The sequence below is a fragment of the Pongo pygmaeus genome, chromosome 2 (assembly GCF_028885625.2).
Source record: "Pongo pygmaeus isolate AG05252 chromosome 2, NHGRI_mPonPyg2-v2.0_pri, whole genome shotgun sequence".
In the NCBI taxonomy this organism is placed as follows: Eukaryota; Metazoa; Chordata; class Mammalia; order Primates; family Hominidae; genus Pongo; species Pongo pygmaeus.
The window spans coordinates 146,795,537-147,076,922 of NC_085930.1; the positions used below are offsets into that span (position 1 = coordinate 146,795,537).

General features: G+C 42.6%; 4 protein-coding genes across 15 annotated transcripts; 2 read left to right on the forward strand and 2 right to left on the reverse strand.

Annotated features, from left to right (window-relative positions):
* Positions 1-29,931: 29,931 nt before the first annotated feature.
* On the reverse strand, positions 29,932-43,793 carry DBR1 (debranching RNA lariats 1). Its single transcript, XM_054483094.2, has 8 exons — positions 43,441-43,793; positions 42,339-42,463; positions 40,472-40,552; positions 38,968-39,053; positions 35,948-36,172; positions 32,640-32,720; positions 32,221-32,366; positions 29,932-31,455 (listed from the first exon to the last, which is right to left on the reverse strand). The coding sequence occupies exons 1-8, from the start codon at positions 43,635-43,637 to the stop codon at positions 30,753-30,755; spliced, it is 1,644 nt and encodes a 547-aa protein (XP_054339069.1). The 5' UTR covers positions 43,638-43,793; the 3' UTR covers positions 29,932-30,752.
* Positions 43,794-55,988: 12,195 nt separating this feature from the next.
* On the forward strand, positions 55,989-166,620 carry ARMC8 (armadillo repeat containing 8). 8 transcript variants are annotated; one of them, XM_054480746.2, is made up of 23 exons: positions 56,283-56,340; positions 57,186-57,261; positions 78,497-78,573; positions 90,650-90,721; positions 92,113-92,255; positions 92,360-92,457; positions 97,648-97,740; positions 103,647-103,727; positions 105,927-106,002; positions 106,100-106,190; positions 108,086-108,146; positions 110,407-110,607; positions 113,706-113,801; positions 132,345-132,427; positions 132,737-132,818; positions 137,528-137,614; positions 140,424-140,516; positions 143,104-143,253; positions 144,583-144,678; positions 154,543-154,638; positions 159,143-159,215; positions 160,640-160,733; positions 165,964-166,620. In XM_054480746.2, the coding sequence occupies exons 2-23, from the start codon at positions 57,259-57,261 to the stop codon at positions 165,995-165,997; spliced, it is 1,980 nt and encodes a 659-aa protein (XP_054336721.1). In that variant the 5' UTR covers positions 56,283-56,340; positions 57,186-57,258; the 3' UTR covers positions 165,998-166,620. The 8 variants fall into 8 exon arrangements, with proteins under 8 accessions (XP_063518275.1, XP_054336720.1, XP_063518277.1 ...); XM_054480745.2 differs by lacking the exon at positions 57,186-57,261 and having other exon boundaries at positions 56,017-56,340; XM_054480747.2 differs by lacking the exon at positions 78,497-78,573 and having other exon boundaries at positions 56,273-56,340.
* A 5,113-nt stretch (positions 166,621-171,733) lies between these two features.
* NME9 (NME/NM23 family member 9) lies at positions 171,734-200,004 on the reverse strand. Its single transcript, XM_063662208.1, has 12 exons — positions 199,891-200,004; positions 199,376-199,412; positions 194,956-195,013; positions 189,511-189,614; positions 188,183-188,254; positions 185,583-185,699; positions 184,389-184,464; positions 176,493-176,575; positions 176,099-176,191; positions 174,968-175,122; positions 173,599-173,735; positions 171,734-171,798 (listed from the first exon to the last, which is right to left on the reverse strand). The coding sequence occupies exons 1-12, from the start codon at positions 199,920-199,922 to the stop codon at positions 171,734-171,736; spliced, it is 1,029 nt and encodes a 342-aa protein (XP_063518278.1). The 5' UTR covers positions 199,923-200,004.
* A 17,631-nt stretch (positions 200,005-217,635) lies between these two features.
* On the forward strand, positions 217,636-276,013 carry MRAS (muscle RAS oncogene homolog). Of its 5 annotated transcripts, XM_054482331.2 has the most exons (7): positions 218,601-219,086; positions 219,252-219,419; positions 242,939-243,149; positions 267,775-267,928; positions 268,934-269,033; positions 271,006-271,085; positions 272,642-276,013. In XM_054482331.2, the coding sequence occupies exons 3-7, from the start codon at positions 242,957-242,959 to the stop codon at positions 272,739-272,741; spliced, it is 627 nt and encodes a 208-aa protein (XP_054338306.1). In that variant the 5' UTR covers positions 218,601-219,086; positions 219,252-219,419; positions 242,939-242,956; the 3' UTR covers positions 272,742-276,013. The 5 variants fall into 5 exon arrangements, with proteins under 5 accessions (XP_054338308.1, XP_054338309.1, XP_054338306.1 ...); XM_054482333.2 differs by lacking the exons at positions 218,601-219,086; positions 219,252-219,419 and adding an exon at positions 217,636-218,378; XM_054482334.2 differs by lacking the exon at positions 219,252-219,419 and having other exon boundaries at positions 218,550-218,821; positions 268,934-269,037.
* The last annotated feature ends 5,373 nt before the right edge of the window (positions 276,014-281,386 follow it).

Here is a 281,386-nt window from a genome sequence, read left to right on the forward strand (position 1 = left end):
TGTAAGAATGAAAGCTCTCTTTAAACCAAAGAAGTTATTGTCACTTTCTACCAAGGAAAATAGAAGAGAAAAATAGAATTATATCAATATGGATGGTATTTGTACTCCCTGATAACAAACATTAAGTTGTTTTGTTTTGTTCAGATGAGTGAAATCTATTCCCTATTCTAATCTTGGTTTTTTTTTTGTTTTTTTTTTTGAGACAGAGTCTCCCTCTGTTGCCCAGGCTGGAGTGCAGTGGCATGATCTTGGCTCACTGCAACCTCTGCCTCCCTGGTTCCAGTGATTCTCCTGCCTCGGCCTCCCAAGTAGCTGGGACTACAGGCATGTGCCACCATTCCTGGATAATCTTTGTATTTTTAGTAGAGACAGGGTTTCACTATATTGGCCAGGCTGGTCTCGAACTCCTGACCTCCAGTGATCCGCCCACTTTGGCCTCCCAAAGTGCTGGGATTACAGGCATGAGCCACCGTGCCTGGTCCCCAGTGAACTTTTAAGAGGGAAATCTTCAACCCTGTATGAGAGTTGATGAGATGTATTCAGAAGCCGGGTCACTGGTACTTGGAGCCTCTGTAGGTTCATAGCCCAAAGTCCTTCCTGTGTCTTTTTGAGAAGGCCTCCTGTCATCTGAGTCACTCTACCTGGAACTTCTCAGGGCCCCCCACATCCATCCTTCAGCATTCCCTTTGGTTTGAGAAACAGAACTACTTTCCCTTCCTTCTGTGCCCCTTTTTGCCTTTCCTGGCCTATACCACACTAACTTCTGTCTGTTAAGGCAGGTGTCACAGCAGCAGCTCTTAACCTGGACTTTACAGATCCCTAGAAGCTCCAAGGATGGGCTTCAGGAGACCCTGAACCCTGGCGCCATATTTTACATCAGTACCTTAACCCAGGATGTCACTTGTCCATACCTTCTCCTACATATCACCTTCCCTAAGAAATGCCCCTGCTCCCTGACCCTCCTTGACACTAACTCTGCTCAAAATTCTTCTGGATTTCTTCACTACACAATCTCAGGCCTTCTCCAACTAGCCAAGCAACCCCTAGGAACCCCAATGTAGATATCTGAGTAGAGATGTACAAAGACCTACTTGTCTTTGAGCAATGGATGTGTCTGAATACACCGATGGCAGTCACATATGCATTCAGGTGTTGTCTACTTTCCTAGGAATTTCTGAGTCGTGTGAGAGAGTTCTTGCTTCTTCTATTATAATGTAAGCCAGACTTGGTCAATCCAACAGACTATGGAGCCTGGGCAATTGTTGCTGACTGATGAGAACTTAGGAAATGTGAATTGATGTGGCCCCAAATAAATTAACAGGATAAGACAAAACCTCTGAATTCAGCGTTTTTCTATTATACTTGGATGTTTGGAACTAGTGTTAAAAAAAAAAAAAAAGGGCAGACCAGGGAGAAAAACCATAGAACTGGAGGAAAAGAGGAGACATTTCCCCAACTCTTCAGCCCTATGGATGACCTCTGATAACCTCAATTGAAAATAGTTCAGTGTTTGGCACTAAACTTCCTCCTTCTACAGGACCCACTGTATTAAGATGGGGAAGTTAAAATAATTTTTTTTAACAATAAATGTTTGTCGAATTGAATTTCACATGAAAAGCACAATGCTTAATTCTATAGCTTCTTTGAACTCAGATTTATTGCAAGAAGGAAATTTTCAACCCAGCAATATTTGTCCTCTTTACTTTGGAGCCTTTGGAACCACAGTTCCGGTTTTAACATATTTGTTAAGCAAGCGGGGCTGATAAACTTGTTAAAGCATTCAGTTATTAACAGGGAAAAACCAATACACAAAGTGATATCTTATCAACGATACCAATTCCCTTCACCACTGTTCTGAAGTTGGAACAAAGACTGGAATGCTGGGTTTATATGAATGGAGAGGAGATGGCTGGACAGAGGCATTTCACTGCAGACTAAGAACAATCCATAGTATAACACTAGGAAACCCATAGAGGAATAATCAAATAATTGACATGCATTAAGGACTGACATTATCAACATTAAATCCTGAAAAAAGTAATTGTTAAAAAGTATTTTTCACTAAAAATCAATGAGTTAGCACCAGAGTAAAATCTCTTTGTCCCTTAGCAATATTTTAAACTGTTCTGCATTTCCAAGGAAATGAATCTAGCCTTGTGTATCTGGTGATAATGCTCTTTGTTCTCCACTCAGCCACAGCAAACATGCCCCTGTTTGCAACACTTTACATAGCTATCAATAATTGATTTCCGGGTTTGTTCTGGAAATTATTGTGTTCACACATGTAGTTTCCCCCCTTTTTAAAATTTACTTGCAGATAAAAGAGTAGGTGGGGGATAAGGTCAGGGAGATAAGGGGAAAAAAGGTAATAAATGTTCCCTATAAACCAGTTGTGCCCCAGACACCACTTTCAAAGACTGAAGAACAGGGTCTGCAAGAAGCCTATAGAAAAGAGTGGCACCTTTCTGAGGCGAGGGGCTATTTGAAGAGACCTTGCTAAGTTCTGTAAGCCAGAGTTTAGTTCCTTTTTCCCGTAAGGAACTGAAATCAGCTTAGGGTCACCTATGCTAAGTGTCCACATGGCACAGGACTTTATAAAGCCTGAGTGTCTGAGAATGAGCGCTTTCCAATATGGCTGAAAGAAACTGTTATGGATTGAATGTTTGTGCCCTTCTATATGTAGAAGCCCTAACCCACAATGTGATGGTGTTTCGAGGCAGGGCCTTTGGAGGTAAGTAGGTTTAGAATAGGTCCCTGAGAAGAAGGGGAAGATAGATCTCTCTCTCTCTCTCTTCATGTATACCATGGAAAGGCTATGTGAGCAACATAGAGAGAAGGTGGCTACAATAAATGTCTGTTGTTTAAGCCACCCAAACTGTAGTATTTTGTTATAGCAGCCCAAGCTAAGACAGAAACCCCAGGGTAGGTTTCTTCTGTCCAATCCCCTTACACATGTTTTTATGAGAATCTGTTTTTGAGCCATGAGTGAAGTTAGAGCTGCTCTTGAGATTTACAGAATTGGGACCAGGCTTCAGTGGGGAAGGAGTAACTTCATCTGCAACAGAAACCTGTAGCAAGTGGAACTGTCCTCCTAACCTGAGGCCTCTCTGCCTTTCCTTCCTTTTGTCCTTCCACACACCCCTACTCTGTCCTCTTGCTATGTCTTTTCTCTTTAAATGGAGATCCCTGGTCTTCCTTATCTAGTGACTGACAATCACCATGCACTCAGTTGCCCAAGCCAGAAACCAGAGGCTAATTCTTAACTCTTCTTTCTTCTTACCCCTCACATCTAAGCTATAAAGTTCAGGTCCTCTGAGAAGCAGACACTATGATGAAATTAACTGTGCAAGGTTTTATTGGGGAAATGCATATTTGAGAAAAAGAGGAAGAAAGCCTTGTATGGCTGGGACAGTTGTCAAGCCACAATGAAGATCTGAGAAAAGTTGAGGGGAAGCATTCTAGGCTGGCTTGTCTAAGGCTGTCCTTGTCTAAAGAAGGTTCAGCACAATCACTGGGGAGTCCTCAAGCCAGTCAGTCATATAGGCTGGGCGCGGTGGCTTACGCCTGTAATCCCAGCACTTTGGGAGGCCGAGACAGGTGGATCACCTGAGATCAGGAGTTCAAGACCAGCCTGGCTAACATGGTGAAACCCCGTCTCTACTAAAAAATACAAAAATTAGCCAGGAGTGGTGGTGGGCACCTGTAATCCCAGCTACTTGGGAGGCTGAGGCAGGAGAATGGCTTGAACCCAGGAGGTGGAGGTTGTAGTGGGCCGAGACTATGCCACTGCACTCCAGCCTGGGAGGCAGAGTGAGACTTCGTCTAAAAAATAAAAAATAAAAAGTCAGTCATAGAGTAGTTCTGCGTCACCCAAGAGTGGGTCTACCTTAATACTCTTGCCACATCCAGTCACTGGATGCCTGTTGAAGGAGTAGCCTCAGCATAAAATCAGTGATGTATTTTATAGTGCAGCAGCAGCAGCTAGGACCCCTGGTCTGTTGTGCTCTTTCTAGCTGGAGGTCTGTGAGGCACATTCTCACAACTGCCACAGTGCACCCCTTGAGCTTCACAGATTTACTTCTGCACATAGGTTCCAGAAGCCTTTCTTCCTGGGAGGAACTAACAAGAAGGAGGTTACTGAGATGAACTACAGCCCCTGTCACTGTAGTTGATCTTGAGCAGCGACTCATCTTGTCCCTTCTCAATATTCATTCTAAATACTCTTCATCCTCAGAAGGTTCCTCATCAGAGGTTGGTCACTCAGCTGTTGTGCAACTCACCTCCCTGAGGTGCTAAATGCTTGATTGTCACAACTTTCTCAGTTCAGGGTTGCTGCACATGTCTGTTCACAGTTACAATGGGGCAAGGGAGTACTAGGAGGCCCAAAGTGGATCTCATAGGTACCATATCTATTCCTCCCTGCTGCTATTGTGTGAGAGCAGCCTTACCTCCTCTTGCCAATCAGGGTTAATTACTTCTACCAGTGTAACTATTTTTTGCTTGCTGGTGCCAAAGCACAAGGAGTCCAAGATGCCCTGCAGTAGTTTGTAATACAGGGGGACCCTTGCAGTATCACCTGGCAAGAATCTTCTCTATTTGGGACAAGAACTTCCAACACTGAAGAGCTCAGAGTTTCAGGAACAAGAAACACAAAATCTCCTAGTAGATCATTAGGAGTGAGGATTAGTGGGGCCACTCCTATTTACACCTCCTTAATGCCTGTATCCTTCCTACTTGGAACAGAGCACCCAATACACATCTCTGGATAGATATAAATATGTTGTGTCCTGAAGGACGGAACCCCACTCTTTCAGAGTGTTTCCTCCAAGCAAGCACTTTAGTTGCACTTTTAGAAGGCCATTCCAGAAAGCTGCCTCTGGGTGGTGTGATATGTGATACAACCAGTGGATCCCCCGATCATGGACCCACTCCTCGCTGTAAAATGGTGGTCAAATTCTATGTTATATGAGATTCCATGCCTGTGTACCAGGCATTTCATAACCCTCAGATAGTGCTGTAGATGAGGTGTTACAGGAAGGAAAGGAAAATTCATACCAGGAATTTTCATTCCTGTGGGGATGAACCATTGCCTCTTTCAAGGTGTGATGGTTAATTTTATGTGCCAACTTGACTGGGCTAAAGGATGCCCAGATAGCTGGTAAAACATTATTTCCAGGTGTGTCTGTGAGAGTGATTCCAGAAGAAATTAGCATTTGAATCAGCAGACCGAGTAAAGAAGATCCACCCTCACCAATATGGGTGGGCATCATCCAATCTGTTAAGAGCTTAAATAGAACAAAAAGGCTAAGGAAGAGTGACTTCCCTTTCTCTCTCTCTCTCTTTCTCTCTCTGTTTGTGAACTGGGACATCCATCTTCTCCTGCTGTCAGACATTGGAGCTCCTGGTTTTGGGCCTTCAGACTCTAGGACTTACTCCAGGCTCTCCGCTAACCATTCCCCAATGCTGCCCCACCAGCCCCATAAACACACAGTTCTCAGGCCTTCAGACTTGGACTGAATTACACCACAAGCTTTCCTGGTCTTCAGCATGCAGATGGCAGATCATGGCACTTTTTGGTCTCCATAACTGGGTAAGCCAATTCCCATAATAAACCTCCTCTCATATATCTACATCTATCCCATTGGTTCTGTTTCTCTGGAGAATCTTGACTAACACAATAGAAAGGGTGTGATGTGGTCAACCAACTTGGCACCAAGTAGCCACTTGGTCCCTTCAGTAAATAATGCTATATCAGAGACTTAATGTTGATCTCTGTTGCTGACAAGTTGGGCATTCAGAGACAGCAGTAGTTAGTTTGGTCCTGGTAAGTGGGAGTCTATGCTGTTAGGCCAGTACATAGCCTCTATCTTTGCCATGATAGCCCTTCCATTTATGTTCCCATCATGCAAATTTTGGGGTGGTGACCAATTGCTAGATTGTCAGCAGTACCCCGTTCCTGTGAGACGTCTCACTGTTGCTCTATTGGCATTTCTCTGATAATTCATGAGTTGAAGTATCACTTCACAAAAAGTCAGCTTTTTGGTTTCCCCTTGTGTAAATTGCCTTTTCATGCACTTTGCTCATCTTTCTGTTGGATTCTCTTCCTTTTTATTGTAAATCTACAACTTCCTTATAAAATATAGATATTAGTCTAGTGTTGGTTTTAAATATTGCAACTATTTTCTCCCAACATGTCGTCTGGTTTGTCTTTCTATTTAACAGATATTCTTATTTTGATGTAATAAATACAGGAGTTATTTTGTTGAATAACTTGTGTCTTGGAAATCTTTCTGAAAAAGACCTTCCTCACTCCTAAATTACAAAAATATCCTCCTACATTTTTTCTTTTTCCTGTATAATTTTTTTTTTAAAACGGTGTCTTTATCTGTCACCAAGGCTGGAGTGCAGTGGCACAATCTCAGCTCACTGCAATGTCTACATCCTGGGTTCAAGCAATTCTCCTGCCTCAGCCTCCCAAGTAGCTGGGATTACAGGCACACGTCACCATACCCAGCTAATTTTTGTTTTACTAATAGAGACGGGGTTTCACCATGTTGGCCAGGCTGGTCTCAAACTCCTGATTTCAACTGATCTTCCTGGCTCAGCCTCCCAAAGTGCTGGAATTACAGGCATGAGCCACTGCGCCCAGCCATTCTGCATAATTTTATAGATTAAAATAAGTTTATTCATTCATCTGGAGTCCATGTTTGTACATGATAAGATACGGAGATTGGCTTTTCCTTTTCTCCCTATAGAGAAACTGTTTCCACAACATTGTCTACAAAACATTTCATGTTTTCTCTGTTGGGTTGTGATGCCAATGCTATCATACAGCAAGTCTCCATATGCATGTCATATATATGTACGTATTTGAATCTGTCTCTGAGTTTTCTCTTTTGTTCCACTGGTCTAATTGTTCTGTACCTGTAGGTCTTTGCCTGTACTTTTAAAATTCCACTGGCTTTGTCTGGTAGTCTTAATCCATGGTAGGTATTGAAGGACTGCATCCTTTTCTGATTTCCCCACATGTACTTGGAGCAGCTGCCTCAGCAGAACAAAATGGCTGCAAAAGGCAGAAGCAATAGTGAGACACTTGTCCTTAGAATAAATTGATAGAAATGAATGAAGATTAAGGAACAGGTAAAAAAAAAAAAAACTGTGACTGGATAGAACATATTCTTGGAAGAAATGAAGAAAAAAGAAGTAGGAGAGGAAGAGGAGAAGGACTAGAAAAAGAAACAGGTATCAGCAACAACAGCTTTTGAGAGGAAAGAATTTGAAGAATTTGAAACTGTTTAGAAGCAAAAAAACCACAAACTATTAGTGAAAATGATAGCCCAAAATAAGTGCAGGATGTGGTACAAACATAAATTTTATCTCAAGAGATCTCAGCAGAATTTTAGGAAAATAATAACAGCAGCCATATAATTTTTTAATCTCTCCAAATCCCCATATAAAAATGAGTAGAGCAACTATATTTTAAAACCAGAACACCACAGGCAAAATTTACTACAAAACTAGGTGACAAGGTATCCCCATAAATCCCAAAATACATGTGTATGAGGACAGACCACCAATAGCCCCAAGAATTCCAGGGTATCAGCTCCGTGCTGAAAAAAGCAGAGAGAGATGATCAGACCTGAAAGCAGAAGAAACTCAAAGCATCCAACAGATACTCACCAGAAAGCATGGCAAGGCAATGTGGGAACAGCACTGAAACTGGGGGAGGTTTTGTCCAGTATAATAGCGCATGAAGGCAAGGAGGCCAAAGAAAATATGAAGGGGCTAGAATAGCCTGGACCTCTGTGAACTTGGAAAATTGAGCAACCAGGCCTCCTCTCCAATACGGAGCCCCACACTGAAGAGAAACTGATAGGAATAGAATGAAAATTGTAAAAGACAGGGAATTTCACTTCCAAAAAGATGAAACAAAGGGACCAGGTTGACCCTCTCACGTGAAACAAACAAAAAAATAGACAACATATACAAAATAATGGTTTTTAAGACCCTGAACATCAGGCAATGGACAGTAATCCCTGAAAGATGGGAAACAAAGGTGAACCCTGTGATTGTCCTAGCTTACTGCCTCAGGACAATTTCCAGGCCACAGTACAGGGAGGGGAAACCCAGGCAGAGCTCATAGATTCTTTGCATTCAAAAGACAAAGGTATCCTCATCTCTCACCTTATACAAAAACCAACTCAAGATGGATCGAAGACTTAAATCTAAAACCTGAAGCCATAAAAATTCTTTGCCCAAGCCAATGTCTAGAAGAGTTTTTCCGAAGATAACGTCAGAAAAACTCTTCTAGACCTTCTGGACATAGGCTTAGGCAAAGAATTCATGACTAAGACCCCAAAAGCAAATGCAACAAAAACAGAAATAAATAAATGGGACCTAATTAAACTAAAAAGCTTCTGCAGAGCAAAAGGAATAATCAGCAGAGTAAACAGACAACCCACAGAGTGGGAGAAAAAATTTGCAAACTATGTATCCAACAAAGGAGTAGTATATAGAATCTACAAGGAATGCAAACAAATCAACAAGAAAAAAATAATCCCATCTAAAAGTGGGCAAAGAACATGAATACACATTTCGCAAAAGAAGATACACAAACAGCCAAGAAACATATGAAGAAATGCTTGGCCGGGCACGGTGGCTCATTCCTGTAATCCCAGCACTTCGAGAGGCTGGGGCAGGTGGATCACTTGAGGCCAGGAGTTCAAGACAAACCTGGCCAACGTGGTGAAACTCTGTCTCTACTAAAAATACAAAAATTAGCCAGGGGTGGTGGCGCGTGCCTGTACTCCCAGCTACTTGGGAGGCTGAGGCAGGAGAATCACTTGAATCCAGCAGGCGGAGGTTGCAGTGAGCCAAGATCATGCCACTGCACTCCAGCCTGGGCTACAGAGTGAGACTCTGTCTCAAAAAAAAAAAAAAAGAAAAAGAAAAGAAAAAAGAAATGTTCAACACCACTAATCATCAGAAAAATGCAAATTAAAACCACAATGAAATACCACCTTACTCCTGCAAGAATGGCCATAATTAAAAAGTCAAAAAACAATAGATGGATGGCCAGGCGCAGTGGTTCATGCCTGTAATCCCAGCACTTTGGGAGGCCAAGGCAGGTAGATCACCTGAGGTCAGGAGTTTGACACCAGCCTGGCCAACATGATGAAACCCCATCTCTACTGAAAATACAAAAAATTAGCTGGGTGTGGTGGTGGGTGCCTGTAATCCCAGCCACTTGGGAGACTGAGACAGGAGAATCACTTGAACCCAGGAGGCGGAGGTTGCAGTGAGCCAAGATCGCGCCATTACACTCCAGCCTGGGCGACAAAGCAAGACTCCATCTCAAAAAAAAAAAAAAAAAAAAAATACACCAGTTACACCAGTTAGGATTAAAGACAGATTTGACACTGCAGAAGAAAATAGTGGTGAACTGGAAGTTATGACAATAGAAACTATCCACAGTGAAACAGAGAGAAAAAAAGAATTTCAAAAATGAACAAAAGATCACTGTGCTATGAGACTTCGAGTCACCTAGTGTATGTGTAACTGGTATCCCCAAAGAAGAGGAAAGAGAGTGAAGACAGAAAAAATAACTTCTAAAAATAATGCCCAGCTGGGCACAGTGGCTGCTGCCTATAATCCCAGCACTTTGGGAGGCTGAGGTGGGCAGATCACCTGAGGTTGGGAGTTCGAAACCAGCCTGACCAACATGGAGAAACCCCGTCTCTACTAAAAAATACAAAATTAGCTGGGCGTGGTGGCAATGCCTGTAATCCCAGCTACTCGCGAGGCTGAGGCAGGAGAATCGCTTGAACCTGGGAGGCGGAGGTTGCAATGAGCTGAGATTACGCCATTGCACTCCAGCCTGGGCAACAAGAGCGAAATTCCATCTCAGAAAATAAATAAATAAATAAATAAAATAATACCCAAAATGTTTTCAAATTTGATGGAAATTATAAAAGCACAGACCCAAGAAGCTCAATGAACCCAAGTGTAAAAAATATGAATTAAACTATATCAAGACACATCATAATCAACTTGCTCAAACCCAGAGTAGAGAGAAGATATTAAAAGCAAAGATACCAGCAATTAACAAGTAGAATTTGAATTAAAAATACAATGCCATTTACATTAGCAATCTCCAAAAATTACTTAGGTGTAAATCTAACAATTATGTATAAGATCTATATAAGGAAAACTACAAATCTCTGATGAAAACATAAAATAACTAAATAATTGGAAAGATATTCCATGTTCATGGATAGGAAGACTCAACATTGTCAAGATGTCAGTTTTTCCCAATTTGGTCTATAGATTCAATGCAATACCAATCAAAATCCCAGTAAGTTGTTTTCTAAATATTGTTTAAATGATTCCAAAGTTTATATAGAGAGGCAAAAGACCCACAATAACCAACATAATATTGAAGGGCAAAAACAAAGTTGAAAGACTAACACCACCTGACTTCAAGACTTATTATAAAGCTAAAATAATCAAGACAGTGTGTTATTGGCAAGATAATAGACAAATAGATTAATGAAACAGAATACAGAGCCCAGAAATAGATCCTTATAAATATTGTCAACTGATCTTTGACAAACAAGCAAAGGCAATATAATGGAGAAAAGATAGTTTTTCAACAAATGGTGCTGAAACAACTGAACATCCACATGCAAAAAAAATGAATCTAGACACAGACCTTACAACCTTCATAAAAATTAACCTAAAATGGATCACAGGCCTAAATGTAAAACACAAAACTATAAAACTCCTAAAAGATAGCATAAAAGAAAGTCTAGATGACCTCGGGTTTGGCAATGACTTTTTGGATACAACACTAAAGGCATGATCTACAAAAAAAAAGAATTGATAAGTTTGACTTCATTAAAATTATTATTTCTCCTTCATGAAAGACACTGTCAAGAATTTTTTAAAGCAACAAGCTTATAGAAAATATTTGTAAAAGACATATCTGATAAATGACCGTTATCCAAAATATACAAAAACTCTTAAAAATCAACAATAGGAACATAAATAATCTGATTTAAAAATGGACCAGGCCAGGCATGGTGGCTCATGCCTGTAATCCCAGCACTTTGGGAAGCCGAGGCGGGTGGATCATTTGAGGTCAGGAGCTTGAGACCAGCCTGGCCAACATAGCAAAACTCTGTCCCTCCTAAAAATACAAAAATTAGCCAGGCATAGTGGCACATGCCTGTAATCCCAGCTATTAGGCAGGCTGAGGAAGGAGGATCACTTGAACCTGGGAGGCGGAGGTTGCAGTGAGCCAAGATCGTGCCACTGCACTCCAGCCTGGGCAACAGAGCAAGACCCCATCTCAAAAAATCAATAAATAAAATAAAATAAATAAATAAAAATAAAAATGGACCAAAGCCCTTAATAGATACCTCACCAAAGAAAATATTCAGATAGTGAATAAGCATATGAAAAGACGCTCCACATCATATGTAATTAGGGAATTGCAAATTAAAACTGTAGTGAGATCCACTACACACCAATTAGAATGACTAAAATCCGAAACACTGACAACAAATGTTTAGCAAGGATGTGGGGCAACAGGAACTGTTATTCCTTGCTATGGGAATGCAGAATGATGTAGCCACTTTGGAAGACTGGTAGTTTCTTACAAAACTAAACATACTCTTAACATGCGATTCAGTGGTCATAGTCCTGCGTATTTACCCAAGGGTGCTAAAAGCTTGTGTCCACACAAAAACCTGCATATGCATATTTATAGCAGTTTTATTCACAACTGCCAAAACTTGAAAGCGACCAAATGTCCTTCAGGAAGTGAATGGATAAACTGTGGTACTTCCAAGCAATGAAATATTGTTCAATGCTAAGAAGAAATGAGTTACCAAGCCATGCAAAGACATGTAGACACAAATGCATATTGCAAAGTAAAATGGCTGGTCTGAAAATGCTACATGCTTTATGTTTCCAACTCTATGACATTCTGGAAAATGCAAAACTATGGAGATAGTAAAAAGATCAGTGGTTACCAGGGTTTCAAGGAAGAAGAGATGAATAGACAGAGCATACAGGATATTTAGGGCAATGAAACTACTCTGTATGATACCATAATGGTGGGTACATGTCACTATACATTTATCCAAACCCCTAGAATATACAACACCAAGACTGAACCCCAGTGTAAACTAGGGACTTTGAGTGATAATGATGTAGCAATGTAGGTTTGTCAATCATAACAAATGTACTACTCTGGTGGAGGATGTTGATAATAGGAAAGATTATGCATGCGTGAAGGTAGGAGGTATATGGGAAATCTCTATACCTTCCTTTCAATTTTGTTGTAAATCTAAAACTGCTTTAAAAATACTGTCTTTTTTAAAAAGCAGTTAGAGGTGGAGAAATGCATGTTACATACAAGGAGCAAAGACATGGATGACAGCAGATTTCCTATCAGAAATTATACAAAAAAGAAGTCAGTGAGGCAACATTTGAAAGTGAAAAACAACAAGAAGAACTATCAACATAGAATTCTATCCCCTGTGAAAATATCTTACAAGCCGGGCGCGGTGGCTCACGCCTGTAATCCCAGCACTTTGGGAGGCCAAGGTGGGCGAATCATGAGGTCAGGAGATCGAGACCATCCTGGCTAACATGGTGAAACCCCGTCTCTACCGAAAATACAAAAAATTAGCTGGGCGCAGTGGTGGACGCCTGTAGTCCCAGCTGCTCAGGAGTCTGAGGCAGGAGAATGGCGTGAACCCGGGAGGCGGAGCTTGCAGTGAGCTGAGATCGCGCCACTGCACTCCGGCCTGGACGACAGAGTGAGACTCCGTCTCAAAAAAAAAAAAAAAAAAGAAAATATATTTCAAATTTGAAGGCAAAATAAAGACTTCTTTAGGATATACAAAAGGTGAAAGAATTTATCACGAATAGATTTGCAGTACAAGAAATATTAAAATAAGTTCTTCAGGCAATAGAAAAATTATATGAGGAAATATGGATTTACACAAGGGAATGAAGAACACCAGAAATGAGTATATATGAGTAAATATGCAAAGGTTTAAAAAAAACTTTAAAATTTTTCAAATATAAGTCATTGTTTAAATAAAAATCAAAACAATGTATTGTGGAGGTTATAACACATATAAAAGTAAAATATATGACTAAATAGCATAAACGCTGTGGGGGAAGCAATGGAAGTATATGATTATAAGGTCCTTACACTGTATGTAAAGTAGGATATCACTTGAAGGCAAAAAGTCATAACTTAAAGATATGTATTATAACACTAAAGTATCCACCAAAATGACACAACTGAGCTTCTAGCTAATAAGACAACAAAGGAGGTAAAAATTGAATCATAAAAACATCAAATTATTCTACAAGAAGTCAGAAAAGGAAGAAATGGGGAACAAAGAACTGATGAGAAAAACAGAAAAAAGAAAGCAATATTAATGACTTAAAATTGACCATATCAACAAGCAAAAACCAAAATGGGGAGAAAATGGAGAGCAGATAGGCAAAACACAGACAAAAAAAAAAAAAAAAAACCCCAAAAAAAGCAAAAAAGCTCTCAGTAATTGTATTATCCTGAGACTTTTGTGTGAATAATGTAGTCAAAATAAATGAGTGATTATAGAGTATTCTAATTCTATCATAACCTAGGTCCTTGAAAATCAGGACTTCCAATGTGATGGATAGAAATATATCCAATATAGAAAAGGTTAAGCAAAACCTATAGTCCAGAGTTTGAATTAGAAGTATCAGTATGAACTTGGGATATTTTGCCCTGTGTGTGTGTGTGTGTGTGTGTGTGTGTGTGTGTGTGTGTGTGTGTGTGTGTACGTACATTTCCTAGCTATCACTGAAGACCGTTGAAGACCATTGTAAACAATGGTCAATACAGTAGCAATTAGCTATCCTTTAACCCAAACAGATTGTGGTTTTGAAATATGTCTAAGAAAAATTAAGGCTTTTAGGGCAGGGCGCGGTGGCTCACACCTGTAATCCCAGCACTTTGGGAAACCGAGGCGGGCGGATCACGAGGTCAGGAGACCGAGACCATCCTGGCTAACACGGTGAAACCCCGTCTCTACTGAAAATACAAAAAATTAGCTGGGCTTGGTGGTGGGGGCCTGTAGTCCCAGCTGCTCAGGAGGCTGAGGCAGGAGAATGGCTTGAACCCGGAAGGCAGAGCTTCCAGTGAGCCGAGTTCGCGCCACTGCACTCCAGCCTGGGCGACAGAGACTCATCTCAAAAAAAAAAAAGAAAGACTCCCTCTCCCTCTCCCCCTCCCCCTCCCCTCCCCCTCCCTCTCCCCTCCCCCTCCCTCTCCCCCTCCCTCTCCCCCTCCCTCTCCCCCTCGCCCTCCCTCTCCCCCTCCCCCTCCCTCTCCCCTTTCTTCGGTCTCCCTCTCCCTCCCCTTTCTTTGGTCTCCCTCTCCTTTTTTCGGTCTCCCTCTGTTGCCGAAGCTGGACTGTACTGCCGTGATCTCGGCTCGCTGCAACCTCCCTGCCTCGGGCTCCTGTGACTCTCCTGCCTCGGCCTGCCGAGTGCCTGGGATTGCAGGCGCGTGCCGCCATGCCTGAATGGTTTTTGTGTTTTTGGTGGAGACGGGGTTTCACCGTGTTGACCGGGCTGGTCTCCAGCTCCTGGCCTCGAGTGAGCTGCCTGCCTCGGCCTCCCGAGGTTCTGGGATTGCAGACGGAGTCTCGATAACTCAATGCTCAATGGTGCTCAGGCTGGAGTGCAGTGGCGTGATCTCGGCTCGCTACAACCTCCACCTACCAGCCTCCTGCCTTGGCCTCTTAAAGTGCTAAGATTACAGCCTCTGCCCCGCCGCCACCCCATCTAGGAAGTGAAGAGCGTCTCTGCCTGGCCGCCCATCGTCTGGGATGTGAGGAGCCCCTCTGCCCGGCCGCCCCGTCTGGGAAGTGAGGAGCGCCTCTGCTCGGCCGCCATCCCATATAGGCAGTGAGGAACGTCTCTGCCCGGCCACCCATCGTCTGGGATGTGAGGAGCGCCTCTGCCCGGCTGCCCGGTCTGGGAAGTGAGGAGCGCCTCTGCCCAGTCAGTCGCCCAACCTCTGGGAAGTGGGGAGCGCCTCTGCCCGGCCGCCCCGTCTGGGAGGTGAGGAGCGCCTCTGCCCGGCTGCCACCCCGTCTGGGAGGAAGTGAGGAGCACCTCTGCCCGGCTGCCCCGTCTGGGAGGTGAGGAGCGCCTCTGCCTGGCCGCCACCCCGTCTGGGAGGAAGTGAGGAGCGCCTCTGCCCGGCCGCCCCGTCTGGGAAGTGAGGAGCGCCTCTGCCTGGCCGCTCCATCTGGGAGGTGAGGAGTGCCTCTGCCCGGCCGCCCAACGTCTGGGAGGTGAGGAGTGCCTCTGCCCGGCTGCCACCCCGTCTGGGAGGAAGTGAGGAGCGCCTCTGCCCGGCTGCCCCATCTGGGAAGTGAGGAGCGCCTCTGCCCGGCGGCCACCCTGTATGGGAAGTGAGGAGCGCCTCTGCCCGGCCGCCCCGTCTGGGAAGTGAGGAGTGCCTCTGCCTGGCCGCCACCCCATCTGGGAGGAAGTGAGGAGCGCCTCTGCCTGGCCGCCCCATCTGGGAAGTGAGGAGCGCCTCTGCCCGGCCACCCCGTCTGGGAGGTGAGCAGCGCCTCTGCCCGGCCGCCCCGTCTGGGAGGTGAGGAGTGCCTCTGCCTGGCCGCCATCCCGTCTGGGAGGAAGTGAGGAGCACCTCTGCCCGGCTGCCCCGTCTGGGAGATGAGGAGTACCTCTGCCCGGCCGCCCCATCTGGGAGGTGAGGAGTGCCTCTGCCCTGCCGCCACCCCGTCTGGGAGGAAGTGAGGAGCGCCTCTGCCCGGCCACCCCGTCTGGGAAGTGAGGAGTGCCTCTGCCTGGCCGCCACCCCGTCTGGGAGGAAGTGAGGAGCGCCTCTGCCTGGCTGCCCCATCTGGGAAGTGAGGAGCGCCTCTGCCCAGCCGCCACACCGTCTGGGAAGTGAGGAGCGCCTCTGCCTGGCCACCCCGTCTGGGAGGTGAGGAGCGCCTCTGCCCGACCGCCCCGTCTGGGAAGTGAGGAGCGCCTCTGCCCAGCCGCCCTGTCTGGGAGGTGAGTAGCGCCTCTGCCTGGCCGCCACCCCGTCTGGGAGGAAGTGAGGAGCGTCTCTGCCCGGCGGCCCCGTCTGGGAAGTGAGGAGCGCCTCTGCCCAGCCGCCCTGTCTGGGAGATGAGGAGCGCCTCTGCCTGGCTGCCACCCCGTCTGGGAGGAAGTGAGGAGCGCCTCTGCCCGGCTGCCCCGTCTGGGAGGTGGGGAGCGTCTCTGCCCGGCCGCCCGTCTGGGAAGTGAGGAGCGCCTCTGCCCCGCGGCCGCGTCTGGGAAGTGAGGAGCGCCTCTGCCCGGCCGCCCTGTCTGGGAGGTGTACCCAACAGCTCCGAAGAGACAGCGACCATCGGGAGTGGGCCATGAGGACGATGGCGGTTTTGTTGAAAAGAAGGGGGGGGAGTGTGGGGAAAGGAAGGAGAGATCAGATTGTTGCTGTGTCTGTGTAGAAAGAGGTGAGCATAGGAGACTCCATTTTGTTCTGACTAGGAGAAATTCTTCTGCCTTGGGATGCTGTTGATCTATGGCCTTTCCCCCAGCCCCGGGCTCTCTGAAACATGTGCTGTGTCAACTCAGGGTTAAATGGATTAAGGGCGGTGCAAGATGTGCTTTGTTAAACAGATGCTTGAAGGCAGCATGCTCTTTAAGAGTCATCACCACTCCCTAATCTCAAGTACCCAGGGGCACAAACACTGCAGAAGGCAGCAAGGACCTCTGCCTAGGAAAACCAGAGACCTTTGTTCATGTGTTTATCTCCTGACCTTCTCTCCACTATTATCCTATGACCCTGCCATATCCCCCTCTCCGAGAAACACCCAAGAATGATCAATAAATACTTCATAAATAAAAAAAGAAAGAAAGAAAGAAAAAAGAAAAATTAAGGCTTTTAGAGGGAAATACTTCATTCAAGGCCTGAGGCAGGAAAAGTACATGTTTAATCTAGAATATATTCTCACACCAGATAGCAAGAAAGCTACTAGGGTCATGTCAAATGATTCAGGAACCAACTTGAAGAGGCTTCTACTGAACAAAAATAGGATACTTTTAGCTTTACAAGGCATAATCATTGCAATTGATCAAAACTCTTCAAATATATTTAAAATCATAGACTCGTGATATTTTTTAAAAACCTAATTGACCAGTTTTGGATCATGATAGATACCCAAATTACTATCTTGAAAATTGGTAAGAGAGAGAACCAAAGATTCATTTTATATTTCCTATATAAAATTGTACTTGTGGTTACTGACAGTAAAAACAGTAGTTATAAAAATATTTCAACTTACAGATGTATGTAAAAGCATTCCAACTAATACATGGCAAATAAATTACTGAGTTAGAATATTACAATTTTGCAACTCCCAGTAAATTAATGGATCTAGGCATTGGGCATCAACAGCTGCTAATATCAAAAAATGAGTGAAAACCAGGCATTATTTGCCTCCTGATGAATGAACACAGCACCACCTATGGACTTTTCAAAGAGATTATACCTAAATCCAATAAAGCCTCTGGCTCCAGCTGCCAATTTGCAGGTAATACAGCCAATAGAGAAATGTGTTAAACTGTATCAAGAGCAAAATCCAGACTGTGAGAAACCACACATCAGAAGTTCCGGTGTCTTAATCTGAAAAAATTGTAAAGAAAAGAAAGAATGGAGGGGATTCCTGAAGATTAAAAGATACTTTAAGGCTGGGCACAGTGGCTCATGCCTGTAATCCCAGCACTTTGGGAGGCCGAGGTAGGCAGATCACTTGAGATCAAGAGTTCAAGATCAGCATGGCCAACATGGTGAAACCCCATTTCTACTAAAAATACAAAAAATTCACCAATCGTAATGTGCCTGTAGTATCAGCTATTCGGGAAGCTGAGGCAGGAGAATCCAGGAGGCAGAGGTTGCAGTGAGTGAAGATTGCACCAGTGCACTCCAGCCTAGGCCACAGAGTGAAACTCCATCTAAAAAAAAAAATGCTTTAAAGACATAGCAATTTTTGAATATACAATACTAAACTGTAGTGATTAGGATTGTACATGGATGGAAAACTGAAGAAACACGAAGAAGTGATTACTGTAAAAGACAGGATAATGGATAATGAAGGAAGGGAGGGAGTTGAGATCAGAATGGGGCATATGGAGGGTCTTCTGGGATGATTGGCAAAGTTCTAGCCACCCAGCTAACCTGGGTGGTAATTACAGGAGTATTCACCTAATAATAATTCAGTAAGCCATATACTTGTGTTGTAGAATATTCTGATTCTGTATTTTATTATATTTTATTATTTTATTATATAAAAAGGCCTGCCAGGCATGATGGCTCACACCTGTAATCCCAACAGTTTGGGAGGCCGAGGCGGGTGGATCACTTGAGATCAGGAGTTCAAAATCAGCCTGGCCAACATGGTGAAACCGTATCCCTCTAAAAATACAAAAATTAGCCGGGCACAGTGGCACATGCCTGTAATCCCAGCTACTCGGGAGGCTGAGGCAGGAGAACTGCTTGAACCCGGGAGGCAGAGGTTGCAGTGAGCTGAGATCGTGCCACTGCACTACAGCCTGGGCGACAGAGCCAGACTCCATTTCAAAAAAGAAAAAAAAAAGGCCTAATGATTACAGAATCTTTAAGGGTAAGCCAGAGACAATGAAAAGCAAAGTTATAAATTCCCTATTATAGAAAAACTTCTATAAATCAATAAGAAATTAAGATTTAATTCAATTAAAAAACAGGCAAAAATTGGCCAGGTACAGTGGTTCACACCTGTAATCCCAGCACCTTGGAAGGTTGAGGAGGGAGGATCCCTTGAGGCCAGGAATTTGAGACCAGCATGGGCTACATATCGAGATTCCATCTCTACAAAAATTTTTTAAAAATTAGCCAGGTGTGGTGGTGTGCACATGTAGTCTCAGCTACTTGGGAAGCTGAAGCAGGAGCATCACTTGAGCCCAGGAGTTCAAGGCCAGAGTGATTTATGATGACACCACCGTACTCCAGCAGTCTAGGTGGCAAAGCAAGACCCCATCTCTAAAAAGAAAAAAAAATTATGACTAGGCAGTTAGCAGTAAAAGATAAGCAAAGGCTTATAAAATTTAATAATATAAGGTGTTGGGGAAGATGTGGAGAAACATACATTCCTGGAAGCGTAAATCTGCATCAACTTCCGTAGAGGGGAGTTGAGCTATACATATCAAAATTATAAACCAACATATCCTTTTTTTTTTTTGAGACAGGATCTCACTCTGTCACCCAGGCTAGAGCGCAGTGGCATGATCTCAGCTCACTGCAACCTCCACCTCCTGAATTCAAGCAATTCTCGTGCCTCAGCCTCCCCAGTAGCTGGGATTACAAGCGCACGTCACCACGCCCAGCTAATTTTTGTATTGTTAGTAGAGATGGGGTTTTGCCATGTTGGCCATGCTGGTCTCGAACTCCTGGGCTCAAGTGATCTGCCCATCTCACCCTCCCAAAGTACTAGGATTACAGGTGTAAGCCAGGCCTGACTAGCAATTCTATTAGCAGGAATTTATCCTGGAGATCCAGTTACACATGGGTAAAATGATATACATATTCATTTTCACTGTTTTTATTACCAAAGGGTTAGAAACAACCTAATGTATATCAGTAGGAACTGGTTTAATAAGATACATTTATATAATGCACCCATAAAAAAACAAAAAAGACTTGTGTATGGACATGGAATCGTCTCCAAGATATATTGATTGTTAAAGTGGAAAAAAGTAAAGTAACAAATAGAATATAGATTGCCACCATATTCCTCAAAAGAGAGGAGAAAAAGATAAATTCAACTTATAATGTTAATTGACTCTAGAGAGAGGAACTGGGTGACTGGAAGACAGAGATAAAACAGATATGTTTTATTGTGTGAATATATGAGTAATTCAAAAAAAGAAAATTTAAAGAAAACCAAATGAGTATCCCAACAACGACTGATGAACACAAGCTTATGATGAGAGTTCATGATTTTGATACAGGTATTACTGAAAAATTCAGGAAATCACCAGCAATTTCCCACTTTGGACTCAGTAAGTCAGTAAGTGGAGAAGCTCAAAATGGACAAAGAAAAGCAACTGAAAGGCCAGGCATGGTGGCTCAGTTCTGTAATCCCAGCACTTTGGGAGGCTGAAGTGGGCGGATCTCGAGGTCAGGAGTTCCAGACCAGCCTGGCCAACATGGTGAAACTCCATCCCTACTAAAAACACAAAAATTAGCTCAGCTTGGTGGCGGGCACCTGTAATCTCCAGAGGCTGAGACAGGAGAATCACTTGAACCCAGAAGGCTGAGGTTGCCATGAGCCGAGATTGCGCCACTGTACTTCAGCCTGGACAACAGAGCAAGGCTCCGTCTTGAAAAAAAAAAAAAAAGAAAAGAAAAGCAACTGAAATGCTTTGGAATCCTTTGATAATCTCACCTAGCCTTCCTTCTCCACATTTTATTTGTTAATAATAAATATAGTGGTCATATCAACATTTTACAGTGTTCTTTCTTGTATCAATACTTTTATATACTTGATGTTGAGGCCGGGTGTGGTGGCTCATGCCTGTAATCCCAGCACTTTGGGAGGCCAAGGCGGGCAGATCATGAGGTCAGGAGTTTGAGACCTGCCTGGCCAACATGGTGAAACCCCTGTCTCTACTAAAAATACAAAAATTAGCTGGGCATGGTGGTGGGCGCCTGTAATCCCGACTACTTGGAAGGCTGAGGCAGGAGAATCGTGAACCCCAGAGGCGGAGGTTGCAGTGAGCTGAGATCGCACCATTGCGCTCCAGCCTGGGCGACAGGGCGAGACTCCGTCTCAAAAGAAAAAAAAAAGAATTGATGTTGAATGTCCTATGTAATTTCACTTCTATAATTCATGTTAAAATTTTACTTTTCCAATTTGTTAAATTACCAGAATGGCATCAACACTTTCAGGTGGTTTGGGATCACTGGCAGTTGTTAATTGACAACTTTACGTTATTCTATCACATCCAGAACCATGGACAATTTCTTCATTTATTTAAATATTAATATATTATTTTTAATATAGCTTAAAATTTTTCTTTATTGATGTCTACTCATTTTTTGAACCATTAATTTCCAGAAATGTTATCATACTTGTTCTTGCTATTTCATTTGTTATCATTTTTTCTTACTGGTTATTGCTGACGTAGAAAAATGTTACCTTTTTTTTTTTCTTTTTTTTTTTGAGACAGAGTCTTGCTCTGTTGCCAGGCTAGAGTGCTGTGGCGCGATCTTGGCTCACTGCAACCTCCGCCTCCCAGCCAACGCTTATATTTCTTATTTTCTTTTATTATTTTATACTTTTGACCAAGACCTCCAATAAGAATATTAAACAATACCTGTAAACCAAATGTCCACCTATATTCCTCTCATTTGTCACACTACTATAATTAGAATTTCACTATTATTGGTGTGATTATTTTATTAACATTAATTTATCTCATTGTACTATAAGCTCCATGAAGGCAGGAGTTATATCTGGTTTTTCTCATCCATTATGTCCCTGGTATAGTGCCTGGGACATATTTATCTCAGTAAATATTTCCCAAATGAATAAATGAGTGGTCTAGGGTGATAACGAAAAATTGAAGAAAATAACAGGTGAAGGCCTTCTATTTCTTCCCTTGCACTTTCCCCCCACTCCAATACAAGCTCATTAACACTTAGAAGTATATGTATAAGTCAGGATATTTTGGTTGCAAACACCAAAACTTACTGACTAAATTAAACAACTGGGAAATTTACTGGAAGGAGGTAAGGAAATAGGGGATTGGTGATTAGAAGATGAAAGGAAGGCTGGAAAACTAGGCTAAGAAAAGAGAAATTCTGAGAATGTAGAATAGATAGTAAAAATTACTCAATAGTTTTGTCAAGCTACTGCCACTGGAACTAATGAGCACCAACAATTTTCATCTCTTTATCTCTCTGATCAAGATTTGTATTCCAAGGAAGGAGCATCCAACTGGTACAACTTGAGTCATGTGACTTCCCATGAACGGTCAAGAGCTGGACACCAGTGCAGTAAAGGTGACTCTCAAAAAAATAAGATGTGGTACTAGTACCAGAAAGAGGAATGCAGGCCAAAAATCAATGACTTCCACAACTTCTGCCACTTTAAAAGTTCACCTGAGATATTACCAATTCCAATACTTGGATAAACTAGAAACTAAAAAAAAAAAAAAAAAGAGTCAGGGAGGGATAAGAGGATAAAGGGGTTCAGAACAAAAGCAAGACATCTCTGAGTATACCTTTCCATATAGTTTTGACTTTTGAAACTTGCAAATGCTTTATAAATTCAAAATTAAAAGAAAAAAGGCAGAATAAGAAGGTGAACTTTCTTAGGCAGAAAATATATTGTATTAGTCCATTTTCACACTGCTATAAAGAATACCCGAGACTGGGTAATTTATGTAGGAAAGAGATTTAATTGACTCACAGTTCCCCAAGACTGGGGAGGCCTCAGGAAACTTACAATCATGGCAGAAGGAGAAGCAAGCCCATCTTACATGGTGGCAGGCCAGAGAGAGAGAGAGAGAGAAATAGAAGGAGGAACTGTCAAACATTTATAAAAACATCAGATCTCGTGAGAACTCACTATCACGAGAACAGCTTGGGGGAACCACCCCCATGATTCAATCGCCTCCCACCAGGTCCCTCCTTCTATGCATGGGGATTATGGGGATTACAATTTAAAATGAGATTTGGGTAGGGATGCAGAGCCATACTATATTATATATACTGTTCTGCATCTGGCTTTTTTCACTTATAACCTAGAACTCATTCCATATCAGTTTATGAGAATCTCTCACGTTCTTCTTTCTTTAAGTGTACAATTCGATGTTTTCTTTTTTTTTTTTTTTTTTTGAGTTGGAGTCTTGCTCTGTCACCGGGCTGGAGTGCAGTGGCTTGATCTCGGCTCACTGCAACCTCCACCTCCTAGGTTCAAGCAATTCTTCTGCCTCAGCCTCCTGAGTAGCTGGGACTACAGGCACGTGCCACCACACCCAGTTAATTTTTGTATTTTTTTTTTTAGTAGAGACGGGGTTTCACCATGTTGGCCGGGATGGTCTCAATCTCTTCACCTAGTGATCCGCCCACCTCGGCCTCCCAAAGTGCTGGGGTAACAGGTGTGAGCCACTGTGCCCGGCCACAATTCAATGTTTTCAATATTTTCAGAGCTGTGTAACCATCACCATAATCTAATTTGAGATCATATTCATCACCCCAAAAAGAAACCCTGTATTCATTAGCAGTTACTCCTCATTATCTCCTACTCCCTTCCTTCAGCCCTAGGCAACCAATAATCTACTTTCTGTCTCTAATTTGAACATTTCATATAAATGGAGTCTTACATGTGGATTTTTGTGTCTGGCTTTTTTCACTTAGCATAATGTTTTCAAGGTTCATCCACATAGCATGTATCAGTACTTCATTCCTTTTTACTGCTGTGTAATATTTCATTGTATAGATATACCACATTTTATCCAATCATAGGTTGATAGACATTTGGGTTATTTCTACTTTTTGGCTAACATGAATAATGCAGCTATAAATATTCATGTATAAAATTTCATGTCCCACATTCTTCTTTTTTTTAAGGCTTCATCTTACTTCTTTGGGTGTTTGTTCAACTAGTCCTCTCCTGGTGAACATTTAGGTTATTTCCAATCTTATGCTACTACAAATAATGCTATGATGAATAACCTTGTGCTTATGCTTTTTTTAATTTGTGGACATATATCATTAGGTCATATTCCTAGAACTGGGATTACTGGGTCTATATAGTTTATATTTTGGGAAGATAAGCACTTTGTTGGTGATGAGTTGCAAGTATATATCACCAGTTTGTCATTTACCTTTTAACTTCGTTTATGGTATGTTTTCTTTGCCATGCAAAAGTTATCTATTTTTATATATAGTCAAAATGTACCAGTCTTTTCCTGTGTTTGCATTTTAAGATACAGTTACAAAGGCTTTCCTCTGTTCCATGTTGTAAGGAAATTTACCTGTGTTTTCATCTGGTATTATAGGGTTTCATTTTTCACATTTAGATCTCTGAACTTTTTGGAGTTTATTATGGTATATAAAGTATAAACCCAAGTTTCTTTCCAAATAAATATCCATATATCCAACTCTATTTATTAAAAACATCATCTTAGCAGGTGCAGTGGCTCATGCCTATAATCCCAGTACTTTGCGAGGCCAAGATGGGAGGATTGCTTGAGGCCAGGAATTCAAGATCAACGTGGGCAAGATAGTGAAACCCATCTCTACAGAAAAAGTTTAAAAAATTAGGCAAGAGCGGTGGTACATGCCTGTAGTCTTAGCTACTCAGGAGGCTGAGGTGGGAGGACTGCTTGAGCTTAGGGATTTGAGGCTGCAGTGAGCTATGATCACCTGCACTCCTGGGTAACAGAGCAATATCCTGTCTCTGAAACAAACAAACAAACAAAAACATTCTTTTTCCTCAGTAATTTGAGATGCCACTTAATACTAAAACTTTATATATGTTTGGGCCTATTTCCAGTCTTTCTGGTCCATTGATCTGTCCAATGCACCAATACTACACAGTACTACATTGTTTTAATTACACAGGATTTTTTTTTTCTTTAGTCAGTTTTGCTCTGTCACCCAGGCTGGAGTTTAGTAGTGTGATCTCAGCTTACTGCAACCTCCACCTCCTGGGCTTAAGCGATCCTGCCACCTCAGCCTCCCAAGTAGCTGGGACTACAGGCGTGCACCACCACATGCTAATTTTTGTACTTTTTGTAGAGACGGGGTTTTGCCATATTGGCCATGCTGGTCTCGAACTCCTGGCCTCAAGTGATCCTCCCACTTCAGCCTCCCAAACTGCTGGGATTACAGGTGTGAGCCACCGCACCCGCCCTATACAGGTTTTATAGTATGTTTTAATATATAATATGCCCAGTATCCTTCCATTGCCCTTTTTTGGAAATTTTCCTGTCCTTATTTCTCCAAGTAAACTTTAAAATCAACTTGTCTAGCTTTAGAAAAACAAACAAAACAAAAAAAAAAACTACTGGTATCATGACTAGGATCATTTTAAATTTGTATAGCTTGAGAAGAATTGATATGTTTAAAATTGTCAGTCTATCCAAGAATAAAAGATATTTTACCATGAAGTCTACTTTTGTATTTTTCAGTTATATTTTATGGTTTTCCTCGTTATACGTTTTGCCTACTTCTTAAGTATTCTTGTTGGTGTTATGTCACTGGTAACTGTGTGTATGAAAACTGATTTCTATGTTAATTTTATCTTATTACTTTACTGAGGTATAGGAGTGTTTGAATTACTTTTAATTGTAATTTTTTTTTTTTTTTTGAGACAGAGTCTCGCTCTGTCACCCAGGCTGGAGTACAGTGGTGCAATCTCGGCTCAATGCAACCTCTGCCTCCTGGGTTCACACCATTCTCCTTCGTCAGCCTCCCAAGTAGCTGGGATTATAGATGCCCCCCCACCACACCCAGCTAATTTTTTGTATTTTTAGTAGAGATGGGGTTTCACCATGTTAGCCAGGATGGTCTCCATCTCCTGACCTCGTGATCCGCTCACCTCGGCCTCGCAAAGTTCTGGGATTACAGGCATGAGCCACCGTGCCTGGCCTAATTGTAATTTTCTTGTTTTCTACCTAAACTATGAGATCACCTGTATATGGATGCCTCTTCTTTTGCAATTCTGATTCCCCTCATTGTGTTCTTTTTTGTGATTGTTTTGTTCTTTCCAATACAATGTTAAAATGTAATGGAGGTAGTGGGTATCCTTGTTTTGTTCCTTTGCTTTGATGAGAATACTTAGTGCTTCCCCATTAAGTAAGATGCTACTTTTTATTTTTTTTACAAAATCAGAAATGGGTGTTGAATTTTGTCAAAGACCTTTTCATCATCCATGACAATAATCATGATGTTTGGCCTTAGGTATATTAATGCATGGATTATATAAACAGACTTCCTAATATTGAACCATCTTTTTATCAGTCATGCCATATCATTTTAAAGTGTGCTATAGATTGCTTTCTAATATTTTATTTAGGATTTTTGCATCAATATTTATATGTGAGATTTACAGGGTTTTTTGTGTAATTTTTTTCAGATTTAGACATCAATGTGATACTTTCATAAAAATAAACTAAATTTTATTTAATTTTATATATTTTAAAACAATTTATCTAACATAAATTATCTGGGCTTTTTTTTTTTTTTTTTTTTTTTTTTTTTTTAAGATGGAGTTTTGCTCTTGTTGCCAAGGCTGGAGTGCAATGGCGTGATCCTGGCTCACCACAAGCTCCACCTCCCAGGTTGAAGCGATTCTCCTGCCTCAGCCTCCCGAGCAGCTGGAATTACAGTCATGCGCCACCATGCCTGGCTAATACTGTATTTTTAGTAGAGACGGGGGTTTCTCCACGTTGGTCAGGCTGGTCTCAAACTCCTGGCCTCAGGTGATACACCCACCTCGGCCTCCCAAAGTGTTGGGGTTACAGGCGTGAGCCACCTCACCTGGCCAGAAATTATCTGGGCTTTGGGTAGTTTCCTCCTGAAACCATCTGGGTCAGGAGGTTCTTTAGTATGGCAATCCTTCTTGCCTGCCTTTCTTTCTTTTTTTTCTTTCTTTCTTTCCTTCTTTCTCTCTTTTTCTCTTTTTTCTTTTCTTTCTTTCTCTTTCTTTCTTTCCTTTCTTTCTCTCTCTCTCCCCCCTCCCCTCCCTTCCTTTCCTTCTTCTTTCCTTTTCCTTCCTTCATTTCTTTTCTTTTTCTTTTCTTCCTTCCTTCCTTTCTATATTTGTGCCCCCTTTCTCTTTCTTTTCTTTTCTTTCTTTTTCTTTCTTTCTTCCTTTCTATATGTGGGCTTTATTTCTTGATTAGGTAAGCTAGAGGATTATCTAGGTTTTTTTGAGAAACACCATCTATTAACTAATATTTGTTTCTGCTTTTTTCTTTAATAAAAATTTCTGGGATAAAAACAATAAATGGCAGAATTTTTACAATTCAATTAAATCAGCAATCAGGGGCAATTCATAGCTTTTTCTTTCTTTCTTTTGAGACAGTCTCACTCTGTCGCCCAGGCTGAGTGCAGTTTCATGATCACAGCTCCCTACAGCCTCAACCTCCTAGTCTCAAGCAATCCTCCCTTCTCAGCTGCTTAAGTATCTGGGACCACAGGCACGTGAAACCACACCCAGCTAATATTTTTTTGTTAATTTGTAGAGATGAGGTCTCACTTCAGCCCAGGCTGGTCTCAAACTCCTGAGCTCAAGCAATCCTCTTGTCTCAGCCTCTCAAAGTGTTGGGATTACAGGCATGAGCCATTGTGCCTGGTCATAGCTTTAAATACTTTATGTAAATAATGAGAATAAAAATAAGTGGGCCGGGCTGGGCGTGATGGCTCAGGCCTGTAATCCCAGCACTTTGAGAGGCCAAAGCGGGTGGATTGTTTGAAGCCAGGAGTTTGAGACCAGCCTGGCCAACATGGTGAAACCCTATTTCTACTAAAAATTCAAAAATTAGCTGGACGTGGTGGCGGACACCTGTAGTTCCAGCTATTCAGGAGGCTGAGGCAGGAGAATCGCTTGAAGCCAGGCGGCGGAGGTTGCAGTGAACTGAGATCGCACCACTGCACTCCAGCCTGGGGGACAGAGTGAGACTCTGTCTCAAAAATAAATAAATAAAGGCCAGGCGCGGTGGCTCACGCCTGTAATCCCAACACTTTGGAAGGCCAAGGCGGGTGGATCACGAGGTCAGGAGATCGAGACCATCCTGGCTAACACGATGAAACCCTGTCTCTACTAAAAATACAAAAAAATTAGCCAGGCGTGGTGGTGGGTGCCTGTAGTCCCAGCTACTCGGGAGGCTGAGGAAGGAGAATGGCGTGAACCCGGGAGGCGGAGCTTGCAGTGAGCCAAGATCACGCCACTGCACTCCAGCCTGGGCAACAGAGCGAAACTCCATCTCAAAAAAAATAAAAATAAATAAAATAAATAAATAAAGCAAGCTGGGACGGTGGCTCACGCTTGTAATCCCAGCACTTTGAGAGGCCGAGGTGGGCGGATCACGAGGTCAAGAGATTGAGACCATCCTGGCCAACATGGTGAAACCTTGTCTCTACTAAAAATACAAAAATTAGCCGGGTGTGGTGGCATGGGCCTGTAGTCCCAGCTACTTGGGAGGCTGAGGCAGGAGAATCGCTTGAACCCAGGAGGCGGAGGTTCCAGTGAGCCGAGATCATGCCACTGCACTCCAGCCTGAGTGACAGAGTGAGACTGTCTCAAAAAATAAATAAATAAATAAATAAATAAAATGAAATAAGTGGGCCAGGCGTGGTGGTTCATGGCTGTGGTCCCAGCACTTTGGGAGGCCAAGGCAGGTGGATCACTTGAAGCCAGGAGTTCGAGACCAGCCTGGCCAACATGGCAAAACGCTATTTCTACTAAAAATACAATAATTAGGTGTGGTGGCTCAAGCCTTTAATCCCAGCACTTTGGGAGGCTGAGGTGGGCGGATCACCTGAGGTCAGGAGTTCGAGACCAGCCTGACCAACATGGAGAAACCCCATCTCTACTAAAAATACAAAAAATTAGCCAGATGTGGTGGCACATGCCTGTAATCCCAGCTACTCGGGAGGGTGAGGCAGGAGAATTGCTTGAACCTGGGAGGCAGAGGTTGTGGTGAGCTGAGATGACGCCATTGCACTTCAGCCTGGGCAACAAGAGCAAAACTCTGCCTGAAAAAAAAAAAAAATTAGCTGGGCGTGGTGGCAGGCGCCTGTAGTCCCAGCTACTTTGGAGACTGAGGCATGAGGTTCACCTTGAGACACCAGAATTGCCTTGAACCTGGGAGTTGGAGGTTGCAGTAATGAGCCAAGATTGTGCCATTGCACTCCCACCTGGGCGACAGACTGAGATTTTGTCTCAAAAAAAATAAAAAAGTAAAATAAGTGAATTATTCAACTCAAAAAAGAAAGTACACCAAAAAATGGAAGGAAATAAAGATAAAATCACCCAAATCCTAGATCTTTATGAAGTCAAATGTTGACAAGGTAGAAGACAAGTGCTACATTATTATTCTCCTAGATTAACTCCTGGATTTAGACTGCCATGGGATGATGAGATCCTGGAACAATCTTGGATTCCACGACTTCTGATATAAGTACAGAGTGACAATCTCTTCAGGTGGCCCAGGTATTTTAACCAGAGGTAGCACAGAGGTGTAGTTTTTCTATATGGATCTTCAAAAATACTTTAATTTAGCAATCCATACAGCATGAGGGGCAGTATTTGTGCAGCTTGATCCTTGCGAGTAATTAAAACTATGGGGTGAACTATGCCAAAAATGACCTACATAGTTACTATAGTTACAGGAAAATTAAAGCTAAAGTTAAAACACAATATGCTGGCCAGGCGCAGTGGCTCACACCTGTAATCCCAGCACTTTGGGAGGCCGAGGCGGGCGGATCATGAGGTCAGGAGATTGAGACCATCCTGGCTAACACGGTGAAACCCCGTCTCTACTAAACAAAATACAAAAAATTAGCCGGGCGTGGTTGCGGGAGCCTGTAGTCCCAGCTATTCAGGAGGCTGAGGCAGGAGAATGGTGTGAACCCAGGAGGCGGAGCTTGTAGTGAGCCGAGATCGCCCCACTGCACTCCTGCACAACAGAGTGAGATTGCATCTCAAAAAAAATAATAATAAAAAAAAACACAATATGTAAAAGTCAGCAGGGTTATACTAATCTCAGCAAATGTAAGATTGTATGTTTACCAATGTTTAGTATTCAAAGTAGTTTATTTCCTGAAATCTTATATACCATCTTCAATTTCAATTTTTATTTGACAGATATTAAAAGCTGATCAGGAAAAATATTTATAATAAATGAAAAGAAAGCATACATTATAATATATACAATGACTTGATTTTATAAAACAAAATATAATATAGCCATATTGTATACATCAAAATGTTTACAGTGATAACAAGTCCTTGGAGGCAGAAATCCTTGTCTTACTCATCTTTATGGTCCCATATTACAGCAGAGTGCTTGGCACAAAGTAGATGTTAAATAAGTGTTTATTGTAAAAATGGAAGTGAATAATGTATGTCTTCAAAAGTAAATATATGAAACTTTAATATGTTTGCATTTGAAACATACAAAAGCCTAAAGATAAAGTCAATATCTAACTAAAATTCTCTAGTGTATCTTCATTATTATAAAGTTAAGTCTTTAGTCAAAAATTCAGCTCTAAAAATACAGTCTCAAAAAATCACATATCTACATATAATACTAAGACAAGTAAATTGTCGGCCAGGCACAGTGGCTCACACCTGTAATCCCAGCACTTTGGAAGGCCAAGACAGGTGGATCGCCTGAGGTCAGGAGTTCGAGATCAGCCTGGCCAACATGGTGAAACCCTGTTACTACTAAAAATGCAAAAATTAGCCAGGTGTGGTGGCGGGCACCTGTAGTCCCACCTACTTGGGAGGCTGAGGCAGGAGAATTGCTTGAACCCGGGAGGTGGAGGTTGCAGTGAGCCGAGATCACGCCATTGCACTCCAGTCTAGGTGACAAGAGTGAAACTCCCTCTCAAAAAAACAAAACAAACACAAAAACAAAACAAGTAAATCATCTTAAGGTGCATCATCATCATCATCATCATCATCCACTGCAGCATAAATGGCTTGATTCCTCCTCTTAATTTTCTTTCTTTGTTCAGGTTCGTGTTCATCACTCAGCCTCTTCAATGGCACCTTGGTTAAGTCCTCTCCATTCCCTGACTCCACAGTCCCACCAGGTTTCCCCTCTCTGTCAATTGTGGAATCCACCGTATCATCAGAAGATACAATCATAGAGCCTGGCAAGATCCTGACATCAGAGAAACTTGCAGAAAACTCAGAAGCTTGATCAGAAGGTTCTACCGATGGTGTATTCATGCCACTATGTGCACTCACAATACTATCTTCATCTTCTTCTTCTTCATCTAACATTATTTCATCTGGATTAATAGAAGACAGAGCAGATGTGTCTGTATTATATTCACTCCGGTCTTCTCCAGAGTCATTACTCTCCACGTCACCCTGTTCTTCATATTCACCACACACATGATGTTCTTCCTTGGACTTCTGAAGCCTAACATTGATGTCTGTGATGCCAAGTTGGGCACAGAATTCAGTAGTCTGAGGATTGATCCTATGAACCAGCTGCATTTGTGTCTGTGGCTTGCTAGGATCATAACAAGCAGCTGTTACACTAAAGTTACATGGAACCTTGAGATCATGATTCAATTTTTCCAATACTTCTTTCATACCTTCTTCTGTTGCACTATAATCCCACCTACAAAAGTACAAAACAATAGCTTTTTACATTTTATCAGCTCTAAATAATAAATGATGAAATCTAATTGTAGACTTCAGGTGCAAGGATAAAAAATAAGCCATCTATCAAAATTCCATTTTTAAAGTTAGAGTTAATTTAGCAAAGGACCATTTAGAAATAAAAATAATTCTTAGAAAAAGCCATCTTTAACTCATACTCCAAAACAATTTTAATGTGTGGACTATATCTTCACCATATCATGGTTTTATGTACACTTATTCACTTATAAATTTATTTGAGGTAATGCTCAATAGTCCATTTTCCTGTCTCTTTTAGATGGAAAACCTGCAAACTTTGAATTGTTCTGACACTCATTCAACAATAATTCCCTTGATTAAAAACAAAGGTGGAGGCCAGATACAGCAGCTCACGCCTGTAATCCCAGTACTTGGGAGGCCGAGGGAGGTGGATAGCTTGAGCTCAGGAGTTCAAGACCAACCTGGGCAACATGGGAAAGCCCCATCTCTACCAAAAATACCAAAAAATTAGCTGGGCGTGGTGGTGCATGCCTGTGGTCCCAGCTACTCTGGGGGCAGGGGTGGAAGGATCCCTTTAGCCCAGGAGGCGGAGGATGCAGTGAGCCAAGATCCAAGATCACACCACTGCAGTCCAGTTTGGATAACAGAGCTAGACCCCGTTTCAAAACAAAACAAAACAAAGGTGGGAGACACAAAAATTATGCATGCAATGGAAAAAGCAGGTCCTAAATAAAGTCTGACTTACCTTGCATGCAGGCCATTATTTTCTGGCATATTCCACAGGCGCCCAGTCACATTAATAAGATCATCCGTAGCCCTGAGAATAGTGAGCCATTCAATATCATATTCCAAGTAATCAGGAGCACTGGGGTCATGTTCTATCTCTAATATCTACAGGATGAAATCAACGTTAAGAAATACATATATATTTTTAACAGTCTAAGAACTTTAATTTAATAAAATAAAAAGGAATTTAAATTTAATTTCAATTATTTAATTTTAAATCAATCCATTTAATTTTAAATTAATAAGGAAGATTCTCCCAAAGAATTCTCAGAATACATAAATTACAAAGAGCACAAAAAAATTCCGAAAGGAAAATTATATTTTTTTAAGTCTCTGGAAGAGTACAACTATATTATAAAGCCACTTCACTCTTCTTACCTGAAGAAAATCTCTATGTGGTAAGCATTTGTCCAAGGCTAAAAATTTGGTTGCTCTGGCTGTCTGTCCTTTATCCTTTGCCTGGACAATATGAATCATGATTTAAGAAAGAATGTTAAAACCATCACAGGTAATTCTTCATACACAGAATAGGAAAATAATCTTTACTACACATACCCCTAAGTTGTGTGTCAAAGGAATGACTGCTACTTTTCCAAAATTAAGTTAATTCTATACCCACTTGTGCGATAATAGAGAAGGCATTTAACTTCTCAGAGCTTCAATCTCCATACAGAATTCAAGGCAAAAAGTAATGATGATGATGATGTTAACTCAAAGCATTGAACACACATAAATCAAAGCATATAACCCAAGGATTAAAGATAAACAAAAGAGCTTAAAAGTAAACTGACAGAACTAAAACTGTACAATTTTTAGGAGAACCCACAGGAGAAAATCTTTGTAACTCTGGGTTAGGCAAAGATTTCTTAGCTACAACACCAAAAATAGATGTGATATATCCATAGAATTAACTATTACTCAGCAGTAAAAACGAATGCAATATTTATACATGGTACAACATGAGTGAATCTCAAAATCAAGCAAATGAAAGAAATCAGTTGCCAAAGACTATATATTTTATGATTCCATTTAAATGAATGTTCAGGAAAGGCAAATCTATAGAAACACAAAGCAAGTCAGTGCTCCCCTGGGGCTGAGGGCAGGAACAAGGACTGCCTTCAAGCAAGTACAAAGGATCTTTGGGGGTGATGGACAAGTTCTAAAACTAGATGATGTGATATTAGCACAACTCTGGAAATTTACTAAAAGTCACTGAATTGTTCACTTAAAATGTGTTTTTTTTCTTTTCTTTGTTCTGAGACAGAGTCTTACTCTTGTCGCCCAGGTTGGAGTGCAGTGGCACGATCTTGACTCACTGCAACCTCTGCCTCCCGGGCTCAAGTGATTCTCATGTCTCAGCCTCCCGAATAGCTGGGATTACAAGCATGTGCCAACATGCCCAGCTAATTTTTGTATTTTTAGTAGAGATGGAGTTTCGCCATGTTGGCCAGACTGGCCTCGAACTCCTGGCCTCAAGTGATCCACCCGGCTTGGCCTCCCAAAGTGCTGGGATTACAGGCATGAGCCACCATGCCAAAACATATTAATTTTATGGTATGTAAATTATACTCCAATAAAGTTTTTTTTTTCAAAAGTGAATTGACAGAAACATGGGGGGAATCACAAACATGTAGGTCATTTTGGAAATGTTAAAAAACCTTTCCCCAGCATCTCTAGTTAAAACCTGAACTCCAGAGCATGGCCTCTAGAAGGCAGTTGTGATCTTGTTCCAGCTTCATCATGGAGGAAAAAACACAAGGAAGCAAACTATGGTATCTCCTGCTGAGGACCAAGCATCAGTTCAGTTCTGGTGAGGTACAAGCTGAGTATGCCTTATCTAAAATGCTTGGGACCACAAGTGTTTTAAATTTCAGATTTTTTCAGATTTTGGAATATTTGCAGAATACATATGGTTTAATATCCTTAATCCAAAAATCTGAAAATTGTGTGTCATGTCAAAAATTTCAGATTCTAGAGCATTTCAGATTTCAGGTTAGAGATGCTCAATCTGTACTAAGAAAAATGGACGGCACGGCCAGGTGCCGTGGCTCATGCCTGTAATCCCAGCACTTTGGGAGGCCGAGGCGGGTGGATCATGAGGTCAGGAGATCGAGACCATCTTGGCTAACACAGTGAAACCCTGTCTCTACTAAAAATAGAAAAAATTAGCCGGGTGTGGTGGCAGGCGCCTGTAGTCCCAGCCACTCTGGACACTGAGGCAGGAGAATGGTGTGAACCTGGGAGGTGGAGCTTGCAGTGAGTGGAGATCGCGCCACTGCACTACAGCCTGGGCAACAGAGCAAGAGTCTGTCTCAAAAAAAAAGAAAAACAAAAAGAAAAAAAAGAAAAATGGAAGGCATGGAGATTATAGGCAGATATTGGCAGCAAATCAGTCCAAGGAAGAGTGATCTCTGGTGTTGGTAAAGGGGATAAACTAGAAAGTGACAGTCAGAGGAAGTTGAGGAGCCAATTACAAAGAGGTCAAACATATTATTAATGCAGAGATACAATGAAAAGAGTAACCTCTCCTTCTCCCAGTGAAACTGGGAAGTGAGAAGAATAAATCCACAACAGAAAGGGCCTATAGGTATATTTTCAGACAAAACCTTCCAAACTGTGTTTGAGGAACATTTTTAAAGTATACCTCTAACACAGAAAAGTGTTTGGTTAAGTAAGTTTGGGAAGCGTTACATTCTACTCTTGAGAAAGGCAATGCCCATTAGTGCAATAAAGACTCTCAGAAATTCTCTACATGTCTCCAAGAAGAAATCTGTAACTCTGTTAACCCAGTATTTTCTAAACAGTTTTCCTATGGAATACTTTATGGGAAAGTCAGAGTTCAGCCAGAATCGGAGGTGAAAGGAAGAAATGTATACTTCCATAGAAGTTTCATTTTAAGTATATATTTATTTTCTACCTTCCATCAAGTACATCATCCATGCAGTTAAGCAAAGAAAACTGAGGGTCATCCTGGACTTCTTTCCTCCCCCAGTCACCAAATCGCAATGATTCTCCTTCTAAAATCTCTAGAATCTGCTTCATTCTCTGTATTCTCTCTTTGCCTTAGGTTAAAACCTTTTTTTTTGCTTAAATAGCCTGCTCTGCCTCCCATTTTACATTACTCCAATCCATATACAACAATGCTGTCAAACTAATCGTTCTAAAATGAAAATCTGATTTCATCACTCCCCAAATTTCCCCATCATCTCTGGTTAAAATCTTAACTCCAGAGCATGGCCCCTAGAAGGCAGTTATGATCTTGTTCCAGCTTCATCAGTCCCTATGCTTTAGTCCCACAGGAACTACCTACAAGTCCCCAAACACCCCATGCTCTCAGACCTCGAGCCTCTGCACATGCCAGTCCCTCTAAATAAAATACCCTTACAGTGTGTTTCTTCCTGGCACTTCAAGACTCAGTTCAGCTATTGCCTTTTGAAAACCTTCTCTATCTTCATCTCCCACGTTCCCATCCCACCACAGTCTGGCTTAGGGGCTCCCACTGCCTACGTTTTCTCTCAAACTTATTATACTGTTTTGTAATTGCTTGTCTTTCCCAGAATCATATATTGAGCTACTCACAAGAGGTAAGTTATCTTTTACTTCTTTCTCTAACTTTACAACTGTGTCTGGTCCATAGATGTTCAATAGTGTGTGTTAAATGAAAGAATAAACATTTTGTTTTCTACCTGATGCTGCATCAAGGCGGCAAACTTCACATGAAGGTGGGCAGAAAACCAATAAGTAGGTTTGAGATGCTCTAAAAGCTCGGAGGCAGCTGGACTTCCTAATGTGTTATTTTCCACTTCTTGTCGGAAAAAAGATTTAGTCTTAAGAAGTTGCTTCTTATTTCCATAATGATATATACTTCTTGGCCAATCATGAGACAAGAATATATCTATAGGCTGCTTCAGCTTTCAAAAGAGAAAAAGAGAAAGAAAAAACTCTTAAAACAGATTAACAAAAACAATCCCCTCCCTTCTCTCTACCACCATACAACCATTCACCCACTGAGATCTCTAGAATTTGGTATAATTCATTCTAAGGACACTTTAAGAGAGTGATAAAAATACTAGGCTACTCATTCATCTAGGCAAAGAGAAGCTGCATTTTCTCTGCTCATAAATCATTCTTATTTTCAGTGGCAAGGCAAGGCAATGGAGACAGACTCTGATTGGACTGCCAATCATCTAAGATCTTTAGCACTTAGCTTCTAAAATACACGATAACCATAGTTCTTTTCCTCTTTGGTAAAGAAATTACTATTTTGGGCCGGGCGCGGTGGCTCACGCCTGTAATCCCAGCACTTTGGGAGGCCGAGGCAGGTGGATCACCTGAGGTCAGGAGTTCAAAACAAGCCTGACCAACATGGTAAAACCCCATCTCTACTAAAAATACAAAAATTTAGCTGGACGTAGTGGCATCTGTCTGTAATCCCAGCTACTAGGGAGACTGAGGCAGGAGAATCGCTTGAACCCGGGAGGTGGAGGTGGCAATAAGCCGATATCATGCCATTGCACTCCAGCCTGGGCCACAAGAGTGAAACTCCATCCCAAAAAGAAAAAAAAGAAAAAAGAAATTACTATTTTGAAGATCCAGAGACACTAGATTTCATGAGACCTCTAACATGACTGATTCAGTAAACCCAAAGATTTACCAGGAAAAAAAAAATTCTAATAGACTCACATAGTATACACTAAAAAACTCTGTTTACTACATAAATTAGTATTTCATTAAACAACTAAAGGAAACAAAATATACACCAGACTTTACTTATCCCCAGAACCTTCAAGTAATCTGAAACGAATACTCGGAAAACGAAATTAAAACAACTTAAATACCGGCTGGGCACAGTGGCTCATGCCTGTAATCCCAGCACTTTAGGAGGCTGAGGGGGGTGGATCACCTGAAGGTCAGGAGTTCGAGACCAGCCTGGCCAACATGGTGAAACCCTATATTTACTTAAAATACAAAAAATTAGCCAGGCGTGGTGGTGGGCGCCTGTCATCTCAGCTACTCAGGAGGCTGAGGCAGAAGAATAGCTTGAACCCAGTAGGCAGAGGTTGCAGTGAGCCAAGATTGCACTGTTGCACTCCAGCATGGGCAACAAGAATGAAACTTTGTCTCAAAAAAAAAAAAAAAAAACTTAAATAACTGCTCAAGACAATACAAAATATTAGATATTAGATAGATATGACTAACCACTGAATAACTGGTATGGCCAACAGCTGCAACAAAAATTCGAACTAGGGTAATGACTCTAAACTAGAAAAGTCATGGTTGGCTGGGCATGGTGGCTCATGCCTGTAATCCCAGCACTTTCAGAGGCCAAGGCAGAAGGATTGCTTGAGTTCAGGAGTTTGAGACCAGCCTGGGCAACATGGCGAAACTGTCTCTAAAAAAATATGAAAAAAATTAGCTGGGCGAGGTGATGCGTGCCTATAGTCCAAGCTACTCGGGAGGCTGAAGTGAGAGGATCACCCAAGCCTGGCAGATTAAGGCTGCAGTGAGCCAAGCCATGATCATACTACTGCACTCCAGCCTAGGTGACAGAGTGAGACCTTGTCTCAAAAAAAAAAAGAAGAAAAGTCAGGGTTGGGAAATGGCATCTAAGTTGGGTCTTAAAGGACTGGTAGGATTTAGATAGGTGAAAGAGAAAATCTATTCAAAGGAACTGTATGCACAGGGCATAAAAGAAACACTTGCAAGCATCGTTAGACTCCTGCAGAGGCTCTAGAGACAGTGTGATGGGCATGAGTGCAGTCAGGTAGGCTCTACCACTAAACTTTGGGAAGTCCTGGGCAGGTTACTTACCTGTCTGAGCCTTGGCTTCTCATCCTTAAAGGGATGAAGTTAAGAGTAAGATCTATCTCACAGGGTTTGAGTGGAGATTATATGAAATACCAAGTGTGAAGTCTGCTTAGCCCAGTGTCAGCCATGTAATGGGTTCTCAAACGAAAACCTAGTTTCACCTACTCTGCAATTAAGCAGTGTTTCTGTACCACCTTCACAATTTTCCCATTTCCTCTATCATCTTTACTATTACTTATTTTCTATTTAATACCATTACTTAATTACTATTACATAAAATGTTTATTTCAATATTTTCTTTAAAATATCACTTTAATATTTTATTTTAAATATCATTTTAATAGGTATTCTTTAGCCTTACCCTAAGTTATATTTGAAATCATGAATTAAATCTTTCATTCTTACTAAAATAAATTCATAATTATTGACTAAAAAAAATTTTGCCGGGCACGGTGGCTCACACCTATAATCCCAGCACTTTGGGAGGCCAAGGTAGGCGGATCACCTGAGGTCAGGAATTTGAGACCAGCCTGGCGAACATGGTGAAACCCCATCCCTACTACAAACACAAAAAATTAGGCAGGTGTGGTGGCAGGCGCCCACAGTTCCAGCTACTCAGAAGGTCAAGGCACAAGACTTGTTTGAACCCAGGAGGCGGAGGTTGCAGTGAGCCGAGATCGTGCCACTGCACTTCAGCCTGGGTGACAGAGTGAGACTCTGTCTCAAAAAAAGAAAAAAAAAATGTTCATCTGTGAACCTCCTAAAAACTCAAGATCCACGTTTTAAAAATACAGAATTGCTCTTCTGGAAAGTAGTATACCAATATGACCAAAATACATTTTGGCACAGAATTACTTTAAAATTTTTTCAAGTCTGCTGTAATGCGCTTTTTACGTACCTGTTTCAATTTATAGACTTCAATATTTCTCACATGATATATACTCCTGATTGTAGATGAATTATAAGGGGGGCACTCAAAATGACCTTAGATTGAAGAAGAAAAATAAGCTATATTTAATTTCCTTAAATACTGCAAATACAAAGACATATACACAGGTCTTCAAAATACCTGTACGTGTACACCTTCAATATATATGATTTAGGGAAATTTTTTAAAAAGATGGTGGACTGCAGTCTCCTTCCTGTGCAGGCTCAACTAAGGGTATATCTGCTTTCTAAGATCCCACACATGGTTGCTGGCACACTTCAGTTACTTTCTAACTGTTGACTAGAGACTAGTTCCTTATGCTCCCAATATTAATAAAATAACAAATTATTGTTTTAAGCCGAAAAAGAAATATGTGTATTATATGCATAAATGATATCCCTGAGATAAAATAGAAAAACCTGATAAACATCTTCCCAAGAGTGGTTCCAATTTGTACTCACACCTGCCACAGAGAAGACAGCCTATTTTGTACCTCCATTCCAACAGTTTAGAATAAGAAAGAGCCAAGTGGCAGGGAACAGACTTGTAACAGTTACATTCAGGATGTAAGTTTTAGCTGTCAACTTAATTCATGAAATTTGTGAAATCGATGTGAATCCAAGCTATTCCTTTAACTTTGAAATCAAGATATAATTCATTCAGACACAATGAAACGAATATGCAGTTGTGATATACTTATATAATAGAATATTATTCACAAATGAACAGATTAGATTACATGTATCAACACAGACTTCAAAACATGTTAAACGAAGAAGCAGTTTGAGAAAGATAAAAGCAATACAATATATTTATATGAAGCTTAAAACAAGTACATTGTTTAAAGTTCTTACACATGTGGTAATGATGTAAAATAATCAAGTAAATTATAATCACCAAATTCAACACAGTGACTGCCTGGCAAAGAGAGGGACGGAAGAAAAGAAGGGAATGGGATTGAGGACAGATAAACAATGAACTTTAATTGTATCTATACTGTTTTATTTCTTAAAAATAAAAATAAAAAATAGCAAAATACAGGCCGGGCATGGTGGTTCATGCCTGTAATCCCAGCACTTTGGGAGGCCGAGGTGGGTGGATCACTTGAGGTCAGGAATTCGAGACTAGCCTGACCAACATGGTGAAACCCCATCTCTACTAAAAATACAAAAAAATTAGCCAGGCATGGTGGCAGGCGCCTGTAATCCCAGCTACTCAGGAGGCTGAGGCAGGAGAATGGCTTGAACCCGGGAGGTGGAGGTTGTAGTGAGCTGAGATCGCGCCACTGCACTCCATCATGGACACCAAGAACGAAACTCTGTCTCAAAAAAAAAAAAAAAAAGCAAAATACTAAGACTTGATAAAACTAGATCGAGGATACAAAGATATATGAAAGAGTCAAAGTATATATTATGCTTAAGTTACTCTGGGGCATGGAAGTTCTAAAGTTTAAAAATAATTCTCAAAACAATACCTTTTCGATAGTCATGAGATTTAAAGATACCAGAGATTCCACCGATCCTTACACCTCGGTATTTTACCACACCAGCCAAACCTAAACAGTACAGTTAAATAAAATTACTGTAGGCAAAAGGAATCTCTTTACACCGACTGAATAAACCATTCCATTTAGATGGAATTCCACACAGTTCTAAAATTATTTGAAAATTAAGCACCATGATGAGGTTACGCTTTTTACATAATAATATGCCAACAGTGTATTAGGGATATATTATAACAGTATATAAAGGCAAGGTCTGGAATTAGATGAACCAAAACACTAAGTAGATTCTGGAAGGGACAAATGAGGTAGGGTGCTGAAAGTGAAACAGACATAATTTGGTACCTAACTGAATACACGGGTGAGGTAGTGGGAGGTGGAAAATGTCCTATGATGGATTTACATGTATAAACCTGAAAATCAACAGGTATAAGGTATAAAGAACCTACAGCTTCTAGTTTCATTTCTGATTGATCATCTTCTGATGATTTCATTTTTTCACAATATTGTAATATAGGATGAATACATCAAAAGATGATCAATAAGTAGCAAAGTAGGGAAACTAAATTTCTGAAATATGATCTCATCATTGGTAAAATCTATAAACCGTTCTAGAAAGAATATACATTTAAATAAAGGGATGAAGCTGGGTGCGGTGGCTCATCCCTGTAATCCCACCACTTTGGAGGCCCAGGTGGGCGGATCACTTTGAGCTCATGAGTTTGAGACCAGCCTGGACAACAGGGCCAAACTCAGTCTCCACAAAAAAATACAAAAAAACAAAAAAATTAGCCGGGCGTGGTGGTACACGCTTGTAGTCACAGCTACTTAGGAGGCTGTGGTGGGAGGATGGCTTGAGCCTGGAAGGCGAAGGTTGCAATGAGCTGAGATCGGGCCACTGCACTCCAGCCTGGGCAACAGAACCAGACCTGGTCTCGAAAAATAAAGGGATGAAAAAGCTATATAGTTTATAGGGGCTGATATTGAGACAATCTAATCAAATCTGAAAATCTAAAAGCAGATTATAGGAAATGCAAAGGATAAAAGGAATCCAATCAGCTAAATCCTGAATGCAGGAAATGCTGCAGGACAAATTTCCTGTTTTCTTCAGCAAGTAAATGGCATGAAAAAGCGAGACAGGGAGACTATTACAGTCTAATAGACTTCAGGGTCATGACAACCAAATGAAATGGGCTGGCCTTGTCTGGGTCCTATTTAAACCAATTGTAAAGCAGACATCTTTACCTTAAGCAAGGAAATCTGACCACGAACATGGCAATAGATAATGATTACTTCAGTTAAGTATAATAAGAGTACTGTAGTATTTTTAAAGATCCTTATCACTTAAAAACATGTACTGAAATATGTATAAGTGAAATAATCTAACGGTTGGACTTGCTTTAAATACTCTAGTCATCTCTTCCCACAAAAAAAAAAAAACCCACGAGGTTGCAATATAATAGTCGTTGAAGCTGGTTAACAGGTACTGAGATTCATCATACTAGTCTACTTTTGTGTATGCTTAAGAATTTCTATTAATAAAAGTTTAAGGTCTTTTTTTAATTCAATAAAAATTGTAAGAAAAAATGAAGGGACTACAAATAGTGTGTGAGGTCTTTGCAATTATATTAGCTAGTGCTTAAAACACTAGATGAAGTGCATATTTTCATGATCAACCATTTAATAATTAACTATCTTAATTAAATTTTCATGATTAAGTATTTAAATTAATGACATTCTCCAAACACCATACATGTCAAGACACAGCCCAACTAACGCAAATCCTGATAAGCTCTTCCATCCCAGGAAAAAAAAATTATCCACAAACACAATCACATACCTAAATAATAAATGTTTGGTGCCACCCAGCCACCATAGGGTAACTCTTGCAAATGATTTGAGGCTTCATGGTTTCCCCCAATGAAGAGCGTGAGAACTGGGGCCTTTTTCTCTCCAGAGTAATACCTAGAACATAAGAGCAAAGTCAGTTACCACAATTAGGCATAGCAGAAAAGCAAATAAGTTCCGAAAAAAAAAAAAAAAAGAAACTGAGTTCATCATAAAAAGTTAAAAAGCACTTTCAAAAGGAATTGCCTGGGGCTGGGCGCGGTGGCTCACTTCTGTAATCCCAGCACTTTGGATGGCCGACACAGGTGGATACCCTGAGGTCAGGAGTTCGAGACCAACCTGGCCAACGTGGTGAAACCCCGTCTCTACTAAAAATGCAAAAATTAGCTGGGTGTAATCCCAGCTACTCGGGAGGCTGAGGTGGGAGAATCGCTTGAACCCAGGAGATGGAGGTTGCAGTGAGTCAATATCGCGGTACTGCACTCCAGCCTGGGCAACAAAGCGAAACTGTGTCTCAATAATAAAAAAAAAAAAATGGAATTGCCCAGTATCCATCCTTGCCCTTAGGAATGAAGAGATTCCACCTTGAGCCTCAAGTCAGTGCCCGTTGAATTAAGTCAAGAACTGTTTCGAGTTCATTGCCATAACCTCATCTTCTAGAACCGCAACAAGCACATAGCAGGCGCCCAGTAAAAACTCCAAGATCATTAAATGAACTAATTCCAGAGTCCTATCAAGTACAAGGTAGCTATCTAAACCTGTCAGCTTCTTCCTCCAGGTTATCCCCTCCCAGGCTTCGATCCCCTGTGAAATGGATAAGATGTGTATGGAAAGAAGGAAAGTGACATTTCCTAAGCGCCTAATGAGATAGGGTGCTAGTGAAACAGACATAATTTGGTACCTAACTGAATACAGTACCTAACTGAATACATTTCCCGCCTCCCACTACCTCACCCCTGTATTCAGTTAGGCACCAATTAGAGACACAGAGCGAACAAAGACAGGATCTAAGGGAAACAGGCAGCCAGTGGCAGAGGGAAATCGAACCCAGTGCCACCCCACACCGCCAAGTCCGGGCCCGGCCGCGTCCTCACCTGTAGAAGGTTTGCATGTGACGATACTTGGGCGGCACGGCCATGCAGCGTAGATCCACCTCGTTGCGCACCGCCTGGAAGTCGCCGCAGCACAGCAAGAGGTCGACAGGCCCCGGGCCGCGCCGCTCCGCCAGCGCCAGCGTCTCATAGATCTTATCCAGCTCGCCGTGGCAGCAGCCAGCCACAGCCACTCGCATTCTGCCGGCCTGAGGAGGTAAGCGCTGCCTGCAACGCCCTACACCACAACCAGCCCAGGACCGACTGATCGCTCAGCTCCCGCCAACTTTAATAAGTAGAGCCACCGCCTGGGTGTAGACTCCTGCAAAATAATTCACTTCCGGTTTCCAGATCTCGCGAGAGAGGGACCGGGAAGGTCAAACCTAACTCTGGGATCCCAGGGAACTTATTTTCTTTTTTCTTTTTTTAAATTATTGTTTTATGCAGTCAATATTTTTTTGTATATACATCCACAAATGTACTCTTTCCATCCTTACTCTTTTCTTCCTGAATTTCCATTTTTCTCTTTGGGATCATTTTTCTTGTCTGAAGAGCTCAGTTTAGTTTTCCTGTTTGTTTAGTGTAAGCCGACGACAGATCAATTTTTTTCTAGATATTTGTTTGTTTAAAAATTTCTTTCCACTCTGGGGAAAATGGTGAAACCCTATGTCTACTAAAAATACAAAAATTAGCTGGGCGCAGTAGCGCACGTCTGTAATCACAGCTACTCCAGAGGCTGAGGCAGGAGAATCCGTCAAACCCAGGAGACGGAGGTTGCAGTGACCTGAGATCGCGCCGCTGCACTCCAGCTTGGGCGACAAAGCGAGACTCCGTCTAAAAATAATAATAATAATAAATTTAAAAAAAAAGAGACGAGAGAGAGAATAAAAGAAAAGAAGCCAGTGTGCTGGCTCACACCTGTAATCCCAGCACTTTGGGAGGCAGAGGCGGGCGGATCACGAGGTCAGGAGTTCGAGACCAGCATAGCCAACATGGTGAAACCCCGTCTCTACTAAAGATACAAAAAATTAGCTGGGCGTGGTGGCGCACACCTGTAATCCCAGCTACTTGGGAGGCTGGGGCAGGAGAATCGCTTGAACCCAGGACGCAGAGGTTGCAGTGATCTGAGATCGTGCCATTGCACTCCAGCCTGGGTGACAGGGTGAGACTCCGTCTAAAAAAAAAAGAGAAAACGAAAGAAAGAGATGTCTTTGTTTCACCTTAATTCATAAAGGATGTGTTTACTGAGTACTGAATACCAGTTAAGCAGTGTGTGTGTGTGTGTGTGTGTGTTTTACAAAGCATTTCAAAAATAGCACTCTATTATCTTCTGGCTTGCATTATCTTCTACTGAGAAGTCACCTATAAACTTAAGGTTTCTTTTCATTGAAAGTAATGTGGGTTTCTTTTGTTTTTTGTTTTTTGTTTTTTTGAGACAGTCTCTCACTCTGTTTCCCAGGCTGGAGTGCGGTGGCACGATCTCGGCTCACTGCAACCTCCGCCTCCCGAGTTCAAGCGATTCTCCTGCCTCAGCCTCCTAAGTAGCTGGGATTACAGGTGCACACCACCATGCCCAGCTAATTTTTTGTATTTTTAGTAGAGACAGGGTTTCACCATGATGGCCAAGCTGGTTTCGAACTCCTGACCTCAAGTGATCCGCCCACCTCGGCTTCCCAAAGTGCTAGGATTACAGGCGTTAGCCACCGCACCCAGCCAGTAATGTGTCTTTTTCTTTGCTGTTTACTGTTTTCTCTTTCTCTTCTTTCTCTCCCTACTCCTTAAAGCTATTTTAATAAAATATCTAAGTGGTTTTTTTTTTTTTGAACTTTCTCATTTATGCTTTCTGAATCTAAAGCTTGGTATCTTTTTTCAGTTTTGGAAAATTCTTGGTCAGTATCTACTTAAATGTTGCTTTTTTTTCTGTCTTTTCCTACTCCTTTGGAATTTTTCCATGGTATTTTACCTATCTTTTATTTCTATTCCATAGTTCTCATTTTTATCAGTGTTTTTAGTTTCTAATAACCTCTCTTCTAGTTTACTAATCCTATTTTGTTCTATATCCAATGTACAAACTCATTTATTAATGTTTTAACATTATAGTCCTTTTCAATTTTAGGATTTATATTGGATTCTTTTCCAGTGAAGCCAATAGTTTAAAGAGATTCTTCATCTTTTAATTTATTTCCTTCATCTTTTCCTCTCTTTCTCTCATATATTAATCATAGTTATTTTAGGTTGCCTATCTTCTAAGCCCAATATCTTACTTATCTGCAGAGCTGATTCTATTGTCTGTTTTTGTTTCATTGGATTCTTAGTTTAAAAATCTCGTTTTTTGGCCACAGTGACTCCCACCTGTTGTCCCAGCACTTTGGGAGGCCAAGGTGGATGGATCTCTTGAAGCCAGGAGTTCAAGAGCAGCCTGGCCAACATGGTGAAACCCTGTCTCTACTAAAAATAAAAAACTTAGCTGGGCGTGGTGGTGCACGCCTGTAATCCCAGCTACTTGGGAGGCTGAGGCGGGAGAATCATTTGAACTCGGGAGGCGGAGGTTGCAGTGAGCCGAGATTGCGCCACTGCACTCCAGCCTGGGCTACAGAGTGAGACCCTGTCTCAAAATAAATAAATAAATAAATAAATATCTCGTTTGTCTATATATATTCCAGGGTACACGTGCAGGTTATGCAGATTTGTTACACAGGTAAACGTGTGCCATGATGATTTACTGTGCCTATCAACCTATCACCTAGGTATTAAACCCAGCATACATTAGCTATTTTTCCTGATGCTCTCCGTACCTTGCAGATTACTTGAGGCCAGGAGTTTGAGACCAGCCTGGCCAACATGTATCTCTCCAAAAATACTAAAATTAGCAGGGCATTGTGGCACATGCCTGTAGTACCAGCTACTGGGGAGGCTGAGGCAGGAGAATTACTTGAACCGGAAGACGGAGGCTGCAGTGAGCAGAGATTGCACCACTGCACTCCAGCCTCGGGGACAGAGCAAGACCCTGTCTCAAATAAAAAAAAGAAGAAGAAAAGAGGATTCTTGGGCTTGGTCTGTCTTCACCTATCTTTACAGGTCCTTGAGTCCTAGCAGTCTCGCGGATGATAAAATTCAAAACTAGGATAGTAAATAAAATCCCCAATAGTAGGAATTTAGTTTGATAAAATTAAACCAAGATAAACGAGCAAGCAGACGCAAATGGCGAATTCCTTAGGACGAACCTCTCAAGGCAAAGACAATTGCCTGAAAGTGAATTAGAATTTAAAAAAAAATTTAACACCCCAAAATAATTATTTTTAAATAAAACTTTAAAACCCACCGAGGATTTAAAAACTATCTCCCTCCGCCGGGTGCGGTGGCTCACGCCTGTAATCTCAGCACTTTGGAAGGCCAAGGCGGGCGGATCATGAGGTCAGGAGTTTGAGACCAGCCTGGCCAATAGGGTGAAACCCCGTCTCTACTAAAAATACAAAAATTAGCCGGGCGTGGTGGCGCATGTCTACTACTACTACTCCTCCCAGCTATTGGGGAGGCTGAGGCAGGAGAATTGCTTGAACCCAGGAGGGAGAGGTTGCAGTGAGCCGAGATCGCGCCACTGCACTCCAGCCTGGGAAAGACAGAGCGAGACTCCATCTCAAAACAAACAAACAAAAACAAAACAAAACAAACAAAAAAAGACCTCCCTCTAAGAGTTTCTAAAATTATCAGTTTTTTTTTCTTTAAGTGGCCAAGGACTTTTCATTTTCCTGACAAATAGTTTTCCTAACTAGAATGCAAGCTAAATGAAAGTAGGTGAATATTTCTAAAACTTTCAGAAAGGAAGATGACCAAACTGGTAAATAAAGAATGAGTGGGCCAGGCCGAGTGGCTCACACCTGAAAGCTCAGCACTTTGGGAGGCCGAGACAGGCAGATCACTTGAGGTCAGGAGTTCCAGACCAGCCTGGCCAACATGGTGAAACCCTGTCTCTACTAAAAATACAAAAAATTAGCTGCACGTGGTGGTGAGTGCCTGTAATCCTAGCTACTCAGGAGGCTGAGGCAGGAGAATCACTTGAACTTGGGAGGCAGAGGTTGCAGCCACTGTACTCCAGCCTGGGCAACAGAGCTAGACTCTGTCTCAAAAAAAAAAAAAAAAGAAGAAAGAAAGAAAGAAAAAGTGACCAAGACAAAAACAAGCAAAGAAAACACCTCTGGAAAACTTAATCAGGAAAAGATAATCTAATCAAGGTAGTACAGAGAATAATAAATCCATCTCTTCCCATTTAAAAAAACTAGTTAAAATGAATATTATAGGAAAAAACACCAAAATTAATTAAAAATGAAGCAGTACATGTAAACAGAACAATGATAATAGGAGACACTGTAAAGATTATCAAAGATACGAAGGCATTGTGTCCAGAGTGATGTTGGAGCAATTTATTTCAAATTTACAAGGAAGATATAATTTTCATGATACTTAAATTGATCAGGAAGGTAGAAAAATATGGAAATCTAATATTTCTGATTAGTTTTAAATATTTTATTTTCCTTCTGTATAGATTTTGTTGAAATATAATAGAACAATGGATGCTTTTTACATTGTTAAATTTAACTTTTACATTTTATTTTTAATCTATAAGAATTGTTTTCCTCTAGATCTTTTTTCTCCATGTAAAAAATTTTAATTAAGGTATAGCTTACTTCAAGTAACATAAATAACATTTTAAGTGCACAGTGTGATGATGCACATATGACAACCACCCATACCGAGATATAAAATATTTCCAGGCCAGCCATGGTGGCTCATGCCTGTAAACTCAGCATTTTAGGAGGCCAAGGCAGGAGAATCACTTGAGGCCAGGAGTTTGAGAACACCCTGGCAACATAATGAGACCCTTTTACAAAAAAATTAAAAAGAAAACATTAGTTAGGTGTGATGGTGGGTGCCTGTGTCCCTAGCTATTCAGGAGGCTGAGGTAGGAGAATCACTTGAGCCGGGGAGGTCGAGACTGCAGTGAGCCATGATCATGCCACTGCACTCCAGCCTGGGTGACAGAATGAGACCCTGTCTTAAAAAAAAAAAAGATTTACCAGAAAAAAAAAAAACATTATTAGGGCAATTGACAAAATCTGAATAAGATCTGCAAATTAGATAGAAGGATATTAGCATTAATTTCCCAATTTTGATCATTTCACTGGTGTTATATAAGGAAATTCCTTGTTTTCAGGAAACACACACTGAAATATTTAGGTGTAAATGTACATCATTTCTGAAACTTATTCTCAAATTACATATATATATACATATATATACACATATGTATATATGTATCTTTACTTCTCTGCTCATACCTGTATTGCAGGGGCTAGAAGCTAAGGAACCACATTTTTTAGATTCCCTTGCCACCTTAGTTCTGGATTAGGTTTTACAAGTGGGAGGCATTTGTGTGAGATTAGGAGGTAGAGAAAAGGTAAAAGCTGTTTCTTTTCTGTCTCTGGCAACTGTGGTAGCAGCAGACAAGCCTGACCTTCTCAGTGGCAGCCAGCACCCTAGGCTCCTTCAGTGGTGATGAACGTTCTGCAGCTCCTGATCTCAAGTAAAATAAACCCTGCCTGTTTGCAACTTTAGGTCTTCCAATAACGTGTCATCTTTTTGTTTAAAAAACTTAGAAGGGGTTCTGTTTTCCTGTATGATATGCCAGTCAAGATGTTATTCGTGTAAAAGGCAGCAAGCAGATGTTTTTGACCACTGAAAAGAACTCCAGGGAGACAACACTCATGGACCCTTCCTGAAAAAAAAGACTATAATGAAATCCAGCCAAATAAGAGGTGAATAAAAATAAGAATTCAGGAAGGAAGACTCGTGTTTAAAAGATGGATGATTAAAAATGGAGCAGTGTAAAGGGATAAGAAATGTTGCAGTGTAATTAATACAAGGTAGTTCAGGAAGGCCTTGCTGTTAGGGTGACATATTGAGCAGAAACCTTCGTGAAATAAGGGAGTGCACTATGGTGTATTTGGGCAATGGGTTTTCAAGTTCGCTTATAAGTAAAGTGTTAACAAACATCAGCAAAAACATTCATCATTGCTACCCATATCTTATAATTGAACTAAGTGATTATGGCACCTCTTACCACCTGATGGCAGCACTCTACAAGAAAGCTAAGGAGAGACAGAGACCTATGCCTGATGCAGTAAAACTGTAGTCAGTAATTGTACAGAAAAGCAAACATCACAGACAGATAAAAGAGTTGCGTGGTGTCTCTAATCTCTGAACTTATCAGAAATTTTGTGGACTTTCTGATTTTAGCAGGAAAAAAACAAGGAATATCTCCTGTGTATAGATTTTATGGCTTCCAAATTATGTTCCTGTATTGTAAGTGGTAAAAAGATGAGATCTACTTTGTGTAATTTGTTATTATTGCTTCCCCATTTGAAATGCGTCTGCCTAATGTGGTCACCCTTGCTTGAGGGAAGTAGGGGAGCCTTTCTATTACCTGGGCAATCCAGAAGGTCATATAACCATCAAAGATGGGCTGATAGTATATATAGTGTTTCTTCTTCGCCTATAAATAATTGGGGCTCTTGTCCTAATATGATTTTGGACAATCTGCCAGTGTTTCCACATCTATATCTAGGGAAGTAGTATCTTAATTGTTTGATTAGACAAATGTTCATGGATGAGCCAGGATCTGTGTGGAATAGCATACAGGGCTTTGCCTGCTTCATTCCTATTTACACTTCAGGTCAAAGCTTGGGTGCCAGCTCTCCCATAAGGCCCTCCTATGACCTCAGTTCTGGTGAGGTTTCTCTCCTATGTACTCCCTTGGCCCCACACCCTCTCACTTACCACCCTACAGTGTAATGACTTGTTCACTTGACTCTCTTTACTTCTTGCCTGAAAGCTCTGTGAAAACAGGGAATATATCCATCTTGTTCATAATTGTATTCCACTCCTGGGCATTGTGCCTGGCACATAGTAGGTACCTAGTATATCCCTATCTATCTATGTTTTGTCAAATGAATAAATTTCCAGGATCCTTAGCTAGGTTCTCTTTTTTGAAATTCTTTTCATTATTAAAATAAATTAAAAGAGTTTCTTTTTCATTATGAAAGAAAAACAGTTGCTCAATCCACAGTGACTCAATTTTCTACTTATATTTTTCATTGTGTATTTCCTAAAAACAAGGGCATTCTCTCCATGACAGCAGTACAATTATCAAAATCAATACATTAGCAATGATACCTTATCTACAGACTTTATTCAAATTTTGCCAATTTTCCCATTGATGTCCTTTATAGCAGAAGAAAAAAAAGTTTTCCCTTGTCTGAGATCCAATTATAGATCACAGTTTGCATTTAGTTGTCATATCACTTTGGTGTCCTTTAATCTGAAACAATTCCTCAGTTTTTCTTTCATGATATTTTTGAAGGGTATAGGTATGTTATTTTGTAGAATATTTCTTAACTAGGGTTTATCTGATGTTTCCTCATGATTATATTCATGTAGTTTTGGCAAGAATACCACAGAAGTAATTTTGTGTTCTTCTCAGCACATGATATCATGGTGTTTATTGCATTTACTGGTGATACTAATTATAATCACTTAAATAAAATGTTACCTACCATTAGTAGGTATCTAATGGCAGGTACTCTACTATCCTTAGTATCTTGTAGAGTAATACTTTAAGACTGTGTAAATATCCTGTTTCTCTTAATATTTTCACCGCTTAGTTGTGGCATGCATTGATGATTCTTGCTTGAAACAATTATAACTCACACAGTTGTCAAGCAGTGATTTTCTTTTCTTTTTTTTTTTGAGAGAGAGTCTTGCTCTGTCACCCAGGCTGAAGTGCAATGGCACGATCTCAGCTCACTGCAAACTCCACCTCCCGGGTTCAAGTGATTCTGGTGCCTCAGCCCCCACGTAGCTGGGATTACAGCCATGTGCCACCATGCCCAGCTAATTTTTGTATTTTTAGTAGAGGCAGGTTTTTGCCATGTTGACCAGGCTGGTCTCGAACTCCTGGTCTCAAGTGCACCCGCCTTGGTGTCCCAAAGTGCTGGGATTACAGGTGTGAGCTACTGCACCCAGCCTGATTTTCTAATTCTATCATTTCTTCTACATTTGTAAGTTGGAATTCTACCATAGCAGTAATTCAATTTTTAAATGAGCATTTTCTTTTTTACTGTGGTTTCTAATTTTAAAACTTTGTAAACATCTCACTACTTCTATTTTAGGCATACAAATATTTCTTTTATTTTCTTTTTATTTTTTATTCTGAGACATGGTTTCACTGTGTCACCTAGGCTGGAGTGCAGTGCCACCATTTCAGCTCACTGCAACCCCTGCCTTCTGGGCTCAAGCCATCCTCCCACCTTGGCCTCCCAGGTAGCTGGGACCACAAGCTCAAGGCACCATGACTGGCTAATTTTTGCTTTGGTTTTTTTTGTTTTTGTTTTTGTTTTTTGGTAGCAATGGGATTTTGCCACGTTGCCCAGGCTGGTCTCGAACTCCTGAGCTCAGCTCAAGTGAGCCCATCTCCGCCTCCCAAAGTGCTGGGACTACAGACATGAGCCACTGCGCCTGGCCAGGCGTATACATTTCACACCTTCTGTGGACCTGATGAATTATTGATGCATTATTTCCCACCACAAAAGCCCTTGCAGACTTTCCTTTATAGGCTGGTTGCTTAGATGAACATTCAGTAGTCTCATCTGGGAAAGTCCTATTAAGTCCCAGAGGACTGTAGGAACTCTGGAAAGAACTTTGGAACCAGAGAAACCTGTACCCAAATTGATTCAGCCTCTTACTCCCCAAGCAACCTTAAGCAAATTATTGAACCTCTCACAGTCTCACTGCTTTTTTTTTTTTTTTGAGACAGAGTCTTGCTCTGTCACCCAGGCTGGAGTGCAGTGGCGCCATCTCAGCTCACTGCAACTTCCGCTGCCAGGTTCAAGCAATTCTCCTGTTTCAGCCTCCCAAGTAGCTGGGATTGCAGGAACGCGCCACCACGCTTAGTTAATTTTTGTATTTTTAGTATCGACGGGGTTTCACCATATTGGTCAGGCTTGTCTCAAATGCCTGACCTCAGGTGATCCACCCACCTCGGCCTCCCAAAGTGCTGGGATTACAGGCGTGAGCCACTGCGCCCAGCCTCACAGTCTCACTTTTATTCCTGTCTGCTGAGGGCAAGTACCATGTCTTTGTTCCACTTCAAAAGTCTAGTTCAGTGCATTCACAAGAAAACCTGTAGTTAGTGTCTGTTGAACTGCATTGTATCTCCTCTATACTATTGTCAGTCCATTTTCTTTTTTATTTAAAGTATTTCATCTGTTTTTTCTTTTTTTTTTTTTTTTTTTTTTTTTTTTGAGACCGTGTTTCGCTCTTGTTGCCCAGGCTGGAGTGCAATGGCGCGATCTTGGCTCACCACAACCTCCACCTCCCGGGTTCAAGCGATTCTCCTGCCTCAGCCTCTGGAGTAGCTGGGATTACAGGCATCCGCCACCACGCCCAGCTAATTTTTTTGTATTTTTAGTAGAGATGGGGTTTCTCCATGTTGGTCAGGCTGGTCTCGAACTCCCGGCCTCAGGTGATCCACCCGCCTTGGCCTCCCAAAGTGCTGGGATTACAGGTGTGAGCCACCGTGCCCGACCCGTTTTCAAGTCTTTTTAAAGATTCTTCTGAATTCCTTTTGGGACCATTCAGGTTTTGGATTATACCTATCTCCCTACACTTTAAACTTTCCTATTTTTGTATAGATACATTTCTCTCTGGCTTTGTTTCTCATCTTAGGCAGTTCCACATAGATATTTATAAAGATTTTTCAGATTTTTTTCTGGCTACTTCTTGTTTTGCATTTCATTTTTTTTCTTCATTAAACTCACACTTTGTTGTCTTTTTTTTTTTTTTTCCAGAAATTAATACTGCTCTAAGAGCCATGGAACGACAGGGAGAGGTTTCATTTCTGTTTGCAGAGTAGTCAGCATGGATATTTCCCTCTCCTCACCACAGTGCCAAATCTAACTGTTTTTGTTTTTTTCTGCAACCTCCTCTTCCCGGGTTCAAGCAATTCTCCCGTCTCAGCCTCCTGAGTAGCTGGAACTACAAGTGCATGCCACTATGGAAGGCTAATTTTTGTATCTTTAGTAGAGATGGGGTTTCACCATATTGGGCAGGCTGGTCTTGAACTCCTGACCTCAGGTGATCCATCCGCCTCAGCCTCCCAAAGTGTTGTGATTACAGGTGTGAGCCACGACGCCCCGCCTTAACTGTTTTGTTATCATCACATGCGGGCTGAATCAAAAATTCCTTTTATCTTCCAATTTCTACTTATTACTTAAGAGTGTACCTAAAGTTATTTATCAGCAAAATTTGAACTGGGAGCAAGATTCCTGATCTCCAAGCTTAAGAGTTGACTATTCAATGCTTTCTTCCTGTAAAATGTCTATGTCAGTCTTCTGGATATAAAACAGGAAAGCCTGGGTAACAGACGTAGGTGTGAGATGTCTTGAGTCACATTTCTAGCTCCTCCCTGCTCTGATTTCAGCCACAGCAGCAGTGACAGTTCTGTGCAAGCTCAGATTTATGCTGCCTATATCCCACCCTAAGATGAAACCTGCAGACTCTGCTTTTTTGTATCAGGTTAAAGAAGCCCGTTCTGTTCGGGGCACAAATATAATCCAGGAGGGCAGGGAGTTAATAGCCCTAGGGAAATCCTCAACCAATACAGATGGTATTGGTGGATGAATGCTGTAGCTTCAAGGTGGACAATCCAGAGAGGTATTCTGTATGTTTTTCAGAGGTGATTGAGGAATAAACAGTGGCATCAATAATGGACAATTATCTTGAATATTTATTCTTTCTTTTTTCACTCTCCCTGACCTATCAATTTTGTTCCCTGAAAGCACTTCCTAAATAAACTACGTGCACCCAAATCTTTGTCCCAGGCTCAAACTAAGCCAAAAATTCGTTCAACAAACATTTACTAAGTGACTGTCCTAGGCACTGAGATAGACAACCTAGAAGATAAAACTCCCAGTGCCTGTCTTGAAGTGTATAGTGAGACAAACACGGAAACAATTAACAACAACAAAACCACCCTACAATTAAAGTGAAGTATGAAGGCATGGGGGAAAGGGTATCTAACTCATGCCTGGGGGAGGCGATTCCTGGAGGATGTATTGCTTGAGCTAATGGATGGAGTGTGGATCAAATACAGTTATAATGACTCTATATGCTATGTATTAGGGTTATGCTCTGCCCCATTGCAGTATGCAGTACATGATGTGATTTTAGGTGGTTCATGGATGGACATTTAAACTTTTTGTAGTTAATGTGTACTAGAATAAAAATAAGGAGCACAACAAACTTGATTTCACAGAGTATTATGGTTTAGGATAAAGCCAAAAATTTTTAATGAGTTGAAATTGGCTTTAAATAAAAATATTGAATGAATAATAATACCTAGGTGCAGATTGGCAAAGATTGTGTAGGTGGTGTACAGATTACCCAAGTTTCGGAAATAGTATTATAGCAGAAGGACTAACTAAAATAAAATTCTTGCCTTCCAGGAATTCAACAGTTTGTTAAGGAACACAGACCCATAAGCAGGGGTGGTAAATGCTACACTAAATTTGGAAACCAAGTACAGGAGGAAGACAGGAAAACAGTGAGGAGCAGAGTGCGGGAGAGGCTACCAGCTACAAGACCAGTTGGAAGGCTATTGCTGTGGTCCAGGGTAGAGGTTACAAGAGCCTGAATTAGGGTGTGGCTATAGAAATGGAAGGAATACAAGTAATGTTAACAGGCCAATTGCAACCATACTGTGAAAACCTTACTGGTTGCAAGCAGTACGAAGGTGAAACTTATCCAACCAAGTCAAGGGCAGTGTTGCACACACACATACACACACAAAGTAGTAGGACAGCTGAATTAATCAAGTATAATCAAAAGCATACTTTTATTTGGCTTCGGTTATGAGAGTGTTTTAGTGTGAAATATTTAGATATTTGCCCCCATTTTCCCCACTTGACTCAGAAGCTGGAGAAATGTTAATACATATTGTATAACGCTTTTTACGTTCTAGGTTTTTTCTGAGCGCTTCACGTTTGTTGACTCCTCTATCCTCATTAACCTTTATTTTACAGATGAGGAAACTCAAACAGAAGGTTAGATAACTCGCCAGGGTAAAGCAGCTGGTAAGTCAAGTAGCTAGGAAGAAACCCAAGCATTCTGGCTATTCTTAACACTACACCAGAATAAATAGGGCCGACACACAACGCTAAGGCAAGTCACGTATCTGTATTGGATCGTGAAACAATCACTCATTACGGTTGGCAAAGGTTCTGGGATCGCAATTTCCCCACCTATAAAATGGAGATAACGACGCCGGGAGTTTGGTGCAGAGAGAGAGAATGAACATGAAAGTGAACTTCAAACTATGTATGTGGCTCCACGTACTACTTTTTCCAAGTATGAATACGGGAACCAAAAACTGCAATTTATCAGTCAGTAAAGCTTGTAGCGTCACGGCGAGACTCCGCCTCTGGGGCCCCGCCCACCGCGAGCGGCAGGTGGGGCCGGCAGATCTTCTTTGCGCATGCGGAAACCGCTGCCCGCGCCCACCTCTAACCCAGGCTCAGAGTAGCTGCTGTTTCTGAGGGAACGATTCGTAGGACAGCCCCTGACGCGATTCCCTTTTGCCCTTCTTTCTGCGTGCCTTTCCGGTACTTGAGCGGTGTCCAGAGCATGGCCAGTTCTCGTCTATCTGGCTGCCTTTAGGGAGAGGTGCCTAGCGTTAGCCAATAGTTGGCTGTCGAAAGTGCCGGCCCCCGCGCCGGCGCGTGCAGCAGCCGGGTGGGAAGGCTCAAGATGGCGTGCCTGTTGGAGACCCCAATCCGCATGAGCGTCCTTTCGGTGAGTGACCTGCCGCGGCCGCCCGCCCGCCCTCCAGGAAGCCCCATCCCGGTCTCCACCATTCCCCCAAGCGTGGTGTGCCTCCTGGGCACCACCCCCTGGGGTGGCCCCCGGCTCAGTCTTGGGCCAGGGAGTGAGCGAGGGTGGACAGGCGGGATAGACGGGCAGAGGGGACCCCGGCCGAGCCAAAGACGTTTCCAACTCCGGGAGCTCCCGCCGGTGCGGGTTCCCAGGATGGCGTCTGGCAGGCGGGGTGGCTGGGCTTACAGACAACTGGCTGGGCGGCGCGGCTTGGACTTTGCCAAGCGTTTCACTGAGCCTTCCTTTTAGCGATGCCGCTTCCCGGGGGCCGAGCTTTCTGCCTTGTGAGGCGCCGGGCTTGCAGCCGGCCTGGGAACGAGCGCCCACTCAGCTCTCCCCGGCTTTGGCAAGAAGAGGTGCAGGCTCCTTGGCCCCCATTTCCTCAGAGCTGCCAGGCCAAGTCTGTGCGGCTTCTATCGCGTCCCAGCACCTGGGCACCGGCTGAAGCTGTTTGCTTTTTGGCAATGGTGATTGGTATCAGCTGCAACTCTTCCTAGTGTGTGTGGTTATTTAAGCCCCTTTCCTCCGCTCTGCTCAGAGGTCGCGGCTCTGAGTCAGAGGAACTCTATGTTCCCTGTGCCTGGTATTCCGTTTTTCTTTAAGGGGAGTCAAACATTGAAGGGGGGAAAAGGGGGTGAGATTTCCCCATTGTTGAAAGAAGGGAACGTATTGACATGCCAGGAAGTAAAACCTGTTTTTTTTAAAAAAAGTTTTTTTAAAGAAAAAGACGACTTTCACCTTTCACTATGTTGCTCTTGAACCAGGACCAGGAATGAAAGTTACTGGGAGATAACTTCGAAGGATTTTGCAACAAATTCGAGCTGTCCGACTCTGAGAATGGTCAGTTTACCAATGGTTCATTTGCTATTGTTGGAAACAAGCAGGCAAATACTGATTGACCATCTTTTAGACTTGTGGAAGCCAGTCTGATACTGAGAGGGTAGTTGGATTATAAATGACTTGTCGGGTTCTTAGAGTCTTGTAACTACAACCGGTTTCTTTTCTCTTATCTGACTTGTCCCACAAACAGACTCACCTATCTGAAAGCACCTAGGACATTTGCTTATGATTCAGGGTTAGAGCAGTGTGGCAGGCCTCAACCTTGAAAAGGCTTAAGTTGTCATTACAATAATAATTTTGTGAGGCTGTCAACAGATTTTTCTCCTGATCCATTTTAGCAGTCATTTTTTCTTATTTTTAAACTGCAACTAAGGAAATACTGTTTACCTAAGTATTAGATCAGATTAGCCTGTTACTCCATCACTGACTGTAATACCCAGGAATATTCTGTGGGAGTGCAAGCCAATGACTTTTACCTCATTATGTTAAAAAAAAAAAATAGTATGTGTCTTGGCTGTTCTCAGTTCCCCTTTAATTATTCATTTAGATTTCATTTATCCTTCAGTTCACCTGAAGCTTACTTTTTGGATTTTGTCAACTTGTATAATGCATGTGATTGAAAGTTTTCATTTGTTTCACTTCCTTGGTAAATAATATTTTCTGCTTATTTTATTCAAAAACTTCTTGAAGAGTATTTTCTATTAATACTTCTATTTAGGATTTGCCTTTAGCCCTAGTCTCATTAGGGGCTTTTTTTTTTTCTTTAATTAAAAAAAAAAGATTTCCATAGTCCCAAAGTCTGGTCTATCAGATCTTCACTCCTAGAGCCTTGGGAAGTAGGAGCTTTTGGATAAATGATTTAAAATGTTTCAATTCACTGATTTTATTAATTTAAAGTGAACCCTGTACCTTCAAAGTACTACCCAGAGCACCATATTTTGAAATGCAAACTAGAACAGGAAACATTCATCAGAAATTATCTTGAATGGTTGATTCCTTTAATAAGCTACAGTGTACCAGTTATGTACAAGCTCTGTATTGTATACGTTAGAGAATGCAAGAATGCAAGGATGAGATCAGAAATGCGTTTCAGGAGCTCATAGTCTGGGTGACGCTATAATTTGATAAACATAATTTCAGCAAGGAGGCATTCAAGTTGTTTTAAAGGATTTCCATTTGAGTCTCTTTATACCTTCTCCTTGGGAGATCTCGTTGATTTTCCTATAACCTTAACTGATGAGTTCACACATCTGCATTGCCAACCTTGACTTTCTTCTACATCTAGTCTTATATCTTAAATTGTGTGGATGACACCCATCGCTTCCAGTAAAGCAGCACATTCCTTCTCCTAAGGGGAATTAGTTATGAGTTCCCAATTTCTGTTAATGGTATTATCTTTCACTGATAACTCACTGTTAAACCTCCTGAATAATCTCTGATTCTTTCTCCTTTCATCCCCCTGTATCTACCAGTTGTTAAGCTCTGTTGCTTCTTTATTCTTAGTGTTTCTCATGTCTTTCTCTTCCCATAACCACCCTCATTCAGGACTTTGTTGTTTTGTGCCTGCACTACCACAGCGTCCTTTTAATTATTTTTACTGTCTCTAATGTCTTACACTCTCAGTGCAAGTCCATGTCTACTTTAATTTTCCTAAAGAACTCTTCGTACAGCTGCTGCTTGGTTTCTTTTCTTGATTGAGTTTGTTTTGCCCAAAGGCCCAAGTTTATATTCAGCTTCAGAGTTGAGATTCTTTATTTTCTTCTTTATCTTTTTTTTTTTTTTTTTGAGATAGAGTTTTGCTCTTGTTGCCCAGACTGGAGTGCAGTGGCGCGATCTCGGTTCACTGCAACCACCGCCTCCTGGGTTCAAGCGATTCTCCTGCCTCAGTCTCCTGAGTAGCTGGGATTACAGGCATCCGCCACCATGCCCGGCTAATTTTTTTGTATTTTTATTAGAGACGGAGTCTCACCATGTTGGCCAGGCTGGTCTCGAACTCCTGACCTCAAGTGATCCACCCACCTTGGCCTCCCAAAGTGCTGGGATTACAGGCGTGAGCCATCGCACCTGGCCGAGATTATTTTCTACATGAGCCTTCTATCCTGTATAAACTGGCTTTCTCAAGTTAGAGTGATACAGGATTCTTCCAAACTCCAGTAAATCTTACTCTTCTTACTCATTTGTACATAGGAATTTTAGCTTTGTATATATATATTCTGTACATCTACTTTGAGCTTCTGCCATTTGCTAGGCAAGCATGGTGTTGAGTTTGGGAATACAGCCGTAAGCTACACAGACCTCTGTCCTTTTGGAAATGTTAGCCTAGTGGGAAAAATAGATATCAAATAATCACACAGTTTGTGAATGGTGATTAGTATTATGAATGAAGTATATAGGGTGCTGTTCAAAACATGTCATAGAGGAGACTGATCTAATATGGAGGGCAATAGGAAGAACTAGGGAAGGTTTCCCTGAAGAAGTGATGCTGAGCTGAAAGTTCAAGGATAAGTGACAACTAACTAGAAAAAGTGACAGAAGAGCATACAATGCAAAGGGAACTGCTTTTGCAGAGGTCTTTAATAATACTCTGTCTTGTCGTATTATAGAGTAAATTAATTCAGAAGTAACACTTTGTCTTGCAAATCCTAGGTACTCAGTAAATGTTTGATTGAACTATCTATTTTGGAGGATTGGACAAACTCTTCAGCCCTCTTTCTAGACTGCACTATGACCACCCCATCCCTCTTTGGTTTGCATTTAACATTACAACATCACCCTTTTCAACAAATTCATAAATTTCTCCCATGTTTTCTATACTTTTGAATTATGTTGATTGCATTTTTAAAAACATTTATTTTGAAATAATTATAGATTCACAGGAAGTTGCCAAGATAGTACAGACAGGTCCCTGTGTACACTTCACCCAGTTTCCCTCATAGGTTACATCTCATGTAGTTACATTACAGTATCAAAACAAGGAAATTGATCTTAGTATAAGTATGTATCTATTTCTGTATCATTTTATCACATGCATATTTGTGTAACCATTACCACCACTGTCAAGATACAGAACTATTCCATCACCACAAAGATCTCCTTCATATTCCCTCTTTATAGTCCCACCTACCCAGCCTCTCCCCCCAACAGGTATCCCTAACCCCTGGCAACCACTAATCTGTTCTCCATCTCTATAATGTTGTAATTTTCTATAATGTCGTATGAGTGGAATCATACAGTATGTGACTTTTTGAGGTTGTTTTTTGTCACTCAGCATAATATGTTTGAGATCTATCCGTGTTGTTGCATGTAGCAGCAGTTCCTTTTTATTGCTAAGTAGTATTTCATGGTGTGGATGTACCACAGCTTGTTTAACCATTCACCTGTTGGGCGTTTTGGTTGCTTCTAGTTTTTGGCTATTATAACGTAGTATGAACAATCATGTACAGGTTTGTAAGGACATAACTTTTCATATCTCTGAGCTAAATGCCCAGGAGTGCAATTGCAGGATCATATGGTAAATGCATGTTTAATTTTAAAATAAACTGACAAACTTTTCCAGAGTGGCTGTACTATTTTACATTTCTACTGGTAATATATGAGACATTGTTTCTCTGTATGCTCACTGCCGTTTGATACTGTTATTTTTTTATTTTAGCTGTTTTAGTAGATGTGTAGTAATATCTCATCATGGTCTTAATTTGCATTTCCCTAATGATTAATAATAATGAGAATATTTTTATTATTCTTTTTTTTTTTTTTTTTTTTCCCAAGACGGAGTCTCGCTCTGTTGCCCAGGCAGGAGTGCAATGGTGTGATCTCAGCTCACTGCAAGCTCCGCCTCCCGGGTTCACGCCATTCTCCTGTCTCAGCTTCCTGAGTAGCTGGGACTACAGGCGCCCGCCACCACACCCGGCTAATTTTTTGGATTTTTAGTAGAGACGGGGTTTCACTGTGTTAGCCAGGATAGTCTCGATCTCCTGACCTCGTGATTCACCCATCTTGGCCTCCCAGAGTGCTGGGATTACAGGTTTATTTATCCTTTTGAGACAGTCTTGCACTGTCACCTAGGCCGGAGTGCTGTGGTGTGATCTCAGTTCACTGCAACCTCTGTCTCCTGGGCTCAAGCAATCCTTCTGCCTCAGCCTTCCAAGTAGCTGGGACTACAGGTGTGTGCCACCATGCCTGGCCATGTAGAGACGGGGTTTCACCATGTTTCTCGGGCTGGTCTCGAACTCCTAAGTGTAAGCCATACTCCCACCTCAGCCTTTCAAAGTATTGGGATTACAGGTGTGAGCCACTGCACCTGGCCTGAAAATCTTTGCTTATTTGCCATCCATGTTTTCTCTTTAGTGAAATATTTCTTCATGTCCTTTTGCCCACTTTCTAATTGGAGTGTTTGCTTCTTTACTGTGGTGTTTTAAAAGCTCTTTATAGGTTTTATTTTTATTTTATTTTATTTTTGAGATGTGTTTCGCTCTTGTTGGCAAGGCTGGAGTGCAATGGCCTGGTCTCAACTTACTGCAGCCTCTGCCTCCCAGGTTCAAGCGATTCTCCTGTCTCAGCCTCCCAGGTAGCTGGGATTACAGATGCCCGCCGTCACACCTGGCTAATTTTTGTATTTTTAGTACAGATGGGGTTTCACCATGTTAGTCAGGCTGGTCTCAAACTCCTGACCTCAGGCAGTCTGCCCATCTCCGCCTCCCAAAGTGCTGGGATTACAGGTGTGAGCCACTGCGCTGGCTTATTTTATTTTTTGAGACAGAGTTTTGCTCTGTCATCCGGGCTGGAGTGCAGTGGTGTGATCTCAGCTCACTGCAACTTCTGCCTCCCAGGCTCAAGAGATTCTCAGGCCTCTGCCTCCCAAGTAGCTGAGATTACAGGTGTGCGCCACCATGCCCAACTAATTTTTTGTGTGTATTTTTAGTAAAGATGGGGTTTCGCCATGTTGGCCAGGCTGGTCTCAATCTCCTGGCCTCAGGTGATCTGCCCACCTTGGCCTCCCAAAGTGTTGAGATTATAGGCGTGAGCCACCGTGCCCAGCCAAAAGCTCTTTATATGTTTTAAATCTGAACCCTTTGTAAGATAGGTATTTGCAAATATTTTCTCCTAATCTGTAACTTGCCTTTTCATCCTCTTAACCGCAGTTTAAGATGAACCTTGATCTCATACCTTATACAAAAAGTAACTCAAAACGGATCATAGATTTTATCATAAAATAAAACTTTTAGAATAAAACGAGAAAATCTGCAGAACCTTAGGCTTGGTGAAGAACTTTTAGACATAACACCAAATGCATTACTTATTAAAAAATTGATAAATTGGACTTTACCAAAATGAAAACTTATGCTCTGTGAAAGACCCTGTTAAAAGGATGGTTGCATTTAATTTTGGTCACTTGGTAATGGTAGAGAGGTAAGGTAACAAAATGTCTTTGAATCACTTTGTAGGCTATTATAAACAGCTGAGGCACTTGTTGATTTTTAATTGTCTTCTTTACAGTCCTTTCCCAGTGCCATTATGTCTTTTTTTTTTTTTTTTGAGATGGAGTCTCGCTCTGTCTCCCAGACTGGAGTGCAGTGGTGCGATCTCAGCTCACTGCAACCTCCGCCTCCTGGGTTCACACCATTCTCCTGCCTCAGCCTCCTGAGTAGCTGGGACTACAGGCGCCCACCGCCATGCCCGGCTAATTTTTTGTATTTTTTAGTAGAGACGGGGTTTCACCGTGTTAGCCAGGATGGTCTCGATCTCCTGACCTCGTGATCCACCTGCCTCGGCCTCCCAAAATACTGGATTACAGGCGTGAGCCACCGCGCCTGGCTTTTTTTTTTTTTTTGAGACAGAGTCTCGCTCTGTCGCCCAGGCTAAGGTGGAGTGGCGCGATCTCGGGTCACTGCAACCTCCGCCTCCCAGGTTCACGCCATTCTCCTGCCTCAGCCTCCTGAGTAGCTGGGACTACAGGCACCCGCCACCACACCCAGCTAATTTTTTTGTATTTTTGGTAGAGAAGGGGTTTCACTGTGTTAGCCAGGATGGTCTCGATCTCCTGACCTCATGATCTGCCCACCTTGGCCTCCCAAAGTGCTGGGATTACAGCCGTGAGCCACTGCGCCCGGCTGCCATTATTTTTTTTTGTTTGTTTTTTGTTTTTTTGACAAGCAGCTGTTAGAACTGTATAGGGTATTCCAAATCTGGATATTCCTTCATTTTGTTCTGTTCTCTACAGTTATAAGCATATTGTTGGCCTTGCCTATAGCTACTTAATGATTTATTCTCTTACATCCATAACTGGCAATAATTAGGAAAAAAATTGCTGTGAAGTTGAACCCACTATCCTGTAAACATAAATTTGGCCTCCCTAGGTTTTTAGTAATAAATGCAAAGTAAAATCTGTACAGCACATTTTAAAGTTTGCCATTAGTTTACAAAGCACTAAGCACTGACATAAAGGGTATGTCAGTAGGTGGTCCTAAAAGAAATTCATCAGTAAATTGCCAGGTGCAGTGGCTCACACCTGTAATCCCAGCACTTTGAGAGGCTTGGGCAGGCGGATCACCCGAGATCAGGAGTTCGAGATCAGCCTGACCAACATGGTGAAACCCCGTCTCTACTAAAAAATACAAAAAAATTAGCCAGGCATGGTTGCAGGCACCTGTAATCCAGCTACTCGGGAGGCTGAGGCAGGATAATCACTTGAAACCAACTGGGAGGTGGAGGTTGCAGTGAGTCGAGATTGTGCCATTGCACTCCAGTCTGGGTGACAAGAGCGAAACGATCTCAAAAAAATAAAAATAAATTCATCAATGAATCAATGTAAACTTTCTAATCTTTAGTGGCAGTGTGTGAAAAATGAGAGGTGCTCATTGTATGTTTCTGGACATCTTGCTGTGTATTTAAGGAAAGACTAAGATAGCGCATGTTCAGGAAGTCTTTTAAACTCTGTAAAGAATCAGAAACACATTTATGTAGGGTCTTCAGATTTTACTTTTGAGACCTAGCCTTCTTATCACCTCCTATTTTCGCTAAATTTTAAAATACTTACTGTCAGCAGACAGGAATGTCAGTGATTCTGACTTGTATGTTTTTCAATTCTGATTTGGCATTTGTTTTTGCAGTACCATCTGTCCTGTTGACTTCTGGGTAAAGAGACGGTATTACATGAAAAAAAACAAAGCTCCTATTATCCTCTAGAAATTGGAGAGCAGCTGCCTTCACTGAACAGTAGTGCTATGATCCCTGGGACTGCTGAGATAGAAATTAAAGGTATTCCAAATAAGAGCAGTTTTACAGAAATAGCCCCCTGCCCCACCACTTGTCGTTTTGTTGAAAAAAAAGAAAAAAAACTGTTTTGACCACATTCCCTAATTTCAGAGGAATGAAGAGTTAGATTTTCTAGCATATTCATAATGTAGGTATTAGAGGAAGGAGGAATGATGAAACAGTGTAAGGCTTTATATTAAAAATAAAAAGTTGTGGTCCAATGGGAAGTTTTCAGCCTATAAGATCTATTAATATTGGGAGGTCTTTACCACCTGGAAAGTGATTATTGAACACATGCTTCTTTGCCTTAGGGGTGTTTTTAAGAATTTCTGAGGCTTTCAGAAAGCTAATGGTGATTGATGGGATAAGGGAGACTAAGGAAAAGGAAAGAGTCATGATGATCATTATGATAAAGCATGATTCACAGGATTTATGCCTTTTTGGCCAGGTGGTATCATCTTCTGAGATGGTGAGAATTAGGAATATGTTAGGGGAGTAAGTAGGAAAATGAGTTTCATTTTGGACATGCCAAATTTGTAGTCAGTTGGATATAAAGGTTGAGTGCCTAAATCTGGGGTAATGATCATTATTTTGGCATCATCAGTGTATTGATTTCTGGTTCTTAGCTGTTTAAGGATGAGAATCTCAATACCTGCTTTCCCAGGAAAACATGCATATGCCCAAATAGTTGCATAATTTCTAGAGGTTGCTGGATTCCCTGAAACCCAGAAGTCACTCCAGAATTAACTTCTTTACTTGTCCCAGTGTGAGTCAAGAAAATGTAGCAAAAGCCAGGCACGGTGATTCACGCCTGTAATCCCAGCACTTTGGGAGACTGAGGCAGGTGGATCACCTGAGGTCAGGAGTTCGAGACCAGCCTAACATGGTGAAACCCCTTTTCTACTAAAAATACAAAAAATTAGCCAGGTTTGGTGGCGCACACCTGTAATCCCAGCTACTTGGGAGGTTGAGGCAGGAGAATTGCTTGAACCCGGGAGGCGGAGGTTGCAGTGAGCTGAGATCGCACCATTGCACTCCAGCTTGGGCAACAAGAGTGAAACTCCGTCTCAAAAAAAAAAAAAAAAAAAAATTAAGTCATTTAAAATCATTTTGGAATGGTAAAGATTGTAGCAATAAGGTATTAAAAATCATGTGAGCTATTATGTGTGAGAATTGTTTCTGAAGAGCTACAATTTTTTACCTAGAGTATGCCAGTAATCTCCCAGAAGGTGTACTTTGTCCACAGAAAGGGCTTTGTGTAGCAGGCCTGGGATGCAAAGCTAGGTTATCTGGAGATCCAAACAAACTACAAAGTAAGGTGATTGTAGGTCTGGACACAGGCAAAGTGGAATAGACAGATTCGAAGTGGCCTGTGATATTGCCGTGATTGTCACACAGGCCACAATGTGGGTGACAGGTCAGGTCTGACAGATCTTGAGTGGTACTGTAATAGGAAAGTGAATGCACCAGCTGCTGCAAGTGATGGGCTGAGTCTGAGGCAAGCACCATGGATAGCTCCAAGGCAAGGGTATTACTGCCTCTAAGAATCTGAAGCAAATAAAGCCCTTTTTATCAGGAAGGCACCTGGCCTGTCTGAACAATACTGCTTCGAAGGTGTGCCATGAAAGATGGTACCCAGGATCTCTAAGTAATTACATGACAGCAATTTTGAATAATAATTTCAACTATTCTTATGGGCCAGGACAACACCTCACCCATATCTGAATAGCCTCACTTTGTTGTTATGTCAGGATTGAGAAGTTGGCATTTAAATACATCCTAGTGGACTTCTTGGGTCATCTTATCACCTTGGGAGGCATATAAATGAACCTCAGCCAATCCAGAGGATATCTCAGTCTTTGTAAAACTCCTGATCATTTTTGTAACTTTGCATGTGCTTTCCAGAGATAGTTCTTGCTCCCTTGGACTTTCAGATTATGCTGTCTCACACCGTGGGTTCTTATCTCATTTACTCTATCCAGAAGTATCTTTTATTGACCCTCAGTTTAAGCATTCTCATGTACAGTGAAGAGTAAAGGAATTGAATTTAATAGTGAGAAGAAACCTTAAAGATCTTCTAGAGCCAGATAGCTCTTTATGATTTGTACCATATTTTAAAAGGGAAAACATCATAGTACTTGATTAGAAGCATGAATGCAAAATTACTTTCAGTCTTGTGACCACCAAGCACTTTATGGCAATATTTAATAGTTTACAAGGGCAGTAAGAATGCATTATCACATTAAAAACTCACTACAGAGCCAGATGTGGTGCCGTACACTTGTAGTCCCAGCTCCTCAGGAGGCTGAGGCTGGAGGATCACTTGAGTCTGTGAGTTTGAGATTTGAGACCAGCCTACGCAGCATTGCAAAACCCTGTCTCGGGGGCAAAAGCCAAACAAACAAAAAAAACTCCAGAAAAAGTAAAGGCTGCCCTTCATATCCCTTTTAATCTAACTGTGCCCTGGCTTTTCTTTTATGAAAAAAGAAGATCCCTCTTTGTTCGAGTATAAAATCATGGAATCTTTTCTTGGAAGAAACCTGCAGATAATCTTTAGTTCATTCTTGTCATTTTTTATTGAGGAAAACTGAAAACTGGAGAGGCTGGCTTGCCCACTGTAATATAAAGTTCAGAGTCAGATCTCCAGACTCCCACTTTTTAAAAACAAAATTGTGTGTATAGCCTTATATTGTATATTCTTTATTATTATTATTATTTTTTTTTTTTTGAGACAGATTCTCACTCTTGTCACCCAGGCTAGAGTGCAGTGGCACCATCTTGGCTCACTGCAACCTCCGCCTCCCGGGTTCAAGTGATTCTCCTGCCTCAGCCTCCTGAGTAGCTGGGACTACAGGCGCGTGCCACCACACACAGCTAATTTTTTGTATTTTTAGTAGAGACGGGGTTTCACTGTGTTAGCCAGGATGGTCTGTGTCTCCTGACCTTGTGATACAGGCCTCCCAAAGTGCTGGGATTACAGGCATGAGCCACTGCGCCCGGCCATATAGCCTTATATTTTAGAGTTTTATTTTCAAATTTGATAAGCACTGATTAATTTACTTTTTATTTTTAATAACGTGAAGTCTGGTTTTTGGTCTTTACTGAGAAGTCAGGCTTACCTCTTATGCTATACAAGTATATTAAATTTAAAAATTATATATTTTAGTGTTTTTGTGATTGTGTTTGTGAAATTAAAGTAGATTCCATTCTAGGAATCTCAGTTGCCATAGTATGTTACATTCTGCACTGATGAGGCCCAGATGCATTGTGAAGTAACATTTTAGAAACTTTCCGAAGTTACTAGAGGCTACAGAAGTACAGAGCTTTGATTAATCTTGGGAGGGAGGATGCAGTGAAACTTGACATACCAAAAAGTGAATAAGGATAAAATTGGTTGCAAAAATAGTACACAAGGGGTATGAAAGGAATCAAATGTTTTAAATCTCATCAAGTCCTAATGGGGCTAGAAGTTTACCAGAATACAAAGAGCAAAACAAAATAAAACCAAAAAAGCCTACATCAAAATCTTGGGTTTTGGATAGTATTTGGGAATTTTCTTCTAATTTTTTTCTCCTTTTGGAGAAAATTGGAATGTAGGAATTTTGGAATACCTAAGAAGGACATGATAGCTGCCTGCAAGTAAAAGGTCTGTCTTTGTGGATAGTGTTATCCTTTTTTGTTCCAAGTAGAGGCAGATTTTTTTCCCTCAAAATTAGGAAAGAATTGCCTAACAATTAGTTTTGTCTAATAGTGAAATTAACTCTGGCAGTGAAATAGTACACATCACCAGAACTCTTCAGGCAGCAGTTAGGCAGTTGTATTTAATGTTTTTTGTCTTTCATGATTTCATGAGAATGCAACCAGAACGAAGGGGAAGAAGTGATTTGAAATTAAAGCACAATTTAGCAAAATGCTGCTTTTAAAGTATTGGTGTCTGATATTCTGGATTGTGGTAGTCCTAATCTCTCTAGGGACAAGTACAAATACATTGTCACTGGGCTTTAAAATGAATAATTGAGAATTTGTGATTGATCTGAGCAGTGTACTTGTTTGGCATTTTAGTAAATTGTCACAGTGACAAAAGGAAGTATTTTTTGAACTGAGGGTTTTGGAGGTATCAGAAAATCAAATTTTGGTTTCACATTGTTTTAGGGATAGAAAGAGGTTCTGGGGCTCCCAGTTGACTGGAAGGTTGAGTTGTTTCAGTTTGTGGTTTCCCAACCCTATCAGACTCACACACTCTGCTTATAATAGATATTTTGTGGCACTTTTTTGGCTATCTTGAAGTGGCATTCATAGATAAGTTAACTGTCCTCACATGTAACTTTTAAAAAGTTGATATAATGCCCCAGCTGTAATAAAGGAGAAAGAGGTGAAGCTAATTTATAACATTTAAACCTGTAAATACTCAGATCCTGCTATACCAGAAGTAATTAAGTAACGGTATATTTGTAAATATACATAGTTTTGCTGTGAATGTGACAGTTACACTGCAGACTGATATAGATATGTTGTAATGTTTACTTAAATACAATAAATGATATTTTTATGTGACTTTCTGAAATGAATGACTTTTGGTAAAGTTCCTACCAGGACAAAATACCACCTTTTCTTTATTCACATGAGTTACATTCTTGGAAAATCGATGGTACATTAAAATGGTACAAAACATATTTTGTGTTTCTATGTAAAATGGAATTAGACTCTAGGTTTTTTGCCTACATGACTGGATAGTGGAAAGTTGGTGGATGTGTGCCTATTGTCCCAGGACATCTAGCATCTTTAGTCCTTGCCCACTAGATATCAGTAGCATTTGCTGTCATTGTGACAGCCAAAATCATGTTTCAGACTTACAAAATGGATCCTGATTAGAACTGCTGAGAGCATGGGGCTTTCTGAGTGATGTGTGTGTCTTAGCATACACCCTTCCCTCTTCTCACCTCCATTTCCATCTCCCCTCCAGTGTGTGACAGTGTATAGTATAAGCACTTGGAAACAAAATGTGCTATTAAACATTTTTTCCTTAATATATGATATCACTTATTTATTATGTTTATTGCTTTTTCTGTTTCTCCCTTTGTTGAAATGTACACCCTTCAGTGGGCTTTTTTTTTTTTTTTTTTTTTGAGATGGAGTCTCCCTCTGTTACCCAGGCTGAAATGCAGTGGCGTGATCTTGGCTCATTGTAGCCTCTGCCTCCTGGGTTCAAACGATTCTCCTCCCTCAGCCTCCCCAGTAGCTGGGATTATAGGTGCATGCCACCATGCCCGACTAATTTTGTATTTTTAGTAGAGACTGGGTTTCACCATCTTGGCCAGGCTGGTCTTGAACTCCTGACCTCGGGTAATCCACCCACCTTGGCCTCCCAAAGTTCTGGGATTACAGGCGTGAGCCATGCCTGGCCTTTTTTTTTTTTTTTTTTTTTTTAATGTTAGTTGCCTAGAATAGTGTCTGCATAGCTGTTTAAATATCTTTTGACCAACTCAGTTAAAAAGTACACCAGCATTGTTTTGTGTTCTCAACTGTATACTATATCATCATAATACTAAATTACATTTTCTTTCTCAAACACCTTTTTGCTTTAGAGCTCTTGCATATGTTGTGCTCTCTACCTAGAGTCCTTGTCTTCTCCCCCTCCCTTTTTTTTTTTCTGAGACAGAGTCTTGCTCCGTCGCCAGGCTGGAGTGCAGTGGTGCACTCTTGGCTCACAGCAACCTCCGCCTCCCGGGTTCAAGCGATTCTCCTGCCTCAGCCGCCCAAGTAGCTAGCATTACAGGCACACGCCACCACACCCAGCTAATTTTTGTATTTTTAGTAGAGACGGTGTTTCGCCACATTGGTCAGGTTGGTCTTAAACTCCTGACCTCACTATCTGCCCGCTTCGGTCTCCCAAAGTGCTGGGATTACAGGCATGAGCCACTGCGCCCAACCTTACCCCTCCCTTTTTCACCTGGCAGATTAATATTAGTCTTTCAGATTACTCATCCTTACTTCTCAGATATTATTTTCCATCTTGTCCCTAACTTCAATGATATCTTCAATTTTCTTTTTACATTGTGTTCACTTTTATGATTACACTAAATCACTTTAGTATGGTTACACTTGTAACTTGCTTGTTTACATGGTGTTTCCTTTCTGTGCTATGAAACCCTGAGGGTAAGGAACTCTGTTTACATCCAGAACCTGGCATAATTCCTGGTAAATTAATGATACAATTTGAATTTCATTTAAAATCGAATTTTTGTAGAGTTCAAACTTCCTATTTTTGTGTTTGTTTCTTTTATCTCTCCCCAAACCAGGATTTTCTCTCACAATGCTGAATTATGAACAGGATTATCTTGAAGTTCCTAGTAGTTTGTGGACTAATTGACATGTTAAATTTTGATTAGCAACCACTGGTTTAAACATTCATTTCGTCTCAGGTCAGAATACCTCATTGGGAATTGTAATGCTATTTTAATTTCCAAAGAGCAAATGAATTAAATGAATAAGTAGATATGAAAATGAACTAGAACATACTAAACAAGTATATTTGGTTTTTGCTGAGTATTTAGCTTAGTTTGAGAGTAAGCTGCTATTAGTCGAGGATGGGTATTTTTGAATAATTTAGCTTTAACCATGAATGTGAATAACTAAGAGGACTATTAGTACACTTGTCAAAGCAAATTACCCTCTTTGCACAGAAATAGAATTACTCTGAAAATCGGTATTTCAGGATACTTTTACAGTTTACAAGGGATTTTCTGTGTGATTTGAGGCACACTCTGAGACATGTGGTAACATCACCATTTTATAATTGAAGAAACAGTCTCAAATTTTACCTTTTTCCGAAGTTGCATAGCTAGTAAGTGGTAAAACTAAAATTCATACCTACGTCTTCAAATGCCAAATTATTCGTTCTTTCTACTACATGATGTCTGAGTATGTTAGAAATAAAGAACACTATATTTTAATAAAATATACACAGAGCAAGACTTTATTGAAATAAGTTTGGTATTTTCCTATTAGCCTTCAAATTTTTATTCTTGTCTAATAAACTAATGGTTTTACCCTAAAACTTGAGTTGAACACTTATTTTTCCTACTTTTTGAGTTAAATCCTATTCATGACAAGCCTGGGGTTTAAACCCTACCTGAATAAATTTTTTTCAAAAGGCAGTGGTTTAAATTCACCATAGTCATGGGTAGTTTATTCAATCAGAGGGACAATCAGAGCCTGTTCTAGTTTGCCTTTTTAGGACATCTGACTAGTTTCCTGAGCTATCTATAAGTTTTTCCGCTTTTCTTTTGCACTATTAAAGACAAACAAAAGGTGGGATTGATTATACAGCTTATTTCCAACAATCTTATTTTATGCATATTATTCTGTGACAGTTATTAATGATACCCTCTTTCACTCTTAAAATTATCCTGATTTGGATGATAAATTCAAAGGCCTGTAAGTTATCTATTGCTGTGTAACAAATTGCCCCAAAACTTAGCTGCTTAAATCATTTATTATCTCAGTTTCCGTAGGTTAGTAATACAAGTGTGGCCTAGTTGGTGCCTCTGGCCCAAGATCTCTTATGTGGTTGCAGTCAGGGTGTCAGCAGGAGTCACAGTGTCATCTGAAAGCTCAGTTCAGGGAGAATTCAGTTCTAAGCTCACTCATGTGGTTGTTGGCAGGTTTTAGTTCCATGCCATGTGGGCCTCTCCATGGGGCAACTCCACAGCCTGACAACTAGTTTCTGTTAGAGAAAAAGGGAGGGGGCGGGGAGAACTTGGAAGTTTCTGAAATGGCATCTTATTACCTCTGCTGCATTCCATTTGCTAGAACCTACTTACTAGATCCAGTCCTCACTCAAGGTGAGGGATTGCGTGAGGGATTGCTCGAGGGCATGAATATCAGGAGGTGGGGATCATTGGGGCCTATCACAGATAGTCACCTTAATAAAAGGAAAACTGCTTCCACGTAATACTTTTCCACAGTGGAATACAACTCACTACCTGTTGCTGTTTTTGTTTTCCTGAATAAATTTACTTCAAACTTCTCCCCAGCTCTCTTATTCATGGCTGCTTCTGTGCATTTAATTGTAGCTGGAGAAAAACACAGCCATGCTGATGGATTTCATGTCAAATTTATAATCACAAGCCTCAGTAAGCCCCTTATTGCTCTCTGGCAGTCCTGGTACATTTTCCTGGCCCATTCAGTGTCTTATTCCTTCTCCTCTTTCTTCAAACCACTCACATTTCTTCCTCTATTTTTACTTTCCAAAAATAGAAGTAATCTGAAGAGAACTTTCGCAGGGTCTCACCACCATATCCACCCAGGCTGGAGTGCAGTGGCTTGGATCTTGTGGAGTGATCTTGGCTCATTGCAACCTCCGCCTCTGTGGTTCAAGCGATTCTTGTGCCTCAGCCTCCTGAGTAGCTGGGATTACAGTCACCTGCCACTACACCTGGCTATAATTCCCTCTTGTTATTGTACTTACACATGCTCTACTTGACTAGTAAATCCCAATCTCCCTCAGTTATTCACGAACATTGTTACAGTTCTCCCCCTTCTCATGCAGCATCAAATTTTCTTCTCTATTAAAACATTTCCATCAATGAATAAGCATGCTCCAATTTATTCTGTCTTAAAAAATAGAATCTCTCCTGAGTCTACTTCTCCCTCTAGCTACTATATTTCTTTAGTCCCCTTTACAGTGAAAAGCCTTCTTTCAAGGTTCTTCTTCTGGTTCTTCTTTTCCCATTCTCTCTTAAACCCTCTCCAAGCAGGCTTTGGCCCCACTTTACTGCTGTTGTCAAGATCAGGGAACATCTCCATGTTCCTAAATCCAAAGGTTAGATCTTAATTATCATCTTAGCTACACAGCACTAGGATTTGACATAGTTGATTAGTCCCCTTTTGAAATATCCTCTTGATTTGACATCCTAGATTTCTTCACTCTACACTGGCGCTTGTTTGACTACTCCAGAGCAGAGTCTTCCGGTCTTGCAGTATCCAGGATCACTCCCTTAGTTAATTAATTTCATTATATGCCAACAACATCTGATTTACACATCTAGCCCACAACTTTTTCCTAAACTCTAGGCTTACATATCCACTACCAACTTGACATCCTCACTTGGATGTCTAATATGATTCTCAATCCTAACATGTCCACAACTGAACTTTTGATCTTCCCAGTCAAATTCAGACCTCCTACAGTCTTCCTCATCTCATTAACTAGCAACTCAGTCTTTTTTCTTTTTTCTTTTTTTTTTTTTTGAGGTGAAGTCTCACTCTGTCACCCAGGCTGGAGTGCAGTGAGGTGATCTTGGCCCACTGCAACCTCCACCTCCCTGGTTCAAGTGATTCTCCTTCCTCAGCCTTCTGAGTAGCCAGGACTAAAGGCGCGCGCCACCATTCCCGGATAGAGACAGGGTTTCACCATCTTGGCCAGGCTGGTCTCGATCTCCTGATCTCGTGATCTGCCCGCCTCAGCCTCCTAAAGTGCTGGGATTACAGGCGTGAGCCACCACGCCCGGCGGCAATTCAGTCTTTTTATGTGCTTGGGGAAATAAGTGTTACTCTTGCCTCCTTTCTTCTCTCACACCCTACATCGAGTCTAACAGCTTATTCATTTTATAACTTCAGCACTTACCTGGAATCTGAATACGTCTTCCACAGTGTTTGGTCTAGTCCGTGCTACCATCATCTATGAAATAATAGCATTTCTGGTGATGGAAATAACCTCCTTCCTAGTCTCCCTACTTTTGTCTTGTATCCGTTTCCTTTCTCCACATGTGTCTGTTCCTAAATTGCAAGCAGAGTGATGCTTTAAAAACCTAAGTCAGGGCCAGGCATTGTGGCTCACGCCTGTAATCCCAGCACTCTGGGAGGCTGAGGTGGGAGGATCGCTTGAGGTCAGGAATTTGATATCAGCCTGGGCAATGAGGTTGAGACCTTGTCTCTACTAAAAATAAAACAAACAAAAATATGATAAGTACACACATAAGTCAGATCATGTGTCTATTTCCCTAAACCCTCTAATGGCTTCCCAACTTGGACCATAAAAATAAAAATCCTAACAATGACCAACAAAGTTCTATACCAGTGCTATCCAATGGAAAAAGACAAGCCACATGTGTGATTTAAAATTTTCTAGCAGCCATGCTATCTAAAGTAAAAAGGAAACAAGTGAAGTTGATTTTAATGTTATTTAAACAAGTAAAGCAAAATATTAATATATCTGTGTAATAAGTTATTACTGAAATTTGTTTCAAAAATAGCAAGTCTTCAATATCTGATGTATAGTTTATACAATTTGGATGCTAAATTTTTATTGGAAATAACTTGATTCATATTTAGGTGTCATAAAGTTTATAGTTGAAAATGTAAACTCATATACCCAAGTAGTTCCAAATCATTCTTAAAAGTTTTAAGATAACTGAATCCAGTATTGGTTTCTTAATTTTAATTAAAGTTTAAAATATAAACAAAATTCACTTCCTAGCCACATTTCAAATTTCAAATGCCATATGAGGCTAGAGGCTGGCTTACTGGACAGTGCAGCTCTTTACCATCTGGCCCCTGTTCTCTGCCTCATCTCCTGCTGCTTTCTCCTTTGCTCATTCTGCTCCAGCTATAATGGCCTCCTATTCTTTGATTATGGCAGATACTTCTCATTTTAGGGCGTTTGAATTTGCTGTTCTTTTTGCCTAAAAAAAGCTCTACCCCTAGATAGGTGCACAATCTGCTCCTTCACCTTCTTCAGGACTTCACTCAAATGTCACCTTTTTAGAGGTTCTTTCTCTTATCAACCCATTTAATATCTGTACAAATTGCCTTCTCTCCCTACCTCTTACATTTCTAGGCTGCCTTCTGAAAGAAGAGAGAAGAGGACTGGGAGGGGAGAGGTAACCTGATCTACAAGGAGCAGTGAAATATCAGAATTGTCCTGTACAGATAAATGAATACATTAGACATAAGCGTAGAGTAAGATAAGGTTGAATAAGTGATCATACCCCTTCAGCTTGCTTGCTCTCTGAGCAACTTATATGATTATTTTTGTGTATACATGACAACACTTTCAGATATTAAGCTTCTTAAATGCAAGGCTCTGCCTTAATGTCCTCTTATACCTTCTTTGGCATCTAGCATGTAACTTTGACCAAAAGGCAATGTGAAATCTCCAACTGTGGGCTACCTATTGGTTAGCCTTTTGTGTTTTACATCCTGCGGTGCCTCTCTATCCTCTGTTCTTTTCAGTGCCAGCAACTAGTACACTTGCTGATTGTTTACTTGTATTGGCTTTGCATGCCCTATGACAATGATTGTGACATTGATTCTTTCTTTCCTTGTCCATCCTGGTACACTCTTACTCATTTTCCAAAGCCAATTCCTGAAAGAAGCCTTCCCTGATTCCCCTGGTTTACAAATGTCCTCCTCAGTGCCTCCTTTATGTTGTGTATACTATAATTCTTATATTCTAATAGGGAAATAATCATGTAAACATAGTAACAAGAGAATATGAATTCTTGAGAACAGGGACTGTGCCTTACTTATCTTCTTTATTAAAGATAAATTTATTTTTAATGCTTTCCTCAGTGCATGTTATATTGAATGAACCAGGCACAGAGCAGCAAAAGAATTGCTATTAACGGGGGAAACTTGTGTTAAGATACACATCATTGAGAGGTAAGAGATGTGGAGCTATAGAGAGTAAAGGTAGAGAGAACAGTAACATCAAAATCAATCTCTGGATAGGAGGGTCTGAGGTACTTAGAACTTACTATGCCAGAAAACCAGGAAAACATGTACTCAAATGGAGTGGCAAAACTTACCTGTTTGTATTATAGTAGTGCTTTTTTCAGTTCTTCTGTAGCTTTTGGTTGTCATATATTGTTTCTTGATATGTTCGTACAGTTATTTGTGTCCTAACTGTACATTTGATGATCTGACAAATGGGTAAAGATCATGAGAAGCCCCATTTGTAAACCAAAGGATTGGGCAGATTATTGTTGAGAGTCCTTCTAACTCTGTGATTCTGTTATTTTGAGGAAAACATCTGTTAGCAGGTGCTTTAATGGTACGCTGGTGGGCGCAAGAATTTTCACCACTTTTGCCTCTTTGCTTGCACTGTTTGTTCTTTATAAATGAAGTACATGCTAAAAGCAAGCATTTGAGCTGGATATAGTGGCACATACCTGTAGTTAAGTTACTGGGGAGGCTGAGTGAGATGAGAGTATTCCTTGAGCCCAGGAGTTTGAGATCAGCCTGGGCAAGACCGCATCTCTGAATTTTTTTTTTTTTTTTTTTAAAGCAGGTATTTGAGTTGCCTTTGAGGATATTTTGGTAGCAAAATCAGAAGGTGAAAATATGTGTTGGCTGGGCACAGTGGCTCATGCCTGTAATCCCAGCATTTGCGAGGCCAAGGCGGGCAGATCACGAGGTCAGGGCTTCGAGACCAGCCTGGCCAACATGGTGAAACCCCATCTCTAAAAATACAAAAATTAGCCATGTGTGGTGGTGCACTCCTGTAATCCCAGCTACTCAGGAGGCTGAGGCAGGAGAATTGCTTGAACCTGAGAAGCGGAAGTTGCAAGTGAGCCAAGATCATGCTGCTAGACTCTAGCCTGGGCAACAGAGCAAGACTTCGTCTCAGTGGAGGGGGGAAGAAAATATGTGCTGACTTAGTTAACTATATTATCAGAAAACTAGAGTTTGTGTAGTTCTCCAGAGTTATTTTTGGTGGCTCAAAAGTTTTAAGCTGGCACTGTATCTTGGTAATTAACTCTTTTACTGATTTGGAGTTCTGAGTAAATTGGAAAAGTTATTTCTTCCTCCCTATAAGAACTTATTGCTAACAGCGGGGGAGTATATAAAGATATTTCAGCAGGCATCAGAAAAAAACAAGCAGGGGACAAAACTTTTTCTCTGGTTCTTAAATATGGATTCTTTGTTTTAAATAATATTAAGCATCGAAAATTAAATATTAAAAAAGAGTTACCCTCCAAAATAAGTATTACAAGAAGTAACACAATAGAAAAACTCCACAATACAAATGAAAAGGAGGTAAGTGTCTTCCCTTTGTACTCTTTCTAATTCTACCCACCCTTATCCAGTTCAGTTGAGACAGCTTGGGTGGCCTACAGATCACTCTAATTCTTAATTGTTTTCCTTCACAGAAGGTGTGACAACTCCTTTATTTATTTTTACTTCTGCCTCCAGCAGTGAAGCTTCTCTACATTAGTCTAAGGATTTCCTCTTGTACCTAGACTACCCCTTACAGACTATTTCATGAAGTCCTCACTCTTCCCTGGCTGAGAGCCAGATTTTGTCCTTTCGTGTATACTAAATTACAGAAGTAATATTCCTGTCTATTAATTATATGTACGTGACACCCAGCAGTTAGTGAAGAAACTTAGCTTGCTGCTAAGTATATATGCTAACATATATGCCTAGGTCTTCTGTTGACAAACTTCTAGGGCTCGCCACAAAGGTCCCACTATCTAGCTATGTGTTTAGTGAGAACTAGGAGTCTTCTTTCTTTTCTGTCTTACTGTTTATCTTTGTCGTGAGCTTTTTTTCAGACTAATGTAATAAAGTATTTACAAACATATACTTAATATCTTCCTGATGATTCTTCTGAATGAACAAAGTTGTGTGCTTTGTAATTATGTTGATTTTCCAAACTCTCCTGCTAGTTTTAAGACATAGTAAAATGTATACCATGGACATTCTTACCTTTGAAATTGGGCATTCTTAGAAGAAAAATATTGATCTTTGACATCTTGAACTGAACACTACAGTTTCCCATTATTTTGATACCTGAGAGAGAAAAGTCACCTGCTTAAGTATCCCATATCATGAGGAGGCAAAACTAAGTATTTAATATAAATTTTAATGCATCTACCTTAAATTAAATTATCTAGTCACTTGATATTGTGGGTGATGCTGTGAATTTGTGATTTGCATGGCTTCAGATGTCATAATTTTTCCCCCCACTTTCTAGGAAGTAACAGCTAGCAGTCGCCACTATGTTGACAGGCTATTTGACCCTGATCCCCAGAAAGTTCTACAAGGTGTCATGTAAGTAGTATGTATTTAAGAGTCTATCAAAAAGTTGTTTGTTTTCATGTTTTAATCTGCCAATATTTTAATTTTGAATATACAGGGTTATACCTTTTTTCTTTCATTTGGCTTCTTTCTAGAAGGACTGCTTGACATTCATGACGTTTAATATTTTACTACAAAGAATTGTCTTTTGAATAGTTGTTAACTGACATGGTTAGCTTCATTTTTTGTAGAATACTTGTTTCACATTAAAAAAATGTTTTCTTTGGAGAATGCTTTTGCTTCTTTAATATCCACAAAAGCAGGAGAATAAGATTGATGGTCTTTCATAATTGGAATGCAGTGAAAGAATAGACCAGTAGGGTTTTTTGTTTTGTTTTGTTTTGTTTTTGGTTAACTCATTAACTGTCACCAAGATTGAGTCTCCTGTTGATGTTTTAAATTTAGAATTTAGAAAGCTGTCAGAAAATTTAAACTCTTAATAACCATAATGCCTTTTTTTCTCCAAAATTTCATGTTTAATGAGAGGAAACATTTTTAAGCAACATACCAGAGGTAATTATGCTCTTAAAAAATTAAGAGAAGCAAGTAGGATAAGATTTCAGATTTATTCCCTTTCCTTTGAGTTTCAGATTATCATACTCTTAGTGCATTTAGTTCTAAGCAGGAAGGTCTAGACTAAGGCTCATCATGGGGTTGGGAAATGTGAAGGATCCACAGGCCTGAACTGTGTCTATGGGAAGAAAGACACAAAAAAGGGTCAAGATATATTTGGGTAATGATGAGGGCACCAATGAGGGAGGCCTCTTTCTTTTTCTCTAATCCCATAAGCGTTGTCAGCCAAATAGTCCTTTAACTTGTGCTTAGCCATGGCAAGGCTAGGATGCTTTGTTTATACAAGTTTCTTCAGACCGCAGTTCTTAAAGCCTCTCTCCCCAAAGGCATTGTAGGCTTTGGAGTTGTGAATTTATAAAGGGAGGTAAAATAAAAGTGCTGTAAAACTGCTTGGCTATTCAAATTGAGCTGGAAGGGAAGGTGGGAAGCTGGTTAGGATCCACCCAGATACTTGACACTTACTTTCACAGCTTCTCAATTTATAAAAAACGGTGGTATTTCTGGTGTTCTCATTATGTTAACTTTGCCTTTGTCCCCTTAAGTAGGAGAATTTATAATTATTTAATCACTCCTTTTTAGACTAGTTTAATTATTACCAGGAAAAATGGTTTATTAAATCCATCTGTTAAATAAATCAGTTTGGGTTGTACCTACACACACAAGTTTGTCAAGGGGGCAGGTTTTACTTAACACTCTTCCTTAGACGGATACTCTCCACATACAACCAGATAACTCTGTATATAGATAATTCTAAATATTACTTAAAATTGCTCAATAAATGGTTGAGAATGTTAGACTTATTAAGTGTTCAATAAATGGTATTAAAAGATAATATCACTGCTACCATGTTTAGGAGAAAGCTGTTTAGTAATCAGAATTCTGTGTGATAGGCTTGTAGAGTTCTATCTGATACGAGTAGCTGATTCGAATGTTGTCACTTTGAGACATTTTTTACTTACCAAAGAACACTGTAGTTTCTCAAAAATTGATAAAATACCAAACGATAAAAGTGGGAAAGATGGAATTATGACAAAGCAGCTAAAATGTAGTTTGATAGCCTTAGTGTCTTTTGAAAAACTACCAGTTTGAGACCTAATTAGCTGTCAGCTGGACATAAAGAAATGTTTGTGTGAAGGAATGGTAGAGTAGAAAGAGCATGGGCTTTGGAGTTGGACAATAGTGGGTTGAATTCCTGATTCTGACATTTTCTGTTATGGTCCCTTTCTAGCGGTGTGCTTGGACAAGTTTTGTAATTTCATTGAGCCTCAATTTCATCATCTGTAAAGATAACACTGCCCATATTGCCAGGTTGATGTGAGAATTAAATCAGAATTATAAAATTCAATGTCTGATACATTGTGGATCAATTGGCACTTAAGTGGTTAGTTGTTATTAGCCCCAGTTTAAAACAACTTAAAAAAAAAGATAATTCTCCTCAAAGAAGAGAAAGGGGGAAAAAAACAGAGGAGACAGTTCAAACTAAAGTAGAAGAGAGAGAGGGACTAAAATTCCTGACTCAGACAAGAGAATGTGAGTGATAACCTTCTAGTAAACGTGATTGCTACTTAAAATACTAAAATCTGTTTATAGTTTAAAGGGGACAGATCACCCAACATTTTTTTTTTCTTTATCTCAGGGTAGTACTGATCTTATGGAGATAGTGTAGTGTGATTTGATAAAGCTTCCTTTTCTCCAGATAGAAATATTTATTCTTTCTGACTTCTTTCTTGAACTTTGTCACTGTCTGAAAATTAATTGTACATGGTCAAGAGAATGAAAAGTGGATTATTTTCAACATTATCTGTTTTTAAGTAATCTTTTTTTTTTTTTTTTTTTTTTTGAGACAGAGTTTCACTCTTGTTGCCCAGGCTGCAGTGCAATGGCGCGATCTCGGCTCACTGCAACCTCCACCTCCCGAGTTCAAGTGATTCTCCTGCCTCAGCCTCCCGAGTAGCAGGGATTACAGGAGCCCACCACCACGCTCGGCTAATTTTGTATTTTTAGTAGAGACGAGCTTTCTCCATGTTGGTCAGGCTGATCTCAAACTCCCGACCTCAGGAGATCCACCTGCCTCGGCCTCCCAAAGTGCTGGGATTACAGGCGTGAGCCACCGCGCCTGGCCTAAGTAATCTTGTTTAATACAATATGTATAGAAAAAGGGAATGAAAATAGTATTTAGGAAAAGAGAGTTGACCAATTTTTTGATTTTTATACACCTCACAGTCATCATTAAGTCACCATTAAGTCATCATTAAGAGACCATTACTAGATCAAAATAGGTAGGTAGAAAGATGGCCACAGAGTATAAACAACCAAAGGTAGCCTATTAATTTTAGGGAAGGAAAAGGTAGAGGCTGAAATAGCATTAAATGCAAAATATTTAATTGAAAGGACATAAAATAATTGACAAAAATTGTAGCTTTGACTACAAGCCACCCAGAGTTTTATCATTTTTCTGGCTCTATTAAGTTTGATTTTTCTCAGTAGATGTTGTGAACATATACGAGGCATGGTGGGAAGGCACGTGTAGTTAACAGTTGCTTGGGAGGCTGAGGCAGGAAGATTGCTGGAGCCTAGGAGTTCAAATCCTGCCTGGGCAACACAGTGAGACCCTATCTTGAAGACAAATAAGATTGTGAACATGTATAACATACTAGCAGGAAAAGCAAAATCAAATTAAAGATGAATAATGATTCTTCATCATAGTCTACAACTAATCTACTAGCTGAGTTAGAGCTATAGATCTACCCATAAATATGGGGAACTTTGTAGATAGCTCACATCACAGTGAACCATTTTACCTAGTCAGTGAGTATGCCTTGTTAACATTAAGCATCAGAACTGCTTAATTTTCAATTGTTGAAGAATGCGGAGTTATCTAGAGATAAATTTGTTAGTAGCACAATAGTTAGCATAAACTTGAATGGTCCTGTTGTGTAAAAAGTTTGAATACAAAATCAGGTCCTTTTCTCTAAAAGAGCAAAATTTCGTGTGCATAACTGAATAGATGATCATTAAGTAGGGAGTAAGATATGAGCCGAAAGAAGAGGGAAGTCACTGTGTAGGTCATAAAGTGTAGCCTTCGCAACTGCAACAGAAAGTAGGTATGTCAGTTAAACTACCCTGCATTGCAAATTCTGAGCTTCCTGTAATATGGAGATCTGCATGTGACTTAAAACATTGCAGGACCTTTTTTGGTGAAGTTCTTGTAGTATTGGTTTAACCATGTTAAATCTCATACTTGAAGAAGAACTCTTCATATGATTTTGTAAATCATGAGTGAAAGCTGCTTAAACACTGTTTTTTTTTGTTTTCTTAACATAACAAAATTAGAGCACTTGATCTGGTTTTCATGTTAGTGAATTTCAATGAAAAGATTAACAGAGGCCAGGCGTGGTGACTCATGCCTGTAATCCCAGTACTGTGGAGAGACCAAGGTGGGCGGACCCCTTGAACCCAGGAGTTCCAGCTTGGACAACATGGTGAAACCCATCTCTACAAAAATAAAAATTAAGAAATTAGCCAGGCGTGGTGGTACATGCCTGTAGTCCCCACTACTTGGGAGGCTGAGGTAGAAGGATCGCTTGAGCCCAGGAGGTGGAGGTTGCAGTGAGCCGAGATTATGCCACTGCACTCCAGCCTGCGTGATAGAGTTGTTTTTGTTTTGTTTTGTTTAAAAAAAAAAAAAAAAAAAAAAAAAGGTTAGCAGATATCCCTACATGGCCCTTTGTTGATATTGCTATGTTGAAAAGCAAAAGATGATATAAGCCAACGTAGCTAGCTTTGTAGTTTCAGAGTTTAATAGAATTAGAAAGCTTGACTAGACCTCTGGTGAATTCAGTCAGGCACTTGTGGATGCTGCAGAATCATGTGATTTTTTTTTTTCCCCCCACCAAGAATCCACTTCTAAAGTGTCTTCTGAAGCATTTTAATGTACTGATGATATGGGTTTATTTTGGTAATGATTATTTAATTCTCTTAGCTCCAGGAAATTTTGTATCTCTGGTTTCAGTAGAATGTAGACAGGTTCCATTTTCTTGCATGAGCTAAAGATAAGAGTTCCCATAAAATGAAGCCTTTGGGTTTTGAGAACTTTTAAGTCAAAGCGTTAAGTTTTAGAATAATTGAAAATAAGTATTCCAAAAAGATCATTAAAATAATTTCTGCTCCTAATACATTTAATCAGTTTTTTTGTTTTGTTTTGAGATGGAGTCTGGCTCTGTCACCCAGGCTGGAGTGCAGCAGCGTGATTTTAACTCACTGCAACCTCTGCCTCCTGGGTTCAAGCAATTCTGCCTCAGCTTCCTGAGTACCTGGGATTATAGGTGCCTGCCACCATGCATAGCTAATTTTTGTATTTTTAGTAGAGACAGGGTTTTGTCCTGTTAGCCAGGCTGGGCTATTCTCAAACTCCTGATCTCAAGTGATCCTCCCACCTTGGCCTCTCAAAGTGTTGGGATTACTGTGCCGCGTCTTAATCAGTTATTTTTGAGGGTTGTGGGTAAACATACACAAAGGTGACCTTAATACCAAATGTGATAGAGTGATGTGCATCTTACTTGTTTAAAACTATATATTCTGAGAGAATTTGGTCAGAGAATTCGATAGGCAGGATTATCCAGGAATGATTAAATCAAATTGACATGGTCTTTACTTGCAGACAGATAAGCTGTTTGTATACGTGTGTATGTGATACTAACTTTGAACATGAAGACTATATATTTGCATGCATATGTGTATATATCTTTTCTTTTCTTTTTTTCTTTTTTTGAGGCGGAGTCTCACTCTGTCGCCCAGGCTGGAGTGCAATGGCGTGGTCTGGGCTCACTGCAACCTCTGCCTCCCGGGTTCAAGTGATTCTCCTGCCTCAGCCTCCCAAGTAGCTGGGACTGAAGGCACATGCCATGATGCCCGGCTAATTTTTTGTATTTTTAGTAGAGACGGGGTTTCACCATGTTAACCAGGATGGTCTCGATCTCCTGATCTTGTGATCCACCTGCCTCGGCCTCCCAAAGTGCTGGGATTACAAGCATAAGCCACCGTGCCCGGTATAAATATCTTTTCAAATGTATAAAGCACTTAACTGTATGCTGCCATATTGTTCCATACTGTTCTAACACATATTTTATGTTCCTTGGAATGATTAAATATATTTAAAGTGTTAATATCTACCAAAATATTTTGGTAGATTCTACTCTTCGTTTTTAGAGAATGTAAGGTGATTTGTAATCATACATTGATAAAACAGAGTTAAATACATTAAATATCCTAATTTCGGAGCCAGTATTTAATTTTCAAAATTATGTATTCACTTGTCATTAAGGAACCATAAAATGCTATGGAAAGAAGATTAAATATTTACAGTAAACTTTTCATGGTGTTACTTATTTATTTATTTATTTATTTATTTATTTATTTATTTATTTATTTATTTTTTGAGAGAGTCTTGCTCTGTCATCCAGGCTGGAGTGCAGTGACGCAATCTTGGCTCATAGCAACCTCCGCCTCCCAGGTTCAAGCAATTCTCCTGCCTCAGCCTCCCGAGTAGCTGGGATTACAGCTACTATAATTCCAGCTACTGCATGCCAGCATGCCCGGCTAATTTTTTTTTTTTTTTTTTAAGTAGAGGTGGGCTTTCATTATGTTGGCCAGGCTGGTCTTGAACTCCTGACCTTGTGATCTGCCCGCCTTGGCCCTCCAAAGTGCTGCTTTTCATGGTTTTAAATCAGAACTGTATCTGAAACTACATATATTCCAAAAATCTACATCACAGAGTAATTTGTTTATAAGAATGAACTAAATTAAAGTCAATTGTTTTTTCAGTTTATACATGTAGTTGATATTCAGTAAATGCCCAAGTTGATTTGAGCTGAATTTTGCTGTAAGTTTTCCAAGTGCCTCTTGAATGAAAGCCTTATGTTAAAAATAACTTTAGTTTGAATAATAGATCATCATTAGCTAATTCTTAAAATTGGCAATTCAATAATGACAATGGAATTCATTGTCATATAACTTTAGTTGGAATATGAATATACCTCATTCCTTAACCATGCATGATAACAGAAAGGTTATCATACTTGGATATCTGGATATTACATTCTCCAAAAAATGATAATTACAATTACAGGGACAGAGCATTGTGTATGTTTGTGATTCTCACAGTCCAAATAATGTAAGTTGTTTACCATGTTGCCCTTATTCTAGTTACCCACAGATATGTGTTTTTTTCTTATTTTACAAATGAATGTTTTATAAACAGTGAGTTTTCATAAGTAGATCAAACTTTATACTCAGATTGTAGTTTTCAGTATCCAGTGTAGTTTTTGGCTACTTCATACTAATTAGACCAGAAATACATATACAGTATTCCAAATATGAAGCAGAAAAGAGCTGCTTCAGGTACGTGAAATCCTGGTTCAAAATAAATAGATGTATAGTCATGCTCTGCGCAATGATGTTTTAGTTAAAGACAGTTAAAGTCAGTGACCCTGTAAGAATATAATACTGTGTTTTTGTATTTAAATATGTTTAGATACACATTACCTACCATTGTGTTACAGTTGCCTACATTATTCAGTACAGTAACATGCTGTACATGTTTGCAGCCAACAAGCAATAAACTATACCATATAGTCTAAGTGTGTAGTAGGCTATATCGTCTAGTTGGTGTAAGTACACTCTATGATGTTCACACAAGGACAAAGTTGCCTAATGATGCATTTCTCAGAACATATCCCCGTCGTCAAATAACGTGCCCTCATCGTTAAGCAAAGCATGACTGTAATTGATTTTTTAGCTTGGGTCTCCAGTCTTCAATACTTTTAAAGATAATTTTGTTTTTAGGTGATATTAGGCTTTCAGTTAAAATGCATGCTATTTTTGACCGTTTAGAAATAAATATATTCATACTTGATTGACTGAAATGGTTTCTCCAGCAGGTCTAGATCCTTTTTTTCTTTTTCTTTTTCTGTTATTTTAATAGCAACATATAGTGCTTTTTCTCTTGGTTTTCATCACCCTTATAATGCTCTAATTTAGACATATGCTGTGATAGGCACTGTACATTTTAATATTCAAGCCCTTTTTCTCTGCCACACTAAAAATCTCTTTCAGAGCTAAGAAAGTAAAGTAGAAAGTTTAATCTCTGTATAAATGTGGGAGCTTATAAAGTCCATTTATTAGCATGCAAATTTAAGATTCTAGCCAGATTTTAGCTGAAAATCTTTCTCAACAAATGCATGTTTGTAACATCTTAATATTGACTACTTTTCTCCCACTCCCCAAAAGTGGGATATCCCCAAGGCTTACTTATTCTTATCTCACCCCAAAGATAATTCAGTGTGTACAAAGTCAAAAATCAATCCTTGTCTTCTCTCTAAGCTTTCTGTTGTTTCCTGCACCCATGTGCCCAGACATGAAGTAGTCACTCGACATGTCACATATCATATTTTTGTACCTATTAAATCATCATGTTAACTGCTTCCTCAAAATGACTTTTGTATTAATGATTCCTTTGGCTGCTCTACTAATCAGTTTTGGATAACCAGATACCTAGATGGATTGATTAATTCCTTCAACAAATATTTATTGAGTGCCTGCCTAGTACCAAGCATTGTGCTAGTATGGGGGTATGTAAGGGTGAATAATGTAGTCAGTGCTCTGGAGGGTCCAAAAGTCTAATAGTCAAATAACTAAAGAGACCATCCATGATAGTTTACCTAATGAATGTTATGTTAAAGATAAGCCTAGGGGTCTGGAGATCACAAGGGGGGCATCAGCCACTTAGTTGTCCCGCTTAACTAATATTATAAGCATTCTATTTCACATTCAGTTTATTTTCCTTAGTCACTGCTTCCTTCATGCCCCTTCTGTGATCAAAAATGTGATTGCTCCTTAATCCATCTCCCTTTAGTTTGTCTCATCTCCCTATCACTTTTCTAACTTTATGTTCCATGCCACCCTAAAGTGAACTTGTTTTTCAGTTCAGGCTCCTTGTAGTGCCCCAGGAACATGCCATTTTCATTTCCAATATGGTCTTATATGAACGATTTCTCCTTTTGTCCTCCCATCTGCTTATCCAAGTCCTATTTTCTAAGGTTTATCTTAGTTCTTAACCATTGCCTCAAAACCTTTTAAGCTTATTGAGCATCTACTTTTCTTTACCTTATAAACATTCAGTTTTTATTTTAGTACTGCGTTACATTGATAGTGTTATTTTTGCCACTCCAAGGATATTGTGAACTCCTCAGACCAGGCATCCCATTGTGTGATACTTTCGTATACTTTGTAGAGGCTAGCACAATGCTGAGCTCAAAAACTAGTTGTTGAATTTCGGTAAAAGTAAGTAGAGCATTTTTCCCAACATTAAAAGTTAGTGGGCATGAGATGACATTCTTTTGGTCTACTGGGAAAAGGGTGTCTGACTAAAAGTTAGAAACACTTTTATTTTGCATAAAAATGTAACATTAAAACACAGAAGGAAAAATAAAATGAATTTACTGAATTCATCTGTCTTTTCCATTGGTTCATTGTCAATGCCTGATGTCCTGGCGGTAATGGAAAAAACAGTTGGCATAAAAGACGTGGGTTGAGACTGGCTCTGTCATTTAATATTCGGTTCTGAAAAAAGCCCAATCCTGAGTTGTAGCTTTCTCCTCTGTAAAATGGAGTTAATATTACTCAAGGTTATGATGAAGATGAAATTAAGTAGTGGATATGGAATGCTTTGTAAATTTGAAGGTAATATAGAAATCTTGGATAGTGTTGTTGTGTTCCTATCTTGGATGATAGCTGTGAGTTTGCATTTTACAAAAATAATATCTAGAATCACTATAAATAATGACCTACTGACAGTAACTGCTTTGATATTTCCAGGTCAGATTGGCTTTCTTGCCTCTCAAGAGGAGATAGACTTTTACTCTAACAAAGTGATGACCTGGGGGTTTCAGGGCATGCTTCCTGGAGGAAGTAACATTCAGACCTGAAGGATGAGTAAAGCTAGTCAGGGGAAAGTGTGAGGGAGGGGATAAGGAGATGACAAAGAAAGAATAACTACACTCTGGGAACTGAAAGAAGCTTCATCTAGATGGCTGAATGTTGTCATCTGAAATTGATTCCTTAATCCTGTTAATTAATCCTTTTGATTTTAATTCTTCATAGAAGTGATCTATTAACATTCCTTTATAGCAACAATTGAATAGAATTTATTAACATCTTTTTTTCCTTATCTAGCACAGGTATATTTACTTACTAAAGCCAGAGCGAGAATCTTTTTCTTTAGACATTGTTCCATTGTATTGTGTTCTCTTTAGTTGGCATTTCCTCTGTTGCCATCAGTTACCTCCTTCATGTCCTTTTTGTAAACTATTGAGAGAATTAGAAAATTGGTGTTGGACGGGTTTTTGTTTGCTCTTGTCTGTAAAAACATGGCATGGTTTCAGATGTTTGGAATGGGTTCATTTGGTAATGTTAGGGACTGCTCATTTCTGCTTAAGAAGAATGGAGAGGAAAAACTGGGGAAATATTAGGGTTGGGAGTTCTGGAATAGAAAGCATTCAGAATGGCACTTAGCCTACACAGACTCTAAGTAGGTAGGGGCTGGACAAATGAATGTACTACATTAGTATAGGCAGAACACATTAAGAGAAAGGAAGACAATGAGAGTAAACGACAAGCTGGTAGGTTAAGGTCCATATGCTGATGATTAGGAACTAAAGCCTCTAAAGAAAACAGGCATCCATGAGGATGCGGGAGCTTAGAAATCTCTTACTAACTTTAACTTTGCTAATTGATCCTTTGATATCATATAGTTTTATATTCATGTATCAGAACTTGCTAACAACCTCAGTAAACTTCATTCAGTTCAGTCCCATAAACAACAACAAAAAAATTGCTACTTATTTCTTGTAAACCATATAGAAGATCTGAGGGATACTTTACAGAGGGATAGGTCAGGCCTGGAAAAAAAAACCCTACCCTTAGGCACTGAGCTAATGGAAGAAAGACCAGGCATTCTCAGTATTTGGCTTGACTTGTAAAAATGCCATTCAGAAACTTGTGGGGAAAATCTGCTTTTAGCACATCACTAGTTGTTGCAGTATTTTTCTGCAATAATCAAAAAAGGCAATTGAAGACAAGGGTTAATTGTTACCAGGTTCTTTAATGCCAGTAAATATGATTGGTGTTAGAAATGTATGCTGACTATAACATTTATTTGTTGATTTTTTTTTTTTTTTTTTTTGAGATGGAGTCTCGCTCTGTCGCCCTGACTGGGGTGCAGTGGCGCGATCTCTGCTCACTGCAACCTCCACCTCCCCGGCTGAAGTGATCCTCCCACCTTAGCCCCCCCAGGTAGCTGGGACTACAAGTGCGTGCCACCACACCTGGCTAATTTTTGTATTATTTGTAGAGATGGAGTTTTGCCATGTTGTTCAGTCTGGTCTCGAACTCCTGAGTTCAAGCAATCTGCCTGCCTAGACCTCCCAAAGAGCTGGGATTACAGGTGTGAGTCACCACGCCCGGCTGGGGAAGTATTTTTTAAACATTTTATTAGTAGTACTGGGTTTATTTTGAGCTATTTATTTTTTCTCTACATTTCCTTTTGAACCAGCCACAAATTTGTGAGCCAAGTGATCAGTGGTAGAGGTTCTCTTATTGTGGAATAGAGTTTTGCTCCTGGTGAAGTATAGAGCTCTGTGTAGGCAGAATAAAAAATACTGTGAATATCTGAGAAATGTAAAAGATTCTTTTTTATTTTTTAAATCTCCTTAAGAGATAACTGGCTGCTTAAGCAAAAATAGTAACAATGTATTATGTTGTTTCTAAGCAATTTAAAAATATTGTATAACAGCAGCCCAAAAAATGGATGGGAAAATGGAAATACATATGCAAGGCTCTTAAAATACATGTGCAGTGGGCTAATATCACTTGAAGACTGACTGTGATAAATTAAAAGATGCATTGGAAAATAACAAAGGAGTACAGTTAGTAAGACAATAAAGCAGATAAAATGGAATTGTAAGAAGTAATATGTAAAGAAGTAAAAAAAAAAAAGTGAACAAAGTGTGATCATTGAAACAAGGAGATAATGTTCTGTGGGCTGTTATTTTTGTTGTTGTTGTTGTTGTTGTTGTTGTTTGTTTAACTCACTCCCTACTCCCAGAGCTGAGCGTGAGGGTGGCCCGTATTCCTTTATATCCAAAGGATTGGTAGGTACCCTTTCTAGAAGAACTCAATTCTGTACTGGAAGTCTTTCACCAGTACTCAGGATATCTCTCACTTTCTACAATGCTTGCCCGTTTTACAGCCCCCACGTTCACTCTGCACCTATCTCTATCCCTTCATTAGTACTTTAGGTGAAAAAATGTAGTGCTTTTACTTTGTCAAATCTAAGATATTGCATAATGAAGTAGAATGATCTTTGATTTTTCTTCAGTGCTGTCTCAACATACTTTATTTTTTCTTCCCCTTAATTCAGAGACATGAAAAATGCTGTAATTGGAAACAACAAGCAGAAAGCCAATCTCATTGTTTTAGGAGCTGTTCCAAGGTATGTTTGCTGTCTCACCCCTTTTTTGCCATTCATACTAGTTTCTAATGTATTTCTTACTCTCAATTATGGAACCCATTTTTTCTTGTATTGTCTATCTAATGCTTAAAATAAATCCTATTTTTAAAAATAAGTGTAAGTATTTAAACCATCTTCAAGGAAAAAAAATTATAAAGTAACAGAGAATGTGATAAGAAGTGAATGTGTTAATACATTTTGGAAATTCAGGAAGACCTTTGACCTGATGACAAAAGGGTTCGTTAGGTACATAAGCAATGTACAACAGCCTGATACTTTCTTCTCCATTTCCTTAGAGCCTTGGCAGTTTTTTATGTGAGTGGGTAATTTATTAGGAGCCTTAAGACCTTTTTGAATTTAAAGGAAAAAAACCCTGCTTGATTTTTAATCCAGTTTCATTTTAACTTCTGATTTTTACAATTTGCTGTTTTTTAAGTTAATGTAGGAAGTTTAGGAAATTTAATTTCTTCTTTTGATGACCTAATAAGCTTCCTGTAGGCAGGCAATGACAGTTATATAACTTCCTTTTTACTTTTGCTCCTCAAAGCTAAGTTTTCTGTGCAATTGCTATTAGCTTTTCATTCAGAATTATTTATTATTTTGTTTTTTTCTCCTTATTTTCTGGTTTTGATACAGAATTAATGGTTTAAGTATTTTAACTCACCAACCTCAAATGTATACTTTAGTAACTATAAAGCTGTCAGCAGCCTTTCTTAGGGGATTTATGTTTGGTATATATAAATAGTGCTTTATGGAGCATGAGGGTCCTGTCTTAGAACATAAGGTAAATGGTTATAAGTGGAGGAAAGTTAGGGTTTGGGGAGTATTTGTTTGGCAAGCTGGACTGGAGTGGAAATGAGAGGATCTCTTCATTTTCCAAATGAGAGAGCTGGAGAAAGAAGAAACTACCCTTGCTTGAGGAGCTGCACAAGGGCTCTGAATATTCCCTCTAGGCTCGGTATCTACAAACTGCACCACTGCTCTGGATTCAGAGCAGTAGCATTTCTAGTTTGAATTTAAGATCTGGCAGCACATGGCATTTGAGAGTCTTCATATTTTGGAGACCCAGGAGGAAGTGGTAGATGACGTGGACTCTGATGATGCTGTTTCTGCAGAGACCACCTGTGGACAACTCTCTGATTTACACTTTTTATAAACCCTGAGAATACGATAGTTCTTTTTTTCAAAACCTCTTCTAGATTTTTTTTCCAGATGTTTCTTTAATTAGCAGATGAGATAAACAAATGACCATTGGATTCATATAAACTCAACCAACCATATTTTTAGTATGCGTACTGCACAGCCTTTTTTGGTCACATTGAGTCTTGTTTAAATTTTTTAGTCTCTTTGTTTATTAAGTTCCTTCTTTTTAGATTGTTGTACTTGCTTCAGCAAGAAACCTCAAGCACAGAGCTGAAAACTGAATGTGCAGTGGTGTTGGGAAGTCTTGCTATGGGTACTGAAAACAATGTCAAGTCTCTACTGGACTGCCATATTATCCCTGCCTTATTGCAAGGTAGGTAGGGAAGCCATTTTTGCTCAAGTAAGGTTAAGAATCAGTTTGCAGTGCTTTAAATACTGGTTGAAAGGATTAGTCCTAAATCTCGTTTCTGTTAATAGGACTACTGTCCCCAGACCTGAAGTTTATTGAAGCTTGCCTCCGATGCCTGCGTACCATCTTCACCAGTCCTGTCACTCCAGAGGAGCTACTGTATACAGTGAGTTTTAGATGTATTTGAGACATTAGTTACATTTCACTAACAGCCTACTCCTAATTTGCTTAGCATCTTCAGACTCATCATAACTGTGTTAGGTAAAAAAGTCTCAGTTGGTCATGGTGGCTAACACCTGTAATCCCAGTGCTTTGGGAGGCTGAGGTAGGAGGATTGCTTGAGGCCAGGAGTTCAAGATCAACCAGAGTGACATAACAAGACTCCATCTCTTTTTTTTTTTTTTTTTTTTTGAGTTGGAGTCTTGCTCTGTCACCCAGGCTAGAGTGCAGTGGCATGATCTCGGCTCACTGCAACCTTCACCCCGCCAGGTTTAAGCATTTCTCTGCCTCAGCCTCTGGAGTAGCTTGGATTACAGGTGCGTGCCACCACACCCGGCTAATTTTTTGTATTTTTAGTAGAGGCAGAGTTTCACCATCTTGGCCAGGCTGGTCTTGAACTCCTGACCTCGTAATCCACCCGCCTCGGCCTCCCAAAGTGCTGGGATTACAGGCGTGAGCCACTGCACCCGGCAACAAGACTCCATCTCTACAAGAAAAAAATAAAAATAAATTAGCCTGGTGCAATGGCGCGTGCCTATAGTCCTAGCTACTCATGAGACTGCGGTGGAAGGATTGCTTGAGCCTAGGAGTTTGAGGTTATAGTAAGCTATGATGGTGCCCCTGCACTTCAGCCTAGGTGACAGAGTGAGATCCTCTCACTAAAAATAAAAAATGATAAAAGTCTCAGCTGGGTATAGTGGCTCACGCCTGTAATCCTAGCAGTTTGGGAGTTCAAGGTGGATATATCGCCTGGGGCCAGGAGTTCAAGACCAGCCTGGCCAACATGGTAAAACTCCCATTTCTATTAAAACTACAAAAATTAACTGGGCATGGTGGCACATGCCTGCAACGCCAGCTACTGGGGAGGCTGAGCCATGAAAATCACTTGAACCCAGGAGGAGACGTTGCAGTGATCGGAGATCACACCACCCTACTCCAGCCTGGGCGACAGGGCAGACTCTGTCTCTAAGTAAGTACATAAATAAAGTCTCAAAAAGTATTTGAGTTCTTGCTTATTTCCAAATATCAGTTGCTCTCAGCTTTGTAAGAAAGTGAAAGATAGTCTCAGACTTTGAGGAATTTACAAGCTATTTTTAAAAAGACCCATTTTTATCTCTCTATATGTAGAACTTAAGAGAAGTTTATTTTACGCTAGATGAATGATAGGGAGTTCAGCTGACTTTCGGTTGAAATCCAGCAGAGTAGGCTTTGCAGAGAAGCTAGAATTTAATCTGGGTTTTGAATAATGGATAAGACTTAGAGAAGTGGAGAGGGAGGCATGAGGTGCCATGCTCAGCCCAAATTCATTTCTTCTGGCTTTTTTTTTTTTTTTTTGGAGACAGCGTCTCTCTCACCCAGGCTGGAGTGCAGTGGAGGAATCTCAGCCCTGCAACCTCCGCCTCCTGAGTTCAAGCAATTCTCCTGCCTCAGCCTCCCGAGCTACTCAGCTGGGCCTACAGGCATGTGCCACCATGCCCGGCTAATTTTTGTGGTTTTAGTAGAGACGGGGTTTCACCATGTTGTCCAGGCTGGTCTTGAACTCCTGACCTCAGGTGATCCACCCACCTCGGCCTCCCAAAGTGCTAGGATTACAGGCGTGTGAGCCACCGCGCCCGGCCTCTTCTAGCTATTTTTCAATATACAATAGATTATTGTAAATTATAGTCACTTTACATGGGGCTTTCTTACTGACAATTGGGCCAATATTTTTAAACACTCTTATTCACAGTTCACAGCAAGAAGCATATTTTCCATTGCCTCACTATACATGTCAATTTGTGTATGTGTGTGTATATATGTGTATATGTGTATGTATGTATGTGTATGTGAAAGAATCCTGAGACAAGTTTCATGACATAGTTCCACAGATGTAATGCCCTCTGGTTTCTATGCTATCATTTTTCATTCTTTAAAAAAATGGTGGTTGTGATTATCTGAGCTAACACAACGAATCATATTGTCAGATTGTACACATAGGAGTCAGAGATCTTATCCAGAATCAGGCTTTATAAATATTTCAAGACTATAAGTAATCAAGAGGAATACACAAAGCAAGCATGGAGAGGAGACATGTCACATGGCTCCCTAGTCTGTCCTTCCTACATCAGACACATACTCCTCTGGCACTTAATGATACATAAGGTGGTCAGTAGGTGAGATTTATGGGTCACCTCACACAGTAGGAAGCACCTAAATTATGAAACATTTTATTTTCTTTTATTTATTTTTGAGATGGAGCCTTGCTCTGTTGCCCAGGCTGGAGTGCAGTGGCTTGATCTTGACTCACTGCAACCTCCACCTCCCAGGTTTAAGCAATTCTCCTGCCTTAGCCTCCCAAGTAGCTGGGATTACAGGTGTGCACCACCATGACCGGCTAATTGTTTTTGTATTTTTAGTAGAGACGAGGTTTCACCATATTGGCCAGGCTGGTCTCGAACTCCTGACCTCGTGATCCGCCCGCCTCGGCCTCCCAAAGTGTTGGGATTACAGGCGTGAGCCACTGCGCCCAGCCTAACATCTTTATTTTATACCTCATGGTTTTCTGTGACATTCTTCAGGGAGTCATGCCTCATAAATCTATAGAGTGTTTACTACAGTCGTTCTCAGACTTGAGGTTGCACTAGAATTACGTGGAGGGCTTGTTAAACAGGGTTTGCTAGACCCCACCTCCAGTTTATGATCCAGTGAGTCTTGGGTTTTGCATTTCTAACAAATTTGCAAGCAACTCAGATGCTGCTGGTCTCAAAGTACTTTCTTTGAGAACTGCTGGTTTACTATAAACATCCTGCTCAAAGGATCCCATAGAGGACTTAGTTAATATCAGTTTATTTTCCTGTAGTTCATATTGTAATGTTTGCAAAGAGAGTAAGCCAGTCACCTGTCTTTTTTACCTTGGAAGTTTCTCACCTACCCTCAATCCCATAATAAGGGGAGAAGTTGATCCTGGCCAACTATTTAAACTCCTTCCACCTTACTCTCTCAACTGATTCATGACCTACTAATGGATCCTGGTGCACCATTTGGAAAATTCTAATCTATGCCAGCTGTTTTACATGAGAAAATTGAGACCCCTGGAGGTTAAATTTAGAGTATCTAAATTATGAAACATTTCAATTTTGTGCCTCAGATATTTTATGCCTCAGATATTTTATGTCTCAGAGACAGTGGAGAATTTGTGAAGAGTTGAATTGGGGAAGAACTAGCACAGTGTTTCGGTGTAATTAACTGATTTCCATGAGTTGGAGTGTGTAGAGGCCAGCTGTTTAAAAAGCTGTTTGAGCAACTCAGGCAGTAGAATAGAGATGGGGTAGGTAGTCCAGTAAAAAGCAGGATTTCTAGTTTGAAATCGTGTTTATCAGATGGGTGATTTCGGGCAAATTTTGTATTTAATAATTGTTATTTGCCTTAATCATCTGTAAACTGCAGATATATAGACACAATTGACAGAAAGGGGCAGATGTGAAGAAATGGGATGGGGGCTGTTGTAACTGAGGGAAAGTGAAGAATGTGAGAACATTAGAGAAAAGGAAGGAGGTGGAAATAGCTTTAGGAGCCCAATAGAGGCTTTTTAATCTACCTATTTGCCTTTTCTATCTTGGCTGCTACCTGCTTCACTATCCTTTGTCAGTGAAACCCCAATTCCCCTTCCCCCTCCCCCACTTGACATTGTCCTTTTCTTTCTGTGCACTTAGTATCTGACTTTCTTTGAAGTTTTCTAAGTTTTCCATTTTGTTTTTAAACTACTTGTGTAAACACAGAGGGTTATACTAACAAACAGGGGGAAGAGATTCTACTTGTAGGGAATCAGCAGCCTTCTGTTTTCCTACTTGGCTTTTACATATCTTGGGCATTCTTTTTATTCCCAAGGAAAATCCCAAATCTTGTTCCTCCCAACAAGGGTATTCTTGTTTTTTTCTTTGTCCTCTGTTGTCTCTGGTGAGGATCCTCAAAGTATGGTCTGTGGACCAGTGGCATCAGCCTCATTTGGAAGCTGACTCAGGATCCTACCCCAAACCTACAGTATCAGAGTCTGTACATTAAGGACATCTCCTGGGAATTTGCATGCACATTCCTTCTTGAGAAGCATAGCTCTTGTGATGTCATTGACTGAGAAGCTTGAGCTAAGTCTCCTTTTTTATCTGTGGTTCCAGCCAAATACCTTTCAACTTTTAATTCCTTCTGCTTTCTTTTGTTGTTTGTTTTTGTTTTTGTTTTTTGAGACAGAGTCTTGCTCTGTCTGTTATCCAGGCTGGAGTGCAGTGGCGTAATCTCACTGCAACCTCCGCCTCTCCGGTTCAAGTGATTCTTGTGTCTCAGTCTCCCAAGTAGCTGGGATTACAGGCATGCGCCATGATGGCCGGCTAATTTTTGTATTTTTAGTAGAGACGGGGTTTCGCCGTGTTGGCCAGGCTGGTCCCAAACTCCTGACCTCAGGAGATCTGCCCGCTTCGGCCTCCCAAAGTGCTGGGATTACAAGCATGAGCCACCGCTCCTGGCCTGCGTTCTAAATAAAAGGAAATTCTTGGAGAGACTTGCAGCAGAGTTGGTTGATTATTTTCTCTTTTTCTGTGCTACTACATAGGTTGTTCAGTGTCAGCAGTAGGCAGAGAGTGGGGCTGTACCTGAGAAGCTGCCAGTCATATAAATTGTCTCGTCTTATACAGATTGAAAATAGCTAACTACAGTCTTTATAAGACGTTGTTAGTATTTACTGGTGCTTAACATCTCAGAGATCAAAATTTTCAAATTTTATTTTTATACAATAATTCTTCCTTATAAACTATTTACTAGTGCATAACGTACTAGTTACCTCACATTTTGGTTTCAGAACTGATTTCTGTCACTTCTTATTGAAATGATTTTATCATGAGGATGTAGGCAATTTTTGAGAGAGTTATTGAGAATTTCCTGTTCTCATATTTTGCTACCAGGGGTGAATGTTGAAGCCTCTTTCTTTGTCGTTGGCCTAGACAGTTTTCATGGCCACATTGCTTTTGTTTTGCACTGTGCCTTAAGGAGACTTGATTTGCTGTCATTAAGATAAGAGATTTGACTACCTTCTTGTGGAAATATTTTATATTTTATCAAATGTACTCATGGTGCCTGAGTTTCTTGTTGCTGTGTTCTCCTTCCCTAGGATGCCACAGTGATACCGCATCTCATGGCACTGCTTAGCAGGTCCCGCTATACCCAGGAGTACATCTGTCAGATCTTCTCCCACTGCTGTAAAGTAAGAACCAGAATAAATGTTATCTATAATGTAAAATCTTACTATGCCTTTAAGAGATGTACCTTCTTTGTGTACCGTCCCAGAGGTAATCTGTACATATATAAGTAGACGTGTGTGTGTGTATATATATATTTATTTATAAAATACATATATATTTAAACACAAATGACAGCATACCATACATACTGTTCTGCACCTTAACATTTTTCACTTGACATATCTCTAAGGCTATTCCATATCAGTACATAAGGACCTCTCCCTCATTCTTTTTTTTTTTTTTTTTTTAACAGTGCATAGTATTTTAGTGTATAGATTTATTTATCCAGTCCTCTATTGTTGAGCATTTAGTTTGTTTCCAGTCTTATGCTATTACAAAACAATGCTGCAAAAAAATACCTTGTGTATAAGGCATTTTATAAGAAATAAAATTTTGGGGTCAAAGAATATATGTATTTATAATTTTACCACTTTTTTTTTATAAAGATTATACCACTTTATACTACCAGCAATGTGTGATCATGACTGTTTCCCCTCACCCTTGTTCCCTATTACTGGAAACTGGTTTAAGTGATCTCGTATAAGGAGAAATGAGAGAGATTCTTCTCATTGTTGAGTGAAGTTTCTCTTTCTTCTCTATGAAGTGCCATTTAGTTTGCCTTATAGATTATATGTTGAATGTATCATTTTTGATAACCATGGGTGATTACTTGAGATCTTTCTTAATTTCTACACATTTTCTACCTTCTAACCAAATAATTATCTTCTGATGATATTGTATCATTTATAATAGATCCTATCATTTATAATACAAGTCGCAAGTAAGGAGCTTTGGGAACTATAGGAAAGAAGGGATAAGAGAACACCTGGAAGACACAGGTCTCTGCTGTTTTAGAACAGCCTTCCAAATAAATGAAACCTAAATCACCCGGTTCTAGGAAAAGTTTCTACATTGTAATTTAGACATCTAAACCCCCTTCCAAACAAACCCTAGCTGATTATCACAATCTATTCAGTACTATTTAAGATTTTTGTGAAAAAGTTTTGAAGTTTCTGTTCTTGGATTACTTTGACAAAGTGTGGGCCAACTCATAGGAGCAGAGATATCAAACAATGCCTTATAATCTCTTGAGGTGGGGAAAGAAAGGCTTTAAGAAAGTGACAGTTTTGTTGCAACTCACTTGCTTAAAATGAGCTCAATCCATCAAGGCCTAGAATTTTCCAACAACAAAATGACGCTTTATAGCCAACCTGGCAAGTTGAGGAAGATGCTCCAGAACTGTATGCCTCATTAAAAATTTTTCAGGGGCTGGGTGCAGTGGCTCACACCTGTAATCTCAGCACTTTGAGAGGCCAAGGCAGGTGGTTCTCTTGAGCCCAGAAGTTTGAGACCAGTCTGGGCAACATGGCGAAACCTCATCTCTACAAAAAATACAAAAGAATTAGCCAGGCATGGTGGCATGTGCCTGTAGTCCCAGCTACCCCAGAGACTGAGGTGGGAGGATCGATTGAGCCCAGGTGGTTGAGGCTGCAGTGAACCAGTCATTGCACCACTGCACTTCAGCCTGAGTCACAGAACGAGACCCTGTCTCAAAAAATAAAATAAAATAAAATTCTATCACTGAGTGTTCAACAGAGCACAGCATCTACTAATCATAACCACAGTAATCCCAAAAGGCTACTGAAAATTGGACCTGGAGGAATAACTACATGTTAAATTATTTTAAGCTATGAGAAGTTTGAATAATTCCATTCCTGAAGTTACCTAAATAGCTTTCGGGATTACTCATCAGAAACTCTTCAACATAGGGATTGCTCATCTGAAACTTCTCAATGCTGTTTTAGCTGAAATTATAGAGTACCATTAAATCACTATTTTTTTGCTGGAGAGAAACTTAAACTGAGGATAATGATTTAACAGCCAGCCTCATACCACTGACAGAATGGAAGATGTTATCAGAGAAAGTCACCTTTACTCACCTTTTAATTGGAGAAATTAGCATTTGCCACTATAATTAAATAACCACATTTAAATATTCTGAGACATAGCTAGGCTTCAAGAAGCAGTATAGCATTTATAAATCCAGTGACGATAGTAAAAGCCTAAAATACAATATTAACAACTTTACCAATATACTGACAACATGTATCTTTGAGAACAACTGATCCAATGGTCCATGTATTGTCATTAAATATAAAACCCTTTTATTTTCATGTTGATCTTTTTTTGCATATAAGCTAAAAATAAGATTTATAATAGAATTTTAAGACTCATTTGTAGGGACTCACGTTAAGCTAAGATTAAATGACAAAACTTAAAATTACTAATTTGCTTTGACTGGTGTCAATATTAAATAAATTTACATACTTTGGGGGAGGGAAAAAGGGAGAGATCACTAAAGCATTAGTGTTGTAATATAATCATAATTATATTTTTGAAATTTTCTGATTTATTGAGCAGAAAACACCCACTAGAAATAGTATTTGTTGAAATTCTAACTTCCAAATTGTTGCTATTTCTAAAGTATTTACTCAGATTTCTGAGCCTATTTTTTGGAGTTTAAGACCATGAGAGCTAGGCCAGGTGTGGTGGCTCATGCCCATAATCTCAGCACTTCGGGAGGCCTAAGCGAGAGGATCCCTTGAGCTCAGAAGTTCAAGACCAGCCTGGGCAACGTAGTGAGACCCCCATCTCTGGGGAGGAAAAAAAAAAAAAAAGACCATGGGGACTTAGATGCTTCCCACCCAATGGATGCTGCCTCACTAACCACCAGGTTCCTGCAGGTTGATTTGGAGAAAGCTGAACGAGAGACCGATAAGTCTCAAATGACAGATCCTCCTCGCTAGTTGGTTCAGCCACTAATTCCTTCCTTGCAATTGCTTTTTTTTTTTTTTTTGAGATGGAGTCTTGCTCTGTCTTCCAGGCTAGAGTGCAGTGGCGCGATCTCGGCTCACTGCAACCTCCATCTCCTGGGTCCAAACGATTCTCCTGCCACAGCCTCCCGAGTAGCTGGGATTACAGGTGTGCACCACAATACCTGGCTACTTTTCATATTTTTTTTTTTAAGTAGATATGGGGTTTCACCATGTTGGCCAGGCTGGTCTCGAACTCCTGACCTCAAGCCATCTGCCTGCCCCGGCTTCTCAAAGTGCTGGGATTACAGACATGAGCCACTGCGTCTGGCCCCTTACAACTGCTTTTACACAATTGTGTTTACAACCTCAGAGAGGAGGAAGAACTTCTTTTGTAACAAGTATTTGCTGCCATCTTTGAGGCAAAGAATTTGACGGAAAAAAGTAAGGTGTCTTGTCAGCACCAGGAAACAATTATATATAGAGAGAATTGCAGTGTGCTTGATCTTTTCCCCATCCATTGTAAATATAACTTAGAAAGGATATGCCATAAATTATTCAGATCTTAGAAAAAAGTTACAAGTACATGGGTATATGCTGAAATGATGTTAGTAAAAGATGGAAGACAATCTAAGTGTCTAACTATAGGGTACTAGTTAAAGTTTAGAACATTCATATAATAGAGTAAGGCCAACAGATAAATGAGAAAACTCTTTTTGTACTGATATGAATGATCTCTGTGATAAATTGTAAAGGAAGAAAAGGTTTAGAGCAGTGTATATAGTATTCGGGGGAGGAATATATTTACGTATTTGCTGTATAAAATGTCTTGAAAAATATAATGTATTAGGTCACCTTAAGGCAGGAGAACAGATTGGCTGCAGATAGAGGTGGAAAAACAATGAGGTGCAAGAGGCTGAGGCAGCACCCTGCCTACTTAGCTTTTGCTAAGCTCTGCCAGTGTCTAAACTGGCTTGTCAAAATTGATAAGGAACTTAAAAAGCCTTAGTGTGATGACATAAGCTGAGGCTAATTTTGGCTTATCTTCATGATTTAGTAACTAGGTAAGAAAAAAAGGGTCGAATCCTTACGAGACCCGTTTTCTTTGGCTCCCCTACTTCAGTCTTCACCACTGTGTTTATAAGCCAAGGACTCCTTTGTTGCAAATGAGACAAATGCATGCGAAGTGTTTAAAGCAGTGCCTGGCACTGGTGTCCAGTATCCAGTAAGTAGTACCTATACTTATAACTGCAGACGATGCATGGATGAGGTGGGAGGAAAGGGCGCACACTTAAAACCAATGCCCTGAGAATGTCAGTATTTTCAGTTATTACAAAAATAGATTTGCACCATTCTGGATGGATATGTAACAATAACTATATCACACCATTTTACTCTGGGTATTTATCCTCATAACCTCTGGATCTGTACTGAGATGCAGCTTCAAATAATGTTCAACAAAACACTGCTTATAGCAGTAAAACATTAGAAACTACCTAAAATATACAGTGGGGGTTTGCATGAGCAAACTGCGGAATACTGTATTGTGATTAAAAATAAGAAACTCAAAGTTAGAAAACATATGGAAAAAGAGAGAAATTGCTGAGTTTTTTACAGATTCTTTTAATAATACATAAAATATTTGGGGATTGTTACCTATAAAGTAGAATATGATGATTGTGCTGTTCAGAAGTATGAATGCTAATTTCCCCACTTCAAATGATGGGTGTTTTGGCTCAAGAAAGAACGAGCATCTTCACGACAGTTGTTACTTGCTTAAATAATGGGTTGGAAAAATTGGTTTGAGAGCACTTGCTGGACCAATGACTGGTTTCTTTTGGTGAGCCCAGACCGATAGCCTACCTTTGTGATATTTTTCTCTTCTGAATGATGACAAGCATGAAATATCATTCCTGTGTTGGCTTTAGCTGATTTTTCATTAATTGATTGGGTAAGGTTGGACATAAAATGAATGAATAAGAATTATGGCAAATTTGAAACTTTGCATTAATTTTAGCTTCTGTCACTTTGAAGCTCTTTAGTACATTGATTAGTAGAAAACAGAATTGATGGAAAAAAACCTTCATTTTCCTATCTCTTTACCTTCCTACTCTTTTAAGAACCAATACTTTTTTGTCTTTGTTTTTGTTTTTTTTTTGAGACGGAGTCTCGCTCTGTTGCCCAGGCTAGAGTGCGGTGGCACGATCTTGGCTTACTGCAGCCTCTGCCTCCCAGGTTCAAGCAATTCTCCTGCCTCAGCCTCTGGAGTAGCTGGGGCTACAGGCGTGTGCCACCACACCTAGCTAATTTTTGTATTTTCACTAGAGACGGGATTTCACCATGTTGACCAGGATGGTCTTGATCTCCCAACCTCCTGATTCACCCCCAGCAGCCTCCCAGAGTGCTGGGATTACAGGTGTGAGCCACTGGCTGAACTGATACTTTTAAAAAGAAAAATGAGATAGAAATATGGAAACCAAAACACATTGTTGTTCATTTCCCAGTTATGGAGTGTTGTGTTTCCCACTATAGCATTATTCAGACCTCCCTGATGTGTTAAGGTAGGTTAGTCTGTGGTCCGATTCCTTTTACAATTCATTTTTAGAGTTCCCCTGACTAGCTCATCAGTTCTAAGTTGTAAGAATGACTCTGCCACTGTTTTCTGTGGGCATACGGCAATAATGTGCACATGAAATGCAGAATTCATCGTGGCTCTATTGCTGTGGTGGCGTTCTATTTAATAATTGCAGAGGACTTGGGCGTTCTATTTAGTAATTGCAGAGGACTTGTGGCAATATAGCTTCTGGACCCACTTCTATATTTCTAGGAGGTAAAGAGGCAGCATTTCTAGAACTGGAATGAGTTAAGATATGGTAGCCCTTTGCAGGACTAAACACAGTGTTTGTGCTGCTTTTTGAGGTTTGAGTTTATTTAAGCAAAGAGTAACAGGATTCTATACTGTAGTGAATGTGGTTTTCTACATTTAAGTAAATGTGCTTTTATTGGAATGAGTCATTATTCTTCTAAATATATTGTTGTATTCTCTTTTCTTACAGGGGCCAGATCATCAAACAATTTTATTTAACCACGGTGCAGTTCAGAATATTGCTCACCTACTAACCTCACTGTCCTACAAAGTAAGAAGTTAAAAATCGTGGCCAGATTTGTATACCTTGTTTGTAATTTCTAGAAAGAGACCCACATATTTTTATTGTTTCTTTGTGATCAAAATTTTTAATTGTGATCAAAAGTAGTATTTTATCAGTAAAATGTTATAGGGCATCATTTTAGCTATAGAATGCTCTTTAAAAAAAAAGCTGCCCTTGTATCTCTGTTTTTTTTAGGATGCAGTTGTACCATGAGTTCTTATTGATTTGCACCCATTAAATTTAAAATCTCTTTTGGATAGCTACCAGTGCCATGATGCCTTGAAGTATAGAAGCAGTGGCTTTCTATATCAAGAAAGAATTGAATTTCATATTTGAGACCTTTATTTAACCACAGTGTCTCAGACTTAGCATATTCCTGCATACACATCAACATTTAAAATGTGTTATGTTTTGTATTTTGAGTTGAAAAGTAAAGAGTTTTCAGACTTAACTAATTAAATTTTCTTTTATATATGAAAGCAAGCAGTGTCATATTACCAGGTGTTGAGTTAAAACCTTGGCCGTTCATCGTTGTCCATCTACAAGTTGTAGCAAATATTGACATGTAGTCTTTAATTGTGTAACATTAGAGTTGGGTATTGCAGGAGTTACTTGCAGAACAGGGAAGCAGTCATTTTTGTCTTCTGTCCTCTTGCAGTGACTCCATTCTCTCCTTTTAGTCTTTTTTTTTTTTTTTGCGACAGAGTCTCACTCTGTTGCCCAAGCTGGAGTGCAGTTGCACGATCTTGGCTCACTGCAAGCTCCGCCTCCCATGTTCACGCCATTCTCATGCCTCAGCCTCCCGAGTAGCTGGGACTACAGGCACCTGCCACCACACCTGGCTGATTTTTTCTATATTTTAGTAGAGACAGGGTTTCACCGTGTTAGCCAGAATGGTCTCGATCTCCTGACCTTGTGATCCACCTGCCTTGGCCTCCCAAAGTGCTGGGATTACAGGCATGAGCCACCACGTCCGGCCTGTCCTTTTAGTCTTTAAATTTATTTCAGGTAGGGCCTACTAATGTGTATGTTTTCCCTACCTCAGCTATCTAGTTTAGTCTTGGTAAAGAGCTCATAAGGATAGGAATGGAGAGTGGAACTAACTTCAAACTAGCCAGAGGCAGGGGAAATAAATATATACTGAGAGGTACCTCCTCTTTCCTGTGCCATACAGAGGCTAAACCAGTCAGCACTTGCACATCAAGAAACAGTTGTTTGGGTGGCTGTTTATTGTTCCTTTACTTCATCTCCTCTAGCTTCATTAATTCCCCCAGCTCTTCCTCCATTTCTCGTATCTTTTCTGCACTAGACTTCCTTATTTACTATAATGATTTGAAAAACCTACAGGTTGTGGAAAGGGGACTAGTCTGATAACATTACTCTTCTGCCAGGGCTTGCTGTATTACCAAAGTGCCATTAATATATTCTAGGTTCCTCCTGTGGGCACATGCTAGTGCTGCAGAGCATTGCCCAAGTGAGGGGCAGGGCTTCTTCATACCCCAGCTACCTATCCTATGAGTGCTTGTCAACCTCAGGTTCCACATTAAAACATCATATGTAGACTCAGACTTAGAAGTGAGGATTAGATTGGATTAGAATGGAAAGAATTAAAAAAATATATATATCTCTTAGGAGCTTCTGGAAATTGTAAAGCATATTATACATGGTTAAGAGATTGGGCCCTTGGTATTATCTCAAACCAGTAACCTAGTTTTCAGGAATAGTAGCACAATTCATGGGTGTTTTAAAAGTTAGTGCTTCTTAAATTTTATTGTAACATTTTTTCCTCTCCTTCTGTTCCCTGTCTCCAATCCATACATAAAAGTATTCTATTTTTTTATTTGCCTTGAAAGCCACTTGGTAATTAATTGTTACTAAGTTCTCTTTGTCTTACCAACTGTATTTTGTATAGTGTTCTTTTAACTTTGATTAGGGATTTATCTAGTTAAATTTAAATTGCTACTTCCTCATTTTTTTTCTATTCAAAATTAGTTTTAACTTTTATAGTTAATTTTAACTTACTGTACTCTTCAGCTGTACAGGTGTTATTGTTATTTCTTTGAGGCCTGTTAGTATTTTAAGCAGATTTACATAATTTTTTAGAAGCGTTTAGATTCTGAGACATTAAAATTTGCATTTGCAAAATTAAAATAAATGCATTTTTTGTTTGTTCATTTATTTTTACAGGTTCGAATGCAAGCACTGAAATGTTTCTCAGTTTTAGCTTTTGAAAACCCCCAGGTATCGATGACCCTGGTAAATGGTAGGCTGGAGCTTTCAGTGGCACCTACATGATTTAATTGATGAACTTGGTAGATTTAAAGAATTTCCTTAATCATTGTTGTTTGTTTTATTTCTAGTTTTGGTTGATGGAGAATTGTTACCACAGATTTTTGTGAAGATGTTACAGAGGGATAAGCCTATTGAGATGCAGCTCACATCAGCAAAATGGTAAAAGTCAGGACAATGTGGGAAGAAATACAGTGCTTTATCAATATCTTAGAGTATTTTTGGACAACCAAATTTACTTGCTTCCAATCCCCATTTTATTTTGAGATTTTGAAATTTGAAAGTCAGGGGTCCATCCCACATTTTCTTAAATGGATGTGAGTTTTTTATACTCAGCTTATTACTAGTAATATGCAGAACAGGAACTCTCGTATAACATCTGAGACTGTCTTCAGAAAATTACTTTATTACATCGTCAAACTACTGTCCTTGTACCTCAGTTGAAATAATACTGAATTAGATTAGATTTAACCAACATATACTATGCTAAGTATTAGCCAGGGAAATATAAAGATATGGAATGAGAATTAGTTGAAGTTGATAACCAAGGGATGATTTCAGAGAACGTGGTTTCCTCATCTTTCAAAGAAAAAAAAAAAAACACAAAATCTTCAAAAATTGTGATGGTTTAGAAGATATTTATGCAAAGGGTTTTTTTTTTTGAGACGTAGTCTCACTCTGTCACCCAGGCTGGAGTGCAGTGGCACTATCTCGGCTCACTACGACCTCCGCCTCCCAGGTTCAAGCAATTCTCCTGACTCAGCCTCCTGAGTAACTGGCATTACAGGCACATGCCACCACGCCTGGCTAATTTTTGTATTTTTAGTAGAGACGGGTTTCACCATGTTGGTCAGGCTGGTCTCAAACTCCTGACCTCGTGATCCACCTGCCTCAGCCTCCCAAAGTGCTGGGATTACAGGCGTGAGCTACCGCGCCCAGCTGCAGAGTTTTTATTAGCACAATTTCTGGCTCATGTAAGCATTCAGTGCATGTTCTGTAATTATCAATACATGAATGGATGTGTTGAGCACTTGTTGTGTAGCGTTCTGTGCTAAGTTTAATCTTAGTATTTAAGCTGTGGTTCTAACATTTTGGTGAGAATTTGGCATTTTCAATGAATTACTCATGTATCATGAATTGTTTGGTTTTCGTTTGTTTGTATTGTTTTTTGCTTTTTGTCTTTAAAACTGAGCATTTGCCTGTCAGTAAGGTAATGTTCTCAAGTAAATGGTTTCAGAAAAACAATATGGTAACAAGCCTCAAGATAATAACAACTACAAATATTTCGGCCATCTACAATATAAGTAAAATAATTTTACCTATTTGTTTATAAGTTTCGGTAGAAGCCAACATGAGATGTTTTAATTTTTTCCCTCATCTTGCTAAAGGAATGTAATCAAAAAGGAAATTCATTAATTTAAATTTCTGAAGCGCTTAATGTTCAGCGCCTGCCTAGGGAATACAAATTAATTATATTCTTATTCAAAGGCAGCTTATAATTGTTTTTTAGTAGAACCAAATTATTGACTCGTTCCCAAAGCCACTGCTGTTAACCTCTGAATAGTTCATTTCTGATGGATAGCTGTGTTACAAGTTAAATGCCTCTTCTGTGATACTTCTACGGCATTTGGAGTTAGAATATTCCAACTTAACTTCATTTAAACTGAGATAATGTGTTAATCTTATGTTTCATTTTGAACATTTTTCCCTTTTTATTATGGAAAATTCTGAAGTATAAAGAATACAACATGTGCCCAGCACCTAGCCTTAAAATGTGTCCATCATTAGGTTATTTATTTTTAAAACTATTTGGTAGGTTTTTGTTTCGTTTTGTTTTTTTTAAATATCTGGCTTACCATCTGTATTTGTCAGTTAGTTTTCTTTGACTGTTAAATTGACTGAACCTCCGAAAAGCGAATTGTCAAAATATCTTCACCCTCAAGATAAGTGATATTATTTGGTTTTCGATTTTTTAATAAAAATCTTAAAGGCAAATAATTTTTCATTTAAAACTTTAAACTCCAAGCAAAAACTTACTTTCTGCTGTCTTATTCCAGTTTAACTTACATGTGTAGAGCTGGAGCAATTCGGACAGATGATAACTGTATTGTATTAAAGGTAAGCTAATTAATTATCTTTAAAATGTGAAAATTATCCAGTTATGTGTTAAATATCAGTATTGATATTCATATTTCATTTTACACATTTATCATTATGATGTATGTGCATAGCGTAGAATAATATTGAAAGACCATGCTTTCTTTTCAGTGGATGTCATATAGTTTTTAAAAATTGATTTTAGATGTGTTTCGAAAGTTAGCGTGAAATAATTATTTCATTGTCACAGCCTGTGATTTTATGGTAATTAGGAGGATGTGGAAATTGTAAAAGTGTACAGTTCAGGTGAAATAGAAAATATATTTCGTTCTTGATTGTCATTAAATTTGTATTACAGTTTTAGAGGCAGACGATTTGCCACTTTTGCAGAAAAAGACTTTATATCATTCTCATAGCTGATAATCAAAAGGTATAATGAAAGAGAATAAGTAGATAACACATGAAAACAAGCACTGTCATTGTGATATGTCATATACAACTTGAATTTAAAAAAACCTGGAGAAAAGACCAGCCCTAAAAGTCCTAAAACCTGGATTCTGGTTTTAGCACTCCCACCTGTGACTGTACATCCTTTATTCTTTTGATGCCTCGGACTCCAGATTATGAAAATTGAAGCAATAATTCCTGCTCATCTATGCACAGGGTTATTGTGAGGATAACAATATATTAAATACATTAAAATGTCTTATTAGCTATAAAAAATTAAGTATAAATAAATTGATGATGTATCATTTTATAAATATGAGATCTCACATTATCATTGTTCAAAAGGTGATCCCAAGGATAAAAGAGCACAAAGAAGACTAATATTTGCTTTAGTCTTTGGGGAAGAGAATTAATTTAATGAGATCTGAACACTCCCTAAGTAAACAACTCTGCATAGAGTGCCACGGACTTCCATAGCAATTATCTGATTTATTTACTTCTCTAACCTTCCTCTTTTTCTGCATTGGTAAAATGTTAGTAGTATATTCTTCATGTAGTAGTCATGAGCATTAGATTAAATAATTCATGAATTTATGGTATCAATAAATATTAGTAACTAGTAATGTTAGGGAAGAAAGAATAGGGCCTTCCCCTTGGAAACCTAGGATTGAATTTTAAAGCTTCTACTGGCCTAATAGGAAATTAGTAGTGAACGATGAAGTGCCAAGCTCTGTGGTAAAAGATATAATGGGAACTTATTATATATAAAAGAGCAAAGCACAATTGCCTGCAGTATTTGAGGAAGACTTTCTATAATGATAACATTTCAATTTGTACTTCCACATTGTCCTTTCAAGTGGATCCGTCAGGCTTAGAAATAGTAAATGTCATTCAAGACCAGCCTGGCCAACCTGGTGAATCCCTGTCTCTACTAAAAATACAAAAATTAGCCAGGAGTGGTGGTGGGCGTCTGTAATCCGCTACTCAGCTACTCAGAAGGCTGAGGCAGGAGAATTGCTTGAATCCAGGAGGCAGAGGTTGCAGTGAGCCGAGATTGCGCCATTGCACTCCAGCCTGGGCAACAAAAAAAAAAAAAAAAAAAAAGAAAAAGAAAAAGAAATAGTAAATGTCTGTAATATTTTTATTGAGAACCTAATGTAGATAAGTTACCAAACCAGTGCCAAGATTTTTGAGGGACCTCAGAAGTAAAATTGGACTCATGGATACCACTGCTAATTCCAGCAAGTTATTGGGAAAACCTAGCAACTGTGATATATTTCACTTGCATTATAGTAGAACTGGTGGAATCTGAGTAATGGTAAGATCACTGCAGTTTTAAAGCTGTGTTTTGTTTTGGCAACTGTAGGTATGACTCCCCAAACCAAAAAATAAATGATATTACTCACTAATGAAGAGATAGCATACTTTTCCTAAGGCACAATCATTCCTGATTAAACTGCTGGATCTCTTTTAGGTAAATAAATAGATAGATGGGGCAGAACCATCAGACATGATTTGTTAGGGATTCTTAAGTGTCATTTACAAAGTTGTACAATAAAACTTGTCTTATCGGTCCCAAAAGCCTAATTAGAATTTGTATTAATATACTTTGACGTATGAATAGAGTTTAGTGTGCCAGTACAAATTATTAATCTGTACTGAATTTTGCTTGTTTTTGCATTTTAAAAAAATCTTTTATTCTCTGGAAGTCAGTAAAGGAAATATTTGATCATAAACATTACTCCTGATAAAAGCTATTGAGTTGATTCAGTCACTATATGCTTAAGCTTTTACCTTTACCAAAAAGCAAATAATTAATCTCACTACCTTTCAGACATTACCTTGTTTGGTTCGAATGTGCAGTAAGGAGAGATTACTAGAGGAGAGAGTTGAAGGAGCTGAGACACTTGCCTATCTGATTGAACCAGATGTTGAGCTACAGAGAATCGCTAGTATAACTGATCACCTCATTGCCATGCTTGCTGATTATTTCAAGTATCCCAGCTCAGTGAGTGCCATCACTGATATTAAAAGGGTATGTTATTTTCCTTTTTTAGCAGCTCAAGGGAGATTTTTATAAAGTTTTTCTTATTGTTCAGAGTTTTGAATGAATTGATAACTACAGCTTAAAGCCCTTTTAAATAAAGGATCTTTTATCTTTGGTAACATAGATAATATTGCTTTGTGAGTTTTTGAATCCAAGTTATTTAATGTTTATTGTCAGAAAGTTTTTACTGAGGAAATAAGCAATAAAGAAAATTGCATCCTAACTCCCCAACTAAACCTCAAAAGTAGTGGATTCTCCAAGCTGGGTATTGATGTAACTGTATAATCTTATTCTTGGTCATGGAATCATCTCTGTTGTTATATTCTCATTCTTTAGGTCAGGAGTAATCTTTTTGTTACAGGAGACTAAGTTGTCCCGTGTTACTTTCCACCACAGTCTTTCTATTTTGTTACCTTTCCCTATCTTCTCTTTTTTCCAGTTTCATACTGTGCTTTGGGCCTGCTAGTGACGGCTAAAGCATCATTTAATCTCGAATTTGGGACCAAAAAGGCCAAATTGTGCTTTTTCTGAAAACCTAAGTTCCTTAGAATAGATCGGTATTTATTTTGACTTGTTGCATCAGCCTGTTTGCCCTATCCGTTTTTTTAAGCATAGGAGATGAATGTTCTGTAAGAGAAAGTTTATTCAAGGAGGTCATGGTAGAGAGAACATTGCCTCTTAATTAGTAGCCAGTACTGTTTCATGAATGTAACTGTATTTTTCATGCCAGTGGTTCCAATGGTAACTATTCTCCTTTTGACCTCTCCCTCATGCTTTTGAGTTTCAAAAAACCTCATTTGGCTGGCAGTTGTTCATTTGGCATTAACTTTGAAAATAAAGCAAACTATTAAGGGTATATCTTTACTCTGTCTTAAGAAGAGGCCTAAAATAACCTTCACTGGTATTTGTATTAGTAATGTACTCTACCCTCTGGATATTAAACTTATGTGTCTGCTCTTCTTTCAGTAGTCGTGTTTTTCCAGTAGAGGTGATGGGTTACATACATTTAACCAGTTGCCTTGTCTGTTTTCCTTCTGGTCATTTTTTCACACTGACACTGTATCTTACCAATACAAAGATACATGAGCAACCCTTAGCTACTGCCTCATGAACGCCCTGAGTTGACCACCCCAGGAAGGCAGATAAAATGTTTTGATGGCCATGAGAGTAAGGAAACAATTTTAAGAACATGTAGCCTGTGCATATGCAAATCATTTAACTAGTATGTAGATTATCCCTTCTGTTAAAACTAACATTTCCATCAGAGTAAAACTGTAGCAACAATAATCCTTAAAAATGACATCCTAATACCAAACTTGAGTAATAGTTTGTTTTGTCATCTTTATTTTTGATGATGGATTATCCAAAGGTTTCTGACCCGAAAAGTATAGACACTAGACCCATAAAGAGAAATCTTCACATGTTAATAAATTTGTGATTTTCATGATATATTAGTTCAAGTCAGTATTATATCTTAATTTATGACTAGAACGTAGTTAAGACTTTAAGAGTAGATACTTTCAGAACTTATCAAAGTGAGTATTCTCTGTTGGGAAGTTCTTCCTATAATCCATCAGTGTCTGCTTTGAACAGAAGTTTTGGAACTATTAAGAATTGCCTTCAGAGCCACCCCAAATTATATATATATATATGTAAAATATATATATTGTCTTTTGCTTTCTGTGGAATTTTTTGTTACCTACGTTATATTACCCAACTGAATTTCTCCATCTTCACACACAGTCAGTGACAACTAAAATTCTCATCATTGATCAAGCTATACCACTGTCAGTGTTTTCTAGCTAATAATACCACTTAGCTCTTTAGGAAGTTTCAAAAGAGGGTCTCAGAATGTTATGAACAACACCTACATCATTGGATGAGTGAACCTTTCCAAAGTAACTTCTTTGGGAAAAGTGATATTCATTTGGATGATTACATTAAGGCTTTTAGTTACGAGGTTATTTATATTGTTGGTAGACTTAGTGTAGTTACTTGGTCATAGTCAGTCATTGAAAGTATCCTAAAAATATGCTTCTGTTTTATTTTTACAGTAGTTTGGTGATCAAGTTTATAGAAGAGTTGATAATTAGTTATGCATGTTTAAAGATACCATTAATTGCTTCATGCTGATAATTTTGATAATGTTCTTGAAAAAACCCATACCCAACATAAATCTCAGATAACTGTAATAGATAATAATGGTTACCATAGTATACAGTTTGTTAAGCATTTTCACAGTGGTTTCTCTGTTTCTAAACGCTTATTTTTATTTATTTATTTATTTATTTTTGAGACAGAGTCTCGCTCTGTTGCCCAGGCTGGAGTGCAGTGGCGCGATCTTGACTCACTACAACCTCTGCCTCCCGGGTTCACACCATTCTTCCGCCTCAGCCTCCCAAGTTAGCTGGGACTACAGGCGCCTGCCACCACGCCCAGCTCATTTTTTTGTATTTTTAGTAGAGACAGTGTTTTACCGTGTTAGCCAGGATGGTCTCGATCTCCTGACCTCGTGATCCGTCCGCTCAGCCTCCCAAAGTGCTGGGATTACAGGCGTGAGCCACCGCGCCCGGCCTCTAAAAGCTTTTTAAATGCCAAAATTAGGCCAGCACTACTCTTAATGTTTCAGAAAATTAAGGGAACCCTTCTAAAGACATTGTTGTGATATCATTCAGGTTATCAGCTGTAGTCTGGGGCTAGAGAAGTCTTAGGTGTGCCTTCTTTTGAAGGAGAACATTTCAAAGAGCTGCTGCAAGCAAGCATTAGTGCCACTAAAGCTACCATTTAGGAACACTGAATTTTTCGGAGTCAGAGATTCACAATGGTTTTTCATATATCAGTGTCAAATGTAGTGTTCACTTTTAGATAGAAGCATACTGTGTGCATTTTAGGTCACATTGATACGAACACTGCAAGGGCTCAGTGCTATGTGAACAGAATCCAAAAATAACTGGGAAATGTAGTTAATGACTGGGAAATTCACTAAAATCTAAAAGTTGTTAACTTTTTTTTTCTTCAACTCAGTTAATGTTATTGAAAGTTTAATTTATGGACTAAGTTGGAACATATCCTTTTTTCCCCCATAGCTTGATCATGATTTAAAACATGCTCACGAACTCCGCCAGGCTGCATTCAAGCTCTATGCCTCTCTTGGAGCAAATGATGAAGACATCCGGAAGAAGGTGAGTCTGGGAGAGGGGCGTCCCCCAGTCCTGACAGCCAGCAGGCAGGGAGTGACGTCAACCTGAAAGTCGTGGTGAAGAGCACTAACAGTGACTGTTTGAATATAATAAAGCAGAGTGACTAAAGGCATAATTGAAGAATGAATGGGACCCGGATTTGGGGGGTTGTTTGTTTGTTTTTAGAACATAGAGTGGCATGGCCGTGCTGGAATGACAAATAACTGGCGTGCTTTTTTTGTGTGTCATTAATATGAATTATTATGTTGCACATTTTTGCATGTGTTCTGATAAAAATCAATTCTAGCACTGTGAAGCTTCAGGCACCTTGAAAGTCCTAACATTAGAATTGTAAATGTTATTTATGGAAATACCTTCCAATGCTATTGAGAAATTCAAATCTCTATTGTATATTGTTCTTTGATATGTGGCTTAGTTTTATGTTTTGATTTTTTTTTTGCTACTGTGCAAGTTTAATGTGAATAAAATCTTTGTGGAATGATGATTTTATGTTTAGTGAGTGGTCATCTGAATTTTCCAGCTCCCCAGAAAATGTATGCACTGGTATAGCACCCTTATGTTACTAAAGCCTAGTCTAACACTGAACTCATGTTCTTGATGAGAATACTTCTAGGTGAGGAGTATGGTGGTAAGCAAGCTCTGACTTGGCTCCTTCCACAAACCAAAAAGCTGGAACTTACCACTCAAAAACATGTATAACCTAATAAATTCTACACAAGGCTTTCAAGACCATCAGAGAGCAAAACCACATGTTCTGTCTTGAGGAGCCATAGCAGAAAGAGCAAATTAGTCATTATTTACTGAACATGATGATTTACTAAATCTCCCCATCTGCATTAGTATTTTAAGGAGCACTGTGAGAGAAATCACAAAGTATTAGAGTTTACCATGATTCAGAGAAGTTCTTCAGACCTGTAGAAAGAGGAGTATGGAACAACCTTACATTTGTTGAAATAACTTGAAAAGGAACCATTTCTTGAAGAAACTGAAGTAATAGCAATAAGATTCGATGTGTGAGTAGCTTTGATTTAAAATCAATGCAAAAAGCACAACTAATAAATTGAATGTTTCCATGTACCTCACTTTATTTCAGTTAACAAGATATTTTGACTTGAAGTATTTTTAGTGTATCCCTATGAAAATCATTTTCGGTACATCTAAGTTTTCATTTATAAACTGTTATTTCAAAGCAAACATACTAGTGATATGATATATATATGATTTATGGATGTTGACGCCGATGTTCAGTTTGGGTACGTTGGTGTATTGCAAGGGGAGAGGCTTTTATAACAATAGATTTGAACATTTTTTAAAAATTCGACTGTATAACTTAAATACACAATTATTTGGTTTGGGATGGTTATTAGGGCCCATTAGAAACAGGAGAAGTATTTTACCCATTCTTAAAGCTCTAAAAACCCATCTCATGGACTGAAAGGTAGATAGACAGATGGACCACAATGGGAAATAGGATGTCCATTTGTACTACTTTGTACTTTTTTGTTAATAAACTATTGTTTTGGAATTAATGGCTTAATTTGTGATATCATGTTTTAGAAATACTTGCAACATGACAGTCTAATCAGTAGTCTATTAAAACTTGTATTCATAATGTGTATAATTTCCTGGTAAGGCTAACTCCTGATCGTTTCTGTAGAAAGATGACAAATAAAAAGTTATAATTATTAATTATAGTTTTTTGTGTGGTAAAGCAAAGATACTGTGATATTATGTAATGGGGCTTATATAGCATTTTAAGGAAGATATTTAATTTCTGGGAAATTAAGTGTTTGAATAATTTACAGTTCATAGTAACTACTAAAGAGATAAATTGTAAAATGGAAACTATAAAGTAATTTTGTGATAAAATCTACTTGAAGACTGGCCATAGGCGTGGAAAAATTTTATTTTCAGTGTATAAAAAATGATAAATAGTAGCACTTTTCTTTTGAGTGCATTATTTCCTTTTTTGTTGTTGAAATAATTATTTGGGTAGAGTTTTATTTACTTTCTCCATGAAATATCTATTTCTTGTTTACACTTATGTCTTACGAACTTGACTGTATTTTTTGTGTAGATCCTTAAAGTACAATGTTTATTGTTTGATTTTTTTTAAATGCAATGTTTATGCTTGCCAAGATGGAATTTCAGTTAACTGAGTCAATAAGTAGAGAAACTGAGTTAATGAGTGGAGAATCTCTGAAAGAAATTTAAAGGACTGTAGATCTACTTCCCCCAATCCCTACTTCTCCCCCTCAAAAACCAACAAAAAGTTTGTTTGTTTCAGGAGAAAAACATGAAATGTTCAGTTGGTCTGCCATTTAAATTAAAAATGGGAACATAATTCAATACATTCGGTAAATAATATGTATCCTAGTGCCCTATTATGGCCAGTTAAGGAAGGAGGCAGAGTGAAGAAGAAAAAATAAGAGCAAAGTAGAGACAATGAGAGGTATATACAGTAGTAAAGGAGAAGGACACTGGCCTCTCTTCATATAAATGTGTCTCTTTTACTGCTTCTAAAGACTTCTAAAGGTCTGCTGTGTTTTCATTTCTTGATACCTTCTCTTTGGGCCAGAGAATATTAAGCTGAAGATGGAATGTGACCTGTAGATCAGAGATTTACCACCCCTGCTTTGAAGCAGTGTTGGTGTATTCCCACTAAAATAAACCAACTGTATAACATTCCCTGGAACTTAATAAGCACTCAATAAATATTTGTTGAATAAATATAGAAATGAAAATGCAGAAATCATACACAGAGTGACTTTTTCTTTAATTTGTTTGGACCTTTATCCTGCATGGAGCAAAATTGGTATTCTAATTCCGAGTGTTGCATCCTTTATTACTCTATGGCATACTTGAAAATTTCTTAATTTATTGTGGTGTCCTGTCAGCTAGAGTGAAGGAGGGTGGTGCTGGTGGAAAGAGTTGTGCAGGTGAGAGTGAAAAATACTACCATTGACTGTGACATGAAGAGGGAGAAGAAGCCCCAGAAAAGATGGAGGATCACTGAGCCTGGCAACAGTTGTGGCCTGGCCATGTTAAACTTAGAAGAATTCACGTTACCTGTAATAATTGATCCTGACTCTGAATGGATTTTGGTTAGAGAGAGTAAGAGCATAGGCAGGAATTGAGAGCTCAGTGGAAGAAGGGTCCAGAACACATTAGCAGTAACTGCAATGACAGCAATGCCAAGTAAAAATTAGCTCTCGTCTGTGCCAAAGGGAAAATCTAGTTTCTAATGATAGCCTTTACCATATATTAATGCTGATTAGGAAGCAGAAGTCCAGTTAATGGGATATTAAAAATGGAAGAAGTTAAGATACAAAGCAAAATAGATCAACAAACTATTTCAGGTACTGGCATCCCCAGTCAATGGTTAAGTCACAAGAGGCAGCAGTGGCAAACAATCCTGTAATTTTGAGATAGATTCTTCTATGACAAATAATTGCTGTTATGAAGACCATCACTTGATTAGGACCTATCGATCACCAATTGAGTTGGAAGTTGAAAAAGGATTATCTCTCTCTTACTCTTCAAGTAACTAGTAGAACTTGTTAGAAATGTTAGTGAAAATTAAGGGAAGTTAGAAGTAAAGTGTAAATTAAATTGAAGGAAATTGGTATACTAACCAGGATGTTGGTTTTATTTTTGATGAAAGTAAACACATTGCAAATGTTAAGTACGTATTGTAACCTTCATTCCCCTGGGGCACCTGATTAATGGAGCCTTGGGGAAAGTTTTCTGCTTAAATTTGAATACTTATATTTTAGCTGGAGATTTCTTTTGAGGAACTAGAATGTAAGCTCCATGAGGGCAGGGATTTATTTGTGTTTTGTTCATTAATGTATTCCCAGCATCTACAACACTGTCTGTGCATAGTTGACACTTAATAAATAATTGATGGATCAGTGAATGAAAAAAATGAACACACAGACAAATGGATGAATGAGCAATATTGCATTATTAAGCACCCATTATCTTATATGCTCCTGTCTGCATTAGGAACTTTCCTAACCTCACTAGCAATTCTGTCTTGTGTGTAAAGACAGGAAATTTGAAATGGAGAAAATATACATCTGGTCATATAGTCAGGGGTTTCACTATTATACTTAGCATAGAGAAAAATGCAGGAAATTCCCATTTTTTGAAGAGACAGGCAATCCTGAGGGCTTGTCTTCTGCTTCCTTGGCTATAGATCAAAGAAAACATGTTTTATGGTATTGTACTTGCTTCATTTCAAAATAATTTTGACCATTATTTCTTAATTAGAACATATAGAGTTTTTATCTTTCTAAATGTATGACTTTTTAAAAGTTTATGTCATTCACACGTGTGAATCTGGACCAAGTTTTCTAAGGATAAAAGTATGATTTGGTTTATAGAAATTAACCTTTCAGGAAATCAACCTATTTGCAAGGTTATATATACTGATATAAAGTATTTTTCCAATTAGTGTCTGATTTTTAAGATCAGTTACTCAATTCTGCATAGACTGATTGAACTACCTGCATTGTATAATATTGCCCACTGGGTGGAGGGAAGGAGAGGCAGGGAGGGGAGATAAAGATCAACAAGGCATAGCCTTAAACCTCAGCATTTATAATAAAACCTCAATAAGTCAGAGAAAAGTAAGGAATGACCAGTAAGAATTTGCTGAGGTCTCAGAGGAGTATTTAGAACCCATTAAAATGGACATGTTTATCTATGGAGCTATCCTTGACTCAATTTGGAATTTAATAGCTTAATTTTTGGTTACTTTAAATACTTTCTAAATGCTTTTCATGTTACATTTTCAAGAATTGAAAACATGAACTCTTAAGTTTTTGTTCCTTGAAGGAAAAAAAGTTGTCCGATCACAGTGGCTTTATATGACATGTGAAGAAAGCCAAGAATGAGATTAAAAAAAAAATTTTTTTGAGAAGTGTAGGCAGAAGAAAAAAGGAAAGCAAAGAACAAGAATTTGTCTTCTATCCTCTTTTTCCTAGCAAAGGAAGTTACAACTGCAGATCATTGTAAATACGTGATATAATGTACTTAAAATATTTAGCACAGTGTCTGCCATATAATAGGTGCTCAATAAATGGAAGCATTTATTAGAATATCTAAGTAATTCATTGGGAGATTAAAAATATATATTTTTAAGTATATTAAAAGATGACCAACATTGAAGGTGTAAATAAGAGGTTTGCAATGAAGAAAGTTATTTTATGCTATAAGTTTCTAAAACTTATTCCAGTAAAAGAAGTTATGTTTTAGAAACATAGGCTCTTTCTGTAGAGTATTTCTTGATAACAAATTGTCTTGTTTATAATTTTATTCTAAAATTTAAAATACTAATTTTTAAAACTATTGTCATAGCATGCCCTCCAAAGTGTATTAATTATTGGTTAAAATCTTAGATAATAGATGTCTTAAGAAAGGTAAGGAGGCCAAAATCTACCTAACTTTCATCACCTAAGTATCACTGCTTATGGTTGTCATGGATGTCATTTCTTCAGAGTCATTCATACAAAACCATATCCCCAAAATATATGTTCACATTTTGAACCAATGTAATTTTTTCTGTATTTTCAATGCTGTAAGATTTTAAAGCATATTTGTAAATTTAGGTCAATCTTAATATCTTTCTGCTATCTCTAAAGATTGCTGGCTGGGCATGGTGGCTCACGCCTGTAATTCTAGCACTTTGGGAGGCTTAGGTGGGAGGATTGCTTTAGCTCAGGAGTTCGATACCAGCTTGGGCAACATAGCGAAACTCCGTCTCTACAAAAAAAAATACAAAAATTATCCAGGCCTGGTGGCATGCACCTGTGGTCCCAGCTATTTGGGAGGCTGAAGTGGGAGGTTCACTTGAGCCCAGAAGGTCGAGGCTGCAGTGAGCCGTGATCACACTGTCACACCACTGTACTACTGCACTACAGCCTAGGTGACAGAGCGAAACCCTGTCACAAAAAAAAAGATTGCTGAGCATGCATTCACTTTGAACATTTTTATTTATTACTAGTTGATCTTCTGGGTAACAGTATAAATGTACCGTGAATTTATATTGTTAAATGTTTTGCAAAGTTTAATGATTCTAAATGGGCATTTAAAAGGCACAGCATCAAAATTTTGTATTTTTCTCTACCATGAAATCAGGCAGATGCAAGGGATTATTTCTAAGCCTTAGCCTGCATGTTGAAACAAATACCTTGTACATTTTGAAGGTTTTCCATGGTACCACAGAAGTAGCACCCTTCAGGACTTGGCTCTGCTACTGAATAGCAACAAATTCATTCGGAATTCATAATTCCTTGCCTCAAACTGTGGTTAAGTTGTTAGTTACCTTCTTAAATCCACCAAAGAATTTTGCAACATTCATTCACAATGGTAAGTATTTTTAAAGAAATAACCATGACAAGACCAGGTTTTGCCACTTGCCCACAGTATTGAGACCTTTGGCCTTCAACATACTGAAAGAAGCAAACCTGGGAGTGATAATGCTGTGTATATATAGAGGTATTTATAAAATGACGAATTTTTATTTCATAGTTTCATTAAATGGAGATATAAAATTGAGTGTTATACTATTTGTGGTATGTCCTTTGCTTAAGCCATTGAAAGTATGATGGAGAAGTTGGTTTATTGTTTATTATCTAGTTAAAAGACAGAGGTTATATACACCAAGAAATGGGCTAAAATATCTTTATTCGATCTGTAAATCTAAATGTTGTGACTTAGTTGGATTTTCAAGAACATTCTTTCTGGAAATGAATGAAATGTTTGGAATAATTAAATATGTATGGAATAGTAGAACTTGAAAAGATTAGGATTGTAATAAGAATCAGGGATTGTTGTTGTGCTCTTTCCTATGATTAAAGTGCTAGCATAGGGGTTGGTAAACTACAACCTGTGGGTACTGTTACCTACATTATAATTTTGTAGCTTGCAAGATAAAATTTTTTTTGCATTTTTTGATGGTTGGGGGAATTAAAAGAAGAATATTTTCTGACATATGAAAAGGAAATTAAATTCAAGTTTATGTCCGTAAAGTTATATTGCCGTACGACCTTGTTGGTTTATGTGTTGACTTTTGACTGTTTTGCACTACCAAGGCAAGTTGAGTAGTTGTGACAGAATTGTATGTCCCACAAAGTCTAAAATATTTACTGCTTGGCCCTTACAGAAAAAGTTTGCCCACCCTGTGCTAATACTGCATAGCTAACTATAAACACTTTTTTTTTTTTTTTTTTGAGACAGGGTCTCGCACTGTCGCCCAGGCTGGAGTGCTGTGGCACGATCTTGGCTCACTGCAGCCTCCGTCTCCTGGGTTCAAGCGAATCTCCTGCCTCAGCCTCCCAAGTAGCTGAGATTACAGGTGCCCGCCACCATGCCCGGCTAATTTTTTGTATTTTAAGTAGAGACGGGGTTTTCACTATGTTGGCCAGGAAGGTCTTGAACTCCTGACTTTGTGATCCACCCGCCTCGGCCTCCCAAAGTGCTGGGATTACAGGTGTGAGCCACCCCCCACCGGCCTAAATAGAAACTCTCATAAACCAGTTTGGTGAAATACCAAACTTCGCATATGCCTGTGTGTACTGGCATATAGAAAGAAACAGGGCCCTGACCAGAAGAGGGAGAAGCTAGTTGTCTGACTTTCTGAAGAAAGGCATTATCAATTATCAATCAATTCTGAAGAAAGCCAGTAGACATTGTCACTGGATACTTTCCTACATACTGAGTCCCTTGTTTGAATGATTTTGGCATGTGACAGACCCTAGAAAAATTAGATTAAAACTATGGCTTTGGGTTATGATTGGAAATCTTAACTGGGTTCTGTGTATTGGTTAGCAAAGTTGTCTGAATAAGATTTTTCACTATGCTTGAGAGAAAAAAAAATCTAGTTCACTTTATTAAGCAAATATCTATTAAGCCTTTGCTAAATATAAAGTGTTAGGTGGTATGGGGCAAGCAGAAATCATATAACTCATATACTTAAGTCAACAGAATCTGTTTGGGAAACCATATACAACAGAAATATAACTACTACCATTTGTTGAGCACTCACTATGTGCTGGACCCTGTGCTAAGCATTAGCACATTCTCTCCCTTAATCGTCATACCACCCTATGAGATAGTTTTTGCAGATCAGGAAATCAGCAATTTGACTAAGGCCCCCCAGCTAGTAAGTAGTAGAGTCTCTGTCTTATCCCAGTCTCTCTGACTCCAAAGCCTATGTTTATAACTATTAACATCACTTTACACATGCTAAGTTAAATACCATTATAGATCCAAATTATGGCATAGAATGGCAAGAAATTTTACAGAAGAGTATACGATTAGCCTAAAAAAGAAAATACTACAAACTGAGAGAACTTGGTATATAGCTTAATAGTTTGTCCTAGCTGTTTACAAAGCATTAGATTCAGAAAACGCCGTTTCTCTCACATAGCTTTTGGTACTAAGTGGGTAATAAGATGCTTTAATCCATCTGTCCACTCATCATGTAACATTGATGATGTACTTCCTGTATGCTCAGAATGAAGCAGAAGACTGGCATGTACTTTGTGAATGCTTACAGTTTAATGTAGTTAGGGAGATGAGACACTAAATTGCTATGTAGTAATTCCAGAGCCTCATGTGTATAAAAAGTCTGTCCACACTGAAAACCATTTTTGCCATGAACAGTGCACCCAGATATGATTAAGATATGACTGTAATTGAAATAACCTATTATGAATGAGTCTGGAAAAGTCCCTCTCTTATAAAGAAGTTTATTTGGAAGATTTCTCACCTTCTAAAATACTAAAATCATTTCTTCAGAAGTTTTGACCCATAGAAAATGAGGGACCTCCATATCTGGGTTCCTTCTGCATTAATTTTAAATGTTTTTCTAAGGACACTATCTAAATATGATTTTGTTTTATTGTAGAGAGGAAGTATCCAGAATTATGTATCAAGGTGCTATTTTAGCATTTTATTCTGTAGACAAGCTTCTTTATGGGAATAGAATTAAACTTCAGGCAACATTTTGAAATCCTTGAATCTGTTAATGGGTTACTTCTTTGTCAGTGGTTGTCACTGGAATGTAAGCTATGTAAAAGCAGTACCCAGCATATTGTAGGTGTTATACTTTAACTATTGAGTAATTTTTGTATGTCTGGACCTGAAAATTTAGCCAGCTAACCTGTGGGGTAATAAAAACTGTGAGGGTGCATGACTGTGTATATAGAGGAATAGGGGCTGAACAGGCATTGTGCTGTGCAATTCCTGGGCAGTGAATTGTTCATGTGCCCAGGATGGCAAACAGGAGGAGACAGATGGAAGTCTCAGTTATTTATATCATAATTTATAATGGTTTTATTTATGTGTTAAAAGAGTGTAATTCAGTGGCTGTTAAGGCTGTATTCTGCCATTAAGCTAATGATTAAACTTTATGAAATTGAACTCATAGAGAAATATTTTTTGATAGAAGTATTGATCTGTTTTTCTGCAGTATAAGTATTTCTGATGCAATATGTTTATACCTTTGGTTTTGGGGAAAGGAAAAGTCGACTCAAGAGAAAACTCCCACTTTTCCACAAAGTGTAGAGAAGTTTAGAACTTTCTTCTAATGTTTCTTCTAAACATTTAACATAAACGACTTTCCCAGCTAGTAAGAAAATAAAAAGATATAAATGACCTCAGGTGTAAATGACAAAATATCATGAGGCTTAAAAGCAAAAATGAAATACAGAAACTTAAGAATGGGCCCACAATATGTACCCCTCTTCTTTATCTTCTACCCCTAAAGTGAAGTGATACAGCTCCAGCTCCCAGGCAGGCAGGCAGGCAGGCAGACAGACCTACAGGAGAGGCTAGATGCTGATTTAATTCAGTACCTTCAAGAGAAAGGATCAAAAAGAGGCCCTACAGACCATCTCTTAGATGGTGGGTTTTTTAGGTCTCCAGCTGAGAGAAGATAGACTATTTCCTCCCACCCCATGCCTCCCAAACATTGTTCTGTTTTTTTTGTTTTTTTGGTTTTTTTTTTAGATGGAGTCTCGTTCTGTTGCCCAGGCTGGAGTGCAGTGGCGCGATCTCGGCTCACTGCAAGCTCCACCTCCCGGGTTCAGGCCATTCTCCTGCCTCAGCCTCCCAAGTAGCTGGGACTACAGGCGCCTGCAACCACACCCAGCTAATTTTTTGTATTTTTAGTAGAGATGGGGTTTCACTGTGTTAGCCAGGACAGTCTCAATGTCCTGACCTCGTGATCCGCCCGCCTTGGCCTCCCAAAGTGCTGGGATTACAAGCATGAGCCACCGCGCCGGGCCAACGTTTTTCTGTTGACTCAAGATCATGGAGTTAGAAGAATTTGGTATGAATGTGGGAGTGGATAGCAGTGAAAGAGTGAGAGGAGGGAAGAAATATTTTGTCAAGTGTTTACTGAGACCCCAGAATATAATATATTCATCAGTGATCTGTTCTAAGAGAAGCTGAACAGCTTTTTCTCATTTAGAAAAAAACAAAGGCCGGGAGCGGTGACTCACACCTATAATCCCAGCACTTTGGGAGGCCGAGGTGGATAGATCCCTTGAGGTCAGGAGCTCAAGACCAGCCTGGCCAACATGGTGAAACCCCATCTCTACTAAAAATACAAAAATGAGCTGGGCTTGGTGGCATGCGCTTATAATCTCGGCTACTCAGGAGGCTGAGGTGGGAGAATCGCCCGAACCTGGGAGGCGGAGGTTGCAGTGAGCCTAGATTTCGCCTGGGAGACAGAGTGAGACTCCATCTCAAAAAAAAAAGAAGAAGAAGAAAGAAACAACAAAACTGCCTTTTACTGTAAAATTCTTTGCTAGAGGAAAATGTCCGAACATCTTACATTGGAGCAGTGGCACAGGTATTACATAACAGCGTATGCATGGGAAACCCTACAGTTTTTATTCGCAACAGATGAATTGAACTTGTGGCTAAGGACAGTAGAATGTTAGTTCCATTTGGTTACTATCTGCTAAAGCTACGTCCTGATTCTAAAATGGAGGTCAGATGAGTTGAAATGTCAGTGGAACTCTGTGGTTTCTTCCCGGTTTTTCTTGGCTTATCTTTTCACTGGCTGGCATCCTCTCTGACCTTTGCCATTTGTACCCCCAACCAAAGCTGAATCATTGATTTGTCATTTTCTCTCTGGGAGGTCCTGTAAAGTATATCTTTTTTTCCTTTTTTTTTTTTTTTTTTTTTTTGAGACAGAGTCTCGCTCTTTCGCCCAGGTCGGAGTGCAGTGGTGCTATCTCAGCTCACTGCAAGCTCCGCCTCCTGGGTTCACGCCATTCTCCCGCCTCAGCCTCCCGAGTAGCTGAGACTATAGGCGCCCGCCACGGCGCCTGGCTCATTCTTTGTATTGTTAGTAGAGACGGGGTTTCACCGTGTTAGCCAGGATGGTCTCGATCTCCCGACCTCGTGATCCGCCCGCCTCGGCCTCCCAAAGTGCTGGGATTACAGGCGTGAGCCACCGCGCCCGGCCTTTTTTTTCTTCTTGTTCAGTTTATTAATGATGCCCCTTCTTCCCAAGTATAGTATACTAATCTTTATTGGCCCAAGATATCAATATATAGTCTGTGGTTTCTACAGCAATGATAATTTTTTATAGTTCTTTTCCTCTTTCCTTGTTTTCGAAGTCAGATCTCAATTTAGTTAAGGCTAAGTGAAAAATCTCATCCTTAAAACAGAGTGAGTAGAAAGGACCTCATACTGGAAGTAACAAAACCTGGGGAATGGGGAAGGGTGCTCTGGCTGCTTTGCTGCAGTTTGCCTGAAGAACCTGGACCAGTGACTTAATCTTTCTGAACTTCAGAGACCTCAGATAAGACTATTTCTAAGACCTCTTCAGATATTAACACTATTCAGCCTAAAAATGAACAGGCACAAATGTGTTTAGTTCTGTCAGATAGTTAAGTCCACTCCATTAAGAGAATGCAGTAAGAGAATTGGTTTTCCAGTTGAACTGATTTAGGAGCAAGCACTGCAACTGCCCTTACTTGATTCGTGGAAGACCATGTACTGTTGGAGATTTTGGATTTGGGTTTTTGGTCTTTGGTTTGTTTTTGTTTTGCTTTACTTTGTTTTAATAAAGGAGAAATGGTATGAGGATATACTCAGGAATAATACACATTAGGTGCTCAAGCATTTCCATGATGTATATGGCATCATGTCTTTAAGTATTCTGTGGTCATCTTATAAAATCACATGGTCACTTCCTAAAACCTAGTGAAAGATCGGTTTTCCATTTGGGAGAATGGATCTCTCCCCTGACTCTTGCTGGTTCTACCCAGTCTATCCAGATAAGCTGGTTGTATATGCCTATTTCATTCTAGTATCTGCCTTCTTACCTCATGGCCCTTCTCTTTCCTCCCTAGTCTCTACCCCATTTCCAAAACTAGTGTCTTGATGGCGCTGACATGAGATCTTGGGTTTATAGTGCTCGTTTCCTAAAAAAAAAAAAAAAAAAAAAAGTAAGTGAGGAACTCTAGACCTTAAATAAATGGTCCTGCTAGGAAAGACTCAAGTGCGTGTCCTGGGACTTGTCTTTATTGACACTTAAGAGACTAAATTGCCATCCACACCCAGCAGGTCCAGTCTCTGTTATACATCCTTTTTCCTTGCCAGACCTACTCTCTCTCCCTGACCTCCCTGTGCTGTACCCTGCTTGGCTGCTTAATCCGTCCTGCTTTAACTAGAGTCTGGATTTGATACCTTATCCACTTAGATCTTAAATGGCTGCGGCTTGTGATTTTCAGAGTTTAATTCCAGGTCCTTATTCTTTCTGGCCAGTTCTGTCTTGTTATTACTCATAATCCATTAAAACTTTATCTGGAAACTTTCACAAAAGGCTATTTGGAATTAAGTTATATTTGCCTGGCTATTATGCACATTCACATAAGTGACTGATGTTAAGAGAGAGCCCACTTTGCCACCCACTGCCTTGACACCCCCCAACCCACCCACTTTGAATTGTCTGAGAAGTTTGCTGACACCACTAAGAATCTACCTGGTTGCAGTTTCCACATATTTTGCTTGACCTGGTTTCAACACAGTTGAAGCTAAAGTCCAAGCTAAAGTTTTTCTAGTATCTGAAGAATGTTTCATCCTGGATAAAGCTGGAAGAATAGTTTGTCTTGTTTTTTCAAAGACCATATCTCTGACTGTTAGTTCTTCATGTGCCCAGAGGAGAAGATGGCTTATGTCCTGGCCACAACTAAATTTTGGATCTACTAAAGCTCATGGAGAGCTGGGAAGTTCCCTTGTAGCCAAAGGCCCATTTTCAAGTTGTTGGAGTTCCTGTGTATACCATAAACCACCACCTTAGTATTATCTGGATTCTGCATTTTCCCCATGATCCTCTGGACTGAGTGCCCCTCTTTCCCACTGGTCATAAAAGTCTTGTCCCGATTACAGGGGGCTCAGATCCTGTTCTAATAGATCCTTATCTACTCCTGCAAGAGCAGCAATGCAAGAGACAGTTTTGCAAAAGCATGTCGTAAAAGCTAAAGACACCAGCAGAGAGGTATACAGTACCTGGTCCATTGACCTAAAACGGTCAGTTGAGGATACAACATTTTTTGTGTTACTTAATTCTGTGGGTTACAGCCCAGGCCCCTAGAAAAGCCTAGGAAGAAAGATGGCCTCCTCCACTCTGAGGATTCAATCTACTACAAATACCCCTTCTGGCTGGGCACAGTGTCTGTGTAACAGAGGGCACTGTCTCTTTTTCTTTTTTAGCAGATCCAACCAGCTATGCCACAGGGCATATTTGCTGAGCTATGGCCGAGGAGTCTCCAACAAGAACCATGAGGGAGAACAACTTTCAGCTTTACTTGGCATTGCTCTTACATCCTGGAAGGACCTAAGATGCCTTTGCAGGTTGCTAGGACTTGGCACCCTCCATCATATCAAGGCTGTGGAGCACGGTACTGGGGTTGTTAAAAGGCACCATGGAGGACATGTTTTATTGCTCTTGGCTTTCCAATCCCATGTTTGAAAAGCTGTCTGGTGCACTATTAAACCTTCATATGGGTCAGAGGGCTGTGGCAGCAGCCACTACCAGCTCCTTCCCTGCTGACCTGAAAATTTTTTCTCTGGACTGGATTCCAAACCTTTTCCTGTCTTGTGATCACATTTTTGTCCTCATTTTTGTCAGTGTATTCACTATAATGCCCTTTGTATCCATACACAGATGGTCTCCATGCCCTCAAGCTTGCAAAACCCTAGTTAGATCATATTGTCCATACCCTTTTGGAATTCAAAGTTTACATTCTAATTTGTATTGTTTTTCATTCTCACTCCCAGACTGATGTGTTGTTGGAGAAGGTGGACCAGAGATTCAAGCATGCTTTCTAGAACCCTAGCAGGGTTACTGAATTCTCTTCATTACAAGTTCAGTTACAGATTCAGGCCTTCTGCTATAGACATTCTGATAGACTATGATCTAAGAAGGGTCAACTTGTGCCTGAGGGGAAGACACCTCCAGATAGTTTTATGACCTGACTTGGAAAGCATTTACCAGCCACCTTATAGCTATACTCTGTCTCCAAAGTATCAGGGACCATACACCCCTAGAAACTTTAAAAGAAAGCAACAAAGCTACACTCTTAATGTTACAGTGATTGAGCCCTAATGTTTTTCCACTGTCCAAGATCGTAAAATTCCTGTTCTTGAGAAAAGATGTCTTCCTACCTTCCCTTTGTAGATACTTGTTTCAGTGTGTGGCCCCGTGGTCCCTGTCATTCCCAAGGTGTTCTTTCTACCATGAAATCAAGCACCATAGCACTGAAACACTTAATTGCGCTTGCTTATTCAATACTGTGAGTTTGGTAGGAGCAAGGGCTTTCTCTTCCTCACTATTTTGTTTTTGAGTTTCAAAACCATGCCTGTCACTCTCTGGGCACTCAGATATTTGCTGAATACATAATTATAGAAATGCAAGTAGGAGTTGTGCCGTTTGCCTTTCCTTGCCTTCTCCTTTAGCACTCTAAGTAGACCTGAACCGTTCTCCAGGCTCTCCTCACCCGCCTTCTTCCCATGTTCCTTCTAAACAACATGGTAGTTTTGTCCAGACTGACTAACATGATCCTTATTCATCTGCTGATTACAAAAGATTGGAGATAAAATAATCATTACTGTATCTCTTCATTTTACTGAAGGCCCAGAGAGGTAAATTGCCCAAGATTATACAGCAAATCCACTCCATAACATTCCATTTCCCCTGCTTCACCCACTAGGCTGGCTACCTACTCATTTTATTTCTGATCATCACTCTATTCCCTTTCTACACATCAGCCTTCCAAACTTTGGGAAGAGGCTACAGTCTGGACTTTAGCCCATACTAAGCTTGTAGAATTTTCTGTCACATCTCTTGTGTGGAATTAGGCTTTTTCTTGGTGCTAAGCAACTTCAGGGATTTGTGACCTATGGCTATACTGAGATATACTTTATTAAATGCCTACGATTGCTACATCATTCTGGTTCTTTGGTAGATTTACATCTTTGGTTGAATGTAGCCAGGAAACCTTATCTAGAAACCTCTTTCAAGTCTTGGCCACACCGAGGGCAAGCATCTGGAGCCAATGCTAATAGTATTTCTCAGTTCTTTCTGGAGAGTAACCATGTGTTCAATCCATCCATACTTCTACCACCACCACATTCTCTGATGATGTGACTATATCCAGTATAGGCAGTTGTTTCTCCCAAGTTATCACTTCTCATTCTTAAGTAAAAATAATTTCCCAAGCCAGAAGGATCTTTCAGGCATAAGCATCTAGTCTTCCACTGCCTGAAACTTTTGCCTTAGGCTTTTGTTTCCTTCCCATACTGAAGGTACTGATTTGGCCTTGTCTGTTTGAAGAACAGTGACTAGTGCATGATTGAAGTAACCCAGCCAGTCTTTGATGGTTGCTGTAGCACAGAAGATTAAGTAATTTGGAAAACACACTACTATGACCCCCAAGGAAATAGTAATAAGGTCCCAACTAGTTTAATGGAATGCAAAAGGAATGAATATAAGGTATAGTGCTAAGTAAATTGTTTTGGTTTTGTGTGGTAAGGGAGGAAGAGTTGGGGTCAAAATTAGCACAAATGTAGGGCCTGGGTGACTGGGAGAATGTTAAAATACCGTTAGCAAAAACAGAAAGACACAGAGAACAAGCAGGTTTAGCCAAGGCTAGGAGGTGGGAGGACAAATTCAGTATGAGACGTAATAGATTGGAAGTTCCACTGAACATCCATGTCATATTTATTAGGCAATCAGATGTATGGAGCTAGAGGTCAGGAAAGAACTCTAGGACAGAACTTTAGAAAATTTCCCATACTGAGTTGGTTTTGAAGTCACAGCATTGTTATATATAAGAGATGGAGATGGACAGAGCCTTTATTGGATATATGCCCATTTAAAGATGGAAAGTGGGGAGAGGACTAGCTTCAAGAGGTTAAAGTTTGGACACTTAAACGTCTTTTAAACAGGATTGAAAATGAGAGGGCAGAATAAAGATGTGAGAACATTATGGAAAGGTAGTTTTTGGATCAAGGTAGATAGGCTTTGAGCTTGAAGTACCCAACCTTGACAAGAGTAAAGAAAACAGCAAAAGCATGGAGACCTTTCATCAGAAGTGGGAAGTTGCAATGTGTGTCCCCAAAATAAAACAAGGTCCCTACGAAGATGAGGTGGGCACAGAGTGGCTGCGAGCATGAGGGAGGCAGGAAGAATTTGAGGTAAGAGGTAGCTACCATAAGGAATATGGGCATCTCCAGGGGGTTACAAGGCTGGTCACCAGCAGTGAGGGTGCCGCTGAGGTGGGATAGCTTACACGGAAAGAACAGAAATGTTTGGTGGTTTTTCTAGAGCAACATCAGCAGTTGGTATCTGGAGGAGGAGTAATGAGTGGTGGGAGGACAGTGAAAAAGGGAAACTGTCTTCTAAGTGGAGTGTCTGAGCAGGACATCCATGCTGGGGGAAAAGGTATAAGAGAGTCACAAAGAGTAGGTAGACTGAGAAAGGGAGGAGTTTAGGGGCTAGAGGTGACAATGAGGACAGAGAGTGGTTGTACATATCAGTAAGAATGGAATTAGGTTTGGTCTAGGGCGAGGAGTAGATCAATATGTAAATGTTTTGGAAACTAAAACACCAGATAAAAATTACCATTCCTAACCTACAGCTAAAATGTGGTTCCCTATTCTTAATAGATGATGTTTTCCCTGATCATTGTTAATTTCAACAATATTTTCTTCTCTTCCTGTTTGGCTGAAACATCCTGAGGTTTCCCACTCTCTCATGTTCTAAGGTCAGACTTCTGAATCCTCTCATTTTAGTCTAGGTCAGTGATCTTCAACCTCGGCTGTGTACTGGACTCACCTGAGGAGATTAAAAAAAAAAAAAAAATTTAAGTGCCTAGCCCTGACCCTGAAGAATCTAATTTAATTGGTCTGCTGTATGGCCTGGACATAGGATTAAAAAAAAAAAAATCTCCCCAGGTAATTCTTCTGCAAGGCCAACCAAAGTTAAGATCTATTGGTCTAGGTATTCTCCCAGGTGAGAGTAACAACTCCCATTAATGAGTTGCCCATATTGGGAACTAGCTGGTGAGTACAAGAGGACTACTTTAACCAGGGCTATATTACAAGTGTGGCTGAGCATATGGACTCTGGAGTCACATGCCTGGGTACATATCTCAGCTCTGTGATTACAGGAAAGCTCTGTATTATCCAGAATAATGCCTACAGAAGAGTGAAGGTTAAATTGAGTAATATAACATGCTTAGCACAGTGCTTGGCACATGGAAGAACTCAACAAATGTGTTTGTTAATATTTGTGTTGTGATGTTATGAGTACTTTATTCTAATATGAAAAGGCTGTTTTTCAGTAGGCCCACACAAGTCAAATTCAGTTTCTTTCACACACTATTTATTTTGTATCTAGACATTGTTTGATGACGGAAAATTGCAGGTTATCTTATTTTTAAGTTGAAACAATAAAGCTTCATGATTATAGTGATTATATGTAGCAGCACTTAGTGCTATAGTGAAAGATGGCAAGGGTTACTTTTCTAAAAGTTTCAGTTGGTTGGTAAGAAATAGCCACAAGGTGGCTCTGTCAGAATCCCAGATTTCATTTTATGAGGGCTGAGCATGGACTGTGATTTCTTTAGAACCTCACTCTGGAAGGAACCTGCCCAATGAGAGTTCATTTATTTCGTTTCCTTTTTCTCCAGATTCTTTATGTAACACCTCTGCAGTACTTATACCATTTAATTTTTGTTTTAAATGTCTTTTAAAATAAACAACATAACCTGCCCCTTACGCCTGTCATTCAGCCTGGCCGGTCCTTAGTGGGCTAGACCTACCTTTCTGATGAACTGCCTGCCCCCACCGCAAGATGATTGTTTGAGAGGTAAAAACTCTTGCCAAAAACAACGTTAAACTTTTAATGGATGTTAACATACTTGCATTTACAAGCAGTGAAGTTTGTCACCTTCATGTTGTTATTTATGCAGCATTAACCTTTTTCTCCAGATCATTGAGACTGAAAATATGATGGACCGAATTGTGACTGGCTTGTCTGAGTCTAGTGTCAAGGTGCGGTTAGCTGCCGTCAGGTATGAGCTTTAAATGGTCTGAATAAAAACCTTTTGCCATGTATTTAACCTGTTTCCTTTCTGGTCCTTCACTGAGTAAACACAGACTACAAATGTTCCTCAAAAATCTGCTCAGGTGAATTCATAGAGTGTGTAACATTGTCTAACAGAGAGCCCGGCCTCCAAACCCCGTGAAGTGGTCTGATGTAGTTCACTTAACAATGTAGATGTGCTTGAAGTGTACATTAGTCATTGTAAAATGCCAGCCAGTTTGTTTGAAAAGTAAAAGTTTTGGTTTCTTGTGAAGCTAATTTTGATTATTCTTTGTAGATGTTTGCACAGTTTATCCAGATCTGTGCAGCAGCTTCGAACCAGTTTCCAGGATCATGCTGTGTGGAAACCTTTAATGAAGGTAAGAAGAAAGGATCAGCCAGTAACAGCCGTACTCACAGACCCTAGAGTGAGCTGAGCTAGCTAACACTACTCCCTGGTCTAGGAGTATGTCTGATTTTTGTGTAGAGCATTATGAACACTTATCTCCTCAAATCTGATATTCTGAGCATCTGCGAATGCTTCATGTGTGAGGGGGAACTACAGGCCTGATTTTCTTTTTTTTTTTCTTTTTTTTTTTTTTTTTGAGATGTAGTCTTCTAGCTCTGTCACCCAGGCTGGAGTGCAATGGCACGATCTTGGCTCACTGCAACCTCCACCTCCCCAGTTCAAGCGATTCTTCTGCCTCAGCCTCTCGAGTAGCTAGGACTACAGGTGCGCACCACCACGCCTGGCTAATTTTTGTATTTTTAGTAGAGACAGGGTTTCACCATATTGGTCAGGCTGGTCTTGAACTCCTGACCACGTGATCTGCCTGCCTCGGCCTCCCAAAGTGCTGGGATTACAGACATGAGCCACTGCGCCCAGCCAGGCCTGATTTTCTTTTATTAACTAAGCTTTAGTTACTCATCTGATCTCCCTATTTGTTTAATATTACACCTTAACCTTATATCCAGAATTATCCTTGTAATTTTTGGTTCTGAAAAGCAAAGGAATCTGCCATTTACAGAGATAATGTGTCGTTCTTAGTCTCGGCAATCCCTGGATTTTTTTTTTTTTTTTTTAATAGACACAGGGTCTCACTGTCACACAGGCTAGAGTGCAGTGGCTCAATCATGGCTCACTGCAGCCTTGTGCCCCCCGGCCCAAGTGATTCTCCCACCTTGGCCTCCCAAGTAACTGGGACTACAGGCATGTGCCACTATGCCCGGCTAATTTTTTTGATTTTTTTTGAGACAAGGTCTTGCTAAGTTGCCCAGGCTGGTTTTGAACTCGTGAGCTCAAGTGATCCTGCCTTGGCCTCCCAAAGTGTTGGCTAGGATTACAGGTATGAGCCACCATGCGTGGCCCCTGCATATTTTTTAACATAACATTTTCGGTGTTAGGTCTTCTCTTCAGGCCCCTTTTGTCCCCCTCAAAAAAGGTTCAGGGCAAATGAATCTGAATCAAGACTTAGAGCATGCATCAAGTGGCTGCTAATAATGTTATCCCCCGATACATTACAAAACTTGGTCTTTGGTCTATCATTTTTTTTCTTAAGTGATCATATACCTTGCATTTAGTCAACTTAATTTTTTAGAGTTTTGTTTTGTTTTTGCATACCTGCTGTGTACTAAGCAAAGCCTTCAAGTACAGTGAGCTACCAAAAACATTTTATCACAGAACTCTTACTCTTGGCTTAAAGCTTTAGGTTTAGGGGGCAGGGGTATCAGTGTGACAGAAATAGGCAAGAGACCATTCAGGCAGGAAGAATATAAAGTGGGCTTTGAAAGCAAGAGGAAAACAGGAGGATTTTCTGGGGAGCAGAATAGCATGAGGAGAAACATTATGCATGGTATGTGTAGGGAACAGCAAGCGTACCTTTATGACTCTAGTGGAGCAGTGGGATATAATGAGACATACCAGTGGACAGGTAAGGACGAAGTGGAAGAGTTAGACCAATGCCATTGGCCTTGGGAATTGACATGCTGAGTGGTTCTTCCATTGAGGAGGTTCATCTAGTGACAGAGTATATGATTTATGTGTTGAGGTCCTGGAATAAAGCAGTAGGAGTGGCTTAGGAAAGACCATATGAACCCTGGAGCTACTTCAGTGGAAGGAATGATAGATTGAGTGTATGATTCACTACTCAGGAGCTGTCAGGGGGACACCAAGAGTTTTCTATTTTCTAGTCTAAAAAAGTGTCACAATATGGTCTTATGAGGCCTATCAGAACAGTATGTTTCTTTAACAACTTATTTTCAGTGGGCCTGCCTAAGCAGTATGTAACATTGAACTTGACCCATTTTCATCCATTGGCACATCTTCCTGAGTGTCACTCTTTTTCACCCTATTAGACATATGTCATCTCTTCTGAATACTCCTCATTCTCTGATATTCTTTTGCTTCCTGAACCTCATTAAGAGCCCCAAATCTCAGAATGGTTATTTACCTACACTCTACTCTCCAGCTACAATATCAGTGCCTTTCTACGCTTGGAACACACTTGCTTATGGAGTGTGCCAGCTCCCACCAGCAAAAGTTTATTTCAGGTCCACCATCCCTTATCCAAAACTGTTGGGGCCAGATTTGACATTTCTGGATTTTTTAAGGCTCTCCTCAGTTAAGTGGTGTTTTCTTTTACTATTCCCTCTCTTTATTATTCTTAGATTGCACCTTTTTCATAGCAGCTTGATCTTGATTTATTGATTATCCATTCAGGAATTTTTAAATGCTCTTCTGCTTCCCCAAATAATTCCCTTTTCATCCAGAGCCATTTTCCCTGCTCACTCAGCTCAGTAGCCCTTATCATACAAATCAGAAATGGAGTAACATGGTTTCTCTTTAGTTCTTTCTGTGAAAAGGTCTGGTGAGCATTCTAGAAGGGTTTTATATACTTGGGTATATGTGGATATAATCACTCTCAAATTACAATTTTGCTGTATGTTTAAACTATAGTATTAAAAGCTTGGAGGTAAACAAATGATTTACTTCCGATACTTTTTGGTCTCTAGTCGAGAGGCATAACTGTTGATTTTTCCCATTTGCTTTTCCATGTTTTTAACAGTTGGTTAACAAACTGCAAGAAGGTAGACATTTTAATTTAAAAAATTATTTGTGACTATTTTTTGTTCCTATTTTGGTGAAATTGTTTGGTCAGTGTTAGATGTCAGCTTCTGAATTTCACATGTCATACCTTACACTGTGCCAGGTAAGTGGTTTTTAAGTTTGTAGGATCTCTTCTGCTTTAGTTTATCATTAGATGTTATCTAATTTTAATGTTATCTAATAAAACTTGATAAAAACAAATTAATTTCTATAAACAACATTTAAAAAATGAATTATGTCAACCAAAGCAACTTTTTAAAGACTTGATAGGCATTGACTTATTTCAACCAGTGTTTCTAAGTAGTATAGTTTTGGAAAATGATTATTTCTCTTAATCTAAAAACAATTATCGAGCACCCATTTTGTGCAGTGCTACTGAGTTGCTACAGGCCAGTATAAAGTAAACCATAGATACATAGATTATTTCTTCAGGAAGCTTAACTCTATTAATTAAAGGGGAGATTGGCATAACTGCACAAAGAATTTGAATAGGTTGATGGTCATGAGGATCCTAAGAGAGGTCACAAATCATGGCAATGGGACCGCAGAGGAGGACAGAATGACTTCTGACTGAAAGGGCTGGGATGACTTTAAAGCTTGGATGGGGGTGTACCTGAGAGATATAGGAAGGGCAAGGAAAGGAAAGGGTGAATAGGGCCTTAGGGAAGTTGTGACAGACACAGAGCACAGCATGCATAGTATATGAGATTTGATTTGATCTTTATCAATGAACAGTCCATAGGAGAGTTAAAACACAATATCTTAGGAGAGCTGCTTCTACTTTATAATTCACGCTTATTCTTAACTTGAGAACTTCAGACTTTGTTTAGCCAAGGAAAGCAGATAATATATTTAACTGTCTGAAATTTTTTGTGATTACCCATTTCTGGTTTGTATAACTAGAGCTCCTAATACTCCTTTTGGGATCCTAAGCCTGAGCCTGATCTGATCCCAGATGCAGAGGATTTAGTTGAAGTGATTATTGCATATAAATGGTGGTATTTATGAAGACCTTGTCTCTTAGAATCTAGAAAGAACAGGTTCTAATAATAGCAACTAACATTTATCATCATGCTGTGTTGCCTTCTAGTTCAGTGAAAGTCCATGGTAGTTAGTTTACTGTATACCTATTATGTGCCTGATAGCATCAGCAATTATGGTACTAAATTACCATTTTCAAAGCCTTACTTATATAGCCGTTACTATGTGCCATTTACTCTTCTAAAACCTTTTTATATATTTATTCTCATCACAATCCTGTGAAGCAGATACCATTTTATAGTTGAGGAATTCATGTACCTATTTAGTTGTTGAGCCCAAATTTGTATCCAAGCAGTCTATGTTTTTCATTTCCCTGCTACAGTACTTCCCTTATTATTCACTATATCACATTTAATCCTAAATAGTTCTATCAAGGAGGTCTTATTTTCCTCAATTTATAGATGAAGAAATACAGGCTCAGGCTAGTTAGTGGAAGTGTCCAGTTGGAACTAGGTCTGTGTGATTCCATTTCTGAGAACCAGTCTTCCACACTGTCCTGCCTGTGCAGTAGTAGCTTGCTTGATTCTTCAGTGCTCCTGGTCAAACAAGCCCTTCTAAGGACACGTCAGAAAGTCAGGCTGTAGGACCATTCTGTAGACTCATAAGGGGCTTGACTGATGGAGTAGAATGAGCTCACTTACCCCAGAGCAGTCCCTTGGCCTTCAAGCATTTCACGTAGAGTATCTTTCCCTGACATATCTGTCTCCTCCCTGCAAGAGCCCCCAGTGAGGCTGCAGCTTCTCCAAGCAAGACAGATTTGAGGGCCTTAGTCAGTCATAATTATAGCACTAGGAAAAGTTTGACACAGTATCAAGTGGATTCTTCCTATCTCTCCAATATGAAGAATCAGGTTGAAAGATAATTGTTCTTGTTTTTATTTATATTTTATATCTCATCTTCATCATTCCAAATCATTAATAGTATCCTTTTTTAATTCCATAGGTTTTACAAAATGCACCAGATGAAATCCTAGTGGTAGCATCTTCCATGCTATGTAATCTTCTTCTTGAATTTTCTCCAAGCAAAGAGGTTAGTATTGATTTTCTTTTCCTAGACTTTGCCCAATACAGCTAGAGCTTACTCAAATACTTTTTATAGTAGTTGACATTGAAATTTGTAGGTCGGGTTTAAAAACTCCTTCGGAATTGTTTGATTGCATAGGGGTGGGGGTGTGCAAATAAATCATTCATTTTAAAATACGGTTATCATTTCCCATTATTCTTTTTATTCTATCTGACATATTCAGCTTATTTAAAAGATATTACATCTTAAAGTCAATCTAAACTGCCTGAAGCTGTGAATGTAAGAGATGTTTCTTACAAATAGTAGACTATTCTCAGGCTATCTTTACTAAAGAATAAATTAAGACTAAATTTTGTAAACCAGGATTATAAGTCATTTCAAGGAGATAACTGCTGTCATTGGAAAATCATCTTTTGATGTTTAATGTTAATGGTAGTTGTTTGGGGAGGGGTTGGATGGGGGTTCCCTTCTGCATTTTATAAAATATTTGAGTATGTATTCTTTTTTTAATAGGAAAAACTAAAATATACCTTAATGAAGAAGGGGAAAACCTTATAAAGTTAGTTTTATTATGTCATAATATCCCTGATCTGCCCAATCATGAACTCAGGTTTATTGTGCATTTAGTTGTCCCATTTGTGTTGAATTTATTTGCTGCAGTATAACACTTGTAGGTGTTGACTATAATTAAGAAAGGTAGTATTAATAAGATGGAGGTTCTGGCCAGGCACGGTGGTTCACGCGTGTAAACCCAGCACTTTGGGAGGCCAAAGCGGGCAGAACACTTGAGGTCAGGAGTTTGAGACCAGCCTGGCCAACATGGTGAAACCCCATCTCTGCTAAAAGTACAAAAATTAGCCGGGGGTGGTGGTGCATGCTTGTAATCCCAGCTACTCCGGAGGCTGAGGCAGGAGAATCACTTGAACCCGGGAGGCAAAGGTTGCAGTGAGCTGAGATCGCGCCACTGCACTGCAGCCTGGGCGAAAGAGGGAGACTCCATCGAAAAAATAAAACAAAACAAAAAAACAAGATGGAGGTTCAGAAATAGTTATTCAACAAGCAGGAATCTTGGAACAAACAGGGCAAAACTGGTAGTTACTCTGATGGAAGAGAAAGGCAGAACAGTACACCAGAGCTTCCATCAGTTCTCTACCCTGTAGATGGGGTCTTGGCCTGATGATAATCCAGTCACAGCTTGTGTACCACCGTTAATCATCCTTAACTGCTCTTATATTGCTCCAGATCTACCTTCAGGATATTTAGGGTCTGGTTAGGAAATAGGTAGATGAGCTCAGGCAAAGGATCACTAATAACGATTTTTTTATATTGAAAAATTAATTCCCAACTTGGGCAACATAGCAAGACCTTGTCTCTACTAAAAATTGAAAAATCAACCAGGCATGGCACACACACACCTGTAGTTCTAGCTACTTGAGAGGCCGAGACAGGAGAATTGTTTGAGCCTGGGAATTTGATGTTGCAATGAGCTATGATCATGCCAGTACACTCCAGGCTGGGCTTCAGAGCGAGACCCTGTCTGAAAAAATTAAAATGAAAAAAAAAAAATAGATTCTGAACCAAAGTGGGGGAGGGAAATGCTATAAGAGCATTTTTTTGTGCCAACTGACAAAATTAGAGTATGGGCTATAGATTTGATTAAAGTATTATTTTAATTTATTATTACCTTTCCTGAATTTGGTAACTGTACTATGGTTATCTAAGATAATATCTTTGTTTTTAGGAAATATACATTGAAATATTAAGCGTAAAAGGGGCATGATGTATGCATCCTACTTTCACATGGTTCCGAAAAGATAGATAATGTGGATTAGGTAGATAGTACGAGAGAGATGATAAATTAACAATGGCAAATGTTAAAAACTGGCAGATCTGGGAAAAGAATATCTGAGCGTTCCTTGTATTTTTTGCTACTTTATAAGTTTGAATTTATTTCAAAATAAGTTTTTAAAATATAATTTGTACAGTTGAGAAATATATACCCCTTTTTCTGGGTATATAGATCTGGATTGCTTCTGACGTTTCTATAATCCTCTTGACAAGTGACCTTTAAGCATTCATTGATGATGGTAAATCTTAATCCTCTAAGGTTTGAATATTTTTTAGAAATTAGCAAAAATTCATGTTCAGTCAAGTATCATAAATAAAGTTAAGTAGTTAAACTAAAGCATGGTATTTTAGGTGTAAAATGTGGCATGACTGTAAAAGTACAGGACTGTTTTGCTTGTATAATTGATAAGTAGTCCTGAAAATATCCTAAAAGATAAATTCTGCAGCATGTTTGGAATAAGACTGACAGCTTGGAAGGAGGGTGATTTGGTTGTCTAAGTTCCTTTATATTTCTTTCCTTTACCAACCATATTACTTCATAGAGTTTGTAAGCAATGCACAAGATATACACATAAAGCAGAAAGTGACAGTCTCAGCAAAAGATGAGAGTGGGGAGCTAGGTAATGGAGTCATAAGGGTCTGTGTGAAATGTACAGATAACTAGAATGTCACCTGAATCCTCCAGGACTACAAGGATAAAAGGAAATGACAGAGTGGTTTGGTTTTGTTTTCTTTTTTCTTTTTTTTTTTTTTTTTTTTTTGGCTTTTTGGATTTATGAGAAAATAATTGTCTTTGCCCTTCTCAAGGTGATTTTTATGGCTACATCACTCATGCTTTGCAAAAGTTGCCTGGAATTGAGTAAGAGTGGGGAAGAAATCACAGACAAAGTGTCAAGGTATATGCATGTTTAGTTTGCAAACTGGACTTTAAAGCTGTGATTCTTTTTTTTTCCCTGTCCAATGGCAGCCAATTTTGGAATCAGGAGCCGTAGAGCTACTTTGTGGATTAACTCAGAGTGAAAATCCTGCTTTACGAGTGAATGGAATTTGGGCTTTAATGGTACGTTTCACTTTTATATATATCATAACTTACAAAAGGAATACAGCTGTTGTCTAAGTTAGAACTATAATGTGTTATTTGAAATGTCTGGAATTTTCTTTTTCAAAAATCTTGCTATTTTTTTCTAGTTTTCTAATGACTAGGACCTAGAAGGCTTAGTATTAAACTAACAGATTTAACTGTAAGCAAGTTATGCCTCCATTCTCTTATTTCTTATTAAGAAAAGTGAACAGATGTTGAAACTTAGCTAATTCTGGGAAAATAAATTTTCCTTATCATGAACATATTATATTTTTTGTAGCGCCACCTACTTTACAAAGCACTTTCATATCTCCTTTGCTCTTCAGAACAACTTTATGATACCAGCCAGAGAGTTCTTACCATACTTTATAGATGAAGTAAACTAAGGCACAGAATGATTATTTTTTTTATTGGCAAATAAAAATTATGTGTGTTTATAATGTACAACATGATGTTTTGAAAGATAGATAGATTGTGGGATGGCTAATTTGAGCTAATTAATTAACATGTATTACCTCACATACTTAACCATTTTTTGCAGAATGATTAACTTGTCGAAGGTAATAAAATTGGTGCATAAATACTTAATAATTTTTTAACAGTTTCTAGTAAATAATTTGTAATATATTCTAAAACTTTATGAGGTTAGAGAACCATTTCTCCTTAAGATTATTAAAATTTTCTTGAAATTGTAAATAGAGTAATCCTAAATTGATTTTTAAAACATATTTATACTATTTACAATTTAATTGCTCTGTACCAGACACTAAGCTGGGCGTTTTATATTTATCCCTAATTCTTATTTTAAGATATATTGGTATATATTCACTTTACAAATGGGAAACTAGGACTCAGGGAGGGTAAGTGAATTGTGAAGGTGAAGGCCTCACAGCTAATAATGGAAATGGGTTCAGAACCTTTTCCAAGCCTGTATTCTCCCTGTTCCATGCTATATCTGCTGTGTTTTTATACAGACTTTAGGATAGAAATAATTATCTTCTAAGAAAGCAACAAATCTGTAGTTTCACAGATATTTTTCTCCTGAACTTTGCACAGCTTTTAGCACTTCTCTTTCTTGAAACTCCTTCCCAGGACTTATTTTTTTTAAACTCACTTTCTACCTAGCTTCCTTTTCAACTGCTTCTCTGAGAACATTCCCCCAAATTTCAGTTTCTGGTTTCCAATTCTCATTACATCAGTTTCAGGGACTTCATCTCATAACATGGTTTCAACTTCCCCTAATAGGTTACTTTGAAATCTACATATCCAGATGTAACTGTTACCTGTTTCCCAGATCTATCACTTAAATGGCATATGGGACTTCATTTCAGAATCCTGGAGGGCAACAACCACATATTATGTCTCTAGTTTACAAGATTTTTTTTTTCTTTCTTTTTTTTTTTTTTTTTGGATACAGAGTCTCTCTTAGTTGCCCAGGCTGGAGTGTAGTGGCATGATCTCAGCTCACTGCAACCTCTGCCTCCTGGATTCAAGTGATTCTTGTGCCTCAGCCTCCTGAGTAGCTGGGATTACAGGTGTGTGCCACCACACCTGGCTATACAAGAGATTTTTGTATCAAAAGTTGATTTGTAAGTTGTTACTTGGAATTTACCATGGTTTTTGTTTTCTTCAGACATGTATAGCTTGGGATTAAGCTGGGCTAACCCATGATACAAATTAGAGAAAAAGGAGCAAAATAGCTACTAGCCACCTGGGATTACTGGTAGCTCAGACACACCTCCTACCCTCTGGAGAGCTTCCTGTGTGATACAGCCCAGCCATGCCAACACCTACCATAGTATTGTGAACACAATAGATGTTTTCATGCCAGTAAAGTTAAGAAAACCCACTGCTTATTTTCTTCTGTGAGTACTTTGAAATCATTCTTAAAAGGCATGGCACAGTATAATCATTAATAGTCATTTCGTGTACAGCAGGCAACTTGATAACCATAAAGATATTCTCAAAAGTGATAAATGAGTTTTGTATTTATTTGAGAAGTCTTAAGACATTCAAATGTCTGTACCTAAAAGTGGTCACATTCCTCATGTAGAAGTATATCTAAGAGTAACAGTTACTTTTCTCTTGACAGACAGAAATATAGGTGATTAACAAGAATCAGGAAAACAGATTGATTTATCCTTAAAGATTTTCTGCAGATTCTGTTTGTACTTTGAAAATTATCAGAGTTGGCCAAGCCTGGTGGCTCACACCTATAATCTCAGCACTTTGGAAGGCCAAGGCAAGTGGATCACGATGTCAGTTCAAGACCAGCCTGGCCAACATGGTGAAACCCCATCTCTACTAAAGATACAAAAATTAGCCGGGCGTGGTGGCTCACGCCTGTACTCCCAGCTACTCAGGAGCCTGAGGCAGAATTGCTTGAACCCGGGAGGGTAGAGGTTGCAGTGAGCCAATATTGTGCCACTGCACTCCAGCCTGGGGGACAGAGCAAGACTCTGTCTCAAAAAAATTAAAAAAAAGAAAATTACCAGAGTTACTATTAAAATATAATTTAATAAAGTAAATGTAGACATGATTCTTGCAACTTCTTTAATCCTTTCAGAATATGGCATTTCAGGCTGAACAAAAAATAAAAGCAGATATTTTACGAAGCTTGAGTACTGAACAGCTATTCCGGTTATTATCAGATTCAGATTTGAATGTGCTGATGAAGACATTGGGACTTCTTAGAAATCTCCTCTCCACTCGTCCTGTAAGTAAAATCACCCAGGCTTCCAAATTAGCTAGCTCTGCATATGCATTGCAAGACATTGCTCTCTCTATGCTCTCATTAATATCTGCCCATGAGTGTGATTCAAATGCTGCCCCCTTCCAAAGAAACAAGGAGTTGATGTCTAAACCTGTCACCTTCATAGGTGTTCTGGGAGCTGCTTCACCATATCACCCCTATTCTCCACTCCTACACTGCTTATCCTGTCTCCCTCTAATCCCTGGAACAGAGGAAAACATGACCAGTGCCTACCTTGATTTGTTACTTTTTTCTTACCTGGTATGCTGTCCAGGATGGATTTTCTCATCTGCCTAAATCACTTATCTCTGGGGCCTCTGCTTCTTTCCCTTTAGAGAATTCTCAGAGCCATTCCATAGACCATCTCCCTACCCACATTTACGGGATTGACCTCTGAAGATGCCAGTGTAGAAAGCAGTGGATACGTGTCAGAGTAGGAGAGGCTGAGCCTTGCTGGTGGGGTCCCTCTCGATGTTCTCTAATGCTCCCCAAGAAACAATGCAAGTGGCCTTCAGGTAGATGAGGAAATATGAGTGGTTCCCTTCTCTGTGCCCCACAAGTTGTCATTATGCATTTATTCTCCAAGATAGTATTAGGAAATCTACACTGTGTTTTCCATGTCTCTGGCTTTGTCCATTACCCCAGTCCATTTTTTGTGCTTCCTTTTTTTTTTTTTTGAGACAGAGTCTTGCCCTTTCCCCCAGGCTGGAGTGCAGTGGTGTAGTCTCAGGTCATTGCAACCTCTACTTCCTGGGTTCAAGTGATTCTTCTTTCTCAGTCTCCCAAGTAGCTGGGATTACAGGCGTGTACCACCATGCCCAGCTTATTTTTTGTATTTTTAGTAGAGACGGGGTTTTGCCGTGTTGGCCAGGCTGATCTCGAACTCCTGACCTCAGGTGATTGGCCCGCCTCGGCCCCCCAAAGTGCTGGAATTACAGGTGTGAGCCCACTGCACCTGGCCTTTGCTTCCTTTTTCTTTAATATATTTGAGTTTGAGGACCCCCAATGATTGTGCTTTCATATTCTGTCAGGTCAACTTTATGTATGTATGTATGTGTAATGTGTATATACATATGTGTGTGTGTGTGTGTGTGTGTGTGTGTGTATGACATATTTGAAGGCAAACTGCAGCTTCAAAATATAATAAACACTGTTCTTTGGCATCTAGTTCTATATGCTATAGTGTTTTGCATGAAGCAGTTGTGAATCATATTGTTTTAACTTTTAGAAGCCTTCTATTTGTCCTGTGGTCTTTGTTTCTTTGATAATTATGGATTTCCCATTGTTTTACAGCATATAGATAAAATAATGAGTACTCATGGAAAGCAAATTATGCAAGCCGTCACTCTTATTCTAGAAGGGGAACATAACATTGAGGTCAAAGAGCAGGTACGTTGTTCCTTTTTCTTGGAGAATATTTTCTGAATGTGAGCACAAAGGAAGTTCTTAAGAGTCTCCTGAAATATTCAAATCTGCAGAAGACAGAGTGCTGAGATGGGAGATGTTCTAGAGATAGGAAGAAATATCTTCCACCATCCCTTAAACTCTCTTTAAGACTTCTTCTTCCTGAAATAGAGGAAAACATGACCAGCGTCTACAGTTTTGCTCTCTGTGTCATGCACTGTGCACACTGTCCCTGTCTCTACAGGAGCAGCCACCTTTCATCATCCTGGAATGAATCCTTTTTCCAGGATAAACAAGTGATTTCCAGGATAAATAAATAGTGATTTCTAGCCCTCTCTACCACCATGCTCTCAACTCAAAATTCCTGCAACTTGCTGATAAAATAATTCCTCATCCTGGAGATAGTTTTCATTTCTTTTCTCTTAGGCATCTTATTCCTCATCCCATAACCCTACTTCCATTAAGTTTCAGGAGGGCAAGTAAAGGGTAGGTATTAAAATACGAAGCTGTGCATTATTTATCAGGACAGTTGGGAATTATTTTTCTTTATTTTCTGGGATTTATCATGGGAGTTTTAATGTATATATTTTATTTTGCTCTAAAAACAAAGGTCACCTGCAAACTTAAGATTTTAACACAGGACCAGAGGTACTGGTGATCTTCAGTTTTTTGACATAGGTTTTGGCTACATGGTTATGTTCCCTTTCAAAATTCATAAAGCTGGCTGGGTGCGGTGGCTCATGCCTGTAATCCCAGCACTTTGGGAGGCCGAGGCAGGCAGATCACGAGGTCAGGAGATCGAGACCATCCTGGCTAACACGGTGAAACCCCATCTCTACTAAAAAAATACAAAAAATTAGCCGGGCGCGGTGGCGGGCGCCTGTAGTCCCAACTACTCGGGAAGCTGAGGCAGGAGAATGGCGTGAACCTGGGAGGCGGAGCTTGCAGTGAGCCGAGATAGCGCCACTGCACTCCGACCTGGGTGGAAGAGCGAGACTCCGTCTCAAAAAAAAAAAAAAAATTCATTAAGCTGTAGACATATATGTATGTCTATCTGAAAGAAACTCGCCCAAGGTCATCAGTAGAGAGCTGGACCCAGAGAGTCTAACTTCAGGGGCTGTGCTTCTCATCTTCTGTATTCTTGAGTTAAAGTAATTCAGCCAGCCTTGGAAGAACAATCCAGGAAGTAAGCATTGTAGGTCTTAGGAGCTGCAATTGAATTTGTGAGCAAAAAGATGGTAGGTTTGATAAAGTGATTTTAAGACAGATATTTTACGTGATGTCTCTTAAAATTTTTTTAAAAACTGTTTTGATGAAAAAAATTTAACACAGAGAAAGTATAATCTCATAAGCATCACTAAAATTAGCTGAAATGAAATCCATTACTGAAACACAACAATGAAGAAAATAAATTGTTCAAAATAAACCATTGTACTTTGAGAGGATAGAAATGAATTTTGTCTATAAAGACAACTTACCTGGATAGAATTTCAGTAACTTGAAAAGTGAAGCAAGACAGAAAGGTGAGGCAAGATTTGAATGAGGGCAAAATGAAAGACCAACAATAATATTGTTTTTGCAGGACACAAAGGAACTTTCTCATACAGATTTTGGAAATGATCTGGAAGTAGGCGAGTATGGGAGGCTAAACAGTCAGCTGACTAGCTAGAAGTTTAATGCTTCTCAAAAGCACCTGATAAATTATTTTTTTGACTGACATACAATTGACATACAATAAGCTGCACATATTTAAAGTATACAGTGTTTCAGTTTTGACACGTGCATCCACCTATGAAACTGTCACCACAGACAAGATAGTAAAACATATGTATCACTGCCCTTAAATTGGGAACAAGACAAGTATGTCCATTTGTACCACTCCTGTTCAACACTGTGCTGGAATTCCTACCAAGCAAAAGAAGGCAAGAAAAAGAAATAAGAGGTATACAGATTGGAAAGGACAGTATGAATGCCTATAATAGAAAATGCCATGGACTCACCAAAAAATCTAGAACTAATAAATGAGTTAAGCAAGGTCACAAGATAGAAAAGTCAGTTGTATTTTTATATACTAGCAGTGAACAATTGGATATTGAGATATTAAACAGTACCATTTGCAGTAGCTTAGAAAAAAAGAAATTCTATGTATACATCTCACAAGGATTTGTATACTGAAAACTATAAAAACACTGATAATGAGAGAAATCCAGGACCCAAATAAATGGAGAGATATACCATGCTAAAATGTTGGTTCTCCCCAAGTTGGTTTATAGATTAAGCACAGTCCCAAGCACAATCACAGCATGTTTGTTTATAAATATTACCATAGATGTAAATATCTAAAATCTGTGCCTTTACATATAGATTTTAAAATCCGTATGAAAAGGCAAAGGAACTAAAAAGCCAAAACAGTTTGGAAGAAAAAACAGGAACAATTGGAGGATTCACAGTACCTTATTTCAAGACTTAATTATAAAAGTACAGTAGTAATGAAGACAGTATGCTTTTAGCAAAAAAAGATAGCACTTATCGATCAATGGAACAGATTAGAGAGTCCAGAAATAGACCCACACATATATGGCCAGTAGATTATTGACAAAGGTACAAAGGCAACTCGGTGGAGAAAGAATGGTCTTTTCAAGAAAAGATGCTGTACAAGTGCCAAAAAAATTAACTTTGAACTATACCACACACTTGAGATAAAAATTTACTGATAGACATAACATAAAAGGTAAAAGTATAAAACTTAGAAAATGCAGGAGAAAATCTTTGAGATCTTAGATTAGGAGAAGAGTTATTAGCTATGAAATTTAAAACATCATTCAGAAAAGAAGGTAAATTGGTCTTCATCAAACTGTAAAACTTCTGCGTCGTGAAATGCACTGTTAAGACACTGAAGCGACAAGCCATCCACTGGAAGGAATATTTGTGGATCAGATATCTGACACATGACTTGTGTCCAGAATATTTGAAGAATTCTCAAAACAACAAGAAAACAACCAAATATAAAACTGAACAAACAATATGAACAGACACTGCACAATAAAATATCACTATGCATCTTTTAGAATAGCTAAACTGTTTTTAAAACAGTACAGTTGCTAGCAAGGATGCAGAGCATCTAGTGGAAATGCAAAATAATACAGTCATTTTGGAAATGGTTTGACAGTTTCTTACAAAGTTGAACATATACTTGCTATACCACCCAGCAATCCCATTCCTAGCCATTTACTCACATAAAATGAAAACCTAAGTTCACACACGTTCGTAACAACTTTATTTGTATCACCAAAAATTAGAAATTAACATCCCTCAACAAACTATGGTGCATTAATATAATAGGATATCACAGTCACAATAAAGAGGGACAAACTGTTGCTATATGTAACAACATGGATGGATCTCAAATGCATTATGCTATGTGAAAGATGCCAGATACAATACAAAAGGCAAGATACTATATGATCCCATCTGTATGGCCATCTGTAAAAGACAAAACAGTAGAGACAGAGAACAAATCAAAGGTATCCAAGGCTTAAAGGTTGGGGGCAGGATTTGACTATAAAGGGATAGCACAGGACAATTTAGGGAGGGAGGCAGTGATAGAACTGCTCTGTAAATGCTGATTGTACTGGTGGTTTTAAGATTCTATACATTTGGTAGGCCAGGCATGGTGGCTCACACCGTGATCCCAGCACTTTGGGAGGCTGAGGCAGGCGGATCACTTGAGGTCAGGAGTTCAGGACCAGCCTAGCAACATGGTGAAGCCCTGTCTTTACTAAAAATACAAAAATTAGCCAGGTGTGGTCACGCACCTGTAGTCCCAGCTACTTGGGAGGCTGAGGCAGGAGAATCGCTTGAGCCTGGGAAGCAGAGGTTGCAGTAAGCCGAGATCACACCACTGCACTCCAGCCTGGGTGACACAGCAAGACTCCATCTCAAAAAAAAAAAAAAAAAAAGATTCTATACATTTGGTAAATAAAATTACTACCAAAAGAGTGAATTTTACTGTATTTCATAATTCTGTTCTCATTTCTACAAATGAAATGCCAATTGGGATTTTGATCGTATTGTATTTATAAATAAATTTGGGAGGAAGTGACATCTTAACAATATTGAGTCTTCCAATTCATGAATATATCTTCCCAATTATTTAGGTCCTCTTTAATTCTTCTTATAGCAGTGTTTTGTAGTTTTTTATATATAGGTCTTGCACTCCTGGTCGGATTTATTCCTATTTCATATGTTTGATGTTTTTGTAAATGTTATTTTTAAAATTTTGATTTCCAGTTGTTCGTTGTTAGTATATGGTAATACAATTTTCGTATGTCAGTCTTGTATCCTGCATTCTTGCCAAAGTCACTTTAAGTTATTTTGTGTGGATTACTTAAAATTTTCAACAAATGATCACATCTGTAAATAAAAATAGCTTTATTTCTTACTTTCCAATCTATATGCTATTTTGTTTTTCTTGTTTCATTGTCTAGCTAGAACTTCCAGTGTAATGAGATGAGGATGAACATATTTGTTTTGTTCCCAATATTAGAGGAAAGCACTCAGTCTTTCACTATTAAATATATAGGGTGTAGGTTTTTCATAGATTCCCTTTATTAAAGAAAGGAAAAGAAATTATCTTCTAGTTTGTTGAGTTTTTACCATAAATAGATATTGGATTATTTTTACTTTTTTATTTTTAAATGCCAAACATGAGCCATAGATTTTTTTTTCAATCAATTACTTTTTTTGCATCTGTTGAAATCGTTTTTTTTTTAAACTCTGATTTATATGGTGAATTCATTTGATTCAGTTTCAAATGTTAAACTAATATATTTGAGGTAAACCTAATTTAGTCATTATGTATTATCCTTTAGATATATTGTTAGATTCAATTTACTGAAATTTGGTAAGGAGTGTTTCACATCTATATTCATGAGGGGTATTGATGAATAGTTTTTTTATAATGTCTTTTTCTGGTTTTGGTATTGGGATAATGCTGGCCTTGGGGAATGAGGTGGAGGTATTCCTTCTTCAATTTTCTGCAAAAATTTGTGAAGAATTAATTACTTTTTTCTTCAATTTTGATGGAATGCTACCAGTTGGAATCATCTGGATACGATGACTGTTTTGTGGAAAGGTGTTTAACTACAAATTCAGATTTTTTAATAGAAATAGGACTACTCAGGTTATCTGTTTCTTGTGTGAGCTTTGGTATTATGTGTCTTTCAAGGAATTTGCTCATTTCATCTAAGTTTTCAAATTTATTAACATAAAATGGTTCATAATTTCTTATTCCTTTTTCAAGTCTGTAGTATCCTTTGCAGTATCCCCTCCCTTGTTCTTTATATTGGTAATTCTTTTTTTTTTTTTTTTTTCTTGGAGACAGAGTCTCGCTCTGTCACCCAGGCTGGAGTGCAGTGGCCGATCTCAGCTCACTGCAACCTCTGCCTCCCGAGTTCAAGCCTTTCTCCTGCCTCCACCTCCCAAGTAGCTGGGATTACAGGCACATGTCGCCACACCCAGCTAATTTTTGTATTTTTAGTAGGTATGGGGTTTCACCATGTTGGCCAGGCTGGGCTCAAACTCCTGACATCAGCTGATCTGCCCACCTCGGCCTCCCAAAGTGCTGGGATTACAGACACGAGCCACTGTGCCTGGCTGATAATTCCTTTTTTCCTGTTCAGTCTGACTAGAGGTTTAGCAAAGAATCAGTTTTTGGTTTCATTGATTTTTCCCACTTATTATTATTATTGTGATATATATTTTTTAAGACAGAGTCTCACTCTGTTGCCCAGGCTGGAGTGCAGTTGTGTGATCTTGGCTCACTGCAGCCTCTACCTCCTGGGTTCAGGCTATTCTCATGCCTCAGCCTCCTGAGTAGCTGGAATTGCAGGTGCCCACCACCACACCCGGTTATTTTCTTTTTTTTTTTGAGATGGAGTCTCGCTCTGTCGCCCAGGCTCGAGTGCAGTGGCGTGATCTCGGCTCACTGCAAGCTCCGCCTTCCAGGTTCACGCCATTCTCCTGCCTCAGCCTCCCGAGTAGCTGGGATTATAGGCGCCTGCCACCATGCCGGGCTAATTTTTGTATTTTTAGTAGAGACGGGGTTTCACCATGTTGGCCAGGCTGGTCTTGAACTCCGAACCTAGTCATCCACCCACCTCGGCCTCCCACAGTGCTGGGATTACAGGCATGAGCCACCATGCCTGGCCAACTTTTTGTATTTTTAATAGAGATAGGGTTTCGCCATGTTGGCCAGGTTGACCTCAAACTCCTGATCTCAAGGGATCCACCTGCCTCGGCCTCCCAAAGTGCTGGGATTACAGGCATCAGCCACTGCACTCAGCCTGTTCTCTATTCAGAGTTTAGCCAACTGTTTCTGTAAGAGGCAAGGTGTATATTTTAATTTTTGCAGGCTCTGGTCTCTAGCAACTACTCCTCTATGCTGTTCTAGCCTGGAAGCAGCTATAGACAATACATAAGCAAGTAGATATGGCTGTCTTCCAATAAAAATTACCAAAAGAGACAGCAGGCTGGATTTGGCCCAAATCATAATTTACCAGTCTCTGCTCTATTTCCTTGATTTCCAATTGTTCATATTAGTATATACACTAATATGCATACATTAATGGTGTGTGTGTGTGTGTAGTTTTTTTTTTATCTGTTCCTTAGCTCACATATTCAATGAGTTGGCCCAATAATTGATTTCTTTTTTTTTTTTTTTTTTTGATACAGAGTCTCACTCTGTTGCCAGGCTGGAGTGCAGTGACGCGATATCAGCTCACTGCAACCTTTGGCTCCCAGGTTCAATAGATTCTCCTGCCTCAGCCTCCTGAGTAGCTGGGACTACAGGCATGCGCCACCACACCCAGCTAATTTTTGTACTTTTAGTAGAGATGGGGTTTCACCATATTGTCCAGGATGTTCTCAATCTCTTGACCTCGTAATCCACCCGCTTTGGTCTCCCAGAGTGCTGGGGTTACAGGCGTGAGCCACCGCCCTCGGCCTAATTGATTTCTTTAAGATTTGATTGCTTGTCTCCATAGGAATATTTACAGAGGGGTTTTATGAGCTTCAAAACAGAACTGTACCTCACTCTTTCATGCTGTTCAAGGTTGGGGATGCATGGGCGTATTCTAACACTACACAAAGGGGAATTACTTACCTGTCTTGCTGACCTGGTCTATTCTGAGGGATCTTCCCTGGAATTCCCCTTTATATTCTGTTTTAGTGGGTAAGAGGGGATAGCTCTTTTCTAGGAGAGTCTAAAGGTGTTTACCATTTCTCTTCTCTCCATGGATACCTTGGTTATGAAGCCTTATTAAAATTCTTATTCATAATAAGGATCATTTCCATTATTTTCTCTTAAGCTGCTCTGGCCAACCCATAGGATTGAGTCTTCTTGGTGAGAAATGGTGGGGAGATGGAGAACAAGAGGGTAATAAGCTATGATTCTTCCATGTGCTGCCCCCCGTCCTACTTCTCAGCCAGGTTTTACCTGTGTTCCCTAGATTGGCTTCACCCTCTGCATTTTGATTTTGTCTTAGTAAAGCCTGGCAGAGGCTGGTTGATGAGGATTGGATCACTACCACTGATGAATATCATTTTGCTGGCTTGCTCTTGGAAGGTGGGGTTATTGTAAAGCTTGCTAAGGCTTTCTGTAATCACTTTAAGGAATTCGAGCAGAACTAGAAGGAATGTGGTATTATGAGTCTGGTGTTGCCACATTTGGATTGCATGTCAAGACAAGTGATGGAGAGGGAGAGAGAAAGAATACTTGTAGGCTGGGCACGGTGGCTCATGCCTGTAATCCCAGCACTTTGGGAGGCCAGGGCGGGTGGATCATGAGATCAGGAGTTCGAGACCAGCCTGGCCAACATGGTGAAACCCCGTCTCTACTAAAAATACAAAAATTAGCTGGGCGTGTGGCACACACCTGTAATCCCAGCTACTTGGGAGACTAAGGCAGGGAGAATTGCGTGAACCCAGGAGGCAGAGGTTGCAGTAAGCCCAGATGCACTCTAGCCTGGTGACAGAGTGAGACTCCATCTCAAAAAAAAAAAAAAAAGAACACTCATTGTATTTAATTACCTTATGCTATCCTATAGGCTCAGGTGGGGCTAGAATGTGGGGAAAGCAACTATAATTCACTTGGTTCTGATGTCATCTTGAACTTGGACTCCTAAAACATTGACTGTCAATTCTTCCCCAAACTAATCACTCCTGTTAATTACACTGGGCATGCTCATGTCTGCCCCTTCATAAGATCTTCTCCACAAGCAACTAACCAAAAAGAGTGCAGATTCATTATTATTGATTTCCTTAGGGTATTGTTCCTACCAAGAAATTTAAGACAGGTTCACCATGTACCAGTGCTTATATACCAGATCACCAGAAATCTGACACCTTCTCCAGATCAGATCACGTCTGTCCCACTTCTTGGGCACATAAAGGCCTCCTCAACATGATCTAACTGCCCTGGAATAAATAGTTCCCCAGTGTTTGCTTAGCTATTGGACTATACAATTTATGTTTCATGTTTACTGTGTCTCAGAGGCAGCCTTTTCTGGTTTCACACCTCAGGACTTACTCCCTAATAATCTAGTTACAGCAGTGTGTTAATCTAGGAGAAATAAAACCACGCACCCTTTAGGATATTTTGGGGCTTGGGCCACTACAAGAAAACAGTCTCCTCAATTAGCTTAATTAGCTTGTCTTGCAAAGAAAAAGTTTAAAATTGGAGAAAATTATGTGAATCTGTATCCCAGCCTCACCTCTCATTCCTTTGAGTTATTCCTGACTGAGTTCCAGGACTGTGTCACTTCCTCCGGGAAGTTTTCCCTAACCCTTGTAGTATCCAACAAATGCTCTTTCTTCATGCCTTCTCTGTTCTCTGTTTACTTCAATCACAGTGAAATGTAATTGTTTGTGTGATAGCTTCAAAGTCAGGGAGTGTGTTTTTTTTTCCTGCCTCATCCTGATGCCCTGCAGAGGGCGTACCCATGATAGTTACTTAGTAAATGGTTTGTTGAATTGCTAAGCTTGGCACTGTTGGTATCCCTATCATAGTCCTTTCACCATTATCTTAATTTTTGCCTCCTGCTGGTCTGGCTTCGAGAATGGAACAGCTGACAAGAACAGTTTTTCCTTTGAGAAGACTGCAGTCACCAGTGCAGTGGTTGTCCTCAAGGTGTACTGTCCTGCCAGCTGGCACAGGCTTCCTCCAGTCTTCACATTAGGCCAGCCTGGACTAAGTTCCTTCATACATTTTACTTCCTTTTCTCTTCCCCTAACAGGGTTCAAAAAAGTTAAAAGGTCCCAAGTGCACATGGCTGGTGTAGCTGGTGAACAGGGTCTAGGCCTTCACCCAGAAGGTCATGAGCTTAGGAGCAAGCAGCAGGTGGAGACCTAGGAAAGGGAGGCTTCCCTGGGAGGGGAGTTGCAACACCTACAGAGCTTCCACCAAAGAGACTACATTGTTGAAGGAACACTGTGGTTTGTCACAAGAGCTTCTCTTAGAAATAAGATTTTCAAGAAAAATAATAAGTTACATTTTCTCTTTGATTTGATAGTATGACCTATACAATATAGCTGCCTTTGCCCAGCTATGGCTTCCCATAGCCCAGGAAGAAACCACCAAAGTGTTGGGGTTCTCTTTTCCCTAAGGTAGCTTTTGTTTGGGTGTGGTTACTGTTACTAGTAATGATGTCAGCAGATGAGAAATCAGGGCATTGAGAGTGGAACCTGTGAGAATCCATGTACCTTCAAGTGAAAAATTGCCCAAGCTCTTGAGACAGCTTGACTCTGGGACTTCAGAGCTTTCCTGACTGTTGGCCCTTTGTTCTTTTCCAGACACTGTGCATCTTAGCCAACATAGCGGATGGGACAACAGCAAAAGATCTTATTATGACCAATGATGATATCCTACAGAAAATCAAGTATTACATGGTGAGCCCTTGTCCCTTTTCACCGTAGGATTAGAATGCAGGGACTGTTGCATTTTTAACTCAAAATAAATTGTGCAGAGATTTTAAAAAGAGGAAAAGAATAGATTACTCTGTGACTCCTCAGATTCAAAGAACTCTCTTCCATCCTGAAGAAAAAGAAAAAACACCAACTCCTTGAAGCTTGTACCACTTGGTAATATTATTACCTGCCAGTCCACTCCCTGCCCTTGTCATCTACTGGTTGCCTCCCTCTTACTGAGTGAAGACCCGGGCTCTTGGCTTTCTCTCAGTGGCCTCCAGTCCCTGTCTTCCCTCTCAAGGCTTCAGTCCCATGGTGGATGAACCCTCTAGCCCCCTGGCACCATAGTTCCTTTACCTGTTTGCTTCTAAACAATCTGCTACCTACTGCCATGGCCATACCCTGCATCTGATCATCACCAGAGACTGCTCATTGCCAAAATGTGGGTATCAAAAGGCCCTCCACTTCTCATTCTGTCAACATCTCCTGACAAAATTCTAATCATGGAGGAAGCCTCCCGTTGTCACATGAATCTGTCTTCTCTATCCCTGCCATGTCAGAGTTAACTGCAGAGAAAGGCATAGAACCCCACATGGGCATAGCTCCTCCTGGTGTCCTTCAGTGATTCTCTAGGAAGCTGGCACCCTCATTTTCCATGAGAATAGATTCTTACCTGCCCCTCATTCTTTAGACCTCACCTCTTCCCTCCCCCATTACAGTTAGTGATGACCTCAGCTTTTTGTTCTTATTAAGAGAAACTAAAATCCTTCAGTGGCTCCTTGTTATACCTTGAATAAAGTTCATATGCCCTTATGATGGCCTGTCAAGTCCTACGTGACCTAACCCATTTATATCCCCAGCTTATCTCATTCCTCTCTTCCTTTGTTCATTACACTGGCCACTTGAAGTTTCTCAAAAAGGCCACGTTCTTTCCTTCCTTGGGACCTTCACACATACTGGCTTCTCTGCCTGGAACACTTTTCTTCTCTGTTTCACCCTTCAAATCTCAGCTGAACTTATACTTTCTTACTGGACTCTTGCCCTTATAGATTATTCCTCATTACTGCATTTTGTTCACTTCCTTCAGAGCACTTAGCTCAGTTTTAGTGATATGTTTGTGTGCCTACTGGGTGTCTCTACCACAGTATAAGTTCCATGAGGGCAGGGACCATGTCGGCTTTGTGCACAATTGTATATCCACCATGGTATCTGGCCCTTAGCATATGCTTGGTAAATATTTATTGAATGAAAACCTTACCACTTCAACCCTTATCTTTCCAATACTAATCCACACTGTATCCATAATCACTTAAAAAGTTTTCCTTAACTTCTCATACCCATCGAGACATACCCATTTCTCTGTTATTCAAAGACAAAGCCAAACTTCTTTTTATTTTGAGACAGGGTCTCACTCTGTCACCCAGACTGGAGTGCAGTGACGCGATCTTGGCTCACCACAACTTCCCCCTCCTAGGTTCAAGCGATTTTCCTGCCTCAGCCTCCTGAGTAGCTGGGATTACAGGCACGGCACTATTGCCCGGCTAATTTTTGTATTTTTAGAAGAGATGGGGTTTCACCATGTTGGCCAGGCTGGTCTCAAACTCCTGACCTCAAGGGATCCACCTGCCTCGGCCTCCCAAAGTGCTGGGATTACAGGCATGAGCCACTGTGCCCAGCCTTCAAAGCCAAACTTCTTAAAAGCATCTTTTCTGCACATACTGCCTCCTTCTTTACCTCTAAAGTCATTCTTTAACCTGCTCTATTTCACCTCTACCCCCTCATTCAACTGAAACTTAGGGTCACCCATGACTTCCATGATGCCAAATCCAAAGTATCCTTTTCTCTTTTCATCTTACCCCACTTAGAGCAGACTTCAACCCAGCTGACTATTTCCTCCTCCTGGAAATATCCTTTTTTCTTGGCTTGTGTGACACCATACCTCCCTACTTATCTCTGGACCCTTTTCTCTTCTCTCCTACACATGCTCTCCTGAGATCAGCAGATCACAACCTTCATTGTACAATAGGACCTCATAGGGAGCTTTCAAAGATTACTGCTTTGCCTCCTCCCTCCCAAGATTCTTATTTAATAGGTCTAGGGTTATAGCCTGGGCATCAGGATTTTTTTTTTTTAAGATTACTGGGTGGTTCTTACTTACAGAGTTGAGAACCATTGCCTTAGGAGAATCTCATCCACCCCCATAGCTTGTACTGTCATCACTGTGCTGACAATACACTGTAATTTCCAAATGTGTTTCCCAGCCTAGACCTCTCTTCCAAACTCTGGACTTATATATCCTCCTGCCCTTTCAGCATCTCCATGTGGCTGTCTGATAGCATCTTGGAGTCTATCTTGATTTCTCCAGCTCTTTCCCCTCATTCACTCAGTTTATCAACAAGTCCTATCTGCCCTTCTTCCAAAACTGATCTTGAATCCAATTACTCCTTTTCATCACCACTGCCCCCACCCTAGTCAGTCCAAGTCACAGCACCTTATGCCTGATTAACTATAATAACAGTATCCTCCTTGACACTTCCTCACTGTCACTCCAATCCCTTCAACCCAAGTGGTCTTCTAAAAATGTAAATCAGATCTTGTCCCTCCACTGTTTAAATCTTTCAGGGGCTTCCTCTCAACACAGAATGAAATCCAGAGTCCTTACTGTGGCCTACAGTTTCGCACAATTTGGCTACACCTACTTCTCTGAGCAGACAGCTCCTTCTTACTTCAGACCTTTTCAGGAACTTTTTCTCCTGCTAGGAATTTCAAGCCCCTTGCTCTTTGCACATCTGGCACCTTCCTATTCTTCAAGTCTCTGTTTAAGTATTGCCTCCTTCAAAGAGATCTGTTTTGTGCATTCTACCTAAATTAAGTTCCCACCCCTCCACCCTCCAATTTTCTCTATCCTCATAGTAATTTGTGTCCTCAAAAAACATTGAATGAATGATGAATAAACTTATGCATAGTAAATGCATATTTGTTATAGTATATACAAGCTCATTTATTCAACAAATATTGATTGATTGTCTGAGGCTGGGAGCAGATAAGTTTTATTCTGTTTTGTCTTAAGGGAGCCCAAACTGGACATCTCCTTAAAAGTGTTGGCAGTTAGAAGAAGAAAGAATCACTAGCCATAGAATTCTACTGGAGGAAGCCACATCCATTTCTTTGTCTCTGCTTAGTTGAAATATAGTCCTACATGAGAAGATAAGTCTGTCTTAGCCTTGAAAAAACCATTGAGCATATTTTGCCATTGATACTCCCTCTGATGTGCATAAATTATTTAAACATACTAGAAATTTTTTTTATTGACCAATAGGACAATCATCTATAAAGTTTATTTTATTATTGGGTCCTTTTTCATTCAGGCGAAAGCACCTGATCCAAAGCAACCAGAAATGCTTGTACTTTCAGTACATAAAGCAAAATAAATAAGAATTGTATTTAGAGAAATAGGAGGCTCATTAGTGATAGTAAAGACATTTGAGAAATCAACTAGAGATTTCATCAAGTTTTGGTGGATATTCCTATAGAAATAGGAGTAATTTAATTATTCCAGAAGCTGAATGTATTATATAATGCTTCTTGTTTTCAGCAAGTTGTGTCAGAGGAGTAAACCGTTTATAGATTGTGTGTGTGTGAAAGTCTAGGTGTTATAGAACTTCCTGACCATATATTCACTTTCTTCCCCAAAGGAATTATTGGGCCATTTGAATAAGATAACCAGTAGCTTAAGAGATAAATACCAGATGCACATCCACCCAGCGTATGTTGGCTGTTGGTGACCTGGAAACATAGCCTAAGTTGAAAGCATAGAATTGTCATATGACAGTGTTTCCTCGTGCATGGATTGAATCATAAATTGCAAACTGTACCCATAGCCCTAGAGGTGTTTTGTTTGTCCAGCCAGATGGTTTTTTAAATTTGAATTTGAATGTCTTTTGGCAAGGCTTGTACTCCTCAATTTGCCAGATTCTCCACTGTCCCTTGTTATCTTTAGCCCAACCCTTTTACTCATTAGTGTTAACTTCATGGCCCCTCAAGACATTTGAGTTTGAGGCCTCTTCTTCAGATTTTTTTTTTTTTTTTTTTTTTTTGAGACGGGGTCTCGCTCTGTCACCCAGGCTGAGTGCAATGGCACGATCTTGGCTTACTGCAACCTCCGCCTCCCAGGTTCAAGCGATTCTCCTGCCTCAGCCTCCCTAGTAGCTGAGATTACAGGCGCCTGCCACTACACCCAGCAAATTTTTGTATTTTTAGTAGACACGGGGTTTCACTGTGTTAATCATCCTGGTCTCGAACACCTGACCTCGTGATCCACCCGCCTTGGTCTCCCAAAGTGCTGGGATTACAGGCATGAGCCACCTCACCTGGCCCTACTTCAGACTTTTAGGTTATAGGAATTGCCTATGGTAGGTCCCCCCAAAAAAAGATCTAAAATGAGATGACCACCATTTTGATTTTTTTTCTTTTTCTGTATTAATAGGGCCATTCACATGTTAAACTGCAGCTTGCAGCCATGTTTTGTATATCAAACCTCATATGGAATGAAGAGGAAGGTAAGAGATTGGTGAGATTTGTTTTGAAAAAAGTTATGGGAAGAGTGTCTTGCGCAGGGAAGCTAGCAGGTGCCCCTGAGATCCTGGGCAGAGGCTCTGTTCTTGGACCATCTGGCCCAAGCACCCTCCAGAGTTGCCCTAGTATGAGAATTAGTGGAACTAGCCCAAGTCAGCTGGACAGTCAACACTGAGTGCCCCGTTGGAGCCAACTCTATACCAGATTCAAGGAGGGAGAGTGAGAAGTAAGTGACAGTCCCCACCATGAGAGAGCTGATGAGGAGGATGGTGAGATGCACTTGAAGAAGGTGAGAGGAAAGAGTGGGTGGGAGGATGAGCCTTTCGTTATGAGCAGAGGAAGCACATTGAGGACTACAGGCAGATAAGCATGATGGAGAAGAAGGTGCATTTGTGAGAAATGAGAAGTGCAATGTGACCAGTGAAGCAGCTAGTCTGTAAGGAGGCCTGTATAGATCAGAGGTTCTTTACTTTGGCTGCATATTAGAATCACCTGGGAATTTTTACACCAGGCCAATTAAATCAGAATCTCTCGGGGTGGGCTCCAGGCATAAGTGGTTCTTAAAGCTCCCCAGATGATTCCAATATATAGCCAAGGTAGCAAATACAGGAGAGCAGTGGGTCTCAAGCCTGGGTTGGCTGCATTAGAATCACCTGGGAAACTTTTTTAAGTGCATATTTCTGGGCCCCATCCCTAGAAATTCTGATTCACTGAGTCTAGAGAGAGCCAGTGTATGAGTGGTCACTGTGGGCTCTTCAGTGGGAAAGACTCCAGGGGATTACTCAGCAGCAGCGCCCAAAACAAAGTGCAAGAAGGGAAACTGGATTCCACCCACAGACCTAGATACCAAGTACCACTTGTGTACTGAGGAGACAAAGCCACCCTCAAGGAGATGTTAGTCTAGTTGGAAGATAGAACAGAGTGATATGAAATTGGAAGTGCCAGTTGTGCTGAGAGGCAACAAAAAGTGCTGGGAGGACAGAGGAGGGTAGAAGACAATAGAAAGGGGAAGATAAGACCAGTTTAGAGTAGTAAGAGCCTGGCCTGGTCTGGCCAGCGCCATGGGTATGTCCTGAAAGAAGTGATGAAGCTGGGAGTCAGTGGCAGAGGGCCTTGTACCAGGCTGAAGAATCTCACCTGGACCCTGTAGTCCATGGAGAAATCAGTCCAACTGCAGAACCCAGGATAGACTGCAGGCAGGATGGTCAAGAGGCAGAGAGACGAGTTAGAAGACTGTCAGAGAGTCCAAGCATGAGCGGGTCCAACTACATTGGGAGAGGGTAGAGGACAGGGGGTGCAGGAGGAGTAGGGAATGAAGGACACTGGTAAGGCTCTAGATTGTTAATTGTACATCAAAGAGAGCATTTGCCTGGGTCATGTTCCCAATAACCTGGCTTTAATCATTTAGGTTCACAAGAACGCCAGGATAAATTACGAGACATGGGCATCGTAGATATTCTACACAAACTGAGTCAGTCACCAGATTCAAACCTTTGTGACAAGTGAGTATGAATGTGAAAAGGCCTTGCTTTGGGCTGTGTTGAATTCTTTCATGAAAGGGTTTGAATTGCTTGGTAATTAATGGCCATACTTTTTAAAACTTTTAGATTCTTAGATTTTCTTTATAGTTTTCTATGAGGCACTGTACGACATTTGAGTGAGCTGTAAACTAATGATTACCAAATTATTAAAGACTCTTATCTTATTGTGAATTAACATGAGTCTGGGCCATCTTAGTGGATTGGATCCAGAGGCCATTTGCGTACATTCGCCTGATCATTAGAATAGACATGCATGTTGCATTTTGGAAAGCAGAAAAACCAGTAATGCAAACATTCATTAGCTCAAAACCTCACTGAACACCCGTTTTGTGCCAGGCTGGCCCAGCTGCTGGGGATACAAAAGCGACCACTAAGGAATCACTGTCCTCAAAGAGCTCATCATTTCCTGGCAGAGTCAAGAGTTATAATCAGATACTCAGCTAACCTCAAAATAGCCATAAATGCTCTTCCTAGCTGTGTGTTCTCCCTTGTAACAGCCTTCACTTTCCGTTTCACCTTTGTATAATAACAAATCAGGGAACATCAGTACTTTGAGTCTCTAGACTCTTGAGCATGGCTTAGAAGCCCTTCAGCCCTTAATGGTCTGGCTCTGCCTTTCTCATCTTCCCTGCACCCACCATGTACACCCCATACTGCAGCCATACCTGTCCGCTTACAGTAGCACACCTTCATGCATTTATACATTCTGTTCCATCTACTTTGCTATCCCAGTCTCCTCTCCTCTGAGTCCCCATTCATTCATCAGATATCTCTTTTGAATACCTGCCTTCTGCCAGGCATTGTTTTAGGCACTGGAGATATAATGGTGAATAAAATTGATGAAGTCTTTGCCCTCATGTAACTTACATTCTGGTATAGAAGATAGATGATAAGCAAATGAATACGTAACACAGTATCAGGTGATGAGAGGTACCATGAAGAAAAATAAAGCAAGGTGAAGGAATGGAGAATCAAGAAAATTTATTTTAGGTTAGCCAGTAAAGATCTCTCTGAGGATAACATGATCAGAGACCTGAATGAAATAAGGAAGATTTTATCTGGGCAAATGCTTAGAGGAAGAGTATTACAGACAGGGGTGATAGTGGGTTCAAAGGCCCTGAAGCAGGAGTGAACTTGGTATGTTCAAGGAACAGCAAGAAGAACAGAGGGCTAATGAAAAATAATGAGAGGGAGAATGCTAATAGGTGGAAGAAGCCAGACCATGAAGAGCCTTGTAGGTAAGGTAAGGACTTTGGCTTTTATTCAGAGTTTAATAGGAAATCATTGGAGACTGTTAAGGAGAGGAGACATTATCTGATTTGAATTATTCCTTTTTTCCTTTTCCTTTTCATTTTTCTTTTTCTTTCTTTTCTTTTCTTTCGAGATGGAGTTTCACTCTTGTTGCCCAGGCTGGAGTGCAATGGCATGATCTTGGCTCACTGAAACCTCTGCCTCCTGAGTTCAAGTGATTCTCCTGCCTCAGCCTCCCAGGTAGCTGGGATTACAGGCGCCTGCCACCACGCCCAGCTAATTTTTTTGTATTTTTAGTAGAGACAGGGTTTTACCATGTTGGCCAGGCTGGTCTCAAACTCCAGACCTCAGATCATCCACCCACCTCGGCTTCCCAAAGTGCTGGGATTACAGGCGTGAGCCACCACACTGGGCCCTGATTTCAATTTTTAAAAGATCACTCTGGTGACTGTACAGAGAACCATCTGTAGGAGGGCAAGAATGGAGGCACAGAGACCAGTTAAAGGCTATTGTAATAATGTCAGTAAGGGAGGGGGAGATTAGTATTGGAGGTATTGAGAAGTGGTTGGATTCAGGATTTAATCTGAAGATAAGCACCAATGGGACTTACTCACAGATTCAGTATAGGATGTTAAAGAGAGGAAAGGAAAATGTCTAGGGTTTTAGCCTGAGCAACTGGACAGAGGGTGTTGCCATATACCAAGATGGTGAGGAATATAGAAGTGGGTTGTAGTAGGGAACATCAATAGTTCTTGTTTGGGTATGCCAACGTTAGGATGCATATTAGATATCCAAGGGACTTGGAAGAGCAGGGCTGTAAATCTGAATGGTATTTAAAGCCATGGAGCTGGATGAAGTCTCCTAGAGCAAGTAAAAAAGAGAGAAAGGAGAACTAAGGACCGAGATCTAGAGTCCCCCCAGCATTTAGGCAGTGACAAGAAAGATGCAGCAAAGGAGCAGAAGGAATAGCTAGTAAGGCAGGCAGAGACTCAGGCGCATAAGGTGTCCAGAAAACAAAGGAAAAAGATGCCTGGACGGTGGCCGTTTATCCTTCAAAACTCATATCAGGTTGCCATGTCCTCCAAAAAGCCTTGCCTGACCCACTCTCCACCCTCCCCTCCAGGCTTTGCCAGGGATGCCTTTTGTGCTCCCGTAGCATCTGTAGAACACATCACACTGTGTCTTGGCTGTCAGGTTGTCTGCTCCACTGAAGGGGAGAGGAACTTAACTAACTCCTCTGAAGTAAATAGCTCTTCCAGATTGTGAAGCACACGGGACAGGCCGGTCCTCTGCTTCCCCGAAGCTTACCATCCTGTAGGCTAAAGAAGAATAACTAGGCTGGGTGCAGTGGCTCACGCCTGTAATCCCAGCACGTTGGGAGGCCGAGGCAAGTGGATTATGAGGTCAGGAGTTCAAGACCAGCCTGGCCAACATAGTGAAACCCCGTCTCTACTAAACTCCAAAAATTAGCAGGGCATGGTAGTGCGTGCCTGTAGTCCCAGCTACTCGGGAGGCTGAGGCAGGAGGATCACTTGAACCCAGGAGGTGGAGGTTGTGGTGAGCCGAGATTGCACCAGTGCACTCCAGCCTGGGCAACAGAGCAAGACTGTCTCAAAAAAAAAAAAGAGGAAGAAGAACAACTAAATAACTGCAGCCCAAGGCTGCTGGTCAGATGAGTGTACCATCAAAGTCAAGTCCATCCACATGCTGAAGGCTGGATTTGAGCTTGTACCTTGAGAACTGGAACCTCCACCTCCACAGCTGCTGGCATAAACGGTGGGCTCTGTCAGCCCATCTTTTCTGCCTGAGAGCCAGGTTGTTCACTGGGGGTTTTATCTCATATTTATTCAGAAGTAAAAACAGATTTTACTTAAAATCATCTCAGGGATGACATAGGATGGTAAGACAGGCCTTACCGGCATCAAGTGGGATAGGTTTAGCCTGCTTGCTTAGACCACTCTGGTGCTGTTTTCACATAAGTTTTTAGCTCTTCTTAAACTTAAACCATAAAATAATAGAATCAAGGTCTGAGCTACCCAACCTGAGTCCATCTAAGAAAGGGTGATCTTGCCTCCAAAACCATTCTTCTAAAAAGACTCCTTAGATAATGACAGTAGAAAGACAATAAAGGTACAGTGTCTGAGACCCAAAATAATAAAACCTAGCCAACCTCTGAATAAGATCCAGAAGGAGTTTGAATTTGGCAGATTTAAAGAGCAATACAAAATTTCGATCAAGACCCTCATGTGGTATTCGCATCATGGTACAGTAAAGTCTATCACCTGAAGAATATATCTCTCAGGTTCCTTTTGTTGTTAAGACTTTGATCCTTTGACTTTCAGATGCTTACAGATAAGAAGCTATTGCTAACCAGCCCTCTCCATCCAGGCTTGGAGGGCTTCAGGGTTGCAGGGTCCCAGAGCTCCCGCCTCCATCAGAACTGCTCTTCTCAGCCTCTTTAAGTATTTGGGGAGTCAGGTGGATGGTCTGTGGCATCATTCATAAACTTGTTTCTGAAAATGTCCTTGTAGAACCCAACTTGCTCATAACTTGGAGATAATCTTTCTAGAGCTTTCTGTTCTGATGGATTGGACTATTCACAATATCATCTTTAGAGTCTTACATAATTGCAAGAATACACCTTAGTATACCACTTAAAAAACTGTTGTGTCCATTACTGCAGAAACTGCACTTGAATCCAGCTTATTGTATGCATAGTCTACTTGGTATTAGTTTGATCAGCTATTGTACCTGAACATTGTAGACTTTCTTTCCATAGCTTAGAAGAGACCATTGCTGAAACCTGACTTCCTAACTCCCACAATTGCAGCCTCTTTAGAAACTTTACCATGTTTGTGATAGGAATAGTAAAGGACGCCTCCTTGGGCCCACCTCAAAGGAGGCCACTTTTGCAAGGATCAGGATAGATTAAGTCACTGTTCACATTATTTTTTGGTTTGTTTTTGGGTTTTTTTGTTTGTTTTTTGTTCTTTTTTTTTTTTTTTTTTTTTGAGATGGAGTTTCACTCTTGTCGCACAGGCTGGAGTGCAATGGCACGATCTCAGCTCACTGCAGCTTCCGCCCCCCAGGTTCAGGCCATTCTCCTGGCTCAGCCTCCGAAGTGGTTGGGATTACAGGTGCCCGCTACCACACTCGGCTAATTTTTGTATTTTTGGTAGAAACAGGGTTTCACCATGTTGGCCAGGCTGGTCTTGAATTCCTGACCTCAGGTGATCTGCCCTCCTCAGCCCCCTAAAGTGCTGGAATTACAGGCGTGAGTCACAGCACCCAGCCTACATTCTATCTTTTCCTTTCCCCCTGGCCACCTTCTTCCCCCATCACCATAACAACACACATCTCACATTGATCAGTTATGGTGTGATGAGAAGAACAAGATGAAATTGTAGCCTTCTTCCACAGTTCTGAGGCATGTGAAACATAAGACAGCCTCATCCCATGGGCTCTTGGCCCCTTCCATGCACCTTCTAATCACCTCAACACCATTTCCTTGGTCAGTTTTCTTATTTGCTTCCCAGAACCCTAAGTGTTCTCCCCTAGTGCCTCACTGCATAAAACCTACATGGCAGTAAGAAAAAGTAAAGAATTTAAGACCTGTCACAACTATATGCCAGTGACAAAAGAAAACATAGAATGTCAGCACATACCAGGGACTGTGGAATGTCACTGAGCTGCAGCAGGTTTAAGTGCAGGAACAGCCCTCTGAGAGAACCACAGGAAGAAGAATATAGCCAGAGTAGATTTCTGGTGTCTGCCCACTGCAGATCTCTTCCCCTTAAGGTAGGTGCCCACTTGGGCTCACCCCAATTCCCTCTGGACATTTACTTTCTTAGACTTCCCCAGCTATCATCATTGAGCCATAGGGTTTTTTACCCCAATTACAATTCTGAGATGATGGCTAACAGGAATTTTGTGATTTCAGGGCAAAGATGGCACTGCAGCAGTACCTGGCATGATGGGAGTGCCCCTGGGCACCTGCGAGCATCCCACCTCCTTGTTTAAGGAAGTAAAGGAACCAGCCTCATTTGATTCCTTCTATTTGCACAAGTCACCTTGGACTGCAGGGAGCTGTTTTGCAAAAGCAGTTTAGTAGGCTTAGATCTCAAATTCATCTTGAGAACATTTTTTTGAGGTAGTAATTTCCTCAGAAGACTCTTGTGTTTTGGTTTTTTTTCCTGAGCTACTCGGACTCTTTATTAGAACAATCAATCATTTTCCTTTGGACCTACAATTTTTTGCCTATGCTGCAGCCACTTTGTGAGTGAGAATGAATATGTCTGTGTGAACACACAGGCATGCGTGTGTATGTGCACGTACATGGGCCAGAATGAATGGATGTGTGTGTGTGAGGGATACCTCAGATTTTTCTTTTCTTATTTTGTGTGAAAATCTCTTTTCTACAGATTTTCCAGGGTTTAAGCATTGCTTGCTGTATAAAAAACTTTACTGAATTATATACAGTTTGAATGAAATGTTATTTTAAAAACAAAACAATTGTTAAGTGTTCCATAAAGGTTATGTTGAATTTTGGTCAGATGAATATTTGTAAGTAAAAAATATATGCATTTCTGAACCTCAACTTACATAGATTTTCTTTATATAAAAAAAAAAAAGAAAAAAAAAGAAAAAGTTGGCTATAGTTGGCCTGATTAACAGGCACTATACATGGTGCTGTGCAAAATAGTAAGCTAGCATCTTACTGCCGTCAATATTAGCAGGTACAGAGCCTTTTTTCATCCTAATTCAGTAAGTTCTCAGGCTTCCAAGTCAAATGGAGGAGTAAAGTGAGGCAACAGATTCACCATAGGCTTTTTGAAGCATCAAAGGGAAATATAACTACTGATAGTGAAAGCCCAGCCATGACCCAGATGGCCTTACCCTTGACAGGAACTGGGGACCAAGAGCCCCCCAATTGCCCTAATTCCTGTCATTGGTATTAGCAATATCTGGCCAGATTGAGAACCAGTCATGGAAACTTGTGCTCAAACTAAAAGTAGGTCATCACTTCCCAGAAACAGAACACCTTGTGCTTCCTGAAACAGCATATATCACTGTGAAATAAAGAATGTTCTACAGACACCCCTGTAGAAAGAAACAAAGAACAGGATACTTTAGAAAGCTTTCTCTTAGCTGTATTCAGCAAATTTCATACTAGTTGCTCAGGATTGCTAGTTGGTATGCTTTTGTAAAACGAGATTGAAATTTAATAAAAGATGCAACTAAAATGTTTTCCTGCATGAAGCTAAAAGCACTCAAGTTGAGAGGGGTAAGGGAATCTCCCCAGGATGACTGAAGATGACTTCTTTTTACAGCAAGTACTGTTAGCCTTTCTGCACCCCTTAGCTTGGCCCCTGCTCCAACTTCTGGGTCAGCAGCAAGGTGAACTCAACAGAAGTTGCTCTTGACTGAAGGTAGAAGCAGCCTGCCTTTTCTCTTTGCTAAAAGAAGGTCAAAGGCTTCGCAACCAGGACGCAAGGTCTGCGGTCCAGAAGCTTGCGGTGAGTGTGTGCCACTGATGGAGCCCCAAGCCCACCCACCAGCCACTCCTGATGGGGTTGCTCACACTGCAGCTGCCCTGTCACCACCCTGCACGTTCCTTGGAAGATTTAAATATTTGGTTGCAAATGAATGTTTTAAAAATGTATTTAATGCAATTTTTCCTGCTCTCAACATGACCACCCAAGATTCAAACACAGAGACTTCCAAGTTATTATTTTTTCAGAACATCACTGATTTTAAAATCTATCACAACAGGACTTGGTTTTGTGCAGATACCAGAGTGCTAATGTGAGAAACCCAGTTAAAAGAAAACTTAGTTTATTGGGAAGAAAGCCTTAGGCCCACTCGTTTCTAGAACTGTGAAAATATCCTTGGTTGGCATTTTTAACACAAAACACTATAGTGTTGGTATTAAATAGTACCAGGTAAATATAAAGAAACCAATAATGAATTGCTGAGACAATCTTGAACCCAAATAGCATTAGAAAGCTGAAGGCCCAATGAAATAACACTTTCACACTTAAAACTCTGTGGATAAATTTTGCCTGTGGGTATAAACAGATGGTCAAATTAAAAATGCTTTACTATAATTAACTTTTCTGATTTGAATGAAGGGAAATGTATTTATTGAAACAAAGCTGTTTGCTGCTTTATGCAGGTGCAGTGTTCAGTCAGCAAGGAAGTGGGAAGAGTGGACATGGTCTTGTGTCTACACCCAAGTTCTTAACTAAGCCTCTCGCTCTAATACTGCATTCTGTTTCCCCTTTTGTGCCCTGATTGTAATCCAAAATTTATGAACTAGAAAAGAATGTCCAATTTAATAAGTTGCATTTTTTTTTCTTTAAGCACTTTATTCAGAACAATACATGTTCTTCTGGTAGTGTTTGGATAATATGATTTTAACACATGCTAATAAAAGCCAAGAAAAATCATGGCAATTTCTAAAAAGGAGTCTGTTTTCCAAATGTCTAGAACATTAGGAAACATCAGAAGATAATGTGTACATGCTTTTGGAACCTGTGATTCTTGGTAAATGAAGGGCTGGGAAGTGGCTTTGCATTTCAGAGTGGGACCCAGTGCCTTAAGGTAAGTGTGGCTCCCAGAGGCATCTGCAGCAGTGTGGGGACCCCTCTCTTTTGGCCTCCTTCTGAAGGCCAGCAGACCCTTCACAGGTGGCCACTCCCAGCCACAAGATATCCCGTCCTCAATGTCATGTCCACCCCCTCCATCCTCTTCTCTTTGGATGTGCCCCATCTCCACTGCCACCAGCTGCACAGTATGCAAGAGCTTTCTATCCCTCTGCAAAGACACACAGGTGCTCTTCGTCTACTATGCACTGCCACCTTTTCCCATCTCTGAATTGTAGGCACACCTCCTATCTCAAGGCCTCACTGGAAACAAAGCCAAGGACACCTGCGCCAGAGTGTGGCGGGAGGATGATGAGGTGGCTAGCAAGAGAGGGAATAATCGTGGTGGGAACCTCTGAGAGGACCCAAGGTAAGGCGAAGAGAGTAGGAGCAGGGCCAAGCAGGCCCCTGTTTCCCATAACTGCCACAGGGAAAACTTGGAAGTGAGGCCTAAGAAAGGAGGGAAGGGGGACTCCCACCCCAGTTCTTGACGGAGGGCTGACAGAACGGTTCCAATTTCTTGCCACCTGGGATAGGGGACTGGTGCTGTCCCCATCCTGCCCCTTCCCTGTTTACTGGGCAGAGAGGCACATGTTTATTTCCAGCATGAGAGAAGGTCCAGGATCTGGCTTTAGGGAAGGCTGAGGGAACCCCCCCAAAGGCCACTGAGTGGACTACTAAGCCACCTTTTCTCTATCTCTGCAGCCCCTGGCTCCTGGCTTTGGCAAGCAACCTCCCCTCAGGCTGAGTGGAGGTCCAGAGCCAGTCCTCAAATAAAACCACCCTCCTTGACTTCATGGAGCCCAGCTTGCCCTCCTCCTTGTCAGGCACTCACACCCAGGAGCCGAGGGGTCTTAAAGCCAAAAACAGCACCCATCCTTTACTTGCGTATTTGCTTGTGTTGTGGGAAACCAGGCCTAGGGTCTCCGCCAATGAGTTCCATCCTCTGGGAGTGGGCTGATATTTGAGCCACTCTCGGGGACCCCCTTACACCCCATTCCCCTGTTCTTATGCCATGAAACTTGTGGACTCTTAGAGATGTCCTGCAATGCTGAACCCACAGCATCCCTGAGTCACCAGTAATGGGAGGAAGGGGCATGTCACCATTCCTCCCACTCCTGCCCCATCACCTAGTGCCCCATTTGCTTTCCCACTGCCCTGCCCAGCTACTTCATCCATCACTGACACAAGAACACTCCCCACCGACAGGCTCAGTTCCCCAACCTCATTTTTCCCTCTCTCCCCTGCTTTGGGAGGCCCTGGTGGCTCCATCTCATCTCACCAATGTTGGAAGATCCTTGGCTTCCCAGATTCTGGGGAGATCAGATGGCTGTCAGCTGGGTGTACCCCCTCCAAGTAGCTCATTCAGAGCCACACACACCTGTGGTGTGGAAGCCCAGGCATAGGGCTTCTCCAAGTTGTTTGCCACTTGTGAAGTGGGCACAGACCATATGGGCCCCGCTCTTGAGCCCACTCCCAAAGGGAAGAGCACAGCCCCATGGTGGGCTGTGAGTCTGGGGATCTGAAATAGTGCATCCAGCTTCCTGACAGGTCCTGTCAGTGAGGGCACTGTTGGGCACATTGAGATCCTGTACAGGTTCCGATGAGCACTGTGGACATGTGTGTTTCCATCCAGGGGTGGCACGAGGTCCTGGGAAACACAGTGGCCTTAAACAGTAGGGCCTACTGAAGGTCACTGGCCTTGGTTCCCAACTGTGGGGACTGACTTATCCGTTTGTCCCCTGAGTACAGACTGTGTTGTGCTAGGCTGACGAAGTGGCATGCACCCATGAAGATGTCCTCTGGGAGCTAACTGCCCATTTAAAGAACTTCAAGTCATGGACAAAACCAGCAAGGAGGAAGACGCTGGCATTTGCTTCGTGGTGTAGAAGAACATGGCCTTCTCAGATAGGAAAAAGTATGCCGGCACTTGGCAAATTTATAAATAAAGTGGTTAGAGGGGGTGGCATTGTGTGCTAATAATTCCCAAGTGGTCATAATAGCTACTTTTTACTGAAATCCTGTGTCCCTCAAGGGAAGAACTGCAGAGGGATGGCTAAGCCAGGCAATTCAGTGAGAGCTGAAGGCAACCTGGCCCCACTAGGAGCTCTCAGCTTTTAAATTTAGGTGTCAGCCAGAATCAGAAGCCAGAGAAATGGAGGGATGCGTCAAGAAAATTAGATGAACCCTGGTTCCAAATTTAATGTCTAAGCATTGCTTTAGGAACATGCCCTGGTAATGGAGAACTGCAGATGGGAAAATCTGGCAGCATTAAATGACTGTTGGTGTGACTTGGGCAGGCAGTGTGAGGAAGCATTTGGAGCCTATTTATATCTGCCTCGGTATCAGTGTGCCTGGAAGTGTCATAGCCAATCTTGCTGCACTGTTTTCAAGCTCATGGTTACCAAATTAAGTTCTAAAATTGTTTAATTCATAAAGTAGATTTATTGTTGGGGAAACACCATCTCATATAACCCAGTATCCTCTGAGATGACACTTATATCTCACAACAGGATGTAATAACTGATGTTCAATTATTTTGTTAAATCCCAAAGACAGAAAAAAAAACAAAACTGTGTTCTACATACTGTTCAATAAGGCAGAAAAGTATATACTATTCTCTTTCTTTACTTTTTTTTTTTTATTATGAAGATGGAGTCTCACTCTGTCACCCAGGCTGGAATGCAGTGGCATGATCTCGGCTCACTGCAACCTTCACCTCCCGGGTTCAAGCGATCCTCATGCCTAAGCCACCCGAGTAGCTAGATGACAGGTGCATGCCACCACGCCCAGCTAATTTTTTGTATTTTTAGTAGAGACAGGGTTTCACCATGTTGGCCAGGCTGGTGTCAAACTCCTGATCTCAGGTGATCCACCTGCCTCGGCCTCCCAAAGTGCTGGGATTAGAGGCGTGAGCCACTGCGCCCAGCCATATTATTTTCATTGTCTACAAAAGACAGCTAAACCAAAAAGTATTGGTACTCAGAAGAGTAAGTTCCGATTCTGGAGGTCTGTTTTGTGCAGTAGACCCCTGGTCACATGCTCTGGAAGAGCAGCACAGCCATCTCAATCCACATCCTCGGGAAAGCAAAGCGCCTCAGTGGGCCCCGCTGTTGCTTCAGCCTCACCGCCTGTGGGATGACAGATGTTTGGTAGGACTCCTGAAACAGCCCTGTCCCAGACCTTCTGTCCCACCCACCATCCACAAAGAAATGGGAAGTTAAAGGTCAGAGCAGGAGGGCCAGCAAAGAAGTCCTGATATGTGTTAAGGACCAGGAATTAAATAAATTAGAATGGATAACATTGAGCATTTAATTCGTGTCAGATGGCAGACCAAGAGCTTTACATCCTGTCTTTCATCTTCACAACAGCTCTATGATGAAGATTTTTATTATGAAATTATTTGTGGTTATGACGAGTCTATCATTATCTCCATTTCACAGATGACGAAACTGAGGCCCAGAAAAGGTAAGTAACTTTTCAGAGGCTCTTCAGCTGGGGAATAGTGGAGCCAGGATTCAAACCTAGGATTGTCTGTCACCTTGACGCCTGCCTTTTTTTTTAGCAGGAATAGTGCTAAGTACAGTGGAGGCATATGCTGCTCCCCAAAGCTGAGAGAGTGACATATCAGAATAAATGGGCAGAACAGCACCCCAGCCAGGCTGCCAGTGTGTCCAAAGGAGGCTGTGCACTTATTCCCAGGATGTGGTCTGCAGATAGCCCCTTTTCTCATCACCTGAGGCCAAAAAGTCAGTCTCATGATCTTCCAGCACTCCCAACAGCCCAGTGAGAACTTCCCAGCCACCTGCCACAGACTTGGCTCTGAGTACAGCTATTTGCTTCCAGTTACCACCCCCCATTCCCAAAGCTTGAAGGTGCCCCACAACCCTGGACACATAAGGAAATGCATCATGGACTCTCTGAGGGCAGGTCCCAGAGGAAAGCTGGCCTGGAGTGTCAGTGGGTCTCTGATCCACATAGAGCCACACTTCCCAAGATTTCCTGGCTCCCCAACCTCTGTGGCACGCTCAGCTTGTTTCTCAGCTGGCAGTGGGAATAATTCTACTTCACAGAGCAGTGGCAAGTCCACCTATTTTGACTTGGCTGCATTTCAGATCTTGAGACCATGAGCATATCAAACATTTAGGCAAATATATTGATTAAAACCCAAACATTTAGACACACATTTTAGATGTGAATGTGACCTCCCAAGAATCCAACCCTCACATCCTTTGGATTTTCCCAAGATAATCATCTCCCAGCCTCTTCCACTCATTTCATGCTCAAACCAGAGACATGTAATGCAGCAGTTCCACTGGTTGTGGGGTAGACTGAGTCACATGGGCTCCGGACCCCTTGGGGTTCTCACCCAGATTTGGAGGTGGCGATGCCACCTGGCATGCCTTTCCCAGAGGCTGTCTGAATTCTTCCCATGAAGGGAAGCTCCTAAACAACGGTCATGCATTGAAATGTGGGGTTGAGGGAGATGAGGTCACAGCAGGCTCCAGGTTGAGGGCCCTTCCGTATAGCTGCGTTTCTCAGTGAGCCCTTAGGGTTAACATGGAGTGTGTGGAGCAGGTCTGGCCTCTGACTGGCTTTGAGGTAGGCTTCCAGAAAGTTAATGAAATTTTCCCAATGGTTTCCACAGGGAAATGCAAATAAAGTACTTTTTGTAACAAAAATATGACTCCAAGATAAGCAGCAAAAAATTTAATGAGGTATTAAAAAGCAACACTGTTGCTCTATGAGAACACAAAACAGTTTAGTATTGATAATCAAGTTATATAATGGCCTGTATTTTCAGAACAGGACTGTATTAGGTTGAAGACTTAGTTACCAAAAATTATCAATCCCCCACACACTCAAGCACATAGTCACAAATTCCTTGTATCTATGATTTAATAAAGACCAAGTCTGCCTTGATGACTTACCCTGAGGGGCTTCTGTATCTTTGTCTGAAAATTTCAAACTGGGGAAGAGCAATGCCAGTTCTCTGTCAGCATCTTCTCTGTCCTGACTTCCATGGACGGCATTGAAGGGCATTTCTGTGCCATACTGAGCTCGGAGACTGGGAACATTGGCAAAATGTAAAAGAAACAATTGTTTCATTTGAAAAGAAATGTTTTGCTTTCTGGCAACATGATCACCAACTACCAATCAGCACCCTGCATTCCTGTGAAATTGATTTCTCTGCAGGAAATACCAAGAACAGCAGCAATGATAATAGTAGCTGGCATTTATTTGGTCACGGCAGTGTGCTGGGCACATAGTTGGGTACTTTACCTATACGATCCCATTACATTTTCGCCACAGCTCTATGAGGGAGTCTACTGTTACCCCCATTTTAAAGATGCATGATTAATGGTGTAAGCACAGGAGCTGCCATTTTTTCTATATTACTACCAAAGGCTAGCACCATACCAAGTGCTTGATAAAGTTGTGCATAGTTATCCTTACAATAACCTCGTAAGATAATATTGCTATGATTTCCTGTATGTCAAGCACTACTCTCGTTGAGATATATACATGTATGTATACACAATCCTGATGGATACTCATATCCCCATTTTACAGTTGAGAGAACTCAGGCTGAGAAGAGACTTGGCAGTGACCTAAGATCTGAATCCTGAGCTGGCGTTCACTAGCCCAGCCTGCCTCATATAAATGTTCCTGGTCCCCTACAGCTACAAAGTACAACTGCAGTTCCTTGGCCTCTAATTTCTTTCCTGTTGTCTGGGCCTGTCAGCTGCAAAGGCCAAGGTACAGTGGATTTGGATTGCTGGAGCCAAGCTAAATACTCCCAAGTCCAAGGAGCAGGCCAAGCAAGCCCAGTGCAATGTGCAGAACAAGGTACTCAGACTCCCGAGGGCTTCAGGACACCCTGATGGGGAGTAGGTTTGGACGGCGTTGAGACTACAGTGCAGATTCTCAGGCCCTGGCCCAGAGTCTCTGATTGACAGGCTTGAATGGGGCCCTAGAATCTGTATTTTCCTGGGAGTACCCTGTGGAATCCTCTGGCTGAAAAGAGAAAACAGCGACTGAGGAATGAATCCAGAAGCAGCCTTCAGAAGAGGACAGAGCAGGAAGAGGAGGCAGCTCACAGGAGGCACTCAGCAAAGGCTGGGGACTGGAACAGAGGGGGAAGATGTCAGGGTCTCCCCAAATATATGAGAGAGAGGCTCCTGGCCATCAGAGAGTCCCCTGTGTTACCCATGATTTTAGGCTGAACACTGAGTGGGACTCAGCCTCCTGGGATGCAGGTTTTAAGATGGATGAAAGGACCACAGCTGGTGACATCACCTTTCAGGCTGTTCCCTCCTGGCCACATTGGGGTCACAGGGGCCCATGACGGTTCGCCAGGTAGTGACCACGTCCTCGAAGCCCTCAGTCCTGGTGAGGATCAGGAGGTGGCTCGGTCCACTGCACATGTGATGTACCAGGTTCTCAAATGCCTCCTAGGCACAGGGAGGGAAAACAGTGACCAGGGCAGGAGCTGCTAGGGCCTGCAGAGGATCAGCGAGCCCATCTCACCCACGGAATGGGAGGGAGTTAGTGAGCAGCCTTGCTACGAGCCAGTATGCCCGTGGCCACTCAGCCACTGCACCCTGTCTCTGCCTGGCCACCTCTGCCTGCTGTGGAGGGTGTCAGGGATGGGTGGTAGTGACGACCAACCACACTCAGAGAACTCAGAATGACGAGACTTTTAAGTTGACTCATTTGGGAATAAACATGAGATTATATAAGTTAGGCAGAGACATTTAAAAGACCATATCTGTGGAAATCGTGTGATGCTGGATAACCAAGGGCTGAAATATAGTTGGTACTTTTTTTTTTTCATGCAATGCCTCACAACCCTTCCTCCCTCCTCAAGTGACAGTACTCTGGGTTTCCTTCGGGGAACAGCCCTTACCCATTTCATTTGGTCCAAGTTTGACTGACAACCATGGGATGCCTATTCCCCAACACACACACACACCCCTGACCTGAGAGGAAGGGTTCTGACCCAAGCTAAGCCAAGAAGACTCCCAAGCAGGTGGGTCATCAGCAGAAGCAAATGGAAGGTAGTTAGATCTGAGTTATCCAATGGCAGTATCTAAAGTGATATGCTTGAGGCTTTGCTTCGAGATCCCTAGCTTCCTTTTGTCTCCAAGCCCTTCTCATTAAACTCTCCCTTCAATTCTGTGAGTTATGGACTCTCCTTCTAATAAATTCCTTAATTCATTTCTTAGAGTCAAAACCTTTTCTTTGCAACCAAAAAACTTTACCTGATACAGCCTATTGTCATTCTGAGAACAAATTCATGACCCACTTGCTGTTCCTATTTTGGTTCTTCATAATTTCTTCTGTTACACACTAATATCAATCTATAAGCATAATGTTGGAGGAAGAGAAACGACAGTGTGTTGAACTTGTGGAAGTAGATGAGCTGACCTCTCCAGCTTTGTGTTGGTAGAAAAGTCGCACTTCTGCCTCTGTCATGGTTCTCTCTTCATTTGTTAGAATTTCAAACCCAGCTTCCTGAATCTGTAGAATATATATAAATATTCTAAAAGGGTAAATCAAGCCCAAATTCACATTGATTAATTAATTTAGTTGAAAGGTAAAAAATAAAGACAGGCAACATTAAAGGCTGTGGAGACACTGATCCCCATGTTATCTGTCCCAATCAGATTTAACATTTTCATTTACTTGAATGGAGTTTGAGCTACAACCCCTTAGAAGTCATCTTTCTGCACTAAGATGTCACTGTCCAGTGCCCCATCCCTGTTTATCCACAAAAGAGGACACAAGGACAGTGGTGCATGGTAAGTGTTGTCTGTCTTACCTTCATGATAATCTCATCAGTCTTTCCATGGGCCACTGCATCTGGTTTAATGATGGCCAAGGTACAGGTCCTCTCTGATGAAACTAAGCCAAAAAGTGGTGCTGTCAGATGCTGATGTTTGAGGCTCTTGGGAGGCCATCCACAAAAAACAATGCAACCTCTACACAAGGCTCCATTGCACCAAGTGCCAGGCACAGGCTTGGGCTCTCAGAGTTCCCTTCCCTGGCCTCTTAGTTTTGCCCCTGCAAACCTGGACTCTGGTGGATGCACCAGTCTGACTCCAGACCTGAGGCCAGACCTCAACCTCCATCTTGCTGCAAGGAACAGAGACTCAGAGACTGGCTCAATGAACCTGGGCAGGTGGCAGAGGAGGAACATGGGGGAAGGGATTGCTGAAAGACTGCTTGGGACCAGAAATCCAGAAACAACTGAATTGAGTTGGCCTGGGGAGTGGGAAGAAGAGGAGGTATAGGAGAAAGTGAGAGGGGGGTCTGGAGCATGGGCAACACACTGGCTGCCCTCACCCTCTCATGATTCCCAGCCTCTACCTGCTGTCTGCCACGTGCTCTCCTTTCACTCTACTGGCTCCTGTGCCTCTGCTACTTTTTCCCCCTCCTGCCATGTGGCTAAAAATGGCTCCTCCAGGCCCTGAGTCTGCATGATGTTCCATGACTTCTCAGCTCCAGCACATACTACCAGATTGCAGTTTCAGTAGTCTGTCCCCGTTCAAGTTCTCCTGAGAGAAGCCAGATTGCCCCACTCATTGGTTTTAGCCAAGGTACCAGCCCTAGCTCACTGGCCAGTCTGCTGATTGACTGCCCTTGGATGAGCATCCACCAGTCCAATTAGCTATGACAATGAGGGAGGTGCCACAGGATCAGAGTCCACTGCTTAGGCCCACAGGAGCTGTAGGGAGGTCTGTGTCTAGTCCATGAGCCCACCTCCATTGTCCTGCTTCTGTTATAGAAACTTGTCTTCGGTGAGTTATCTACACTCCCCACAGAATCATCATTCTCCCATCACCTATTTTGTTTCTCAGCTTTTACATTGGTTGTGTTGAAATGAAACAAGACAATATCTACATTTAAAGAGGGCTTCTACTCTGAAAAATCTCAAAAACATGTACTGCAAAAATATAAATCATTTCAAGCAACAAATCTGTTATTTCTTTCTGAGATTACTATTTCTAACATGTTATGAATATTTAGATTTTAAGAGAGTTTTACAATAAGTTCCATTATAAATTGATTAGTGAGATCACCTAGAGGTAGAGGAAGAAGAAAAGAGACCAAAGCAGGGGCCTGGGGTGCTCCAGGTTAAAAGGGCAGCACAAGAAAAGCCAATGAAGGAGAAACTGAGGGGAGGCCAGAGACATAGAAGGAAAACAAGAAAAGTTGTGACATCCCAGAAACCGGAAGAGAAGGTTTTGAGAAGGAAGACATTGTGAACATCATCCCATTCTGCAGAAAAATCCCATAAGTTATGCACTGGAAACTACCTGTTGGTGCCACCAGTGACCACCATTTCAGGAAGTAGTGAGCGCAGAGGCCAGATTGCAGCAGGTCGGGGCATGAATGGAAAGTGAAGGTGGCCTAGAGTGTGGACAAAGGAAGCCTGGCTGTGAATAAGAGGAAGGCTAAGGGCAAGGGCGGTATCTTAGATGGTTTTCTAGGTGGGAGAGACTTGATTTGGGAGGAAATCATGGAGGAGGGAAGAAAGAGGAGATGATGCAACAGGGGAGCAACAAATGTCTCCTGCAGAATCACAATCACTGATTTTCTCTTCACCCTTGAAGTTTTGCTGTCCTAAACGGTGCCTTCTCCCTTGTTAGAATCCAGCTCAAACAATTCTTATTCTCCACACATGTAAAAACAGCCTTTCTATTTCAAGCAATAATTTAAAAAATCTTCCTCCTCTTATCAACACAGTTCCTGAGCCTAATTCTGGTTTTCGCTCGTGTCTCAGTTACCACCAAGAGACACCGTCCCAGCAACAGCTTTCCTAACTCTTAGCTTTTCTTCATTTTGTCAGGTCAAGTTGTTCTCATATGAAAGGTTCAGGAAGTACTGTGATACCCAGGAGTGTAAAATCTGCAAGTTAATATTTGGAGAATACAGGAAAGAGGTTGTAGGGCTCTGGGAAGGAAAGGTTTTCTAATGTTTAAGAAAGAGGTGAAAAAAGAAGCTTGAGCTTTTTTAAAAAGTTCAAATAAGAACTAAGGAAATAACAGCATCATTGCTTTCAATGTTGCTACCCTCCATTTTATTACATGCAGCTTTTTTGATGCCTGGTAATTGCAATGAAAGTCACACCTGTTATATTTGAACATAATCAAAACGCTGTGAAATGTGCCCAAAATGCTGATAAAGATCCAAAGAGATTTGACACAGTATGTTTGAAGTCAAGTGACTGGAGACAGAATATTTTATGGTTAAACTTCCCAGAGTCATTCCAATTTATCTAGCAACAGGCTTCTCAATAGAAACTATATAGGCCAGGAGGCAGTGGAATGACATTTCCAAAATACTGAAAGAAAAAAAAAAAAAACTGTCATCCAAGAATACTGTACCCAGCAAAGCTATCCTTCAAATATGAAGGTAGGCCAGGCGTGGTGGCCCAGCACTTTGGGAGGCTGAGGTGGGCAGATCACCTGATGTCTGAGGTTCAAGACCAGCCTGACCAACAGGGCAAAACCCTGTTTCTACTAAAATACAAAAAAAATTAGCCAGGTTTGGTGGCACATGCCTGTAAACCCAGCTACTGGGGAGGCTGAGGCGTCAGGAGAATCACTTGAACCCAGGAGGCAGAGGTTGCAGTGAGCCAAGATTGTGCCCACTGCACTCCAGCCTGGGTGACAGAGTAAGACTCCATCTCAAACAAAAAAAAAAAAAAGGGAATGCCTAAGGAAATCTTTAATCTGAAAGAAAAAAATACTAATATGCAAAAAGAAGATATTTGAGGTATAAAACCCACTGTTGGCTGGGCACAGTGGCTCACGCCTATAATCCCAGCATTTTGGGAGGCCAAGGCAAGTGGATCACTCAAGGCTAGGAGATCAAGACCAACCTGGCCAACATGGTGAAACCCTGTCTCTACTAAAAATACAAAAATTAGCTGGGCATGGTGGCACACACCTGTAATCCCAGCTACCCAGGAGGCTGAGGCATGAGAATCACCTGAGCCCAGGAGGCGGAGGTTGTAGTAAGCTAAAATCGCACCATTGCACTCCAGCCTGGGTGAGAACTAGAGTGAGCCAAGATCATGCCCACTGCACTCCAGCCTGGGTGACAGAGCTAGACTGTCTCAAAAAAAAAAAAAAAAAAAAGGCCAGATGCAGTGGCTCACACCTATAATCCCAGCACTTTGGGAGGCCAAGGTGGGCGGATCACCTGAGGTCAGGAGTTCCAGACCAGCCTGACCAACATGGAGAAACCCCATCTCTACTAAAAATACAAAATTAGCCAGGTGTGGTGGTCCATGCCTGTAATCCCAGCTAATTGGGAGGCTGAGGCAGGAGAATCACTTGAACCCGGGAGGCGGAGGTTGTGGTGAGCCAAGATCGTGCTAGCCTGGGCGACGAGTGAAACTCCATCTCAAAAAAAAAAGATACCAAGACCCAACTATATGCGCCTACAAGAAACCCACTTTACCCATAAAGACACATAGACTGAAAGTGAAGGCATGGAAAAAGATATTCATTGCAAGTGGAAACCAAAAGAGAGCAAGAGAAACTATACTTAGATCAGAGAAGGTCACTATATAATGATAAAGGAGTCAGTTCATCAAGAGTAACAATTATAAATATCTACCCAACACCAGAACACTCAAGTATATAAAACAAACATTAATAGATCTAAAGGGAAAGATAGACTGCAATACAGTAATACAATATTGCAACACATAGGGTACTTCAACACCCTACTGTTAGTAATGGACAGATCATTCAGACAGAAGACAAACGTCGTAGTCAAACTGCATACTAGACCAAACAGACCTAACTGATATTTACAGAAGATTTCACCCAACTGCTACAGAAAAGACATTATTTTCATCAGCATGTGGAATATTCTCCAGCATAGAGCAAATTATAAGCCACAAAACTAGTCACAACAAATTCAAAAAAGCAGAAATCATATATGTCTTTTCTGACCACAGTGAAATAAAATTAGAAATCAATAGTAAGAGGAACCTCAGAAAATACATAAACACATGAAAATTAAACAACATACTCATGAACAACAAATGCATCAGAGAAAAAAAGGAAAATTTTTAATTTCTTGAAACAAATGAAAATGGAAATACACATCCAAAATCTACAGGATACAATAAAAGGAGTAATACAGTAAAGGGGAAGTTTGTAGCAATAAATGCTTACATCAAAAAATGTAGGAAGACTTCAAATAACCTAATGGATGCACCCAAATGCACTAAAAAAGCAATAACAAACCAAACCCCCAATTAGTACTAGGAAGCAAATAATAAAGATCAGAGCAGAAATAAATGAAATTTAGCCTAAAAAATACAGAAAAATCAATGAAGCAAAAAGTTGATTTTTTGAAAAGATAAAATCAACGAACCTTTAGCCAGACTAAGAAAAAAGATGACCCAAATAAAATCACAAAGAAAATGGAGACATAACAATGGAAACCACAGAAATATAAAGAATCATTAGACACTGTTATGAACAACTATACACCAACAAATTTGAAAACCTAAAAGAAATAGATAAATTCCTGGATACATGCAGTCTACCAAGATTGAATGATGAAGAAATAGAAAACCTCAACAAACCAGTAACAAATAACAAGATCACAACTGTAATAAAAAGTCTTCTGCCAAAGAAAATCTCAGGACCTGATGGCTTCAATTCTAAATTCTACTGAACATTTAAAGAATAACTAATACCAATTATACTCAAACTCTTCAAAAAAATTTCAAGAGGAGGGAAAACTTCCAAACTCATTCTGTGAGGCCAGAATTGCCCTGATAGCAAAACCAGACAAGGACACAACAAAACGAGAAAACTAGGCCGATATCCTTGATGAACATAGATGAAAAAGTCCTAAACAAAATACTAACAAACCAACTTCAACAACACATCAAAAAGATCATTCACTATGTGGGATTCATCCCAGGGATGTAAAAAGGGTTCATCATATGTAAATCAATAAATGTGATTCATCAAATCGTTAACAGAACCAAGAACAAAAACCATATAATCATTCCAATAGATGCTGAAAAATCATTCAATAAAATTTGAATTCCCTTTGTGATAAAAACCTTCAAAACACTGGGTATAGAAGGAACATACCTCAAAACAATAAAAGCCATATATAACAAACCCACAGCCAGCATCAGTGAGTGGGGAAGATTTCAAAGCCTTCCCTCAAAGATCTCGAATAAAACAAGGATGCCTGCTTTTACCACTTTAATTCAAAGACCCCACCAAAAAACTGTTAGAACTGATAAACGAAATCAGTAAAGTTGCAGGATACAAAATCAACACACAAAACCCGTAGCATATGTATATACCAACAGCAAACAATCTGAAAAAGAAACCAAGAAAGCAATCCCATTTACAATAGCTACAAAGAATATAAAAATGTAGACTTCAATTTAACCAAAAGATGTGAAAGCTCTCTACAAGGAAAACTGTGATACACTGATGAAAGAAATTGAAGAGGACACACACACACAAATGGAAAGATATTCCATGCTGATGGATTGAGAGAATTAATATTGTTAAAATGTTAATAGTGCCCAAGGCAATTTACAGATTCAATGCAATCCCTATCAAAATACCAATGACATTCTTCTCAGAAATAGAAAATATATTCCTAAAACTTATATGGAACCACAAAAGACCCCAAATAACCAAAGCCATCCTGAGCAAAAATAACAAACCTGGAGGCATCACACTACCTGACTTCAGATTATACTACAAAGCTATAGTGACCAAAACAGCAAAATACTAGCATAAAAAGAGACACAAAATAGCGAACCCAGATGTAAATCCACACATTTATAGCCAGCTCATTTTCAACAAAGGTGCCAAGAACATACAATGGTGAAAAGGATATTCTCTTCAATAAATGGTGCTGGTTAAACTGAATAACCATATGCAGAAGAATGAAACTATACCCCTATTTCTCACCATATACAAACACAAAATCAAAATAGATTAAAAGCATAATTCTAAGACCTGATATTATGAAACTATCAAAAGACAACATTGGGGAACTGCTCCAGGATACTGGTCTGAGCAAAGATTTTTTGTGTAATACCTCAAAAGCATAGGCAACCAAAGCAAAAATAGATAAATGAGATCACATCAAGCAAAGAAGCTTCTGCAAAGCAAAGGAGACAATCAACAAAGTGAAGAGACAACCCACAGAGTGGGAGAAAATATTTGCAAACTATCCCTCCGACAAGGGATTAATAACCAGAATATATAAGGAGCTCAAACAGCTTAAAAGCAAAAAGAAAGATAATCTGATTTTTAAATGGGCGAAAGATCTGAGTAGACATTTCTCCAAAAAAAAGACATAAAAATGGCCAGTGGGTATATGAAAAAGGTGCTCAATATCACTAATCATCAGGGAAATGCAAATCATAAAATCACAATAAGATGTCATCTCACCCCAGTTAGAATGGGGACTATTTAAAAAAAAAAAAGGGAGGCCAAGTGTGGTGGCTCACGCCTGTAATCCCAGAACTTTGGGAGGCCAAGGTGGGTGGATCACCTGATGTAAGGAGTTCAAAACCAGCCTGGCCAACATGGCGAAATCCAGTCTCTACTAAAAATGTAAAAATTAGCCAGGTATGGTGGCGGGTGCTTGTAATCCCAGCTACTCAGGGAGGCTGAGGCACGAGAATTGCTTGAACCTGGGAGGCAGAGGTTGCAGTGAGCCAAGATCGCACCACTGCACTGCAACCTGGGCGACAGAGGGAGACTCCGTCTCAAAACAAAACAAAGCAAAACAAAAAAAAGAATAATGAGGTGAGGATGTAGAGAAAGGGGAATGTTCATATACTGCTGGTATGAATGTAAATTAGCACAGCCACTGTAGAAAACAGTATGGAGGTTCCTGAAAAAACAAAACTAGAACTACCATATGATCCAACAATCCCGCTACTATGTATGTATCCAAAAGAGAGGAAATCAAGAGATATCTGCACTCCCGTGTTTATTGCAGCAGTATTCACAATAGCCAAAATATGGAATCAACCTAAGTGCCCATCAATGGATGAATAAAGAAAATGTGGTGTATATACACAAGGGAATATTATTCATTAATTAAAAAGATTAAAATCCTGTCATTTGTGGCAACATGGATAGAACTGGAGATCATGTTAAGTGAAATAAGCCCCCAAGCAAAGAATAACAAATAGCACATGTTCTTACTCATATGTGGGAACTTAAAAAATGGATCTCATGAAGATAGAGAGTAGATTGGTGATTACCAGAGGCCAGGGAGTGGAGAGAGAGGAATGAAGAGAGGTTGATTAATAGGTACAATCTACAGATAGAGAGAAGAAATCAGACCTGGTATTCAAGAAATCAGTAGGGTGACTATAGTTAACATTAATCTTTTGTACATTTCAAAATAGCTAGAAGAAAATAATTTGGATATCCATAGCATAAAGAAAAGATAAATATTTAAGGTGATGGATATCCCAGTTACCCTGATTTAATTACATGAATGTATCAAATTATCTCATGTACTCTGAAAATATGCACATCTATTATATATCAATTTTTAAAAGAAAATTATGAACCATTAAAAAATCTCAGAGTTCAGATTGCTCAGTAAACTGAATACTCATCTATTTTAAACATATATAAAATCTGAGTCTGCTTTGCTTTTTTCCCTTGCTCATTGGTTCTGCACTCACCCATGTCCTCATCTTCACCATTGTTCTTTCCATGGGAAACACATTCATCTCCATCAGAAAGAGCCTCATCTTTAATCTAGTACAAATTGGTCATTAAAAGAAAGTAGTTAGCTAATTAACATTACCACTAAGACCCTCAAAAACCTGTAGAAACTAAAAAAAGCAAAGCTCCAAAACACAGAGAAAAAAATGTCAAAATTATCAGTCTTGGAAACTTTACAGGACCCTTTTTGGTAGTTGGGTGATGGTGTGGGACTGACAGAATTAGAATACAAGAAAATCCATGCTTAAGTTTTAGAGTCTGCCTCTTTTCATAAGCATTAAGTAGAGATAGTTGATAAGAAGACAAAGAATTGAAATGTAAGTAAATATTAAGAGATTGACTATGCAGTACAGAGAAGCCATAAAGAGATAATATTCCCTTGGAGGAGGCACATGAAAATGTTAGCATTTGCAGTTTTCTTTTGTGAGGGAAAATGGCCAGTTTTCTTGGGAAAAATATGATTTGATTCTAATCCATTCTCTAAAAATGGAGCTTTGCTATTTGGAATTTAATAAGAAAACTTGAACAATGAACATGGAATGGTGTTGAGTCACATTTGCCAGATGTTCAAAGCACCAGGAAATACCTCTCTACCTACGGTATGTTGATTTTCAAAGGCAGCCAATTATTTGAAGAACTGGCAGTCAATGTTATCATGGAAATAATGTATCAAAATCACAAGCTTTGCTGATTCTATTTCTCATGATAATGACAGACCTTAATTTCTAAGTTAAAGAAATGAGCCCTCTGAGTTCACAAGTAAAACCTTCAGGAATATGAGCCAGTGGGTCACTAGGAGAGATTTCACCTCGAGGCTGAGAGGAGCCCAGGAAAGCTGACTTCTCCTACCCACCACTCCATTCTGTAACTTGATTTTCATTTCTGAATTCATTGTTAAGGGTTGAAGTGGGAGATGAAAGGGAAATGGATAAAATAAAGCGCTCTGGATGAAAGAGATGGCTTTTATAAGAAGGTTTCAAAATGCACACATATCACCAGGGCACAGTGCATGAGGAACAGACCCAGGTGAAACTTTTATGAAGCTGTCCACCAACAGCTCCAGGAGAGTCAGGTGAAGGGATGGGGACTGCTGATCTCGCCCTACTAGCGCACTTGTGAGTTAGGTGCTTGTAGAAGTGACCTCCAGTTACCACTTTCCGTTCTCTGCCTTCAGCCAGCACTTTCTTTTCAGCCTCCAGCTGGTCTAGGATGGTTTTCTGCAGCAGTGGGGCATTTGCTCCTCTAACCACAGCCACCAGTTCTCCTCCCTAGAATACGTTACAAACAGCATGAAATACTCTTGGCAAATAATTAATCTCTTGCAAGAGATGGCAAGATTGTCTAGGAGTGTGCTCAAGATCAAGGTCCCTCAACCCCAGGCCTGTAGCAGGGTGCTCACTTCTGCTCCCCTCCCTTGGCAGGACACCCTCAGGTCTGCTCCTAGGTTTTTTGTTTGTTTGTTTGTTTGTTTGAGACGGAGTCTTGCTCTGTCGCCCAGACTGGAGTGCAGTGGCGTGATCTTGGCTCACTGCAAGCTCCACCTCCCAGGTTCACAGCATTCTCCTGCCTCAGTCTCCCGAATAGCTGGAACTACAGGTGCCCACCACCACACCTGGCTAATTTTTTTGTATTTTTAGTAGAGACGGGGTTTCACTGTGTTAGGCAGGATGGTCTCGATCTCCTGACCTTGCGATCCGCCTGTCTCGGCCTCCCAAAGTGTTGGGATTACAGGCGTGAGCCACCGCGCCCGGCCAGTCTGCTCCTAGTTTTAAATGATTTCTCTTTTTCTGATCTCTACCTTCTAGGCCATGCCACTCCTTTCAAAGCTTCCTTCAGGGTAACCAGCAGTTCATTAAGGGAGGAACAATACGTAGTAAGTTATGAGTGACTAAGTGTAGCTTACACATGACTTATTCATTCAACAAATATTATTGAACACTTACTATACCAAGCACTAAGGCAGAGGCAAAGAATATAAACATTAAACATGAAAAAACATAGCTGCAGCCTTCATGAATGGGTAGTAGAGTGGGGAGAGGGATGGCTGGCCAAGCTGAAGAAACAATTACAATACTATAAAATAATTGCTGTAATAGGGAAACTTATAAGGTGCTTGGAACTTGGGGCAAGAATTGCCAGCATCATCTGAGATGGTCAGGGAAGACTTCACAGGCCAGGTGGTATTTGGGATGAACCTGAGTTTCCGCTTTAACTCTTTCAAAAGTCTATTTATTTATTTATGAGATGGAGTTTCGCTCTTGTTGCCCAGGCTGGAGTTCAGTGGTGTGGTCTCGGCTCACTGGAACCTCCGCCTCTTGGGTTCAAGTGATTCTCCTGCCTCAGCCTCCTAAGTAGCTGGGATTACAGACACCCGCCACCAGGCCTGGCTCATTTTTGTATTTTTAGCAGAGACAGTGTTTCACCACGTTGGCCAGACTGGTCTCAAACTCCTGACCTCAGGTGATCTGCCTGCCTCGGCTTCCCAAAGTGCTGGAATTACAGGTGTGAGCCACTGCACCCAGCCAAAAGTCTCTACGTTTGTACTCACAAAGAAATGGATCTGGAGAGGGAGAAGTTCACATAGAGTGGGTCCTCCTTCCATTTCCATCCCATCCCTCAGTGGGCCACCATAGGGTTGAAGATTGTGGTCCATGTTCCCATACAGCCAATTAGGATTTATGTTTTAATTGCTATGGGCTCAAGCAATTAAGCCATTTTGGTAATGATCCCATTTCTGCAGCTGAGCTCTGATGTCAGGTGTGTCTGGGGCATGCTCATCTCTGAGCTCCTTCCTACTTCTCCCTCCTTTCCTCCCAACCATGTTATCTCATGTAAGTTCAGTCTCCCTACTAAAATCCAAAGCTCAAATAATGTTTTATCATAAGTTTCCAATTTGTAATACTTGCAGTGCTGAGGCCAGGAGGCTGAAGTTTTCCAAATTAAACAACCCTAGCCTGGTGTTCAGAGACCTGGTTGAGTAGATCCCAGTATTCCTGACTCTACAATGAGGGGGCTGGTCTGAGTGAGGAGGTATATCGATCCATTGCCATCTGAGCCTGGCAGGTGGCCTAAACCTAGGAAGCCAAGTGTGAAACAGTGGGCCCTAAGGGGCATGGAGCTGGACCATATCCAGCTGGTCCAAATTATATTTTCAAAACACTGGGCCACTTGGTTTTCCTCAATAGTCCCTCTCATTTCTAACTTTCTGTAAACATATCTTCACATTTTCTGATTAAATCAAAGTGAATGAAGAGCTTGTCTGCCCCATAAAGGAGTATCTATTTTTACTAAAAATTTCCCTTTCTGGAGCAAAGAATAGAAATCTTGAAACCCTGTGCTCTGAGAGTGAAGCCTCAGTCGAGAGTATTCATGAGCCAAAAAGGAGCATGTACATTTGAGTGACTGGTACTCTCTCCCCGTGTACAGCAAGTCAGGAAGGCTACCCCAGCACAGTGACCACCAGGGTGCTGTGTTATCCACCTCCTTGGGCACAGGGCCCTCAGGCCACCATCCTAGTCAGCAGCTTGTATCACCAGTTAGACTTGGGGGTGGGGATGTCTGTATGTAGCCAACATCATAAAAACAGACTGGGAGGCATCAGAGAAAACAGCATCACTTGTTTGAATCTGTGAGGCCTCTTGGTGGTTCCCATTAATTTTCCCAGAGAGAATTAATGTCAGTGAGATGCTTCTATTTTGAACTCTAATGATTTGCAATCGTCAAATAGTTCTGATTCTGAAAATGTACTTACTGCATAAAACAGAAAGGTTGGCTCACACTTCCCTCTGTACTTTTCGAGGACATCAAGACGATCTGCCTCTGCCTAAAGAAAACCACTATCAGCAGGTACCCTGGGTGCAGGGGGTGCAGGGCCCGATTGATTGGTGGGAAACCACACAGGGAAGTGAACACCCCCAGGACTGACTTCCCCAGGTAGAGCCCCAATTTGCTCTCATGCTGTTCCTGCTAATCAGAGCTGTCCTATAAAATTGCAGACATGTACTCTCTTGAAGAATCAAATGAGGAAGCAAGAGTATCTCCTACCCCACCCGGCTACTGCACCAGTCCAAGGGAGCGCTACTGGCTAATGTCCTTCTGCAGCCATGACTGACAACCGAGGTGAAGGTCCTCAGGCACCACCTTCATTGTCTGAGAAACCTGCTGCACATGGGCATAAGAGATCCCCCATGCAAGCCCTTCTACAGCACACTGCCTATGGAAGCACCAAGACTGGCTGCCAAAGGAGGAACTGCAGAGTCCTTGAAGTCCAACTTCTTGAGTGATTAGTGTAAGTTATATTTTCTCCTGTCTTCCCTGCCTATGAACCTCAAACCCATGCAGCATATCAACAGTGTCTCTTGCACACTTCTCTGGAATTTATTCCCATTTCCATACATTCATCCAAATAAATATTTGCTAAAAGTTCCCCTTTATGGAGCAGAGGATGGAAATCTTAAAACTCTTTGCTCTGAAAATGACATTTCAGTCAACAGTGTTCACGAGCCAAGAAGGAGATGTGGCTGGGGTGGTGGCTCACGCCTGTAATCCCAACACTTTGGGATGCTGTGGTGGGAGGATTGCTTGAGCCTGGGAGTTCTAGACCAGCCTGGGCAATATAATGATACCTTGTATCTACAAAAAGTTAAAAAATTAGTCAAGCATGGTGGCATGTGCCTATATAGTCCCAGCTAGTTGGGCAGCTGAGGTGGGAGGATCATTTGAGGCTGGGAGGCAAAGGCTGCAGTAAGTCGTGATACCACCGCTGCACTCCAGCCTGGGTGACAGGACAAAGAAAAAAGAAGAGGGAGAATATGCATTTGAGTGACATACATTTCTTCTCTTCATATAGCACCAAGAACTGCTCAAGCCAAGAGGGACATAGGGTGGTGGGATGGGGAATAGGAACCTTCATAACTAGAGAAATTAGAAAGTATCATGACAGTATCAACAAAAAGTCCACACTGATTCCTTTTTAATGACCTGAGAAAGGCCACTCTCACACTTCTCCTTCCTGACTCTTTTAAATTTTTAAATTATTTTTACAATGTTGTATGACTGTTGGCTGAGAGAGAATCTTACTAATGCAAAGTGCAGAAGGTCCAGGCCGACCTCGATCCTCATCTTCTGGAAGAGGCTCACCACAGGTTTGCAGGGGCCACACCAGCCTTGATAGACATCAACAACTGTGTGGAACCAAGAAGCAGGAACATTCAGTGGATGTCAGCGCCCACCACACCAGGCAAAATTTATACCTGTACATTCTAACCCCCCTCAAATGGACATTCATTTGCCGGGATATCTAATGGTTAAAGGGATTTACTATCCCATGAGATGATAAGCCAGCATGGAAACACAGCTAGCCCTCATTCTTATGAACTTGGTATACTGAATTCTAAATACAGTATAAGCATAGCAGAAAATAATTTTTCTAACATGGCTCCTTTATCTTAAAGGTTCTTCAGGCTACATTCAGGGTTAGGCCGAACACAGGGTGGCCCTCAGTTATATTGGAATTAGACTGAAACTGTCTATTCTAAAAAGGAGAGGTCACTGTAGGTGACCCAGCAGCACACAATTGACTTGTATGTAATCCTTTGATAACAAACACAGGTTTGACCTTTTCCTCTGATGAATTAAAAGCCACTTTCTTTGGGTGGAACAGAGTTTTATCTACTTTAGAAAAATCAACATTTTTCTCCCAGAAAGTGAGCCTGATAGAGAGCTAGAGAGAAACTTGGATACCTTTTTCTTCTTTAGTCCCAATCTATAGTACATGTCAGGGCTGGATGTAAGGGAACCCTCTCATCTGAGTGTTGTGAACCATGTGATCGACAGGAAGCTAAGCAAACCAAGCCAACTCCTGTCTACTGGATTTGTGCAGGGCCTGCCCCACGTGGCTGTGAAGCAGCAGCAAGGGCTAGATGGTGACATACCAGTGGCCATATTTTAGAGGAGGGATATCTGCCAAAACGCCTCAACACTCCCAGAGTTCATGCCTGTTCCACACAGGTGAGCATTTCTGTTGAACCGCTAAAGTAGCATAGTCACAGGGAGATAGTGTCAAAATTGCTAATAATTGATTAGCTCTGCCAATTTTAATAGTGTGCAATTTGTGATTTTACTTATTGAAGACTCACATTTCAAAATTTTCCCATCAAGTGAGAACTATTAATATAACACAATATAAATTGTCATGACTAAAGTTAGTATAGAAACTGGTGGCACTGTACTAACACTGTTCTATACTAACCAGGGAAGGAAGGCTTCCCATGAAGAGGTGACTTGCACTGGGCATTGTAGAGAGCCCAGGCTTGAATGGGCAGAGAGGGAGACTGTGGTGCAAAGGATGGGCAGCCAGGCACAGGTGGCAGACTCAGGGACCCCTGGGCAGCCTGCTAGACCAGACCTGCCCAAGGTGGTGTGGTAGGAAGTGGTGGCAGGAATCACTGGAGAAATCTGGAATGTGAGGCTTGAGGAGCTGTATCCTGAATCACTAGGCAATGAGGATTCACAGTAAGTATTAGAAGAGGGAGCTAATATCTTGGACTTGCCTGCATCCAGAATTGTAAGAAATAAATTTCTGTTCTTTATATACTACCTATCTGTAGTGTCCTGTTACAGCAGCATAAACAGACTAAGCTATTCTGCTTTAGCTGCAAGAGGGCAGGTGCACTTTGCTTTTCTCTAAAAAGCCCAGTGAGATGGATATCATTATTGCACTATGCAGATGAGGAAACTGAAGTTCAAAGAGGTGAAGTCATGGACCTAAGGTAAGAAAGCAAATTCTCAAGCAGTATAGCTTAGTCCATTTATGCTGCTGTAATGGGACACTACAGACTGGGCAGTTTATAATGAACAGAAACTTATTTATCACAGTTCTGGAGGCTGGCAAGTCCAAGATCAAGGTGCCAGCAGGTTTGGTGGTCAGGTAAGGGCTGCATCCTCTGGAGGAGAATTATACTGTGTCCTCACATGACAGAAGTCAAGGGCAAAAGGAATAAACTCCTTCCATCAAGCCCTTTTATAAGGGCACTTAATGCCACTCATGAAGGGCACTACTCCCCTTTTAAAGGCCCCACCTCTTAAAACCATTACTTTGGACATTCAGTTTCAACACCTGATTTTTGAAGGGGGACACATTTAAACCACAGTACAGCAGAATCAAGTTTTAAATCCTGTGTTGCCTGATGCCATAGCCCATGCTCTTTCAACTGCTCCAGAGAAGAAGCAAGACGCATGAATTCAGTAGTGTTCGTTGCTTTAGACATGTAGCACAATTTTGCAGAATGTGAGAACCAAGCTGGGTATAGGAGGAATGAGGAAGCCAGACACAGGGGTGGCAGAGGGGATAGAATGAAAAGAATGTAGGCAAAATACTAGGGATGAAAATGAAGATGGTGTGAAAAGGACTTCACCTTTGAGCCTGGCAGAGAAAAAGAACTAGGGAGGGGTGGGGAGAGATTGTTGGAGGGGAAAGGAGAACAAACTCAACTCTAAACAGGCTGGGTTTTCAGTACCATCCAGAAAATCAAAGACAAGTGATCACAAAGGCAACCAGACATCCAAGCAGAGGGGAGGGGCAGGAGAGTGGGATTTGGGTTCCACAGCATGCAGGTAGAGGATAAAGTTCTGGGCTTTTCTGAAGACAAGAGTTTCACAATTGACAGATTTTTTTTTTTTTTTTTAAATTTCAACCTACTACAGTTATTTGGGTGAAGGCCAAAAAGGGCATTTGGGTCAAGCCAGGAAAATGTCCCTGAAGACTTAGAGGGCCCTGTACACGGGCCCACTGAAAAGGACAGGTTTAAATCCCAAAGGAAAAAAGCTGGGGCCCAATTAGCCTAAACTCTGTGTGCTGTATTTGTATGGATAATGCACCTGCCATTTCTACTAGCTTCTCCCTCCCCCTTGGAGGCTCTGGCTCTGTGAGGAGTGGTGGGTACAAAGGCACCTTCACAAAGCTATGGAGGAAGCGGGGGTCGGGGGTAGGGGGTGGGAAGGACCAGAGAGGAAGTGTTTGATTTGACTCTGAGTGAGAGGAAGCAAAACAGAGAAGCCACATGGAAGGAATGGCAGAGACAAGAAAAAGGTGCGTGTCTGTGTGTGTGTGTGTGTGTGTGTGTGTGTCTGTGCATGCATGTGTAGGTCTGAAGGGACTTTGGCATGTTGAAAGCAGGTGAAAATGAGCCAGCAGAAGGCAAGATTTCCAAGATGCTGGTGGTTCACTTTGGAAGCAAATTTCTGCTGGCTGGAGAGAGAGAGAAAAAACACATATCTATGTATTTATATGCTCCATATCTATATATTCCTCTAGAATGCCTGATGAGAAGGAGCAAAGAGGAGGCCCTGCTACCTTCAGTCAACAGAGGCCCTTGAACCATTTAGACCAGGCTTGGCAGAGGGTCAGTGCTCACTGCATGTTAGCTACTATCACATAGGGTGCTTATCAAGGTGGCTGGCACACGATACATTCTCAAAAAATTAAGGAATGGTGGTTTTTTCACGGTTGTTAAAGAAATAGAAATAATGATTTGTTTCACCTGGAGCCATGTTCCAGTTGCCCAGACAAGACACATGGACAAAATGGTTAAGCCTTGGCACCATCAAAAAGGCTTTATAATCCCTCAAACAGTAGAGTGTGGCAATACTGACACCCACACAACTGGATCAGCATTTATCTAGTACCCTCTCGGCCTCAGTCCCAGGCAAGTCTACTACAGATGTGAGATTAAAAAGCCAATGCTGGCCGGGTGTGCTGGCTCACGCCTTAATCCCAGCACTTTGGGAGGCCGGGGTGGGCGGATCATTTGAGGTCAGGAGTTTGAGATCAGCCTGGCCAAGACAGTGAAACCCCACCTCTACTGAAAATACAAAAATTATCTGGGTGTGATAGAACGTGCCTGTAATCCCAGCTACTTGGGAGGCTGAGGCAGGAGAATCGCTTGAACCCCAGAGACGGAGGTTGCAGTGAGCCAAGATTGCATCACTGCACTCCAGCCTGGGTGACTCCGTCTCAACAACAACAACAACAACAACAAAAAACAAAAACAAAAACAAAAACAAACAGAAAAAGCCAATGCTGTTGTGTTTAGAGTCTAGGAGAAAAGCTGTGGATGGTCTTTCCCTACAGGGGCTGCAGCAAGTGGGGTGTGTGCTGGAGGGATTGAGACAGAGTGTCACCCCAAGTGCCCTAGGAGCTCCCAGGAGGGACATGACCACACAGAGGTTCCAGAAAGATTTCATATGAGGAGGCTAATTTTGCACTGGGTCTGGGAATAAGAAAGATTTCTACAGTTGGTGATGGGCCATGATATCCCATCTGGCTTGAATGGGCTTGAATGCTGAAGTCATTTGGTGGAGGGAGTGGTAATGGGCAAGGCTAAGATCAGATACAAGCACACTGAGCAGGTATATTCACAGAGAGAAAAATTGAGCAGGCACACAGAGTAACAGAGCACAGAGATATCTGCAGTGAATGAGAAAGAGAAGTAAAGAGTGGGTGACAGTAGGTGGTAGGCAGCCTCTCAGATGTCTCTAATGATCCCCACCTCCTGGTCCTCATGTACTTGTGTAATCCCCTGCCCTGGAGAGTGGGCTGGACCTAGTGACCAGCTTCTAATGAGTAGAGTATGGCAAAAGCAATGGGATATCACTTTCAAGATTAGGCTAACAAAAGGCTGTGACTTCCAACTTATGCCCTCTCTTAGAGCCCTGTCTTAGGGGAAACAAGTTACCAGGTTGTGAGTAGCCTCATGGAGAAACCAATGGCAAGAAGTTAATGTCTCTGGCCAACAGCCAGTGAGGACTTAAATCCTTCCTACCCACAGCCTCATGAGTGAGCTTGGAAGTGGATCTTCTTAGGTCTGCCAACAGCCACACAAAAGAGCTTGGAAGCAAATCTGCTCCTCGTTGAACCTTGAGATCCCGTCTGACACCTTAACTACCATGGTGAGACACTCTGAGCCAGAGGTATCCAACTAAGCTGTACCTGGACTCCTGACCCACAGAAACTGGGATAATCAATGTTTGTTGTTTTAAAGCACTAAGTTTCTGGGTGAATTGCTAAGCAGCAACAAATAACTGATGCCAGGAGGATAGGGATGAGGAGGCCCATAGACAGTGGCCTGCTGTTTCCTAATGACTGCAGTCCCAGGTTCAAGTCCCAGTGATGCCTGGCTCTCCTTCCATCCTTTGAGTTCCAAGAGATCCCTGTATTCCTTCCAATGCATTCTCCTTTAGTGCCTGAAGTAATTAGAAGAGGTTTTCTGTTACTTTTAACACCAAACAACCCTAAGTACTGACTCATTTCCTGAACTGAATTTACTGATATTCAAGCCAGATACACACACAGACACACACACACACACACACACACACATACACACACACACATCACCTGGTTTTTTATGAGGCTCAAGGTAATAGGAAAGTGGTGTTCATTGCAGCCCTTCTCTTCATGGTTCATCACACCATTTAATAATTTAGAAAAGAATGAATCTAAAAAGTTATTTTACTTTGAATTACCAGTTAGTCCTTTGGAACTGAGCATTTCCTCCCAAAGCTCTTGGGTGCTGATGTTGACCTAAAGCCAAAGAGGATCAAATGCCGTATTACTGAGGGCTCAGGCAGGGAAACAATTCAATATATTTGCTCTAGATTTCTCTCTTTCTATCTCTGAAATACTTACAAGTACAGTTCAAGTTATCCTCTCCCCTATCTTCTTTTCTCCTTCCTTCTCTCCCTTCTTCCCTACCCAGAAAAAAACACTATCCTAAGAATGATGTGTACTAGTCTCAGGCATTTAAAAAATAATTTTACATGTTATTTGTCCAGGAACAATATATAAATTGTTTTTGTGTCCTTAAAATGCACATAAATGTATCAAACTGTAGGTTTCATTTTGAAATTTGTGTTTTCACTAAGTATCAGAATTAAGTTGAATTTATTGCCATTCACTCACATTTTTTTTCTTATCCACAGAGTTCTGGTTTTATAAATATGAAATACAAGGAGAAATACATATTATCCCTCTTCATTAACAGTAAAAATTTCTTTTCTTTTTTTTTTTGAGATGGAGTCTTGCTCTGTCACCCAGGCTGGAGTGCAGAGGCGCAATCTCAGCTCACTGCAACCTCTGCTCTGCCTCCCAGGTTCAAGCGATTCTTATGCTTCAGCCTCCTGAGTAGCTGGGATTACAGGCACGTGCCACTACACCTGGCCATTTTTGTATCTTTAGTTGAGACAGGGTTTCACCATGTTGGCCAGGCTGGTCTCAAACTCCTGACCTCAAGTGATCTGCCCACCTCGGCCTCCCAAAGTGCTGAGATTACAGGCGTGAGCCACCACATCTGGCCAATAGTAAACATTTCTGTATAATGTTTTTTACTTTGAAATAATTTCAAACTTACAGAAAGTGTGCAAGTACAGTATAAAGATTTAGGGTTTTTTTTTTTTTTTTAGGTATTTGAAAGCAAATTACAGCTTGTTATCTCATTACTCCTGAATATATTATTCCTATTTAACACAATACAATAATCAAAATCAGGGGAAAAAAACACTGACATATTGTGAACATTTAATCCTTAGATAGAGTGCAAGTTTTCCTATTTCTCCCATAATGTCCTGAGTATCAAAGGAGCTAATCAGAAATGTGTGCTAGATTTATTTGTCAAGTCTCTTTAGTCTGGAATAGTTCTTTAGTCTTTCTCTTCTTTTCACAATGTTGACACTTTGGAAAACTACATGCCAGGTATTTTGTAGAATGTCCCTCAGTTGGGGCATATCTGATGTTTCCTCCTGATTGGATTCAGACTGTGCATGTTTGGACTGGTTGAAATTGGCTGGACTGGTTGGAGTGTTGGAGAAGCTGAAGATCATTCCTCTCACTACTCCCTAGCAGATGAGATACAATTTCCATCTGCCTGTTATGGATGTTCACTTTGATCACTGGATTAACATGGTCTGTCAGGCCTGTTGTCTGTAAAATTATTCACTTTGCCTTTGTAATTAACATATTTTTGTGGTGAGCTACTTTGAAACTATATAAATTAAAAGACCACAAAAATTACTACTGGGTTTTTTTGTTTGTCTTTTTTGAGACAGAGTCTTGCTCTGTCACCCAGGCTGGAGTGCAGTGGCATGATCATGGCTCACTGCAACCTCTGCCTCCCGGGTTCAAGAGATTCTCCTGCCTCAGCCTCCCAAGTAGCTGGGATTACAGGTGCCTGCTACCACACCTGGCTAATTTTTTGTATTTTTAGTAGAGACAGGGTTTCACCATGTTGGCCAGGCTGGTCGTGAACTCCTGACCTCAAGTAATCTGCCTGCCTCGGCCTTCCAAAGTGCTGGGAGTACAGACATGAGCCAGCACACCTGGCCTACTATTGTTCTTAATACAGGTATGCTAAGGTCTGTGTCCCTTTAAAAAAGATAGGATGCATTATTGGCAATAAGGGCAAGAAACATGTAACACCTGCTAATCCTCTATTAAAAGTCCCTTTTTTGGCCGAACGTGGTGGCTCATGCCTGTAATCCCAACACTTGGAGGCCAGGGCGGGCAGATCACTTGAGGCCAGAAGTTTGAGACCCGCCTGGCCAGCATGGTGAAACCCTGCCTCTATTAAAAAAAAAAAAAAAAGTTGGCCAGGCGTGGTGGCGCATACCTGTTTTCCCAGCTACTCGGGAGGCTGAGACATGAGAATTGCTTGAACCTGAGAGGTGGAGGTTGCACTGAGACGAGATCATGCCAGTGCATTCCAGCCTGGGCGACAGGACAGAATGAGACTGTCTCAAAAAAAAAAAAAAAAAAAAAAAGTCTGTCTTTTAAGGAAGCATACTCCTTACTTTTTTTGTTTCAATGAAAAGTAGAAGAAAAAGAAGCCCAGAAAAGTCTTCTTGATGCCTTAAATGAAGTAAGAGAGTTGGACTGATAAAATCCTGGGCCCACAACTACAGTCCTGAGGAAAGTGATAGAAGCGTTCAGAAGGGCCCCACACCCCTACCCAGAGGCTCAGACTTAAGTCACCAGCAACTCTCTGTGGTCCACCCCTGTCATGGAGTGAGTCCCACCAGCTCTGGGGCCAGGACTCTGGGCAGTTGAAGAATCTCAGCCCTGGGAGCCGGGCAAGAGTGGAACAGTGTGGGAACTATCCAGACTTCACTAAGCCCTTCATTTGGTAGGGAATGAATAGGGAATGTGTGGCACCTTTTACCCAGACTGTCCCTTGATGTCCTGTGATTTCTGTCTGTCTCAGTTATAAACGGAACCCTGAATAATCTTGCTGAGAGAGAGGACAAGGTTCCTGGGTTGGCCAACTTTAGGCACTGCTTTCAAGGGGTTTACCTTATGGAGGGGTGACCTTTACACAGATGCCTCAGTGGAAGACGGGAGGGGAGGCTGCTCGCTCTCCTCCTTTCAGCAGGAGGGAGCACTTACTTTGAGTACTGCATTGTACTCAGAGCTCTGAGTAATACACATGAAAAAATAACAACATTGCTAACAAAAGTTATTACCCCCATAGGAGCTCTAGGGCATCAACACATGAAATGACCATAATATGGGGCAATAACATTAGAGACACCACAGACCACATCAGACCAGCCAGGAAGTGTCTAAAGGAGTCTCATCACAGCTCTGCAGGCGTTACAGGACAGGTATCATCCCTCCTGTCTACGTAAAGGATATGGAGGCCAGAGAGTTGAGGAAATGAGTCACACAGCAATGAATGGTAGGACCAGTTGATCAGAATTTACTTCAACCAGAACATTCACATATGAAGTGGCTTCTGACTCTAGAATCCTGGAATATCAAGGCTGGAAGAAGGCCCTTAGGGATGATTCACACAACATCCTCATTCCATAGATGGGCAAGCTATAGCCCAGAGAGGTTATGTGATGTAGTCAAAGACACAGTTGGCTATAGAGGACACAAGAACTACATCAGGTCTTCTGACTTCCAGTCTAAAAATCCCACCGCACCCCACCCCACACCCCTCCCACCCCCAGCATGGGGTACCCTTAGAATGATGCTGCTTTCCCCTTTCCTCTTTTTTAAACCACTAGGCTTTTGAAATCCACATGCAAACTGCCGGTCCTACTGAGGACAATAAGAGAGAAACCAGATGTCTCGAAACCACTAAAGCTCTATTATCTAGGAGGTGCTGTAGCCTTGGTATGCATCTTACTGGGGCCAGCTGATGATGAGGCATTTTAGAGTTCATTTTAAAATGTTCCCATGTTACAGATCATTCACCTGATCTCCTTATGGCCAAGCACTCTCTCCTAATTCCAGGGTCTATGCCTGCATGTTTTTACCGTCACTTCAGAATCAACCACTGTCTATTGTCCAGGACCAAGAAGAAGAGCAGTTGCTGGCTTCTGAATTCACTTGTCCCACATGCAAATGAAGTAAGGCACTCTATATAACAAATGTCCAGCACATAATATATCTCAAAACATATTTGTTAATAAGTGAAATTTGATGAGAACAGTGGTGGGAAAACTGGGTCTCTACAGAGCGCACAGTTACAGACTCATGCCCAAAGTCAAAAGAACCTGTACTGTATTCTCTGTGCAAGCTGCAGTTATATTTCAACAACAAGAACAAAATAACGGTCACATCGAGTTATGTTGATTCGTATTTTCTTGGTTTGTAGTTTTATTTAATGCATGTTTAGGTTTTATGGTTGTATAAGCACTACAAATATAAACAGATTCTACTCAGTTTTGTTTGCATTAATTTTGTTTGCATAAAATTTGTCATCACTGGGGTTCCAAGATAAGTTTTGTCCCTTTAAGACGGAAGGGTACATCACTCAAGTTTGAGAACACTGTCACGTACTGCTGGCAAACAGAATGTCACTTTTATACTGCAACCCCGCTCCAATCACCCTCCTCTTCCCCGAGCCCAACCCAGAGCTGGAAGCTAGCGCCCCTTGAGGCTTACCTGCAGGGCAATTTCCTTCTTCCTGCTGCCCATGGCTCTGCAAAGAAGACGAAGCCCTGTTACCGCGGCCGTGGGCCGTTTCCCCGCAGCCTCGCGACAAACCGCTGCGTGGATCAGCAAGCCCAGAGCCTCCTTCAGACAAGCCCCCCTCCTACGGCCCCCGGCCCCTTTTTAAGGTGCTTCTAACTGGCGGCAAATCAACACGCTGATACAAAGTGAACACCCCACGAGGAAGCGGAGCCTGCAGTCCACGGGCTCGTGGCTCGCCGGGCGGTTTTCTGGGGATCTGCGAAGCCCCCTCCCCACCCCGGAGCCGGCCAGGGGGCGCGCGCAGAGGCCAGAGTCAGTGCGCGGGGCGCGGTGCAGCCTGTCGGGCACAGGGTCACCAGAAGAGGAATTCTGACAAAAAAACGACATGGGACCCTGTTATCCCTTGCTGTTCTTATGGATTACGGGGAAACTGAGCCACTGCGAACGACAGGTACAGGATCTTCGATGCGCCCGGAGTCACCAACCGAGTCTGCGGCGACCTAGCCGCGGTCGTCATGGCAACCTGGCCCCCCCGCCAGGCCTGCCAGGAAAGCCTGCGGACACGTAAGCCACGCCCACTCTGGGCCCAGCGCAGTCTCTTCGCGGAGACTCTGAACCCAGCCAGCGAGAGGCAGGAGGGAGTCCCGCCCCTTGCCCTCCGTATCGGACCATAGGAACCCACTCATTGGCTGCAGCGTTTGTCAGCGACTGGAGGCTTTGAACCCACCAGGCAAAGACCCAGTGCATCTGTGCGTTGCACAGTCGCATCTGTGAATCCCTGCATCCCTCCTGCCCTGCCTGCCAAGACTGATGTGCAGCTTTTCTACCATCACATACTGGTATAATGTGTGCAAGGTAGGGGGTGTCTCCAGGTTTTGAGGGGTCTGCAAGCGTTCTCTTTAAGACAAAGAATATGAAATTACAAATTCAAAATTAGATATGAAAGTCAAGTGAGACACAAAACAGTTACAAACATTGTAGATATTAATCCAACTGTATCAATAACCACTTTAAATGTGAATAATCTGATTACACCAATTAAAAGAGAAATTGTCAGAATGGATTTCAAAAACAAACAAAGCCCAGTTGTGTATTATCCACAAGAAAATACATTAAAAGCAAAAGGATAGAGACAGCTATACCAGGCTGACACTAATTAAAAAAATAGCTGAAGTAGCTAAGTTAATTTCAAGAAAAGCAGACTTCAGAACAGGAAATTTATCAGGTATAAACAGGGACATTACATAAAGTTAAAGGGATCAGTTATTTGGGAAGACATAACAATACTTAATATGTATGTACTTAAAAACAGAGCACTGAAATATGTGAGGCAAAAGAAGATAAAACTGCAAGAAAAAATAGGTAAACTCACTATTATAATAGAATGTTTTAATACCATTTTTTAAAAGTAATACATCCAGCAGGCAGCAAATGAGCAAGGATATAGTTGAACTGAAAAAAATATATCAAATTGATCTAATTGACATTTATACAATACTTAGTTCAACAACAGCAGAATACAGATTCTTTCTCAAGCTCACATGGGACATTCACTGAGATAGACCACAATCTAGGCCATAAAACATAGCTTAACAAATTTAAAAGGATAGAACAAAGTATATTCTCTGACTACAATAGAATTAAACTAGGAATCAATCACAGCTGATGAAAGAAATTTCAAAGATTTAAATAAATGAAGAAATATTCCATGTTCATGGATAGGAAGAATTAATATTGTTAAGATATCAATTCTTCCCAAGTGAAGCATACACCAAATGATTTCCATCCAGGGAGTGCTGATACCCTGTTTGGCCATGAGGTACCCAGCAACCCTCTGTGAAGTACAGGGCGATGGGTATACTGGAGACCGAACATCTTCCTACCTGTCATCCTGCCTTCTCCCACTTCAGCTCCGAATCCACCTACTCTTTTGTTGCATTCAGTCCCATGGCAATATTCAGTTCCGTGATAATATTACGCAGAGCCACAGTCACTCCTTAACACACCGCATTGCAAACTGAGTTGACTAGATGCAAATCATGTTCATTGCCACAAGGTGGTGGTTGCTCAAGCTCTTGAATGGTGTGGAATCTCCCTTAGAATTTAGTTTCCAAAATAAAATTCAAATCAGATGCTAAATTCCTCCTGCCAGCACATGGAAAGATAGTGACATTTATTCTTTCTGAAAGGGTTAAATTTCTTACCATGGGATCTCTATTACAAAATGTACTCACATCTTTGCCAGGCTAAACCTCAGAAACAAATTTAGGTAAACCACATGTCCCAGTTTGCCTGGGACACCCCCACTTTTCACCTGTTGTCCCATGCAATTATTAATAGCAACCCCTCTCACTTTCAAAAGTGTACAGTTTGGGTAGGGTGCAGTAGCTCACGCCTGTAATCCCAGCACTCTGGGAGGTCAAGGCAGGTGGATCACTTGAGGGCAGGAGCCTGGCCAACATGGTGAAACCCTGTCTCTACTAAAAAAAGTATCAAATAGCCGGGCACGGTGGTGCATGCCTATAATCCCAGCTACTTGGGAGGCTCAGGCAGGAGAATCACTTGAACCCAGAAGACGGAGGTTGCAGTGGGCCAAGATCGTGCCACTGCACTCCAGCCTGGGCGACAGAACAAGCCTCCATCTCAAAGAAAAAAAATTTACAGCTTGGACAACATGGAACCTCATCAGTTTTTTCCCAAATGAATCACCTTGGGCCACTCCTGCTTTTTAATAAAACTTCCATCTTTTACATGTTTTGTGACATGGATCAATGGTTTTTTTTTGTTTTTTTTTTGAGACAGAGTCTTGCTCTGTCGCCTGGGCTGGAGTGCAGTGGCGTGATCGCAGCTCACTGCAACCTCCGCCTCCCGAGTTCAAGCGATTCTCCTGCCTCAGCCTCCCGAGTAGCTGGGACTACAGGCATGTGCCACTACGCCCAGCTAATTTTTGTATTTTTGGTAGAGATGGGTTTCACCCCGTTGGTTGGCCAGGATGGTCTCGATCTCTTGACCTCATGATCCGCCTGCCTCGGCCTCCCAAAGTGCTGGGATTACAGCCATGAGCCACCGCTCCTGGCTGGGTCAATGTTTTTATTTATTATCCAAAAGTCAGATTTTTTTCAAATGTATCAGCCCTTCCCTCAGTGATGTACTTTTTTGTTTGTTTTAATGCAAAACCTGCTAACTAAATTTAAGGGCTACTAAGATGTTTTAGAGTTCAAAAGATTAAAAACCAAACTCTTCCTCCTGCAACTCATGTTTATTGCCACAAGGTGGTGGTTTACTCAAAAGAAACCCTTCTGAGACCCAAATTGGACGCTAGGAGCATTTTCTTGATCAAAATGCTTCAGAACTGATGTGACTCTGTAAAACAAGAATGACCCTCCTCACTTTAAGAGGAAATCATAGACCAAAGCAGGCTGTGCTTCCTCGGATACCTTCCCGTTTTTCATCGTAGAAGATAAGAATGTATATACACGTCTTCGTCTAACCTGACTCTCCTTCCAGGTGTAATGTCTTCTTTTTTCCACAAGTAACAGCAGGTCCCTCCTGTGCCTTGCTCTGAGGAAGGCAGCTGGGAGTGGTAGAACTGGGAACTTTAGAGTCAGACAGATATGGGCTGGATCACAGATACACCTACTACCTGTCTAAGCTTGGGTGAAGCTACTTCAGCTTATTCAGTCAGTCTTAGTTTCCCTATCTTTAAATTTTTTTTTTTTTTTTTTTTTTTTTTTTTTTTTTTTAAGAAATGGGGTCTTGTTATGTTGCGAGGTGCCTGGAACTCCTAGGCTCAAGCAGTCCTCCCACTTCAGCCTCCCAAGCAGCTGGGACTACAGGTGTCCACCACCATGCCCGGCTTGTTTCCTTATCTTTAAATAGGGAAATAAGACCTACCTTTCAGGAATGTTGTGGAGAGAGGTAATGTGTTTCAAAGTTTCTTGACATTAAAACCACTATTATTGTTGGCTGGGCGTGGTGGCTCACGCCTGTAATCCCAGCACTTTGGGAGGCCGAGGCAGGTGGATCATGAGGTCAGGAGATCGAGACCATCCTGGCTAACATGGTGAAACCCTGTCTCTACTACAAATAAAAAAAAAAAAAATTACCTGGGCGTGGTGGCAGGCGCCAGTAGTCCCAGCTACTCGGGAGGCTGAGGCAGGAGAATGGCGTGAACCCAGGAGGCAGAGCTTGCAGTGAGCCGAGATTGCACCACTGCACTCCAGCGTGGGCAACTGAGCAAGACTCCGTCTCAAACAACAACAACAACAAAAAAAAAACCCAAAAAACAGTATTATTGTTGTTGTTGTGAAGGTATCATGCCCCCTTTCCACATTATAGATACGTTGGGTAGCAGCTTCCCAGCCAAGGATTGCAAGCCATAACTCCCCAGGAGGTTCATCCAAGTTGTTGTGTGGATCAATATTTTAATTCCTTTTTATTACTTCATATTCCATGGTCTCAGTATATCACCGTTTGTTTCAAATTAATATTTGAGTGGGATATGAGGTTTTTTATTTCCGCATATGGATTTCTGGTTGCGTAAGCACCATTTGTTGAGAAGACTTTCCTTTACTTCACTGGATTGATTTGGTGTCTTTGTCAAAAACCAACCGACCATATAAGTGTGAGTTTCCTTCAGGATTCTCTAGTCTATTCCGCTGATCTAGTTGACCATCCTTATACCGGTACTTGATTACTAGTTGTATAGTAAGTCTTAAAATCGGGTAATCTAAGTCATCCAACCTTGTTTTTCTTTTTCAAAATTTGTCTATTTTAAGTTCTTTTACTTTCATACAAATCCTAGAGTCAATCTGTTAATATGTCTGTCTTTAAAAATCCTCTTGAAAATTTGATTAAATTGCATTGAACCTAAAGATTGACTTGGGAAGAAATGACATCTTAATAATGTGGAGTCTTCCAGTCCATAAATAGGATGTGTGTTCCATTTATTCTTTAACTTCAGCAATGTTTTATAGTTGTTGAACCAATGTTGCAAGTCATTTGTATTTATTATGCTGTTATTAATGAAATTGACTTTCAAAATTTATTGCCAATTTTGTGCTGCCAGTACGTAGAAATACAACTGATTTTTTGTATTCTGACTTTGTATTCTGAGATCTTGCTAAACTCACTTATTAGTGCTGGTAGTTTCTTTGTTGATTGTGAGGGTAACTTTGAAAACACAAGATAGTGAACCGTAAAATGGAAGCAGCTAGTCTGAGCCTACCAACCTGTCTTAGACTGTGTTGCATTTTCTTCATGTCATAGTAGTCATTGGAGGTTACAATCAAACTGCTCATCTGTATCTGTATTGTGAGTCCCTGTAGGGCAGGTTGTCCCAGCTACTTCCTAGTGAATCTTTTATAATGAACCTCAGGTTTCCATCATGACCTGAACGAATGAGCCCTATGCTGCCCACCGTTCATGCTTACTGAGAAGTCAGAGGAGATGACAAGGAAACTTCTACATGTTGTAGAGGAATCTGACCATAGGTCCCTCCTGTTGACAGATGTTTCTCCATGGGTCTCTCATGTATCTGCATATTTTTCAAGCGGAGGCACTGACTGCTTTATTCCCAACTACCTTTTCAGGAATGTTTATATAGTGAACAACTTTGGAAGATAGAGGTAGTACCTCCTTCTATAAAGCAAAGGAAAGATTTGTTTACAGCCTTGGAAGTTAGAGATAGTGTCTCCTGTAGAAAGCATACTTAACTCTTCAGTGTAAAAGCTTTGGTTTCTTGAAGCTAGGATTCTTCTCCTGTAACACAACCTGCTGCATGTGCAGGTGTCACCTGGCCCTCTCTGCATTGTCCTATGGGAATCAGTTCAGGAAACCTATGCAAAAATGCTAATACTTTGGTTATTGCTATTGCTTTGAATAATAAACTATCCTTCATCTCAGACCCAGGAGCGACATATATTCTTTCAGCATCCATGATTATGGAAGAATAACTTGTAAGCTTGCAAGGAGGGTAAAATCTCAGATGATTTACAATTCTTGACACCTCCCTAGAGGTAATGAACTTTGCCCTTGATTGTTGAGGCTCCTAGAGAGCATGCTCTTCCAACCTCCCATTAGAACTCCTCGCCCATACACTTGAAACTTGTGAGGCAGAGCTAGATTTCAGTCAAGCTACAAAGACCTCATTATCAAGGACCACACTCCTCCAGTGTTTCACCTGAAGTTTCCTGAGTGGCTGCCCTGGAGATTTGAGGGCTTAATGCTAAAAGGCCTTAAGCATTTAGAGATCTCTAAACATCACTAATATTTAACTCAAAGATTTATGTGCATTTTATGGAATACAACATACCACATCATCCATATTTGTTTTAATGTAAAAATAACACTTTAAAATTCTAGCCATCAGGGATTTTAAAAGTGTTTTCTAACTGTCTTGTTTGTCAAGACAGTTGATGTGATGCTACTGGATGATGCTACTGGATTTCAGAAAATTGGGTTAAATTAGAGCAAGCAAGCCCTGCATTTCAAATTCAGCATCCAGGCAATTTTTTTCTTTGACTTGGTATTACAATATTTCAAGTACTAAAACTCATGAAAACATGTGACCACAAATGAAGATCATTTTTCCATTGTTTTACAAACTGGGGCTGGGTTACTGAGAGGAGATGCTCAGGAAGTTGGCCCCAGGCTATGGGTGGCAGAATGTCATTGTGAGTATCTCCTGTTGAGAGGCCACATTATTCATGTGGCAGGGAATGGCTCTTACCTAAGCTGCTGCTGCTTTTTATTTTATTTTTTTTTTGAGGTCTCACTCTGTCACCCAGGCTGGAGTACAGTGGCCCAATCATCATTGCTCACTGAGCCTCAAACTCCAGGACTCAAGCAGTCCTTTCACCTCAGCCTCCCAAGTAGCTGAGACTACAGGCAAATGACACCATTCCCAGCTAATTTTTTAAATTTTTTGTAGAGACAGGGTCTTGCTGTGTTGTCCAGGCTAGTCTCAAACTCCTGGGCTCAAGCAGTCCTCCCACCTTGGCCTCCAAAAGTGCTGGTGAAACAGCTCCGTTGTCTGGGGATTCACCTGTGGTTCTTTCTCTCACGCCGAGAAAGAATTCAGGACACCGACACTCATGAGAAGTAGGTTTAGGAGTGGAAAGTTTAATAGACAAGAGGAGAAAGAGAACTTCCTCATACTGAGAAAGCGGGTCACCCAAGAGGGGGTCTTTGGTTTGGGGCGGAATGCGATCAATTTTGTAAAGAGGCTTGAGGAGGCAGTAATTGATTTACATAGGGCCTAGGGGATTGGTTTGACCAGGTGTGCCATTTTACAGAGCCCACGAAAAGACTGGCACTTCCGCCGTAGTCTTTTATTATGCAAATGCGGCTTCTACCTGGCGGTCACCATGACACCAGCACACTTGGTTTTACCTGGGTGGTGCCATGACACCCGCACATGTGGTGTCAAGGAAAAGGGAGTGGGAACCACAATGTTTGGTGGACCTGGCTCTTAGCCACCTGCGTTTACATAGGCATATCTATGCTTGCAGCCTGACCTTCCAGGCTGTTTTTTGTTAGACATGGTTTGGGGGCTGCTTTTCATTAAAGGAAAATTCCACCAAGCCTTTCTAGCTGCCTAAAAATAATTTCTTAATAACTCCTATATTATGGGATTGTAGGTGTGAGCCACGATGCCTAGCCCAAGGTCAGCTTTTTATCAGCTTCCAGGAAATGTTATTAAAGGCTTTTCTTTTTCAATGAAGAAAGATGTCTGATGCTTTAAAAATGATTTTTTACCCTCCACACTGTCATTTTTATCAAATGTAAGTTTCTGAAAAATGTAAGTTTTTTTTTTTTTTTCGAGACAGAGTCTTTCTCTGTGGCCCAGGCTGGAGTGCAGTGGTGTGAACTCAGCTCACTGCAACCTCCACTCCTGAAGATTCTCCTGCCTCACCTTCCCAAGTAGCTGGGACTACAGGTGTATGCCACCACGCCCAGCTAATTTTTGTAATTTTTTTAGTACAGATGGCGTTTCACTATGTTGGCCAGGCTGTCTTGAACTCTTGACCTCAAGTGATCCATCCACCTCGGCCTCCCAGAGTGCTGGGATTACAGGCATGAGCCACCACACCCAGCCTGAAAATGTAAGATTTTGAGTAAATGTAAGTTACTCAAAAGACCCATAATCCTTTTCACTCAGCTCCCCAAAAATTGGGGAATTGACCAGAATAAATAGTTTCGTTATTTTAGTTCAGATGACCATAGATTTGCCATCCAAAGAGCTAGCTGCCTCCCACCCCCAGCCAGGTACAGTACTAGTTGTGTGGGCCAGAGACAACAGCAGTAATTCATTCTCCAGCAGTCACCCACTCTATACATGTCTTTTTACTTGAGCATGCCCACAGAACCAATACCAGCAAGTGCTCAGAAGTCTTAGTCCATTTTGTGTTGCTTATACCTGAGGCCGAGTCATTGATAAAGAAAGGAGGTTTATTTGGCTCACAATTCTGCAGACTCTACAAGGAGAATGGTGCCAGCATCTGCATCTAATGAGGGCCTGAGGCTGCTTCCATTCATGGCAGAAGGCAAAATGAAGCTGGTATGTGCAGATCACATGGTGAGAGAGAAAGCAAGAGAGAGCACAGAGGAGGTATTGGGCTCTTTCCAACAACCAGTTCTCATGGGAACTAAGAGTGAAAATTGACTCATTCCCTTGAGGATGGCATTAGGCCATTCACAGGAATCTGCCCCTGTGATCCAAACACCTCTCACCTAGCCTCACCTTCAACATTGGGGATCAAATTTCAACATGAGACTTGGTGGAGCCAAACAAACCACATCCAAACCATAGCATCAGGGCACTCCAAATTACCAAGTCTTTACGTCACTCACTGAATGTTAACTCTGGGATTTCATGAAAAAAACATGGGGATGATTGAGAGAAAAACAGGAGGTGTTTGATTTGGTTTGTATCTGCATGTAACAAAACCACTGACAAGAATAAAATTTCAAAACTTTATTCTTTTAATTCATTGAGTAAAAACAACACTCCAGGAAAATGAGCCAAGTAATAAATAGCCTGTGATTGGCCCCAAAGGCTCACACATGTGCCATACCTGGATGTGACAAGCTCAGGCTCTGGGAGGTCTGCCCTGGTCCGGACATGTGCAGTGTGCTTAAGACCATGGAGGAGGTGTGGGGGCTCTTTGCTCCACTGCAGCTCCTGCCTCTCCAGGTCATTTAGTTACCAGAAAAAATGACCAGTTTATTAATACTCCAAACATAGTAGCCATAATTAGAATATGCGTCCACTTTAGTGGCTGGGCCTGGGTCCTCTTCCCTTTTCAGCTTTATTTCCCAGCATGAAGGGAGAAGTTGTACAATCCTAGAGAAGACTTGCTCCTGAGAACAGACATGGGGGGAACAACCGAGCCCAGTCATGAGTAGGATCTGGACAAAGATGTCTAAGAATTAGGACCTCAGCCCACATGCAGGTTTAGCCTGCGGCTTCAGGAGAACGAACACACTGTACTGGAAGTCTGCCCTGATCACTCCGTGTCCTTGGGCAGAATTATGCATGGAATCCATGCAAAGGCATTGTATCAGACCCAATTTATTGGGCCCATCTGCTCCCCAGGGCTTGAGCCACTTATGCAATTGAGCCACAGCTGCTGCTACCAACACCTCATCTCCTAACACCACCAGCTGTCCCAGCCTTCACTAGGATGAGATCCCAGCCCTGGCAGGGCCTCCATTGTTCTTGCTGAAGCAGGAGTCACAGCAGGTCTGGCCACAAGCCTTGGCTGATCAGACCCACGAACCTCTGGGCATTCCCACCACCCCCTAAGGTGGGCGAAGCACCACCACACAGGATCTGGGTCCCTCTGTGGCTGCCTGGAGAAGCTGATGATAGATACAACCTGGAAGTGGAATGAGTGCATTCTGGGAAGGACTTTGAGCCATGAGAAACATAAGACAGGAAAGAGATAAACTCCTCTCCCTAATGAAACGACTCCAGTGCTCAGTGGTTCCAGATGTCTTGCATTTTTTGATGAGGTTATGGTCAGCCTAGTTAGTGCGCCATCTTTCATTTGCTTCCCCACCTTTCCTGCCTCACCTCCCTTTTCCTCTCACTTTTGCTGCCCTGGGATTGTACCTTCCTCCAATAAAGTGTTAGTAAATGCACTTTACACAGTCTGTTTTCTAAGGAACCCAGGCTAAGACAATCCCCTTTCCTACTCTTATTCTGCACTAATCCCCCACAGGAAAACCTAATGTTTCTAGTAAGTATTTCCTTGTTTGTATATGTATTTGCAGAACATTTTTTGTTGTATGTGCATATATTTTTAATTTACATAGGGATTATTGTGTTATACACTTTATTTCTCATTCTCTTTTTCAACCATCCAGTGTTTTTAAGATCCATACATGTTGCTATGTGTGAACATTTGGTCCGGGTGCTGCCTGGTACTTCATGGCAAGCACCACATCTTCCCTATCCACTTCCCAGTGATAAGCATCAAGATTGTTTCTTTTGGTTTTTTTTTGTTTGTTTTTTTTTGAGATGGACTCTCGCTCTGTCGCCCAGGCTGGAGTGCAGTGGCACGATCTTGGCTCACGGCAAGCTCCGCCTCCCGGGTTCACGCCATTCTCCTGCCTCAGCCTCGCGAGTAGCTGGAACTACAGGCGCCCGCCACCGCGCCCGGCTAATTTTGTTTGTATTTTTAGTAGAGACGGGGTTTCACTGTGTTAGCCAGCATGGTCTTGATCTCCTGACCTCGTGATCCGCCCACCTCGGCCTCCCAAAGTGCTGAGATTACAGGCATGAGCCACCGCGCCCCGCCAGCATCAAGATTGTTTCTAAATCCACCACCTCAAACAATGCTATTCACTTAAACATTATTTGAAACTCTCAGCCATGCGCTGTGGCTCACACTGGTAATCCCAGCACTTTGGGAAGCCGAGGCAGGTGGATAGCTTGAGGCTAGGAGTTCAAGACCAGCCTGGCTAACATGGTGAAAACCTGTCTCTACTAAAAGTACAAAAATTAGCCAGGCATTGTGGCTTGTGCCTACTTGGGAGGCTGAGGCAGGAGAATCTCTTGAACCCGGGAGATGGAGGCTGCAGTGAGCTGAGACCACGCCACTGCACTCCAGCCTGGGTGACAGGAAAAAAACAAACAAAAAAAACCCCAAAAAAACCAACAAGCTCTCATCCCACCTGCTTTCCCAAATTAAGCCGTGGCCAGTTCCATTTCCTATCAGTAAATTCAGAAATTTCTCGGTCAATTACTGTTTCTCACCACCCATCCCCAACACACCCTTTTGTTGGAGTTACCTTGCAGTTATAAGGGACTTACCTAATGCCAGTGCACAGTGGGTGGATTGCCTGTTTACTCTGGCATCTGCAGGGAGGTACACATATGGTGGTATCAGGCTGATATTACCTGCAGATATTCTACATTTTTTCAATGCTAACTGCAAGGTCCATAGGATCTTCTGGCTTTTTTTTTTCCTTTTCTTTTTTTTTTTTGAGATGAAGTTTCGCTTTGTCGCCCAGGCTGGAGTACGGTGGCGTGATCTCGGCTCACTGCAACCTCCACCTCCCGGGTTCAAGTGATTCTCCTGCCTCAGCCTCCTGAGTAGCTGGGATTACAGGCATGCGCCACCACACCCAGCTAATTTTTTTTGTATTTTTAGTAGAGACGGTGTTTCACCATGTTGGCCAGGCTAGCCTTGAACTCCTGACCTTAGGTGATCCACTCACCTTGGCCTCCCAAAGGGCTGGGATTACAGGCATGAACCACCATGCCCAGCCTTTTTTTTTTTTTTTTTTTTTTTTAATTTTTAAGAGCAGTTGTTAAGTTCAGAGCAAAATTGAGAGGAAGGTGCAGAGATTTTCTATATACCTCCTACCCACATACATGCATAGCCTCCTGGATTATCAACATCTTCCTTCAGAGTGTTATATTTGAGTTTACATTGACACATCATAATCACCCAAAGTCAATAATTTATATTAAGGTTCACTCTTGGTATTGTACAGTTCTATGGGTTTTGACAAATGTATAATGACATGTACCTACCATTGTAGATTCATAGAGAATCACATCTGCATAGAACTGCAATGAACTTCTCTATCATCCATTACCATCTTCAACAAGGTATGGATCCTAGCCTGGTGGTAGAATGTGAAGATGAGGACCTCATCCAGGTTTCTTCCTTCCTTGGGTGCTCTGCCTCAGCCCTAGAGGCTGCCCCTTATATCTGCTGTAATTGTATTCTTTAGAGTTTTCTTTTCCCTTTACTAGGTAATCCCCTCTTACACACAGTATTTTTTTATATTAAAATTTCCTTGTCCAAATTATTGTGTAGTTTCTGTATCCTGAGTAAACTCTGACCAATAATACATGGCTATACCAATTTATACTTCTACTTGCAATGTGTGAGAGTTCCAGTTCCTCCACAGTCAATTATTTTAAAACCTTTGTCTACCAATCACAACATCTGGATGATCTGTGTGTCTTCTTCTATTGTCTGCTTTTTTCTCTTGCTTATCAATGAATTTTCATGCCTCTTCACAAGTCTACTTATTTTTTTCTGTATGTAGACATTATATGTAAGAGGCATAAAGACTCCAGATGATATAATTTGCCACACAGTGTTCCCTCTTTCTTCTGTTAAACAGATGGGGGTAAGGAATGATCACATCAGTCCAGTGAAGGATTGAAGTGGGTTGGGACTGGGTTTTGGTTTTTGGAATCTATCTATCTCAAGTCTATCTCTGGTTTGCCCCTATACCTGACATGTGGATTTTGGGTGAGTGCCTTGCCAGGTTTCTGGATCCTCAGGCATGAAAGACTGTGGAGATTCAGCTCTGCTTTTCAGAGGTTCCTGGGCCAGCTTCCAGACTCTGTCTCCATGGAGCTTCAAGGTCTGGCCAATGTCTTGAGGTGGGAATTGGCTCTGTGTTTGGGGAAGGCCCTTCCTTCTTGGGAAACTTTCGTTTTCTAAGCACTGTGGGACTGTAGAATATTTCAACCTTTTTTTTTTTTTTTTGAAACAGGGTCTTGCTCTGTTGCCCAGGCTGGAGTGCAGTTGGTGCAGTCAGAGCTCACTGTAGCCTTGACCTCCCCAGCCCAAGTGATTCTTTCATGTCAGCCTCCCGAGTAGCTAGGACCACAGGTGCGCACCACCACATCTGGCTAAGTTTTATTTTCTCTTTGTAGAGATGGAGTATCCCTGTGTTGCCCAGGTTGGTCTTGAACTCCTGGCCACAAGTGATCCTCCTGCCTCGGCCTCCCAAAGTGCTGGGATTACAGGCATGGTCCACTGCATCCAGCCCTATTCTGCTTTTAGATGCATTCCTAGGTGCAGAACTCAGCAAATGTCAGGTGCAGAAAATTGGTTTTGTGTTTAAAGCTCCCATGTTCTAATTTGTCATTCTAGCACCTGTGGTCACTAAAAGCTTTGCTGGTTTCCCTTTCCTCCATTACAGGTCCTCCTGCTAGGCAAACTTGATCATCAGCAAGTGCCCCAAACTCACAAATGTCCTGGGGATGAGGGAACAGCTGGGGAGCCTCATCTCATTTTGTTGCAGTAGGAGTGTTAGCCTGCTAAATCCTACCTAGAAGAGGAAATCGCCTAGGCTTTTGAAACTCAAAACTTTTCTTTTTAAACTGTTGTCTCTAGCATGTGTTTCAATATTTTAGAGTTGACTTTTTTTTTTTCTTGACAAATTTCTGCTGCACTATCACTACCCTGAGGCTCTGGGTGTCAAAAAATGGAACAATGTTTTTCAAACTGTAGGTTACAATCCATTAATGGGGCACAAAATTGATTTAGTAGGTCATGCTAGCATTAAATTTTGTTTCGTGTGTGTGTGTTTGTGTGTGTGTGTGTGTTCTGGTTTGCAGTGTAAAACCTATTTCTTCCTATGGATTGCGGCCCACAATGTTTAAAAGCTGCTGGACTTTAACGGAGTAAGAGTTAAGGGGAGAAAAACAAACATTATCAGAAACCAACACATTAGCTGGGTATGGACAACTTTTGGAGAAGTTTAGCCGTTAATGGGAAGGAGATTGATTGGAAGCTTCTCTTCTAGCCCCAGATAGCAAGAGCGAGCCCGTGTGAGGAATGAACTACAAGTATCAGAGAAGAAAACCTTATGAGGCCTAGCTCCTAATGAAGCTGGAGGAGGTGGTAGGTGTGGAGGGCTGTGTTTTAGTCCATACCCCTCTGCTGCTATAACACGATAACATAGACAGAGTAATTTACAAAGAAAAGAGATTTATTTGGCTCACAGTTCTAGAGGCTGGGGAGTTGAAGAGCATGGCACTGGCATCTGGTGAGGGCCCTCCCATGGCAGAAGGCAGGCAGAAGCTAGCATGAGACAGAGAGAAAATTGGACCAAACTCATCTTTTCTATTAGGAACCCACTCCCTGGGATACTAACCCATTCCCACAGCAATGGCATTAATCACCTCTGAAAGGCCCCACCTCTAGCAATTAATTTCAACATGAGTTTTGGAGGAGACGTTCAAACCACAGCAGGGTAGCAGGGAGGGGTAAAGATGAGAAGGGATTGGGCCTGGATTGGTAAAGTCCATGAAAACTCTGAAAGCAGAGTATAAGTTTTTGGCATTACATCATGGGCAGCCCAGGGGAAGAAAGGCCTTGTACTTGGCACAGAAGAAGGGTCAGCTTGAGGGATGAATAAGCATGGGTCGTGGGGGCAAAGTTCTTTTGCTAGCCCATGGTTGGTGCTTCAGGGTCACCAAAAGATCTAATTCCAGCCACAGGCCCAGTGACTAGAATGAGCATTCGTCTCCTATTCACCTTATCCCTGCTCCGCCAACACCAAATGCACACTTGTCCATCAAGGCCACTTGGCATGGGAGAAGAGTATAGGCTTTGTGGTCAGAAGAGCCTGACTCTTAGTCTACCAGCTGTGTAAGATTGGGGTCACAGTCTCCTTATATCTAAGACAGGGCTCAGATGACCTACAGCGCAGGGTCAGACCCATCACCATGTCTGGTGTCAGGCACACTGTGAGTGCTCAGAAACTCACAGCTTCTTTTACCCTTAGAGAATACACTGAAGCTGGGAGGTTTTTTGTTTGTTTGTTTGTTTGTTTGTTTGTTTGTTTTTGAGACAGAGTTTCACCCTTGTTGCCCAGGCTGGAGTGCAATGGTGTGATCTCGGCTCACTGCAACCTCCGCCTCCTACGTTCAAGTGATTCTCCTGCCTCAGCCTCCCGAGTAGATGGGATTACAGGCATGCGCCACCATGCTTGGCTAATTTTGTATTTTTAGTAGAGGTGGGGTTTCACCATGTTGGTCAGGCTGGTCTCAAACTCCTGACCTGAGGTGATCCACCTGCCTCGGCCTCCCAAAGTGCTGGGATTACAGATGTGAGCTACCACGTCTGGCCTGAAGCTGGGAGTTCTAGAGGAAGGCTGGGCCACAATGACCTGGTTGACTTCCAGCCCCAAGGTCCCGGGCCCCCACGTTTGCTGCTAAACTAGGCACCAGTTTGGATTGGCTCTGAGGCATGGCACTCAGCAAGCCTCAGGGCAGAGAGGCAAGTGTAGGACATGTTGCAGTGGATGAAGTATGTTTGCTTTGTCCTGCTCTGGGTCAGCTCAGTGGCTCTGACTTTAGCCAGAAATTGGCTCCTGGCCCTGTGTCTGACCTTGGACCTCTGTGGATTAAATTTGGGCCTGAGCCTTGCCTGGGTTTTTGGCTAGGAGTCTGGCCTTCTGCCATGCCTCAAACACACCTGATCAGCCAGGCACATCTGCCAGAGACTTTGGAAAGACTTCTGCTCAATCACGCTTCAGAATATAAGGTTTTCTCCTTCCCTTCTCAGCCTAGCTAATTTTTGTTTTTTGAGATGGAGTTTCACTCTGTCCCCCAGGCTGGAGTGCGGTGGCACGATCTTAGCTCACTGCAACTTTCGCCTCCCGGGTTCAAGCAATTCTCCTTCCTCAGCCTCTCTAGTAGCTGGGACTACAGGCACCCACCACCACACCTGGCTAATTTTTGTTTTTTTAGTAGAGATGGGGTTTCACCATATTGGCCAGGTTGGTCTTGAACTCCTGACCTTGTGATCTGCCCCCCTTGGCCTCCCAAAGTGCTGGGATTACAGGCGTGAGCCACCACGCCCGGCCCTAGCTAATTATTTGTCCTTCCAGATGTGGCTCAGTCATCAGCTCTCACAGACGTCCTTCCCTTGGCACTTGCCTCCTCCCCATATTGGATTAGGTGCCCTTCCTCTGGTCTCCCACAGGCCCTGTGCTTCTCTCTTCCACACCACTTGCTTCTCAGTTGGCACTCAGCTTGCTTGAAGGCAGGTCTCTGCCCCAGTGCCCAGTACTCAGTAGATGCTCTGGCAGTGTTTACTGGATGAATGAAGCTTTTCTGCTCAGTGGCTCTGTTCTCTAAGCCCCCATTTGCCAGCAACTGAGCCACAACTGTATTTCAAGGTTCAAAGAGCAGAGGAGGCAGCTCAAATGGAACAGCCCATCCCCAATCACAATCTGCAAGATTTAATCTCACCATTAGGCAATCCTAGGTAGGTCAAGCACAGTGTCTCACACTTGTAATCCCAGCACTTTGGGAGCCCCAGGTAGGTGGATTGCTTGAGTCCCAGGAGTTCGAGATCAGCCTCAGCAACATCTCTACAAAAAGTACAAAAAGTAGCCAGCCATGGTGGTGCACACATATAGTCCCAGCTACTCAGGTGGCTGAGGTAAGAAGATGTCTTGAGTCCGGGAGGTCGAGGCTGCAGTGAGCTATGATACTATGATCATGCGACTGCATTACAGCCTGGGTGACAGAGCGAGACTCTGTCTCAAAAAAAAAAGAGAATCCCAGGTACCTGGGTATGACTATTAGCTGTTTAAGTTCCATTTCTGAGAAGAGGTATTATTACAGATATGTGTATAAAAGCAGTATAAAGACATCTCTTTGACTCTTGCATAGATGTTGGCTCAGCTCAAGCTGAGGGCATGGTCAGGGTCTTGTGCCAGTCAGGGCGCAAGAGAGGGCATCTCTTACATGGGGAGCCCACAAGGGGCTGACAGGCCACCAGGATGTACAGATCCCTGCCCGCCTTCCCAAGTTCTGTGGTAAATAGAGGGGGTCGAGGGAGTCAGCTTCCAGGGCAAACCCAGCCAGTCGAGGTAAACTACTGTCCCTCAAGCCTTCTCCCCAACCAGGTCTTTTACTCCCTACTGCCAAGGAGAGATACTCTTGATGGCACCCAAACTGCTGTCCCCTTCCTGGGGGACACTTGGAGTCTACAGGGTCTTTGGAGCAGCAGGTGGGAGTGGAGGCACAGGGGGTGCACAGCAGCTCCCACCAAATGGCTGCATGGGTGGCTGGGATGCCAAAGGAAGCCTGCATGGCATTGAGAGCCTCAGCATGGCAGGCAGAGCCAGCAGCACTGTAAGGCTCCCTTAGGCCTGGGGCAAACCTGAGAAGGGAGTGGGTTCCCTGGACATGTAAAGCTGGTTCTAAGTCATTGAGGTCCACCCACAAAAAGAATGTCCTCAGAAATGATGCTGACAATCAAAACCACAATGAGATGCCATTTCGCCCCCAATAGGATGGCTAGAATAAAAAAAGACACACAATTACAAGTGTTTGCAAGGATGTGGAGATACTGGAACCCTCATATGTTGTTGGTGGGAATGTAAAATGGTACAGCTGCTTTGGAAGACAGTTTGGCAGTTCCCCCAAAAGTTAAACATGGAGTTAACATATGATCCAGGAATTCCACTCTTAGGTATATACCCAAGAGAAAGAAAAACATACGTTCATACAAAGACTTGTACATGAATATTCATAGCAGCTTTATTCACAGTAGCCCCAAAGCAGAAACCTAAATATCCATCAAGTGATGCAGGGATAAACAAAATATAGACATGCAGTGAAATATTACTCAGTCATGAAAAGGAATGAAGTACTGCTACATGTTACAACATGAATAGATCATTAAACATTGTTTACTGAAAGCAGCTAGTCATAGTCACAAGAGGTGACATGTTGTATGATTCCATTTATAGAAAATGTCCTGAATAGGGAAATCCATAGAGATTGAAAGTAGATTAGCGGTTCCCAGAGGCGGGAGAAAGGGGTGAATGAGGAGTGACTGCTAATGGGTAGTTCTGTTTGTGAGGGGCGGGGGAGGGGAGTGGGAAGTGGTGAAAATGTTCTGGAATTAGCTCATGGTGATGGTTGCAAAACTTTGTGAATATGCTAAACACCACTGAATTGTACACTTTTTTTTTTTGAGACAGCGTCTCACTCTGTTGCTCAGGCTAGAGTGCAGTAGTGCAATCTCGGCTCACTACAACCTCTGCCTCCCGGGTTCACGTGATTCTCCTGGCTTAGCCTCCCGAGTAGCTGAGATCACAGGCACGTGCCGCCATGCCGGGTTGATTTTTGTATATTTAGTAGAGAGGGGGTTTCACCATGTTGCCCAGGCTGGTCTTGAACTCCTGACCTCAGGCGATTCACCCGCCTTGGCCTCCCAAAGTGTTAGGATTACAGGCGTGAGCCACCGCGCCCGGCTTGAATTGTACACTTCAAAAGGTGGAATTTTATGGTGTTGAATTACATCTTTATTTTTTTAACGGGGGGAAAATGACGCCGCTGGAGAGGAGTTAGCGGAACTGAAACAATGAAATGGTGCGCGAGTGTCGCCTGTCCCTGTCGCATCCATCCCAACGAAGTTTGGGCCCTGGAACGGTGCACCAAGAAGGCCTGGGGGGAGAGACGCTGGGGCAGGATCTGGAAGAAAGACGTCTCAGGATTCGAAGGGAATGCAGCTAAGGTGGCGGCGGAGGTTCGCCTAGGACTGGGGAGGCGTCCCTAGGCTCAGAAGTCGGCCCGGCCGGAGCGGAGATTTAAAGGTTGGAGCGCAGAGGCTCTTAAAGAGGCCGAGTCGAATTCCCACTCGGCGTCCACCTTAAAGCCAGCACTCCCGGCGCCACGGATCTGACCCGGGTAAGTGCTGGGCCGCGGGAGAGACGGCGGCGCCGACCCCAGCCCCTGGCGCTCTAGCGCGCCCTGCCGGGCCCAGGGGACTCGGCGCGGGTGGGCTGGAGTTCGCAGGCGCGCGTCCTGGGGGCCGGGGTGCACGCGGGGGCGACAGGGTCGAGGCACCCGGCCCGGGCTCCCCACTGTCGCGCCCGCCGCGGCGCTCTATTTTTAGCAGGCGCTGTGGCAATATAAGGAATGCGCGGCGCGGTAGGCGCTCGGGGCGCACGCTGGCGGCGCGGTCGCTTTAAGGAGGCGCCGGGGCGGGGACGGACCGGAGTGGCCGGCTGGCGGGGAAGCCGTCAGTCCGGCGGCCGCGGGGCCCGGCGGGCGCGACGCTGCCTCCTCACCGGCGCAGGCTAGGAGGGGGCGGCCTGAGTGCCGGAGCCGAGCCGGGGCTGGAGCTCGCGGTGAGTGGTCGGGCGGCCTTGGAGGGTAGGGGGCCCGGCCGCGCCGCCTCTCGCCCCGGCCGTCGCTTTGTTCCGGGGCGGGAGGTGTGGCCGCCCTCCGGGCTCGGCCGCGCTCTCCGCTTGCGGGGTGCGCCCTGGGACCGGCTGTGCGTGGCGTTTTGCCCCCATCGCGGGCTCCCGCGTAACGGTGTGCGTTCTTGAAATCGGCCACGACCAAGACCCCAGTGGGGAGGGCCTGCGCGCCGCTCAAAGAGACCCTTTCATGGTAATTACAGTTCCTTGGCTGCCTGGGCGAGAACCCTGTGGGTAGATGGGCGGCAGGACGGGGCGGGGGGGTGGGGGACTCTTTACCCCCCCGCCTTAAGATGGCGTTAACGAGGGGAGGGATCCGCCAGGGAGTTGACAAATTCATCTGAATAATAAAACGCAGGCTGCTTCAAAAACAACCCTTCACTACCCCCGGAGGTTTGGGGAGCTGGAGCTGTGGTCACAACTAGGGCCTGGGCTCATACATTGAACTGACCTGGCTGGGGCATCAGACACGGTGCCAGTCCTGCCCTGCGGGGAAGACAAGAGCACAAAGTGACAAGCCAGTGTGGTAAGTGCTGAGATCCGGTAAGCCCAGGGGTTGTGGGAGCCCCTAGGGGTCCCTACTCCAGAGTGGGAGGTGAGAGAAGGCCCCCTAGAGGAGATAATGTCTGGCTGGCCGCAGCATATACACTGGACACCCAGTTAGACTCTGGCTGGAGCTGAGGTCTGTTCTGGCCTGGGGCAAAGCGGAGTCTGGAGAGGTGGACAAAGTCCATCAAGGCCACTGGGGCCTTGATCATAGAGCTCTGCCATTGCCCCTACTCCCCAGTGGCCCCTGATGGTGTGGAACCCCCTGGCCTTGCTTCTCTAGGACTCACTCTGTCCTGGACCTGACCAGAGAGGGTGGCTGACAAGGCTCGGAATCGTGGCCTCCAGGGGTTTGTCTGGCAGCAGAAGTAAGATGGAGATATGACTTTAAGAGCTCTGAAACTCCACTGTAATAACAGCAACCAACAGGGCTTACAAAGACCAGGCACTTGAAGTGGATTTGCTCATCATTTAACAAGACACCTCTTGACAAGACACCTCCAGAAGGAGTTTGTTTATTATAAAGGATGGAGGAACTGGGGTGAAAAAGAGCCAACAGCTTGCCCAAGATCATATCTGAAGTCCATGCTTTTGGCCACGTGGCTGTCCTGGGCTTGGGAAGGCTCTGGTGCAGCCTGTGTTAGAGTTTTGTAATATATTGTTTTATAATTATTCACTATAGACATTCACTGGTGGGTTGAAGTGTGAGGCAGTGAGCTGTGGGTATTAATAACTGACCCGTGTCAGAAGCTTAGCAGTGAACAAAGCAGTTTCTCGGATACAGTTCTTAGAGCTTCTCCTGCTTCTTTTCCCGGGAAAGAAACTTGAGCTGCTAACATTTTGTAAACCTCCTAATTTCCTGTAAATCACATGTCCTTGCTGACTGGGGCTGAAAATGTTTCGGGCAATGGTTTTCACCCTTAGGTCTGTTCACACTGCCCAGCAGCCAATTAGCTTCCCTCTGTAGTTTATGGTGTAGTTTGTCCTTTTTCTGCCGGGGTGGGAGGCATGGGGCTTTCATGCTCTGGGGTTTTTGAGGTCTGCCAGCCTCTGGGGAGGGAGGTGTTGGGCAAGCCTCGTGCTCTGGTGGAAACTGATCCCCTAGATGTGACCTCGGCATTTCCTAAAGCTGGGGGCGGGACTGGGGGTAGGCGGTAGTCAAGGTCCTTTGGTGAAGCAAGCGATTGTCTCCAGCATTGTCAGCTTCGCTCCTCCATAAGATAGTTGCTAATTTCCACCTCTCTTTTCACCTACATAAGACACTTTGTGACAAGTTTAACTTTTATGTTATTATTAGCTCTAGCCACTGGTATTTCACACTCAGTTCATCTGAGCTACTTATAAAGTGACAAGTCCAGCCAGGGCAACATGGTGAAACTCCGTCTCTACAAAAATTAGCTGGGCCTGGTGGCACGTGTCTGTAGTCTTAGCTACTTGGGAGGCTGAGGCGGGAGGATTGCTTAAGCCCAGAAGGCAGAGGTTGCAGTGAGCCATGATCACGCCACTGCACTCCAGCCTGGGTGACAGAGCAAGACCCTGTCTCAAAAAAAAAAAAAAAAAAAAAAAGTGACAAGTCAGTTACCCTTGGGGTTGGTTTGGTTCCTGAGCTCTGGTGATCACCTGGAACCAGGAATGACTATTGGCCTCTGATAAATTAGGTTCTTGGGATGACTGGTCCTAACCTTAGTCAGAATCACATGTTGACCAGCCTCCTGGATCTAGTGAGTTCTCAGGGAAATGTGGCTTCCATAATATATTTCACATCTGATTTAACCATTGTAATCTGTTGTGCCAATGAAATGCCCCCAGAGTGTGTCTCCCTGAAAGCAATTGAAAAACATACCTGCTCATGTGCATTGTGTAGTTTGTACAAGCATACTCATGTGAACTGAATGGGAATGCATTCTTGTGCAATGCTGGAATGCTCTCAAGTGTCGAGAGGATGTGCATTGAGTTCCAGAGGCTCTGTACCTGCCAGGCCCTGGGCAGGCATAGAAGGTACAGTCACCTTTATCTGGAGACGGGATAGAGAAAGGAGCTGGAGGAGTTCCCTGAGACCTGGGACACCTGGCAGGTACCCATTGTCTAGGGACTGAGCAGAGAATTCAAGCTTTAAGAGGAATTTTCTTGCTGGACTCTGAGTCCCTGCCAGCCCTCATAAGTCTTAGATCATGCCTCTGAGCCCTGTAGTACTGAATCAATGGGGATGCTTTTGGCTGCAAGTAACAAAACCCAAATAACAGTAAGTAAGATTAAGCAGAGCTCAGATCTCCCAAAGATGCTCTTTGCTCTTGGAAGGTCTCTGTACACAGGAATGGGATATCAGTGCCACTTCCAGCAAGTTCCTGCATGGGACAGGTAGCCATAAAGGCTGAGTGTCTGGAGTTCAGAGTAATAGGTTTTGTCTTCTTGAGTCACAGCCTCTTTAATATGCTGATGAGAAGCCCAGGGAACGTTGATGTACAAAGTTGGTCATGTAATTCAGGGGATTCATGGATCTCTGAAAACCAGCCCTGGATCCCAGTTTAGCCGTCTCTGATCTAAAGGCACGTGACTTCTCTAATGTTCATGGCAGACCTATTCTGTAAGCCCATTGTGCAGCCAAGTCAGCATGCCATTCCAGTGCAGTGTGAGAGGGCAGAGATGGGGGCCAAGAGTACAAATAGAGTGGGACAGTTGTCATTGCCCAGCCTGTGAGTTGAAGTCTGTGCAGTCAGCCAGTGGGTCTGACAAAGAGGGCAGTGCTGGTGCTGCCTCATGCTTCCGCAGAGGTGATGAGGTTCAGGCTGAGGTGGAGACCACGTTGCACTCGCCACGCATTCAATGGTGCCCCATCTCTTGTTCTCTAGGTAGCATTCCCGCTACCTGTGTGATGCAGTTGGTTCCACCTATTCCTAGAGACTCCACCCTGGCCCTCCTTGCCCTGGCCCCCACCACTGAGCCCCTAGGGCCATTTAGCTGGCCAGCATGATCTAAGACAGCTTTCTGCAGGCATTCCTCTTGTAGGAGTCATGAAGCAGCAATGTGTATTTTGCTTCTTTTTGTTGTTGTTATATTAAAAAATATTTTTTATATTCTAGTCCAATCCATATTATTTGATTTTTTTGGTTATATATTATATATAAAAATGTATTTTTTGTATTTTGCTTCTTAATGTCCCTATCATTGTCTTTAATATTCTTGGTAGCTTCACTAGGTGGGGACTGCTGCATGACAATGTGGGTCATCACCGGTTGCTGAAGTGACTTTCTGAGTCTCAGAGGGGTATAGTCCTGGCATCAGGCGACCTTGACGGATAAAACAATATGATTTACACATGGGTTGTAGTGCTAGTAAGATTTTGGAGAGCACCAATAAGGAATTCGGCTGTGCAGCTTGTAGTGGCCAAACAAAGGAGGGTGGGTGGAGAATTGGGAGCTCTGGTTCTGGCCTCTGTGACCATCTATAGGGCCTTGTCTGGATCCTGTGCTGCCTGGGCCCAGGCTCCATCTGTGACTTCTCTGCCCAGCCTTCAGTGTCATCATGGGGATTAGATAAAATATACACATGAAAATACGCTTGGGAGGCCAGAAAGGGCCGGAAGAATGAAGAGCATTATACCAGTATTCAAGCAACCTTCAGAGGACAGAATCCGAGACCCAGAAGGAGCCTCCTGAGTGTCTTAAGTCAAGTCACACCCCGTAGAGCACATTTCTCATAGTGGTGAGGAAGATGATTTTAGATGGGACATAGCATCTTTCATTTTAATAGTTATATACTGGTTTATTTAAATGTATTATAAAAATACAGGCATCACAACAAACTGGGAGTTTTTTAATGGATATTTTGCTCAGATTAAGGCTAAAGAAGTATTTTAAGTTAAAAAAAGATAAAATTTTTTAAAGTATGGTGGTTTTCAGATTAAGCTAGTTATAGTACAATAGTAGACAAATATGGCCCAAATGGGAAAGTGAGCCCTTGAGGAAAGGCTGGGAAACTTTACACAAGGGGAGTCCTTCCTTCCCTGACAGCCCATTAGGGGTGTGTCTTTGACTTCACCTGGACCCTTCTAGAGACACAGCGTCTCTACCCTTTGAGTCAGTCCACTGCATTTGTGGAGTCTCTCATTGTTGGGAAGTTCTTTCCCTTCTTCCCTTAACCTGTCCCACATGAACCTTTGACAGTCCTGCTTTTCTCCAGCATGAGCAGCTTTACTTTCTTCAACTGCTCTTCAAATGTCATGGTTTAAAAACAGCCCCTCTGTATGTCCGTCCTTTCTTCCATCCATCCTTCTAACCACCCACCTACCCATCCATTCATTGATCCATCTCTCCATCCATCTTTCCTTCAGCAAAGACTTGTGGGCTGGACCCTGTACTGTATACTTTATATTCGCTATCTCTAAGCCTCACAAAAATTTTGTTAGATGTAGTTAACCTTTTATAGATGTGGAAACCGAGGCTCAAGGAAGTTAAGTAGGTCACCTGCAGTCATAACCTGAAAGAAGCAGAGGCAGGAAGGAATCTGGCCATGGTCTGTCTCTTCCTGAAGTGCATGCTCCTTCCGTTAGACCGTGCTGTTCCCAGCACTGGATGACCAAAAATGTCATGATCCCTTCTCTCCTGGTGCTTGGGGGACCTATCCCATGGAGTTGTGGCTCTACATAATCAGTGCAGTGAGCAAAGGCCTCATGAGGAGCAGGGATGGAGCAGCCTGTGCACGAAGATGTGGTGAGGCAGCAGAGGTGCAGAAGACGCTGGCTGGCAAAGAGAGGCAGCGAGTGCCTCGCTGGCAGAAGTCTTCCCTGACTGTCATTAATCTTATAGTCAAAAATGAACCCCTAAATCATTTGCGCACTTTTTTTTTTTTAATTTTGAAAAAGAAAAGTGTAAAGGATAGTATAACAAATACCGTGTACCTATTACCCAAGATGAACAGATGTGACCATTTTGTCTGCACTTGATCCTTTTCACAGTAGGGCTGGACTTAAAACCAGACCACTCATCCTTTGCCCTGGCCAGTTTGGGCCCATCCTCAGCCTGCAATGGGCTTTAGGGAGCCTTGCTCCTGAGTTTTCACGTATTGGCTCTCTCTTGGGGCTTCATGTCTTCAGTTAATGCCAATGGGCCTCCCTGGAAGTTGTTGACTAAAGAGTCTTTTGCTGCTTCTGACCACATTGGGGAGAAGCCACTCTGGGGAGAGTGTGTGTTTTTGGCTATGACCTTTTTCAGAGAAGTTCATCTACCCTCACAAACACCTGCCTTGACCATTGTGGGTTTAGCCAGGCTGCAGAGCATGGTTTAGTCATAGCTGCCTAAACTGAACCGTAATATTAATGATAGGTTTGTATATTTGGAAGATAGAGAAAACATAATTCTCTTTTTATGATTATATGACAATGATAACAAAATGCTTTTTGTTGTTAGCAGTGAGGTCTCACTCTGTTGCTTAGGTTGGAGTGCGGCGGAGCAATCATAGCTTATCACAGCCTTGAACTCCTGGGCTCAAGCCATCCTCCTGCCTCAGCCTCCTGAGTAGCTGAGACTATAGGCATGTGCCACCGTGCCCATCTAATTTAAAAAAAATTTTTTTGTAGAGATGGGGTCTCCCTTTGTTGTTCAGGCTCATCTTGAACTCCTGGCATCAAGCGATCCTCCCACGTTGACCTCCCAAAGTGCTGGGATTATAGGCATGAGCTCCCACACCTGGACACAAAATACTTTATATACTCTAAAGTACAGGATGACTTTAAGAGAAGGAAACTAAAAGTATGATGGCTTACTTTCTAATCCATAACTTCACAGTTTTCCCTTCCTGCAGCTTTCACAGAAAAAACCAGGTGCCTGGTACTGGGTCCTTCTCTCTGCCAAGCAGGAGTAAGGCGGCAGAGCCAACCCTGCAGCTGCAGATAGAAGCTCTCCATGACAACAGGACGCAGCTTCTCACCCAACTGTTTGCAGCCTTCTCCTTTCCACCTACTGATTGACTCCTGAGCTGAAGCCTGATGTTATCCTGTTTGCATGTAGTTTGCCGTGAGTTAGAACAGTGAGTAAAGCTCAGCTTTTTAAAGCTGTGCAGAAAGATTCAAAAACTTCTGGAAAGGCTTCCTTATCCAGGGCAGATTCTTGTCAGTCCTTATTGGGGACCGAGATTTCATCTGGTTTCATAATAGATAGTGGGGACCTGCGGGAGACCCCAAGTCCTCTTCATTAAGTGCTGAGAATGTCTTGAAACATTTTCCTTCCCTGAGTTGCCCTTAAAGAATAACACCACCAGGCTCGATGCAGTGGCTCACGCCAGTAATTCCAGCACTTTGGGAGATTGAGGCAGGAGGATCACTTGTGGTCAGGAGTTCGAGACCAACCTGGCCAACGTGGTGAAACCCCATCTCTACTAAAAATATAGAACTTAGCTGGGCGTGGTGGCGTGCGCCTGTAGTCTGAGCTACTCCAGAGGCCAAGGCAGGAGAATCGCTTGAACCCGGGAGGCGGAGGTTGCAGAGAGCTGAGATCGCGCCACTGTGCTTCAGGCTGGCGACAGAGAGACTCTGTCTCAAAAAATAAAAATAAAAAATAGCACCACCAGATCCTTTTCCCTCATTCTGATGGAGATGCTGCAAAAGCCAGCAAAGGCTGAGTGCTGAGAGACCTCAGAAGGCCCTGCTTTACTGGGGCTTATCTTGCAATGGAAGCCGTACCAGTGAAGGCAGTTGAACATATTATACAACCAGTGCCTATGTGATTATGTGGAAATCCACATATGTGTTATACTTACAAGCATACCTTTTTAAAGACAAGTTTAGGTTTAAAAAGAAACTACTTGGCATACTGTATATTAGGCTGGCCCTAGTATACCAAGTACACAGATTAAATGTAAAAGTATTTGTGGGCATGTGGATCTGTGGGGAGATTGCTGGAGTGTAGTGGATTCAGGAGACTCCCCCACCCCTTTAGGAGCTGACCATTTATGGGGGGGGTGTTGGCGGCAGATTCTTGCCTCTCAAAAGCATTATGTATTCATTTCAAAAGCAAAATTAATTTTAGTTCAGTTTAGCTTTTTTTCCTAATTCTTTAGAATTTCATCATGCCTTCTTGAAAATTCTCCCTTTTTAGATAACCCACAAATTCATTTCTTTATATTTTCACTCCACTGGAAATGGAGGCTCAAGGAGGAGACAGGCAAAGCTGTCTTTCTTGGCCAACACTGCTCTCACCAGTCTGTCATGGTCTTCTTTCAATGTCTGCTTTATTATAAAGCAGAGATGATAGAAGGAGGGCGGGATCACTGTCCCAAAGCCTTGGGGGCGTATATTTTTAAAAACCTATGAGCCGTGCCTCCTTAGCCTTCCCTCTCCACCCACATTCCTCAGGTTGAGGTTCCTGGGGCAGAGCTGGAAGGCCTAGTCTGTCTCATGCTCCCGCTGAGGAAGTCCAGCCCGGGAGAGGCCAGGTGCCCTGGCACTCCCAAGCAATTAAGGCCAGCTGGCATCACAGCCTTCCCATCCACCCCCACTCACTGACCCCGTCCCCCCGTCCCGCCCACTGCAGTGGACAGCTGCCTGAGTCCACTAATCTGGGGCTGGGTGGGTGTTTCCTGCATGTTTGAGATTTTAGGAGGAAATCAAAATAAAGAAACAAAGCCTTTGTTTTATTTCTGGACTCCCAGCTGGGGATGGCTGGAGGGATGGAAAGCGGGGAACAGGAGGAGCAGGTCACTTGGCACTTCAACAAAATAACCATTCTAATAGAGCATTGAACAGGGACTTTTTCTATTTAGGGTTGGGGTGGGTTATTTAGGGTTGGGGTGGGTAAATAGGAAAGACGGCAGGGCTGGGAGAGCCCCTTTGTGTGGAAGGAGAAGGTGGGGCCGCCCTTGCCCCAAGCAGGGCCTCTGGCAGTGCCTGGTGTTCAGGCAGGGAGGGGTCTGAAGCCACCCAGCCGGGCTGCAGAATTGGCAGCCTGGGGACTCAGGGACTTTCAGTCCTCCCTTCCTGAAGGAACCCTCTGCTCCAATTTCTGTCCCACTACTTGTCTGTGTGAATCTCCACCTCTATAGCCTCCTCTTCCATATCTGTAATGGGAGTGTCCCAGCCAAACTCTGGCCTTCCTGCTCTAGTCCAGTTATACTGGGTCAGGCTCTCACCTGACATGTGGAAATGAAGAGGTACATCCCCCAGTATTTCTTAATTCTTCCAAAGGATTTTCTCCTTGTAGAAATTCTCTGAGGGTATCATTTATTTTCTTTAAAAATTGCCCAGGTATTGATGACAACCCTCCCCATCTGCAGTATTTCTGAAGATTTCAGGGTATGGGCCATGCCCACTGGCCGCCTGGCCTCCACTCCACTTTGCCCCATGTGCACACAGTAAGGTTGGCTTCTTCATCTGCTAAGCCACTATTTATTGTATATAACAGGCATCCACCAAGGGCTTTTAAGAAAGGGGGTTGTCTGCAGCCCAGATCAGGGCAGAAGTTAAAATTGAATGTCAGACACCCTCCCCTTGCTTGGTCACACCCTTGGAGAATGTCTCTGTGGCTGTCTCCTCAAATCTAGTTTACTGCTATTTTCCAGGGACCAGTTTTCCTGGATACTTTCCCCCAGACCTTCTGAAGACTCCAAATTTTCATTACTTTTGATTGCAGAACAAGGATAACAATCTGTCTTTGACTAGGCTGTGGGCTGCCCTTGTCAGATGTAAGGGGGTCTGGGCATGGTGGCTCACGCCTGTAATCCCAGCACTTTAGGAGGCTGAGGTGGGTGGATCACTTGAGGTCAGGAGTTTGAGACCAGCCTGGCCAACATGGTGAAACCCCATCTCTACTAAAAAAATACAAAAATTAGCGAGGCCTGGTGGCATGCGCCTGTAGTACCAGCTACTTGGAAGGCTGAGGCAGGAGAGTCACTTGAATCCAGGAGGCAGAGGCTGCACTGAGCCAAGATTGTGCCATTGCACTCCAGCCTGGGTGACAGAACAAGACTCTCTCTCAAAAAAAAAAAAAAAAAAAAAGATATAAAGGGGCCATTAAATAACTCGTCTAAAAAAGAATTAGGCACTCTAGACCTATACCTTTACCTACAGTAAGAACCAGCAGAAGCGCTGGGATTACTAAGCTATCGTTATTACTAGCCAGGTCAAGTCAGTCCTCTCCTAATGACCAGGGCAAAGCCAGGTGTTAATTTTTTCCCTTTCCTGTTAGAACATTTTGTAACATAAGGATTAGAGATGATGTAGATTGACAATCTTTATTGAGTACCTTCTCTGTGCCAGATATGTGCTGGGCACTGGAGATACAGTGGAGAATAGAACAGAGGGTGGGCCTTGCCCACATGGAGGCGACGGTCTAGTGGGGAAGATGCATTACATGTTTACATCTTGTAAACGACTAACTAAGCAGTTAAGTGCCAGCATACAAGATGCTGTCAAGGCAGACAGCTGGGTGCTTTGGGAGACCCTGATAGTCATCTCATATAGTCTGGAGTGCAGTGGGGGTCAGAGAAGTATATTTAAGGTGCTTAGCATGTAGTCAGGGCTTAATAAACGGTCATTATAATGACCATCCCTGGCCACAGGGCCCAGCCTGGTTCCACCTCCAGCTGGTGGCTGCTACCACCCACCAACAATAGTTTTGCACAGAGAGGTTTTCCATTAGGCCAAGGTTATACAGCTAGCAGAGGGGCTTTGATTCATGACTTTTTATAAAAGTGCTGTATGTAGAAAGCAGAGGGGTGGGAAGCTTCCCTCTACCCCCCAGCCAATACTGACCTTTGGACCGGCCTTGCCTCGCAGGAATGGAGCAGCAGGCTGGTTACTGTGGAGAAAAAATGCAGCAGTCATTTAGGGCTTGGGGAGGGAGATGTGAAAAGTAGCCTTCTGCTGAGTGGGCTTAAAACCCTGGGATTGGAAGGGTCCCTGAGAAGCCGTCACACCCTCCTCCAGCCTGGTTCACCACTCCAAAGCTAGGTGGCCAGTCCTCCTTCCTCCGCATCTGCTTCGCAGACCTTTGCAGAGGAAAATCCCACGCTCATTGCCATGCCTGCCTCGTTTTCAGGAAGTTTCCCTTTTATTTGGCTTCAGTCCGTCTCTCTGCAGTCTGGTTACTCTTTAAAAATGAATTGCCTCTCCCCACCTCAAGGAAGAACCTAGACCCTATGTCTTTCTCATTTTTGGTCAAGCATATACACTTTCACATTCTTCATTAATGGTGTCTAACATCTTAAATATAAATAGTGAAAACACAGCAAAGCAGCAGCCTTTTTTGAATGTACCTTTTTGGCCTCCACCTCTCTGGGCTCTGACATACTCCTGGGGTGGGCTGTGTGCCTGTCCCTGAAGAATGCCAGGCTGGCCCGTGTCCTGCAGCCCAAGTAACCCCTGCTGCTCCTCTCTTCAGTGAGATCATTTCCTTTGATCTCACACCTCCTTGCACCAAAGCCAGGCCTGGCCAAGGCAGTGCGAAGAGTTGTCTGCCTTCAAATGGCCGTGCCACTCAGATGTGTGTGTGCTCAGGAAGGATGGGTACAGAGTGTTGATTTATTTGGGTTATACAATGTGTAAAACTTTTTCATTGGTGGCCAGTATTTAAAATAATAAAATAGCCAGCAATCTGAGTTTTTGCATAGACTCAGATTGCTGGCTATTCTTTAAAAATTTAGACTATCTGGCAAGCTCATTGCAGATATTATGTTGCAGCAGTCAGCTGGTGCGGGGTGTCAGTAATCTCCTGTTTGCGCAGGCCCCACTGCTCCCTGTTGCCTGTACCTACCCCCTTCTATCACTTATTGACACAGCCTCTGCCGGCACGTGCACGTGACTTTGGGATGTCCGTTTGGTTCTTGATTCCCTCTTGCTGCTAGTGCAGGGCAAAGCAGTTGAGATGGGGGATCAGTCAGAAAGCATCCGTCTCTCAGGCAGGGGCCTGTGAGATGCAGAGGGATGCCTGGCCCTGGGATCCGGGCCTTCCCTACCCTCTCTGTTGCCACCCTGCCCTTCTCCTGGGCTTACCAGATTGAACTGGCGGAACACCGTGATTCCATGAGATGAGCAGCTCTGGGCTGGGAAAGCTAAGGAGTTAAGGGACAACCTTAGCTGTGCTCTGGGGGCTGGGTGTGGCATCCCCAGCTCAGAAGGCAGGGCCAGTCAGGGGGCTATGACCTGGGTGCTGGTGGGGGCTCAGTGCTTTGAGAATTTGGACAGCAAGGAAGGACCCCTCATCACCACTTCTCCTGCTGGGCTGGTGCCCACGGGTGTCCAGTGGGACTCCTCACATGGTATGTCCTTCATGAGGCCTGCCACCGCAGTCCTCTAGGTCCTGTGTGGCCCATGGCATAGTGCCCACATCACCTCTGCCCTACTGTCTACGCAAGCCAGACTCCCAGCCAGCTGCCAGTATCACTCCTGCATTTGGAAATGCAGACAGCAGACAAGTTGGAGCATCTCTGAGCAGAAAGCTGTGCCAGGGCTCTGGGGTGCCCAGAGAAAAAGAAGACAAGGCCTGGCCCTTTGTCCACTGTCCCACTCTAGCAGAGGAATGTGACTGTGAAGTAACACCCAGCTCCTAGATTTGAGGGCAGATGAGGAGGGGCATGCTGAACTTTCTGGTCAGAGAGATGGCCTTGGACGAACCACAGAGCCTCTCTGACCTTCACGGTTCCTGAAGGGGCTAAACAATGCCTCTTGGTGAAGCGTCTTGAGTCATCACATGGAATAATGGCTGTGGAGCACTTGCGCTGCCATCTGCCACCTGGCTGGCATTCCATAGATGGAAGCAAGGTGGCTCAGTGGAAGGAGACCTTCGGGGATAGAAGAGGGCCTTAGAGGAAGGAATCGTTTCTGGGGGATGGGACCTGACACTTGGGTACCATCCCTGTCCTTGAGGACACCAGACCAGGAATCAGCAGAGCAGAGGCCATGCAAGGGGAAGGGGGCACTCGGGCAGCTCAAGAAGGGCCTAGAATGTTGTGGTCAGCGGGGAGAGCTTCATGGATGGCATTCCAGGAGACTCTGTGCTTGGGTTAGTTGGGGAGTGATAATGCTGGAGTGGTGGGTGTGACAATGCTAGTGGTGGTTGCGCAGGCCGGGGGCAGACATGGGCCACAGTGGTGGACAGCCTTGGTAGGCCTTGGCCTGGGATGTGGGTAAAGGGCTGTTTGCACTGCCAAGGGAGAAAGAGGAAGAGAATTTGGGGCAGAGAGGTGGGCAAAGGGGCCCACCCTTGGGCAGGTGAGGGAGGTGCTGGCTGAATCCAGTTTGTGCAGGGTTGAGCCTGAGCAGCGGAGCAGAACAGTGAGGGGGTGCGGGGCTCTGTGAGCAGAGGGCAAAGCGGAGTCAGAGCGGGGGCTGGGAGGACAGCAGCCTGCCAGGCTCTGGGGAGGCCAAGGACGCTCTGTCTGGGGAACCCCAGAGTGTGCAGAGGCTGGCCTTCCCTGGTCGAGTGACCACCAGCGTGACGTTCCCAATTGCGCGCAGATTCCTATGGAAGGCTGCAGGAGTCCTCTTTCACTGCGGGTGAGACTGCCCCAGCGCTAGGAAAATATTAATAGACCCCCAGGGACTGAGAACAAGGATTGAAAAATAAAACCACTTCCTACTCTCTTTTCTCAGCTGCCACTCCAAGAAGTTGTGAGCCTGATGCAGCTCTGCCTTCACAGAGCCCACGCCCTGCCCCTCATCCCTGGACTGAGTTCTTTCCCACCTTCCCGGTTGTTGGTTGCTGGGCAGGGGGCACTGTGGGGGGCTGGGGTAGGACCCCAGAGGCCAGGTGGCCAAGTAGCAGGCATTCCTGTGAGCCAAGGATGCCAGCAGGTAATATTGCTCTGAAGGTTCTGTGGCCTCTTAGACACTGAGGCTCTTACCAACTCCTGGGTTCTGAGAGCCGCTTAGACCCACCAGGCTCAGTGGACAAGCCTGGGGGTGAGTGGGGCAGTGTTTTCATTTTGCAGCTTGCCAGGCCTAGGTGCCGAATCCCAGCTTCTCTTTTCATTAGCCTGTGCCCTTGGTAGAATGCCTCTCTCCCCTTGGTAAAATGGGGATAATAACCCTCCCCCACAGCTTTCTGCCTCAGGCCTTTGTGGCTGAACCTGGATTACCTGTTCTCTGTGACCCTATTCCCATCCCCTTTCCAATCCCCTTCCCCTCCTCTGAGATTCTGGAGCACTTCGAGTTTGTGCTATGTAATTCATCCACTCTCCTGGGCTTTTTCTGCTGGTTAACCTCAGTGTGGTCATCAAAAAGAGTTGCAGGGGCCCTGTTTGGTTAGGCAGCCATCTAGCAAGCCTACATTGTACTCCCGTGTGGACTTGGGGCTAGGGCAGGGTCCGGGGATCTCCAGCACATGTGAGGCCCGTCACACCCAACGCTCTCCCCTGCGTAGCCCTGCAGCCTTGGGCACTTGTTTCTTCATCATGCAGTGCTTATTAAGCAGCCACTGTGTGGCAGGCACTGTGTGTGGTATAGGGATACGAAGATGAAGGTCCCTTGTTTCCAGGGAGCCAACAGTAACCCCTTCCCCTGCCACTCTTACCCCCCACACCCATCACCCCTGCCATGCACACATACACACTCCACATTCCAGTCACATCATGTTGCTTGCAGTACTGAGTGCCTCCTTGGCTTTTCATGCCTCCATGCGTTATATTTTTGTCGCTTCTGTTCTTTACCTGGGACACGCTTGTCCGTACTGTTTTTTGTTTTTTTTTTGTTTTTTTTTTTGAGACGGAGTCTTGCTCTGTTGCCCAGGCTAGAGTACGGTGGCGTGATCTCGGCCCACTGCAACCTCCGCCTCCCCAGTTCAAGCGATTCTCCTGCCTCCCCGATTCAAGCGATTCTCCTCCCTCAGCCTCTTGAGTAGCTGGGATTACAGGCGCCTGCCACCACGCCTGGCTAATTTTTGTATTTTTATTAGAGACAGGGTTTCATCATCTTGGCCAGGCTGGTCTTGAACACCTGACCTCATGATTCACCCACCTTGGCCTTCCAAAGTGCTGGGATTACAGGCATGAGCCACCATGCCTGGCTGTCCTTACTGTTTACCTGGCTAATATCTACTTGGCCTTTAAGACCCCATTCTGTGTCACTTCTACCAGGAAGCCTTCCGCAGCACCCCCAGGCTGGGTGAGATGCCTCCCACTCCTATGCTCCTGCATTACTTACCCAATGTACCATAATCCTCTGCCTGCCTCCCCCACAAAATACACACTTTGAGCCCCACAGGCTGGGACTGGGCTCAGGCTCATTTATTTTGGTATCTCTAGTTCCCAGGACCAAGCACACAGGAGGTGCTCTGGGAGCATTGACTGGATGTGTGTGATCCCATGGAGCCTGAGCATGTGTGTGTGTCTTGAGAGGAGGGTGGCCAACACTGGCTCCTCACCCAGTTTACTCCTCCTCATTTTTCTCTGGGCTCAGGTAAAACCGGGGCCTTTCTCATGTCATGTGACCTGTTAGAGGATATACCCCCCCAAACCACAGGGTACCCAGAGGGTGGCTAGGTTTTGTGATGGAGAGCTCTTCTGGATTTAGAAACCAGAGGGAGAAACTTTGTTTCATGCTGAACTTGCTGGCAGTTTGATATCTTCCACATTCTCTTTGGTGAACAAGCAACTCCTGAATACTGGAGAAATGCAAAAGAAGGCATCTGAGGAGCCGTCTTGAGGAGCTTACCTTCCATCCACCATTCATTCAGCAAGCCTTTGAGAGCTTGCTTTCCTGGGACATTGCTGTAGTGATTCAGTGGCCGGCTGAGACATGCCTGCTGCCCTCCAAGGCAAAGTTGGGGAGCTGAGCCCCACACACATGTCAGCCTGCTAGCCTTCCGAGGAGGGAGAGGTAGGAGGCTGAGCTGTGTTGAACTGTCACCTGTGGAACCTGACAGTTGGCAGGGCGCTCAAGAAACTCAAGAAAGGCTTTGGAGAAGCGGGAGGAGGGACTTGGGATGGACTTCAAAGAAGGATGTTGATGATGGTAACAACTTGATTTTTGTTGAACAGTCACTATGTGCCAGATACTGGGCCAAGCAAATAAATGCAGCTTTTCACAGCCACCATGAGGCAGATGCTGCCACTGTCCCTACTTTTACAGAAAAGAAAACCAAAGTACAGAAAGTAACTTGCCTAGGGTTGCAGGCTGTCTGCATAGCTCAAGCTTCTTGGCAAGGAGTTCCAGTTGAGGGGCCAGTCGTGAGCTGGGCAGGGAACAGCTCGAGTGTAGGACCACAGGGAAATGGGCTGAGGCTGGGGCACGGCCCCATATAGGGGATAGGGTCCCAAACAGAGGTGCTAGAAAATAAGGGTTTCACAGCAGCTTGGTGCCCCCAGCTTCCTCGCTGGTCCTCAGGGCGGAGGGCTACCTGCTGGTACCAGATCTATGCCCTGATCAGCAAGCTGTCCCAGCCTGGATCTGGGGTGCTGGGGTGGGAAGCGTCTATTTTTGATAACTAGTATTTGCCCTGGTTGCCCCTCAAGCTCTGACCTGCCCAGCTGTTTCACCCACATGGGCAGCGGTCTGACCTTGGGGGTGTCTCCTACTCTGACACCACCTCTTTCCACCTCACTCCTGACCTCTTTCCAGCACTCCTGGATCAGCTGCCTCTGCCCTGGCCTGACTGCACACACATACTCACCAGCCCCTAGCCAGCAGAGGATGCCTAGCACTACAGGCTGGCAGTGGCTTTGGAACCACACTGTGTGGTTTCAGATCCCTACACTGCCTCTTTCTAGTTTGGTGACCTTCAAAAAGTTATTTTACTACTCCGTGTCTCAGTTTCTTCAACTGTAAAATGGGGATAATTGGAATCTGTACCTCCTAGGGTTGTTGTGAGAATTAAAATCTTCCAACAGCATCTGACACATTGTTTACCTTAAATGTTCCTATTGCTTTTAACATGATCACTATTATAATTGTCATGGCAGGTGGTTTCTGCACACCTACTCTGAGACTCAGTGCTGGGTCGCAGATGGCTCCGCCCTGATCCTGTTTGGGAGGTGCCCAAATACTGGTGGGAAACACCCAGGTATTGACAGTTGCCATGTGAGGAAGCATGTGGTACTTAGGGGTCACGAGTAAGCCCAACAACAGTGTCCCTCCCTGACTTACTTCAACCTTGGCCTTTGCTTGGATCTCTGGACTTCTGTCTGATCATTTCTGCTCTGCTGACAGCAGTCCAGGTGTGATCCTGGCAGAGGAGTTGAGATTAGAAGAAAAGCAGGGATTGGTAGATTAACAGAAGACTTGGGTAGTAGAGATCTCCAGACATCACCAGGCAGGCTACCCCTAAAGGTCCTGAGCCCTTCCTATGGAAAAGGGTGGCCACTAAGTGGGATATTTTGGAGGGAACCAGAAAGGTAGTAGGTTAGATCTGGGGCAGCAAACAGATTTTCTCTCTGGAGCAGTCACTGTGTTCTGCTGCCAAGAGTACTGTGTTGACAAGGAAGGGGACCATGATCCATCAGTGTTGTCTGCCGTGGCTCTGGGAATGGGGAGGAGCAGCACCCATACCACCTACTTGCCATTGAGACTTGATGTTTACGGCATGAAACCACATACATGGTTGGGTGGGTGGTTAGGGCTTAATAATGGAGTGAGCTGAAAAGCACTGGTGGCTTTCTAGAGGAGTTGAGAGGCCCAGTGACAGTGCCACACTTGGCTTAGCAAACATATGAAACAAGGGGCTGGAGCAAAGTCTCAGGGAGCGGAGAGTGAAGACTTAAGGGATGCCAAGTGGCCTAGACCCCTCTGGGGTCACATGCCATTAACACACAGCCTGCAGGTCAGCGCTCTGGTGAAGCTGCCCATTTCTGGGAATTGTGCAGAAGGGAAGGGCAGCTCCTGGAATGCAGAGCCATTTCCTCCACATGGGTTGGGTCACTCTCCCCAGCGTGTCCTCATACCCCTGGGTTGGGCACACCCAGACATCATAGAGATGAGATTAGCTTCCCAGGTCTAATTCAGCTCAATGTGAATGAAAGTCCATTCACTTTCCTAAGAGCTCCATTAATTATGAATGTGTCCTCCCCTCTAGCCTGATTTACCTAAAATACTTGCAATTCAATTGGTGGGGTTAGGGGGACTCTTTAAAATAATTAGTATAGAAATACAGAAGCAAAAAGCAGTAAAACCAAACCTTCAATAAAGTTGGCAGCATCTTTGAGAGAGCCTCTGGATTGGCCCTGGGCCAGCCTCTGAGAATCTGTAGTCCTAAGGTCAGGGCCAAGGGAGGCAGCAACAATGATGAAGAATGCCCTGTAGGATAGTGAATCATGAAGACACTACCCTAAGAAAAGCCATGTGATGCAGCAAAATGATTTGGCAAAAGAATTGGAGGCAGTGTGGCATGACAGTTCTAACATGACCCTCGGCATCTAACCAGTCCATAGCGGTTGTCCACTAAGGGTGGGCGTTGTTGCTGCTATGCAGCTCCTTCTGGGCACCATTTTTCCTGGCCAGTACATAGGATGCTGCTTTGGAAGTGATGCTGGGTGGGGTGGGGTGCATGGAGAGGCTAGGGGACCTATGGACCCCTTGGCAACATCTGTAGCTGAAGCCATTCATTTAACATGTGCTGCTCACTTAGAACAATGGGTGCAGTGGTTTTAGGCTATTGTTTTGGGAAACAAGCTCTGTAGAAGCCCTAGAACCTGGAAGCCTGAGGAGAAGAGGCAAATTTCGTGAGGGATAAGAACCACCGAGCCGTGCCATTTTGCAATTTTGTGGGGCCTGTTGGGGCCTGCTGCTGTCCTCCTGAAACCCTATGCAGTGCGGATGCCCTTCCCTAGGGCTGTGGATGGGGCAAGGAAATGGTTTAAATCACTGAAGTCTACCAGATTGAAGGGAAAGCAGGGGCCCAACTACTTTGTTGATGCAAATATGCCCTTTCTGAGGGACCCTCCAAGTTTTTCTCACTGGGGCCTTACACCTTCCTGGGGCCTTGTTCTCCTGTTTTATAGATGGGGAAACGGGGCACCAGGAAGTTAAGAAACTTGCCCCAGGTCACACAGGGAGTCTGTATTGGAGGCCACAGTGGAACTCCGGCTGCCTGGCTGTGGAGTTGAGGCTGTCCCTGACCTCCCAGGCTGTCCCACTGAGAACCGTTGGGCTTTTACAAAAGACTATTCCCGGGAGGTCTTAGACACACCCATGCTAACTTTGAAGACTACTGAGTGAAAAGGTTATATTGGGGTGATCAGTCCACCCAGCCACCCACTTCCTAGGGGTATGAGCCAGCCCCTTTCAGAAGGATGGGTGTGACCCCCTGCTTCTTAGCACAAGGGAGGCCTGTGTGGGTAGAAGTCCACACTGGGGAAGTGATGAGGGCAGTGTGAGTAGAGACTGAGCTTCCCATGTGTTGGGCTCTGCCTGGCCCCGTGAGAGGCAAAGGAATGAGAGGATGTGGCTCTTGTCCGCGTGGAGCTTACAATCTGTTTGACAAGGTAAATCTGGCATTCAGGGAAACAACTTCAAACCATGCAAGAAGGTTCTACCTATGGGGAAAGAAAGGGAGCAAGAGGCAGACAACAGCCAAAATAGCTTATTTTTCCATTTACAGATGCCTGAGGTTTTTGTACACATGTTATTAAAATTATTGAGGAAGCAATATTGCCTTTTAGGCAGAAGTTTCCAGTATGAACAACGGTTTGGGTTGCCATGCAGCCTGTGGCCTGGGCGGGGCCCTGGGAGCAGTGGTTGCCATGGGAACCAGTTCAGCCGCCCCCACGGCCAAGTGGCTGCTGTTCCCAAAGTTGGTTTCTGCGTGGATGGGGCTGCCTGGAACCTCAGAGCCATTTCCCTTGGAAACAATGCTCTAAGTGATGGGTGATGTTCCCACACAGGCCTATTTTGTCTGGCTGTTAACAGCACAGATCGTGGTGAGGCTTCTCATGCTGAGAGGAGGCTGGGAACGAGAGAGAGTGTGTGTGTGTGTGTGAGTGTGCATGTGTGAGTCTGTATATGTGTGTGCTCCCTCTTCTTGGGAGCAAAGTAAACAAGGTGAGAAAGTGAGCATTTGGGCATCTTCTCAGAGCTCAGCATGTCTCACACATTTTATTTCATGCTTGGAGCAATCCTGCAAAGTATGAGTCTCCAACTAACCCACTTTACTAATAAGATACTGAGGCCATAGAAGGTAGTTTGCCCAAGGTCACTCAACTGGTCAGTAGGAGAGTATTCAGCACAGAAAATAGTGGGGAAACTTTAAGGAGAACCCCAAGTCTACCTTATACCACCTTCCCACCTCAAAGGGTCACATCCATCATCCTCAAAAGTGAAGACCTAACAGGCTAGGATGATCTCCGAGGTGCTTTTTAGTTGAGAAGGCTGAAAAGGAAAGGGGTGTTGTGAATGTAAGCAGTTTGCTTCTTACCCACCAACCAGCCAACCAACCAACTTTTCATTCTGTGGTGACTTTCGTCGTAGCCTGTGAGTGGTTTAAAAAAAATCTTTCCCTCTACCGCATGAGACCAGCTTGTTTTGTAGGAGTGTGGTTCATATCTCTTGGCGTCTTGACCTCCCCATCTGCAAAGACATCATTTGATCAGGGGTTTTGGCGGGGCTGGAGAAACATGCCTATCAGGATGAGATAGCACCTTTAGGAATTGGGGCGTTCTCTGGACTCATTCTCCAGCGTTGGAAACCCCTTCTTTGTTTCTAGCTCACACTTGATTCCAGAGAGTCCTGTCTGTGCCATTAGTGTCATCTCTTAGAAGGAGAGAGACAGTCCCAAGCCCTGGCTGAGAGAGTTGTCCCTTAGCTCTCTCCATGAGGAAGCCAGCTCTATGGTGTGTAGGTTGTCTGACCACTGTTCAGAAATGCGTGTTGAACCTCTAGTTCATTCAGTCAGTGTCTGCCCTGTGCCAGTGCTGTGCCAGGCTCTGGGAGTACAGAGAAGAACAAGATGCCGTTCCTGTCCTTTTGTGCACAGTAAACACATAGAAAATTCTAGGCATCATTGTGGCGTCTGCGGCAGGGACTTCAGGGCTCAAAGCACAGGTGGAGGCAGTGCCTGGTGCTGACCCGTGAGGAGGTATGTGCTCTCCTGGGGGTCTTAGGTGTGCACAGAGGCTGCAGCATGACCACAGGACACATTGGGAGACCACAAACCTGGTTGGGGGTGACAGTGAAGTATAAGGGGCTGCGGCACGGGTGTGGCTGGAGAGGTCAGCAGTGGCAGCCAGCGATAGGCATTGAATGTCCTGTGAGGGGGCCTGGACTTTCCTCCTCAGCACTGTGGGACACTGAAAGGGTTTTCACAAGGGACCCAGTCTGATGTTTGTGTGAAATGATAGTCTAGCCCTGTTCCATTGCGTCCAAATTAGAAGGAAACCCCAAGTGGGAAGGGAACCCCGGCTTGGCTCCCTGTGGTCTCTGAGGGTTCAACCTCTGAGAGCAGGGTGCTGTCAAAAGGAGGGGGCCCCCACTGGCCATTTCCTGCCAGCTGCCTTGGCAAGCAGAGGGCATTTTTTAAGGTCCCCAGGTGATTTGGCTGTGGGTGGTCTGAGTGCCGACTCAAAGGTTCATTCATGTACTACAGCATATTTACTAGTGTATTTCTTATCTTGTTTTCTTTTGAGAAGAAAATAAAGACAAGCGGTTTTCCTTTTCAATACCTTCCCACCCACTTAGTATTTTTTAGTTATGTCACTGCCAGCAGAGAATGGAAGCTTTAAAAACAGCCAAACACCGACTGGGCACGGTGGCTCATGCCTGTAATCCCAGTGCTTTGGGAGGCCAAGGCAGGCAGATCACAAGGTCAGGAGAGCAAAACCATCCTGGCCAACATGGTGAAACCTGTCTCTATTGAAAATACAAAAAAATTAGCCGGGCGTGGTGGTGGGCGCCTGTAATCCCAGCTACTCGGGAGGCTGAGGCAGGAGAATCTCTTGAACTTGGGAGGCGGAGGCTGCAGTGAGCTGAGACCACGCTATTGCACTCCCGTCTGGGTGACAGTGAGACTCTGTCTCAAAAAAAAACAAAAACAAAAACAAAAAGCCAAACACCAGCAAACACCTTTCACCCACAGCCCAGCGTCATTGCCCAGGACAGGGCAGCAGTTGCTGAGGGGCAGTGAGGAGTGAACCCCACGCTCTGCAGCTCTGAGAGGCAAAGGAGAGAGGCCACTGGGCCATCCCTCCCTCCCCATTTCTGTCACCCTGCAACTCCCCTCCGCCCTCTCTCCTTGGCCTGCCTTCACTGTCATGGATTTGGCCATGGAAGAGCTCAGTTAAGTGAAGCCTCAGCCCGTCCCATGTTGTAGGGAGGTGCTGGAACCAGGTCCCAGGGCCACAGCCGGAACCTGGTCCTATACTGCCCCAAAGGAGCTGAAATCCCCACTCGAATGAGAGGAAATCAAACATTTTCAGGTGGCTTAAACATTTTATTTTCCTGGGAGCATTTTAATAGTGTTAAACTTTTCCAGTACACAAATATAATGCATGCTTGTTGTAGAAAATTAAAACATTAAGAAAATGAAAATGCCCTGAAATCTGCCTTAGAGGCAACCATTTGCTAAAGCTCTTAATGCCTGGATCCACACCTGGCTGTGTAGATTCATAGGTGGGCCTCTTCGTGGAAGGTGGATCGGGTGTACTTACTAGCTGTTTTGCAGCCTGTTTTTTTTTCATACATAACAACACACTTTTTCTAGGTTAGTGAATATCTTCCTTTTAAATGACTGCATAGTACTCCATTATATGGATAAACTAACTTTTTCCCCCAACATTAAGTTATTTCTATTTTTCCCCATTCTTAACATGTTTCTTCACTTCTCTGATTATCTCCTTAGAATAAATTCTCACATGGGGTAGAGCTGCAGGAGAGGGTATGAGTATATTTATTTACACAAGTGTATTTTCAGTATAGCCTAGGCAGATTTGCACTTTCTCTGCAGTGTAGCAAAGCTTGTACTTCTCCGACACTTTGGGGAAGTCCTAAATGTCAACATCAGGCTTCAGTAACTACAAAGGGTTCTGCAATGACTCTCGCCTGTAGCCCCATGCAAATCAGTGTGGCCACATAACCCACATTTGTGTCCAGCCCCCCTTCTGTCAAAATCTAGAACTGAAGACTATTTTAGAGCTGAAACTAATTATAAAAGTAATCTAATCCAGCCCTTTAAACTCATAGATAGGGAAACTATGGCTCAGAGAGGTCAGTGGCCTTCCCAAGTAGCGGCGGAGCACACAGGGCACCCAGTTCTTTGTCCTCCCGGCCACGCTGCCACCCTCCTCTCTATGAGACCATTGGTTTCCTGGTCACACGTACACCATGCTTTTCCCCTCCCAATTTGCACAGGGATTCTTTCTTTTCTTCTACACAGCAGTAGGATTAAGCGTTCCCTCCCTCGATTTTTGTGCTACCCAGGAATGCCCTACCAGGAGGTGGTATTGCTTCTTCCTGGCAGGTCCACAGTTAGTTAGCAGTTTAGGTTCCTGGCTACAACCCCCAAATTGTTCTTTAGGGGATCCCCCTAGCTGCACCTGTGTTTAACATTTGGTGCTGTCAGCCTCCTTCTGGAAACTCTTGGCTTCCATCATGACCACAGATCCTGGTTTCCCTCTTTTTCTTCTGAGTGCCTCCAGGAGGCTCCCTCCTGCCTCTTCTCCTTGTCACTTTGCGACACTATTTACAAAGGTCACTCTGCACTTCTGTTAAGGCCCGATTATTCTTTAGAATCCTGGTCCTACTTCCAGCTGCCTCCTGGTCACCTTAGCTCAGGGTTTCTCAACCTCAGCACTATTGACATTTTAAGATGGATAATTCTTCACCGGGGGGGACTGCCCTGTGCATTGTACAATCCCTGGTCTGTGCTGAACAGATGCCAGTGGTACCCACTCCATTTTGACAACAAAAAAAATATCTCTAGACATTGCAGGTATCCCTGGGGAGCAAAATTCCCCTGACTGAGAACCACTGCCTTAGCTGGCCTCAGCAGCATCAAAACAAAACTTCGACCTGCTCCTACCCCCTCCTCCCCAAATAAAATGATTCCAGCGTGACTTTGTGTATAATACAGGGCAAGAAGCGGAGAGAAAGGAGCCACGATCACAGAATTCTGAAACTTGAGGTGTGCTAAGCTATCATGGCCCCTTTTCTGAGCTTAGACACAGCTTCAAATCCTTCTCAGCATAGCAGCCCAGTTAATAAGAGGGGATGTGAAAGGTGAACCTCCATGCCAGCCCTGCTCAGACCACTGCCCTCATGTTAACCTGTACAAGTAGAGTTTAGTGGCCAAAAAGCTTATTTGACATGGCTTTTGGCTGTACTTGCTAAACAAGACCAGTGGTACTGTGTCCTCAACATCAGGCCTGGCACATAATTGGTGTTGAATAAATGATGGTTGAATAAATCACTTTAACGGCGACTGTCTCTGGGTAGTGAGACCAGGGGTAATGCTTTTATTTAATTTTGCATTTCTTCATTTTCAAACCTCTTTATAATTGAGAGTATTACTTTATAAAGGAGGAAAACATATGAATACTTTCCCCTAAGTTAAAAAAGCCCTCCGTCTCATTTCACATGTCTTGCTTCCGCAGGTCTGACCTACGAGAAACATGGCAACCAGCGCCGTCCCCAGTGACAACCTCCCCACATACAAGCTGGTGGTGGTGGGGGATGGGGGTGTGGGCAAAAGTGCCCTCACCATCCAGTTTTTCCAGAAGATCTTTGTGCCTGATTATGACCCCACCATTGAAGACTCCTACCTGAAACATACAGAGATTGACAATCAATGGGCCATCTTGGACGGTGAGACCTGGGTGGCAGCCCTGCATTGGGTGGGATAGTAGATGGGGAGGATCAGGGAAATTTGACAGGTTTCAGTGGGGTAAGATGGTTTCCTTAATGTTGCTGTTATGGGATGGTTGGTATAAAGCTGTGTGTCGTTTTCAGGGTGAATTCTGAACAGGGAAGGCCTGCGTAGAGGGCTTGCAAGATTTCGTGGAAACCAAAATGTGCATTCAACAAAGAGGGGAGGCTAGAATCATGCCAACTCAGTGATGTCATGTGTGTTTTTTCTTGCTGACCAGAATCTCTGATTAACAGTTATCGATGTCTTTAGCTAATAAAAAAGGGAAAAGCAAGTTGTTTCTTAATGAACATAGTTTACTTGGTACTTGTCCTTTGAGGGGAATCTCTTGCATCTGACATTGTGTTTCTAGCTGAGTGTGAATTAATCTGGATTACTAGTTCTAAGTGTGGCAGCCAGGCCAGCAGTAGCCGCAGCATCAGGAAACTAATTAGAAATGCACATTCTCAGGCCCATACTGATTTGGAAATTCTGAGGGTGGGCCCAACAACCTGTGTTTTAACACACCCTCTAGGAGATGCTTAAAATCAGGGAGTATTAAATCTTCAACTTTGTTATTTTTCAAAGTTGTTTTGACTAGTCTAAGTCCTAAGGTATTTCTATGTGAGTTTTAGAGTCAGTTAAATTCTAAAATTCTAGATTTTGATTGGGATTATGTTGAATCTGTAGATCTGTTTGAGGATAATTGATGTTTTAACAATGTTGAGGCTTCCAACCCATGAACACAGTATCTCTTTCCATTTATTTATTTATTTATTTATTTAGGTCGTCTTTAATTTCTCTTGTCAATTTTATTTGTAGGTTTTTTTTTGTTTGTTTGTTTGTTTTTTCAGGGACAGAGTCTCGCTCTGTCACCAGGTTGGTGGAGTGCAGTGGTGCGGTCTCAGCTCACCGCAACCTCCGCCTCTTGGGTTCAAGCAATTCTCTTGCCTCAGCCTCCCAAGTAGCTGGGATTACAGGCACGCGCCACCACACTGAGCTAAATTTTTTTTGTATTTTTAGTAGAGACGGGGTTTCACCATGTTGGCCAGGATGGTCTCGATCTCCTGACCTCGTGATCCGCCTGCCTCAGCCTCAGCCTCTCAAAGTGCTGGGATTACAGGCATGAACCACCACGCCTGGCTTATTTGTAGTTTTGAGTGCATAGGTCTTTTACATGTTTTGTCAGATTTATGCCTGCATCTGTATCGATGCTATTGTAAATTATTATTTTTGATTTTTTATTTCAATTTTCAATTGTTTGTTGCTAGTATATATAAAAACAATAGGTTTCTGTATATTAATCTTGTAACCTACAACTTTGCTAAACTCACTTACTAGTTCTAGTATCTTTTTTGTAGATTCTGCTGGATTTTTCTGAATAGACCATAGTGACTGCAAGTAAAGACAGTTTTACTTCTTCTTTTCCAATCTGGATGGCTCTTATTTCTTTTTCTTGCCTTATCTCATTGATTAAAATCTCTGGCATCCTGTTGAAAAGAAGTAACAAGAACAGACATCCTTGTCTTGTTCTTGATCTTAAGGGGTAGTGTTTGGTCTTTAGCATTAAGTATGATGTTAATTGCAGGCCTTTTATGGATGGCCTTTATCAGGTCATGGAAGTTCCTTTCTATTCCTAGTTTGCTGAGAGTTTTTATCAGGAATGGATGTTGGATTTTGTCCAGTGCTTTTTCTTTGTCTGCTGTGATAACCATATGGTTTTCCTTTTTTAGTTTGTTAATGTGGTAAATTACATTGATTGTTTTGTTTTGTTTTTGTGACAGAGTCTTGCACTGTCACCCAGGCTGGAGCACAGTGGCATGATCTTAGCTCACTGCAACCACAAACTCCTGGGCTCAAGAGATCTTCTTGCCTCAGCTTCACCAGTAGCTAGGACTGTAGGCACACACCACTGTGCCCGGCTAATATTTTATTTTTTTGTGAAGATTGGGGGGAATCTCTCATCGTCGCCCAGGCTGGTCTTGAACTCTTGGCTTCAAGCAGTCCTTCCATTTCAGCCTCCCAAAGTGCTGGGATTACAGGTGTGAGCCACTATCCCTGGTCCTTGATTTTTTTAATATTAAACCAAAATTGCATCCCTGGAATAAACCCCACTTGGTCATGATGTATTATCCTTTAATATTGTTGGCTTTGATTTGCTAAACTTTTGTTTAGATATAAATTCTTATATCTGTGTTCTTGTGAAATATTGGTCTATAGTTTTCTTGTAATGTCTGTGTCTAATTTTGGTATCAGAGTAATGTTGGCCTCATAGAATGAGTTTTATTCAATTTTCTGGAAGAGTTTGAGTTAAATTGGTATTTCTTCCCTAACTGTTTAGTAGAATTCACAAACAAGGCCATCTGGCCCTGGAGTTTTCTTTGTGGGTAGATGTTTTTGTTTTTGTTTTGAGACAGGGTCTCGCTCTGTTACCCAGGCTGGAGTGCAGTGGCGTATCAAGGCTCACCACAGCCTAGACCTTCTGGGCTGAAGCAGTCCTCCCACATATTTTGTCTGTCTTTTGGTTGTTTCAGCTGAGAAGGTAAATCTGGTCCCTGTCACTCCATCTTGGCCAGAAGCAGAACCAAATCATGACTTCAAAAAAATACAATTTTGTGGCCGGGCGCTGTGACTTACAAGGCCTGTAAATCCCAACACTTTGGGAGGCTGAGGTGGGCAGATTGTTTGAGCTCAGGAGTTTGAGACTTGCCTGGGCAACATGGTGAAACCCCATCTCAACTAAAAATATAAAAATTAGCCTCAGATGGCTGAGGCGGGAGAATCACTTGAGCTCAGGAGGCAAAGGTTGCAGTGAGCCGAGACTGTGCCACCTCACTCCAGCCTGGGCAACAGAGTGAGAGTCCCTCTCAAAAAAACAAAACAAAACAAAAAACTTGGTAAATATATTTTAAAAGCACTGAATTATATACTTTTAAAGTATTAATATTATGGCATGTAGATTGTATCTCAATTTTAAAAAGCACCATCCTCCAAGGGTTTGTCTGCAGCCCTGGGACTTTGAACAATTTGAACAGGTACCAAGCACCTTCCCATCTTGGGACTTTGCATTTTGTCTTCTCTCTGCCTAGAACATTGTTCCTGCAGAAACACTGATTTCATTTAGGTCTCAGCTCAAATGTCACTTTATCTAAGAGGTCTTCCCTGACCAAACCATTGACACTAGTATCCACCCCACCCCAGTCATTTCTATGCCCAACTCTGTTCTTCTTTATTCTGACTTTTTCGGTTGGACATATTTTATCTTTGTTTGTTTATGTTTTTGTCTCTGCTGACTAAAATATAAATGTCTGAGAGCAGGGACTTTATTTACTGACTGCATTATTCCTAGCGTCTAGAATACTGCTTGGCTCATAGTAGCTCCCCAGTAAACATTTGTGGAATGACCAAATGAAAGAATAAACCTTGAACAATATATGTGTAGTGACAGGTTTGATGTGCTAGCTATATTATTTTTTTCTAACTCACATTACAATAATAAGTATATATAACTATTAAAATTAAAACTTACATCTGTGCACTTTCTAAAATCATTTCATGCATCACCTATTAGAATATATGGCACTTTGGGATATACTGAGTTAAATCAATGTAAACAAGTTTCTTCACTGCAGGACTTACAAGAACCTTTAACATGCAAACACGTATTAGAGGTGTAGTGATAGGATACGTTGTCCTTAGGGCTTCCCACAGGGGTCATTTTTTGCACGTGATTCTGAACTATGTTCCATAGAGAACATTCTGAAACACATTGCATAATGCATGTAAGAAAGTAACACCATGCCTGGTACCTTGTTGGAACTCAAATCAGTATTTCTCTCTATAGCCATATAAACTTCTCTAACTTTTTCCTGAGTACCTTTGGATGTTAAATTGGTTTCTGAGGAAAAATGTTTTCCTCAAGATTGATTTTTAGGAAGACTTTGTGATAACATTTATAGCAGGAGCAGCAGGGAGAGGGGAAACATGGCCGCAGCATTATATTAGAAGCGTGCATTTGCAAAGCCTGTGTTCTGAAGCGCCTAGGCTCTCCGTGGCATTACTTTAGAAGAATGAGTTTGTTAAGCCTCTAATTCTGCCACCAGAGTCAGGCCCGATTTAGGGCATTGCCCACCCAGGCCTTCCTTGGGAATAGACACCAGATTCCCAGATTAGATGCTTCTCCACTCCATTAGATCTGCTATTAAGAAAAGGAAGACTTGGCCGGGTGCGGTAGCTCACGCCTGTAATCCCAGCACTTTCCGAGGCCGAGGCGGGTGGATCACGAGGTCAGGAGTTTGAGACCAGCCTGACCAACATAGTGAAACCCCGCTTCTACTAAAAATACAAAAAAAATTAGCCAGGCGTGGTGGCGCCTGTCATCTTAGCTACTCGGGAGGCTGAGGCAGGAGAATTGCCTGAACCCGGGAGGTGGAGGTTGCAGTGAGTAACTCTGAACCTTTCTGGGGCTGAACTTTTCTGGAGTGGTCTGCACCCCTCAGATGGCCAGGACTTCCCTGGGCATCTGGATCCCAGAGGTCCTGCTCCCCTGAGGCCATGCCATCTTCAGGGAGGTGCTAAGCCTGGAGGTGCCCTCGGTTGCCCTGTACCCCACTGAACTCAAGGGGCTCTCAACTCTGCAGTTTCTCTTCTTCCAAACTCAGAAAGAGTAAAAATGTGGCAGCATGATGATGAGGAGAAGGAAGAGAATGATAATTTTGATGACGGGGTATTGAATGGGCAGAAACTGTGTGGAAGGCCCATGCTAAGCAGATTGCATTTGCTGTCTTTGAATCCTTACAAATGCTACCGTGGTAGTTGCTGTTGTTATCTCTGTTTTATAGATGAAGAAAATACAGCGAAGTTTCACACAACCAGCAACAGTTTGAGCTACCTGTTGACTCCTATCCACTGTCAGTCTGGTTGTGTAGGAAAATCCTCCCCCACAGCACAGTGGATCTTTGTGCCTCTGGGAAGGGGAGCTGAAATCCCAGGAAGAAGCGGGTGTGGCTGAACTATCATACCTCTCCTGCCCTTCTTACTCCTCACCCAGGGTCCTTCAGAGAGCCAGGTGCTCCGGTTGTGATCTCAATCTCACGTCAGAGATTTGCAAGCTGCTTAAGGAAGGCTTCTCTGTGACTTCCACACTGATTATTCTCACAGGCTGCCTGCTTTCTTGCAAACCTGTTTCTTGTTTTCTTCCAGGAAGTCACATTGCCTGTGCCTCCCAGAACCTAAGAGACAAGAGCTGGCTGGCCTCAGGGGCCAGCAGCCAGGCTCTCCTGTGGCTGCGGGACCCCCAGGCTTTGGAGCAAGCCTGCTCTGAGTTCTTTCCTGCAAGGGTTTGGGATCCTCATCTCACTTTACATTGTCAAGGGCCCAACCCTCGGAGCCTCTCTTCCTCCCCGTCTGGTCCCCGCTTCTCCACTGTGGGGTTCGCTTCGGCTGTCCCATCTCCATGCTCTCAGCCCTGTCCTCCTGTCTCTGACTTTGGAACACCACCTCACCTTGGCTTTCAGCTGTGTGACTGCCCTCACCCCAATTCTATCTTGTCATGAATCAGGAAGCCCCAAACCTTAGGAAGAGCCATGGAGTTTTGTGTTTGTTTGTTTTATTGTGATAAAGTGTACATAACATAAAAGTTACCATCTTAACCATCTCTAAGTGCATAGTGCATTCACTTTGTTCTACAACCATCCCTCCCATTCATCTCCAGAACCTTTTCACCTTCCTCAACTGAAACTCTGTACCTATTAAACACTGACTCCCCATTCTCCCCTCTCCTCAGTCGCTGGCAACCACTATTCTGCTTGCTTCCTTTTCTTTTATTGATATCATATTTATACATAGTTTGAGGTAATGATCAAATCCAGGTAATTAGCATATCCATCACCTCAAACATTCTTTCTTTGTATTGGGAACATTACAATTCTTCTCTTCTAGCTATTTGGAAATTTGCAATGAATTATTGTTAACTATAATTTCCCTACTGTGCTATCAAATACTAGAACTTATTCCTTCTATCTCTTTGTATTTCTGTACCCATTAACCAACTTCTCTTCATCCCCCCACCAACACACCCTTCCCAGCCTTTGGTGTCAATCATTCCACTCTCTACCTCCATGAAATCCACTGTTTTAGCTCCCACATATGAGTGAGAGCATGTGATATTTGTCTTTCTGTGCCTGGCTTATTTCACTTAACATAATGACCTCCAGTTCCATCCATGTTGCTGCAAATGACAGAATGTCTTTTTTTTTTTTTTTTTTTGAGACGGAGTCTCACACTTTTTGGGCAGACTAGAGTTCAGTGGCACGATCACTGCAACCTCCCCCTCCCGGGTTCAAGCAATTCTCCTGCCTAAGCCTCCCAAGTAGCTGAAATTACAGGCACGTGCCAACACGCCCGGCTAATTTTTGTATTTTTAGTAGAGATGGGGTTTCACCATCTTGGCTAGGTTGGTCTCGAACTCCTGACCTCAGGTGATCTGCCCACCTCTGCCTCCCAAAGTGCTGGCATTACAGGCATGAGCCACTGCGCCCAGCCTCATTCTTTTTTATGGATGAATAGTATTCTATTGTGTATATATGCTACATTTTCTTTATCATTCATTCATTGAAAGGCACTTAGGTTGCACTTACTCTTGGCTATTGTGACTAGTGCTGCAATAAACATGGGAGTGCAGGTATCACTTCAATATACTGATTTCCTTTCCTTTGAGTATATACTCAGTAGTAGGATTGCTGGACCATATGGTAGCTCTATTTTTAGTTTTTTGAGGAATCTCCATACCATTTTCCACAGTGGCTATACTAGTTTATATTCCCACCAGCAGTATCCAAACATTCTCTTTTCTCCACATCTTCCCTAGCATTTGTTATTTTTTGTCTTTTTGATAATAGCCATTGTAACTGGGGTGAGATGTTATCTCATTGTAGTTTTGATTTGCATTTCATTGTAGTTTTGATTTACATTTCTCTGATGATTAGTGATGTTGATAATTTTTTCATATAACTGCTATCCATTTGTTTGTCTTCGTTTGAGAAATGCCTGTTCAGGTCTTTTGCCCTTTAAATCAGAATTTTATTTTATTTTATTTTGCTAGTGAGTTATTTGAGTTTCTTATATATTCAGGTTATTAATCCCTTGCCTCTTAAACACTAAGTCTCCATTTTCCCCTCTCCTCAGTCCTTGGCAACCACCATTCTACTTTCTTTCTTTCTTTTTTTTTTTTTCTGAAATGAAGTCTCACTCTGTCACCCAGGCTGGAATGCAACGGTGCGATCTTGGTTCACTGCAACCTCCGCTTTCTGAGTTCAAGTGATTATCCTGCCTCGGCCTCCTGAGTAGCTAGGATTACAGGCGCACACCACCATGCCTGGCTAATTTTTGTATTTTTAGTAGGGATGGGGTTTCACCATGTTGGCCAGGCTGGTCTTGAACTCCTGGCCTCAGATGATCCACCCACCTCGGCCTCCCAAAGTGCTGGGATTACAGGCGTGAGCCACCGCGCCTGGCTTCTACTTTCTGTCTCTATGTATTTAACTAATCTAGATGCCTCATATGAGTGCTATGATAAGTGGAATAATATTTGTCCTTTTGTGTGGCTGGCTTATTTTAATTAGCACAATCTATTCAAGGTTCACCCATGTTGCTGCATGTTCTGAATTTCTTTCCTTTTTTTTTCTTTTTTTTTTTTTGAGACGGAGTCTCGCTCTGTCGCCAGGCTGGAGTGCAGTGGTGCGATCTCGGCTCACTGCAGCCTCCGCCTCCCGGGTTCAAGCAATTCTCCTGCCTCAGCCTTCCAAGTAGCTGTGACTATAGGCGTGCGCCACCACGCCCAGCTAATTTTTGTATTTTTAGTAGAGACTGGTAGCATTTTCACCATGCTGGCCAGCATGGTCTCAATCTATTGACCTCATGATCCGCCCGCCTCGGCCTCCCAAAGTGTTGGGATTACAGACATGAGCCACCGTGCCCGGCCTTCTCTCCGTTTTAAAGCTGAATGATATTCCACTGTATGGATGTACCATGTTTTCATTATCTATTCATCTGTGGATGGACACTTGGGTGGTTTCCACCTTTTTGCTATTATGAATAATGCTGCTATGAGCATGGTATATAAATATCTGTTTGAGTCCCTGCTTTCCTTCTTTTGTCTTAAGAGTTCTTGTGTGCCTATTTTTTCTGTTGGTTAGGGATGGAAGGCTGCTAAGCCCCTTACTTCACAATTGTGGAAACTGAGGTACAGACGGAGAGGTCACTAGCCTAGGGTGAGACCTAGCTAGCTGGGAGCCGGGTCTTGGGCTTCTTGACTCTGCCAAGCGTGTCCTCCACCCTGTCCCACTACCTCCTGCTTTGGCCCAGGCCTTGGGCCTCTAAGGTGGGATGCTGACCAAATCCTCTGCCCACTTACAACAGGGCAGATGTCTCTGGGCCTCCCCGCCCTCTGGCTCCCAGCCCCGCCCTCTGCCCAGCCAGCCTCTGGAACTTTGCATCTTTCTTCCATCAGTGGAGAATAGCAGTGGGCCCTGAGTCTCCAGACACCGCTTCCCACCTTGGGGTTCTTGGGCCCAGCTCCGCAACCTCTCTGTCTCCGTCTCCCCAGCAAGGGCCCAGTGTTTTCAAAGAGCAAAAGCCTGGCTGTTCTCCTGCACCCTCAGAAGCTGGGACATTTCCACCCTGGCTTCTGCCCAAACCTCAGACACAAGTGCTGTTGTCTTCTCAGAGGGGCCTGAACCTGGCTTTTCCCTGCACACTTGAATCCACATTCTTTCTGGGGATGCGGAGGAGAGGAGGACATTGGAAGGGCAGGAAGAGGAAAAGGAACGTTTATTGAGAGTTTTTTTCTCCTGAACCAGGGGCTTTACCAGGGGGCTTTATGCTCAGCGGGCCTTAGGCCAGCTTCAGAGTGGGTACTCTCCATAGGCCCCAACTAAGAATGGGGTGCAGGCAGAGCTGGCCTGTCACCCACCAAGGGGAAGCTGCCCTTCCCCTGCCAGCAGTGATGTGGGAGGAATTTCCCTCTTTCCCTTCATGGGGAAGCATGGCTGCTGGCCTGAGATTATGCAATCCCGCCCTGCAGGCCTGGGCCTGACCCTTTGTCCCTGCTGCATCAGCCACGCTGCTGAAATGCCTCACTGATCTCCGTGGTGCCCAGGGCAGTGCTCGGTGGTAGAAAGCCCTCCCTCACATTGCTGACAGATCTCTTCCCAAATCCTCTCTTGCTGTCTGTCCTCAGAGCGGTGATAGCGGTTACTACCAACCAGACTTTTCTTGAAGGCCTCATACTAAGGGCTTTTACAAGGATGCCTTATTTCATCCTTGTGACAATTCCGTGAAATTGAGATTAGTCAAGTGAGAGTAAATCACTTTCCAGGTGAACACAGCTGCTCTGCAGCCAGTGTACCTCAGTACTGCTGTACTAGTTGGTAAAATAGTGAAGTACTCTCTACCACTGGAAAATTGCTGCTGCTGCTGCCCTGCACCCGAGGGGCCCTTCCCAGACCCACTAGCCAGGCTGGGAGTTGAAGGACCCCCCTCCAGCCACTGACCTAGAGTCAGCTCAGTGAGGCTTGGACTCAGTGATGAAGGTGTGAGTGGAATATGCAACTCCCTACACCCAACTCTTAGCACAGCCTGGGCTCGTTCCAAATTTGTCAGCATCCCAAAATCCAAGTGTTTTTCCACTTCCCTTGCTGACAATCAGGTCATAGATGCCAGTTAATGTGGGGTTTTGCCTGACTTTCAGAACTTCATGTTGGTCACTGTTAGAAGTCATGTGACCAGTTTGGGCCAAGCACACCAGCCTGACCAATAGATCTGGGACCTACCCTGTCTGCCATTTTGTTGGGTGATGCCACCTTCCCTGGGCCTCAGTGTTGCCTCTGTCAGCCTGTGCTCCCCACGCCCTGGCTCTGGTGACTGGGGCTCCTCCTCCCTTTGGGCTGCCTCTGGACAAAGACCTTGCACCCTCATCAGTGGGATCTGTATCCAAATGAGATACACCTCATAGTTGTTGCAAAGGATAAATGAAAAAAATACAAATTGTGAGTTCCTTGAGGAAAAGGACTGTGCCCACCATTGTATCTCTGATGTCAGCCCAGACTTGGCATCTATTAGGTGTTTAATTATTGTTTATTGAGTGAGGGGGGAAACAAGTCACCTTGCAAGGGGCTTGGCACATAGCAGACCTCAGTAGATGCTATTGTTGCAGTGATTGCTTTAATGTGACATATATTATTGTTGTTTTTATTGTTATTTTTAGAGGCGGGGTCTCACCGTGCCACCCAGGCTGGAGTGCAGTGGCATGATCATAGCTTACTGCAGCCTTGAACTCCTGGGTTTAAGTGATCCTCCCACCTTGGCCTCCTAAAGCACTAGGATTACAGATGTGAGCCACTGTGTCTGGTTTATATTATTTATGAGGTGGCTTGATGGTTTCAAGAATAGGTCCCATCACCTGTATGGATGAGGGGCCACTGATATATGTCCCTGTGTCTAGGGAGGTTCAGGAGTGAGGCTTGAGCCCCTGACTTAGGGATATACCTCTCCGCCCAGAGTTGTGTGAATTGAACCCTGAGTCGTATATACCTGGATATGTTCACTAATTCATTCTGCAAATAATTGCTAATGTACCCATCTCTCTTTTGGGCTCTGAGGACGTAGCAATTGGCAAATCAAAGCCCCTGCTCTCATGAAGCTTATGTTTTAGTGGGGTGAGGGGACAGAGCATAAACAAATATGTATGATGTCAGGTGGTGATAAGTGCTGTGATGAAGAGTCAGACAAGGTAAGGGAGTCACAGTGGGGAAGGGGTTGCTGTCTTGTGTTGGCTGGTCAAGGAGGGCCTTCCTGATAAGGGAATGTTGGAGCAGATACCTAAAAGAGAAAGCTGCACCTGTATCTGGAAGGGAATCTCAGTCAGTGGGAGTATCAGGTGCAAGGGCCCCGAGGCAGGGGTGTGCCTGGCCTGTGCGGGGAATAGCTAGGAAGCCAGCATGTGGAGCAAGTGAGAGCACAGCTAGCAGGAGAGAGGTCAGGCAGGTAGCTGGAAGGATTGATCTCACGGGGTTTTGTAGGTAAATGAGAAGCCGTCGGAGGATTTTGAGCAGAGGAAGGACATGATCTAACATGTTTAAAACGTGGGTACTTCTCAGTTCCTTATCCTGCTGCGCTCCTGGCCTGGCGAGTGAGAAGAGCTCACTCTGGCTCTGGTATGAACGGAACACAGAGGAACCATGGCAGAATCGGAAAGACCAGTTAAGAAGCTCCTGACGGTGGGCTTGGGCATTGGTGGAGGAGGTGGTGAGAAGGGTAGATTCTGGTTGTGTTTTGAAGGAGGAAACGACAGGATTTGTCGATGGAGTATATGAGATTATTAGAGAGGGAAGAGTCTTTGGCCTGAAGAACCAGTAGAATAGAGTTACATTTATCAAGATTAGGAAGAACAGTGAAAAACAAGTTTTGGGGGGAAATCAAGAGTCTAATTTTGGACATGTTAAATCCAGGATGCCTTTCACACAGACAAGTAGAAGTCAGGGTGGCCGCTGGATATCTAAGCCTGTAGGAGGGGAGACATGTGGGCTGGATAGAAATCTGGGTGGTGACCTGTAAAGCTGCAGGATGAGAGATCACCAAGAACGTGACTGCGATTAGAGAAGGACCCACCAATGTTTAGAGGCTGGGGAGAAGAGGAGACAGGGCAGGACCAGTCACTGCAGTAGGATAAACACCAAGGGAGAGTGGCATCCTGCAGCCAAGTGAAGAAGGTGCTTCACAAAGGCAGGGACCATCAACTGCATGAGAGACCGGCCAGGAGCCCAGCAGGATGAGGAACTGAGAAGCACCCATTGGATTTAGTGACATGGAGGTCATTGGCGACTTGACAAGATCAGTTTTGATGGAGTGGTTGGAAATGAAAGTCTAATTAGAGTGGGTTCAAGAAAGTGGTGGAGAGGAGGAGCAGGCAGCGAGGATAGGCAAGAAGCGTTTCTGTAAGGAGGAAGAGAGAAATGAACAGTAGTGGGAGGGAGAGGTGAGGCCAAGGGGCGGGGTTTTGATTTGTAATTTTTTTTGTTTGTTTTTAAGACAGGGTCTTGCTCTGTCACCCAGGCTGGAGTTCAGTGGCATGATCACGACTCACTGCAGCCTTGACCTCCCGCAATCCTCCCACCTCAGTCTCCTCAGTAGCTGGGACCACAGGCCTGGCAAATTTTTGTATTTTTTGTAGAGACGGGGTTCTCACTTTGTTGCCCAGGCTGGTCTCAAACTCCAGGGCTCAAGTGATCCTCCCAGCTCAGCCTCCCAAAGTGTTGGGATTACAGGAATGAACCACTGTACCCAGCTTTATTTGTAATTTTTTTTGTTTCATTTTATTGTATTTTTGAGTTTTAAAATATATTTATTTATTTATTTATTATTTTTTGAGACAAAGTTTCACTCTGTCACCCAGGCTGGAGTGCAGTGGCACAACCTTGGCTCACTGCAACCTCTGCTTCCCAGGTTCAAGCGATTCTCCTGCCTCAGCCTCCTGAGTAGCTGGGACTACAGGCGCCCGCTACCACACACAGCTAATTTTTGTATTTTTAGTAGAGATGAGGTTTCACCATGTTGGCCAGGCTGGTCTCGAACTCCTGACCTCAGGTAATCCACCTGCCTTGGCTTCCCAAAGTGCTGGGGTTACAGGCGTGAGCCACTGTTCCTGGCCAATGTATTTTTGTTTTAAGATGAGAGAAATTACAGCACATTTACCTGCTGGTGGAAATAAACCAATAGAGAATAGGATGATGAAGGAACAACAGTTGCAGCAGTGTCCTCACACAGGTGGCAGGGACCTGGAGCCAGTGCTTAGCTGGAGAGGATGGTCTTAGGAGCAGAGCTGGGTCATCCACCCTAGCGAGAGGGCAGGTGGAACATGTGTTTTACAGGAAGGGAGGTGGGTTGATTTTTTTCCTCATATAACTTTTTTTATTGAGATAAAATTCACATGCAAAATTCACACGTACAGTTCAGTGGTTTTTCGTGTATTCACAGAGTTGTACAACCACATATTGCTGATTGATTAACAAATCAGTAATTACTGTAACCACTGCCAACTCATTCCTGAACGTATTCATCCCCAGCCCTGCTCAAAACCCCCCTTACCCATGAGCACTCACTCTCCATTCTCCCCCCTCCTCAGTCCCTGAAACCATTAATCCACTTCCTGCCTTTATGGATTTGCCTACTCCAGACGTTTCATGGAAGCGGAATGGGACAGCACATGGTCTCTTGCGCCTGGCTTCTTTCACTTAGCACAGTGTTTTCCAGGTTCATCCTGCTGCAGTGTGTATCAGAATTCCATTCTTTTTTATGATATTCTAGTGTACGGATATACTACATCTTGTTTTTTGTTTTTGAGATGGAGTTTCACTCTTGTTGCCCTGACTGGAGTGCAATGGCGTGACCTTGGCTCACTGCAACCTCTGCCTCCTGGGTTCAAACAATTCTCCTGCCTCAGCCTCCCGAGTATCTGGGATTACAGGTGTGTGCCACCACACCCAGCTAATTTTTGTATTTTTAGTAGCGAGGGTGTTTCACCATGTTGGTCAGGCTGGTCTCAAACTCCTGACTTCAGGTGATCTGCCCGCCTCGGCCTCCCAAAGTGCTGGGATTACAGGCATGAGCCACCGCATTCGGCCATATACTACATTTTGTTTATTCTTTCATCAGTCAGTGGACATTTGGGTTGTTTCTACTTTTGGCCATTGTGGGTAATATTGCTGTGAATGTTAGTGTGCAAATTTTCATGTGAAAACTTGCTTTCAGTTCTCTTGGGTATATACCTAGAAGTAGAATTGCTGGGTCATTTGGTAACTCCATGTTTAACATTTTGAGGAATTACCAAACTGTACCAGCAGTATGTAAGGGGTCCCATGCCTCTCAGGTGGGTTGATGTGGGGTACAAGCATGTGGAGTTTATCTCCTGATAGATCCCTGTTTCAATTCCTGAGCTGAGAGTGCACGCTTGGCAGAAGAGGACGGGTGGGTGGTGGTCGCCCAGGGAGTGGGAGAATGATGGAGAAGGATGGCGGGCACTCTGAAGGCCCTGGAAGTTGATGCTCAGGCCTTTAAAGGGGGAGAAGCCAGTGCACTCATGAGTTTTCTCTTCCCTGCCACCCATGGCTGCCCAGGCGCAGGTGTGGAGTAGGTGGAGAGTTTGGTGTAAGCAAGTGGGGTAAATGCAGGAAGCAGCCTCCAGGCTTCTGTCCTCCATCTCTGTCCTCACCCCTCCTTTTAGACCTGCTCTTCTTCACAGGCTGTGGGGATGCCACTGCTGACTCCTGCTCAAAGACAGGCTGGTGTAAGGAGCAGAGCAAGGCTTGGAATCAGACGGGAATGGATTCAAATCCTGCCTCTACTGCTCATTAGCCATATGGACCTAAGCAGATCACTAGCCTTGCCCTGCCTCTGTCTCTTCACCTGTCAAATGCTGGCCTCCCAGAGGGGTTACAATGTGGAAGTGGGATTATAGGCCAACGCTCCCAGTTGTCTCCCTGTTTCTCTGCACTGCCAGGCCCCCGTCTGTTCGTGTGATATTCCTGGGCTCTAGTTACACAGCTGAGATCCCTGCTGTCCTTTCCCCTTTCTTCTCTTCCTTCCCTAAGAGCAGCATTGAGGGTTCTAGGTTCCTCTAAGAATCCCTCAGAACCATAGACCATCTCCCCAGAATGTGCACCCACATATGCAGTTTGTATACCAGTTCTGGGGATCATGGGCCTTGAGAAAACTTATCCCAAGACCCCCTCACTCCATTCCCCACAGCTGCAGGGTGTGGCCTCCAGCATGAGCGACCCCCAAAGCTGGTGGCCGGCACTTCTCCCCTGATGTTATCCTTAAGCCAGCGTGTTGAGGAGGTTGGGGCCACTGGCAAAGGGACTCTTCCCTGTCACCAGGGAGCCAGTTGGTGCCCACTACAGGACTTTAGCCCTCGTCTCCTTGGGGAGTCCCAGGTGTCCTGGCTGTCTGCACCCTGCCAGCATTTTGGAGAAGTTCAAGAAAGCAGCCCTTTTTCTAGGAACAGTGCATGGTGAATGCATCAGCCCTTTTGCCCAGCACCCAACCCCACTCCATACACCCCCATTACCCAGAAAGGGGAGCACAAATTAAAATAGTAAACACCCCTCATCACTATGTATGTTCAACTAAGTGACATTTTTTTTCAAATCTATTCTTAAGCTTCCTTACCTTATTCTTCTGTAAAATGGGCATAATCATTCCTGCCTCTCATGACAGGTTTGTGAATTAGAGATACATAGAAAACTCTAGGCATGGGGCTGGGCACAGTGGCTCATGCCTGTAATCCTAGCACTTTGGGAGGCCAAGGCGGGCAGATCCCTTAAGGCCAGGAGTTCGAGACCAGCCTGGCTAACATGGCAAAACCCCATCTTTACTAAAAATGCAAAAATTAGCCGGGAGTGGGGATGCGCACCTGTAATTCCAGCTACTTGGAAGGCTGAGGCATGAGAATCACTTGAACCCAGCAGGCAGAGGTTGCAGTGAGCTGAGATTGCACTACTGTACTCCAGCCTGGGTGATGGAGTGAGACTCTGTCTCCAAAAAAATAATAATAATAATAAAGAAAAGAAAAGAAAAAAGAAAACTTTAGGTATGGCCCTTGGAGGCATATTATCTCTAGAAATTGTTTTCTCTATTGCTTGATATTCCGCGACCCTTATTTCACCCTGTAGGGGTGTCGTAAAAGTTTTTGTTTTTGTTTTTTTGAGACAGAGTTTCACTCTTGTTGCCCAGGCTGGAGTGCAGTGGCGCAATCTTGGCTCACTGCAACCTCTGCCTCCCAGATTCAAGCGATTCTCCTGCCTCAGCCTCCCGAGGTGCTGGGATTACAGGTGCCCACCACCATGCCCGGCTCATTTTTGTATTTTTAGTAGAGACGGGGTTTCACCGTGTTGTCCAGGCTAGTCTCAAACTCCTGACCTCGTGATCCACCCTCCTCGGCCTCCCAAAGTGCTGGGATTACAGGTGTGAGCCACCGTGCCCCACCATGTGTCATAACAGTTTAAAAGTCAGTTTTTAGTGATTTCCCCTAAAGCTGGAGTGGGCTGTTTTAACCCAGTGATGGCATTTCCTGTAGAGTGCAGATGATTCGTCTAGTCATTCTGCAAGTATTTTTTGAGCCTTCCTTGGGTGCTGAAGCTTTTGTGGGCCCAGGGAAATGAAAGCCAGGCTCCCACATTCTGGGACTCTACCCCATGGTGAGGAGCTGAGCCAGGCCTAGAGGCCCAAACTTGGAGGAACAGATGACACACGCAACAGGAAGGGCTCAAAGATGGAGGTCAGAGGCTGGGCGCTCTTGTGAGGAGGAGGGGAGATGGACTGCATCCTAGCTGGAAGGCGGCTGGGACAGCCAGTGGAGAGGAGGGGAAAGGGCATCCTAGATGGAGGTCATGGCTTGGGCAAAGACTTGGAATGGAGATACAGCCCAGCCGGTTCTAGGATGGCCAGACAGTGGTGGTTCTGATTGAAGAAAAGTGACTGGACAGGCTGGGACGCTTGGGCCTTAGGGAAATAGGAACACCCTTCTTCCTGGTGCCTGGCCTTTAGTGGGTCCCTTTAACTCCTGGACCTCTATGTCCCCATCTATGCTAGGAGGATGGTAATATCTTCCTTCCAAGGCTGTGAAGAGGACTGAGAGAGTGGGTGTGTATAAAGCCTTTGGCATAGTGCTGGCTGCCAGCAGGAACACGGTGGGTGGGACCACTTTTAGCCAAAGATCTTGACCGTACCCTGGGCTATGGGCCACTGTCGGAGCCCCTGGAGCTCATGCTGTGACTTTTCTCCCTCTGGAAGCCTGGGTGGAGGAGGGGGAGAAGGTGGCTCACGCCTGTAATCCCAGGCATGGGCAGTTTCCCTAGTATTTCCCAGGAGGGAGCAGGAAGGGGAGAAGGGAGGAGGAGAAGCAGAGAAAAGGGGGAGAGGTGAGGGGGAGAAGGAGAAGCAGAGAAAAGGGGCAGAGGTGAGGGGGAGGAGGAGAAGCAGAGAAAAGGGGGAGAGGTGAGGGGGAGAAGGAGAAGCAGAGAAAAGGGGCAGAGGTGAGGGGGAGGAGGAGAAGCAGAGAGGGGAGAGGTGAGGGGGAGAAGGAGAAGCAGAGAAAAGGGGCAGAGGTGAGGGGGAGGAGGAGAAGCAGAGAAAAGGGGGAGAGGTGAGGGGGAGAAGGAGAAGCAGAGAAAAGGGGCAGAGGTGAGGGGGAGGAGGAGAAGCAGAGAAAAGGGGGAGAGGTGAGGGGGAGAAGGAGAAGCAGAGAAAAGGGGCAGAGGTGAGGGGGAGGAGGAGAAGCAGAGAAAAGGGGGAGAGGTGAGGGGGAGAAGGAGAAGCAGAGAAAAGGGGCAGAGGTGAGGGGGAGGAGGAGAAGGTCTTGACCATTACATCAGAGCCCCCGGCTGGTGCCCCTCCATGCTGGCTGCCCTCCTGCCTGGAACTACATGCCTTGCCAGCATGTGGGGCTTGCCTTGGCATCTGAAATCCACAAGCTCCCAGCAGTTCCAGGGTCTCCAGTTAAATCCTCCTTTGCAAAGCTGCTAGGCCCCTTGATCCCTTGATCCTCAAGTGGGAGGATTGGAGCATCGCAGACAGATGTGCACAACACTGACCCTGTCTCTCCATTTATCTTTCTCCTTCCTCCTCCCCCAGTCTGGCTGCCTCTCTGTCTCTGTCTATCTGTCTGTCTCTCTCTCACAAATGCACACGCACATGCACATTGGCAGCATACCTCTTCTCCCACAGTGACTAATACTTTCTGTCTCTGGAGTCCTCCTACCTTCATGACATCAGGCATGGAGAATGCAGGCAGGATCATAATTTCTTAATAGTGTAGCTGCCCATTATCTTCAGCCTCCCCCAGGAAGCCTTGGAGTCAGAACTGCTGACAAGGGGCCTGTGGCCAGACATTTCCAGGTGTATGTGTGTGGAGGGGTGGGCTAGACAAGGGGTGGGCTAGTCCGACTTGGGACCAGGCCCAGCTCAGCCACACACCCCTCCTCCCTGCTAGCCCTCCCAGACCAATGGATGGCTTCATACCATTCCTGGGGTAGATTTTGTCCCTTCTGTTTCATCAGCCATTATTAGTGTATTTAGGTTTTATATGTTTTCTGGAGCCAATTTTGATCATTTATATTTCTTGAACCATCCATTTCATTGAGAATTGAAAATTTATTATTATCAAACTGTGTATGGTTTTCTCCATAATTAAATATGTAGCTGTATCCATAGTCAGAGGCCTTTTCTTATTCCAAATGCTTGTCTTTTTTTCTCTGATAAGAATTGCTGAAAGCTGGGTTTTTTTTAAATTGGTCCTTTGAAAGAATCTGCTTTTGATTTTTAGATATCAGCTACTTTCCCCTCCTCCTACTCTGGCAATTTCTACTTTTATTGATACCTTTTTCTTTCTCTCTTATTTTATATTATTTTTCCTTTTCTAGGCTCTTGATTTAAGTGTTTACTTAATTTTCAGTTTTAGTTTCTGAAATGCATTTAAAGCTATAATTTTCCTCTAAGTACCACTTTGGCCTTAAATGAGAGGTTTTATTACTGTTGATTGTCCTTCAATTCTCAACTGTGATTTCTGCTTTTTAATTAGAGAGTTATAGAGGAGCATGGCTTTTAACACTTTCAGGTGGCTAGATTCTCTTATACTCTTGTTTCTGTTCGTTTCTGATCCTGTTACAGTACAGGTTGAGCATCTGCAGTCCAAAAATCTGAAATCTGAAATGATCCAAAATCTGAAACTTTTTGAGCGCTTATGTGACACTACAGTGAATAGTCCACATATAAGTACTTAACATGAACTTTGTTTTATGCACAAAATTCTCGGAAATATTGTATAAAATTATTTTCAGTCTATGTGTATAAATACAAATGAATCTTGTATTTAGACTTGGGTCCCATCCCCAAGAGATCTCATTATGTATATGCAAATATTCCAGAATCTTTTAAAAATAAAAATTCCAAAACACCTCTGGTCCCAAGCATTTCAGATAAAGGACGAAACTTAGCCTATAGGATTTCTGCTTTTTGGAATTTGTTGAAATTTTTATTTATGGCCTCTAATATATGGCCAAATTTCATGTATGTTTAAAAATGCTTGTTCACAGTCAGGTGTGGTGGCTTACACCTGTAATCCCAGCACTTTGGGAGGCCGAGGCAGGTGGATCACGAGGTCAGGAGATTGAGACCATCCTGACCAACATGGTGAAACTCTGTCTCTACTAAAAATACAAAAATTAGCTGGGCATGGTAGCGCATGCCTGTAATCCCAGCTACTCGGGAGGCTGAGGCAGGAGAATCGCTGGAACCCGGCAGGCGGAGGTTGCAGTGAGCCAAGATTGCACCACTGCACTCCAGCCTGGAAACAGAGTGAGACTCCATCTCAAAAAGTAAAAATAAAATAAATGCTTGTTCACTATTGGAGTGTAAAGTTTGTTCTGTCTCTCAGAATAAGCTTAAATTTTGTTTTTAGAGACAGGTTCTCATTCTGCCCCAGAGGCTGGAGTGCAGTGGCAAGATTGTAGCTCATTGGAACCTCAAACTCTTGGGCTGAAGCGATCCTCCGATCCTCCGCTTTATCCTCCCAAAGTACTGGGATTACAGGGATGAGACACCTTGCCCAGCCAAGTATTTAAATTTTGTTATTTAAGGACAGGACATTGCTTTTGGAGATCATTTGTTCTATATATAAGAGAGGCCTCTTCAAGTCTCTCATAATGATTATGGAATTTGTCAATTCCTGCTGTTTTTAAAAATCCGGTTTTTTTTGTCCACATACGTGTTTAAGCAACATGCCTAGATGCTTATGATTGATGACTGCGGCACTTCTTGATGCTTGTACCTTTCCCATTATAAATACTCTGTCTTTGTCCGTTTCATGATTAGGCCTTGAATTCTGTTTTGTAGATGCACTTCTTTTCTTTTGGTTACCATGTGGCTGGCATGTTCTTTTTATCCTTCTATTTTTCATCCTCTCTGTCATTTTGCTTTATATGTGTCTTTGAAAGAAAACAGGCAAATGGATTTTGTATTTAGTATCTGCTTTTAATAGATGAATTTAATCCATTTGCATTTATTGTGATGAATCATAGATTTATTTCAGCCATCTTATTTCATGCCTACTTTTTATTATATTTGCTTATTTTTGTTAAGTTTATTTTTGTCTTTTGTTGGATTGGTTTCACTTACTTTGTCCTGTTTTTCCTCTGTTGCTTAGGAATTTTGAGGTTTTACTTCCGTTCTATTGGTTATGCTATATATGTATGTGTATGTATACTCATATTTTTCTATCAGCATCTAGATGTAATCAGGATCATTAGCCTCTTGACAAACGAGGCAAGAACTTTAGTACTTACTTTTTCCCGGCTCCTACCCTCACACATTGGATGATCATAGATTTTAGTTCTACATTATCGTCTATTCTCTTCAAATTATGCAACAAGATTTAGTTAAACTTACCTGTTCTTTTAAAAATTTGTAGAGATGGGGTCTCACTATGTTGCCCAGGCCGGTCTTGAACTCCCGGCTTCAAACTGTCCTCCTACCTCAGCCTCTCAAAGTGCTGGGATTATAGGCTTGAACTTACTGCACTGGCCTTAAACTTAACTCTTATGTTTTGCTGTTTTCTTCACTTGCCACTGTTTATAGTATCACTCATCTTTCTCTTTGATGGATTTATTTTTTACTTTGTAAGAATTCTTTCAGAAAGCCTGATGATATAATTTCTAAGACCTTCAATGTCTGAGATAACTGTTTTTCCTTTCCATAGGGCCCATTTTGATTTTCAACTCCCTATTAATTTTTTTTAATTTGAATGATCATATTTTAAAATATCCTAGATCCCTAGTTTTCATTTAGATAATATATACCTTCAAAATCTGTAAATATATGAATTACGATATTGCCTTAATGTCTTCTGCTTTTCTTTTCTTTTTTTTGAGACAGAGCTTCGCTCTTGTTGCCTAGGCTGGAGTGCAATGGCACGATCTTGGCTCACTGCAACCTCCGCCTCCCGGGTTCAAGTGACTCTCCTGCCTCAGCCTCCCGAGTAGCTGGGATTACAGGCACCTGCCACTATCCCCAGCTAATTTTTTGTATTTTTAATAGAGATGGGGTTTCACCATGTTGGCCAGGCTGGTCTTCAACTCCTGACCTCAGGTGATCCACCTGCCTTGGCCTCCCAAAGTGCTCGGATTACCGGCATGAGCCACTGCGCCCAGGAGTCTTCTGCTTTTCAATTTAGCCCTTTCCATCCACACTTCAGCCAAATGCATGCTGTTTCTGTCTGTTTTATTAATTGCAGTTCTGAGTGGAATTTATTTTTTTTTCTAAGAAAAAAAAGCTGCAGTCCCTCCAGTTGAAGGTGCAGTCTTCCTGCTCCCTCCTGGGAAATACTGGGGAAACTGCCCGGTCCTTGGCTGTGGGTCCTGCCTTCTGACCTCTTCATTTCACATCCAGATGAAATAGTTCTAGGAAATCAGAGCTGTAAGGACCTGCTGGTCCCGGAGCCCCGCCCCTCATTTCCTACATGAGACTGAGGCCCAGGGAAGGAGCAGAAGTAGCCATGAGCTGCTTTTATGCCCTGGGCACCTCTTGGGTCCTCGTGTCCATCACTGGCCCCTCTGAAGTGCCAGATGGCTCCGGGGGATGTGCAGCAATGATGGGCTGTGGGGACAGGCGACTTTCTTGGGTACTGTGTAAAGGTGCCTGTCTAAGGAGATGTGGATTCCCAGGCGTCGCCGGATAGCTTGTCCCGTGGCTTTCCTTGCCATCTATACACTGGCAACTCCCACATCTGTATCTCTTACCCCCTCTTCTCTTCTCTGTGTCTGACTTAAGTCCCCAGATACCTATTGGAAGTCAAACATGGTATCTAATAGGTTCTGAAGCCTGTGTCGAAAACTGAGTCCCCCAAACCCTGTTTCTCACGCAGACTTCCCCACCTCAGCATCTGGCATCACTATTCCCCTAGACGCTCAGGCCAGAAACAGGTGTCATCCTCAGTGCCTCTTTTTCTCACCTCTCTATCCCCACACTTTCCTCCAGAAAGCTCTGCTCCTGTTGGCTCTGTCTTAGAAAGTGGCCTTGGTCTGGTCACTTCCCCCAGCACCCACTCCCCGCCCTCGGCTCCACCAGCGTGTGTTGCCTGGATTCTTGTGCTAGCCTCCTCACTGGGTCCCTGCTTCCACTCTTGCTCTGTTTTCCCCAGCAGCCAGAATGAACTTTTCAAGATGTCCTCCAGAGCATGCCTTTCTTTTTCTTTCTTTTTTCTTTTTTGTTTTTTTTTTGAGACGGAGTTTCGCTCTTATCACCCAGGCTGGAGTGCAGTGGCGCTATCTCGGCTCACTGCAACCTCCGCCTCCTGGGTTCAAGTGATTCTCCTGCCTCAGCCTCATGAGTAGCTGGGATTACGGGCGCTCGCCACCATGCCTGGCTAATTTTTGTATTTTTAGGAGAGACGGGGTTTCATTTGGCCAGGCTGGTCTCAGACTCCTGACCTCAGGTGATCCACTTGCCTCAGCCTCCCAGAGCACTGGGATTACATGCATGAGCCACCACGCCCGGCCAGAGTATGCCATTCTTTTGCCCAAACTCTCCAGTGGCCCCTGTCTTGCTTAGAACCAAGTGAACCTTACACAGTGTGGCAGGCCCTGCCATCTGCCCCCACCTCCTCTCCATCCTTCACACGCCGTTCACTCCCCTTCTTGCCCTTGCACACCTCCACCTTTGATCCTTCGAATTTGTTGTGTTCCCTCTGCCTGGAGTGCTCTTCCGCTAGGCCATGTGGCTCCCTCCGGCCCCTCATTTAGTCACTGTTCAAATGTCACCTCCTGATAATGGTCCTCCTTCCCTACCCAAAATGACACCAACTTCTGCCAGTGACCCTCCAGCCAACTATATCATTCTTCACACTGTGTATCTATCTCCACTAAAATAACAGCCATTCATTTGTTGATCTGTCTCGCTACTAGATGATGAGTCCCATAAAAGCAAGGATTTGGTCTCATTCGCCTTCTGTCCATAGGGCCTAGAACACTTCCTGCCACCTAGCAGGCACTCAGACATTCCTTAAATGAATGACAAGATTGGACAGACTTCACATTTATTTTTTCATTCAAGTACTGTTCGGGGCTACTTTTTGGCCAGGCCATGAGCAGACTGGCACAGACCTGCCATTACCCTGGGAGCTAACAGTCCTGCTGGGGACAACTACGTGGGCGGCCAGAAGTGTTCCCGGAAGGTTGGCATGGGGCTGGGGTTGGTCCTGGGGCTCCAGCAACAGCCAAGTCAGAGTCTGCTCACCAAGGTCAATGGAGAAGGGGAGGGAAGGGGGATTTGGAGGAAAGCGTCCTGGACTGTGAGGGTAGCCAGAGTGGGAGAGAAGACCCCAATGAGGATGGCAAGCTCACAGCAGACCCTCCCGTAGGGCTTTTGTGCCAGGCACTGCACTGAGGGCATTACATGTATTAACTGAAAACTACCTTGACCATCCCCGTTTTAGGAAATGGTGGCACAGAGAGGGTAGCTTGCCTGGGGTCACACCCAGGCATGAGGAGCTAGACTCCGCCCAGTGGGCTGGCTCCAAAATCTGTAAGCACCCGCTCCCCTGCCTCGCAGGAGAGGGGAAGGTGGATCTGGTCAGACAGTAGGGGGACTGGGAAGACGCAGGGGAGGCTAAGCCATGAGCAGGTGCTTGGAGGATGCTGCAGGTTCAGACTTCATGCCCCCAGAGGGCAGGAAGGGGTCAGGCCTGCACTGCTAAAAGGAACCCCCCACCCTGCCTACCGAGCTGTGGCTGTGAGCAGAGGGATGAGACTTTCCCTCAGCAGGAAGGAGGCTGGAGGAAGGTGGGGGTGAGAGGCGAGAGCACCTGGGCAGGACTAGTTGGGGGGATGGATGGGTTAGGAAGAAGAGCTTCCAGCCCCAGCCTAGGAGGAAGTGCCCTGGCTGTGAGGGGCCACTCCTCCCCCAAGGTCTCCTTGGTATCTGTCCCCTTGGGGGCTGAGAAGCCCTTCCTGCCCAGATGGCCTCTTCAGGGCTTCCCCCCAGGCATGTCCACAAATAAGCTCTCCTCCCCTAGGGGGTGCAAGGTAGAGGCACTGTTTTCATTGACAGAGGAGGAAAGGGGAGGCTCAGAGAGTCAGGCAGCCTCCCAAAGAGTCACAGTTTGTAGGCCCTGCAGCAGGGATCCAAGCCCAGGTCCGGCCAGAGGGATTGTGTAGCAGAGTTCATCACTGGCTTCATGAGGCGCGTCTGTAGATCAGAGAATTTAGGCCTAGTAAGCACATGGGGTGAAACTGGAGGAGAAGGGTTTGGTGGGTCCACAGTGAGTCAGAGCCTCACCCCGAAGCAGGCTTTAAGGTTGGGGAGCTTCAGCTGGGCCCCTTCGAGCAGCCCCAGAGAGAGAGCTTATACAGCCCCTCACGGGACAGCTCGGACTGGGCCACGGTAGGGACAGCAGCAGCAGCAGCGTTGGAGTCTTGCAGGCTGTGGGGGCTCCAGGGTAGGTGAGGACAGCCCCTGAGTGGCCTCATCCCACCCCAGTTCTGGACACAGCTGGGCAGGAGGAATTCAGCGCCATGCGGGAGCAGTACATGCGCACGGGGGATGGCTTCCTCATCGTCTACTCTGTCACCGACAAGGCCAGCTTTGAGCACGTGGACCGCTTCCACCAGCTCATCCTGCGTGTCAAAGACAGGTGAGCATCAAAGACAGGTGAGAGTACCAGGAAGAGGCCTGCGCCTGCCTCCTAGGGCACTCTCTCTCTCTCTTTCTCTCTCTCTGTCTCTCTCTCTCGCCCCTAATTAAATGCATGGATTTTTTTAAGCCTTATGTGGAGTAATTAAATAATTTGAAATCTGGTTTATACTCATTTGGCCTTGTTGAGTCTCAAAGAGGCTATGTAATGAAAATAAAAGCACAAACTAATAGGAAAAGAACAAGCTTTGAGCAAATTCCATTAAAGACAGAAAAAAATCTAGCTAACATGTATTCCAAAGGCAAAGTGTTAATAAGTTTACCAGGTAAAGGGACGCATATACATACACATAAAGCTCCCACAGATTAATGGGGGTTTTACTCTGAATACATGAATTGCAAAAGAGAAAACAAAAATGGCTCAGATGTGGGAAAATATTCAACTTTCTTGCTAATCAAAGAAATATAGGGAAAATAGTAAAGTACCATTTTTCACCTGTCAAATTATAATTTTTTAAAATGGAAATACCCAATGCTGCCAAATACTCAATGCTGCGGTGAGATTGTCGTTTCACTCAGTTTTGGATAAAATTTGGCCCATGTCAATAAGAATCTTTACGGTGGCCATGCCTCTTGATGCCCTCTGCTGGGAGCCATTCTAATTGTGCAGCTGGTTGTGTGATTGATACATCTGAGTGACCCAACTCACTCAGATGAGATGGGAACCAGGTCTGGGGAACCAGCCGCTGGCCAGCAGCCCCTCAAGGCCTACCACTGGCCTTGCAATGGAACTGAGGCTTCAAGCCAAGACAGCCAGCAGCCCCCAGGCCCTTTCCCCCAAGCCCTAACCTCTCTCTGGAAAGGAGGAGGGAAGGGACTGCAGTCCAGGCTGACTGGGGAGGTGCTGTGGGCTGGCTGTGCTATGCCTGAGATGTGGCTGTGCCACCTTAACCAGGTGTGAGGGGTGGTGGAAACTTCACAGAGCTGCTGTTCCTTTATTTCCCAGGGAGTCATTCCCGATGATCCTCGTGGCCAACAAGGTCGATTTGATGCACTTAAGGAAAATCACCAGGGAGCAAGGAAAAGAAATGGCGACCAAACACAATGTAGGTGTGTGCGTGTGTGTAGAGGGGGTCAGGAGATGTGTAAAAGCTGTTGCCTGGTCACCGCGGAAGTCCTGGTCTTTGGAAATGAAACTACTGTTTATTGCAGGGCTCCCCTTAGTTTAAGTCTTGTTGCTACTGAAATCCTGCAATTCCAGGAATCCAGGTAATGCACATCAGTGTTTCATCAGAGGTAGAGACAGGTCCCCTAGAAAGAAAGTAGAAGGTGTCTGGGACCTGGGGGGGATCATACAACTCAGGGACTTCTGAGCAATGGGGTGGGACCACAGGTGGCAGTGTTCTGAGGCCCTGGAGCCTGGGCCATTACTGAGCTGGCAGGAGTACAGGATGTGAAGGGGCTCCAGGTAGGTCCCAGCTTGGGCTGCGGTGCCTTCCTGCCTCCCCTCTGGGTGTGTGCAGGGAAGCACGTTGTCCTGACTCACAGGGGCCCCATAGGACTCTACTGGCCACTTATCAGGGGTAACTGCCATGGCTGGATTTGGTGTCCAACCTGGAAGAGGCTCCAAAGCAGACCTCAGCACCCCTTACCAGGGCCAGGAGAAAGTGGAAAGTGTGCCCAGTTCAAACCCTGATTCTCTGCCAGCCACTGTTGACCTTGAGCAAGTGCGTCATTCTGAGCTCAGTCTCCTGAGCTACAGAATGGAGATGCTTGCTTACCTCAGAGGGTTAATGTGAGGACTAAAAGAGGCCAGGGATAGTGAGACCTGGAAAGCCAAACAGCCCACAATGAAGAGCAGTTTCCATTTAGTGCTATCAGAGGTTCAAATATTTGTCCAATGAATATTTCAAAGGCTTAAGCTCTGCCTTTTGTGCTCTGCCCTTTGTGTGTCTGTTGGCTACAACAGAAGTGTGCACATCCAACCTCAGGCGATGATGATGGATGGGAAGATAACTGACTGGTTTGTGTTCTGGGCAATGATTTACAATCTACTCCTCTAAAACAACAACTTACTGTGTCACCCTCCTCCATGCATTTCAAGTGTTTATTATTTTTCTTTCCTTCACTGTGCTTTTCTTTTTCAGCATATTATAGTGAAAGGCATTAATTTTGTAATCAGAAAAAACTTACAAAAAATAACAAAGTTATTCAGTTTAATCACACTCAGCTTACTTCCATCTGTCTCATCAAGGGAGGCCTATGTGTTCCCCACCCTGCTCCCCGCCTTTGGGGAATGAACACTTCCTGCCTTGGTGGGGTCCCTGCTGTAGGAGAAGGTGAGCGCTCAGGAGTGAGTGTGTCCTGACCTCCTAGAGCCTTTATTCTCCTCCCTCTGCCAGCCCGAGGCTTGGAGCAGATCCGGCCCTGGAAACCTGCTCTGTGGGGCCACCACAGTCATATCTCCCGCTGTCTGCACCCTTTCAACCGGGAGATGATTTCTCAGCATTGAACGTGCAGACAAAAACCTTGTGTAAACATGGCTGAGCTCCCAGGCTCATAGATACAGATCAGACAAGAGCTGGGATGGAGTGGGGGCCAGCTCCGATGGGCCAGGGTCACCCCGGGCCCAGAATCCTGGTCATAGCCCAGCGTCTCCTCAGCCTTTTCTACCAGCGTCCACTCTGGAGGGGCCCAGAAAGAGGGGCAGAAGTCATCCCAAGGTGGAGAAACAGACCTCAGAAAGAAAAATGGATAGAATCAGAATGTATTTTTGATAAATGAAACAGTCTTCCATCTTCAAGTATATAAAAAGATCACTTTATTCTATTTTTAGGGAGCTATTAAATATCTCTGTGCCTAGAGAACAAGAGGGAATTGGAAAAGCCATTAGTAACACTTTCCAACCTGAAAGAGTGAAAAGCCCTAAATGATGCTTGAGGCTGTTGGGGGCCGGGGCTTCTGTGGGGGGGCGTTGAAAGCACCTGGGTTCCTTAGAACCTCTGGGCATTTTTAAGGGTGGAACAGGGCTTTGAGGATCTCTGTGCCACTTTGACCAAGTTGAGCTTTGCCTTCCAGATTCCGTACATAGAAACCAGTGCCAAGGACCCACCTCTCAATGTCGACAAAGCCTTCCATGACCTCGTTAGAGTAATTAGGTGAGCACTGCCCCTCCCTAGAAGCGGGCCTCCACAGCATGGGTTGGCTCCTGGAGGCAGCTGGGAGCTTGAGGAAGCAGCTCCTGTTCTGAGGCCATGAGGCTGTGGAATTCTGGGCCTATTTTTGGATTTCTTGTCCCTCCTTCCATTTCTTTCTTTTGCTTTTTCCACCCACCTCTGCCCTCCCCGCAGCTGCTAACGGGTTTGTGGGTGATGTCTGCTGCACATGTTAAGTGGAAATGCCTTCCTGTCTGAGGCAATGGCTCAGGCTCCCTGGAAGGTGGCTCCCTCCAGCCTGGCTTCAGTGTTCTCCTCACACCAAAGCTTTCAACACTGTACAAACTAGGTCTCTCTCCTCTTCCCTGCCCTGATATCAGAGCACCCTTTGATATTTCCCCTGAACAACCAATATTCTGATTCCAAGGTTCAAATTTCCGAGGCATTGCACATGTATCTCCTTTCCCAACCCCACCAGCTGTCAATCTCCAAGTATTGTCAGCAATCCTAATGAAAGTTTCTTGTATATTCCTTTGCATGGTCAGGACCCAGACCTTAATCACCTCATGCACTCGTGACTAAAACAGCCTTCTGGCTGCATCTGCTGTCACCAATCTATCCCATTTCCCAAATCTTCAACATGCACAGCAGCCTAACCAGTGGGTCTCAGACATTGTGCGTTGAGTTTGTGGCCTATATGCTGGCGCCTCCAAGGGTTGCTGGTGAGCTGTGAGATCAGCCCCGGGCTCTAACCCCCGCTATACACACATCCCCCCACATGCTCAAAAAGCTCACCTTCTCATTATTCCCCAGCATAATGAGGAAATATTACAGTCTTCACTTTATGTTTTTGCTGGCAGTTTTGCACTCTCAAAATGATTTTCTCATCCAGGCGTAGTGGCTCATTCCTGTAATCCCAGCACTCAGAGGCAAAGGTGGAGGTGGAGGCAAGAGGATTGCTTGAGGCTAGGAGTTCAAGACCAGCCTGGGCAACATAGTGAAATGCCATCTTTACAAAAGAAAGAAATAAACTATTTTCTCTTGGGCATTTTGCCTCCAATTAGGACATGCTGCCATCAGGTAGCCTATGGTGATGCCTTGGTTGTGAATCTATATAGTGCCAAGGTAAGGTTTTAGACATAGGAAAAGTTAACAGAAAACATGAAATGGCTTTTACGCTCAGTTGACCCATCATTTTATTTAAACTATGAAACACAGGAATAGAGGCCAGCACTCTATAAGACAAAACGTGATGTAGCTTACGATTTATGTAAATGTAGCTACAACATAATGTCAGTCATTCCCATCAGTAGGGCGATTTAGGTTATCCCCTCCCCCATCTCCCCCATTTCATTGCCTCAAGAGAAGCTATCCTGCCAGGCCCTCCTCCAGCCGCCAGGACAGCCACTGGGTGACGGATGGCATCCCCATCCCCCTCACTCACTAACCCCGCCAGAACAGGCCTCCTCTGACTCAGATCTGGGGCTAAGGAGGAGAGGGGCAGAGGAGAAGCAAAGCCCATTCTGACTTTTTCTTTCTGTCCTTCATTGTTTCAAAAGGCAACAGATTCCGGAAAAAAGCCAGAAGAAGAAGAAGAAAACCAAATGGCGGGGAGACCGGGCCACAGGCACCCACAAACTGCAATGTGTGATCTTGTGACAGGCCTGAGGCCCTGGGCACAGTGACGGTGGCCTGGCCAGCCCTCGAGACCCCTCCCCACCTAACTGCACTGAAACCATTTCTAACCACAACCCTTGGCCCAAGGACTTGGTACAGGAAGGGAGAAGGGCGGGTGGGCAGGGAGCAGACAGGGTCTGGCTTTGCCCAGAGGGCACGGGCTTTCCCACCTCTCACAAGAGACAAGGAAGCCACCTGTAAGCAGAAGCACCATCCAAGTGCCCCTGGCTCCCCCATGTGTTGATTCAACCTGGTTCCTCCCCCTCTCTCGGTGGGTGTGTTGTTTATTGTAACTACATAGTGTTGGTTTGATGTGGAAGTGTTTATCCACATACAAAGTACAAAACAAGCCATGAACAAGCTTCTTTCCCTTACCCCCTATCCACAGTGTCTGAGCTTGGATGTCTTTTATAGATTTTTAAATTATTTTAGTGATTATTATTTTATTAAAGGGGTCTGGGCTTGCTGCCTGGTGAAGTTTCAAGTGTTCAGCAGACCTCTCTGGTAACATACCTGGAATACTGTTGTTGTTTTTTAACTGAGTTTTCCCATCAGTGCCAAAACTCAACTCAATCTAAAAGTAGAGTGACTGAGAGGACAGAAGGTAATGGGAACTGTAGCTGGAGGCCTCAGGCCATGGGTCAAACCTGGGAGGGAAAGAGACCCTACACATGGCCTAGAAATGAGAGAAGAGAGAGGTATTTACCCAGAGGGTTTTCCTATGGTTGGGGATGCAAATATTAGAAAACAGATTGTATTTTGCTGAGGGGAGTGGCTGTCATGAGCATGTCAGTTCTAAAAGGGGTTTTCATTATCCTGGAAATGTATAAACTAAAGTAAGCTGATTGGCTTTGCAAACGTGTTCGTTTGTTTTTCAGACAGTATGGGTTAAGTTCTCTGCCCTCCCCAGGGGTCTGAGGAGGCTCTGGGTTTCTCAGATGTGTCTCTTGCTGCTTTTTCACATCAGCTGTGCTGCTTGGTGCCTCTCTGATATGAACACACTGACACGTCAAAGTAACCTAATGTGGACACCATCCAGAAAACTCTAGTTCATGCTGGATCTTAACCAAAAATGATTCAATACTGTTATCACTAAAACAGCACCAAGACCTGAAGCCATCTTCCCTTGGAGTCAACTGACTACCACCTCTATAAGCCTAGTCAATGAGCAGACCCCTTCCAGTATTTGTAAAAGTAGTACTAGGTTGCCTTTTTGGCAATTTTTATTGACCTGTTGAATCTTGACTATAATATGATCTGAGAAGTAAGGAAGGCTGGGCTGATGCGTGGCTCTCATACACCTTCTGCAAGGGGACAGTCTCCCCAGCTCCCTGATGATGCTCACCCCCGCCCCCCACCTCAGGTGCTGCTGGTGTGAGCCAAAGACTGGAGTTTTTCCGGCTGGGGTGGAAGTGGAAAGACAACAGGAACAATGGTGCACCAAAGAAAAGGTCAGAATAAAAGGCAGCACAGCTGGTGACCTTATTTTCTAGATGTTACAGATCAGGTCACTATGCAAACTAGAATATCCTCAGCAGGTGGCCTGGCCACTCTGGAGAAAGAAACCCAAGGAAAGTGAGCACCCAGCTGGATGCCAAGACATCCGGGTTCTGAAAATGCGCTGTGTTCCTACCTCGGCAAGATCACCAGCACTGAGGGGCCCAGCTGGAGAATGATTCTGCTACAAAAGGAGACAGTTGAGACTTTTGTTTGTTGGAAATCAAACTTCTTACTTGTCTAAATTGCCCCTTTTTCTGTTCCTAAAAGGAAGGATAAGAGAGAGCATTCCAGATGAGGCACTTCAAAGTTTCCTTAGACCCTATAGTGTTAAGAGGTATTTTAAACACTAAAAGGACAAAGCTCTTCCCAATCCTTATGCTTCCGTAAGTGGCATCTGCAGCAGTTTGTTGTGTGCAGTTTGATGGCAGCTGCAAACTGGAGGTGAGGTGGAGGAAAGGCAGGTAGGAAGGAGTGAGGATGGAGATGCTCAGAATTGAGAGCATGGCGGAGTAGGAGAAGCCCTGCACACAGGGCGGTGTCCACAGCCAGAAAACTCCTGCTAGGCACCAACCACTATGAGCATACCCCATGCCCACCATGGAGCTGCAACTCCTCGACAGCACTGAGTGGGATAGTCTCACTGGAAGCAGATCAGCTGACGTAGAACAGAGACCTCGGCCATAAAGGTGAGAAGACATAGGGATTTCAACCACACAGTTGGGACAGAAGGGACAGTGCATCTGTTCATCCATCCTGCAGCTGGCCCACGTTGAACTCCATAGTGCCTGAGAGAGACTAGTTAAGGGTTGGTCTTCTGTATCCTCTGCTGTTGAGCCTCCCGTAAGCTTTCATCTCCCATGAACTCATTTCCCCATAAATGAAATGAGTAAATAATGCCCCATTTGTAGAAGTGGGCCCTCGTGACTGAGGTAGCTTCCAGATAGGCCAGAGTAGAGTGTAGAGTGTGCCCCTTGGCATCCCTCCATCTTCTCCTCCATCATCATCTAGCAGGGTCAGACTGGGAAACCTGATTGGCCATGCCACACCATGACTGAGGAGCCAACTGGGACTTGTGGCTGTTTGACATCCTCATGTTCCCGTTGGTCTTCCGGAGAATAGTGCTACCCTCACATCCCCTGGAGCACAGCCTTCCTGAAATGCCCTCACCCCATGCCTTTGCCATTGTGTGCTCTCAGATTTCTTCCACTGTTTGACACCCTCCTTAGAGGGCTGCTTTTTTTTTTTTTTTCCGGAGATAATCCTAGCCATCCTCTCCACTCCCACAGCTGGGGACTATGGCCACTTACTACCTGTGCACTTTGCCACTCAGGGGACACCTGGATGGTTTCTCTTAGGACTTTGCCCACCTCCTTCTCATGGCGCTTGCTGTGGAAAATGCCTGGCTGGCCTCGTGGGGCCTGTCTCACTTTGCCAGGAGACATGACCCACTAACGTGGCAACTCTAACCCAAAGGCCCCTCAGACATGTTACAGCAAATCTGGAGCCACAGACAGGTTCCCTCCATTGGCAGCCCATCGTGTTTGAAATTCCATGTTGGGTTTACTTGGAATGAAAGATACTTGAATTATTGTGCGCCTGTGAGCGCCCAGCTTCTGTTTCATAGTCTTAACAGGTGGCCATTGTTGTGAAACGAGAGTGATGCCTGAAGATCTCAATGATGTTTGAGCCTTTTATGTAACTTTTTATTAAGTCTTTGTATCTCTCGACTGATTAATAAAGAAGAGAAACACGTATCTGCCTTAGTTCCTTTTACTCCAGTATTCCTTAAGTTTTGCTGAGAACATCGTGAGTTGTTAGTGTTTTGCCCAGAACATCAACCTCTTACAGAGCATGACCTTGGTGCTAACCAGATCTAAAGTAAGGAGGACCCCACTAGTGGCCGTGGGGTGTCTCCCTCCTGCATGGAGCCGGAGGATGAAGGCAGGTTAGCACAGCATTTAGAGGCACTACCTCTTGATACTGGGCAGATCTGGATTTTAGCCCTGCTACCGACCTTTGTGTGCCTTTGGGCAAATGACCCGCCTTAGTCTTGAGCTGCCTTGCCTGTGAATGGGACAATAATGTGCACTTCGAAGTAGCTGGAGGACTAAAGCTAATGTAGGAGTGTGGTGAGGAGCCCAGAAATGGTGCTCTTTGTCCAGGACACCTATTGGATTATCTGCCTGACATTCCTTTTCATAGAAACTGCCCTCTTCCCCCATCCTTAGGGTTACAGTCTTTGGCACGATGTGATTTCACTTCTTTGTTGATTAAATAGGGCGGGTACTTGACCAAGCTGAATCTCCCAGGCTCCGTTTTCCAGGGAGTACAAGCCAAAACCCTTTCTTGGTAGCTCTTTGGGCAACTCTAGCTGAAACATGTAAACCTGGGTGCTGGAGGATGCTTCTCATGCCCTCTGGGCTGGAGGCAGAGAAGGCTAGACTGCCGACTGGGGAGATAGGTGATGTAGTGGACCACTCAGGCCTGTCTTCCTGCCCATTCATTCTTTCCACAAATATTTATTGGGCACTACCATATGCTAGGCATTGGGCTGGGTGCTAGGTATATGGTAGAGAACAAGGCAGTGGGTCTTCTAAGTCAGTTCTTTCTCCTCTAGTTGTATATTAGTTTCATGTGGCTGTTGTAACAAATTACCACAAACTTAGTGGCTTTAAAAGAGAAATGTATTCTCTCACAGTTCTGGAGACCAGAAATCAAAACTCAGTATCACTGCCCTGAAATGAAGGTGCCAGGAGGGCCTTCGCTCCTTACCTCTCCCAGCTTCTGGTAGCTGCTGGCATTCCTTGGCGTGTGGCTCCATCACTTCAGTCTTCGAGGCCAACATCTCCATATCTTTTACTTCTCCATCTTCACATTGCCTTCTGTGTGTGTGTCATATCTCCCTCACTCTCAGTTGATACTTCTTCCATTACTGAGAAGGTTGAAAACAGCTGAACAGAATTTCCACAGACTCCTTTCACCACCTCTGCCCCCTCCCCAGCATCTGCAACCACCTGCTGTGCCTTCTTAGTTGTTAGTGATGAACCCTCCATGCTCCTGGCTGAAGCGAAGCCCCTTCCTCGAGCACTAGCACATACCAGACATTACCGTGGCCCCTCACCCCTCCTCTGTAACTCCAATTTTCCCTTCTGCTGGATCTTTCTCATCTTAAAGAAAAACAAAACCTTCTTTTGACCCACTTCTTTTGCCAGATACCACTTGATTCTCTGCTCTCTTTTGTCTTTTGTAAGAAACCATCTTTTTTGTTGTTGTTGTTGTTGTTTTTTGAGACAGAGTCTTGCTCTGTCACCCAGGCTGGAGTGCAGTGTGATGATCTCGGCTCATTGCAACCTTCACCTCCCGGGTTCAAGCGATTCTCCTGCCTCAGCCTCCCGAGTAGATGGGACTACAGGCAGGCACCACCACACCCAGCTAATTTTTGTATTTTTAGTAAAGGGGTGGGGTTTCACCATGTTGGCCAGACTTGTCTTGAACTCCTGACCTCAAATTTCCACCCACCTCTCCCTCCCAAAGTGCTGGGATTACAGGCATGAGCCATCGCACCCAGCCCAGCAAGAAACCATCTTAAAAGGGTAATCTATGCTGTCCTCTCATTTCTTCTCTTTAAACTGCTCCAGGTGAGCTTCCTCTCATTTCTTTCTCTTTCAACTGCTCCAGGTGAGCAGTTTCTCTCATTTCTTTCTCTTTAAACTGCTCCAAGTGAGCTTTCAGCTGCCACTCCATCACCACCACCATTCTCAAAGTCACCAATGGCCTCCATTTGGCTAAATTCAAAGGCTGGTTCTCAGTCTTTTCATACTTGAGCTCCCTTCAGCAGTAACACAGTTGAACACTCCCTCTTCCTCATGAGACTTCCATTGGCTTCTAGGATGCTGCCATCTTTTAGTTTTTCTCCTTCACTGGTCACTTCCTTCTTAGTCCTTATCTTCCACCTAATCTGTTAACTTTGGAGCACCCCAGAGCTTAGTCCTTGGTCCTCTTCTCTACCTACACTCACTTTCTTGATGACCTCATCCAATCTTGAGGCTAAGATGCCTTTTATCTGCTGTGGGCTTCCAGTTGTACCTCTCCAGCGTGAAACCGTCTCACAAGTCCCACTCATATATCCAGCTGCCAAATTGATATCTCACTTGGATGTGTCAGGTACCTGGTCTCAAAGTTAACATGTCCAAAACGGAATTCCTGATTTTCACCCTCCCGTACCTGCATCACATGTAGCCTTCTCCAGCTCAGCTAATGGCAACTCCATGCTTCCAGTTATTCAGGCCAAAAACCTTGGAGTTATCTTTCGTTCCTCTCTCTCCTGCGTCTCACACCGAACAAATCTCTGTTGACTCCAAAATATATCCAGAATCTGCCCTTTTCTTGTCACCTCCGCTGCTAACATTCTACCCTGAGCTGCCATCTTTCATGCCTGTTTCATTCTTGTCTTTCTGCAGTTCATTCTCAACACAGCAGCCAGAACATTTTTGGTAAAATGGAAGTCAAATTATGTCTCTGCTCTACTCAAACCTCACACCCCGGTGGCTCCTCCATCTAATTTTTAAGATGTGTCAGAGTGGGCTATGCCACTGAACACTTAGTAATGGGCTGGTGTTTATTAGCCACACAAAAAAAAGGTTGGTCAAACATGTCCATTCATTCAGGCAGCACACACTCACTGAGCTCTGAGCCCCACATCAAGGCTGCAGAGAACATTAAAGCCTGTGTAGCACAGGGTTCCCAGCCTCATGGGGATGATGAGCTGTGGGGATCTGTGCATTAAGAGGAATGCTCTGACCTGGAGGAGCTCCCATAAATCTCGGTCCCTCATAATCCTTGTACTCAGTAGATGAAGAGGGTGTTCACTGACCAGGTGAAGATTTTAGTCACATTTTGGGCCCACTACTTCCATCACTTTTGAAGATTGAAGGTTTCCCTTTCTAAAAAGGGTGCCCAGATTCCCAGGTCCATACCAGGACTATTTTAAACTCCACTTTCATTCCTGCACACTTCTAAAGAGGCTGTGAACCGAAGTTCCCAGGTGTCATAGATGTCAGCATTGTCATCACCCAGGAGCTTTCTGGAAATGCAGACTCTCTGTCCCAACCTGCTGAGTCAGGATCTGCATCTTAACAAGATCCCAGGAGAGCTGAGTGCACAGTGAAGACTGAGTAGCCACTGCCCCACAACATCAGGCCTGGCATCGAAATGAAATCCAGCCCTGGACTCACTGTTCCTCAGGATCCGGTTCAGCTTCATCCAACCAGAGGAAGCTTCATCTGCATTCATTCGATGACTAAAAAGTTCGCGCCTCTGCCTTTAACAGCTGCAAGATTCTGCCCAGCGAGGAGGAGGCAGTGAGCTCCAAGTGCCCACCCACGGTCAGCATGTGCTTCCCTTAATTATGGGAAGTTTTCACACAGAGGCAAGTGGGCTCCCAGTTTGCTTCTCAAACACTTGCATTTTGGTTAAAATGTGCACAACTATGGTAAATGTAAAGAACAAGAAAAAATCTAACTGCCGAGAACTCTTAGGGACTCCCAGTCCCTAAGCACTTGAAAGGGTGGGCTATTCTGTGCAAGCTGGATTTTCACTTAGCATAGCTGCTGGGCTGCCACATCATTCTAAATAGCTCATTACCATGCTAATGTGGAAATTTAAATATAAAAAAGGAAAGCTGAGTTTATACCAAGCAAAGAACTGATGGATGCTTTCAGTGGAATGTACATCCTGGCAATTATGTGCTAAACCATTAGCTCTGACTCAAATCCAGCTTCCTAGTCTGTCATCAGCCCTGCGGCTGGGCTAATGAGCAGAGGTGAAATCACTGGATAAGTGGCTCTCAAAGTGTGGCCCTCAAGACCAGCAGTTTCCGTATCCTGGGAGTTTGCTAGAAATGCAAATTATCTGGTCCCACCCCAGACCTAATGAATCAGAAATTCTGAGGTGAGGCACACCAATCTGTGTTGAACAACCTTCCCAGGAGACTCTGTTGCACCCTAAAGTTTGAGAACCACTTAATTAGATAAATTATTTAGGTAAAAATAAAAGTTCTTACCACGGGAAGGTAAATTGCGGCTGGGCTTGTTCTTATCTACAAGACAGCTGCTGACTCTCTGGGCAAAGTTGTCCAGGTACTTCTTCCTTCCTTCATCTGATTCATGAGGACCCCTCAAGGTCTGGAACTGTTATCAGAAAGGGGTTCCGATCCAGACTCCAAAAGAGGGTTCTTGGACCTTGCACCAGACAGACTTCAGGGCGAGTCCATACAGTAAAGTGAAAGCAAGTTTATTAAGAGAGTAAAGGAATAAAAGAATGGCTACTCCATAGGCAGAGCAGCCCCCAGGGCTGCTGGTTGCCCATTTTTATGGTTATTGCTTGATTATGTGCTGAACAAGGGGCGGATTATTCATGCCTCTCCTTTTTAGACCATATGGGTCATGGCGCTGGTGGAGCGCAGCAGTGAGGACGACCAGAGGTCACTCTTGTGGCCATGGTGGTTTTAGCCAGCTTCTTTACTGCAACCTGTTTTATCAGCAAAGTCTTTATGACCTGTGTCTTGTGCCGACCTCCTGTCTCATCCTGTGACTTAGAATGCCTTAACCATCTGGGAAAGTAGGTCTTACCCTCATTTTACCCAGCCCCTATTCAAGATGGAGTTGCTGTGGTTCAAATGCCTCTGACAGGACCCAGGTACCTCATACAGGGGTTGTTAACCTTGGCTCCATGGGGTTACAGATGGGGTGGCTGATACCCCTCAAATCATATGCAAAATTCCGTGTATACATATATTCTTCTGAGGAGACAATCATGTTTTAGCAGATTCTCACTGTACCGTTGAGTGTCACCCAGCATGAAAATGAACCAGCCTCTTGAACCTTCTTTTTTGACTTCAGGCCCTTCTGGTAGTTTCACAGCCATAGAGAGTGGAAAGAGGAAATGAAAGGAGCAAAGATCCATCGACTCCACAACTTCTAAGAAGCTCTAAATTGTTCACTTGGTGGACACATCTCTGAGCTTGCTCCCACGACATCCTGAGGGAGGGGAGGCGGCTGGGCTGCCCTTCTCCTCCCAGTTCCCTAGCGTGACTAAGTGTGTAATGCACATGACTCCCTCATCTCCAC

What these genes read in the sequence shown, in the direction of transcription:
- MRAS (XM_054482333.2), top strand. Translation starts at nt 242,957, where the DNA reads ATGGCAACCAGCGCCGTCCCCAGTGACAACCTCCCCACATACAAGCTG. An exon ending in TCAATGGGCCATCTTGGACG is followed by an intron (nt 243,150 to 267,774) that starts GTGAGACCTGGG and finishes ATCCCACCCCAG; the next exon opens with TTCTGGACACAGCTGGGCAG. An exon ending in ATCCTGCGTGTCAAAGACAG is followed by an intron (nt 267,929 to 268,933) that starts GTGAGCATCAAA and finishes TTTATTTCCCAG; the next exon opens with GGAGTCATTCCCGATGATCC.
- DBR1 (XM_054483094.2), bottom strand. Translation starts at nt 43,637, where the DNA reads ATGCGAGTGGCTGTGGCTGGCTGCTGCCACGGCGAGCTGGATAAGATC. An exon ending in ACCAAACATTTATTATTTAG is followed by an intron (nt 40,553 to 42,338) that starts GTATGTGATTGT and finishes TGTACTGTTTAG; the next exon opens with GTTTGGCTGGTGTGGTAAAA. An exon ending in ATCTCATGACTATCGAAAAG is followed by an intron (nt 39,054 to 40,471) that starts GTATTGTTTTGA and finishes CTTCAATCTAAG; the next exon opens with GTCATTTTGAGTGCCCCCCT.
- NME9 (XM_063662208.1), bottom strand. Translation starts at nt 199,922, where the DNA reads ATGACGACCGCGGCTAGGTCGCCGCAGACTCG. An exon ending in CAGTTCCAAAGGACTAACTG is followed by an intron (nt 189,615 to 194,955) that starts GTAATTCAAAGT and finishes GGTTCCACACAG; the next exon opens with TTGTTGATGTCTATCAAGGC. An exon ending in AAGGCAGAGAACGGAAAGTG is followed by an intron (nt 184,465 to 185,582) that starts GTAACTGGAGGT and finishes AATTTGTACTAG; the next exon opens with ATTAAAGATGAGGCTCTTTC.
- ARMC8 (XM_054480745.2), top strand. Translation starts at nt 56,296, where the DNA reads ATGGCGTGCCTGTTGGAGACCCCAATCCGCATGAGCGTCCTTTCG. An exon ending in AATTTTCTCCAAGCAAAGAG is followed by an intron (nt 137,615 to 140,423) that starts GTTAGTATTGAT and finishes GTCCAATGGCAG; the next exon opens with CCAATTTTGGAATCAGGAGC. An exon ending in ATCTCCTCTCCACTCGTCCT is followed by an intron (nt 143,254 to 144,582) that starts GTAAGTAAAATC and finishes ATTGTTTTACAG; the next exon opens with CATATAGATAAAATAATGAG.